General features: G+C 50.5%; 7 protein-coding genes and 1 non-coding gene across 27 annotated transcripts in view; 6 read left to right on the top strand and 2 right to left on the bottom strand.

Annotated features, from left to right (window-relative positions):
• The window catches only part of MYO18A (myosin XVIIIA), a 93,260-nt gene extending 3,866 nt beyond the window's left edge, over positions 1-89,394 (top strand). For 2 of the 9 annotated variants that reach the window (XM_054573230.1, XM_054573231.1), the window contains 43 exons: positions 6,716-7,794; positions 41,719-41,754; positions 43,811-43,898; positions 44,067-44,173; positions 44,290-44,466; positions 44,819-45,032; positions 45,157-45,299; positions 45,861-45,961; positions 46,799-46,862; positions 47,090-47,234; positions 47,573-47,593; positions 49,635-49,811; positions 50,029-50,119; positions 50,422-50,614; positions 51,416-51,502; positions 53,665-53,806; positions 53,942-54,101; positions 54,832-55,018; positions 55,325-55,568; positions 57,981-58,090; positions 61,216-61,281; positions 64,412-64,540; positions 65,240-65,383; positions 65,774-65,863; positions 66,006-66,125; positions 66,340-66,451; positions 66,887-67,014; positions 67,329-67,483; positions 69,219-69,342; positions 69,420-69,620; positions 70,188-70,298; positions 70,811-70,915; positions 71,253-71,399; positions 71,740-71,853; positions 73,190-73,306; positions 73,504-73,587; positions 74,015-74,152; positions 76,152-76,337; positions 76,722-76,861; positions 77,685-77,729; positions 80,896-81,018; positions 82,281-83,572; positions 87,991-88,058. In XM_054573230.1, coding sequence (XP_054429205.1) covers positions 6,796-7,794; positions 41,719-41,754; positions 43,811-43,898; positions 44,067-44,173; positions 44,290-44,466; positions 44,819-45,032; positions 45,157-45,299; positions 45,861-45,961; positions 46,799-46,862; positions 47,090-47,234; positions 47,573-47,593; positions 49,635-49,811; positions 50,029-50,119; positions 50,422-50,614; positions 51,416-51,502; positions 53,665-53,806; positions 53,942-54,101; positions 54,832-55,018; positions 55,325-55,568; positions 57,981-58,090; positions 61,216-61,281; positions 64,412-64,540; positions 65,240-65,383; positions 65,774-65,863; positions 66,006-66,125; positions 66,340-66,451; positions 66,887-67,014; positions 67,329-67,483; positions 69,219-69,342; positions 69,420-69,620; positions 70,188-70,298; positions 70,811-70,915; positions 71,253-71,399; positions 71,740-71,853; positions 73,190-73,306; positions 73,504-73,587; positions 74,015-74,152; positions 76,152-76,337; positions 76,722-76,861; positions 77,685-77,729; positions 80,896-81,018; positions 82,281-83,568 — 7,353 coding nt within the window. In that variant the 5' untranslated portion in view covers positions 6,716-6,795 and the 3' untranslated portion in view covers positions 83,569-83,572; positions 87,991-88,058. Of the gene's footprint in view, positions 1-6,715; positions 7,795-35,557; positions 35,614-38,029; positions 38,738-40,605; positions 40,684-41,718; positions 41,755-43,810; positions 43,899-44,066; positions 44,174-44,289; positions 44,467-44,818; positions 45,033-45,156; positions 45,300-45,860; positions 45,962-46,798; positions 46,863-47,089; positions 47,235-47,572; positions 47,594-49,634; positions 49,812-50,028; positions 50,120-50,421; positions 50,615-51,415; positions 51,503-53,664; positions 53,807-53,941; positions 54,102-54,831; positions 55,019-55,324; positions 55,569-57,980; positions 58,091-61,215; positions 61,282-64,411; positions 64,541-65,239; positions 65,384-65,773; positions 65,864-66,005; positions 66,126-66,339; positions 66,452-66,886; positions 67,015-67,328; positions 67,484-69,218; positions 69,343-69,419; positions 69,621-70,187; positions 70,299-70,810; positions 70,916-71,252; positions 71,400-71,739; positions 71,854-73,189; positions 73,307-73,503; positions 73,588-74,014; positions 74,153-76,151; positions 76,338-76,721; positions 76,862-77,684; positions 77,730-80,895; positions 81,019-82,280; positions 83,573-87,990 lie in introns of those variants that run through there. The other 7 variants (XM_054573236.1, XM_054573237.1, XM_054573233.1 and 4 more) reach the window with 7 other exon arrangements.
• A 12,641-nt stretch (positions 89,395-102,035) lies between these two features.
• Positions 102,036-113,334, bottom strand: PIPOX (pipecolic acid and sarcosine oxidase). Its single transcript, XM_054573229.1, has 8 exons — positions 113,142-113,334; positions 111,765-111,913; positions 105,424-105,637; positions 104,960-105,142; positions 104,288-104,440; positions 103,749-103,907; positions 103,102-103,177; positions 102,036-102,806 (listed from the first exon to the last, which is right to left on the bottom strand). The coding sequence occupies exons 1-8, from the start codon at positions 113,253-113,255 to the stop codon at positions 102,676-102,678; spliced, it is 1,179 nt and encodes a 392-aa protein (XP_054429204.1). The 5' UTR covers positions 113,256-113,334; the 3' UTR covers positions 102,036-102,675.
• Positions 113,335-145,929: 32,595 nt separating this feature from the next.
• SEZ6 (seizure related 6 homolog) lies at positions 145,930-189,933 on the top strand. 7 transcript variants are annotated; one of them, XM_054572961.1, is made up of 17 exons: positions 145,930-146,087; positions 166,247-166,912; positions 167,392-167,525; positions 177,384-177,579; positions 181,628-181,813; positions 184,283-184,451; positions 184,584-184,750; positions 185,289-185,483; positions 185,729-185,867; positions 185,979-186,175; positions 186,777-186,971; positions 187,366-187,557; positions 187,658-187,855; positions 188,118-188,156; positions 188,402-188,519; positions 188,604-188,706; positions 188,890-189,933. In XM_054572961.1, exons 1-17 carry the CDS (start codon positions 146,033-146,035, stop codon positions 188,914-188,916), a joined length of 2,976 nt encoding a protein of 991 aa, XP_054428936.1. In that variant the 5' UTR covers positions 145,930-146,032; the 3' UTR covers positions 188,917-189,933. The 7 variants fall into 7 exon arrangements, with proteins under 7 accessions (XP_054428936.1, XP_054428935.1, XP_054428934.1 ...); XM_054572960.1 differs by having other exon boundaries at positions 188,887-189,933; XM_054572959.1 differs by having other exon boundaries at positions 188,871-189,933.
• Positions 189,934-193,442: 3,509 nt separating this feature from the next.
• On the top strand, positions 193,443-232,828 carry PHF12 (PHD finger protein 12). The gene is made up of 15 exons (XM_054573228.1): positions 193,443-194,064; positions 194,689-194,870; positions 214,484-214,556; positions 217,554-217,947; positions 219,267-219,387; positions 220,628-220,760; positions 222,472-222,636; positions 225,056-225,214; positions 225,816-226,611; positions 227,844-227,969; positions 228,646-228,789; positions 229,721-229,819; positions 230,513-230,595; positions 231,158-231,296; positions 231,644-232,828. Exons 1-15 carry the CDS (start codon positions 193,999-194,001, stop codon positions 231,976-231,978), a joined length of 3,015 nt encoding a protein of 1,004 aa, XP_054429203.1. The 5' UTR covers positions 193,443-193,998; the 3' UTR covers positions 231,979-232,828.
• Positions 232,829-235,237: 2,409 nt separating this feature from the next.
• On the top strand, positions 235,238-239,307 carry DHRS13 (dehydrogenase/reductase 13). Its single transcript, XM_054572995.1, is given in 7 exon segments — positions 235,238-235,364; positions 235,455-235,573; positions 236,766-236,889; positions 237,077-237,388; positions 238,905-239,223; positions 239,225-239,248; positions 239,250-239,307. Coding segments are annotated over 7 exon segments (1,083 nt in total).
• Positions 239,308-240,049: 742 nt separating this feature from the next.
• On the top strand, positions 240,050-256,924 carry FLOT2 (flotillin 2). Of its 5 annotated transcripts, none has more exons than XM_054573227.1 (11): positions 240,050-240,205; positions 246,289-246,370; positions 251,982-252,072; positions 253,070-253,193; positions 253,638-253,756; positions 253,876-253,989; positions 254,091-254,210; positions 254,295-254,509; positions 254,907-255,090; positions 255,347-255,496; positions 255,610-256,924. In XM_054573227.1, the coding sequence occupies exons 1-11, from the start codon at positions 240,157-240,159 to the stop codon at positions 255,646-255,648; spliced, it is 1,287 nt and encodes a 428-aa protein (XP_054429202.1). In that variant the 5' UTR covers positions 240,050-240,156; the 3' UTR covers positions 255,649-256,924. The 5 variants fall into 5 exon arrangements, with proteins under 5 accessions (XP_054429202.1, XP_054429198.1, XP_054429199.1 ...); XM_054573223.1 differs by lacking the exon at positions 251,982-252,072 and adding an exon at positions 249,364-249,454 and having other exon boundaries at positions 240,070-240,205; XM_054573224.1 differs by lacking the exon at positions 246,289-246,370 and having other exon boundaries at positions 240,070-240,205.
• A 3,184-nt stretch (positions 256,925-260,108) lies between these two features.
• Positions 260,109-260,212, top strand: LOC129070371 (U6 spliceosomal RNA). The gene has a single exon (XR_008529114.1). It is a non-coding gene; the product is annotated as a U6 spliceosomal RNA (small nuclear RNA).
• A 12,558-nt stretch (positions 260,213-272,770) lies between these two features.
• ERAL1 (Era like 12S mitochondrial rRNA chaperone 1) lies at positions 272,771-276,791 on the bottom strand. Of its 2 annotated transcripts, none has more exons than XM_054573221.1 (10): positions 276,484-276,791; positions 275,509-275,636; positions 275,314-275,391; positions 274,854-274,900; positions 274,624-274,685; positions 274,341-274,453; positions 274,004-274,252; positions 273,722-273,871; positions 273,521-273,601; positions 272,771-273,399 (listed from the first exon to the last, which is right to left on the bottom strand). In XM_054573221.1, the coding sequence occupies exons 1-10, from the start codon at positions 276,764-276,766 to the stop codon at positions 273,277-273,279; spliced, it is 1,314 nt and encodes a 437-aa protein (XP_054429196.1). In that variant the 5' UTR covers positions 276,767-276,791; the 3' UTR covers positions 272,771-273,276. The 2 variants fall into 2 exon arrangements, with proteins under 2 accessions (XP_054429196.1, XP_054429197.1); XM_054573222.1 differs by having other exon boundaries at positions 273,722-273,868.
• Positions 276,792-280,572: the final 3,781 nt, after the last annotated feature.

Below are 280,572 nucleotides of genomic sequence, written 5' to 3'. Positions count from 1 at the left end.
TTGGGGCTGTAGGAAATAGCCACTCAGGGAGGTCAGAGGCCACGCGAAAGAGGCCGGCTCTCTTGGGAAAGCATTTCCTTTGTATTTATTTAGGAGTGTGGTCTGGGCTAGGGTGGGGGGACTGACCCTTTTAAGTGTCCACCCACAGCAGCCAAGGCTTGGGATTCTAATGTTGTAGTTTCCATTTCCTGGGGTTTCTGCTTTGCCAGCTGCAGGGTGACCCATTTAAATCTGTCCCCTCTTAAAGCCACAAGACAACAGTGAGATCTATTTTAGCCAAGTCCCCCAAGTCACTGAAATTGTTTTGAGGCTTGAGAGGGCAATCTTAAACTTAGCATTGCAAACCTTGTTTACAGCTTAAATGCTTTTACTACTTTGTGAAACCTGTCTTTTTTCTTTTTCTTTATTTTTTAAAAATATTTACAATGGTGAAAGTAATATGCTAAAAAAAGGTTTAATGTGCAAGAAGTGTACTAGGTACAAAGCAAGTGTTACCCCTCTTTGCCACTACCCCACAGACAAAAACCACTGATAAATGTTTGCAGTGGATCTTTCCAGACTATTTTTTCAAGAGCTTGTTATACATTTTTATGTATATCTATAGCTTAAGATATTATATGTTACATAAATATAATTTTATATAAATATTAAAAATATTTTTTATGTAAGACATAAAGAATGTGACCAAAAGTAGAAGAAAAACTATATATAATCCCACTATCTAAAGCTGTAGGCTTAAATACACACACCCACCTACCAGCTAAAGTTCTTATTGTAAAGAATTAAAACAATATAGATAACACACAAGTCTGCTTTGACCCTTCTAAAATCCTTCTCTTCCACAAAACATACATTTTTCTATGCATATACAAATATTATATATAATGTACCATATATATATTCACACATATACATAGTTTTTAAAAATTTTGCAAAAATTATATACTATCTGACAACTTGCTTTTTTCACTTAATAATATAGTATAAAATCTTTCTAGGTCAGCATACACAAATCTACCTCATTCTTTTTAATAGCTACCTAGTTCTGTAATTTAGCTATTACTCTAGTGATGGTCATTTATAGTGAAGAATTTTACTATTACAAACAATGCTGTAAGGATTAGTCATGTTTATTGTGTGGATATATCTATAGATGTCCTCTAAGAGGAATTGCCCAGTCAAAGAATATGTACACTTAAATGTTTTCATAGATACCACCAACTTGTGCACCTTATACCAACTTATACTCCCACCAGCACATATGAAATGACCTGCTCCCCATCCTCTAATTGACTGTTATTACTAATCTTGGTAGTTTTTTAACAAACTGCCAAGTGAACAATGGTATACCTCTTTTATTTCACGTGTCTGAATATTACTGAGGCAGAAGACCCATTTATGCTTGTTGGCCATTCGTATTTCTGCATCTGTGTGTCGCCTGGCCTTATCCCTGGCAGTACCTATGTGGGGCCTCTGGACCTGAGCCAGTGTGATCCAGGTTGGCCATGTGCTCATTGGCTAGCCTTCACTTCTTTGGGCTTTACTTTCTATATACAAACATCCTATCTGGCATTGAGATTTTTATGTCTACACTTATTTTAGTCACACTTGCGCTGGTAGTCACTTGTGTACTTTAGTATCCTCTCTACCATCCCATTTAGATGTGAGAATGTGTCCTGCTTCTATTGGGTACCATTCTTGAGGGCTTACTCTGGGCTAGGCATTATATAAAGGGCTTCTACACATTTAATTCTCATGCCTTATGTGGTAGGTACTATTATTATCTCCACTTTAGAAATGGGAAAAATGAAAGCACAGAGGCCTTAAGTGACTTGTCCAAGATTACATCGCTATTAACTTGAATTTGGTCCCAGGTTTGTTGCCTGACATCTATAACTGAAGCTGTTTCATTATTTTTATTTATCTTATATCTCTTGTATTTAATAGGTGCTTGATAGATATTTTTCCTTAATATTTTATCACAAAGCTCTGCAAACATTTAGACAAGTTAAAAATTTTACAGTGAACAACCCCCACCTCCTAGATTCTACAATTACACTTTACTATCCTTGCTTTATCACATATTTATCCCTTGATCTATTCATGACTTATCCTACATCCTTTAAAAAATATATTTATTTATTTATTTATTTTTAGACAGAGGGGAAGGGAGGGAGAAAGAGGGAGAAAAACATCAGTGTGGCTGCCTCTCATGCGCCCCCTACTGGGGACCCGGCCCACAACCCAGGCATGTGCCCTGACTTGAAATCAAACAGTGACCCTTTGGTTCGCAGGCCAGCACTCAGTCCACAGAGCCACACCAGCCAGGGCTTATCTTACATTTTTGATGCATCTCAAAGTAATTTGTAGTCGTCAGTATACGCGGCCCCAAATACTTTAGCATACATGTTAACTAGCGTTCAATATGCAGTTAACAGTTTTTTCATTTCAGTGAATATTTCACACAATGAAATGCACAAATCTATGTGTACTATTTGATGCTGTTGATGAATGTATACACATATATCAATCCAAACTCCTATCAAGATAGGTAGCATGAGCATCACCCCAGAGTTTCCTCATGTCCTTTCTCAGGCAAACCTTACCACCACCTCCCAGAGTTAATCACTGTTTTATTTTTTCCCACCTTAGGTTGGTTTTGCCTATACTAGAACTTCATATAAATATCATACCAGTATGTATTCTTTTGTCAACGACTTCTCTTCCCGTCACTTGAGATAATGTTTTTGAGATTCATCCCTCTTATGTGTATCAGTAGTCGCTCCCTTTTTATTGCTGAGTAGTATTCCATTATATGAATATGTAAATTGTCTCTCCTGTTGGTGAACAGATGGATGCATATTTGAGTTGAATGATTCTTACCCTCAAAATGCTTTCTGCTTTAAAGTCATGAAACAGTTGAATTGACTGAGTCAATTGTAGTTTGCTTTGATTTCGAAGATGGGGCCAAATTATTTAGGTATATGCCCTACTTTACATACTGACCCTAATTTACATGCATACTTTTTCTCCACTTAAAATTAGAATGGCCTTCTGGAGTAGGGTGAGGGGATAAAGGTAGAGAAGGAGGTCAGACAAACTGTAAGGTTTCCTTCACTGAAGAGAGTAAGAGACGAAGGGGAGGCGGGTAGAAATTGCAGCCTGGAATGGAGAGTGGGGAGGTGGTGATGTCATTGCTGCTGGGGACTTTGGACGTGAGGACAGGAGATGCTGGAAATTCTGGGGGTCTACAAAAAGGTGACAGAGCCCAGGTCTCTAGCAGATTGGGTGCTGAGAAGCAGAGGAGCGGAAGAGCAGCAGCAGCAGCAGCTGCTGCATTGCAGGTCTGACCCTGACGTGGGAGATTGCAGGTAGCCCTAGACATGGGGCACAGGAGGGAGCCCAGGCCACAGCCAGGCCTGGCAATTGTAGGAATGACAGTGGGGAAGGGCTGTGCGGATGACAATGGCAGCACAGGGATGATGAGGGAAGGGCTGAAATGAACTCAGTCTCCAAAGGCCTCAGGGTTGGGATAAGAGGGGTGACTTTGGCAGAAAGTTAATAACTAACCTGTGTCCACAAGAGACTTAGATATTTGGAATTTTAGAGCTAGAAAAGGCCTAGATCATCTAGTCCAACCTTGAGCAAAGTGACAGGCTCAAGGTCCCCTGGTGATTTGTTGGCAGATTCAGGCCTAGATACCAGATCTCCTAACACTCCGGGCCAGCACTATCTCCTGTGCTGCTGCTGTTGTGACTGTTGTTCCCACCTGCCATGGTGACAATGAGGGGCAAGAAAGACAGGAATTTATATGAAATTATTTCCCAGGGACCTTTCCAGCCCAGAGATTCTAGAATCCGGGGCCTTTTTTCTGTTGGTAACTGCTCAAATATCTAGCCCCCAGCAAAGAGCCAGGATTAGGTAAGGATTTCAGAGTGAGAGTTGGAGACTGAAAGATGTCTTAGTGGGACAGCACTGAAGGCATTTGGGCCCTCTGTGGTTGGGCTGAGGCCAAGATGCTCATTTGTGCTCTCCACGTCCTTGAAGTGGGTTTCTTTCTTTATTTCCTCGTAGTATCCCCTGGAGCCATCTTCCAAACCAGCCCTTTAAGACTGCAAAGTAGCCAGGGCTGGTTTGGCTGAGTTGGTGGGAGCGCCCTCCCGGACATGAAAAGGTTGGGGCATGTAGAGGAGGCAACCAGTCGATATTTCTCTCTCACATTGATGTTTCTCTCTCTTTCTCCCCATTCCTCTCTCTCTAAAATCAATAAACATATTTGAAAAATTTTAAGACAGTGTTGGGTAGTGGCAGGTGAGAGGTAAGGTGGGCAGTGAGCAGCTGAAGATCTTCTGTCCTGGCATATAGTAGATCTGTGTCACAGCCCCATCAATGGTTCAGGAGGAGAAGGAGAGACTCCCCATGTCAAAGCAGAACCCTAAAGAGAAGATACCTGCTGTCAGCCCCACTCCAAATCAGTCCAGACCCAGCTGGCCAAGGTTGCCCCTGGCTTTGTTCCTCTTGGGCCCTAGATTTCTTGGCTTCCTAATTCCAGGTACTGTGCATGGAGCATTTAGAACCAAAAAGTTCAGAGGGAACTTTGTTTTACCAGGTAGAGACTTAGATGAGAGGAGGAAAGGGGTACCTGCCAGGACCACGGAGAGCTAGGGACTAGACCAGATTTCCCACCCGTTTGGATGTGTTCTACAGCTAAAGACTTCTCAAAAATTGTACTGCCAAGTCCTATAGCAATTAGCCACCTGGGGCTACTGGATACTTGAAATGTAGTTAGATTGAGTTGAGATATGCTCTAAGTGGAAAATATGCACTGGATTCAAAGACCTAGTAAGGACAAGAGAATATAAAATATCTTGATATTTTTACATTGATTACATATTAAGATGACAATATTTTGGATATATTTACATTAAATAAATGATATCATTGAAGTTAATTTCACCCTTTTTTTAACCTTTTAAAATGTGACTGCTAAAAAATATAAAATTACTATATGACTTGAATTATATTTCTTTTGGATAGCACTGCCCTAGAAAGGGTATGTTTATCTCTTGGGAACAACTTGAGTGAGGGGGCTGGGCAAGGGGATAGCAATTACCCAGTGCACCGGGGCCCCTTGGGAGTTCCTGACCTTGATGCCTTCCTAGGCATTGTACCTGGGTTGGTGGGTCCCTCTCAGTAGAATGGGGAGCCTGGAGAGCCCTGCTTGGCTGTGGGGGTGGGGTACACAGAAGAAAGGCCTATCCGGGCTCTTGAAATAGGTCATTGTTGAAAGGAGTACGCTTGTAGGTCCTGTGTCTGGAATTCAGGGGGAAGGCCTTCATGGACAGAGAAAAAAATTACATTTAATTTCTAATTAGCTGGTATGGCCTACTTCTCCTTCTTGTTCCCTGCTGGTTAGAACAGGGAAGGCTGTCTCAACTCCACCCCCATCAGGTTTGTCTCAATTCTGTCCCCAGTCAGGTGTGCACAGGGGCGGGAATAGGCTGGCGCCATTGGCACACGTGCCCTGGTGCCGAGGTCCCCTCTCATGCTGCCACAACTTTCTTCCTGGAGCTATATTTAGGTGTTGGTCTGGGGAAAAGGATGTGAGTTTTTCAGGATCCTGTTTATCCAGCAGATCCCACCTCTACCCCCACTGCACAGCTGTCTGCCCTCTGTTTAGTCTGGAACTTCCCCTTACTTCCCTCTCTGCTTCAATTTGGGTACCCAGAACCTAGAAAGAAACAATATTTGCCATTGTTTTCTGATATGGCCACTTATTAGCCATGTGACAACTAACATATACTTAATTTTCTCATTTGTAGAGATAATGATACCTACCTGGCAGGGATGCTATGAAGTTCAAATGAGGTCATGTGTGTAGAGTGCCTGGCATTAAGCCTAAGTGGTGCTCATTAAGTAAGTGTTGGTTCTTTGTGGTCCTCTGTCAGGCAGTGGCTAAGGCTGCTGTTCTAGGAATAACAGGCTTAGGAAAGAGCCCAGGAGCACGTGATGTCTGTTGCCGTAAGGGCTATTGGCTATGTGGCGATGATGGTGCACTGAGTCCCTTTGCTTTCTCCCTCGTGTTTGAATCTTAAGTCGGGTCCCAAGTTGACTTGATGGCATCCCCTTGCCAGGAGGTCAGATCTGCCAGATGCCCCCTCCATGCACACCTAAGCCTGGGTCTGTCAGGGATCACAGGAAATGAGAGATTTTGGAGTTTGGGCTTTTCTATCCTTATCTAAACCTCAAGTTTCCTTATTTGTGAAATGGGTGTAACAGTAGACCTCCCCATAGCAGTGTTATAAGGCTTAGCTTAACTGAGACAGTTTTTTATTTTTATAAAAGATTTTATTTATTTATTTTTAGAGAGGGGGAAGGAAGGGAGAAAGAGAGGGAGAGAAACATTGATGTGCGAGAGAAACATAGATTGGTTGCCTCTCGCATGCCCCCAAATGGGGACCTAGCCCACAACGTAGGCCTGTGCGTTGTCTGGGAATTGAACCAGTGGCCTTTCGTTTCACAGGCCAGCGCTCAGTCCACTAAGCCACATCAGCCAAGGCTAACTGAGACAGTTTTGAATAAAGCAGAGAACTGGCACATAGCTGGCACTCTGTGAGGGGTAGCTGTGCTCAGCAGTTGGCCATGACTGGACTGGAGATGCAGGAAGAGCCTCTGCTCAAATAACCTTTCTTTTTCTCTCTGTTTCTATCTGCAGCAGCACAGTGGAACACAAAGGCCCTGTGCTAAGCACCCATAATCCTCTGGGGTACCACCCTTAAAAACAGCACCCCCACCATGTTTAACCTAATGAAGAAAGACAAGGACAAAGATGGCGGGCGGAAGGAGAAGAAGGAGAAAAAGGAGAAGAAGGAGCGGATGTCAGCGGCAGAGCTGAGGAGCCTGGAGGAGATGAGCCTGAGACGAGGCTTTTTCAACCTGAACCGCTCTTCCAAGCGTGAATCTAAGATGCGCCTGGAAATCTCCAACCCCATCCCCATCAAGGTGGCCAGTGGCTCCGACCTGCACCTGACTGACATTGACTCCGACAGCAACAGGGGCAGTGTCATCCTGGACTCGGGCCACCTCAGCACAGCGAGCTCCAGTGATGACCTCAAGGGTGAGGAAGGTGGCTTCCGTGGCTCTGTGCTGCAGCGGGCTGCCAAGTTCGGCTCTCTGGCCAAGCAGAACTCGCAGATGATTGTCAAGCGCTTCTCCTTCTCCCAGCGGAGCCGGGATGAGAGTGCTTCTGAGACCTCCACCCCCTCAGAGCACTCTGCTGCCCCATCTCCGCAGGTGGAGGTGAGGACTCTAGAGGGACAGCTCGTACAGCATCCTGGCCCAGGCCTCCCTCGACTGGGACCCCGCTCCCGAGTCCCCGAGCTGGTGACTAAAAGGTTTCCAGCTGACCTGCGCTTGCCCCCTGTGGTGTCCCCGCCACCCCCTGCCCTCCGGGAGCTGGAGTTGCAACGAAGGCCCACCGGAGACTTTGGCTTCTCCCTGCGGCGCACAACCATGCTGGATCGGGGCCCTGAGGGCCAGGTCTATCGGAAGGTGGTTCACTTTGCTGAGCCTGGTGCAGGCACCAAGGACCTGGCCCTGGGGCTGGTGCCAGGTGACCGTCTGGTGGAGATTAATGGGCACAACGTGGAGAGCAAGTCCCGGGATGAGATTGTGGAGATGATCCGGCAGTCCGGGGACAGCGTGCGGCTCAAGGTGCAGCCCATCCCAGAGCTCAGTGAGCTTAGCCGGAGCTGGCTGCGGAGTGGCGAGGGACCCCGCAGGGAGCCGGCCGATGTGAGTGTTTCCCTGGGGAGGAGCAGGGACCGGGACTGCTGGTGTCTCCTGTGATTGTACTTAGGTGGCTGATGGGAGTACCTAAGAGCTACAGTCAGAGCCTAGCGAGTGTGTGAGTGGTGAAGCTGGGCCACTCCTTGGGCCACTTACCTGGCTTGTGGGGAGAAGGGATGGACCTTAGGTGGGGGCCGTACATGCTCATACAAGCTTCATGATTTCCTGAGCCTGAAATTGGGGCATGGAGGCTAACGTGCTACTTCCAGATGCGAGACACACAGTGTGGACTACTAGTCCAGACTGGTATCTGGACTAAAATATAGGATTTCCATGTTATTTAGATATTGGAAATGAAAAAAAAAAAAGAAATTATTTCAAATCAGGGCTGTTGTGGAACATCTGGATATGCATGCAGCTGCTTTGGTAGCTCCTGGGAAGATGACGTCAGGCCTCCTCTTGCCTCTTAGTGAGTGAGGAGTTGAATACCAGGTGATGTTGCAGAGATAAGCAGGGGCCAAATCATGAAAGACCTTGTAAATCATGGTAGGAGTTTAGATTTTATCCCAGTGAAATGGAACCATTGTAGGGTTTGAAGCAGGTGACGGGGGGCGATGGGGGGCAGGGGACTGAGTTTGATTTATGGAGATTGCTTGTACTCCAAGAGTTTTATTATCTTTCCTGGAAGAAGGAAATGCATGGCCCTGGAAACGTAACGGGGATGAAGCCTACAGAGATAGTATGACCTGACTATCTCTGACAGTGAAGACCCCAGCTGTTATGCTGCCCACACAGAACAACAGTACAAGGGGGTGACATAGGCCCAGAAGAGACTGAGGTTAACTGTATCCATCTGATTGAGCAGGAACCAACCCAGTTTAACTTCTGAAAAGATGGTCCCTAGGCAGATGGAGATCTCTAACCCCAGGGGCCTTTTGATAAGGTGGCTACATATCAATTTGGAATGTTCAGCCTGAGACAACGCATGAAGGGCGAATTGGCCTCTGGTCATTCCTCTCTTCCAGCTGTGGCTTTTAGGACTGGCCAGGACCTTTCAGCAGTAAGTGACCAACCAGATGTGTCCAAGTCAGAAATAGGAGGAAATGCTAAGGAAGCAGACAGAGTCCTGGTCCTAGCTTTCTCCCTGAGACGGGAAGTAGTTACTCAGATGGCTGCTCAGCCCAGCAGCATATCAGGCCTGGAGGGCCCGGGAGCGGCAGGGTCAGGCTCTGGCAGGAAGCACTGGAGCTGGGTTCCAGACCTGGCTTTTACCCTGGAGCTGGCGGGGTCAGGCAGCTTTGCTAATCAGGAAGAGGTAGTGATTGGGAGAGAGCCTGTCGTAGAAGCCAGGGAAGGACCTGGACATTTTTATTCCAGAAACACATTGAGCACCTACTCTGTGTTAGCCACCAGGCTAGACTGAACTTGGGGAACCACAGCTTAGAGGAGTGGTCGTTAGCTCAGAACCAAAGACCATACCATGTTGCCACATCTATCTATTGTCTCCCAAGTTAACATTGCCTTCAATAGATGGAATTTTCTTCTTAAAGAATGAATCCCCTAGGGGATTGTTGCCAGCTCCCCGCTGAACCACAGCGCAGGCCTCTGTGGGGCTCAGGGCCCGACATCACAGATGCTGTTTAGTGTTTCTCTTTATAGCACAGGGATCATCTTGGCATCTCGTATTTCCCAGCCACTCTCCTCCCCAGTTAGCTGCTGCTACCCCATCCCTGGGGAAGCGGACAGTTTAGCTTTGGAAGCCCAGGTGGATCCCACCTTACAGCTGGTATCATGGAAATGCAGGCTTGCTCTAGCCCATGAGGCAAGACTATTAGGTGCCCAGAGGACTTCTTCCCCTACCTGGGGGATCCGGCAGGGGACACAGTAGAAAGCCCCATCCTCCTAAGTCTCCTAGAACTGTCTGACAAGACAACAAGAAGCATAGGGCTGAAGGAAGTTCCATATCTTTTCTTCCCTGGGTAGGTGGTGGGGATTTCTGCCACACAGAGGGGAGCGGAGCGAGCCCAGCATTGTGGCTTCCTGAGACAGACCCCAGAGCTGGTGCGGGAGTGCTACAGCCTCGGCTGCGGCTCTCATCCTCTATCTCTTCTTCCTCCCACTCCTATTCCTGCTCCTTTTTTTGGCAGCAGTTCTAATCCCAGTTCCATGCCAAGAAACGAGTCTTCCTACCTCCTCCATATTCCTGGGTGGGCGGGGTACCCTGACAACTCTAGCCCCACAGGGACAGCTCGGGCGGCCACCCTGTCCGCCAGGCCATCCATCAACTGTGTCCACACGTTGCCTGTCCCCAGGGAGCTCTAAGGGAGCTGGCTGGCCATCTGTTTCCTTTCTGCACACAGATGGGGGCCAAGCCCCATGACTTCTGTCCATGGCCTGTTCAGAAAGCCCCAGGGAGAGAGAGCCCCTTGGGTTTCCTTCTCACGTGGAGTGTGTCCAGAGTGCTTGGCTGACACCTTGTTCATGTGTCTCTGAGCTGCTAGACAAGGCTCCACTGGGAGTAGGGGGCCACAGTAGTAGGCCGGACTTGGGACCTGATGGAAATCACTCAGCAGGCCTGAGGGAAGCAGCCCTTCTTCCACCATCTATCCTTCCACTCACCTCTCTCCTAAACCAACGATTTCTACCGGCGTGGCACAAGAATTTTTAAAACATGCAATACCTGACTATTTAGTCAGGGGCACTGACCTCTTTTCCCTTAGATTGTCAAATAAAAAAAGTGACAACAGCCAACACACAACAACAGCCAACTAGTGTGAATGAGTCAAAATTATACCTATGTTTTTTGTCAGGTCAGCAAAAAATATGTTGGGTTTGTTTTTTTTGTTTTTTTTGTTTGTTTTTTTTTTTGGTGTACCGCAGAATTTTAGTAATTAGTTTATATGTGCCATGAGATGAAAAAGGCTGAAAAATTGCTGTACTGAACAAACATTTGTTGAGCGCTTACTGTGTGTCCTGGGACGCAGCCGTGAGCAGCACGTAACCCCAGCTCCAAGGAACTCCTAGTCTAGTGGGAGATGATCAAGTAGCCGACAATGACATTGCCATTTGAGAAGCTCAGTGACGGGCCAGTACAAGGCTACTAGGGAGCACAGAAGAGGAACTTCAAGTATAGTCTTTGGAGTGAGTCAGAGAGAGCTGACATAGAGGGGAGGCAGGAGGAAGGAAAAGGCTGTATTAGACACAAATTTGAGGCCTAGAGATTGGAGAGAAAATGACACATTTGGAGAATAAAGCTGGGGGACAGTGTGTGGGGGCAGTACTGAGAGAAGCAGCAAAAGAAGCAAGCAGGAGCCAGGTCACAAAGGCCGCTGTGAGTCATGCTAGGAAATATAAACTTTAACCTAAGGGCAATGTAGCAGTTTAATCAGGAAGTGATAGAGAGGGTTTAGAAAATCTCTCTAGCTGTTTTTGGAGACTTTCTGGTACAGCAAGGGTAGCTGTGGGAAGAATAGAGAGGGAGCTATTCTAGTAATCCTGGTAGGATGATTGGAGGTCTAAACTTGGGTAGAAGCATTGGAAATGGAGAGAGGTATCAAATGTAAACAACTGAGGCAGATTCTGAAGTCTTGGTGATTGCTGTGAGGGAAGGAGGAGAGGAGGGGTCAAGTATGACTGCCAGGTTTGGGGAAGGATGCTAAGTTCTTTCCATGGTTCCTCAGGGAAAGTATTTTGGGGGGCATCTGTTTTTAGATCAGTTACTCTTTAATCTTCTAGAGGCAAAGAGTTCCCTGAGCTGGTGAGATTAAGGGAGGTATTGGTGAAGATGAGGATCTCAGGACCCCAGCTGGATCAAAATTCCTCTCTCCAGTTCCATGAGTCCGGGTGGAAAGTCTGTGCCCATGGAGAAGAGGTAGGGCCCGGGTAGGTAGGGTCAGGGAGAGAGGAGAGCTGGTCCCTTCCATTTGTATCCTCAGTAGGCCCATCGTGGGGGCCAAGTGGATTACCTGCGAATGTAGGATGTCTCTGCTGAGCTCAGAAAAGTCCACGTGGCTAAAGCCTGGCCAATGTAGTTGTTCTCCTGCTGCCAAGAGCCAGAGGGCTGGGCTGCATGGGAGCCCTACCCAGAAAGCACTGCTTCCTGAGCTTTTGAGGATGTGGTAGGAGGAGAGAGGAGGGATCTAAAGGAAGGCCTGCTACCCTCCCCAGTCAAGTCTAGTTTCCTGAGCCCTATGGAGCTGTCAGGCATTTGCTAGAGATCTGTGATACAATTTCTTCTCTTCTTGGACCTTAGAGGTTGTTCACGATTGCTATAGCATTGTGAGGTTCCTTAAGAGGTCACCATATCCATCTAAAACACCTCCACATTCAGGAGACCCTAGGAGAGTGCATGTTATAGTGGAAAGAACATGGACTTTGGAACCAGTTTGAGTTATACTAAAGTTACCAAATTCTTTTGAGCTTCAGTTTAGTCATTCCCTTAAACATTTTTAAAAAATATTTAAAAATATGTTTATCGATGTTAGAGAGGAAGGTAGGGGGAGAGAGAGAAACATCTATGTGAGAGGGAAACATCGATTGGTTGCCTGCCATATGTGCCCTGACCAGGAATTGAACCCCTAGCCATTTGGTTTACAGGTCAATGCTCCAGCCAACTGAGCCACACTGGTCAGGGCTCCCTTGAACATTTAATGAAGGCTGTTTGAGGACCAGGCACTGTACTGGGCATTGGGGGATTAAGTAAATAAAATAGAATCTTTCCTTGAGGAAGCATAGACATAAATAAGGAAAAGCAACCAAGCACCATAAATGCTATCATAGAAGCCTGTACAGGTAAACAGCAGGGTGGGAAGGAGGAAGTGGGCAGTTTGACCTAGGGAGAATGGGTGGTAACTAGGAGGGGCCTCTTAGAGGATGTGACCCTTGATCTCCATAAATGGGCCTTACTCTGTCCTCCCAGAATTGGAGAAGATGAAGTCAAAGAAAGATGTGCACCCAACCCACCCGCTCCAGTTTTCTCTGAGAAGAATAGAGACTTGTTTTTTATTCTATATCCTATACCTTATGGGTCTTTATTTAAGATAGACATGTTTATGTTTTAGGTGAGATCACTTAGCAGACTTTGGCAAGTAGTAAATGCTTAGGAAGATTAGTATCTTCCCCTCTACCCCGTCTCCGAAGACACCCAGGGAGAGTAATTTTGCAGCCTCCCTAATTAACCCATCCTTCTGTTCACCCATCATTGCTCCTGCTAAGGTTTTCTTTCGAATCGAGACTCGTGGTGCTTTAGTCCAAACTCTTTCACTGTGGCTGTGAAAAACAGCCCACTGGAGGGAGAGATGGGCACTGGGTGCTCCCTAGCTTTTCCTGGCTTCTTAGCTCCCAGCTTCTCGGGCCTGCAGGCATGGGCATCAGTAGCCCTGCAGGAGACAGGCCAGTCAGGGTTGCCTGCAGGTGGGAGAAGAGCAGGGGCCCTGTGGCATGGTGGAAGCCCTGTGGCACTGTATGAGCCTCATCACCCTCATCCACAGGACCCTGCGTGCTGCCAGGAGCGGGGACTGCAGATTCCAAGGAGAGACTCAAAACTGCTAGAAGGCCAGGTCTGCCAGGCCAGCTGCTGAGCGGTGGGCTTTCCCAGGGGCCTCCGGAGGTACTGGAGCAGCCGGGTGCTACCTGGGCTCAGTGTTCTAGAATGCTTCTGTTCCTAATGCTGCTCTAAATGATCCTTGGAGGGGTTTTGGTCTTTAAAACAGACAATTTTTACTTCATTTTGTGCCAAAGCTCCAGGCACTTCTGGCATCAGAGGCTCACCATGTGAGAGCCCTAGCTTGGGGGCTCAAAGTAGACCCAAACGGAGTTCTTCGGGTGATGAGGGGCTGGGGGCAGGTCCAAGGGCATGAGAACTGATGGGTGAAAGGCATTAAGGGGCTTTTCTTTTGGGAGGGTGTCTGTCCTGGATTAGTTAGTAGGTGTGTGGAACCAGCAAGATAGAGTAGTGTACTAGGTCATTTCTGTTCTGCTAGGTCTCCCTTCTCTGTCCTCAGAGGCACCATTCTGCCTCCTCAGTGAGATGCTAGATGGACTGCAGCCCCTCAGTGCCCTGACCACATTGAACGGTGTGTGGGTACACGTCGTGGTCATTGGTTGTTTTTGCAGGCACAACTTGGACCCCTGGTGCGGGGACGGGACCTTGACTGAGGTTGCCTGTGCGGGCCCCTTCCAGCCTGGTCAGAACCCCTCCGGCCCACCCCGATATCCTTGGCCACCCTGTCCTCTGCCCCTTCTAATCTCTTATTTACATTGAAATGGTTCTGGAAAATACCAGATATGCAAACACCCAGACTAGGGGTGGGTGAGGAGTGAGGTGAAGGGGGGGTTGTGGCGGGTGGGAACACAAGTATTTTAAAAATGCTGCAAATCTCTACAGTGTTTCCCAGAAACCACAAGCACGCATTCTGCCTGCCAGCAGGGCTCCCGCCACCCCACTACACTGAGCTGCTGGATCGTCCTCACTGCAGCCTGGGGTGGAGAGCAGCCTCTGTGTGTGGGAGGGGGGACCGGTGACCCAGCTGGGGAGGGGGCGCCCCTGCTGCCTGGGCAGGCTGCCTAGTGCCTCCATTGTCAGTCCTGGGCAGTCGTGGGGATGTGCCCCAGGCATCCAGCCCCACTGTGGGTGCCCACCAAGCCAGACAGGCACTGCCAAGGAGTGGAGTCTTCATGGCTCCCCGCCTCAAACTGCTGAGCAGTTTGCGGGGTGGGGGGAACCCCAGCCAACCCTAGAGTCCTGCGTGGTGTTTGGCAGCAGCTTCTGTTCTGTTAACTACAGGGGACAGTGTCAGCAAAGCTTATTTTTTCCGTTGCTGGCTCTAGTTAGGTTGGGAAACAGCTCCCTTAGACCTCGGTCACCACTCTGGCTCCCTTGATCTCCTGCATGTGCTCCTCAGATCGGGCATGGCATCCTGCCCTGTCTCAGCACAGACCCTGGGGCAGGGGAGAGTGTAGGGTGTCTGTCCAGTACTCTGCGTGGCATCTAGTACAGTACGGAACACGTTCGTGCTCCTCAGGTGGTGTTTAACTGAGCTGGTCAAGACTCAGCTGAACAGAAATGCCTTGAGGGAAGGGCGTGAAAAGCAATAGCAAGGATGAGGATCGTGGCTAGAGTTCACTGTACATTAGGCACTGTTCTAGATGTTTTATATATATTAACTCATTTAATTTTCCCAAGAACCCTTTATAGTAAGGGTTATAATAGTCTCTATGTCATCAGTTAAGATTGTAGAGATGTTAAGGTTAAGTAAATTGCTTAAGGTTTCAAGGCTATTAAATGATTTGGCAGGATTTGAACTTGGGGCATCTGCTCCTTGTTCCTCACTAGTGTGCTCTGTAGCAATCAAGTCCTCCCTTAATGTCATCAATAGGTTCTTGGAACTGCGATGAAAAGATGGATAATGAAACCAATTTTAGCGTAGGCTACTTGATATAAACAAGAGTTAAGTTCCTACAGAACCTCATCAATGTTATAATGAAATGACGCTGAATGAAATGACATTATCTCAGGACCTGCTGTGTCGAGCAGGGGAAGGCAGCACCTGGGTCTCCTTGTATACCCACTGCCTAGCCCAGGCCTGGACCCGTCTGATTCTTGCTGCCCTAGAAGCGTCTTCTCCAGAAGGGAAGGGGAAGCCACAGCGACAGGCCGCTCTTGCTCTTGCTCTTGCTCTGGAGATGGTGAGCCACAGAAGGTGTAACCATTGCTCCCACAGCTTCCTGAAGATTAGCCAGAGGAAGTGAGCCTAAGGGGCAGCAGGCAGGATTGAATCTTGTGGGAACTGGAAAGGGTGGCTGAGGGAAGCCTTAGGGAGAGAAGCAGCACCTGTCTTGGCAGCAGTTGGGTGTGGGCTCCCGGGGGTGGGGGTACACTTTTGCCCCTTACGCATCTTCCTTGTGAGGTCCTGAAAGGCAGGGACGTGACCCCCTCACCTTCCTGGCTCTTACTGACACGCTCGTACTGACCGCCACAGCACCTGGGGTGGCAGGATTCCTGGATTGTCACCTCTGACCAAGAATGTGTCCTCTTCTGTTCCACGGGACACTGTTGTCTCCTAGTGTGTGCTGTGGGGAAAAGGCAAGGAGCACGGCCTGGCAGAGTGCCAAGCAGGTAATTGTTGTGCATCCAGAGTTCTCATTTGCCTCTGTCATTGAGTTCCTGCTGTTCCTTTTGTCTGTGATGCTTTTCCCTGCCCACCCTCATGCACTCATATTCACTAGCTCCAGTTTGAATACCTCTTCTTCAGGGAAGCCCTCCCTGATCCTCTCAGACCAGGTCAGTCTGCAGCCTGGCAGCACCCCCTCCTTCTCCTTCATAGCATTCATCAAGATTGCAATTAATTAGTTATCTCCTTACTTCTCCTGTGCTAAAGTACTTCATGGGAGCAGCGGGGGCTATTTGTTGAAGAAAAGAAGGTGGTGCTTGAGTCAGGCACTGATTTCCCATTCTCTGTCCAGTTTTCCTCGTTTAGCTCAGTTTGGGTTCCTAGCCCCGCCGCTAGCCTTGGTGTCTTGTCTGCAGTACATGACTCTGTTTCTTGTGTCCCTGGGCACTCAGCATCTCCTGCAGGCCTGGAGGAACGATTGGCCCTAGGCCTTGGGAGGAGGAGCCTGAGGAAGGAGCCCTGGGAGGAGGGACCCAGGGATGGCCTGGCTCCTGCGCCTGCACTGGAGCCCCCGGAGGCACCAGGCTTGGGTGAGAAGCACATGCAGTGTCACATGGGGTCACACAGTGTCCAACCCTGGGGATCTGGATTACAAAGAGGTTAAGGTTAAGTAAGTTGCCTAAGGTTTGTTGCCTAAGATCCCCCAGGGGACCTTGGAGGAATGTGCCTGTCTTATTGGCTGCAGGTCTCTGAGGGGGTGGAATGTGGCCCTGCAGGGTTCATGGCTTCCTCTCCCCTTCTGCTGCTTTCCCTGGGCTGCCTTTGTGCTGGAATGTCAGCAGGCTGGGAGCTTTCATGGCAAGGGTTTTTCCTAATCAGAGCAACAGATTCCAGCTGGAGCCTGGGGACAGCTCCTGGCTGGGCAGGGGCCACTGGAGAGGTCAGTGGTGGATGCGAAGGCAACCCCGGCTCCTCTGCTCTTAGGGCCTCGGCTCAGTTCCCACCCTCTGGGCTTGGGAATTGTGGGCTTGGGTCTGTGGAGGAGAAAGGCTGAAGACGCAAACACCTGTCTCCCTGTTGGGCCAGGCCAGGGAACCTGGGCTTCTGGAGCTGTGAGGCTCCGGAGAGGCAGTGGGAGGCCCTGGGGGGCAGAGACTCCACCTCAATGAGGAGAGAACATGGCTGTGGCCCTACTTCCTCCAGCGGGACGTGAGTCATGAACAGGAGCCCGCCTCAGATTCCATCCGCAGGTGGGGCTGTGCCAGCCAGACCCAAGTTCTCTGGCCAGTGGGGACTATCCAGCCTTGGTAGGAGGTGGCACTGCTGAGTTTGTCACCTGTATCTGTTGACTCCAGGGCCTGGTTCCCTTTCTTTGTGACCTTTCTCCTGTACCCTTTGTCCCCTGATCTCAGTTCTGCTGGCTCCTCCCTCTCATTTCCATTTCTGCCAGGAGCTGACTCACTTCCTCTGTCCCTCCCCAGCTTCTCTCACTGCCGGGCCCTGTGGCATGCAGGGTGCCCACAGGGAGGGAGATTTCTCACTTCCCAAGCTCTTTCCTCAGGCAACAGAACAGGCTGCCCTGGCTCTGGGCAAAAGAGGGCTGGGGTGGTTTGGAGTGGGAAGGGGACATGGCTCTGGACTATAGGGACAGCCAGGTATGAATGGGCTCAGAGTTTTGACACAATCGAGGCGGATGTCAGAAACCTTGACTAGCACCTGCTCCGTGTCACACACTGTGGGCTTTGTTCCGTGGAGGAGAGAGTGTGAAGGTGCCATCCTTGTGATCAGGGAGCCTGTGCTTTCTTTGGAACAGAAGACATCTGCCAAAAGATAGATCTCAGCGCAGGGTGGCATGGGCCAGAGGCCAAGCAGTGACAGCACTGTCAGGCAGCATGAGACAGCCATGACTCTCTGTGGTACCGCTTCACGCCCAGCCCCACCACATCCAGGGAGAAGTGCCTGGAGGTTCCAGTGGGGTTTTCCAGGAACGCGGCACGGGGAAGGGTCTGATACTGTCTCCCTCACCTTTGGGCTGGTTTGGTGGCTGAGCTAATGGCAGAAGCACAGCTTCAGACAGTGAAAAGTTTCCTCCCTGAATGAGCTGCCATCTCATCTCAGCCTCCCTGGAGCTGTCCACGCCGTGGGAGCCTGAGTGTCTGGCACTTCAGGCACTGAAGACCCAGCCTGTGCTGGGCCTGGCACAGCCTTACGTCCTTGGTCGCAGGTAACCTAGGCTACCTGCAGGACACACAGGCCCAGAGTGAGGTGCCTGCTCTCCCAGCCATGCATCAAGATCAATAGAGGCCGCAGGGAAACTGGGCCCACCGCCTGAGGAGCCTGGGGGACCACTGTCTTCCTGGGGTCAAGTGACTAGCAAACATCCCTGTTCCCTTAGCGCTTGGCCTTGTCTGACAGAGTCCCCATTGCATAATTCTGGCCTCAGGATTTCTGGACAATGACGAGTTTCTTGTTCAGGTGAGGTTGGAGGTGGCAGGCAGGAATGAGGCCTGGGCTTAGGGAAGGTGAGGGGTATCAGCCTGAGGACCTCGCCCCACCTGGTGGGAGGAGAACCTCCCCAACAGGCACATGGATACATGCCTGCATCCCTTCCCCAGGGCCTCTTATCATTTCCTGCCCTCGCTCATCATTACTTGGCCCTGAGTTGGGTAGCAGAACCAGGCTCTGTGAAGGGGCACCCAGCTTGGAAATGGTCTCTCTCTCTCCGCACCCCCCCCCCCAGGACTTAGTCTGGGTTGTCCTTTTCTCCCAGACCCTTCCAAAGCACTTCTGCCCTCAGCTTCCAGTTCTAACCAGCCCTGACCTTCTCTGTCCAGAGGGAAGCTGGCCTCAAGCTAGAGGACCTGGTCTCTGGGTCAGGGAGGCACAACTTTCCAGCCTTTATCAGGCCCCGGGTTCTCCACCAAGCCCCAGGTCTTTCTTAGACCACTGGTTGTGAGGTCTCTCTTCTGTGCCTCTAAAAGAGGGAAACCTGGTATAAAAAGTCCCCTACTCTCCCTCTGCACCTATTTTCAAAATCCAAAAAATGCAGCTCTTGTTGTTGTAGAAACAGGTGCTTGGCAAATATGAAGTTGGATAGAAGGATTGGTTTTAGCAGTAGGAACTGTCTTCAGTTCCTTTTGGGGAGGGAGAGAGGAGGAAGAAAACATAAGCAGGAGGACTCACAAATTGGGAGCTGCATAGGATTATGAACATATCAATATTATTAATACATTGGTACATATTGGGTATAGCATGGACTCTGGAGCTAGACTGCCTGGGTTCAAATCCTGTGTCTGCTGCTTACTAGCAGTTGACCGTGGGCAAATTGTTTAACGACTCTGTGCCTCACTTTCCTTAATAATAGTAGTAGTACTTTCCTTGTAAGGTTGTTTTGAGGATTAAATGAATCAATACATATAAATCACTTAGAATAACATTATCATCACCACTATCATTAATTTGTCTCTGAGTGCTGAGAAGCGTTGGTGCTTGGGAGCTCAATGAGTCATTTGCCCACAGGAATGCCACTGGCCTGTTAATGACTCAGCTCTGCTCACGGGCTGGGGTGTGGCTTTCCTCTTGCCCTCAAGATGGTGCTTTTGGCCTACGGGCATTCCAGGGGGACATAGGGAAATTAGGCCCAGATTGGTCCCCAAAGGTCACAGGTAGCCTCGGAGAGGGATTGCTTTACCCTGGGCTTCCAATCTCTACAGTGTGATGCCAATTTTTAAAATGGTGCTACTTTTCCTGTGACTTTGTCCAGTCAAATTCTTGACAGATGCCAATACCTTTGGAATACCAGAATCCTTTCTACCTACTTGTTTTCCAGTTAAACAGAGTTGACTTTTTTGGGGTCTCTCTACAGCTTATTTTGTTTCTTCACACCTGTCTTGCCTCTGACAGCCCTTCTGGCTTAAGGCTAAGCAGGAACTGAGGGCGGAGCCGAGGCACCGAATGGAGAGGCAGCCCCGACCTGCCAGTTCCTGGGTCTGATCTCTGCTCTTTTCATCACACATACGAGCTTGTCCAGAAGTTCCCACTGGATTTTCTAACTATAGCAAAACCTTCCAAATTAAGTGCCTGTGATAGAACATGGTAGTGCTTAGACTCATACGTTTTCCCTTGTCTCCCTCCACCCCCCGCCCCCTTTGGATACAGGGCCAGGGGAGCTAGTTTGAGCCTCTCTAGCATGGCAACCGTATTCCAAAGTCCTTACTCCACCATGTCCTCCTTCCCTTTTTCCTTGCTTGATTCATCCACCTGGGGACACAGGGAGGTATCTAGTTATGGTCCCCACTGCCCCATGGCAGAACTCCTGGCATGGTGCTCAGGATGAGGCTTCATTGGCCTTATTTGCCCTTGAAAGTTCAGGATTCTGCTGGGATTCCTCTTTGGGGGCACTAACATCAGCTGAGCCCAGCAGGGATGTGGGGAAGCCCTCAGGCCACTACATTCCAGATGTCTTACCCATGCGTGGTCCAGGGACTGCAGAAACAAGGGATGATTGTGTAGCACTGAGGGGCTTTTTCCCAAGCCTGGGATGCCTTGGGATGGGGGCTGGCTTCCATTCGGCCTTGCCTTTTCAGCCCTTCTGCATCTGGCTTCTGCTCCCAGGCTGGGTGTTGACTTGTGGCTACAGTCCCCTCCCCCACTTCTTTCTGAGGCCTAGGGGTCAAGGCCAGGCACATGGGGACAGGAGTCTAAGTAGAGTCTGGGGCCGGGATGGGAAAAATACAGCAGGTGACCTGGGGCAATACCTGAGGGAGTTTTTGGCAAGGATGATCAGGACAAGCTGAAAGGGGGGGGGTCTTCTAAGCCAGATGGAATTCTCCAAAGATGGAAATGCTCGACGGTCTGTGCTTTCCAACCTGGTAGCTGTTAGCCACACGTGGCTATTGAGCACTTAAAATGTGCCAGTGCGACTGAGGAACTGAATCTTTAATTGTATTTGATTTTAATTTAATCAGAAGCAGTATCCCCATTGTTTCTATTTACCTTCAATTTAAATAGCCACCTGTGGCTGGTGGCTACCATATTAAATAGGTACAGCTCTAGACAGCTCTTAAAAAAGAAATGGTGAAGTACTCTTGTAGGCATGTCCCCTCTCGCAGTCCCCCTGGTGAGGCTGGGATGGTGGCATTTTCCCTTCCTTTCATGAAGGAAGTCTTGTCCTCTCTGGTAACTTCTACACTTCACCAACTCTGGAATCCTGATGCCCCAGAGCCAGCAGATCCCTGGCCGTGTGCCACTGCAGCTGGGGCAGTGCTTCCCCACTCACCAAGCATGTTTTCTGCCCAGCTTGGTAACACAGGTGCTCACATGCCCCGGTGGATTTGGCCAGGGCTGTGGATGCGGAGGTGGTGGGCTGGTAGGAAAAGCAGAAGCTTTTATTTCTCCCTTCCTGCTTCTGGGGAAATTGGGTTTGTGCTTTATTTTTACTTTAAAGAATTCCAAAGAGAGGCCCAATAGAGGCCTCCAGAGGGGAACACACAGATCCTCAAACATTTATTGAATGTCCAGTGTTTGGAGGAACGTGAGGCTTGTCTGTACGAGGCCCCGACTTTGAGAATAAGCACCACAGGATGGCTAACTCTTAAACTGGGTTTCCTTTTTTTCTTCTGTGGCCATAGAGAATTGTCATTTATGTGAAAAAGAGAAGAACAATACTTCATTATGTTTACTCTCTCATGTCTGCCAGAGGGGGTGGGGATGGGAATATCGCCTGTGTGGTGCATTTAGTAGACTCTGAACTGACCCAAGCCTTAGTGGGATTTGGGGCAGGGCTGTGGAGAATTCTGGGAAACCATCCTCAAGGCTGGCCCTTGGCTTTGGACCTTGTGGGAGCTTGAGAAAACAGGGGCAGTTTGGAAACCCCCGGGGCCACGAGGAAATCCCCAGCAGCTGAAGCATCCCCAGGAACCAGAAGGCCAACTGGAGCCACCAGTCAGGAGATCCGTGAAGGCAGCCAGGCCCTGACTCTGAAGGGGCAGACTCTTTGGCCTGAGCAGAGAGGACAAGCCCAGACGCCCCTGCTTGGGCTCTGTGCCCTTGAGACGGTGTGGTGTCACCGGGCTCTGAGCAGACAAGGGCTGGGGGAGTGTGGAGCCCTAAACCTCAGTGACCGCCTCTGGGGCAGTGACCTGGGGCTGGCCAGCCCTGTCCACTGACCCTCCTGCTTGTCCTAGACTTCTGCCCAGCACACAGGTTCAAAGCATCTCTGGAGTGTTCTGTTTATTCATGTAGTCATCCATCCATTTTATTTATCAATAAGCATTTATTGAGTGCCTTATATATGAAGCGACTGTTTTGGGCTTTGGGGATGAAGGAGTGAGGAAAGCAAAGTCGGCACTGAGCTTATTCCTGCCACTTCTTGCCTTACCCTCTTGGGTAAGGCCAGAGGCCATCTTGCCGCAGCGGCCGGGGCCCCTTTGCCGCGAGCTCTCAGGGGGACGCCTCTTGGGGGTGGGGCCAGGAAGCCGACCCTGTGGAGGTGAAATCTTGCGGCCTTGGAAGGCCCGCCCTCTGCTGGGCTCCAGCCGCGCTGCAGGGCGGGTGCGTCCTGGGGCTCCTGCGCATGTGCAGAGCCTGGCCCACCCTTAGCCACGCCCCTGTGCCAGCGGTGGGCAGGGCCGGGTGCGCAAGTCGCGCTGTGGGCTTGGAGCTGACTGGGCCCCCACCTGCCTTGACCTGTCTCCGGGGCCAGAGTATCTGGGCCCAGCCCTAGGCGTGGCATCCTTCACACAGGAAGATTTCTTCTTAGCCCTCCTTCCCCTCCTTGTGGCCACCCCTGGGCTTCTTCAAGGGGGTCATCTGTCCTCTTTCACTTTGGTATCCACTGGTCGTCTGGACATCAAATGCCCAAATTTTTTTAAAAAATTGGTACTTCAAAGGATATCGGTCACTGTCTGCTAAAATTGGTATTTCGTAAAAGAGAAGACATAGGTTACACACCAAAAACCAAACAAATAAGGAATAAAGGATAACCGTTCCCAAGAGAGGGAAGGCACTGGTGCTGAGGCACCGAGAGAACGCGTCTGTCACCCTGGTGGAGGGGAGCCCTCCTACCCCAGGAAGCATGAGTGCCCCAGCCCTCCTCAGCCCTGAGAGCCGACAGCTTGAAACAGGACTGCCCGCCCCAAATTCTCTAAAGAGTTCAGTTGGTGATATTTCATACATTGCAAATTAGCCTAATACAAGCACCATACAATTAGTATACATTTATGGAACCAGTGTTTATAGTCTTTTTTTTAAAAAGAAGTTTTGATTTAACAGTGAACTAGTGAGACAAATGGGGTCAGAGGAGTATTCTTTTGTTAAGATGTTAATTAGAACCTCAGCCTCAATGTTTTCCAAGCTCTCTCCCTCTAAACCAGCCTCAAGGAGCTCACAGTCTGCTGGTGAGGAGGCTGAAAAAGAAGCAGGCACTGTGCTTCCCCACAGTGTTCGCCTTGAGGTATTACACGTCACTGCTAGTTGAGTAAGTGAAAGGCTTCTTTTACTTCCCAGAGCCTCCGGTCTGTCCTGCCCCCAACTCTGCTTGGCCACCCGGCCTGGCCCAGCGCCCGAAACAGAGCCAGGGGCCTGTCACTCACCCCACCCCACCAACCTGAGAGAACAGAGCAGTTGAAGTTGTTGCTCCCTCTGGATATCCCTTTGTCCCCCAGCCTGTTCCACCTGGCTTATGGGACCTGAACCTTGCAGATCAATTAGTTAAACACAATGGATATATACTGAACACTTTTCAAGTACCTAGTGCTGGGGAGTGAGATGAGATTTAGAAGAAGTAGGAAATGGTCTCTGCTGTCCAGAGAGAGAAGGCTTAAACACATGACACAAATAGATCACTATCAAAACGTTAGCTATGCTGTGTAGTCATGGTATGTACACATTAAACTTCAATAAATTCAACTATACAGTTGTGTAAGAAACTTTAATCTATAGTGTAAAATTATAAACATTGTATTTTGCATATCTTTATTATGAGCTGTAAGTATATATAAAACCATGTGGATTATACTTTGCAAGCAATTTAATAGATTTTTAAGGGTAATTTTGACTATATTCTATTTTTGCCTAACATGCTGACTTTAGAGTCTAACCCCGTGTTGTATGTGACCCCACTGTATCTAATAGGGCACAATATTGAGTATAATTAAGAACCACCATGTATATGTGGTGACATTTAGGTATAGCCATTGAGTATTGTGGTTTTTAATTAGAATTTACCTACAAATTGGTGCTTTACACATACTTTCTTTTAAAATTCTCACATGCCAAGCCCCACCCCCCAAAAAGTGGAAACTGTAAGAAGCAGAGCTGGGATTTGGACCCAGGTGTGTCTGACTGCGAGTTCATGCTTTTGCACTATATTATCATTCAGGCCTTGGGTTCAGGGAAGGCTTCATAAAGGAAGGGGGGCTCAAGGTGGACCTGGAAAGATGGGGAGGGTTGGGAAGGTAGAGGGGCTGGTGGGAAGGCATTTACAAGTCAGAGCTCTGGTGGCAATGAAGGCAGGGGACTGTGGGAAGGTCAGTCTGAGAGAGTGAGAGCCAGGCGGGCTGGGGAGAAGGAGATAGAAAAATGAAGGTGGAGTGTAAGGAAAGGGCCAGGTTGTGGCTGTCCTGGGAGGCAGGCTGAGCGGCCTGAGGGTGGTCTGGCTGGCTGTGGGAGTGACCCCAAGAACCACAGGTTAAGCTTATTAAAGACATGGACGAGTCCCTGAGGCCACACCAACCTCTGAGCAGCAGCGGGACTCGATGTGGTTGTATGTGAGGCTGAGTGCGTTGTCGGGGCCTCAGGTTTCCCTTCTGAATGGGGAGGTCTGCTCTTTTCACTGAGGAAAATGAAACTGATTTGAAACGATCTCCATCAGTAGCGCCAGTCATCTCAGAGACAGAACTGACAGGATGGAGTCATCTGAATAGAAAAGAGGTGTGGATGAGCACATGGTTCATGGTGATTCAGAACGAGATTGTGTGGCTACAGTGACACCTCGGTCACCCAGAAGTCATCTTCTAGAGCACTGCTGAATGGTAGGTGGGCTTAAGAAGGACCTGGAGTTGCCACCAAAATAGTGGACACTGAGTCTGTGTGTGAAAACCCAGGTCCTTCACTCACAGGAGAGCCTGCCATCCCCCTTGTTCTGCTCTGGACTCTGTTCTCTCAGGCTTGGTTATCTGGTTTTCTAACCTTGGGTGGAAACAGCATATTATAAGGAAGTGAGGCTGCTGGAGACAGGCATGCTGACAGGCAGCGTGACAGCTGATGGCCTGACAGAGGTAGGGCACAAAAGGACGAAAAAGCAGATATACGGACACAAGGGGTGTCTGGCCTTCCTAACATGGGCAGAGAGCGGGGGTTCGTGTTGACTGTGATATCTGGATGGGGCTGTTGTCCTCTGAGAGTGGCTGGAGGTACTGCGGGAGCAGGGGGGGCAGAAGCCAGGATGGGAAGTCAGGAGTCGTGGCAGTGGGGACGACACGCCTTTTGGTACAGGATGGAGTGGAAACCACTGAGTTCAAGAGGGGAAGCTCAGAGTTTGAGATGAGTTCAGAGTGTTTTACTTAAGAAAAAGAGTCTATAAAATGGTGTTTTTATGATTGTTAATAGTAATTGAATTTAGAAAACTACTCGAGGTAGAAAACATTTTGTCCCTTAAAGGGAGTAGGCTTCAGATATCTAGAAATTTTGCTTATGATGTATCTCCCCTCACTAATGATCACAGATAGATAATAGTTAAAATGTATTGAAAACGATTGGGCTGGATACTGTTCTTAGAGATTTGCGAGTTCTAATTTAACCCCTACAGTAACCCTATGTGGTAGGTGCTATTACTTTCCCCATTTTACGGGTGAAGAAATTGAACCACAGGGTTAAGTTGTACAGTTTACTGCATGGAAGAGCCAAGAATGAACCAGGCCTTCGGCCCTGGAGGTCTCACTAACTTAACCGTGGCACACCTTGCAGTGATTCTCCGAATCACCTAGAGCAGCCGTCCCCAGCCTTTTTGGCACCAGAGACTGGGTGTGTGGAAGACAATTTTTCCAAAGACCGGTGGGTGGGGTGGGGGGAGGGCAACAGGAGGCGGCGCTCAGGCAGTAATGCCAGCGTGTCCACAGACAGGGAGGAGGGAGGCTGGGGGCCCCTGACCTAGAGGCCTGGGGAAAACACAGGTGCTGGTCCCACATCCAGAGTTTCTGATTCAGTGCCTCTGGGAGGGGCCCTAATTTTCATTTCTATTGAGTTCCTAAGTGATGCTGATGTTGTAGGTCTAGGGACCACACTTTGAGAACCAAAGCCCTTTCACTCACTGAGATTTCACCAATGTCATGCTAACTGGGTGAGAGAATTAGTGCAGCATAACCCTCCTTTTACAGTCACCGGCCCACAGTCACACAGCTGCCATTCATTCATTCACTCGTTCCCGGACCCACACATTGATTGAACAAAAGGGCACCTCAGCACGAGGCCTTATGTTGTTGGCCTTGGAGTTGAGCAGTTTTCAGCCTTGGCTGCATGTAAGAATCACCTGGGGGAGCTTTTAAAAAACCCCAGGGCCCACGCACGCCACCCTCCCAGACTAATTAAATCAGAAACAAGCTGTTGCAGGTGGGGGTGGGGAATCCAGGCATCAATATTTTTAAAGGCCCACAGGGGATTTCATCGCACAGCTGAGGTTGGCACCATTGTGTCAAGAAAGCACTGGAGATGCGAAGACCTGTGACACAGCACATGGCCCAGATGGGGCAGCCAGCTTCCTGGAAGACACAACATTCCCTAGAAAGCAGAGACAGGAGCCCAGTGTCCGAATGGCCGTGTGTAGCTGTGCTTGGAGTAAGTGGGAGGTAGGAGGCAGAGCTGGGCTTTGGTCCTTTCGGGCAGTGTTTACCAGCCTTTCCACAGAGAAAGTAACACTGTGTACAGGACCCGCTGGGGTCACAGGATGACTGGCTGGGGTGACAGGCCTGGTGCCTCCAGCCACTCTGGTTGGACACTTAGACCACCGGCTGGGGCTCCTGGTTGGAGAGAGCTCTGCTCCAGGGCTTCCTTCCAAGCACCACCCCCATGCCAACCTTTTCTTTCCCCCGCCCCCTTCAGAGGAATGAGGAGGCTGTGACTCTTTCCTTTCTTCCCCATCGCTGACAGCTTCCGAGACAGCTTCAAAAGACCTGTCTTTTGGTTCCTTCCCCCCTGCTCCCAGCTCCCTTTTCGGCCTCCCTGGTGTCCCCGGCCCAGGTCTGGGCATCACGTGGTGCTAACTGGAGAGCTGGGCTACGGTTTCTCTTGAGGAGGAACCCTGGCTTTTCACTGGCAGCCCTTGCTCATTGGCCAGACACCCACAATTTCCCCTGTCCTCAAAGCCAGGGCCCACCCACGGCACCCCACTTATGCCACCCTCCTCTGTGCCTGCGCAGTCAGTCACCGGCTGTGCCGGGAGAGGGATGTAGGCACAGGGTGCAGCTGATGCCACGCATGCTTCTGGTGTGTTTGTTTCAGCGAGCCAGCAACTGTGGGCCTCGGACTGAGAGTGCGGGTCTCCACTCCTGCAGGATCTTACAGGACAATCGTGCGGCTGCCGTCGGGCACCGTGTGCAGCAGGCCCCGTGTGTTGGTTTAGAAGTGACATTCAAGGTTGTCTTGGCCTCTGCGGCGGTAATTAGATGGCTGGGGTGAGCCTATGATTTGTGTGTTCTTAAGAACACTGCTGTGATTGAGTGTTCATGTGTGCTGGGGGTGTGCGTGAGGGTGAGTGTGTGCATGCGTGTGAGTACGAGAACGTGCATGTGCTTGTCTTGATCCTGGCCTGTGGGGCCGGGGGCTGCAAGTCTCAAATTCCTCTGCTATTTTTAGGGGCCATATCAGCTCAGCTGTCCGGAGGCTCGGGTGTGTGCCACTAGGAAAGTCCCACTCTCCCTGTCCCGTGCCCCTAACCCTCCAGCACTGCCTGTCCCCCACCCCGTGCCTTTACTCAGAGAGCCTCCTCCTTCCCTTCCACTCACGCGGTTATCTCCCTCTTCCTCCAGGCGGCATACCTGGTACCCGCAGTCCTCCAGGCCACTGGCGCTCTCCACTGGCTCCGGCCCGGGTTGGGCAGCTCTGGATGGGAGGGGCCGGGGAGAGGGAGGGGAACAGGGGCGGGGCTGCAGCCAGTGCTATTTCGAGCTGCTAACCGAGCAGCATCAGAGAAGAGACTCCTTGCTCTGGGCTGTTCTAGACCAGGCCATGCGGGTGAGTGTCCCTCTGACCCCCACCCCGGAAATGTCCCAGGCTCCTCTTGCTGTTTCCTCATTTAGGAAAGGAGGGGCCTATTTGTTATTGCCCCAGAGGTGGCTGAAGGAGGCGACGAGGGAGGGGAGGGGCAGCCTTGGGTCTCTTCCCTGAGCCTCTTGGTGGGGAGGGAGTTACCCCGCCCCCGCCTCCTGGGGCTGACTCAGGACTTTGGGAGCTTCAGACAGTCCCCGTATTCTAAACCTCAGTGTCCTGGGACCGCACGAGCCTCCCCACAGGCTGTGACATGCCTTTCCCCCAAACCACTAGTGCTTGAGGCCTTCCTTCCTTGGAACACTATTTTTCCCCAGAATCCAGAATCCCAGCACCTCCCCAGATCTTTGGAAGTCTTGTCCGCTGCCTGGTGTTGCCAGAATAGCCCTCTTCCTTCTGGTAGATGAGAGAGGGGCTTGAGAGGGGTGGTTCTTCAAGTTGTCAGGGACCGCTTCTTTCACTGTCCCCAAGAGTGGACTCGGCACCATCACCTCTATTTCTGTGGATCAAACACTTGGAGGGGATGCGATGGCAGCTTTTGTAGGTTTCTTTTTTAGCAGAGGTTACTCCAGGGGAGTAAGTTCCTTTAAAAAGCAAGTGAGGAGAGACATTGCTGCCTCCCAGTCCGTCCCCCTACGCCACCAAGGGTAAGGTTTTCAGTTGTGTCAGCAGTTGGCAGAGCGTGTGGTCTGGCCTGGTGCGGAGGTGCATCAGGAGCCTGAGATGTGCCCATGAGCATTTGTTCCTCTCTGTGCCCAAGGACTGCCCTGCCCCAGCCACAAAACTGGCACCAGGGTGGAGGTATGTGGGCAGGCAGGGGGTGGGGCTGGAGAGACTCCTCACCCTGAGAGGTGGGTGCTTCCTGGTCTAGCTGATTCGCCACCCCACCCCACCCTGGGCCACCAGCAGTCGCAGATTCGGGGCCATGCACGATGATGGCCAGGCAAATGGCAAAGTGCCTTGCAGAGGGACAGTGAGTGTCCCCAGGGACAGGAGGCCTCTAGCAGATCTGGCCGTTAGAGGAGGAAACCCGGGTCCTCTACAACTGCAGTGGCAGCAGGAAGCCATTCCAGTGCACCTGCTTCCTCTCAGCCTGCTGGGCAGCGACGACTGCAGGCGTTGGGCTGCTTTCTGTTCCGCCCTGAGGTGGGGGAGGGCCCTCACTGGAGGCTGGACCAAAGGGGCCGGGGTGTCCCTGCCCAGTCCTCCCTCTCCTCCTCTGCCTGGCAGCGTGGCCTTCAGGCCGCTCACTGCAGAGCCCCCATCTCCCTCAGGCAGCTCTGTGAAGCTGATTCGGGTCGTGGGTGGAGGAAGAGGTCACCTATGGAAACCCTGCTTTCTACCCAAGACGTTGTTCTGGCGGGTGATGTCATGGAAGGACAACAGTGCAGGTGAACCTGGGAGGTGGAGGCAGGGCTTGCTTCCATCCCTTAGAGTGAGCCTGGGAAGTTCCTCCTGGACGACAGATCTGGGTGTGAGTCCTAATGTGCCACTTGCTGCTGCGAGGCCTCGGGCGAGTCATTGCTGGGCCTCCTTTTGCTCATTTGTAAAGTAGCTACTTCAGAGGGATGTTGTGGGGTTTAAACAAGATGATGTATGTAAAGGGTTCAGCGCAGTGTCTGGCACTAAGTACATGTTCAATACAGGGCAACTGTTATTACTGTCTTATTGTTGTTTCTTCCCTACACCTTCCTCCTCCCCAGCCCCAATCCTTACATAAGTTGGTGCTGGGTTGGGACTGGCAGGGAGAGGGTCACCTGGGACCTACCTCTGCACCTCGGAATGGGAGAGGAGAGAGAGGAGGATGCTGTGCCTCTTTTTTCCCAAAATGAGAAGCCCAGAGTGTGTGTGAATGTTGGCAGAGGGGAGAGGTGCCAAGTTCTCTTCCCCTAGGCACTCTCTCTCTGAGCATCTGCTGACCTAGGGGACTCAAAGAGTGTGGACATCAGGCATGGGCACTTGGGCCTCAATGCATTTGTCCAAGCTGGGCATTCCATGCCTTAGGGGTGTCTGCTGGGTGGAATGATTCTCCTGGGGGTATTTGTGCCTCTAGTCCCTCCTGTGAAGGGCTTAGAGGATTGTAAGTTAAGGGCAGGTGGTCCTTGGTGGCCATGCAGAGGGTGAAACCCAGCCTGGTCCAGCCCCCGGAGTGCTGGAAGGCTTCTGGGGCTGAGCGGAGGTGGGCCCCTCAGCATCTTTCTCAGGTTTTCTCCTCTCTGAGAACAAATGCTTTTAGCTATCAGTTATTTTTACAATAGAAATAAACAGTATGTAAACAAATACATAAAATAAATACCAAGTGTCTCTGCTGTGTCTAATTCACACAGTTTACAAGATTATTATGATCACTGTTTTATTTAGGTTCTAGGTTTTTTTTTAAATTGTTATTTTAGGTGAATCTTACCATATGGTTACATTGTCCACATATTTGTTAGTTTATGGCAACATAATGGTACATTGTACCAAAGTACCAAAGATTATTATGATCACTGTTGTATTTAGGTTCTAGTTTTTTGGGTGGTTTTTTTTTTTTTTTTAAATTTTAGGTGAAGTTTTCCATATGGTTACATTGTCCACATATTTATTAGTTTAAATGGCAACACAATGGTACATTGTAACAAAGTACCATAGTTTACCTAAGCCTTCCTTTTCTAGGCATTTGGGTTGCTTCCAGTTTGGGGCTACTATAGAGAGTACATCTTTAAAAGTCTTTGCATGGGTTTGTAGGTTTTCTTCTTTCACGTCCTTTCCTTAAGTCAACTTACTGTGTATGCATTCCTGGAGATGGGTGGCGAGGCCAGGAGATGATGGACTTCACGGCTCTTGTGGCTCCCAGAGAGCTGCCAAGCCCTCCCCTCAGCTCCATGGCACTGAGTTTACCATCTATTTATTGTTGCTACGTTTAGAGATTATCCCTCCCTTGATTTCCCCACATCCCTGGCAGTTGGGATGTGCAAGTGTTATTCTCCATAGTTCATAGGCACCCTGTTGCAGCACTTGTGCAACAAGCATTTATTAAGTGCCCACAGTAGGATGGGTAAAAGAGAGTGCTGCCCATGAAGACATCATGGTCCAGGGAACAGTATAGACGCGCAAACGCCTCCCCCAAGATCCACCCTGGCTGAGAATTCCAGTGCTGCCAACCTGCCTGCTCTGGGGCCCTCAGCAAGGTACTCAACCTCTCAGTCTCCTTATCTAGAACGTGGGTTAAATGGAGACAGTATAAAGTGCTTACCACTGCGCCTGGCTCATGGTAAGTGTTCAGTGAGCATTGGTTTCTCTTCCTTTCCTCAAAAGTGGATGGAGGTCGTCAGGCCTCGGCAAGCGGCAGAATCACGGTGGGGTCTCTCTTTGCAAGTCCAGGAACTTGATTTGGGTGCGCATTGGACACTAGTAAACACCATGCCATCGTACTTCGGCTTGACCCAGGCCTTCTGAACCTGATGCTAATGCAGAATATTAGCCAGAGTTGGCTAGTAAGGGTGACTCAGCCCCTCTGACCCCACTTAACGCAGCAGCAAAGGCGGGCCTCTGGGGGAGCAGCACAGGCTTTGCAATCAGAGTGACTCGGGTTCAAATTCCAGCTCTACCACTTATCAGCTTTGTGACTCAATCTCTTAGAGTCTTTTTCCTCATCAGTAAAGTGAGAACAATAATAATTCCTATGTCACGAGGCTGTTGTAAGATTAAGATTGAAAATATACTTGTATACTAAATACATTTACCGGGCCCATCTCACTGTAGGTGTCCATGTTCAGTAATTAATGTTGTTGGAAATGGCTGAACTCTCTAGAGAGGGAACTGGTCAGGAACAGAGGCCTTGGCTCCCAAGCACCCTTGCTGCACAACACCATTAGCTCCCAGCTCTGGGGGTGATTGTAGCAGAGACATTGCCACCGTCTTTGGGGCTGAGCTCCTTACCTGCTCTATATTGGATAAGGACAGGTTATTCTTGATCCTAAGCAAATCTTAGTTAAAATCCAGTGATAAGGAAGAAAGAAATATCTAGGCAATCTGGCACAAAAGCCACAGAGAGAACTTCCTTTGAGAAGAACCCTGCATGTGTGTTCAGAGTGATGTTCCTACGGAACAGCTGATGCAAAGGACTAGGCCCAGGTGTGACCGGCCTGGTGCTCTTACACCCTGGGGCAGACGGGCTCCTTCCTGGACACAGAGGGAAACCAGAGCACAAGGTCAAAGAACAAATTAATTAAACAAACTTAAAGCCTCTAACATATGAACTGGATATAAAATGGAAAAGTCAACAAAGAAAATTAAAAATAACTCATGAAAACAAATTCTTTAATTTTTTGCTGTTAATTCATTACAAGCAATAATAAGAACAAACCAGTTCTGAAGCGCCACTGAATTCATTTGAAGGCTCTCTTTGGGCTGCGGCAGATTCTGCCTGTTAATTTTCAAGCAGACCCGCTCCAGTTTCTAACCCATGAAGGGGGAGGCTTTAAGTTCTCCAGGCCCCTTGCACCTGGCAGGTAATGGTGTGTTGCAGGTAAAAGGCAAAGTTGCCAGAGTCCTGGAGCCACTTCTTTACTCCCCTCCCAAGTCACAGGCCTGCAACTTTGGTTCCCTGAACCAAGGGCTTGAGTGCCTCCCCCCCACCCCGCCCCCAGGCCCCAAGGGTGCCAAACCTAGAAAAGACCTTAGCCGTTATCTAGGCTAGTCTGTGCCCTGCTTCTCTGAGAGGCTCAGAGAGGTGAGGTGGCTTATTGAAGGGCACACAGCACCCGAGGACGGGAAATTCTATGTTCTGTACCCACTTTGCCTTCCCTTTCCTCTAATATTTTATACTCCTCCTCTGACCTTGCGTGCTTTGTAATCCTTCCCCCTCTGCTCCACCCCTTTTCCCCCTGTTGCCCACAGGGTTTGTCCTGACAGACCCTGGCCTTTAGGACGACTCCGAGCCCCCGAGAGACCCTGCCCACCCCATCTCTTCTCTGGCCCAGGGTGCAGGCTACTTTCGGCACCATGGCCTTTTCATCAAGATTTGCCTTCTGGGAGCAAAAGGAAAGTTGGATTTCAAAACCTTTATGCTTTTCCTATGTGCTTGGCATGGTGTGTGCAGGCAGGAGACTGGCCTTTGGAAACAGGGCGTTGTGAGACAGAGCTTTGGAAACCGGAGACGGACTGGGGCATGTGCGCATATTTGGGGGGTGGGGAAGAATAACCAGGGGGCTGGTGGACTCACTCTTCTGTCTGGACGGCCCCTGCGCTGAGTCATGCTCCTCCCCCCCCCCCCAGCTCCACCTAGACAGCTGAGCTGCGTTTTGTCCCCCTGGTGCCCCCTCCAAGTTAACCCTTCCGCACCTTTCCCATGGCTCTGCTGCTCTGACACACCCCTGGGAATGTGGGCTGCTGTGTAGGGACCGCTGGGAAGGGCTCTGGCCCTCGCAACTGAGTCTCCCCAAGTCTGGGGGCTGTAGAGGGTAAGAGGAAAAGGAGCCAGGCTTTCTGGCTGCCTGGGTCCAGAGGGTGATTGAGGCTGCAGACCTGGGCGTGCCTTTGTGCTGTGCACAGTCCCCAGCTGGGCGATGACCTACAACAGAGCCCTTTGGGTGGGGGAGGGGATAGTGAGTCAGCCTCGGGCTAAATCTGGAGCTGAGCTCAGAGCTGGGCCTGGTGTCCCAAACATTTGGGGGGACAGCCATTGTTGCCCCGGTACCTCACCACTTGGGTAAGATGCTTGGGGTCCCGAGCTCAAGCCGTCGGAGGGAGGAGGACAGATTTGGAGCTGGTGAAGGATGCGGAATAGACTTGGAATCTGGGCCATCTCTGTGCCTGAGCTAACAGCACTGTGTGGAGTAATGAGTGTGCCTGGGTGGTTTGTGAGCACTTGCCACCCCTCTAACCTGTGTGCCCCCACTCTAACCTGTGTGCCCTGGAGCTAGTGCACGGTGTGGTCTCTGGGGGTGGGGGCCGGGTGAGTGATGGGCATCGGTGGGGGGCAGCAGATGCAGACCTAGATCCTGCTGCTCCTCCTCATTCCTTCTCTACCAGCCCCTCCCTTCCCTTTCTGTGCTCCAATCCTGGTTTCTGAAGTAGCAGAGTCCATGCTGATGAAGAATTACGGACTGTGGCAGCACAGACTAACTTTGAAGCTTGAGCCCATTGAAAATAGTTCTGTGGGCAAGATGCAGCTTTAAAAGTATCTTGGCCATCGTGCTGGTCAGTGCCCCAGGCACTGCTAATTAGAGTTCAAAATTAGCCATGGAAGCTGGTTACAAACAGAGAGTCCTCCCCAGGTGGATAATTAACATGACCCTGGAAGAGTTTCTGAGGATCTTTTCCATTAGGAATCAAGGACTCCTTCTTACCACATTGTGCTGGGAAAGAAAGGCATGCTGAGGTGGGGGGTGGGGTAGGGCTGGTAACAGGCCTATCTTTTTTGATAGTCCAAAGTGACTGAGTAAAGAAAAGAAATGAAATCCACTAGTATTGCCTGAGCTTGTAGAGGGAGAGACGTACGTGAGGGGCAGGGGAGGAGGTCCCCCCAGCCTGGAGGCCTGGCCCCTCTGGGTGTGTTCTGAGCCAGTCTGAATCGAAAGAACCTCCAGAGTGTCCATATTGTCTGTCCTTTTTCCCAGATCATTATGGCATCTGCGGTTGGCCCCTGACTCTGCTCCTCTCCTCTGACTGGGGCCAGCCAGCCCCTGGACTGAGCACAAATCCATGGCCAGAGCAGCCAGAGTGGCCAGAGCTCGGGCCTCTCTCCTGCCTCCACACCCCGCCCCTGGCCTTGAGGTTTCCTCCCTCAGCTGCGCGGTTGGCAGTTTCGTGGGTCTGAGGTTGGGAAGATATCTGGCCTCCTGAAAACCTGCCTCTGCCCCACTTTCTGCCTCCAGCCAGAGCTCAGCCATCTGGTCGGGAAGGCATTCGGTCTCTGTGCGGAGGGAAACTGTGGGGCCCAGAAGGAAGCCGGAGCCAGCCTGGAGGAGGTCCCCATTCACCTCCACTGAGTCCTGCAGGCCCCTGCCCTGGGGTGATCCCCTCTCCTCAGCTGCTAGGTCAGAGCGCTTCTGTTCAGAACACTTCTCGTCTGAGCTGGAATGACTCTTGTAGCCGAGCCTGAGCTAAATTAGCTGCATCTTTCCATCCACCCTATAACCAAGGTCATGATGCTGCTTTCATGGGTGGACCTCATTAGACAGGCCCAGTGGGCCACGTGGCTGGTCTCTGGGGACAGGGGCACTTGGCTTTTGCCCCCACAGAGATGCTTCATTCTTGAAGTTGTCACAGGACAGTTTCGACCCCAGGGTACCTGTTGCCCAGGTCTGCAGTCCCAGTTCTCCGGGCTGTGGGATGCTTGCCTTCTGTGCCTTTCGTGCTGGGTCCCCCAGCCCTGACCTGCCAGTGACTTCTCTGTCTGCTCCCTCAGGTGAAAGAGGAGGACAAAACTCTGCTGAAGCCTGGCCCCCCTGGCAAGGAGGAAGGGGCTGTAAGTGCTTGTTCCAAGACCCCTGTGTGTGGGTGTGCCCTCCATAGCCTAGCCTGGGAGGCAGCTCCACGGAGCGGGCAGGCAGGGCAGGGTGCCCCTTCCTGTGTGGGGGCCTTGAGGGAATACCAGGAACGGGGCAAGAACGTGCAGCCCGCGCGATGCTAACCGGGGGCAGGTGAAGCAGATGGGAATGCCGAGGCACTTTGGAGACCCTCCCCCACGCCCCTTTAGTTCCTACCTTTAGTTCTGGTTTCCTGAACCTTTGGGGCCGGAGAGGCTTAGGTGGGCAAACTCTTAGGTCGGGAGCACTAAAAGGGCAGCTGTTGGGACTCCTCCTCCCATACTGGGTGGCACCAGACAAGAGCAGAGAGGAATTTCACTGCAGCTGCCGCTGTCTCTTCCCAAGACCCCGTCAGCTGCTTGGTGCGGATGATCTCGGGGCAGGCTCCAGCTGCCCTGTGCCCCTAGCCAGCCCCTACCCCGCTTCAGACAGGGACCCTGAATAAAGCTGGACTCTTTCAAGGCAAGAGGAGAGAGACAGTCCCAGAAGGGCTAGGTCTAGAGATGTGTAGTTGGGAGAGGGCTGCTGTCATGTCACGGGTGGCAGTGCCCAGAGCCCTGGAGCAGAGCCGGATCACAAAACAGATCCTTATTTTATTACTGCAGATGGTGCCTGTCCCAGCTCCCCTACTTCCTTGAACAGAGATTCGATTAGCCGGGCATTGTGGCTTCTACCTAATCTGTAAACAGTCCTGCAAGGCCAGCCTGTGATTGCAAAGGGATATGTTTGAGATATGGGCAGAAGGGGTCTTGGAATACGCCAGACTTTTTGTGAAAATTACATGTAAGGTGCTTAGAAGTCTGCCTAGCATATAATCAGCACTGTATAACTGTTAGCAGTTACTATCATCATCATTATTTTCATTGTCATTGTCATCACTGCCTGCAGTTAGAGGGGATGGGAAGAAAGCCAGAGAGGGAGGGGAAGGGAGCAGGACCCAGCAGCTAGGGCCGCCAGCCAGCGCTGCGGTGCCCTGGCATGCCATTGAGCACTCTTGGTCCAAGAGGTCGAGGATGAGTTCCTTCAGGCCCTCCCCTCCCCACCCCTGCGGCAGGGCCACAGGGCAGCAGAGGCCTTGGCTGAGGCCACTTGGCTCAGCTCTGCTCAGGACGTGGAGCAACCTCTCCACATAGCAGCCAGAGGTCTGCCCACTCTGTGATCATCTTCCTGCACCCAAGCAGAGATGGCAGCCAGCCCCTCACAGAGCCCAGTGCCCAGATGTACCCTAGAACCACGGTCATTGATTTGAGGAACAAGGGCTCAAGCACAGCTCATTAGTGGCAGCTCCTTGCCTAACCAGCACGGAGCCCCTAGGTTGCTCCCTGCTCAGGCAATGTGGCTAGCGTTGCAGGAAACTCTGCCCTGCCTTTCGCCAGCCTGGCCTTCCCAGGGCAGTCCCTTCGGCCCACAGACAGTTCCCACCAGTGCTGGGAGAAGGGTAGGTGCACCAGGCGGAGTATGCCAGCATACCCCGCTCACGTCCTGGGTGCCCGGAGGCTGAGAGGCTACCTGAGCCAGGGCCCCAGCTCTAGGCCAAAGTAGAGCCATGGTAGGTAGCTTGAGTGCTTAACCCTTTGAGGGTCACAGCTGCCTTCTCTTCCTCCCGTGTTCCACACAAACACTCTGGGAGCCAGGAGGTCTCCAGCCCTTGAGAGGTTCGCGGGAGGAAAACAGCAGAGAGACTGACAGAAAGCAGGCCGAAGCGGAAGCCCCTCGGGCCAGCACTGGGTTTCCGCACCCGTTCCGAATGTGGGTGGAGAGTAGACAGCAGCCACCGACCAGAGGAGCAGGAAGGGTGGAGCCTTGGCATATCTTGGGGCCAGGAGTTGCTCCCTGACCGTTGTTTTCATCAAGATGAGCAGACTCTGGGTCTGACCGCCCAGGAAACAGGGTGATGGAGGGACCACAAAGGCAGGAAGGCCTGGAGTGAGGCCTAGGAATTGATCGTTTGACCTTTCTGTGCTTGGTCTCTGCTGTGTTTGGGCTCTGAGGGCGCGGCCTCACCTGGACTGAGACTTGGTCGCCACCCTGACAGAAAGCCAGTAGCTATGGGGCGCCTCATGGGCCTCGGGCACTCTGTGCTGGCATCTCACAGCTCCATGCCAAGCCTGGGGATAGGTGGCAGGTGATAGCAGTACCTACTTGTACCTTGTGGGAGAGGGACACCATGCCCCTAGATACCATTGTCCTATCTGAGTGATGCAAAGCCCCTTGGAGCTCTGCATCATTCAGTGCATGAAAGGAGGGTCTGTTTCAGGGCTGGGCGTGAGGCCACACCTCTTACTTCCCTCCGCTTAGGGTGGGCAGGGATGCAGGGGCCGATGCTAATGTCTACCTGTATCTGTGTGACCGTAGCTAGAGGGCAGCTCAAAGGACAGCAGTGACCCATCTAAGAGTCCTCAGCCTCCTGCCAGCCCTGTACCCACAGAGACTTCCGAGAGAACCAAGAGCCCTGCGCCCAAGCCTGCCATGAATGGTCTGGGGGCTGCCTCAGCGGAAGGCCCAAGTGAGGAGGCCCCGGGCCTGTCCCGGAAAAAGGTGGCGAATGCAGTGAGGAAGGTGGTGAGCAAGGTGCTGCCTGGCGAGGAACCTGGGAGTGCCAGGGAACCTCCTGGTAGAGGGGTCAAATCCCCTGAGCACCCAGCTCGAGGCAAGAGGGTAGAAAAGGCACCACCTGGTCCCAAGCCACCACCCCCACCACCTCCCCCTGCTCTACCTAAGCCTGAAGCAAAGAAGGAGACAGCCAAGGATGAGCTGTCCGTGGGCCTGCGGAGCCTGATGTCTCGGGGCAGGAGCAAGGACCACAAGCCCCGCAGCAGGCAGTCTCCCGGGAAGGGGGAGAAACCCTCCATCCAGGAGCCAGGCTCCTCAGGGAAACCAGGCTCCCCAAAGGTGGTGGACTCCCCAGCCAAGCCAGGCTCCCCAGCCCAGCCTGGAACCTCTGAGATGCAGTGTTCCCCAGCCCCACCGGAAGAGCTGGCCGGCCCAGGCTCCGCTAGCCCGAAGTCGAACCTCACTGGATCGCAGCAGTCCAAGTCACCAGCCCCTGACGTGCAGCAGGAGGTACCCGAGTGTGTCACTAATCTCCTGTGCCCCGCACCACCCTTGCTTGAGAGCCAGGCACCCTCACAGCTGGCTTCCCCAAGGCTCCTGCACAAGCCCCGCATGACTGAGAGGTTAGGCCCCCAGCCATTGCTGAGGGCAGGGCCGCATGGCTTTCCCGGACCGAATGCCAGAGCCTGTGGTGGCCTGGGCTCTGCGAGGGGACCTCCTAACCAGCATGCCGCTGTTCTGTGGGAGCAGGGCCTGGTCCTCAGCTACACAGGGTCAGCTTGAGGCGCCAGACCCCAAACCACGATCCAGAGTCTTAGCAGGTCCGTGCTAGGGTGCGGAGACAGAACCCCTGAGGCTGGCGGCCTGCTTGCCTTCAGCATCCTGGCCACTCGCCCCCTGCGGAGTCTCAACAAGGTCCCAGCTCTGAGCCTTCACCTCTCAGGTGGGGACAACCTGGGTCCTCAGTTCCTCCTCTGAAGCTCTTGGGGCCAAAAGTATTTTGGAAATTAGTGATTTTTACATTTTAAAATATCACATAGTGTACATAATGAGCAGCCACCCATAACCAAATGCATTAATATTTCCACAGCAAAACCTATGAATGTTTCCGCTGCAGAGGCATAGAATATAAACAATCAGGTTTTGCCACCAAAATAGTTAAGAAGAATCTTTTGTTTGGGGGGGGGATTGGTTTGGAATCGCTTTGAAGGGTTGCCGGGAAGGTTAGAAATGACTCAGGTAATGAATGTTCGCAGCCCAGTCCCTGGCGTGGTGGGTGTTCCACCAATAAATGGCAGTGTTGATAGTGGTGCTAATAACAGTAGTTATTAACACCATCACGGCCATCACTGCCTTCAGGCCTGGCCAGCAGTCCCCTCTGGCAGCAGGACTCTGGAGGAGCCCTGTGCCTGGTGGCTAATGGGCACATTGGGTCCCCCTTGGACCTGGGTCTGTCCACAGAGTGCCTTCTGGGTGAGACAGGAGGCTGAGAGGCAGAGGGGAGGGACAAGGACAACCAGTCCAGCCTATTCCCCTGGAAGGTGCTGCCTGCTTGTCTAGTCTTGGGTTGGGGACAGTTCTCTTTGAGTTTTCCCATTTCGTAGACCCTTCTCAGGCTGCCTGGGGTAGTGTTTGTGGGGATGAGGGGTGTCAAGTTTCACTGGGGCTTCTCTGTGGTTTCTCAGGCTCCTCCTGGCTGAGAGGTGAGGGGCAGGATGCAGCCTAAAGGCCTGTCCCAATTCCAGCCCCTGGGATTCCTAAGGCCCCGGAACTGTCTTGCTCCCATTCCGTTCTTCTTGCGTTTTGAGGAAGAACCTAGAGAGGAGCAGGCTGCAGCTTTCCCCACCCCTCCTGGCTCACTCTGAATCAGGGACGTGGCCTCCTGGTGCACAGGCACTTGCAGGGGCACTTTGGCCTGATGGGCAGGGCATGAGGCAAACTGTCACTCCCTGAGAAGATCTCTGAGGAGCCGAGAGCATCACGTGCCTGTTCTCGCACCAGCTGCCCTCCCCCTGGCTCCCTGTCCCTCCACCTCTCACTAGGGTAGGGTTGGGAGCTGAGAAGAGCTCTGCTTGGAGTTCAGCCACCTGTCCCCTGGGCTGATGGCAGGGGCCACAGGGTGTGTGGAAGAGTAGGGCCATCCCGCTGCTGAAGTGGTTAACATGGTGAGAAGAAATAACCTCAGAACTTTCAGGCACCTGCTTTTTTTTTTTTTCCCTTCCTTATCCGATAGTTTAAAAACTCACATTGTGCCTGGCTTGCCTTCCTGACCCTACTTCACTTACCCACTGGGACCTGGCAGCTTGCTGGTCCAGAAGCTTGGCATGCTGTGTCCCCACCACTTCCCGGGCCAGGACTAATAGTGGTTTAACCTCTAGACAGGAGCTGCCCCCGAGGTCCGGCTGACCCCCGCAGAGGAGGCCCACCAGCGGCTTGAGAGGATCTTCACAGCTTCTGTAATGCCACCTCTCCTGTGCGCTGCCCCAGTCCCCAGCACGCCCCTTGCCTGAGGCTGGTGCCCAGACTGTGTGTGTCTGTGTGTGCAGGAGCACCTGCCTGTGGAAGAGGGCTCTGCAGCTTCCCGGGGCCCTCACAATGGCCTTTCCCCTTCAAGAAAGGAGAGAAGGGTGCTGGGGAACATGTCTTGGTCTGGGGAGTGTTGAGGCAGGGAGCTGCCCCTCCCCTTTCTTGATGCCCTGGCTCTCCAGACCCAGGTGGGACTGTGAACTCCTTGTCCATTTCTAACAGGCAAAGTCCAAGGCCTGGCTGCCTCCCCTTCCTCTCCAGAAAGGCCTTCAAGTGATGAGACAGAGGCAGAGAGGTCAATGCGCCTTGACACGTGTGCAGCTGGCACGTGGACCCAGATGGGGTGACGCCTCCACTCGCCGGGGGTCATGCAGCTGCCTGGGAGTGGGGCTGTGGGGGGTTGAGGCGGGGGTCCTACACTTGAGGCTACTGGAGGTCTTGGTGCATGAGGGGTGCGGGGGTGATATCCCTGCAAGGCAGCCTTTGGCAGCGGGAGTAGCATCCTCGGGTGTGTGTTTGGAGGCCAGAGACAGCCTTGTCCTGGGTATGCTGGCTACAGGGAAGCTCGCCTGAAAAGGTCCTGGAGGTGGTGAGGTGGCCTGGCCTGCGGCACCCGGAGGAGGAACCTAACTCAGAACGGACTAGGTGGCCAGCCGAGGAGAGACTGTGGCCAGGGCGGCGCACCTCTCCCCGGGCTGCGGAATGACTTACCAGAGCATCTTCTCTGAGAAGTCTGACAGTAACAGTTGCCTTCACCAGGCTGGGCCTCTCCTTCCTGGTCTGGCCTATCCTTGCCTGGGCACATTCACCCGAGCAGGCTGGCAGCCCCCTCCTGGTGCTAAGCAACTGCCACCTACGCCCCGCACCTTGGGCAGCCCGCGAGTGCCTGCCCACTGAAGGGGACGTGCGGGTGGTCTGCTTGTCTTCACCCCTCTTCTTTTCTCTTCTTTGCTTGCTGCTGCTAGCTGGACCCTGAGGCCGCGTCTCCTGCCCACAGCCAGGTAGGGTGTTCCTGTCCCCCTCAGGAGCCCTCCGCTTCCTCTGGTGACCACCTGCCACCCCTGGCCGGTACCTGGGCTGGCGTCTGTGCTCGGGCCTCATGCTGGAGTGTAAGGCCTCTTTCCTCTTCTGGTCCGCACCTGTTATCTGGCAGGATCCTCCCGGGAGGCAGTGCAAGGAGTTTGAGATGGGGCAGCTCTGTGTCAGGCCCTTGAGGAGTATGTAGACTGTGTCACCACTCTCGTTTGGCCTCTGTGGTGCATGGTTCTTAGCCACTGGAGCCCAAGGGCCTGGCCAGAGTTTTGTTTTCTAGGTGTTTCAGTTCTGCTCACTCTGGGTAGAGAAAGCTGGAAAGGCTGAATCCCTAACTCCACCCGTAGCCCCCATCCCAAGCCTGAAGATGTGACATTCTTTATCTCCACCTGCTGGCCACTGTGGAACCCTCCCTGCCTGCCACCCCACCCCACCCCACCCCCTGGGCCTTTGGATTAACTCTAAAGGAGTTAGCGATAGGCCATGACCCTTTGACGTCACCTTCTGCATCAGCCTTCAAACACCTGACCCACAGAATGTGCCCATTCAAGACAAAGGTTTCACCTATCTCATATGATTTAAAAAAAAAACAACAACAAAAAACACACAACATAATTTTGTTTTATAAAATTACATTTCTTTGAACATAATGAACTAGACTTTTTTTTTTAATGTCTTCACTTAAGAATTTAAGATATTGACACCCCATAGTGATCCTCCCAATCGACGAGTAACTTCTCTGATCACAATTGCTAGAGTCTGGGGACCCCTGGCGTGGTCCAGCCTTCTCACTCAGTAGCTGGGAAGGACAGTCAGCAGGGGAGGGAGGCCTCTGAGGCCGGAACCCAACCTGTGAGTAGAACCTAGATCTCCTCCTTTCAGCTCTAAGAAGTGTGACAAGGAAAATGCTTCCTCTTACTGTTTTCTTGCCTTTCTTGATTCCTCACCAGTGTCTAGGCCCCAGGTCTCGTGAGGGTGAGGGACTCCAGATACTAGTTGTACCTCATGGCTAGGGAGCCTCAGACATGGCTCCTCCATGCTGTGGGGGTGGCCATCCCCCCAGCAGGGCGCCTGCACGCTGCCCTTTGGCCCACACACAGCCAAAGGAGCCTGAGGGGCCTCTCTCCTGTTTGCCCAGCCCCCCAGCACCATTTCTTCTCGTTGCAGCGCCAGCCCCATGCCCTGTAAAAGCTTCTTTCTGATGGGTGACCACTTGGGGCCCCCAGGGGCTCCCAGACCCTCTATACCCATTCTTGCGCCCATCTGCGTGACATGCAAGTCTCTTCCTACGTTTGATAGAGCAGTGCTGCCCCCCGCCACCCCCTCATGTCTCTGATCATGCCCTTGTATGGCCTTAGCACCTCCACATAGGTCTGTGTACCTGCCGCCTTCTGAGGAGGCATGGAGTAGGAGCAGGGGGGCTGGTGTGTGCGTCTGGGCACCGCCCCCACCCAGTGGCGCATCCTCGGGAAGGGAAGGCCTGACCGAGATGAGGACTCAAGCCCCACTTCCCATTTTGCACTGCAAAGTCCTCCATAGACACTCTCTCCTTGGGTCTTGAGACAATGCCATTTTCCAGCTTGGAGAAGGAGGGCCTGTCAGGATGAGGGAGAAGCTGGGCCCGAAAGGTCGCAGTAGCTGTGGCGCAGGGTGAGGGCTGTGGGCTTACGAACCCCGCAGCTTCGCAGGGTAGTGAGGGAAAAGGCAACTGGAGGCAGAGCCTGCCAACCTGCTTTCCTGGGGTCTGCTCTCACCGGCGCCGCTGTCCTGCCAGACCTTCAAGGCCGGCATGGTCACTAGCTCTGTGTCCTGGTCCTCGGGGATCCTTGGGGTCACTACTCCCTCCTGGCTTCCCCACCTTTTTCCTCTGACACGGCTGATGTCCCTGTTCTGTGTCCGCTGCCCAGCTGTGCCCCACGCCCAGTGGCTCATCTGGAAGCCCTTCCTCTCAAGTATCTCCTCCCTCCTGTTGTCCTTGTCTCTAAAACAGGGTCTGACTATTGACTCTTCCCCTCCCCCCGATAGGTGAAGACAGAAGAGCAGATTGCTGCGGAGGAGGCCTGGCACGAGACTGAGAAGGTGTGGCTGGTCCATAAGGACGGCTTCTCACTGGGTGAGTCTGGGGAGGCGCAGGGGCGGACGCCTGGGCTTCTTGGGTTTCAGGGCTGGGGTTCCTTCAGCGCCTGGTGATGCAGTGGGGAGGGGGCAGGACCATAAATGGCCCAAAGAGGGTAGGAAGGCATCCCCAGGCCCACGTGTGACTCTCTGCCCCACTCTGCAGCCAGTCAGCTCAAATCCCAGGAGCTCAGCCTGCCTGAGGGGAAGGTGCGCGTGAAGCTAGACCATGATGGAGCCGTCCTGGATGTGGACGAGGATGACGTGGAGAAGGTTGGCAGGAGGCCGGAGGAGGGCTCGGGAGGTGGTCGGACCAGGGCAGGCCTGTCCGCTGCCAGTGCAGACAGGATCTGCTTCCTCAGTGCCCTCCCGCCTGTCCTGTCGCACAGGCCAATGCTCCCTCCTGTGACCGTCTGGAAGACCTGGCCTCGCTGGTGTACCTCAATGAGTCCAGCGTCCTGCACACGCTGCGCCAGCGCTATGGCGCTAGCCTGCTGCACACGTATGCTGGTCCCAGCCTGCTCGTCCTCAGCCCCCGTGGGGCCCCCGCCGTGTACTCTGAGAAGGTGCGGTGCCTTCTGGGCAACCATGTTGCCTCATGGACCCACCCACCCACTACCTACCCCACTTTTTCTGGCTCTGCCCTTTCCCCTTGTCATCCCATGGGCTCCTGTCCACTCTCACAGTTGACCTTGGGAAGAGGAGCTATTTCAAGGGGTGAGGACAGAAAGCCCTTCCCCAGCCTCTCACAGAGGCCAGAACTTAGCCAGTGTCTGCATTTCCTGCATGGCCTTAGCCTCAGAGTCCCCCCGCTACCTGGGAGTGAAAGGCCCAGAAAGATGTGGACTTAGGGGTGAGGGTGTCTGAGTGGGACCAGCTGAGAGCCTACCCACTCTCCCCATCCCTCTCCTGCCCAAGGTGATGCACATGTTCAAGGGGTGTCGGCGGGAGGACATGGCACCCCACATCTACGCCGTGGCCCAGACCGCATACAGGGCAATGCTGATGAGCCGTCAGGACCAGTCCGTCATCCTCCTGGGCAGCAGCGGCAGTGGCAAGACCACCAGCTGCCAGCATCTGGTGCAATACCTGGCCACCATCGCAGGCACCAGTGGGAACAAAGTGTTTTCTGGTGAGGCAGGGACAACACAGAGACTGAGTATGGGCTTGGGGGAGAGGGTGGGTACAAGCTTTCTTCTCCCCGGCCTCTCTGTGCCCCCGGCTTCCCTGATGGCCCCCGGGCCTGTCTTCTACAGTGGAGAAGTGGCAGGCTCTATACACCCTCCTGGAAGCCTTTGGGAACAGCCCCACCATCATGAACGGCAGCGCCACCCGCTTCTCCCAGATCCTCTCCCTAGACTTTGACCAAGCTGGCCAGGTGGCCTCCGCCTCCGTTCAGGTGAGGGGACGCTCAGTGAAGTAGACCGACTCCCTGATTTCATGCCAGAGATCAGGCTTTCTCCTATGCCTCATCTTCCTGGGATTCTGCCCCAACAGAACGGACCCTGGCACTGGCGGGGCTGCTCCCCATGCCTCCTTCCCCGGGTGAGCGCGGCTCAACTTCCTGCCCAATCCTGCCCAAGCCCCCGCCCCGTGCTCTGGGGCTTCTCTCAGGCAGGCTTCACCCAGGGAAGACTGGCCTGTTGGTAACGTGAGGCCCAGCCAAGCCTGACTCCCTTCCTTGCTAAATGAAATATCTCACCACAAAGTATCCAGCTTCCCGTGAAGACTGTGCCTATGGACTAGGCAGAGTGGCAGTGTCCCTCCATGAGCTGGGCCTATCCTCTCCCTCCTGGCTCTGGCTTCTGCCTGGGTTTGCCCCAGAGGCTACTGGCCTCTGGTTGAGCACCTGGAGAAGAACAAGCAGCTTCCTGTTCCCGTGGGCTGGCTCTTTCCGGTGTGCGAGAAGCTGTTCCTGGCCCTGCCCTCCTATGCCCATACCCTTCATGTTGTGCTGCAGACGATGCTTCTAGAGAAGCTGCGTGTGGCTCGACGCCCAGCCAGTGAGGCCACATTCAATGTCTTCTACTACCTGCTGGCCTGTGGGGATGGCACCCTCAGGTGAGACAGGACAGAGGGAACAGGGAGGGTGCTTTGGACCCTAGCCCCCTGAAAGTTCCTGGACCTTGCCTCTCAGTTGCCTTCCATACCATTTGCTTATTGCGTGCCTGCTGCATGTGAGGTTCTGAGCTAGGCCCTGAGGATGGCAAGATGAATGAGCCCTCGGCTCTGCACACAGGAGTCTGGTTATGTGTGAGGGGCACAATTAACCCTTCAGTGTTCCCCATGCCTGGCCAGGACCCCTGCTGCCCATGAGACTCAGTCTAGAGGGGCAAGCACACCCACATGCCTGTGGTCAAGAACTTGCCTACAGCTGCACAGCTAGTGTAGGGCTGAGCCGGGCCACACGGGGGCCAAAAGCCTAACCCCTTTCCAGTGCCCTCCCTCTAAGCTGGCCCTCCCTGCCCCCATGTTGGCTCCTCTGCCAGGCTCTTCCCTTTAGACCTTCAGACTTGCTATCTGTGTTCACCGAAAAAGGGCAATCGATAAGGCTGAGTGAGCAGCCCTAGGGCATGATCCTCTTTAGCTCTTCTTGTAACTGAGGGCACAGTCTCTGTCCTGACTGGACTCGCCCTTCAGGCAGGTTTCCTGTCCCCTTCCAGGGATCTGACTAGACCCTCTCACCAGGGCATCTCTGGCCGCCTGTCCTAGGGAGGCTGTGTTCTGCCCAGGCATCCAGACCAATTAAGAAAGCCAGTAGCCTCCGGCCTGGCAGTAGGGCACGATGTGCAGACAGAACTCAGAGTCTGGAAGCTGCTTGTCTGTCTCTACCCTGGTAGGGAGATGACCTTGGCACAGGGACCAAGCTCTATGCTGATGCCTCGTTTGTACCTCTAGGACAGAGCTCCACTTGAACCACTTGGCAGAGAACAATGTGTTTGGGATTGTGCCACTGGCCAAGGTGAGGGGCCTATGGGGACTGGGTTGACAGCCCCAGGCCTTGGGATTAAAGGAAGCCTCAAATGGCCTGGAGTGCCCGTGGGACTAGCAGAAGCCCAGTTCCAGCTGGATGGCCCTACCCTAGCCTTGCCCGCCCCGAGGGCCCGGCAGCATGGGGGCATGCTGCGGTGGGGCTGGGGGGACAGTCCCTCTGAGATCTGGTGCCACTGTGCCCGTGTGTCCCTGTAGCCTGAGGAGAAGCAAAAGGCAGCACAGCAGTTCAGTAAGCTACAGACGGCCATGAAGGTGCTGGGCATCTCCCCCGACGAACAGAAAGCCTGCTGGCTCATCCTGGCTGCCATCTACCACCTGGGGGCTGCAGGAGCCACCAAAGGTAACCCGCAGCGGGTCCCAAAAGCCTGGCTTGTTGCCCAGGAGACCTTTCAAGGACCCTCCCATTCCCAGTTGGTCCTCGACCAGCACAGACTCTTCTGTGATCAGACACCCCCTCTTCACTGCGCCTCTTCCCAGCCCCCCACATCAGAGCAGAAGGCTCCCAATAGCTGGAGAAGCCTCTCTGCCAATGATGGCCTGAGGCCTGGATTTAGGTGGCAGTGACCGAGTGCACTGTGAAAGCGGGGGTTGGGAGCTTGGGGGCTGAGGGGAAAGAGAAGGGCCCCAACTCAGACCATCGCCCTGGAATAACTCTCCTTCTTGTTCCCTTCCTGACAGAGGCCCTCGAGGAGCAAGCGGGTAACTGACCTTGGCCCCTCTCTGGGGTGTAGGGGTCACCTGGCCCTGTCTTGGTGCTTGCCCTGGGCTCTCTCTGGGGGCTGGGCTTGTTCTGTTGTAATGGAGGGGACCGGCCTGGGAGAGACTCCATGGTTGAGGCTGGAGAGGGCACCTGCTTGCTGTGGGGCTTCTTGGAGTCCCGAAAATAGCTGCTTCTATCTGTTTTGCATCTAGATTCTGGAACTTCTCATGATGCCCTCCACAGGGCTTAGATGGGGTAGGGTGGGCTTGCTTCCTGGGGCTTCCTAATGCCGGTTTTCTCTGAGTCTACCCTTTTCCCCTCTGGTTTGGCAGCAGGTGTCTCTTCCTCTTGCATGTCAGGGTGGAGGCCACTAGAGGGCAGCAGGCACCGTGGTAACAAATGGGCTGCAGCTTCAGCTCTTGCGCTTGGGAGCCTTGGGAATGGAAGCAGGGGTGTCCAACCCACGGCCCACGGGCCACATGTGGCCCAGGATGGCTACAAATGCAGCCCAACACAAAATCATAAATTTACTTAAAACATTATGAGATTTTCTTTTGTTTTCATTAGTGCTTGTGTATTTAATATGTGGCCCAAGACAACTCTTCTTCCAGTGTGGCCCAGAGATGACAAAAGGTTGGACACCCCTGGCCGGTCTGGCCTGGAAGAGCTCTGCGGCCTTCCTCTGAGATTACATTGATGGGCGGGTGCTCCGAGTGCCTCTTTCTCCTCCAGTTTAGGGAAAGAGGTGCTGCCTCTGCACAGCACCTGGGGCTTTGTCTTCATCTTCCTTTGGGATGTGAAGGCCCCCAGGCTTCTCAGCAGGAGTGAGGAAGCACTGGTTGGTAGGTGGGTGGGTACATGGAGGAACAGGTATCTGGGTATTAGACTTCTTATGATCCCAGCAAGTGGCATCCCTACCAAAAAGGAAGCAGGCTCTGAGTTAAAGTTCTCCAGACTGTAGGCAGGTGGATGTCTGGCTGTGTCCTAAGGAAGTTCTTTCATTCGGAGGAGGTGACAGGCCTAGGTTTCCTATAACCCTACTCAGTGCTGACTGCAGGTGGAGAGCTCTGGGTGTGTGAGCACAAGGACCTTATTGAACAGGGTCTGTTGTCTCTCCAGAGCTTCCAGTATTTTCCAGGGTGTGTACGTGTGTTTGGAGGTCTTTCTGTGTGTATGTGTGTCAGTGCGATTACATTCATAAACATACCCTTTTGAGATTCTGAGTGTGTGTGTGTTTGTGTTCCCGAGTCTGAATGTGGTTGTGTTTTCCTGCCTGCTCGTCCTCACAAACTCCCACCCTCCACAGTCCCTTCCCTTGGGCCTCGCGGGCTCATTTGATGACTGTTTGCTAACATGCTGTTTTTCTTTGCATGCTGCATGCTGGTCCTTTGCCTTACAGAAGCTGCTGAAGGTAAAACCTTGTTTCTTGTTAGCTTTCCCTAATTGCCGTGATTAGACACATGTTGGCTGAGGCACTTCTGTCTGCGTGGGCTCTCCCTTCCTCTGAGGCTTTTTCAGATCCTCACTCACTGTTGGGCCATGGGTGGGTGTTTGTAGTCTCCCCTGGCAGATGCCTGGAGGTACGAGGGAGGGTCCCAGTGCATTCATGGAAGAGGAAAGCACTGTACTCCCTCCTGATATGGCCTCCCCCCTCCCAAGGCCCAGGAGGATCTCAGTGTTCATCATGGTGGGCTGACTGCATTTCCCCAAGTTGGCACTACCCCTCCCCAAGCCAAGCCATCTCTAAAAGGATGTTTGAAGCTGACAGGGTGCCCTCTGGTGGCCTCAGTGTGGTGTTACCTTCTCTTTTAGGACCCATTCATTCCCTCCACCCCCAAGGAACACAGGAAGCTGGCAGCTGCTGGCTGTCCTTGTTTTGCCTGAAGTCCTCTGGTGTCATCAGGGCTAGTTTTGCTTCTGGGACATACCCACTCCCAAGTCCTATGGGAACTGGGAGCCAGAAGGCACAGTGGTCATCAAATGGCCTAAGGAGGGAGACACAGGATACCAGATTGCCAGATTGTTTTTTTTACCCCATAGCTGGCCGCAAGCAGTTTGCTCGCCACGAGTGGGCCCAGAAGGCTGCATACCTGCTGGGCTGCAGCCTGGAGGAGCTCTCCTCGTCCATCTTCAAGCACCAGCACAAGAGTGGCACCATGCAGCGCTCCACCTCCTTCCGCCAGGGCCCTGAGGAGAGCGGCCTGGGAGATGGCACAGGTGCCCTGGGCCCCGCGGCTGGTGAATGTGATTGGGAGGCGTCATCCAGGGCTCACTGTTGGCTCTGCTACAGTGAGACTGCTGGGGTGAATAGAGCCTCCATCAGGGAGAAGGGAAGCCCCAAGACCCCCATGGACTTGGCCCTGGGTAGGCAGGGAACATCGCCAGACAGGGATCCTGGGGAGCAGGAGATAGAGCTGATCCTCTTGCCCCACAGGCCCCAAACTGAGTGCGCTGGAGTGCTTAGAGGGCATGGCAGCTGGCCTTTACAGCGAGCTCTTCACCCTGCTTGTATCTCTGGTGAACAGGTGAGTACCAAACAGGAGGGCCCAGGAGCTCTTTGGCTTCCTGCCTTGTGACAAAGGTGGAGTTGATGTCTCAGTGCTTGTGTGATTGCTAAGGCAGAGCCGTCTTCCACCAGCAGAGGGCTCGCTGTCCTTACAGGCCAAGGGAGGCTCAGCCTCCCCACCGGGGTCTTGGGCAAGTGCACAGGGATGGGAACTTGGCTTGGGGCAGGGCTGGGCTGCCTGGGCGCCCGGCGGGGCAGACCAATGGGGCCTGTTCAGCGATACTGCCCCAGCCAGCTCTGACCCAGGCTCTCCCTGTGAAGGGCTCTCAAGTCCAGCCAGCACTCACTCTGCTCTATGATGATTGTGGATACTCCGGGCTTCCAGAACCCCGAGCTGGGTGGGTCGGCCCGCGGAGCCTCCTTTGAGGAGCTGTGCCACAACTACGCCCAGGACCGGCTGCAGAGGCTCTTCCACGAGCGCACCTTTGTGCAGGAGCTGGAGCGATACAAGGAGGTAGCACTTGACCTTGCCTCTGCCTGCTCACCCCTCCCTCCAAGCCTCACCTCTGGCCTTGGCCTCCTCAGGGAGGGCATCTGTGGATGAGGGAAGGAACCACCTTCCTGCTGGCTGCTCCTTCCTGGCTTATATGCTCATCATATGTGTCCACCTGTGCTCTCTGTAGTAGGTGTCTTTTCCTGCCCCAGGTATTCTTACTTTGTGGAGAGTCTGCTCTCCAAGAAGCTGAAGATGCAGTCAGGGTCCCTGGGAGCCCTTCCTTGCCCACCCTTAAGGTGCCACCTAAGCCCTGTGATGCCACTGCGCAGTTCCCGCCTCCACGTGTCAGGCCTGGCCTTCCCCGTCTCCTGATCTGTTAAGAGGGTGATTGATTATTTAGGGCTCCTTCATCAAAGGTTGTCCTGGATGGAACAAGATCTGGAAATCCTACTTCATGTAGAAATGAGGGATATTGATCCTGGGGAGAATATTTATCAGGGATGAGAGAAGATTCAGGAAGAAAATGACAGTTGTCTTCAAGTGTTTGGAGGCTGTGTGTAATTGAACGGCTTACTCTGCAAGGCCTAATCAATGAATGTGAATAACAGAAATATGTGACTTTAGCTCAGTATAAAAAGAGGTTAGAAGAATTTTAGCTGTCCAAAGGTACAGAGGCACCTGGGGACGGGGCGAGCATTTGTAACTTGCTCCTGCATGAGGCAGGTCAGACTTGCTCAGTCCAGCACCCACCCCTAGCCTGCTCGTACAACTGCCCTGCACAGAGCCCTGTGCTCACTGCCACTCTGCCTTCCTTCCTAGGAGAACGTCGAGCTGGCGTTTGATGACCTGGAGCCAGCCACGGATGATTCTGTTGCTGTTGTGGACCAGGCCTCCCATCAGTCCCTGGTAGGAGCTCCAGAGGGGCCCTGGGCTGGCCTTCCCTCTCCTGTCCCATCCCTCTTTCTCAGAAGAGCCCACCCTGCATGAGCTGCTGCCAGTGGAGCCACTCAGAGCTGAGGGGGCCCAGCCATCAGGCCCCTGTGCCAAGCACTTCAGAGCTGTGAGCCCTGCCCCTCAGCCCTCTGCCAGTTTGGCCAGGAAGTTGGCACTTTCTCCTGGGCTGGTGCAGTGGGGAGCCCTGGCCCCGGGGTGTCTGAGCCGGACAGGAAGGCGTACCGCCTCTTACAAGCTGAGGCTCAGGCCCTGGCCTGTGCCTGGATGAGCCTCCAGTGTGTCTGCCAGGAGTCCCAGTGTCGTCTCCTAGGTGGTGAGCACCTGGCTGGACCCAGATGACATAGTCATTCCCTCCCATTGTCCCCAAGAAAAGGGCTGATGCAGCCGGGCCAAGTGGGGAGAGGAGGCAGCATTGTGTCAAAACAGGGAAGCAGTGCCCGGCTGCAGGCAGCCACTGAGGGCCATGAGGACATGAGCTCTTGCCCTTGGGGATGGGCTTTGTCACCCTTGGGACTAGTGTCTTGGACACCTTGCTGCCTAGGGACTGGATGGCCTCATGGGCACTCAGCACTCAGCAATTGTCTTCAATTACGGAAGTTATACAAGGTGTTTTATTGGAGAACTGACATTGTTGCTAAGCTGCTCATCTCCCTCCTCTGCTCCGAGTCCTGTCTCCCTCTCCTTCCTCCTTGTCGAAAGGCCCTGCTGGGCTAGCAAGGGGGTGGGGCCCCGGGGAGAGTAGAGCGTGAATGTCCCCCTGGTACAAGTGCTTAAAGTGCCCGAGATCCACATCTCCCCAGGGAAGCTGGCCTTTTTTTTCCCTGACACCTGGGCTCCCATGGCGGCCTCCATCCAGCCTCTGCCGTTCCCAGGAGGTATGAGGAAGTCAGTCCACGTGGCTTAGGAGCAGCAGTGTGTCAGACAGCAAGTTCGGATGGGGCTTGGCCATCTTTTCCCTTCTTTGCCCTCCCTTTCTGGTTGGCCTTGGCATTGGGCACGCATCCCTGGGGATGAGGGCCCCTCGGTGCCCAGCCTGCCACTCACCGTCCGATGGCTTTGTTGCTCCTTCCTGCTGGTAGCTCTAGCCACTTTGGGACCTGAGTTACCCACCGGTCCTTGGCCACCTCCTGGTAATCAGCCTGACTCCCCTGGCACCTCAGGGGAGAGGCATAGGCAGCTGGGGTCAAGGAGAAGGAAACGGTATTTCTCTTGCTTCTCTTGTCCCCCAGTCCCTGAAGACCAGGCCAGGATGGGGTTTGGGAAAGGCCCAGTCCTTCTTGCTTGAGGGAGACTTGGGATTCCATAGAAAAGATACCTTCAGACCAGATGTGGCCACAGGCATAGTCTGTTTGGCTTACCTGAGCTGTTAGAAATCAGAATTCAGCATTTCCACCTTCTCTTGAAAAACTGGAGGATGTATCAATACTAGGCCAACCTTCTCCCAGGACAGCAGTTGGCTGCAGCTGGGTGGTGGCTGCTTCCTTTAGATGGGGACGCCTCGTCAGTCAGCCTAGATCTGCCCAACTGGGCTTTCACATCCATTAAGTCCCCTGTCCTAATGCTTTTCTTGTTTGAGTTCATGACTCTGCAGTGACGCCACCTGCAATGCTCTGGGCCCTCTCTGCGTGCTCCCCTCTCAGGGGGCGGGGGGGGGGCGGGGGGCACAGCTGTCACTTATTGACAACTTCCATGAGGCCATGCACTACGCTCAGGGCCTCACAGACTTTATCTTGTTTAATCTGCCTGGGAGGTGATGGCCTGCAGCGTGGAGCTCTCGCTAGACCCTCATGACCTGCAAGAGGATGAGGATGGAGGAGAGCCTCTGCATGTGGGTGTGGCTTAATAAGAAGCCTTCAGTCTTTGGTGACTTGGACACGAGTCCTGGGAATCATATTTTGCCATGGGCTTCTTTCTCTCATCTCTTTCTGGCTCCCGCGTTTTCCTTGCTGTCCACCTGCTCCACAAGGTGTCAGCAGTGAGCGGTGGGAGTTACTGTGTGTGTGCAGGGTGTAGGTAGGTGTGCAGCATATTTATAGCATGTGGTTAGGGACGGGGCACTGGCTCCTTCCCCACAGCTCCACGTGACACAGTGGGATTGCTTTCCTTCTCCGTAGGTCCGCTCATTGGCCCGCACAGACGAGGCAAGGGGCCTGCTATGGCTCTTGGAAGAGGAGGCTCTGGTGCCAGGGGCCACTGAGGATGCCCTCCTGGAACGCCTTTTCTCCTACTATGGCCCCCAGGAAGGGGACAAAAAAGGTAGCTAGCACCCCTGGAGGGCAGCTCTTCTGCTTCCTCTCCAGGGGACCCCCCTATATGAGTCCAGGTGGCACTGCCTGAGGGCTCACTGAGTCTGTGCCCTGATGATCTGAATCTTGCTTCTCCCACTCTCAGGCCAAAGCCCCCTCTTGCGCAGCAGCAAACCACGCCATTTTCTCCTGGGCCACAGCCATGGCACCAACTGGGTGGAGTACAACGCGGCTGGCTGGCTGAGCTACACCAAGCAGAATCCGGCTACCCAGAACGCCCCCCGGCTCCTGCAGGACTCCCAGAAGTGAGGATACCACTCACTTTGCCCACATCCCATTCCTCAGGGCTGCTGTGGGCTCCCTGGTCTCAGAGGCCTCCTCACCAGGAGGGTAGATAGTCTCTACTTCCCAAGAGGCGAGGCTAGTTGGCCTTGAGGGCAAGGACGTGGCCTCCTGGAGCAGAGATGGGGACAGACAGAGTTGGAGGGACCTATAGTTTTAAATTTGACTGCTACCCCCATGTTCTTCACACAAGACAGGCGTAGCCTTAGGAACCCCTCAGTCATGTAATCCCTGTCTTCCATTCACTTATTCAACAGATAATTACCGGGCACCTACTCTGTTACAGTGCATAAAACACAAATCCCTGCCCTTGTGGAGTTTACATTCTGGTGGTGGTGGGGACAATAAGTATAACGATAGATTATGTCTCCCATTAGAAGACATTGAACTCTACTGTCTCCTGCCACAGGAAACCCTTTCCCCACCCCTGCCCTCCCTAGTGGTAGAGAACACATCGCCCTCCTGGCCACCCCTTGGCTTCTGCTCACTCTGTTTTTCTCTTCTCACTGTTTAGAGATTTGTCTACAGTTACTTTGTAGAGTGTGGGACATGCAGGCCTAGCCCAGATAGCCCAGGCCCCAGGCCCCTGTGGTGCGGAGGTGGTTTGGTTTCCCAGGAGCTCAGAGAAGGAATGGCCTCTAGTACTCCGTGAATGTGACTTCTTTCCTTCCTTTGCCCTTCTGCTTCTGGCAGAAAAATCATCAGCAACCTGTTTCTGGGACGGGCAGGCAGTGCCACGGTGCTCTCAGGCTCCATTGCGGGCCTGGAGGGAGGCTCGCAGCTGGCGCTGCGCCGGGCCACCAGCATGCGGAAGACCTTCACCACGGGCATGGCGGCTGTCAAGAAGAAGTCACTGTGCATCCAGATTAAGCTGCAGGTGGTGAGTCTGCCAGCCTGAGCCACAGCGTCCTTTCTTACCCCGGCGGGTAGCCTGGGCACCCTCGGGTCACCCCGTGCCCCCTCAGCATCCCACTTTGACTTGATTGCTGCCATCGGAGTCCCCTTGTCAGTGCTGCTGAGCTATAACTCAGGCCTGGTGAGAGCAGGGTTATTCAGCCTGAGCATGTCCCGGCTGGTGGGGCCCCTGCCATCCTGCAAGGAGTGGAGATACTGGTACCAGTTCCTGTTCTCAGGCATGGGCTGAGCCATCAGAGTCCACTGAGGGCCGTCCCTCCCCCTTTGGCAGGATGCCCTCATTGACACCATCAAGAAGTCGAAGCTGCACTTCGTGCACTGCTTCCTGCCTGTGGCAGAGGGCTGGGCCGGGGAGCCCCGTTCGGCCTCCTCCCGCCGAGTCAGCAGCAGCAGCGAGCTGGACCTGCCCTCGGGAGACCACTGCGAGGCCGGGCTCCTGCAGCTGGACGTGCCCCTGCTCCGCGCCCAGCTTCGCGGCTCCCGCCTGCTTGATGCCATGCGCATGTACCGCCAAGGTGGGGCCTCCTTCCCTCTCAACTCCTGCTTCTCTTTTCCGGAGCTGCCCCTGCCCCTCCCCATCTCTCAGATGGGCCCGTGGCTGCCAGAAGGGCGCCGCTCACCTCCTGTCTCCGGTCCGACCAGCCCTCCATCTCTCTTCTGCTCCTGTGCCGCCTCTGTAGGGTCTCATCTGGCCTCTCCAGCCCAGTCTGTCCCTTTCTCTTCTTCTTTCCATTCTGCTGACTCTTCTCTTCTTCCTTTCCCTTCCATAGTCCAGTCTTCTGCATCTCCCTGCTCTCCCTGCCCCACATGCCCTGTTCCCAGAGCCCCCTCCTTTCCCCTCCCTGGTCTGGGTGGGTCAGCTCTGCCCACAGCAGTAGATTCCCCTGTGAAACCATCTGCCCAGTGGGGTAACTACCTCCAAGGGCAGGCAGGTGGCTGGGCCATCCCCCCAGTGAAGAATGAAGTGCTAAATCCTTCTGAAGTACTTAAATTTCCCAGAAAGTTCAGACAAACCCTTTTTATGGACCCACCTGGAGGAGGGGACAGAGAGAGTGAGTAGTGATAGTAGTTAATATCACATCTTTAGAGCATTTACGGCATACCTGGCACTATTCTACAGTCATCACACACGTCAACTCATTTAATCCTCACAACAGCCTCATGAGATGTAGGTTCTATTACCATCCCCAGAAGAGGAGACCGAGGCCCCGACAGATTAAGTACAATAGCCCAAAGTCACACAGCTCGTAAGCGGCAGTGTGGGATTTGACCCAGGCAGACCAGCTCCCCAGTTCGTGCCTCATAGGAAGTTATGAATTTGCCTGGTTTCTGCCCTTTTTTCCTTAGCTAGAAGTGCAGGCAGGGTCCCACCCACCCACATCCAGGTCCCCCGGAGGAATCCCCAGTGGCACCGCCACTTTTCCTCAGCAGCCAAGCAAGGAAATGGGCTCCCTACTCTGCTCTAAATAAATCATCGATCTGTCCCCACGTCTTGATATGGAGTTGGTGTTTATTATTTCAAAACCAGATTGTTACCACTCTGAACAAAAATCAATGTGCTTTACTCAAACAAGCAGATCGATGAGGCCAGCAGCAGAAGGCCCCCCCCGCCACTCAGCCCCCAGCCACCATCGATAGCGCTGATGATTAATTAAGATGCCAGGCGTCCGGACCTGCTATCCTGGCCCATCAATTTAATTGCTATTCAGATACAATCAATAGCTCACTTTGTCTTGGCCCCTCGGCAGCCCCCGCCTCCTGTTTCAATTATCAGGCACATGCATCAGCCTCATCTCCCAGTTGGAGGGTTTCCCAGCGCTGGCCAGCCCAGCACAGCAGAGAGCCCCCGACTGGCTGGCGGGGGTTTGGGCTTGGAGTCCAGTTCTGCCTCCTGCCACACAGCCTTCGTGGCCTCTCAGGCCTCAGTTTCCAAGTCTGGAAGATGAGCTGTATCTGTTCTAAGACCATTTTTTTGTCTGAAATTCTATGATTCTGTTGGAATGGGTCTCTCAGTCCTGTGTTGTGAGCTCCGGTGTCCTCGGGTGACTCTGGGGAACCTCCCACTTGCCACCATCCTGACCTCGCTCCAGACCACACGTCATGTCACCCTTGCCCTGACCTCAGGCCCAGGCGGTAAGGAGATCTCTGTTAGAGGTAACTTCCTTTAGGTAGAGAGACTCTGCAAGTCTTTTTGGTCGCGTGGCCTAGGGCTCAAGGTCAGGATGAGGGTAGGAAGGGAGCCCTTCCTGATGCCCTGCTGCAGTGGACTGGGGAAAGGAAGGGAACATTTTATTGAACAGCCACCAAGTCAGCCAAGCTTTCTACATATTTTCTAAGTTAAGCCCCATGACTACCATGCAAGAAATGTGGTTGGGCCCCCATTTATAGATGGGGAAACCAAGGCTCAGAGAGTTCTAGTGACCCATCCAAGGTCACATGATACTGGGAGCCAGCACCCAGGATCCACCCCTAAGCTCATGCACTTTTCCTCTCAGCTACTCTCTGGTGCCCCATTTTTTTTCTTAGTAAGTCCTCAAGACATTGTCCTCTCCAGGTTATGACAGAGTCAGAGGTCAGAGGTCACCGCATCTCCATTCCTTCCAAGTGGTCAGCCACCCCCCACTTGCACCCTCACTGACAAGGAACTTTCTTCCTTCTGTGAAAACCTCTTCCCTTTTTAAACCTTGTAATTCCACTGTGGGCAGCCCTGCATGTCCTCTCAGCCCCCTGCCTCCTGTCCCTTGCCCCTGCCTCCTTCCTCTCTGCTCTCCTTTCCCGGGCCTGCCTCCCCCTCAGGCTGTCCTCCCCCAGCCGTCCCCTCCCCTCCGTGGACTCTTCCCACAGCTGCCTGGACACCCGCGGCTGTCGGCGTATGTGGGAGCAGGTGAGACACTGACGGACTGGGCCCTGGGCTGCTCTCTCCCTAGGCTACCCCGACCACATGGTATTTTCTGAGTTCCGTCGCCGCTTTGACGTCCTGGCCCCACACCTGACCAAGAAACACGGGCGCAACTACATCGTGGTGGATGAAAGGCGGGTAGGTCTGGGCCCCAGAGCCCCACCAGACCCCCTTTCCTCTGCTCAGACCCCTCTGAGCAGCTGCCCTTTCTTTCCCAGAGAGAATCAGGCTGGCTCTTGCTCAGCCCCTGGTTTTGGCCATCCAGGGTCAGGACAGGGGCACGCGGCCGCCAGGCTGTGGCAATGGGAAAGCAGCAGCCTAGAGAATGGGCTGCAGGAGTCTAAGAAGAACCACCCTCTTTGGAGGGTTGAGGTGGGGGTGTCTGCTCTCTGGTGAGCCAGGCAATCCTCCAAGAGCCTCACAGGTGGCAAATTAGAATTAATGTTTCAGTGTGCTCCTGGTAGCGCCTGGGCCCCTCAGCCTTGACCTCCACATCAGGGACTAGTTCCCACACAGGACGCTGTGCTAGGCCGAGCCTAAGGCTGCCGGGCCCCTTGTCAGCCTGGATGGTGAATTCCTGGCTGTGAAGGGGATGTCTCCCTGCCATGCTCGGCTGTCAGCTTGACCCCCAGAGGCAGCTCCTCAGAGAGCCAAAGGGTTTCTAGAGCAGAAGAATCCTCCTTCCAGCGCTCTGGCCTTGGCACCAGCCTGGCTCTGAGAGCATCTCAGACCTTAGGATGGCTTCCCTAAAAGGGAGGGCACACCCCAGAGTGGGCAGAAAGCTCCCTCCCCTTATTCCCTGAGTCACGCGCAGACCCACATTCATGGAGGCCTCAGCACCTTCTCTCCATTCTTGCCATCCAGGACCTGCCAGTGTCCTCAGCAGTCTTGGTGTGGCTGTAGATGACCCACCCCACACCCCCTCCTCTCTGACCCCTGACCTTCATTCCAGCCTCCCACTCATGGCTACACCCAGCACCTTGTCATCCCTGAAAATGCTCCAGCTCTGAAACCTTAAATTCCAGCGTGGTCTTCTCTGACCTCAGCCTCCTTCCTGTGCATCTCACTCCTCTCTTCCTCTCAGACACCTGCTCTTTGACTCCACTGAGACCTCTTATTTCTGAACCCCACTCCATTTTCTCTCCTCTGTCCATTCCCTTCTGACTTTACTCCTTTTTCAATCAGCCTCGAGGCCACGATCTAACCCTCTGGTCACTCAGCCTTCATCACCACGCTCACCTCTTGCGAGCGTCCCGGAGCACCTGCCCGGCCCATCCCCACCCTGAAGGGCCAGCCTTTCGTTGTCTGCATGCCTCAGTTTGGGGCTCCCAACTTGCTGCAGGAGAAAATGATGCAATCACGTGCACCTGAATTCCTACAGCTTTATGGTCTCCAGCCCCAGCTGGGACGTTGGGGTGGCCTGGCAAGTTTTCCATGTGCCCCATCCTTACCTGGCCCCAATTCTAAGCTCCCTCCCTGATACTCCAGTTTTCCACCTCTCTCCTCCAATACTCCCCAACCGTGCCATCCCAGGTCTCCTTCCCAGCAGTCGACCTTGCCTCTGAATGCTAATAAATCGAGGCTCCGATTTCCTCCTCCGTCTTCTGTACGCTGCTCTCCAGCTGCCTCCTTCCTCCTGTCTGGGTGGGAAAAGCATCCCTCCCCTCATCCAGTCCCTCCGTCCTGTGCTTTGGACCCCATTCCCTTTGGTCTCCCTACAGACCTGCTCCATCGGTGGTAACTCTTCTCTCCTCTTCCTTCAGCCTCTCCTCTGTGGGCTCTTTTCTCTCAGTGGAGAAACTTCCTACCAACACTCCTCTCAGAAGGGAGCCTTCTGTTAACCCCCTCTCGTACCAGACTATTGTCTCTCTCTTGCCTGCCCTGGACCTGCAACACTTACTCTCCTCCTGCTCCCCCCACCCCCCACCATTCACTCCTCCGCCCGCCCACAGCGCCTGGTTCCTGTCCCTGACACCCTGGGATTGGCCTTGTCTCTTCCTGCACTTCATGTGGCCAGAGCTAACAGGCACTTTTCTGCACTTCTTCGCAACATGGACTCTGTTGACAACTCTGTTCTTTTTGAGACATTCTCAGCTCAGTTTGTTTGCTACCACTCCAGGTTTTCCCCTTGTCTCTCTGTCCTTTCTTTCTCAGAACTTCTGGGCTTTCCTTCTTCCACTTGCCTCTGAAATAAATGTCTCTCTCTTCTTTAAGACTCTCTCCTTGGCCAAATGTGTTTTCTATTCTACACTGTCTTCCAGGACAACTTCATTCACACCTGTCACTTCAAACACCACAGACGTATTGATGACTCCCAAATCAATAGTTCTAGCCCGGGCCTCTCTCCTAAACTCCAGACATGCATTTTTATCCAGCTTATTTCTGGGCTTCTCTACGAGGATACCTTATAGCACCTCCAACTCACCCTGTTCAACCCAAACTGATTATATCCCCTCTCAAACCTACTCTTTCTCTTGTATTCTCTTCTTTGGAGAATGGCGCCATTATCTGTTTAGTTACGGAAGTCAGAAATCTCAGTGTTGTCCCTAGATTCCTTCCTCTCACCTACCCTTCCCCCATACCTGGCCAGGCTCTCCCTCTCCTGAACATCTTCCTTTGGGTCAGGCTCTGGCCTTCTCCGGGGTGGATTATTGCAGTAGCCGCCTAAGGGGGTTTCCATTCATCCTCTCCCTTTTACCCCTGATAGCTCTGTAGAATGCAAATCTGATCAAGCCCCTGCCTGAGAGAAGCCTCCAGGGGCTCTCGAAGCACTCAGATTCCAAGTGTTTTGGCTACTGCCCACCTCCCCAATTGCACCTTACCCGCCCCCACTTCACTCCAACTATGCCAGTTACTCTCCTCGTGCATTCTGTTGTCCTGTGTTTCCATGCCTTTGCTCGTGCTAGTGGCTCTGCCAGACATGCCCTCCCTCCTACTTTGTCTGGCTAATTCTTACTTGTATCTAAAGCCTCAGCACAATCAACACCTCCTAATGCTGATTTAGATGCCTCCTCATCTATGTGGTTGACTAATTATTCACTTGTCTCACAACACCCAAAACATAGCTTGTTCCTGTTGTGGTCATCCTTCTGTCCTCAAACTCGAGCTCAGTGCCAGACCCCGCGGAAGCCCACTGAAAGTGCTCGGTGCGCCGAGCGGGCTGTCTGAGCGGAGGGTGGGGAAGGGCTAAGTGACGGGGCGGAGCCCTGCATGGAGATGGGGAGTCCCTGGGCGGGGTCCCTGACAGAGACCCCTGTCTGCAGGCGGTGGAGGAGCTGCTGGAGTCCTTGGACCTGGAGAAGAGCAGCTGCTGCATGGGCCTGAGCCGGGTGAGTTGTCCCTGCGGGAAGGCGGTCGGGCCTTCACTCTCTGGTCACCTTTGTCCACATGGCTGGCCCTCCTCCACTGCCCTCCTGCTCAGTCCAACTTCAGGGGCCTCCTGGTGCCCCTTCTGAGTCTTGCCCCCCTGAGTCCCCTTACCGCCCCCCACCCAGCTGCTCTGGAGCTCTCTTTCCTCTCAAGCTGCCCTCAGTAGGGCCGCATGCCAGGAAGTTAGATATTCCAGCTGCAGCAAACTTGATTTTTCCCTCTCTCTGAATAACTGGCTTGTTTAGTGCCATGAACACCTTGTGATGTCAGGAGGGAGTAGGTTGGAAGGTGGCCCTGAACTTGGCCTGGGTCCTGGTGTGGGGATCGGGGGAGACAGAAGAGAGGACAGCTGGAAGGATCAGGGAGACAGCAGACAGAGTTCTCCAGAGGGCCGAGCCCCCCTGTGGCAAGTCGTCTAGGGCTGCCAGGGTCCCAGAAGGGCAAGCAGGACATGGCGAGGCCGTGCTGCCGCCACCTGCCCACAGGCCGAATTCCTCATCTGAATGGAACGCGGTGCATAAAAGGCAGGCACACCCAGCCCTGGGTGCCAGTCTGCCGCACCACTCCACGCAAGAGGGTCAGCTGAGCGTTCCTCCCACGGGCCAGGCCGCCCAGCACACCCCTCTCTCCCAAGACGGGGAGGCTTGACCAGCAGCATCCACGTATGTGTTCCGAGGGCTGCAGGGTGAGGGAGAACAGCTGGGAGCCAGATGGAGGGTTCTGGACCTGTCCAGCTGTCAGAAGACAGGGAAGAACTTCAGGTCCCAGGGCCTCGTTGGGGCCATGAGGTGGGAGGGGATGCTCCGAAAAAAAGGCTTAAGTATTGCTTGTCCACTCTTCTCTCTGTTCTGCATTCTGAGTTACGTTGTTGGCTTTTCCTGCCCCTTTCTTCACTAGGAATCCTTTCCCATCTCCTAGCTGTATCTTTGTCTCTGCTGTCCCTGGTTTTCCCCTGTCCTTTTGGCCCTGGCAGCCCCCGGTGGTCTCTATTATTCGATTTCTTTTCTTGGTCTAGGTGTCTTCTGCATCCCACCCTCTTTCCGTGTCGTTTTTCTGGTTTTGGTTTCTGCTCTCTGGCTCACCTCCTCTCTCTCCCCGTCCCCAACTGTCTCCAAGCTTGGGGGCTGCCAGCCCAGCTCCTTTCCTGCAAAGCCTGCAGTCAAAGATTTCGCTTCAGCCTCTTGCTCTCTCCCCGGGTGGGCTCCTGCCCCTCTGGCAGGCTGAGCTGCTGCGGCTGGCACTGGGGTGGCACCTCCTCCAAGGCATGTCTTGGACAGGAGAGGACCTGTACAGGCTGGTCCTCTTCCTGGCTGCCGTCTCAGTCCCTCTGCATCATTCCCGGGCCTGGCTGTGACAGTCGAGCCCCAGGGCCCTCTCTTGCTCAGGGCACAATTAGGGGCACAGGCAGATGTTCACTCACATCTGGTTTGGGAGAGAAGTCTCAGGACTTCCAGGCTGTGGTTAGCGCTGGGTGGTGAGTGAGGATTCCCTGTTTATCCCATCACTTCAAAGGGAAGGGGTCTCAATCTGAGTCCACAGGACCTTGAGGGTTTAGGCAAGGAGTTTGGGGGTCTGAGAGCCTCCTGGTACGTTCGTAAAATTTGTATAGATGGGTATGTTGGGGAAGAGATGGCCCTGAGCCTTCACTTAATACTCAGAAGGACTCCAAACCTGACAAACATACAGCTGTTCAGGACAGGTTTGAGGTCTGCTGCCCTGGCCTCTGGACCATCGCTTTTCTTCTTGTGTGTTTCTGGGCCATTATCTGTCCCCCACCTGGCACCTCATGCTTCTGCCCTAGTCAGACAGCCATGCCTGCTGACACCTAGCACAGGGCACTTGGATATTCCCTAGCCCCTGGCGGGAACACAGCCTTACACATTGTGGGAATCAAGGCTCAGGTAGGAGGCGGGACCCATGGGAGAACCCCCGCGCTCAGCTTCAAGTGTGGGTTTTGGGAAAGTGTTATTGAAGACTGAGCTGGCTTCCTCCCAGGCCAGCCTCAGGGGACAAGGTTTCCTCAGAGTCGCCAGAGGCAAAGCTTTCTCAGCAGAAAGTGTAGGCCCATTCCCCGCTTATCCCTGGAGAATAGAGAAGGGAGATACTGTACCTAATGTTTCTGAACGTTTCCCCTGGAGTCCATGTCTTCTCTTTGCCCCACAAAAGGGAATATTTTGTGTCCTGGGCAAGGTGGGCATATACCTAGGTGTCCCTTTGGCCTCTCTAAGGAAACTAGAGTCTTTTTTCACCTGACCATTTTCCCTTCCCTTCTTCCTCTCTTAGTAGAAAAGCATTTACCCAGCTCCAGCTCAGAGCACCAAAGAGTGAGAGGAAAGGCGGGGTGTGGGGGCACCCAGCTGGTTCCTCTCACATCTGCCCTCTCGCCCCCAAACCTGTATGACAGGTCCCTTGACTGGGCCAACCTCCGCCCACCACACTGGCTTCTTCTTCAGATGAAACCTGGGTGTGTGGGTGGGGGCAGGGTGTTGGCACATGAAAGAGGAGCTGTCTGAAATGAAACTGAGCTGGGAGGGTACAGAGAAGGGGCTCTCTACCCCTTCCCCACCCCCTTTCTCTGCGCACCGCTTCCTGGGCCTTTTTCTTATATACACACACCACCATCCACTTTACCTGCTCTCAGGCAGCTGGATGCCAAAGGCAGCTGGAGCATGTGGTTGGGCCTGCGGTGGGCACAGGGGGCATGGACAGTGTAGGGGCAGTCCTGGGGGAAGAAGCCACTGTTGATGTGGCTGAGGGGTATCTCGCTATTTGACTGATGGTGCTTCATTGCCTTCTTACCCCCATACCTTCCTTCGACTTCCCTCTCCTTTCATCTCTCTTTGAAGTTAGATTTCCCACCTACTTCTCTCCTTCCAAAACCTCCCTAGCCACCGGGACGCCCCCCTCCTTCAGCCTTCCTAGAGCCCATTCTTGCTCCTTCCTTCCTGTCTTGGACACTTGGATTTTTAGGCTCTTCCCAGGCTAAAGGCCACACTCCTGGGCCCTCTGGTTTCCTGGGCCTGCTTCCCGGTTCGTTGGCTGGGCCACCCCGCTCAGTCTCCTGCCTTCACCTGGACTGCTTCTCTGCAGGTGTTCTTCCGGGCGGGCACATTGGCACGGCTGGAGGAGCAACGGGATGAACAAACCAGCAGGAACCTAACCCTGTTCCAGGCGGCCTGCAGGGGCTACCTGGCCCGCCAGCAATTCAAGAAGAAAAAGGTGCTGCTCCAGGGACATCCCCATCCCACTCTCCAGCATCGGCTGAGTTCCAGGGGTGGGGTGGGGTAGGGTGGGCGACTTGAGGGAACTCTGGGGGCAGGAATCCGGTCTTGGGGCTATGAGGTATTCTCTGGGGGAGAAGAGAGAGGGACCTCCCAGCACCACCATGCTGTGGGCCAGGCTGGGGAATGGGCAGCTCCCGATGCCAGTGAGAGTGCAGGTGTGTCCAGCGATGGGACGATGTGGCCTGGTCCAAGGGTTAGGGTGGGTGGGGGATCAGGGCCCAGACAAAGGTGGGCTGTGGATCATAGGCTGCTCCATGAAGATTAAGCAGCTGTGTCAGCGACTCCTTTTCTTATTAGCAAGTCCATAAAACAGCCAGCACCGCCGCCTCTTGTGTTTCAGCAAGATTAGGTTTTATAGCATATCCAGGCTAGGGTGCCGGAAATAATCAGGCAGCAAATAAAGCAGATGAAATTATTCCTAATGATGGTGGCGTGGTTAGTGCCCAGTGCAGTGCTCCCAGGGCCAGGCTCGCGGTCACCTGCCCTCTGAGGGATGGAGCGGGGCTGAGGGCAAAGGGCAGCACAGGGGGTGTTTGACTCCAGGTCAGGTGGCCAGAGCAGCAGCCTGGTGGGAAGGATCCTGGCTGGGCCTGGGACTGAGAGCCCCACTGTGTGCCACCCCACCCCAACTTAGATCCAGGACCTGGCCATTCGCTGCGTGCAGAAGAACATCAAGAAGAACAAAGGGGTGAAGGACTGGCCCTGGTGGAAGCTCTTTACCACTGTGCGACCCCTCATTGAGGTGCAGCTGTCCGAGGAGCAGATCCGGAACAAAGACGTACGTAACAGCCCTCGGAGGGCCAGGCCACCGGGAGGGAAAAGACTGGCTCACACATGTGGGCAAGAGTCTTACCAGCTTTTCTTGGGTTCCCAAGTGCCTCTTTGTTTAGTCCAGAGAGATGGTGTCCTTGGACTATGCCAGCAAATAGAAGGCATCCTTCTGGGGTTCTGGCCGAGCCCCTGGGGAGCCTCATAGGATAAAATCTTGGGCATCCTCGGCATCTGGAGAAGGGTCTAGGGATAGGAGCCCCTGGAAGGCAGTGGCTTCCTGTTTCCTTGTGTCCCGGCCCAAGCTTTTCCAGCTTTTTTAGCCCAAGGGTGCAGATCCCGGGCCCCAGCTTCTCACAGAGCCTCTGGCTCACTTTGCACCCTCCTGACTGCACCCTAGGAGGAGATCCAGCAGCTGCGGAGCAAGCTTGAGAAAGTGGAGAAGGAGCGGAATGAGCTGCGCCTCAACAGTGACCGGCTGGAGACCCGGGTGAGTGACTCCTAGTACCAGACAGACTGGCCCCCCTCCACAGGGAGGCTGGGCCTAGGAGCACCCCCCTGCCCCCCTTCTTGGTGTTCCTGCTGAGTGAGGCAGGCATTTCAACTGGTGGCATCTCCCTCCCCCCACCCAGATCTCAGAGCTGACATCGGAGCTGACAGATGAACGTAACACAGGAGAGTCCGCCTCCCAGCTGCTGGACGCGGAGACTGCAGAGAGGCTCCGGGCCGAGAAAGAGATGAAGGAGCTGCAGGTGAGGGCAGGGCTGGGGTACAGACGGCCATGCTAGTGGCTGCCACACGGTAGTGCCCATCTGCTCCCCCCAAGGACGGGTGGCTTCTTCACCACTAGCCCAGCACCCCTGTCTGCCCTGGGTAAGCATGTGACCCTGGTCTCTGGGGTTAGGGGTGTGGGGGGGTACTGAGTGAGAGGTGGAATGGCACACCTCCTAACGCCCTCTCCTGCAGACCCAGTACGATGCACTGAAGAAGCAAATGGAGGTGATGGAAATGGAAGTGATGGAGGCCCGTCTCATCCGGGCAGCTGAGATCAACGGAGAAGTGGATGACGATGATGCTGGTGGGTCTGAGGCAGGAGGAGCTCAGGAGTGGCCTGAGTGGCAAGCTCTGATGCCCACCCGTGGGTAACCACAACCCTTGTTCAGACCTGTCTCCTTTGTATAAGTCTGTTAGGAGGCTACAGTGAAGTAAGTGGAAAGCGTCAGGTGCAGGGGATTATCGTGGAGGCCTGTAACAGCCTTGAGAATGGCAGTGTTTGCGGGCCATGGCCTCACGGTTCCTGGAAAGAGGACAGCGTTAGCCCCCTCACCCTCTCCAGTCTTTTCCCAGCTATCAGCTCCTTCTACCTTGGGAGGAAGCCATCATTCCAGAGACCATTCTGAGTCTCTCTGGCTGACTCCACCTGCTGCCCCTCCTGCCCCATCCTTCTTCCCTTCTGCCCTTTCCTGGGGACTCTCAGAAGGTCAGTCCTCTCTGTCTGCCCCCAACCCCTCAGGTGGTGAGTGGCGCCTGAAGTATGAGCGAGCTGTGCGGGAGGTGGACTTCACCAAGAAGCGGCTCCAGCAGGAGTTTGAGGACAAGCTGGAGGTGGAGCAGCAGAACAAGAGGCAGCTGGAGAGGCGGGTGAGTCTGCTGGGGGCGATGGAGGCCTGTGCCTGAGAGGGACAGGGAGGGACACGGTGCCACATAGAGGCCTAGCGAATGGCCAGAGGCAAGCAGGCCCTGGGAGCAATAGGGGAGGATTGGCGTGTCAGCCGCTCCGAGCAGAGGTCAACCAAGGCCAAACTGTTGTGAGAGTGTCTCAGTTTTCCGAACGTCTCTGACTTCATCCCTCCTCTCTGGGTTTCCCCCTCACTTATCTCTTCTCCTTACCTTCTCCACCAACACTTCTGGGCCTCCCAATGGCTGATAACCCTGCACCCCATCTTGACCCCTAGCTCGGGGACCTGCAGGCGGATAGCGATGAGAGCCAGCGAGCCCTGCAGCAGCTCAAGAAGAAGTGCCAGCGGCTGACGGCTGAGCTGCAGGACACCAAGCTGCACCTGGAGGGCCAGCAGGTCCGCAACCATGAGCTGGAGAAGAAGCAGAGGAGGTGGGTGGGCCCCCTGCCCTGGGCACAGAGGGCCTCCTAGAGCAGCCCCAGACAGGGCTCCCTGCCTCCCCCTCCAGGGAGGAAAGAAGGGAGGACCTGAATTTGGCCAGAGGCCTTGCCTGCATGGTCACTCGTCCTAGAATGTGAACGGGTCTTACTCCTGACCTCTGAGGAGCACTCAGACCACATCCCCACTGAAGGCCTGCTCAGGCCTCTGCTCTCAGGTACGCTCCCCCTCAGGGTGCCTGTCACCCTGCCTGAGCCCAGGAAGGACGGGCACCAGCCAGGCCCCACGCAGGAACCACGGCACCGCGGCCCTGCCCCTCGTGCCCGCCCTGCTCCCCATCTCTCCCTCGCCTCAGCTGCACAAGCACACTCTCCTGACTAATGTCATTAAACTACCGTGCCACTTCCATCTCATTATGGTAATGACACAAAGGAGGGGGGCAGCCCTCACAGGAGAAAATCCAATCTAAATTAATTTCCCTGGCTGGGGCTGGGATTGGGACGCCTTTATTAGCAACGCTGAGGGGCCCACACACCCTGGAACCGCGGGGTGCCCCGGGGAGTAGGAACAGCACCCAGCTCTCCTGCGCAGGGGGTGGGGTTCTCAGTGGAGGCACTGGTTGCCTTTGCAAATGGGCAGCCCCACACCCATGACCCTGGAGGTGAGAACTGCAGGGCCTCCCAGTGACCCCAGGTTACCCTCAGCTTCCTGGGCTGGGCTGATGCTTTGCAGAGGGTGAAGAAATGAGGTCTTAAATTTCTCCCTTCCGGTACCGTGCCTCTCTGCTTCCCTCGTTCTTATCTTGACCCCTACCCTCCCTTTTACCTAGCAGAGGGCACCCTTAGCAGGAACCCCCTTCTGAGCACCCCGCTGATGTGCCAGCGCAGCCTAGTTACCATCCTGCCGCACTCCCCACTGGGCAACTTATTAGGTTTCAGCTGCCCGGAGTTTTCTTACCTTTTTTTTTTTTTTTTTTTGACATGGGATCAGGGTAGGGGGAATCTGTTCAGTTTTCCTCAGGAACCTGATTAGGTATTCAGGGAAGGTGTTAAGAGGAATTTCAGCAATTTGCTCCTTATTTAAAGTCACTGGGCAGGAAAGGGAAGGCTGGAAAGTGGAGGAGTGAAGGAGAGGCCCCCAGCCGTGGACTGTGCACTTGCCCGTTGAAGCACAGGGCCGGTGGGCACAGTGGGACTGCTGGCTTCCAGCCCAGTGTGGGGTGTCCTGGCGGTGACACGGATGCTGCTGGGGCAGGAGGCCTGGCCAAAGGCTGGTGCTGAGGGGTGGGGGCAGCAGCCACATCGATCTGTGGAAAGGAAGTTAGACGGGCAGGGTGTCCATTTCTCCCCACCTTGGTGCCCCCTCTGCCCTCACCCTGGGCCCTCATTCTTGAAATGAAATGAAAAAAGGTCGAAACTCAACGCCTGAGTGGCAAATGTTCATCTCCTCCCCAGAAGCAGCCTGTGGGTCCTCTTAGACCCACCTGTTGAAAGGGCTCCTCGGACCTGCTTGATGAAATGCGTCCCCCCATCCCAGACCAGGTTGCTGAGCAAGGCCTTGATGACTTGGCCTGTCACCTCACCCCAGCCACAGTTCAGAGCTGCCTGAGTCCCCTCTCTGCTTATATCCCCTCCACATCTGTGGCATCGTTTCCAGGCAGCCTCTGGGTGCTAGAGACCCAGACTCTGCCCTGTCTGATGGAGTCACGCTGACCATGCTCCTTCGCAGGTTTGACAGCGAGCTCTCACAGGCGCACGAGGAGGCCCAGCGGGAGAAGCTGCAGCGGGAGAAGCTGCAGCGAGAGAAGGACATGCTCCTCGCCGAGGCTTTCAGCCTGAAGCAGCAACTGGAGGTGCGTCGGGTTGCCCGCCACCCACACTCCGGCCCCTTCGCAGGCCAGGGCTCGCCTCATCTTCTCTTTTGCTCCAGGAAAAAGACATGGACATTACAGGATTCACCCAGAAAGTCATCTCACTGGAGGCTGAGCTCCAAGACATTTCTTCCCAAGAGTCCAAGGATGAAGCCTCTCTGGCCAAGGTCAAAAAACAGCTCCGGGACCTGGAGGCCAAGGTCAAGGATCAGGAAGAGGAGCTGGATGAGCAGGCGGGGACCATCCAGATGCTGGAACAGGTGCTGGAGGGCTTAGCTAAGGGAGGCACCGCTGTCCCCTCAGCTAACCTGGGGCATGGGCGAGAGGAGGGCGAGATCTCAGTCAGTCAAGCGTTTGCTCGTTCATTCCCTTATGCATAAAATGTGGAATGAGCACCTGATCTGTGCCAGCCATGGGGTGAGGATAATTCAGCTTTTGCGGTGCTTTCCACAAGGACAAACCTTGATTGATCTCTGGTGGTAAGAGGCTCAGTGTGCACAGCAGCCAGAGGCCATGAGCCCACTCTGGCTGCCACTGAGCCACCATGTCAGTTGAGGGAACTCCAGCCTGGAGGCCAAATGGAAAAGCTCCAGAGTTGTCCCCACCCCCAGCAGCCTTCTCTGGGCCTGTGCTAGATAGACCCCTAGTAGGAAGCTCAGCCTCTCCGGAAAAGCCCGCTGCCACAGCATCAAGATGGGAGCAGAGGGGACTGCTGGCAGACATGCTCCCTGCTCCGGAGGCTGGAGGGAGCCGCCCAGCAGGGTGCACGGGTGAGGGCAGAGCACCACGGGGAGAGGAACCCAAACTCTACTCCCACCCACCCCCAGGCCAAGCTGCGACTCGAGATGGAGATGGAGCGGATGAGACAGACCCATTCCAAGGAGATGGAAAGTCGGGATGAGGAGGTAGAGGAGGCCCGGCAGTCGTGTCAGAAGAAGGTAAGGCAACGGGCACTTACCCATCCAGTAGAAACACTGGTTTCCCCATCACTGCTTCAAAGTAGGGGGATCTCTGTTTCCCTGCCTCAGCCCCGCTGTCTTTCATTGCCAATCTGGACCAGGTATCTCCGCTCCTGGCAGTAGATGGCTTGTGTGCTCTCAGGCTCTAGAGAGAAACTTAGGCTCTCGAAGGACTAATGCCCCCTGCTCTCTGTGCCAGTTGGCAGCCCGCCCTGTGCCACCCCATGCAGTCAGCTATCCGGGGTCCGTGGGGTCTGCCCGCTGTGGGATGAGGGCTTGAGGTCGCTGTGCGTGTCCTGCCGTCTCTCCTCTTCCTCCCAGGCTTCTTTGAAACCCTAGGAACTTCAAACTTAGAGTCTGACCCTCTTTGGGGTCATCCATGCTGAGCCCTGCCCCACTGTTTTCCGGGTGGGGAGATCCAGAAGGGAAGGGGACTGGCAGGCTCCAGACACTGAAGGGGCTGATGGGGCCCTTTCCCCACGGTTCTCTAGTTAAAACAAATGGAGGTGCAGCTTGAGGAGGAATACGAGGACAAGCAGAAGGTGCTGCGAGAGAAGCGGGAACTGGAGAGCAAGCTCACCACACTCAGTGACCAGGTGAGTGGAGGCTGCTGGCTGGGGCCTGGCCAACTGCCTGCCCCATCCGGACCTAAGGATGGGACTCTTAGGTGTAGAAAGCTGGGAACGGGCAGGGGTGAGTGGGGGCGGGGGTGCTGGGCTCTGTAGAGCCCACTGTCATCACTTGTGGAATTGGGTGATAACCATACATTACATACCCAGGCTTTTCTCATTGGCTGGTGTGATCCTGGCCCTTCCATTGTCAGTGCTCAGTAGGGAGACTGAGAATGAGAGCAAGGGGGAGGCGTAAGCTTGGGGAAGAGAGGAGGCGGCCCTGTGGTGGAGCCCAGAGCCCCAACTTCTAGTGTCCACCCAGGTGAACCAGAGGGACTTTGAGTCAGAGAAGCGGCTCCGGAAAGACCTGAAGCGCACCAAGGCCCTGCTGGCAGATGCGCAGATCATGCTGGACCACCTGAAGAACAACGCCCCCAGCAAGAGGGAGATCGCCCAGCTGAAGAACCAGGTATCTGCAGAAAGGACGAGGTCAGCTCCCGGGGCAACTGAGATTCTTTTTTCAGTTTCCTTCCTCTCTCTCTTGTCCCTCCCAGTGGTTCTTGAGTCCTTGCAAAGGAAGGTGACAGGGACGTGGGGAGAAGCCACTTGCAGCAACCACAGTCCCCAGGGTCTCTGCACGATGTGCCAAGCCCCGGGAGATTGTGGGTGGGCCCTGGGCGCTGTGAGTGGGTGAGGAGGAGAAGGAGAGCGCCTGGGCTCCCTCTGCCCTGGGAACACACTGCGTAGCCCTCACGCCCGCAGGGAATGTCTGACGTCTCTCCCTGGGGTGGGGGTGGCTCTGTGTCCAGCTGGAGGAGTCGGAGTTCACCTGTGCGGCAGCCGTAAAAGCACGCAAAGCAATGGAGGTGGAGATCGAAGACCTGCACCTGCAGATTGATGACATCGCCAAAGCCAAGACAGCGGTGAGGCACCCAGTGGGCAGGGCCGGGCTATGGGAAAATGGAGCTGTGACAGCAGCCACCTTCACTCTAAACAGGGACCCTTCCCCAGCCAGGTCCCTTCACACCAGGGTTTTCTGCAGGGAAAGCAGGCCCCCCTCTGTCCCTCCCACTAACAGCAGAGGCCCGGGAGGGGGTGCCGTGGAAGAGGGAGCCAGCCAGGGCCCATCTCCCTGTTTAACCACCTGCCCGTGGGAGCTTGGCCGCAGGCCCCAACACCATAAATAAAAGCAGCTAATGGGGCTGAGGGGCATACGCAGGTGCCTAGAGATTAGAAGAAGCACCAATAAGGGGATGGGATGGCTCGTTTCCCTCCCCTTCCCCTGGCCAGCCCACTGACATGCCCAAGCAGCAGCTAATTAGCACTCTTGTTTAATGCCTCCCTTTTAATTCCCCACCTCTCCCACGGCCCATCCGTAGCTGGCTGAGAATTCATTCCTGGGATGTGGCCATGGGTTCCGGCACCAGTACTGTCTCAGGCAGGGAACGGGGCAGGGGACGAGGCTGGGCTTGGCTTGGGGCTTCACGACCCCGTTGCTAGCCACCTGGCTAGTGCCACCAATCTCCCAGGTCTGATTTATCCCCCTGACATTTGTGCTCCTCAGCAGTTTTCAGGTGAGTAATTCAAATTCCTTAATTGTGTTAAAAAAGGCTGTTATAAAATTACCATTTTATTTAAATCCGAGTTAATAAATTTCTTGGCAGAGGCTTCCCCAGCTCCCCACAGCCCGGTAACAAGATGGATGGGGCAGAGAAGGAGCCAACGCAGTCATTTTGGTTTGGAATTACAGGCTAATAGATTCATTTATTTCCTGAAGCTGCTGTTGGCTGTCTCTTCCCCTCCCCCCAGGAGCGGACTGGCCGAGGCGGCTGGACCGCTGGGGAGCAGGCAGTCTCAGGGGGAGCCAGACCCCATGCCAAAAGAGCTTCACAGATTTGAGGGGTCCTTCCTGGGCCGTGAAGAGGGCAGAGGGTATGAAGGTTAGGGCCTGGATGGCTCATGCCAGGATGATGGGTCGCTTATTCTGGGCAGACCTTTTCTGCCTTTCATTAGCCTCCAAAGAGCTGCTAGAAAGCAGCTGTCATTTAGCCCTGGGTCTGCCTGTGCTGCAAAGACAGCCCTTTCCCTCAGCTCCCTGGCCCAGAGCAGGACAGGCAGCTCCTGGGTGGGGCTGGTCTTGGAACCCGCTCCAGCAGGTGGACCTGGCCTCATTACCCCGCTCCCATCGGAGGCAACGCGGGCAAGGTTCGGACTCGCGCCAGGCCTGAGGCCCTCTGATCTGTCTCTGTTTCTGTCCAGCTGGAGGAGCAGCTGAGCCGCCTTCAGCGTGAGAAAAACGAGATCCAGAACCGGCTAGAGGAGGATCAGGAGGACATGAATGAGTTGATGAAGAAGCACAAGGCAGCTGTGGCTCAGGTACCCTGCCCCAGAGCGCCCACCACGACCTGGGACACAGATACCGCTCTCTCGCCCTCCCTGGAGGTCCCCAGCGCAGCCACTTCTTTGGAGAGGTCGCAGTGCCTGTGGTCCCTGGCACTCACTCAGGGCAGGGTGGCGTGGGGTGGATTTGAGGTTTATGGGGGGCCCTGCCTCAGCACTCACTCCTTTCCCAGGCCTCCCGGGACCTGGCTCAGATGAATGACCTCCAAGCTCAGCTAGAAGAAGCCAACAAGGAGAAGCAAGAGCTCCAGGAGAAGGTGGGAACTGGGGTCTCCCTCCGGGGGGTGGGGTACCAGGATCACCATGCATGGGGATGGAACCCCAAGCTCCCCGCATAGCAAGCACTTCTCTCTGCCATCAGTAATCCACAGAGCAGCATCAAGGGCAGAGAGCTAGGCTTGGAACCATGTCACCACAGCAGACATTTTGGCTTCAGCTGCCTCCTTTCACATTTCTGTTCCCTCTCTGGTCCTTAGCTTTCTCCTTTCCCTCCAAAGGGCTAAATCTGGGCCAGCACGGGGCCAGGTGGGAGATGCCTCTGGCTCACAGCCCCAGTCCTCCACCTCCCCTGGGCACGCCTCCCTCCCTCAGCCTTCCGGTCACCATGGTGATCTTTCTGGCCCCCAGACTCTGCCCTCTCCCTCTGGGCTCAGTTCTTTCTTCTCTCCCTGCCTCCACCCCCAGCTACAAGCCCTCCAGAGCCAAGTGGAGTTCCTAGAGCAGTCCATGGTGGACAAGTCCCTGGTGAGCAGGCAGGAAGCTAAGATCCGAGAGCTGGAGACACGCCTGGAGTTTGAAAGGACCCAAGTGAAGCGGCTGGAGGTGGGTGCACACTTCTCCTGGTCCCTGGTGACCAGGGCAGAGCTGCCTTAGCAGCTAGAGCCACATGTGCTGAGCATGGCTGGGCAGGCCCTCGGATGCTCCTCAGAGGCCTCTGCCAAGCTGCCAGGCCAGCTGACGGGGCGGTGCCTGCTCCCCTGCCCGCCTGGCCTGTTCTCTGGGCACCACGGAGCCTGCCTGCTTTACATTCTGTCTCCGTGCTTACTTTCTGCCAAGGGACCAGAGCAGCTTAGCTTTTCGTCTTCATATTTTCCTCCACCATGAGCTCCCCCCGCAGGTCCGCCTCACTCGCTCCCTGGCAGGGTCATAAATATGCAGTGAATGGCGCCACTTCTGTGAGGCTGAAGTCTGTTCTCTCATCTCACTGCTGTCTCTTTCTCTCCCTCCCCTTTTTTATTCCCTTTTTTCCTCCCTCCTTCCCACCCTTCTCATCTCTGCTTTTTCACCTTCTCGCATCATTTTTCTCCATTGTTGCCTCATTCTTTCTTCTCTGCATTTTTCCTCTCCCTAATCTTATTCTCCTTTCTCATCCTCTCCCTGTTTCTTCCTCCCTCCCCTGCCTCTCCTCCTCTCCCCCTACTTTTCATTCTCTTCCCTTCAACCCTTCTCCTTTTCCTGCTCACCTCTTTTCTTCTCTCTTTATTTCTCCTTCCTCTCAACTGTAATCTCTCCACTCCAAATTCAATCATTTCTGTTCCATATCCTGAAGCCCGCAAGCTCCAGCTCCCTCGCTTTCTGGCACAGCAGATGGGAAGAAAGAGGCAGGCGACATCTTCCTTCTGGGTTTCCGCCCCTCTCCCCCTAATTTTAAGTCCTCGTCCTTCTCGAGCTTGCAGACGTGTGTCTGAGCACCAGCAGTTCTCCGCGAGAACTGTGTTCACAGGTGCAGGTGCCAAGGAACCTCCCTGCCACCTTCCGTCATCGGCGGAGCAGGCACTGGGGTAGGAGTGGAAGCAGGTGACCATGGAGCTGGCCGTGGGCAGCCGGAGGACACTAATACCTTTGACCTAGGAAGAGAATGTGGCTGAACCTCCCAAGATGGGGTCACAGTCTTCAGGGGAGCAAGAGAGAATGAGAAGTTAATCATAATTCATGTTCTATCTTGGTAATAATCTGATCCCCATTTTACATGCAGGAAGGGTTAAGTAGGTTGCCTAAGGTCACGGAGCTGTCAAGGGGCAGAGGAGGCCATTGGCCTGGTGGATATAGGACAGACCTGCTTTACTTGTCTCCTTTTCCCGTGGGCCCCAGTCTTTTTCCTCAGCTGTCTCTTTCATTTTCCCTTCTGCTCATAGAATATTAAACACAAATGGCCCTTAGAGATCATATAGCCTAGTGCTGTTATTTTAGAGACACAGAGGGGGGGGAGCTGCGAGGTGGAGACCCCGCGAGCAGTCAGGGTGGAAGCAGTCCTTCCCCCACTCTCTGCCCCAATCTCCAGGTCATTTCTTGCTCAGTGTCCTGTGGCCCAGCAGGAAACAATGTGTCCAAGTTGGCAGGCAGAGAGATTCATCAGGCTTAGAGGGGTGGCTTTGTGCTAGGAATCTGATGATTGTTTGGTCTCCTCCTGATATGGGAACTCTCAGTAAAGCCATTCACCTCTGAACTCAGGATCCAGCTCCTGGGTCCAGGGTGTCTGAGGGAAGCTTGCGCTCGTGGAGGCCCCACACGTGGTGTCAGTATGGACAGGCCCAGACTGTAGCCAAACGTTGGCAGTAACCGCAATGATACTAGCACCTTTCATATTCCAGAGTGCTTTCACGTACCTTTTTTGGTCCTTAAAAGACCCATGGGGACTAGGTGTCATTCTCCCATTTTGCAGAAAGGCAAAGGAAGCTGCCTCAGAGGCCTTTAGTTTCTTGCCCACCTACCAGTTGCGTGGTAGAGCTGGAGCTGGACCCCAGGCCTCCTGACTCCGGAGTTCCACCCCAGCCCTCTCTCTGCCTGGCTGATGGGCCCCTCTTCCCGCCCCCCTGTCCAGAGCCTGGCCAGCCGGCTCAAGGAGAACATGGAGAAGCTGACTGAGGAGCGGGATCAGCGCACAGCAGCTGAGAACCGGGAGAAAGAGCAGAACAAGAGGCTGCAGCGGCAGCTCCGGGACACCAAAGAGGAGATGGGCGAGCTGGCCAGGAAGGAGGCCGAGGCAAGCCGCAAGAAGCACGAACTGGTAATGCACCCCACCCTGGGGCCCCAAGCTGGCAGCCCTCTGAGTAGCTGCTAGGCCCACACCTTTCCCCTGGGCTGGTGGGGGTTGGGCCGCAAAGAAACCATGATTTAGAGAATTGGAGGAAAGAGGACATGTCAAGAGGACAGTCCAGGGAGCCCTGAGGGCAGGCCAGGGGCCAAGGGCGGTCCTGGAGTCTTCATCAGGCAAGACCAGCCCAACAGCCCAGCAACACCAGAGCAAATAAACAAACAAACAAAAGCTCTGTGGGCTTGCACCCATGCAGCTCCTGCCTGGCTGGTAGAGCCTGGAAGGAGGCTTTCTTGGGGGCAGCTGGATGAGACACTAGCCCTCCTGTGAACTGGGACTGCCCACCCAATCCCCTAGGAAATGGACCTGGAGAGCCTGGAGGCTGCTAACCAGAGCCTGCAGGCCGACCTAAAACTGGCATTCAAGCGAATCGGGGACCTGCAGGCCGCCATTGAGGACGAGATGGAGAGCGACGAGAACGAGGACCTCATCAACAGGTAAGAGGGGCCTCTAGGGCCGCTTCAGACAGCACGGAGGCCCTCTTGACTGAACTCTGGACCCGGCCACCAGGAAGGACAGCTGCAACCTCTGTCTCCCTGTCATCAAGCCACCAGCCTCCCTCCCCTTGTTGTCAGACCCCAGCATGGACCTGTCCTGCAGCAGCTGAGGGCAGGGCAGGTGCTGCCTGGGTGAGACTCCTCCCCTCTTCCTCCCTGTCCTCCCTCCCCAGGCCTGCCCCAGACCTGGCTGTCCAGCTCTGCCTGCTCAAGATGAGTTATTCCCCCATTTAGCTGCATTTCCTATGGCGCCTGCCCTACTCTGGAGACAGCAGAGATTTAAGAGCTGAGGTGCCTTGTTACCATGCCAGAGATTTTCTCTCATAAAACCCACCCAAGGAATGCTTTAGGAGAGCGAGAGAGATTTGTAGTCTTAGGCTGGGGAGGAAGTCATGAGGCAGGCAGCCTGGCAGTCAGGCATGGGGGTGGCCAGGCCCTGCGGAAGCTCCCAACACGGCCCTGAGCAGACTCCCCAGAGCTGCCCCCTTTCCTGCATGAGGGCCAGGGCCCCATCCCGCCGGCAAGTCCCAGGGAGCCTGCTCCTCTGGGTCAGGGGAAAGTCGCCAGGGGCAGCCTGGACCTCTCTCTCTCTCTGATGGGGCAACACTCCCCCGCCCCATCCTGCCATCTGCTCTTGGTCAGCCAGACCTGTCTCTTACTGAGGAAAGAGGGGTCCTCAGCTGAGGGGCCCCCCTTGGTTTGCCCGTTGATTTTTCTGTCTTCTTCTTGCGCCCCCTGCCCACCATTTTCTTTCTGTTTCCAGTTTGCAGGACATGGTGACAAAGTATCAGAAAAGAAAAAATAAACCGTGAGGACTGGAGCGCATGCGCTCTCTGCCTCTCCTCGCGTGGTGTCTAACTGCCCTAACACTGGCCTCGCACCGGCCTGCTGCATGGCGCATGGGGGCACACAGCCTCTCGCACCTCCTCTGAGCTAGGCTCTCACGCTAACACTGCTGACTCTGTCCTGAGGGAGGGCAGGGCAACAAGGGGCCCTGCTGCAGAGCTAGAGGGCAGGCAACAAGGTGCACTCCCCCAGGAAGGCTGGGGCTGGCGGGCAGGACAGGGGCCCCACTAGAAAGGAGAGCTCATTTGCAGTCGGTAGTACCCACAGTCTGCCTTCCTGGGCCCAGCTCTCTCCTCCCTCAGAAACGAAGTGGAGCCACCTCTCCAGCCTATTGCTCTGGGGAAATGTCTGTTTGGGATGGATGTGTCCACATCCTTGGGCTCCTTTGGAGCCTGAGCTGCCTGAAAGAAGCGGGTATGTTTTGTTTTGAAAGGTTTGCCGCCTTCTTTTGGCAGACAAGGGTAGGAGGTGAGGGGCTTCTAGCAGTCACTTGTTTGGAGAAAGCATTCGGGCAGCTAATCACAGGCTGCTCTGCTGTGGCTGGGGAAGGGAACACAGCCAGATGTGTTTACTTTACTCCCTGCGGGCACCTTGGGCGGAGAGAGGAGGCCCCGGAGCCTCATGCTGGTGCTGTCAGGTGGCAGGAAGCCCAGTAAATCCACCCCTCTCCTCGTTTTCCTCTCTCTGGGTGGGAGCCGGACAGGGGGTGCAGATGTGCAGGCCTTCAGGTGGACCCGGGTGATCCTCCGTCAAGTTCCATAGGGCTGTTTTTGGGAGATTGTTTTTTTTAGCATGGCACTGGGTTTCCTCCCCCACTCTCTCTTGGCTGGCAGGCCTCCTGCCCTGGCCAGGATGGGCTGGCGGCAGCGCAAAGGACTTTGTGAGAGCTAATGATAAATGTAATAGTGTGTAACAGTGATAGAGGGCCGCTGGAGCCCGGTTGTCACACACAATTAATATCCCCCGCCGTTCTGTCTCCGTTTGTTTGTTCCCTCGCGATTCGGCTCCCAGTTAACTAATAGCACATGAGCCTGGACATAAATTGTATTTGACACGAGGTTTAATTCCAACCATTTAAAATTTCAACTGCCCCCTGAGCCTACCTGCCCCTGGAGTTTGTTTACGGGCTTGATTATTTAAGGAAAAGAACCCAAACACCATCTATATGCTTGAAACTAAAGGGAAGGTGAGGGCAGGCAGGCCAGCTTCTCAACCTCTTCGTTGCTCTGAATATAAGGAGGAAAATTCGTATTCTGGGCCCATGACTGTGTGTGCCCTGTGTGTTCCGGCCCCACCATCCTTGGGCTGGAGCAGCTTTAAGGACTGATAAACTCACACTTAAGATCATATTCTAAATCATTGCCAGGCACAACACATGGGTGTGCACTCACGCAGGCGCACAAGGACGAGCAGTCCAAGCTGGATTCCCTCTGATGACAAAGAGGTGATGTGGCTCCTTCCTCGGCAGCCCTGGGCCTCAGCTCCAAGTTATTGAGCGAGCGTGCTAAGGCGGGCAGAAAAATAATGTTTCGATTTACTTAGAGATACAGTTGTTATTGCCATAACCTTAATGAAAGCAGTAAACAGCGCGGTATTAAGGGAGATTTATACAGAAACGCTTTTAACATGTAGACATAGATTTTGCCTTTCTATAGGCAATCAATATGGTTATGAATGGCGGTGATAAATTACAGGCTCTGAAGCTAGAGGAGGAGGTTTTTTACACGAATGTATAAATCAGGTGGTATTGGCATTCCACAGGGCCCTTGCACCATAGTAAATCTGCTGGGCTTGGATGGGCACAGGGCTTGCATTAGCGGTTTTGGGGCTGCCTGCTAAACTCCTGTTTACCCGGGGCATCAGCCAGCCTCATCTTTGTTATAATTCTGTATTTGACGGAAACCCATAAAATATGCCTTTTTATTCCCCACACCACGAGTCATGCTCTCTCTCTCACAGTCCCCAGAGCAGAGTCTGGTGGTTTTGTTTGTGTGTGTGTGTGCGCGCACACAAGCGTGTGTGTACACACACACACACACGCGCGCGCGCGCGCACACGCACGCCAGTGTGGCTATTTATTCAAGAACATAATTCAGGAACAGGGTTGCTCCTATTGACACAGATGAAAGGAAATTTATGTCAAGGAGAAGTCCTAGCGTGTCTGTAGCAAAGGAACATGGTGAGCAGACATTTTGCAGAATTCTAGAAGCATCCTTACTCAGAAGCTGTCTCCAAGCACTCGCTGCTTGGTGAGGGGATCATCATGACTCTCGCCTCTGAATTTGACTCTTTGGGCTTTCCTGCAAGTAGAGAGGGCTCAGTCCAGCTTGGTCAAAAGAAGCACCGGGGGCTGTCTAAAGGACGGAAGAGGAGACTGAGAGAGTCAGAGCCCTTGTTTGGGACTTTCTGGGCCTGACTTGATCTCCAGGGTGCAGTTCAGATCCTGAAGTTATTGCCAGCTCCTTGGAAAATGCGACTGTCCCCTCTGTTTCCTTTCTGTTTCTCAAGAGCCAGGGCATTCGCAGGATGGGTCTGGGATATGGCCTCAAGTGCCCAGGTTGGCATTGCCATCAGTGCAGGAGACTCCAGGTTCAGGCTAACTTAGTGTCACAACGAATCCCTTCTCTTTTCGGCCCCGTGGCCAGCAGCCCTGCCCTTGCAATGAAGGCATGGAAGATTACAGCAGCTGCAGCCACACTTTGGGGAGCGGGCAGATGAGAAACAGCAGATAGGCCTCAGGGAGCAGCTGAAGGGCCCAGGTCTCCTTTTTTAACCAAGAGCCATTTAGGGCTAATTGGTGAATGAATGGTCTCCTTATCATTCTCTTCGGGTTGGTTGGCTGAATAGCAGCCTCTCACACAAAGTGGAATGGGAGGTGCCCCCACCCCATGTTCTTCAGGGTGTTCTTGATGTCTGTCACACAGCGTGGCCCGCTGAGTGAGGACAGGGTTCTTATGAATGGTGTGCTGTAGCTAACCTCTGTTCTCCCTGACTCACTGATTGACGTGCATGCCACCCTGCATCCGCCCACCCAAAACACACCTGCTGCCCCTTCAGCACTCCCCACTGGGCAGCCAGTGGTCCCCTCTCCCCCAGCCTTGCCTACCCTTCTGCTCCTCATCCCATAGCGAGGGAGACTCAGATGTGGACTCGGAGCTGGAGGACCGGGTCGACGGGGTCAAGTCATGGTTGTCGAAAAACAAGGGGCCTTCCAAGGCAGCTTCCGATGACGGCAGCTTGAAGAGTTCCAGGTAAGCACGCGGCCTTGAGCTGAGAGGACAAGCCGCCTCATCCCTCAGGCACAGATGAGCAGTTTGCCTTTACCTCAAAGAGGGTAGGCCTCACGCCACCTGCCTCTCTTGCGTGGCATCAGCGTGAGGGGCCCTGCGTGCCCGCGGCATGTGGAATGAGGACATGTGATTGGCTTCTTCTTGGTCAGGGTCTGCGGTGCCCTGATTACTCTTGGCCAGTGCTTTCCTACCAGGCTCTGGGCTTTGGTTTGGTGGAGGTTTAACTTCATCCCCACTTATTCCTTCCACAAGTGTCGACTGAACTACCCGATAGTGTGGGCTCTTGGAGACCTTAACAGGAATAGCTGCAGAAAAGGCACTGGCCCTGGCTCCCCGCCACAGCCACAGCCACAGCCACAGCCACATTGCCATCTTTCTCTGCCCACTCTCTCCTTCCTCTAATCTTTTCACTGTGCCCCCCGCCCCGCTTCCTACTCACACCCAGGATGGGGGGCGGGAGGGCTTGCTCCCCTGTTTTCTGGCCCATTTAGAGCCTTCTGATCAGACAGCTAGCTATCTCTGGAATCCAGGGCTATACCTTCCGCATCCCTCACCTACCAGCCAGCACGGCAGCAGGGAGAGCGGCCCTCTGCCCCCGCCCTTCCTGTGTCCACTTCCCTGCTGCCATCCCCGCCCCCTCTCCCTAGCTCACAGCCATCTCACCCCAGTGCACAGGCTTCCCCACCCCCTCCCAGAGACAGCATGTGGGCTGGGTAGGAAAAGTAATCCCTCGTCTTCTCCAACTCCCCGGAGGCCCATTCCAAGTCCAGCCCCTCACCACAAGCGCCCAGTGGCCCCCTCTAATTGGTTTAATTTATTCAGCTGAACAACATTTTGTTATTGCAGATAATACTGCCTTCCCCGCCCCACTGCCGTTCACCACGGCATGGCACGAGGCTCCAGGTAGTTGACAATGAAATAAATTGAACTAAACGTTTTAGAGGGGGAAAAGTGATGAAATAGAACAATAGTCTAATTTACATGACATTCTCCATGAAGCTATTTTCACTGACGCAAATTATTTTGCTTCATTTCCTCCGACGCTCTCACCGCCACTTTGCCTGGGCTGCTGCCGATTTCTCCTCCTCCTCCTTTCTCCTCCCTGCCCCTGTTTTTATTCTCTAGGTTTAATGCCTGTTCCTTTCTTTCTCTCTCTCATTCTCTCCCTGCTTCCCCTAATCCACTATCGGTCCTTTCTTCCCCGGTCTTACCTGCTCTCTCAGAACGGCCCTCAGCGCCCTCGGGAAGGAGGGCAAGGAGGGCAAGGGGGCGGAGGAGAGGCCGGCCTCCGCACTGAGCTCCCTGAGCTATCGGAAGAGGCTCACCCTGAAGGACTCCATCGGGGGCACTGGGGATGCGGAATCGCTCTTCACCACCCTGAGCGAGAGGGCCGCCTCCCCCGAGAGGCCCCCCCGGAAGGCCCGCCCGAGCCCCAGGGAGGAACCAGGCCAGGGCAGGAAGTCTAAGGAGCTAGATGAACGTGGCTCTGTCCTCTCGGAGGTTGGGAGCCGTGCTGGCCGGGGCCTGGAGAAGCGATGGGGTTCAGACTTTGACCGGGCCTCAGCCGTCTCTGCACCTGTCAGCCGGGCCTCCTCAGCCACACGGGGCTCGGGTGAAGACAGGGCCCATTCCTCCATGAGCTTCTCTTTGTCGGGCTCACCCAGTTCCCGCCGCAGCACCTCGCGGCTTGACAGCCTGTCGACCCTCAGCCCTTCCTTGAGCCGGGCCTCAGGCCTCGGCCGGGAAAGCCCTGACTCCCGCCTGTCCCTGGGCCGGAGCTGCCTGGATGAGTGGGATGATGCAGCCAGTGTGGCCTTGAGTGAGGCCCACTCCCAGTACAGCCACCCGTCGCTGGCCCGCAGTCTGTCGGTGCCACCCCGGCCACGCGTCTCGGCTTCTGCCACGGATGAGCCTCCCGGCTCCGGCGTCCGCCCTGTCAGCCGTCACTCCTACCTGGACCCAGACCTGGAGGCTGCCATCAATGAGGTATTGAGCTACAAACCCGTCCCGTTCCAGCGGAGCAGCCTGGAGCCTGACTCCGAGGAGGACGACCGGAAGAGCATCCAGAGTGCCCGGAGCGCCCAACTGGACGCCCCAGAACGGGCCACCAGCATCCGGCGCTCGGCCTCTGCTGCTGATGTCTCTCGGTCCCGGTCCCGCAGCAGCCGGAAGAGCCGGAGCAAGAGAAGGAGCAGCTCCAGCTCCAGTTCCAGCTCCAGCTCAGAAGATTCCTCAGAGCACAAGCGGCGCAAGAAGGGGCGCTCTCGAAAGGGCAAGAAGAAGTCCAAATCGAGAAGAAAGAGAACAGAGACGGAGTCTGAATCCTCCTCGTCAACATCCAGTGGCTCTACCGTCTCAGGCCACAGCCGCTCCAGCGTGAAGAAGGGCCCAGCTGTGGAAAGTGAGGAGGCCGGGCAGGCGCGCCGGCCATCTCGGAAGGAGGAGAAGAAGCGTAAGAAAGAGGTGGACAGCCTGATGATGCGGTACCTGTACCGGCCTGAGAGTGACTAGCGCAGTAGGTGGCACCAGGCGTGGAGTGCAGCATGGTGTGTGCCACTCGGTGTGAACTAACGTGCTCCTCCCCCACCTGCCACCCCCTAGGCCCCTTCTGCCTTCCTCTTGGGCAGGCCTGGCCTCAGAGAGCCTCCTGGCTGCCTCGGAGAGCGGATGCCAGCTAATCGTGGGGAGCCCTGAGCCCGGTCAGCTGAATTCGCTGATGATGTCAATCACAGCTCCCGCTACCCTGGGCCAGGCACGCTTCACTCACTTAATTCTCACATTAACCCCATAAAAAGGTCTAATTAGCACCATTTTATAGAAGATGAAGCTGAGCGTCAGGGAAGTTAAGGCCATACAGCCAGGAAGTGATATTGCCAGAGTCTGAATGGAGGCCATTCAGTAGGCCCTGAACCCCTCCTCAGTACAGCCCAAGGCAGAGCGCATGGGCAAAATGTTTCCTGCGTGTGCCTGACAGCACCCATATAGGAGCTCTCAGGCGGGGCCCAAGAGAGGGCCCTGGCTGACCCCCTGCTGTGGGCTGGTGCCTCCGTGGCCACCAGCTGTCGTGAGTCTTTTGCTCAGCTGTCCCTTGCCCTGCAGTGTCTCCTTCCTCCCTGGCACGGATCTGAGGCCTAGGAGTGCCAGGTTCACAGGGCTCCCGCCCCCGCAGCACTGCACCCGACAGCAGACGTGGAGATGCCCGGCTCTCTCCCGACCCCTCCCACCTGAAGCCCACGCGTGGGCTTCGCTTCATCTCTGCTCATCTTGTAAAGTGTTCATGAATAGAAATTAGCGGCTGCTGACTGACAGCCCCTGCCCGGCTTTTCAGCTCTGTGTGGGGAGGGAGATCTGGCGGTTAGGCCCCTTCTGCCCACACCCCCACCTCGGAAGAAAGGCAGAGGCTGACTCATGGAAGCCCTATTGTTACCATTCTCCCGGGTGGGTGGTGACATTTGGATTGCCCTGGATATGTGAAGCCATTTCTGGCATGGCACCCTCCCAGGGCAAGCTTGCTGCTTTCCAGGAGGTCTGACCCCAGAGCGCAGCCCCTGGGCGCAGGCCTTTGTTTCCTAGATGCATGAACTAACACCCACCTGTCGCATGTTTGTGAGCTTGTGCAGTGGAGCAGCTGGCAAGTATCCTGACTTTGTCCCTTTTATACTGAAGGGATTGGTTATGTTTTAAGGAATGGAGTGTGTGGAAGTGAATGGTACCCAAAGCTGTTTGGAGATGGTGAGGGGTGAGATTAGCGGGCGATGGGATGGGGAAGATGGGACTTGAACCCAGACCAGGCTCCTGGTCAGTGCTGATTCCTTGGGCTCTGAGCTGCTCCAAAATCACGCCCTTGGTCTCAGCACTGTTCTGTCGCTTCCCCCACGTGGCAGATGGTTGCAGGTGCTCTGGGAAGGGCAGGAAGCATCTCAGTTGCACTAGGGAGCCGTATCAGCTCCGTAATAAGAAAGGACAGGAATAATGATATGTGTCTACCACCTCAGCCTTCCCCAGCACAGGAAGTCAGTTGATAGAGTGTGGGGGGAGGTTAGGAAAGCAGAGAGCACCAGGACTTCTGAGCACCGAAGAGGGAGCCATGGACCTAGCCAGGCCGTTCCACACTGACCAACAACTGATGGATTTCAGATTTGGGGACCCTCAGCCCATCCTCACCCCAGACTCCACAACCAACAAGAACAAAAACACACAAAGCTGTTTCTCCCCCCAGCCACTGGCACAGTTCCTCTTGTCCACCAGGAAAACGAGTAGTCCTGAAACCCTACACACCACCACCTCCGGGGAGGATTGTATGCACTGCGGGGAGAGCAGGCACCAAGCCAGGAGCTAGCCAGCCAATGCAGAGCCGGCGAGACAAGGGCAGGGGAGGGAGGACCTAGTTGGACTCAGCATGGACTGGCTTTGGATGGATAAACTGCCAAGAGTGGGGGCAGGGGCAGAGTGGAGGCTCAGCTTCCCATCTGGTGATGGGGACCAGCAAGAATTCAGAACACGAACGCATCGTAGCTAAGGCAAGGGGAGGGGACTGCCACCCTGGGCTTACCCAGCGGGAATTAGCTTATGTACCAAATTGTTTGTGACAGCGTTGAGCAGGAGACAGTGGCTTGTGGGGAGGAAAGCTTTTTAAACAATTTGGTTAAAATGTTCAAATGGCCAGCCCTGACTCTTGCCCTGGGGAGAGGACTAGCTGGCTGCTGTTGGCTCTCTGACACCTGTGGCAGGGCAAGCCACGAGGCTGACGGAAGAGCGCCCAGGGTAGGAGCAAGGGAATCTTGTGGCTCCACAGAGCAGGGAAGAGGGGCGTGGAGTTGCCCCCTCCCCACTGCCTGTCACTGCTCAGCAATCAGACAGAACAGTGGTGGAACCTGGCTGTCATTCATCCAGGGGTCTGCCTGGCCAGCACAGGAATGTGGCAGCGGGGACTGCAGCCTCCCTGTGGGAAGAGGTGAGAGAATGGAAAGGCCACCCCAGGCTCTCCAGCAGTGCCCAGTCTGCGTCTGGGTAGCAACCCTGGTATCTGCCTCACCACCCCTGCCCGTAAAACAACCCCCTGTCTTCCACGAAACCAGTCCTTTGCCTGACAGCAGACCTTAGCATTGGATGCCCAGAAATTCTGCCTAAAAAATAAAAATAAAACCAGGCTCCCACTAATTTAGAACTCAAACAACCCCAAAGCTAAAATAACCCCAGTTTTTTCTCTGTTGCATAGTCATCATTGGGCTTTATAATTTTGTCCCTGAGACACCCCAGAGTCCTTAAGTGCCTTTGGCCCATCAAAGTAAGACTCGTTTATGTTCAGTCTAGTTTGTATTAAATGTGTTTTGTGCTCTTCTGGTTTCTTTAAAAATGGTAATTCATTCATGAGAAATACGATAACTATTAACCAGACTGCCCCATTCCTGAACCATTTTGCATAATTGAACGTGTTTTTTATCAGGCTGTTCCTTCTCCCTGGGGGGGAGAGAGAGAGAAACAGGCCTGTCTTTGCACACACCCCAGACTATCACCCAGAGCAGCGGGAGAGCTCAGGTTTGGTCTTGTTTTCTCCTCAGGTCGCCCAGTCTAGGAGCAAGGTGGAGTCATCAAAAGGCTTTGAGGTCTAAGGGTCCCAGGTTCAAATTTACATACTGGCTGTGTGACCTTGGGCAAGGTGTTCCATCTCTTTGAACCAGCTTCCTCATGACATTTCTTAGGGCTATTGTGAAGATAAGACAGCGCATCCAGAGTGCCTAGGAGGGGGTCCCACAGGCGGGAAGTGCTCCGTGACCGAATCCTTTCTTCACCACAAAACATAGTTCTTTCATGCAGCTATTGGTTTGGGAACAGAACTTGGAAAGGACTAGTAAACAAGGACCCTCCTCAGATTCTCAGAATTGTAGGCAGAGATGACAGAATTCCTGTTTCTCCCCGCGGGAACTCTCTAGGACCTGGAAGCAGGGCTGTGTCTCTGGAATCACTGGGCAGGGACCCACTGGGCGCAGGGCACTGGTAGCAGTGAAGCCACCCTGGGCTGCATTTTCTCCGAGAGTGTTGAAACTGTAGTGCACTTGACCCGGCAGAGGCAGTGTGGGGGAGGGGCCGGGGGCAGGGAAAGCCTGGGGAAACAGCGAAGAAGAGACTGGATCTGGAAAGTGAGGTTACAGCCTTGCTCGATGCCGGGAGCCTGCTCCATCCAGGGGTAATGCTGCTCCACGTCGTGCTGGGGAGGGAAAGCTGGAGGCTCCCAAAGGCCTGATAAAAACTCTGTGAGGTTGGGCTCTGGTACCAAGAAAGGGTACGCCACCCTGAAACAGAGGTCTGGCCGGCTTCTGCATCCTGAGTCTCCATTCCTTGTGGTAAGTAGATGATGCCAAGGCGAAGGGCAGAAACTCACAGAACTTAGGAAAACCTGATTTGGAGAAAGGGTTCCGATCTGGGAGTATTTCATGGAGAGAGGCCCTCCTTCTTGGAATCTTTAGGAATAACTTTACCTTAGACAACCTGTAGTCATGTCATCATCAGATCTTCTATCTCCCCATGAGTGTGGTGGCCCAGGGAATGCCTGCATCAGAATCTTCTGGAAAGGGAGCTGAAAATGCAGAATTCCTGAGTTTCACCCAAGAGCTCGTGAATAAAAATTTCTCAGGGGAAGGACCTAGGAATCTATAGCTGATTGTTATGCAGGTTTCAGTCTGAGACCCACTGCTCTATAGCATCACTTTCCTCCTCAGAGTTTTCCAAGTTTTCAGAGTCAAGACCATGAGCTCCTTTCTCTTAACTACTCTGCATGTCTGCTGGGGAAGCCAGGAAAGGTCTTTGCTTCTCAATTTATGGCTTTTAGGGAGAGCTGTGACCGGTCTTTGGGGGCCTCCCCAGGACTAAAGGCTTTGGTGCTGAAGATTAGAAATGTCATTCCTCTGTAACCTCATTCCTCTCTCCCTGCAGCCCCACCAGCTACTGGAAGTCCCTTGCCCCTGACCGGTCAGATGAAGAGCACGACCCTGTTGACAGCACCTCCAGGCCCCGACACTCTCACAGCTCCCTGAGCGACAGCGACACAGAGGCCAAGCCAACGGAGACCAACGCATAGCCTCCCACCCCATGGGCTACTGCCGCCACAGCGCCTCTCCCAGGAAACAGCGGGGCACAGGTCTCCCCACCTGACTGCTGATCTGCAGGAGAAACACCTGACCCTCTCGGGTCAGAGCGCTTTCCAGGCTGTGGGGTTTGACGTCCCCACGTGGAAGAGGTGGGGGAAGAGGAGTTTCTGATTAAGAGTACTCTTTGCTCCTTCTGCCTCCAAAATGCCACACTCTTGGCTTTGACCTTGGGCCACTGTGGGCAGTGGCAGGTGGCTTAGCACTGCATGGAGCCAGCAAGTTGACCTCCATCTCAGCCCTCTGCTCAGGGACGGTGGACAGATTGCCTAGTGGGACATTCTAGGTTGCTGGATCCATGGGGGAGGACTTGGGGGCTGGAACAGCAATTCCTTCCCCCACCCCCCGGCTTGGGGTGAGGGCTTTCTCTTCTCAGTGCCTGCTGTCTTTTTACTTTTTAATTTAAATACCCAACCTCTCCGTCACAGCTGCATCCCTGAGAGTGGGAGGGGCTGCGGTGGCAGCTGGGGCCCCAGAATGACGAGGGGAATTTCATCTCCATGTTCACTCTTCAGAGAGCAGCCCTTTCTCTGTGCAGCTGGAGAGAAGGGTAAGCAGAGCTGGGTTCAGGTGCTTCTGGGTTTGGGTTGAGCAAGCCTACACATATGGGTGCGTACGTTCCATCCAGAACATCCAGCCCCTACCCCTCTTTGGCTCATCAGTGTGTTAAGTGCAATGATCTATTTAAAAATTAACCCATTCCACCTACGCCAATTTGGGGTTTATCCAAGCAATGCCTCGCTCCTGCTCTGTCCAAGTTTCCTTGACCGTAATAAGCTCAACTTGCGAGGAAAGGCCTTGAGTTGAGGACTTGTGATCAGAAAAACTAAATATGGAAGTTTTGGTCAGTACTAAAATGTATCAAACACTTGTCCTCACCCAGTGTCCTGAGCCTGATTCATTTTCTTCCTCCAATCACCCTACCACCCCCCACCCCAACCTCTCCTAGACATGGCAACATGTGGCCTGACAGCCCCAGCCCTGAAGGTCATCCCGCCAACACCGCCAGACTTGGGGGCCCAAGGGCAGTGCCCGGTGCCGCGCCCATCTGCTGCTCCCTCTCCTCTCCTGCAATTGGTTTGTACTCATTGGGCTGTGCTCTCTCTTCCCTGATTACCTGATGTATGGAAATAAATGTCCTTTTCCTCCTGGCACTGCCAATTTTCCTGCCTATTCCTTCAGGCTGAAGTAAAGTCCAGGGTGGCCACAAAGGAGCAGACTCAGGATTCTGGTCGGGACCTGGGAGAATCACCCTGGTTTTCTCCCACGTCAGACCAGAGCCACTCCGAGAGCTTTGACGGGTCAGCTGAGGCAGGCAGAGGCAGCGGGGTCAGCTGAGGCAGGCAGAGGCAGCGGGGTCAGCTGAGGCAGGCAGAGGCAGCGGGGTCAGCTGAGGCAGGCAGAGGCAGCGGAGTCAGACGGCTGGTCAAAGGAGACACAAGTGCCGCCTCTCGATTGTAATTCAGGCCGACACAGCTACCAGGGCTCGTCCTCCCCTGGCTCTACTTGAAATGTTGAGGCCCCTCTGTTAAATCTCACCAATTATAAAGATTCCGTCTGCTCTTGTTGTTGTTAAGGAATGCAAGCCCTTTATATTAGAATTTTTTCAAGTTTAATTTTAGTCATTCCAAAGACTTTTTGATCAAAATTTGACAGAACTCTCTGGCCTCTAGCCCCACGGACTACAGGGCAATTTGAACAGGCTGAGAGTCCTGGCTTTCTGTGCCCAGTCCACACTTGGTCCCCTCACTGAAGCCAAGAAGCAGTTCATGCAGAAGGACTAGAAACAAATTACTCACTCCTCCTCCTCCTCTACCTTCTGTAATGTGACCACTCATAATCCTCCCTCCTTTTATACCTTCTGTAAGGTGACCGGTTCTAATCCCTGCATGCATGAATATGCATTATGCATATAGAAGTGTTTACAGCTGGTCTATCAGGCTCCTTGGTTTGGGCAGAAAAGAATACCAGGCAGCTCTCTCCAATGCTGAGGTTTTGGCTACCCAGAAAGGGTCAAGAAAAGGAAGCAGGAAGAAAAGTCATCCCCAAAATGAGTATGAGAGAAGTGTAAAATGGATCCACCCAAAACTTGAGACTGTCTCTCTCCACTCTCCCCCAAGGCTGAATAGAGAAGGTAGTAAAAGCAAAGTTACTCTTTTTTTTAAAACTACTGGTTCCTCGTGTGAACTCTGTCACATCTTTTACTCCTGCTTTCAGATATCTTGGAGTGTTTTCTGTTTTCAGGAACTAGTATGACAAAGTCCCTACCACCTGCAGACAAGATCCCAACTCACTCTGTTAAACCACATGGACTCAGGCCTCTGGTTAACTGGAAAATCCAACATAAATCTCCCATAGCCTGGCCCGGGGCAGAGGGCTTTGTTCAAGTCTGAAAACTTACATTATTCATACACTCAACAGTCAATTTTTTAAAGATTTTATTTTACTTTTTAGAGAGGGGGAAGGGAGGGAGAAAGAGAGGGAAAGAAACATCAGAGGGTTGCCTCTCACACACTCCCAGCTGGGGACCTGGCCCCCAACCCAGGCATGTGCCCTGACCAAGAATCAAAAGGGTGACCTTTCAGATCTCAGGCTGGTGCTCAACCCACTGAGCAACACCAGCCAGAGCAACAATCAATTATATTATTTACGCACTCAACAAATATTTCATATCTGCCTGCTATGGTCTAGGCACACTTCTAAGTGCTGGAGATGGATGAGGTCCTTTCTTTCATAAAGGGGATATTCTAGTGGAGTAGTTAGGCACAAACTATATACTTCAATACTAACACATGCAAGCTTTGGGTGAGAAGAGAGTAGTAAGTCATAGTGTTTCACCTCCAGGGGCTCATGGATAAAGGGTTAGACAGAACCAGGTGGAAATAATTACATAGGGCATTATAGGACAAAAAAAAGTTGCTTTGGGCGTATTAGGAGGAGAGACACCTGAGGAGGGGAGACAGCTGGGAAGGCTTCTAAAAGGAGGTGGTATTTTGAACTGGGATATGAAGAAAGGATGGCATTTCCACAGGTAGATCCTGCTGGGACAGGTGTGCTGGAAAGAAAGAAGAGCTTAAGCAAAGGCTCTGAGGCAAGGAAAGAGGTGGTAGTAGGAAACTCTGCAGGGTGTCCAGGGAAGCCGAACAGCGCCTCCCAGTGCCTCACGTGACCAATGCTTCTCCAAACTGCAGCAAAGCCCAGCCAGGGTGCTGGGTTCCAGGCAGGGAAGGAAGCCATCCTGTCAGCACCAATTCCCCAGGGAGGTCCAGGGGCCTGCAGGATCATCAAAGCCCATCTTCATCTTGGGTGTGCCCGCCTTCCCCTGTACCTTCAAAGTAGCTCTCATCCCTAAGGTGTGATTCCCACAAAACTGACAGCAAATCTGTCCCTCTGCCAAGCTCAAAGCCACCTCCTTTCTAATCTCAGCTCTTGGGATTGCTCTGACTCGGATAAGAAGCATAGGCCAGGACGAAAGCCCTCTGATGCTCCCATGGTGCCCAGTCTGTGCCCAGAGACAACAGCGGCACAAAGTGACTCCCAAACCACCCCCTTTTGTCCTGTGTCCTCTTGGCAAATTATACCAGTTGTCCTTCCCCCCATGCTCCGCCCCTATGCCTGGTGGCACAGACACTTAGCGATTTGCTCCTTAATTGTCCCCCAGCTAGGCTGCGCAGATGCTGCTCTTTAATCTCTCCTGATAAATGAATCGCGCTGCTCCTTTAATCATATGTTCATATCCAAGCCAATTTGAATCAATTTGGCAGGGAGTGTGTTGCAAGAGATGCCATGGCTGCTGTTTCTCCCCCCAGGGCCCTGGGGCCAGCACGTCTGCTGTCCTCACTCTTAGGACAGAGCCCACGCAGCCCATCCAGGAGAAGGATCTCCTACCTGAATGGCAGGGACTTTTCAAAGTAAATCGTTCGCTCCTGTCCTCCAAGCAGGCCCGAGTGGGCGTGGAAGGAGATAGATTCCCAGAGGCCTCAGAAGTGGGAGGAAGAGGGGTGAGTCCCCATCCTTCCTCGGTCACTGAATGAAGGGCCCCCTTATTATCTCTGGGAGAAAGTGCTGCCTTAAATCTAACCCTAATCCTTTCTGTTCCCCTTTCATTTCCTCTGAGCTGGTTCTCAGAGATGCTGGAACACTTCATCACCTTTCACAGCAACACATTCCAGACCAGTCTATGATCATTTGTCCTTGCTCGTTACTGCTCCAGGCTGCCACCCCAATTCTTTTCATCTTTCCCCAGGATGTATTCTTTTCTAATTCCTCCAGCCTGGTGGGCATTCCCAGATTTACTTGGTAACATACCAAGTTTTGCCTCATTTGGGGCTGTTTTTTCACCTACAGAGTGGGGTCCACATGCACCACGTTTTGTTTTCACTACACATTTGCGTAGTGACGATAAAACAGAGCATTCAAAAATCTGCTAAACTGAGCGCTTCTGCTGCTAGTACTGAGGTCTTGGAGAAGCGACGTAACCTCTTGGGCCTGTTTCCCCGCCTCTGAAACAAGGTGAGCCAACAAGAATCCTTTGGCTCCTAAGTTTAGAAGGAGCCCCTCAATGCTGCCAATATCCCTACCCCTTCATCACCCTTGATGAGGAACCGAGGAACGAAAGGCGTGAGGAAGGCCGCCAGATCCCTGTGCTGGGGGAGGGACGTTTTCTCCCAGCGCCAGGTGTGTAGGGTTTGGATGCGCCCCTGCGTGGTCTTCGCCCTCTCCTTTCAAATCCAGGGCTCTGCCAGTCGAGGCAGGAGCCCTCCCATTAATTTGGAAACCGGAGTACATTGGCATATTCGTATTTTATTTGCATGACCTGGGCCTTTGGAGCGCTGGGCCTCTGGCTCCGCCCCAGCCTGGAGGTTCTTCCCGCCCTTCCAGGAAGTCACGCCCCTTTAAAGATTCAAAATCTGTTGACTGGGCCAAGCCCGAAGTTGTTGGCCTTTAAGGATTTTAGTGACGTCAGGACGCCTCTCCTCGCTCAGCAACCCAACAATATACGTTTCCCCGTCCTTTTAAGGGCCCCGGGAACTGAGTATGATGTCGTGACTGGGGCTTCCCAGCCTGTCAATGGTGAGACGTGGGATGAAGATGATGATGAAACCAATAATAGTTCCCATTCGTTTGAGCACTTACAATGTCCGCAGTACTTGTGCACTTTGCCTGCGTAATCTCACTTAACCTTTGTCACAACTCTGAAGTGTCCTTGTACCCATGAGAAAATAACATCTGTCCTAGCGGGGTCTTCAGCTTGGTTCGAGAAACTGGCCAGGAGACTCCGGCTATTCTGGCCTAATCAGAGGAGGAAGGGGGAGGCAAGAAAGCCAAGAGTCATTGTCATGACCCTCCTCTCAAATCGCTGTGTGCCTGATACCCCCCAACGCCTGGCCTTAGGAAGGAAACACTTCGTGGCAATTTCAGGGGAAAATGTCAACCTCACATCTGTGTTGCTCCTTACAGTTTCAGAGCATCCTCCATGCATTATCACATTTGTGCTTCACGCACACTGTGCCAACAATATGAATAACAGTTCCACATGACCCGGAATGCTGATTTTAAGCTATATTCACCTCAGTCTAATTTCATTACAGTACAACCCAACAATTCAGACCATTCTCTGGGATTTGATCTTGGAAGAGTGATTTCCAGAGCAATAGCCATTTTGGAGTTAACAAGAATGCTAGATTTGTTTAGAAGAAATTTTACAGGGAAATTGAGTCTTCTGTAGTATAAACCCCAGTAATGGGTCATATACTTAAGGGAGATTCCAAAAAAGATGTGTGCTTTGCGATTGAAGTCAGTGACATAAATCTCCCAGTGGAATACTTAAATGTGCAGATGGAATTTGCTTTAGATATCAAAAGTCAGCTATGACAGTTTCACCAGAAAAACCTCAAAAAGGATATTGAGTTTTGACACTATTCAGGCAAATTATATTTGAGATGGCTTAAGAGTCAAAGAATTTCCACATTTTAATAAATTTTGATATGTTCTATGCCACATCTATGATCTGACTAGATTAGGAAAAGAAGCAAATGGATTTGGGGTAGAGAGGACGCTAGGGAATTTGAAAGTGGAGAATACAAAAAAGGAGGGGGCAGTTTTAAAAAATCCTGGTATTGGGAAGATGCAGCCCATAGTTTCAGAAACATTAGGTCTCTGAAAGATTGGTAACCAGGCAGATATAAGATTGTAGACAGTGAAACAGGCCTCGTGGGTCATATTTCTTACAGGACTGGAATCAGTTGCAGGTTGGCACTCTTGCTTGAGGCCCCCAAGGGAATATCTTCCTCTGCAAAGCAAGGGAGAATGACCCCCGGGAGTGGCTCTGCCCCAGAGTGTTCTGCGCTGGAGGCGCAGGCCTCGTGTTCTGCCTTTGAAGGTCCTGGAGCTCACCTGTGGGGCTCTTCTTTCTCGGGGACCACATGCTGAGCCACCGGGCAGGATTCCATAGAGAAAGGGAGCTTCTGCTCCCAGGAACTGGCAAAATATGCCCAGAGAACTGACTAGAGAGTGAGGCAGTCCTACACCTCTGTGAATGGGCTCTTAAGTGCACATGTACACACGACAAAAGTACATGTGAAAACAGATAAGTAAATGGTAGAAGGGACTCATATTATTATAAATAGTTTTATTTGGGCATGAGGAGCTATAGATAAAGTATATGTGCTTATAATATAACATTTTCAAGCATTTTTTTTTAAAGTCAGTACAGATGTGTATCTATGCCAAACACGAAAGAAGGCCCCAAATTGTCCTATTAGTGTGACTGTAAGAGTAGCTTCTTTCTGGCATTTTATATATAGAAATAGTAGCCGTGAGAGGAAAACCATGTGGTGAAGCTGCTTAGAAACTGCTTAGATCCCTCGCTCAGGGAAAGCCGTTCTTAAAGCAGCAGGCATCTCTTGGCATGGCTGACAGTGGAAGCTGGAAGAGGAACAGATTGGAGGGTGGAACTTGAACAGGGTATTTCAGGGAGAGAAGCAGCGGGAAGAAGAGACTAGCATCTAGACGGTGCCCTCCTATGCAGCTCGGTGCCCTACAGGTGACAGGTTTAGGTGAGATGACTCGTGTTGGTAAAGGGACTGGTGATGGATCGGGGTGAGGAGAAGCCAACCGCCAAGAAGGTCATTTAGAATATTTGTGGCAGGGTTATATACTTTCTTAAAAAAAGATCTGTAAGGGAGGACACAGCTCAATGACCAGACTTTGCCGGGCTGATGGATTTGTGTTTCTCATCTCTGACTCCATCTAAGAAGGTTTAGCCCCTTAAGGAAAGAGCGTTTTTGCTGTTTCACACAATAAAGTGACCATTGAGTCTGTGAGAAAATGAGAAGGTATGGGTATCGGAAGGCGGTGCCTGTGGGTTCAGGCATCACAGAAGTCCTGGGAGGATTAAGTCCCCTGAGGGTGAGGGTAATCTTCATCTCCTTCCCCTCCCCCTCTCCTTGCTCCCCAGTAGAAATCAGCTACAAATCTCAGCTTGTTGGGAACAGATGGCCTTGGCTGACGAATAAGCCACCGCAGGCTGCTCCACCTGTTCTCGGGCTGGAATAATCAGCTCGAGACAAACATCGGCGCTGAAATAACTCATGGCAGCGGGTGATGTGCAGGCACAGATTCCAAAAATCTCTTAAATAGACCCCCTCTAATCCCTCTCTCCTCCCCAGCCCCTAGAGGCCATCAGGGGAAGGTAATGGAGCAAAGAAGACAGATAGAGACCCAAACTGAGCACGATGCTCAAGCTGCTGGTGCCCAGGGGTGGGTGAAGGGAGGGGCTGAGCGTGGCAGGATATTGGGGGTGGGGGGACCATTCACCTGGAAGGGCCGGAAAACGTGAGAATGGTGGGTCCATGTCAGGGACAAGTGTGAGAAGATCCAACCAGTCAGGGATAGTATAAAACTGATAATTTGGGGTTCAGTTGAATATGTTCATTAAAGCAGGGATATGCAAACGATATCAAGCTACCAGCGAATCTCTCAGCAGCTCAGACCAGCTCTGCCAGCAACCACTGGGGTTGGGTCCCTGGGTGCCCCTACTTCTGTGGACTTGTGTTCAGCCTCCCTTCACCTCCTTGATGAAGTCAGCCGGGCTAATGCACGCGCTGGCAGAGGCAGATGAGCCCGCAGGGGGAGTGACAGGGCAGGGAAGCCGTGGTGATGGCAGTGGGGGAAGGGTTGTCCAGCCGAGATGGAGGTCCAGCTCCTCTTAAGTCTGTCAGGAGAGAGCAGGAACTGAGGGAGGGAGAGCAAGGCTGATTGCTTGCTCTGGGAGCCTCAGGCAGGCGGTTTGCCTTGGTCCAGCTGCTTGGCCTGGTGCACAGAGCACACGGGCTCTGAGTCCCCAGAAGCTGTGCTGGCCAGGCAAGGAGGCTGTAGAGCTCTTGAACCCCAGAGTTGCATCTCTGACTGCCAGATATTGTATCGGGGAGGTGCGCCTGAGGCCCAGGGCACTGGAGGACAGGGCCCTCCCCTCGCACACAGGGCCCTGCAACCCTGCTCCTCTCCTCGAAGCAGGATGGGGTGTGCACACGGAGGTACGGCACCCCCCCCCCCCCCGCCCCTGTCCTGCTGAGTTCCTGGCTCTGTTGTTCTCACTCTGCTGCATATTAGAAACACTCAAAGAGCTGTTGTTTTTTGTTTCATTTTATATGCAAAAAGTAAGAAGAAGAGTATAATGAACTGTTTTATCTATCAAGGAGCTTCTACAATTATCAACACAGAGAAAATCTTGCTTTATGTACACCCCTGTCCACCTCCCCACTTCGCTGGATTATTTTGAAGCAGAGCCCAGACATATCACTTTATTAATATACTTCAGTATCTATTCCTCAAAGAAAAGAAAATGACTCTTTTAACAAATGTAATCACAATACTATTATCACACCTAAAAAAAGTTATCAGAAACTCCTTAATACCAAATATCCAGCCAATGTTTAAATTTCCCTGATTTTATAATATAGTAATAATTCAATAAATATATATACTAAGTTAGTTTGTTTGAATCGGTATCCAAACACCACTGAGGAACCTTTTTATTAACTCTCACCCGAGGATATGTTTACTAATTTTAAAGAGAAAGGGAAAGAGAAACATCAGTGTGAAAGAGAAACATCAAGCAGTTGCCTCCCATACGTGCCCTGACCGGGCATTGAACCCACAACCTAGGTATGTGCCCTGATCGGGAATTGAACCCCCAACCTTTTGGTGTATGGGATGACACTCCAACCAACTGAGCCGCTGGTCAAGGCAACACTGAGGAACTTGTTAAGAAACAGTGTCCAGAACCTTCTCCCTCAGGGATTCTGATTTGATTGACCTTGGGTAGAGCTCAAGCATTATATACATATATATATATATGTATGTATGTATGTATTTAAGCATTGTATTTCTTAAAGCTAACTGGATGGTTTTAATGTGCAGCCATGTTTGAGAAACGCTCTACCTTTCTCCTTACCAGGCTCCTGCCAACTCCTCCTCATCCAGGCCCTTACGCGCTCCTCCCTGCTTCCACCCAGTAGAGCAGGCAGGTAACCAGAGCAGCTGGCACTAGCCGGCCTACCCGGATGCCATTCTTCTCCAGGCCCCTCTTCTAAGGTGGGCTCGGACTCTCTATGGACACAAGCGTTCCTGTTCCCTACCTATTCACATGCCATGTGCACCTGTTCCTAGCTCTCTCTCCTCTAATATGCCTGGTGTCTGCTCTTGCCTTGCAAGCGTAGCAAAAAAATTTTTTTTCTTTTGTGTGAAAATAGCAAAATCCTTACCTCAGGGTAAAAATGAGAACTTCCCTGGGGACTGTACTCATTTGGCTGCTCGAGTGGCTCCGGGCCGTGCCGGAGCCGTCCGAGGGGCCTGCAGGGGCTGGCAGCGGACACGAGGGAAACTAGGGAATGAGTAGGACTTGAACCCAGCGCACTTCAGGGAATCTAAGGAACCTTTCTCCCCTGAGAATGTTGTCCCCGGGAGCATTTTAGAGAAGTATCCCCGTGCCCCTAGCTCACAGACAGCTGCCTGACTTCCCACGGCTGCTGCTTCCATTTGCCCCCCTACCCCACTGCTCGGCCTGCCTTCGGATTCGTTCCTCTTTCCTGTGTCCCCCACGCCATGCCTCACTGAGTGTTGGTGAAACAAATCTAGTCTAAAATAATGAGCAATCAACTACCCTGATGCTTGGGGCAGGCTGGGCAGGGGCTGGGGGGAAGGGGTAGGGAGCTGAATCATTTATAAAGCTTAATAAAGATGCAGATAAGCGTGCTGACTAAGAGCCCCAGAGCTGGGCTTATTCATTATTCAAAGTTATGTAAATGTCATTGGGTCCTTCATATTAGAATCCTGCCCCTTGTCCCTGCTGAGCCTCCCTGTCTGACAGAGCCAGCCTCCCCGCCCCCCCGCACCTGCCCCCCCCCCGTGCGTCCTGTCCTCCCCCACCCTTGGGTGCTTTCATTCACCCACCATAGGTCCTGGCCCAGGCACCCATTCCAGGTTCAAAAAAGTCTCCCAGCAACTCTCTAGCCAGAAGTCTTCCCGAAGATGGTGGGGAGGTCCAGGCCCTCAGGCAAGACTGTAGGCTCACATAGACGAGCTTCTCATTTTTAAAGATTTCCAAGAAAAGAACACCCTAAGAGTGCTTATATACAGGTCTTAATATCTCACACATCTACCTAGTGGGATGGGTATCCTGAGGTCTAATCTAACCCCCTCTGGCTGCGCTGGAAGCCCACCAGTGAAATAGAATATCCACTCGCCAAACTCTTTTTAATCACTGTTCTAAGAAATAAGATATAAGCATCAAGTCACACTGCCACACTCCAGCCAGCTGTCTCCAGACTAACCCATCCTCGTTGCCTCCTTGTACCTTTCTGGACAGTTGAACTGCCTCCCAAGTTATACTCATGCAGCGTAAGCTCTTTCCATCCCTGTTCTGGGATGCCAAACTCTGGTGACAGTTTAACTAACACTAACTACAGTATATACCTCCTCTTTTCTGCATCATGATTACTGATTTGTATCCCACAACTGCCTACATCTTAAGGCTCCAATTACTTTCCTCTGACTCTCCTCGCTCTGTACCATTCTTTCCCTTTTTCCCCATCGCCCCCTAATTTTTCTGTTTAGTGAGGCTGAGAGATGAGGAACTGGGTCATAGGCACAACGGCATCGATTGCCTCTGCTTTCCGTTCTTCTCTGGACTGGCTCTCCTTCCTCCCTACCCCCACCCCCATCTATTTTTAGCCTGCCTCTGTTTTCCTCAGTCTGGGCAGCAACCAGGCGGGCCTCTTTCTCTTCACCGCCCTTATCTCTCCCCTGCAGCCCGTGCAGACCCCAGCTGCCCTTCCGCAGGTCTTATTGCCTGCTCGATTTATTTTCATTTTCTTCCATCTTGAAGATACGTCGGGCCTGCCTGAAAGGGGATGCCTGGCCACACTCAAGCAGAAGGAAAACCGGGAGATAATGCTTGTGGATCTGTTTGGGCAAATCCTTCAGTGTTATTAAACCTGCAAGGCGTCCTCCGTCCCCTTCTACAATGGCTTGTCCTCTTCTCTATGCCCGTAGACTCTGTTCTCTGCATCTACTCCCTCCTTCTGTGACCCCACTTCACCCCCAGTAAGAAGTGCTCAGTTCTATCACTTGGCCATTCAGGACCCATTTCCTTTGGGTCTGGGGGCGTGCAGCACCCCTGGAGGTCCTTACCTGCCTTTCTGGCCCGCACATTGCTAGTCTCTTCTTAGCCAATTCCTGTGTCTCTCCACTCTTCCCTGACCTCACCCCTCAGGTGGCATGCACCCATCCTGTACTGCGTGCCCTCGTCCCAGCCTCTCAGTGCGCTGTTTCTAGGGCACACCGGCTCCTTTGTGAAGGGCCTCAGCCAGCTCGGGCAGGGCTTGTCAGCATCCTCCACTTGTCCTTTCTTAGCCTCCTCTAGACATTGGTCTCCTCCTTTAGCTGCCACCAGCAGGCTGAATTAGACTGGATATTTTGGAAGGGAGCTGCAGCTGGCTGGGGGAGGAGGGTGGCAGAGGCAGGGGGAACTGCGGGCCGCCGTGGAATGAGAGGGAGAGGTGCCCAACACCCTTTCTCCCCAACTTTGCCAGCTTGGGAGCTGGCAGGATCTGACACGGATCCCTCACTGCACCTCATTTTTCTCACTCACACACACAATACTTTGCCTTACAACTGATCACATTCTCTTACATTTACCCGGGTACCTGCCTGGCACACTCCCGCTCCTCCAAGTCGGCTCCCTGCTCCCTCCTCGATGATTCTACCCGGACCACCCACTGTGGAAAAGGGCAGTCCCTCCCCGACATCCTCCATCTTCCTCGCCCTGTTCAGTTTTCCCCCAGCACATTTGTCACCTTCTAACATACAATATAATTTACTTATACATATTATTTACATTTCTTCCCCTCAGTGGACCGCGAGTGCCACAAGAGCAGAGATTTCTACCTATTTTGCTCACAGAGGCATTCACAGTGCCTAGGACAGTACCTGACACAGAGCAGAAGCTCAATCAATATTCATGTATTGAATGGATAAATAAATGAATGATCTCACTTAATCCTCGCACACTCCTGTAGAGCTGGTTGGTATTATTCCCTTTTTTAATTGCGGATATATCTCACATAAAATGTACCATTTTAACCATTTTTAAGTGTACGGTTTAGTGTCATTAAGTACATTCACTTAAACTGTGTTTGTGTTTGTGATGTGTTAAGCCGTGATGTTGCAAAAGCATCACCATCCACCTCCAGAAATTTTTGATCTTCCCAGACTGAAACTCTGTGTCCATTAAACACTAATCCTCCATCCTTCCCTCCCCACAGCCTCTGGAGACAACCATGCTACTTCTTGTTTCTGTGAAGACAGTATGTGTCCATTGTGTGTCTGGCTTACTGCACTTAGCGTCATGTCTTCAAAGTGCATCCATGTTGTAGTATTCTGCCCATTTTACAGATATGATGAGGATTATTTTTCCTACTTTACAGAGGATGAGGTTCAGGAGGCCATCCGAGAGCACCTAAAAAGCAGTCTTGTCATAGGATTGATGCAACTGGCTGGCTTTTATAATTCCCTGGAGAAATCAGTGCTAATCCATGAGCCTAGGCCTATATGGCAGCTGAAGAGTAATTTCCTCTGTGTTGTATTCCCTTTGGGAATATTTTTACTCTGGTTCCCATTTCCCACTCTTCCCCACTCACTAACTCCTCCTAACATTTTCACTGCCGCCGCCGCCGTCCTCCCCACCCCCACCCCCACCCACCCGTGCCAGTGTTCCCCTCCCCAGACTACTTGAACTCCTTTCTCTTGGGTCACACTGGCCTGGTCTGGAGATTATCCTGCTTGGGCGCATCAAGCCTTGCTTGAGTCCCTGTTTACACCCCTCTCCCCTCCTCCCACCCTGGGGTAGTTATGAGCCTGCTCCCTTTCAAAGCAATTAGTGCAAGGAGACCAGCCGACTTGGTGCTAATGTCGTTTCATTAAGTGGGAGCAATCCTAATGATAATAAAATGGCACATTTAACATTCAAACACTGAACAGGGTTTCTAAGCGAGTGTGTCTCTCTCTTTCTTTCTGGTATAACAGCTCCATCTTCATAAGGACCTGACAATACACCTTAATGAGAGACTGGGGAACTGAGCATCTTTACAGAACCAGAGGGAGGATGAGAACCAGACAAAGAATCCAGAGAAAAGGGTGCAGTGCACCAGAGGGGTACAGACCCCCAAGGACTCTTGGGGTAGTGTATTCTGTGGGGCTGATTTAGACAATTAAAATCTGTAAAAAATGAGGTCACATAGAAAACAAAGCCCACCACAGACTTTACTGCAATGCTGTTGTTTGTTTATTCAACACATTTTTTAAAATATTTTATTTATTTATTTTTAGAGAGAGGGGAAGAGAGGGAGAGAGAGAGAGAGAGAGAGAAACTTTGACCAGGGGACTGAATCCACCCACAACCCAGGCGTGTGCCCTCACCAGGAATCGAACCAACGACCTTTCGTTTTGTGGGACAACACCCAACCAACTGAGCCACACGGGTCAGGACTATTCAACACACTTTTTTTTTTCAACAAACATTTACAGGCACGATGAACCAGATTTTACCAGAGTTTATAATGGAGGGTGGCTCCGGAGAGTTTTAAGAAAGGAACTTTAAGAACCATAGTCATCTACAAATCATCTTGTTTGCCCTCCTCCCCTGAGCAGCTTTAATCAAATCCATTTCAAATTCATCATATGTCCCAGTAAAGAGAATTTTAACAACTGCTTTGTTCTCCTGTGCCAGTCCTTATGCCCCCTCCTTATACAGACATCCATCTGAAAAGTCGCTGGGGAGCTGACCAGGGAAAGAAAGTAGATTGGATCATCTGGTGTTTACAGGGGACTCAAGAGAGGAAGAGAAAGGGATGAGCTCTCACAGGCACTTTCTTCATCTCAGAAGGAAAAAAGGGAGGCTGCTGGCCGGGGGTTAAAGGTGAGCTTTGCCCAGGCCAGAGAAGCGGCTGATTCGAAAAGGTGTCAAGTCATAAGATGGTGTTAATTTCATGCTTAATTCGTACAGGATCTTGCCTACAACGGGGGCCAGCTTGAATCCATGCCCTAGAGAAAGAGGAGCAGGTTGTCCAGCATCCTCCGAGACAGGGGCCGGGCTCTCTGGGAGTCCCCTCTACAGTCCCCAGACAGAACTAATTCTCCTGGTCGCATCCCAAAGCCAGAAGTTGCCTCTCACAAAGAGCAGTGCCGTTCTTCTCTGCTCTCCCTGCCCAGCCTCTTATATACTCGGTGTCTAGGCATTGGGCCCTACCCGGCCGGCTAAGAGCATGGGAAACACATTGTGCCTGGCACCGACGTAGGCCGGCTTTAGAGCCCTCCATCTCCTCCTGCTAGGACTCACCAGAGAATCCAGCCCCAATGACAACGTTGTCATACTTCGGGTGTCGATCAAGAATGAAGTGCTCATCAGGGGTGTTCTAGAAAGAAACAATCACACCTGTGTCCTTTGAGGTTAGAGGGAAGAGGAAGAACTGCAGGCTCAAAAGGGAGGGGACCAGGCTGGATTTCTTTCCAGAAAGAATGGGAACGAGGCACGTGAATGTTCTCTGTGTGCCAGCGCCCCCCTTGGGTATATCAGTCTTTCTCATTTGTCCATCTGCCTCTCTTCTTACACAGAGCTATGAACACAGTAGGTGCTCAGTTAATGCGCGTAAACTAGCTTAGCCAAGATGCCTCAGGCTCTGGTGACATCTGTCTCTTCTCTTTGTCCCTAAGGCCTGCTCAGCTAGAATATCTTGCCAAAAAATCTTTTAGAGCCCTTCTGGGAAACATAGCAAAGGACTGCCAGCCATAAGCCTAGTTTCCTAATGAAAAGGCATATGAATAACCTCTAATGGGCTCTCTCTGGTGGAGGTGAACCGACCCACCGAAATGAACTCATTTGTTTCAAGTCACATACTATGTCAGGAGTCAAGTAGAGTCGAGCCCGAGCCGCGCCAGGTCAATCTGTCTCCTTCCCCTGCTCCCCAGGGCCGCCCACACCCTTACCGTGTACATGCAGTGCTCCATGATGGCAGGCTTGGGCTCTAGGTCAGGTAAGTGATCTCTGACAAAGCGGCTCAGGATTTGGACGTCTTGGACATCTGAGAATGCTGCGGGGCAGTCCCGTTCCTCGGGATCTGCATTGTTGCCGTGGTGATAGCAGACCTGGCTCCCAATCAGAGCAGTGTGAGCTGCCAGGGCCAACACACCCGCACACCCACCCAGCCCAGGGGACAGGCTTGTACACACAATGCCCCCATCCATCATCCCAGCCTTCCCCAGTCCTGACAGATGCTGCTTGTTGCCAGGCAAGGTTGCCTAGTTGTTCATTCCCTAGTTGTTCATTCGCTAACCCTCTGTTTGCAAAGGAAGGGCTCCCTTTGCTGGGCCTCAGGACGTTGGGCGTCTTGCACTGCAAGCAGCGCATAGTGAAGTAGATGCCTGCTGCTGCGCACCGGGATCTGAGGGAGTCTGCTGAGGGAAGTAGGAGCAGCTGCCCCAATTTTGTGCGCACCCCTACTGCTTTCTCTCTGCCTTTCACTCACCTTCATCAGCCCTGGGTACTCTCCAGAGGGCAGCCCATAGATGTGGTAGGGAGCCGGGCTGAGGCCCAGGCCCAGGAAGCATGGAAAAGCCCGGGACACACCATAGCTTCCGGGAACCTTCTCTCGCCAGTAACACACATTGATCCGCAGGGTCTTAAAGCAGGGAGAGGAAGTGGGAGATGAAGGGGAAAGCCTTGGGACTCTAAAGACAATGAGAACAGTTTCTTCTGGGGTCTTTTAGCCCTTCAATATAAGCCTGATGCCCCACTTAGCTTACCTATCCTTTTTTCATCCAATTCTCATGTCCTTTGCATGTTACATTATATTGTGATGCACAAAAAAATCTCTGAATCTCTTTCTCCAATTCTTAGTCTCCTCCCATAACTGCACCAAGCTTTCTCTTCTTTCTGTCCAATAAATATAAGTCATAAGTAATACCTTATATTTATTGAGTGTTTATGATCGGCCAGACCATCTTCCAAGGACTTTATGCATATCATTTAATTTAACTCTCCTACAGCCCTGTCTCCCATTTTACATATTATAAAACTGAGGCTCAGTGATGTAAACAAATTTGCCCAATGTTGTCTACTGGCAAGTGGCAAATCCAGGACTCGAACGCAAGTTAATCTGGCTCTTAAGCACCCACTTTCAGGCTTCCAGCTCCCTTACCTGGAGAGGCAGCTCAATTCCCAGGGGAAAGAGGAGCTGGTTGGTCCAAGGACCTGCTGTGATGACCAAGCTCTTGGCTTGGTAGCTGTTGGAGGTGGTTTTCACCATGATCGGTAGCCCCGGTTTGATCTCCACCACCTTCTCTCCATCACCCACTTTGCCTCCTAGCTGTCGAATTGCACCCTGAAAGGGCAGGGTCAGGAGAAGGCAAATGGTTATATATGTGGTTCACCCTGGTGGACCAGAGTCCCTCACTTAGGGCAGAAAAGAGAATGCAGGTTCTAGACCTCCTTTCCCATCCTGACAAGGCCTAGCAGGGTATATAAAACAGCCCTGCCCAAAGGTCAAGATGAAAGCCCGCGTGAGAAAGGCTCCCATCCAGCGGGAGGGTTGGGGCAAGGCTGACTGGGACCCAGGATGCCTCGGTCAGGAGCTGCATTGCCCCTAATTCAGCACAAGGTCACCTGGAGGGCTTGGAGGGCCCTGGCCGCATAGAGGACTCCCCCGGACTCGTCCAAGAACCCCACTTCTCCCCTGGCCAACTGAATGTTGGGGAAACGTTGCTTCAGTTCTTCAGATGAAAAATACTGGTGTTTCACCCTCAGCCTAGACAAAGTAGCCTGGAATGTCTTTAATTCTTCATTCTCCTTCATTCCCAGAAGCAGTAATCCAGTCTGCCTGTAATAAAAACAAAAGAAAAGAAAAGAAAAAGAAGACCTCTGTGTGAAGGTCCTATCAGGTCCCTAGACCATTCCCTCCCATTCCCCGCAAGGGCCCCAGCGCCAGGCATCAGGGGCAGTCCTGGTCTCACATTAAAAAAACAGGCAAAGTTATTGTGATTCTGTCACAAGAGTCCCAGTATTATTGAGCTGGTTTCCAGCCCCTTCCCAAGTCTGCCTTTGCCTCTCACTACTTCTAGGTTTGCTTGTCCCCCTATTCTCTCTCTCAGGGTCCACCTGTCCTTGAGGGCAGAGACCCTCAATCCTCTTTATTTCCACACCTCGAGAGTGGCAGGTGTTCAACGGGTTTGATGTGATCTCACCCCTTTCTCTCGTGTCCTGACCCCATTCACTGTCCCCGTCTCTGTTCTTTATCTTCTTCCCCCACCCCTGCTGTTTCTTTTCTCTGTCCCTTTTCTTGACAGATAGTGTTTTGTCCCTTCCCGTGTCTCTGCCTGTCTCTCTGTCCCTTCTCAGAAGCCACCTGTTTTGTGGAAAGGGTCCTGCGTGGGGAGCTCTGGCTCTGGGCCAAGTCCCGGCAGCCCATCTGGGACCCTGCTCTGGTTGCTCACCTTCCAGGCCCTGGGTTCCTCTTCTGTAACGATGTCTGTTGGACTATTGGTGGTTCCACACAAGGGTGGTACTGTCTCCAACCCAGGGGCATGTGGAAATGGCATGGGCCATTTTTTTTTAGCTGTCACAGTGCCTGGGGGGTTGCCACTCATATTGAGTGGGCAGGGACCGGGGATGCTAAACATCTGGTGCTAGGAAGATCCCACCCAAATGCCAATAGCATCTTCATGCAGAAACACAAATAGATGTTCCTTAGGACTCCACCAATTAATTTAGTGACTCTGCAATTTTGTTTCTGCATGTACACCCCTCTGTGCTTCTTGAGGACTAATAGAATTGAAAGCTGTTTCTCTTTAATGCTTTCTGTCTCTCTGTCACAAGAGACCAGAGATCTCTTTTTGTGGAAACTGGCCTAAACAATGGAAGGGTCACGTTGAGTCTTGGAACCATTCCTGTCACCTCTCTCAGTTTCAGCAGCCATAGTGACCAGCATCAGCCTGACACATGCCCCAGGTACTGCATATAAAGCTCGTAATAGCTTATAATGGAGTCTCATGGATATTACATGCTTCCAAATCCCACATTATCTGGTTGGGGGGATTAAAGAGAAGATTGGGAGGGGTTAGGGACACAGCGGGCCCCGGGGCTGGTGTCAGTACACAGAGCCGCGCAGCGTGCCCAATTCATTTGCCATGGCGTCCGCCTACCCAGCATTCACCACTGGTGAGAAAGCAATGAGCAAGCACCTATCTGCCTCTTCAAAGCTCAGCAGAAGGGTGCTAGAGAAATCCCCACTAGCCAGCAGACAGTCTTTTTCCTGTGGCCCCCAAAAAGGAGTTCAGATTGATTCTCAGTTAATAAAAAATTGCCTAGGAAACTTCTTGGTCAACAGGATAATTAAGTTGCTCAAGTGTGTTTCTTGAACTGTTTTTACCTGATGGAATTGTAGCTGGGTAGAATTCTGGGAAAAACCACACCTCAGCAGTCAGATCCCTGGCCTGGAAACAGAGCAGCATAGCCTAAGCCTGTCTGCAATGCATCAGGCTTGATCTTTCCTGTGCTCTGAGATTTTGTTCCTTTCCCTTTCTCCCTCCTCTCCTTCCTCCTTTCCTGTCTTCCTTCCCTCCTTCTCTCCTTCCCTCCTTAAAATAAGAGCCCTTCTTACACGAATGTACTATACAGGGAAAATGAACTCATGCCAAGACATCGGGCCAATCTGTTGAATTATGAAATGCTGAGTGACGTTCTCATTCCCAAGCCGTCCTGCGGTGGGTGAAGCAGGAGCTCCCCGTCCTGAGGGGTAATCAGCGAGTGGATGCTGCCCGTGAATGTGATTGTGCCGATCGTAATCATTTTGCTCCAGCTCTCTGCCCCTGTGGCATTTATTTCTTAGCCCAGATATTGATCTAACAGTGGGAAATTTTCAATCTGAATTTGTGATGCTGGACCCTCCCCTAGTCCGAAGATGCGTTTGGGAAATTCTCATTTTCCGTGGATCACAGCTGAGCTATTTGGCCTGAGGGAAACCGTGCATTGCTGGAGAAATGCCTTGGATTGGAGAGGGATTTTTGACCATTATGAGCAAATCAGAAATAAATGTAAAACACTGCCTGGAAATGCAAAGGCCTGTCATTATGGGAGATAGGTGAGAGGCTCCTGTGGGAAATGCTTAGAGAATTGGAAATCAGTCAATCAAAACCAGGATCGGAGAATGGGTCTTTGCCCCCAGTATGAAGATAGATGACTTCCATGGGCGGATTGAAAATCATTTAAGTGCTTATTTTCTTAATGGCTTTTCCTAGATCCCAATAAGCAGACTGCTCATTCTGCATCAATTTCTTACCCCCATGCTCTGGGGCTCCCTCTCCTCCTTTTCTGCTCAGACCTAGGCTACAAAATTTGGAGAGGCATCGCAAGAAAAAGAAATGCCCAGGAAATGACTGGTTGGGGCCGGCCTAGAAAGAAGGCACCTTGCAAATGAGGTCGGGGAGTCAGAAAACCCTGAAAGGACGCAGCTCCCGCCTCCCCACATGTCCTCAGCTGAGTGCAAAGCATTTGGTATGAACTGTGCCTTCCTCCCACCCCTAGCTGGATCCAGCACTAGGAAGAGGTAATCAAAGAGCCCTCCCAAGGGTCTTGTTGACTCTAAGGCCCCACTAAAGCCACCGACATGATGTAAGGAGTTGGTGATTAGGGATTTCCCACAGTTACTATGGCAGAATAGGAGGCAAGACGGAGTGGTGAGGAATTAGGAGGGGCAGACATCTCTCCCTACATCTGCCATCCCCTATCCCAGGCTCTAGCTTTTCCCTCTCTGGGTTAAAAGTGCCAGGCGAGCCAACTCTGAGTCACCTTGAGGAAGGGATTGGAGGAGGGACTGGGTAATGGCTGCTGTCTTTGTTGGTTTTGGAGGAGCTCCTGGCGTTTCATCTTGCGCTCAGTGGGCCGAGGTGGAATTGGTTAACAAAGACTGCTCCAGGGAGGGGATGTGGCTGACAAGCCAGACACTTCCCCGACACAGGAAGCAGCAGCTGCGGAGGGGGCCACCAGGTTCTGCCAGCAGCTGTACTGCCTACGGCTGTGATCTTGTCTGATATTGTCAGCTAAGCAGGGGCAGCCCAGGTCAGGAGCTAGATAGTAGGGCTCAAAGGGAAAAGGCGAGGCAGGAAAAAGAGGGGACACAGAGCTGGGATTTGCTGTTTCTATTAACGTCCTGGCTGTACACATCACAAAAGACTCAGACCTTGTGATCTGACACATGTGTCACAGTCTGTTCCCAGAAAGTATGCAAATACCCTGAGCTCGGCCATGTTTAGTAGGCCGCTGTCACGGGAAGCAGCAGAGGGGAATGAGAAGAATTGGATGGCCACCTTACCTATCAACTCCTGAAGGTATTATTTTTTTTAAAAATCATCATCAAATAGCATTAAGTAAATACATTCATGCCTATCAGTTAGATTATGATATTGTGTTAGTTCTTCCAGAAGAACCTAGGAGAATAAGAATACAAAGATGATGGATCATTTAGGAAATCAAAATTAAGAACAAAAGCTAAAGGAATTGGAATGGGAAGAATCTATTCTGTGTCCCTACCAAGTAAAAGAACCAAATCAATTAGTGTGCCTGAGTAAATTCAGTTAGCCATAAAGGAAATAATAATAATAATAATATAAAAAAACAGCTCGCACTCTATACGACTTTTAAGGTTTTTCAAAGTATATTTACTTTACCCTCCTTTTTTCATAATTGAGGCTGTGAGGCATCAGAATGGTCTTTTAAGACAGGCTATAATGTGTTCTTGTCTTTAAATGTACATTAACAATGTCCTGATCAGGGATGATTTAGCAATGAACTTGTTTGGAGACAGAGGGTAGACAAAGTAACCACTCTGTGGTATCTACTAAACCAGGGGGCCAGCAAACTATGACCCAGGGACCAAATCAGTCTGACACTTGTTCTTGTCTGCTGCACAAGCCAAGATGTATTTTATATTTTAAAATGGTTGACAAAAAGCAAAAAGAGAACATTTCATGACATGAAAGTTATATGAAATCTCCATGTCCATAAAAAAAATTTTATTGGAATACAGCTATGCTCATTTGTTTATATATTATCTGCAGCTGCTTTCACATTGTAGTGATAGGACTGAGTGGCAAAACTGAATGTTTGCAACAGACCAAATGGCCTGCAAAACCTGAAATACTTACTATGTGGCCATTTACAGAAAAAGGTTGCCAAGCCCTGCTCTAGACTATAGGAATTCTGTGATTTGCACTAATGGGTTAAGGCCCTGACTACTCTGTACCAATCCTTCCAATGAGATTTCAGTGAGAGTTCATTAAGTTAATATGTATTGAGTACACTGAGAACAGATTTACTTTCTTGCTATAGGCACTACATATGTGATGATGATGATGATGATGATGATGATGATGATTTGTCTAAGCCCTTTACATACTTATCCTCACAACAGCCCCGTGTAATAAATATTATTACTCCTACTTTACAGATGGAAAAAACTGAGCCTCAAAGACATTAAACAAGTTGCTCCAAACCACACAGCTAAATGTGTCAGAGTGTATTGTAAAGCCAGGGCTGCCTGCTTCCGAAGTCCTGTCCTCCTGCAAAGAAGATTATAAGAATATGAGAATCTCCTGCCCAATGGTGCCTTTCCCTCTCTCCCTTTCCAGCAGGCTTTCCTCTTGATATTCTTGGTTGCTGCATCCCGTCTGTCTCTTCCTGCCCTTCTTCCTCCCTCGCTCAATTGAGATAGGATGTTGCTGACCCAGAACAGGTGGAAGGAACTGCTTCTTATGGAAAGGTGCTAGGCACCGTGCCAAGTATTTGATAAACGTCTCATTTAATCCTCACAAAATCCTGTGAGGAGAAAAAAAGAGAGCGAGAGAGACACAGAGAGGTACAGAAAGTTTTCCAAAGTCACACAGCCAGTAAGAGGTAGAGCACAAAGGCAAATTCACACCTGTGTGACTCCATAATCACCTTCCATATGAAAGATTCTAGGCATTCTTCTAACATCTTTTTTAGTTGCCTCCTGTCTGCTAGGAAGCAGTGTGCCCTCCAAAGCCCCTGCAGTTCTTTTAGCACAAGATACTCAGCAATATTCACAGATGGCTGACAGAGAGGGGTCCCTTGGCTAGGCCACCCCTCAGCAAGACACGCTTCTTTATTTGGGTGCTGGGTGCATTAGCCGCCTCTGGAATAAATCTGTAATTAGCTGCCCTAGCTGTATTTGCATAATGGATTTCACTTTGTTCTTAAGTTAATGGTGTTTTTGCAACAGAACAGTAACCTCTTGGTTCCTGGCCATTAAAATAACTGCCACCCTGTAGGGTAGAGCTGAAGTTTTGTAGAAAGTTCAGTTAAGAGCCACAGAGAAGGTGCGAAGGGGAGGTGGGGTAAGTGGCTAAAGTTCTCTTTGCATCACAGGTTGTTTGCTTTCTCCCCCAGGAGCGTTTGAAAGGTCAGTGAGGAGGGGGCCTTAAGGGTCAGAGAGAGCCATGGGCGCAACAGGGAAAGAGCTGCAGGCTCACTCCCTGGCAAGCAACAGGGTCTCAGGAGCATCCCTATTTGTTCCTATGGGAGGAGGTATTCAGAGAAAATGAAATGGATTTACAGGGGTCACTCTGGGAGTTGGGAGCTGCACCCAGCAGGAAAAGTTATGATGCTAGCAGACATAGAAAGAATCGAGACAGCAGCCTCCTTTTCTGTGACAGTCTCTGCCCTAAAAGGATCTCAGATGGCTTCGAAGAGGTAGAGATATAACCTCTGCTGGCTCTGAGCGCACGGTCTGAACTCGGTCCTGGGACTCAGAGCCTGGCAGGAGCCAGCTGGTGATCATGACAGTGAATAGAATGCTTGCACGTGCCTGGCACTTCCCTAGGCCCTGTCTCCCTCCATGCACTTCACGTGTTCATGGCATTGCCCCCTCACGTACTAGAATCACCTCCAGGTGCCAGGCCCCAGGATTTAAGGAATTCCCCCCCAACCACAACCTATGTAATTGGGTTCCGGTTTCGTGCTCCAGCTGGGCCCACATCTGGTAGCACTCGTCCATCATCTGGGTGTAAAAGTCTTCAGCATAGGCCTTTCGGATTATCCGGCTCTGCCCGTGGGAGCTTCCTCGGGAGTGTGGTAGAAAGAACTGGAAGTGGAGAGCAAGAAAGGCAACTGAGGCTGGCACCCCTCGCACTGCCTGGCCCGCCTTTAGGAGCCAGCTCATCGAGTCAACCAGGAGCTGTCGCCCAGGAGCACTGACCCCACGTTGCTCCTTCCGTTCTCCCTTTGTGACCAAGCTCCTGATAGGATGGAAGTTCTTCAGCAGCACTAACCCCGCTTCCTTTTTTGCTAACATCATTCACACCCCAAAGTCCCTCTGTTAGTTTGTCCTCAGTCACCCTGCTGCCACCCCATCCCACATAGACTCATAGAAACGCAGAGTTAGACAGGATCTTTGAGATCATTCTAGTCTAGCCCCTCATTTTATGGACAGGAAACTGACGCTGATCATTTTCCTGTGGCTTTAACTCACTTGGGACAAGGAAACCACTTGGGATTTAGCAAAAGGTGTTGAGTTACCTGCAAGGTTAAACCAAGAATCCCTCAGGCTTTGAGAAAACTGATAACAAAATCAAAAAGGGTCCTAACCAATGCAGCTCATTACCAAGTAGAATAAACTGAAGCCTAAAGAGCTTTAGGCAGAATGGGAGGGCAGAGCTCTTTGGAAGATGGGCTGGGTGGGCAAGTCCTGGGAAAGACCCTGTAGATATACACAGGCCCACCCACACGGTCACTGTAGGCAGCACCGCGCAGGGTCACCTTTTCTATAAGGAAAAATAAGACCAAAGTTCCATTTCCTGTGTATCAAACAAGCAGGCTGCTATTATCTGAGGGTGGTGGGGGAAAAAACAAAGCCTCTGCTGGGTTCCGGGGTAAGAGGCCAGGGATATGCAGGGAAGAATCCTACCTCTGAAGCCTTTGCCTCTAGACCAAATTGTCTTCATTTAAGGTTACCCAGAGCAGAACTGATTCTTTTCCTAGGTCGGATCAACCATTTTGACACAGAAGGAAGAGAGTGGGTGGCAAGAAGGAAGAGAACACGGCCTGGAACACTTCTTGACTGGGGGCAGGAACTGGGGCGGGTGGGGGTGGGCAGTAAGAGGAGGAAATGCACCCAGAAACCTCTTAGGGAAGGTGGAACTTTCTTTACATTGTCATGAAACACATCAGGCAGCTACGCTACACACTGCACAGAATTTGTGATGATTTGGTCCTTTGGCCTGACCCCATAGCCTGCTAGTTCTGGAAACCTCTCTCTAGGGGAGGAGACAGGGACAGCCCCTAAGGCCTGGAGTGCAGAGGGGACACAGTACCTGCTCCAGCAGAAGAACCCTCTTCCCGTGTTTGGCCAGGTGATATGCAGTGAAGCAGCCTTGGATGCCTGCCCCGATCACAATGGCATCACAGAGATCTTTCGGAGCAGCCATGATGCCCACCTAGTCCTATAGTCACAGAACCCACACACAAAGGAGAAGATGAGCAAAGCGGGGCTCTGGGCCTAAGGAGGAGGAGTGGGGCAAAGTGCAGCCTGGCCGGCAATCCCACAGTCCCCTGGGGCCGTGTCCTTCTCCCTTCCCCCAAAGCCTGGCGCGGGGCTCAGCCTCACTTCCCCTGCAGAGCAGGGCTGGGTAGGCCGATTCTGTGAGGTTTAGCCCAGCTCAGCTGCCAGCCTCACCCTTGCATCCCTTTAGCTTTCTATTCTTGGCTCAATTATTGTCATGCAAATGGGTTCTTTCCTTTGCCACCTTCCTGTCTCATTATGATCTTTGTCTCTGGGACCTCAGCCCCGGAATTTCAATGCCTCCTAGACCAAGCTGGGCACCGGGGATGCTGCCTCGCCTGCTGGCTCTCCTCCCTTCAGCCTGACTTGCTTTGGAGATTCTAGAGGGCCCGCGCTAAGAACCTGGCACTCTGCCCAGGGCAAGGTCCTCCTCCCCAGTGGATGGCAAGATCAGGGGTAGACGCAGGGGTCAATTGATAGGGCAGTCTTGTGATTATGAAATTATTCTCAGCATGTTTCACTTTCATTTGTTAAAAAGGAGAAAAAGAAATGATCCTGAACAAATGGAAAGGACAGAGCAAGAGCAGGAGCCTTCTCCTGAGGCACAGACGGGGAGCCAGGCGCCAGCCTAGGGTACAGGGGTGGGGGCCCCTGTAGTGCGTCCTCTGGGCCAGGCAACAGGCTAAATAAGCGCTTCCACATGCACTGGGGACAGAGCCCGGATTGGTAGGGCCTGATTCTCACACGATTTGGGGGGTCCTCTTTAAGAAAAGGAAAAGAAAAATTATGAATACAAAATTAGGTGCTAGGACTTGGAAGAGACTGCACAATTAAGGAGCCCGGTGGTTGAAGTTTCATTAGCTTCATGGGGAAACTGCTTCTGCATGCATTGTCTCATTTAATCCTCACGGCCCTAGTCAGAAGCATTTTTATCCCCACTTTTGGCAGGTTAAAGATGGTCCCAAATTCTTTGTCACTCCTCGTATCACAGGCTCTGTGACTGCTTGACCAATAAAATATGGCCCAGGTGACATAGGAACATGTTCTGGCCCAGGCCTAAGCGACTGAGAGCTTCCTCTTCTCATCTTGGAGCACTCCCTGCCAGAGCCCTGATCACGTGGGGAGGCCCTGCGACTACACAGAGAGCCAGACGTGACAGTGAAGCCATCTTGGACAGCAGCCCAGCCCAACCACCACTTAAATGCCACTGAGTGGCCCAATATATGCCACATGGAGCAAAAGAATCACCCAGCCAAGCCTCGTCTGAATTCCTGACCTACAAAACCATAAGATGGGATAAATACAATCGCTGCTTTTAGCCAGTAAGTTTTGGGGTGGTTTTTTTATGCAGCCGTGCCAAAATGCCACTTTACAGCCAAGGACGTTAAGGCTTACAGAGGCTATAACTCACCCAATGCCACACATCTGCTAAACATAGGCACTGGGACGAGAAGCCAGGTTTGTCTGCTCCAGAGCCTGTCCTTAACCACTGTGCTGTACTGGGGGATAGTCAGAACTTGGACTGATCATTCTAATTTGAATATTTTGCTGCTTCTCTCACGACCATACTGTGAGTGGGAGAAAATAATAGACCAGGAAATCCATGTGACCCCAGGGAGCTGCCCAACCTCAGTTCCCCAGTGTGACCTTGGCAATGAGTGTCTTCTCAGCCAAGCCCTCCCTTTCCTAGGAACATAGAAGCCCAGAGAGAAGGTGCCATATGACTGGCTTTCTTTTTCCTTCTGAAAAAAAAAAATTACTCTAGAATCCATAAGTCATCTCAGCCGCACCTCACCGCAACCCACATGGGACTAGATAACATCCACCTCACAATTGGACAGCTCTCGTAGTATAAAAAAGTGGCAAACATAACTGAGAAAAATGTACTGTATAAGTATATAAAGATTTGATATAAATATATAAGGTCAGCCCCCAGATTTCTCTTGATAAGATGTCAGAGGAGATAAACAGTTTACACACTAGGAAAAGCAGATAGTAAATCTTCACATGGAAGTGTGCCCAGCCTCACTAGCAATGAAAGAAATGGGAATTAAATAACTTCAAGGCACGATTATGTGCCCATTAAATGAGCAAAAATAAATAAAAATGATAAAATATGATATCGTCAATGCTGTGGGGATGGAGAGAGAGCAGGGGGGCAACTCAGCCTGCCTAAGCCTTCCGCAGAGGGCTGGGGCAGCGTGCAAGCACAGCTAAATTGTTTAAACCTTCTGACCTAGAAATTTGGGTTGGAGAACTATACCCCAAGGACATATCCAAGGGGAGAAAAAGACATTTGTATAAAGACGTTCATAGCTGTGCTCTTATATTATAAAAAATTGGAAACAGCGGGGCCACAGGGAATAGGAGAACAAACGCTGGCACAGTGACGCAATGGAATACTATGTAGCGATTCAAAATGACAAGCGCGAGGACTGCAGGCTCCGTGGAAATGTGTATATGAAACCACACTGAGGACGAGAAGCAGAATACAAACAGACACATGGATCACAGTCACCAGTCATGTGTGTATGTTATCAAAAAATCTAAAGAGAATTTGGCCAGGTAATTGAGTTTAATGCTCATTAGTTTCTGTATTCTATAAAAACTGCACTTCCACTGACAATTTGTAAAAGAAGGAGAAGTCTCCTGGGGATGCAGATGTTTTAGATCTCCCTGGTCACTGGTTCCAGGCCGGGCACGTTCTTTCTTTTTTTTTAATCTCAGTTCTTTCTGCTGCCCCTGACATTTCTTATTGTTCATCCTCCAGGGAAGCTACAAAGCCGCTCGTATCCCCCCCTCCTTTGTTTAATATAATACCCCTTCAGAGATAAAATGACAATTCTATTTCCCCATCCCTACTTTACAAGCCTGTCCTGGATTCCTGGACTCGAGCATTATGCTGCTTGTTAAGAATTTCAAACGGCTCCTCCGAAAGCATACGCTGGCCATGGCCCAACCTTGAAATGAAAAGCAAATTGACCTCTGAAGGTTTCCCCTCTGTCTCAGGGCTGCTCATCCTCGTGGCTGTCCGGCAGACGGGGGCAGGGAGAGAGAAGCAATCCCCTCCCTCAAATTCCATTTTAACAACCATTCTGGATCAGAAGCCTATGAAAAGGAGAGCCAGTAGCCGTATACACCATGCTGCTGGGTGTCAGCAATTGTGGCTCGCGTCCTGGGGCAGAGCCACAGAAGATGTGAGGCTGAATGGCTCATCTGACGGCTTGACTGACACTTCACAGATGGGGGTGGGAGAGCCGGGCCAGGGAAGCAGCAAGCTGTATAGCTCAGAAATAATGAGGGGACACAAGGAGAGAGAGAGAAAGAGAAAGAGAGAGAGAGAATACCTAGGAGTTAAATGGTGAGGGAGAGGAGCTTCTGTTGTCTTTCCTCTGCCCCTCTTTGCCACAAAGCAGGAGCCTGGAGCAAGAAGGCAGACAGGCTGGAGGAGGTGGCCCCTCCAGACACCATCCTGCCAGCTGTCAAGGGAGTCTGGGGGCCTGAATATGCAGAGGACTCCAGCATGAGAAAATGGAGAGGGACACAGCTGGATCTGTAGGTGGTCTCCGCACACACTGAAGACCCATTGGACGTCTCAGGTTTCATCTCCTCTCCTCCATCCAGCTTCCTTCGCCCCAGGACATCCAACCGCCCTCCCTCACCTAGATTCCAGCATTAACCTCATAAGGTCTCCCCGCCCCATCGCCCATTCCTTGCCCCTCCTAATCTATCCTTCCACATTCCTGCCAGAATCCTCTCTCTCAACAATAAATCTGAATAGGTCACTCCCCTGCTGAAAATTCTTTAATAGCTGCCCATTTCCTATGACGATAAAATTGCAGCTCCTTAATTTGGCACACAAGGTAGTCTGCATTCTGGCCTCTGTCTACCTGCTCCTGCCACCTACCATAGTTTCCCTCTCGCTGCGCTCTTCAGGCCCTGGCTACTCTGAGCTGAGAGAGGTTCCAGCATTTGTTATGATGATACCAAATTCCCCAACACCCCCAAGCCCACTAGCATGTCCTCCCTCCTACAGTCTGTTCCCTAGACTCCGTCTAGTCTCAGTGATAACAATAAGCATAGTGTATCATAATTGTTTGTATGTCTGCCTTCCCTCTAAACTCTCTAAGGGAGAGGGGGAGGGGTCTTCTGATTGTCTTTTTTCGTAGATAATACAGATATGTGGAACATCAATTAAAAGGTACAAAAGAGGAGACTGTGAAAAGAAGTCTCTTTCCCACCCTGTCCTTAGCCACTACAGCTCATTCCATGCAATACTGTTACTATTTTCTTTTGCATCATCCTTCTGTTATGTTCTATGGGTATACAAACATACTTATATGGTATTTTCTTTTTTTAATCTCAGGAGGAGCATACTACAGTACCTTGCTCTTTCCATTCCCTATATCTTGGCTTCTACACGAGTCATATGAAGCTGGCGCATTGCTTCTGATGGCTGCATAGTATTCCATGGTACAGAGGAGGCATTTATATGTGTTAGCTGAATGGATAGTGGGTTTTTCTGGCGGGCGTAGGCACTCTATGATCATGTGACCCTCTAGCTATCTGTCATTAGATGTTCAGGAAGGTGAGAGGTCCATCTGAGCTGGCCCAGCACGTTACATCAAAGGCTGACTGTGCCTTCTGTGAGCTGCTGAGGGCAGTACCCTCCTTCAGGTCAGGAAGGGGATGGGGTGGAACACCCAGAGGCTCTGGCTTCTGCTTCCTGCCATGCCTTTATTTTTGCATTTGTTAAATGGCAGATATTAAGGTCAACTCTGCTCCCTCAAGATACAAAATTCAATTGTTGCCCTGGCCAAGTTGCTCAGTTGGTTAGAGCATCTTCCCAAAACACCAAGGTGTGGGTTCGATCCCCAGTCAGGGCACATACAAGAATCAACCAATGAATGCATAAATAAATGGAATGAATCACTGTTCCCCTTTCTCTTGCTTTCTCACTCTCAAAACAATCAATAAATGAAAATTAAAAAAAAAAAAAGAATTCAGTTGTTATGCAGTCTCCAGGGGAGAGAGAACAAAAGGAAAGTCCTGGAAATTGGGACTGAAACCTGTAAGAAAATATTAAATCATCATTTAATTGGGAAGGGCAGATGCACCTTCCACGTTCTCAGACCTCACTGGGACAAGGGGAAAGGCAGTGAAAATGAGGGAGGAAGCATTTTCATTGTTTAAGATGAGCACTGAGAACGTTTTAATCTTATCTCAGCATATTTGCACACTCATCTCATTGTGGTGTCCTAAGGTATACCTGCATGTTCATTAAGCAGGTGTCTTTATACATATGTATATCTGAGCGGGTATCTTTCCACCACTCGGCTTTTGAGAAGGGCCCATTTAAGCTCAGCAGATATTGAGGGAAATGACAAATGAAAGAGTGCGGAGGATCGGGGTCCCAATTCTCAGGTGAGGGTGTGGCTGGCATGGAGATGGCGTACGCATCCTCTGCCAGGAGCCTCTACTCCCTTCTCTGGAGAGACTCTCTTCCATGTCTTTCTCCTGCTTCCTAGCCTGGATCTCAGGACACTCTGGGGTGAGGAGTTGCAGGGAGGAGTGAGACTTGGGGGCAGGAAACATAAAGTTCCTTTGACATGGGTTGGGCTGGCTTGACAGGTGACAAATGGCAACTAAAATTCAGTAGCGTGCAGGAAGATTAACTCCAGGGATTTGGCTCTCTGGTGTTCTCCGGTCTTCAAGTACATATGGCGCAGCCTGACTACCGATGTTGCTGTTTGCTGGGAATGGAGACGGGTATAGGGAGCACACCATGCTGCCAGGCACGGTCACGGAGGCGGAGGCGGAGGAGAGCCTGAGGGAAAGGAGGGAGGGGAGGGAAGCGGAACTCTGCACATCGACCCTAAGTCATCTTCCATTCCATCTTCTGCTTGTTGCCCGCGGGCGGGCTCCCAAAGCCAGTCTGGTCCATCTCCCGAGCCACAGTTGCCTGCAAGACTCATCTCTTACTCTGCTTTCTCACTGGTTCTTTGTTTGTTTGTTTGTTTGTTTGTTTGTTTGTTTTTTAAATCCTCTTGAGAGGATATGTTTATTGACTTTAGAGAGAGGAAGGGAGAGAGGGGAAGAAAGAGAGAGAAACATCGATCGGCTGCCCCAACACATGCTCCAACCAGAGATCCAACCCACAACCAAGGTATGTGCCCTCACAGGGGATTGAACCTTCAGCCATTTGATGTACGGGAATAAGTCTCCAGGCAACTGAACCACCATGCCAGGGCTCGCAGGTTCTTATCCTTCTGTTGTTTTTTCTGCTTCTGCCTTGGGCTCCCCTCCTTCCCTTAGGGACAAGAAAGAGAAATTTGAGGGAAAGCCTTTGCGGATGAATGGGAAGAAACAGGGGCCTGGCCATGGGGAGAGGCCTCCAGGCGATGGGAGAAGGAGGAAGGGAAAAGGGAGCTGGGAGTCTCAGGCATCAAAGCCACCCACCTGGCTGTGCTTCTCAGTGAGGAGCTTTGTGCTGTTTCTCCTAATCAAGGTTTTTCTGGAACATTTAGCCTGCTGGGGCTGGGAAGGCAACTCCCAGCTGTCCCCCTCTCTCCTCTCTCATCCGGCTGCTGGTTTGGACAGGACTGTCACATTTGGGATTTACCAGCCTCTTGAATGAATCTTTGGGCTAGAGTCTTTCATGAGTTCTGGAAAACTCTCAGCTATTATCTCTTGTCAAGCATTTGCCTCTGCCCTATTCGCTCTTTCCTATCTTTCTGGGACATTAATTAAACATATATTGGACCTCTATTCACGGTATCTCTTATCTTCTCCAACCTCCTCCTCCTTTTGTCTTTCTGTGCTGCATTCTGGGTAATTTTTCACTATTATCTTGTACTTTGCTAATTCACTATTCTACTGTATCTCCATTGCTTTTAAATTAATGAGTTGAGTTTTAATTGCAGTTACCGTGGGGTTTTTCTAAAAAAATTTTAGAATTGTTACTTTTTTCTTTTCTTTTTTAACAGATTTTATTTTATTTATTTACTTTTAATGGCATTGTAATTTATTTTATTATTTTTTAAATATTTTGTTTTTTATTTTAGAGAGAGGGAAAGGGAGGGAGAAAAGAGAGGGCAAGAAACATCTATGTGAGAGAGAAACATCTATTGGTTGCATCCCATGTGCGCCCCAGAGGACTGAACCTGCAACCCAGGCATGTGCCCCTGACTGGGAATCAAACTGGCAAACTTTTGCTTTGCCTGACCGACGCCCACCCCACTGAGCCATACCAGTCAGGGTTACTTGTTTTTTCAAAATCCATTTTGTCACCTTACATAATTTCTTATTCCCTAAAAATATTTTTAAGCTTGTCTTTTAGCTCTGGCTGGTGTGGCTCAGTGGATTGAGTGCCAGCCTGTGAACCGAAGGGTCCTGGGGTTCAACTCCCAGTAGGCAACAACACATTGATGTTTCTCTTCTTCTCTTTCTCCTTCCCTCCCCTCTCTCTCTTAAAAAAAATAAAATAAAATTAATTAATTAATTAATTAATTAAATCTTTTAAAAAGCTTGTCTTTTATTTCTTTGACCACAGTAACCATGGCTGTTTTATAGTCCGCTCTGATCATTCTGATTTGTGAAATCTTCTCAGCTCTTTTTCATTTGTCTCTTGTTTCTATCATTCTGACACATGGAGCCTTATTTTCGTGTAGGGGTGGCTCTCTGACCTTGTTCTGGTAACTGCACTGGAACAAATCTATAGGAATAATTTAGGGGCCTCCATCGAGAGATGACTGTCTTCCTGCTGCCGGGCACCAGGGCGCCAGCAGTCCAGAGCTATCTCAATCAAGTTCCCAGTCTGAGGTTCCCGGGGCCACCCAGGCGATATGAGCGTGGGCCGTGTGCTTCAGTCCGCCCTTACCCTGATGGTGTAGCCCTTTGGGGTCTCAATATATTGAGGAGAGGATCTTCTATGAGACTCTCCACCATGTACAGGGACTGAGCCTGGATTTCAACCCCTCCCTGTTTCAGATGATCAAATGAAAGGTCATATTTATTAGGTGGTTTCTATGCTCTGATTTTCTCTTCCATGTTGGTCCGTTAATTCCTTGCTATTTATCAACTCCTCGGGGCTTTTAAGATGTTTTTGATATATTATCTAGCACTTTCAGTTGTTTTTACTGGGATAGTTGGTCCAAATAAATCAGCTTGCCATTACCAGGCTTCCAGCCTCGGTTGCAATCAGATTACTAATACCCAAAATACATCAGCTCTCCAGTACATCCTCCATTTATATGCCCCTTTCTTCTTCCTCCTAAAATACAAAAAGTGTGTGTGTTGGGGGGAGGGATGGTAATTGCCAATAAGAATGATCACCTCCCTTGGAGGGCAGCAAGAATGGGAATCTCATAACAGCCACCTTGGGGCCAGACCTAGGGTTGGGCCAGCCAGGCTTTAGCTGAAGGGCCGGTGTACATAAGACCCTAAAGCATTATCATGAATTGAAATAAGAAAATTTTGCTGACAAGATACCTTTTAGGTAATTACTACTATATTTCTTTAAAAGGAGGCATGAGGCCCTGACCAGTGCAGATCAGTTGATTGGGCATTTTCCCTCAATGTCACCAGTTCGATTCCCTGTCACGGCACATGCCTGGGCTGCAGGTTCAGTCCCCAGTCAGGGTGCACGCGAGAGGTTACCAGTCGACGTTTCTCTCTCTCGCACATCGATGTTCCTCTTCCTCCCTTTCTCCCTCCCTTCCCTTCTCTCTAAAAACAATAAATAAAATCATTAAATGGAGGCATGAGTATTTTGATAAGGTGCAGGTGTGCGCTGTGACGTCCCCCGCACCACCACCGGCAAGGTTAACTGCTTTCAGCTGAGAGTGGGTCCTGTTGTTGCACAGCCTTTGTTTTAAAGAATGGGGCACGCAATTGCCCACCAAGGGTCAGTTGCTCAGGACAATAGAGAAATGTGGTCTTCTGTTCATCCTCCCTCTTTATAGGACCTAACCTCTTTAAATAAATTGTTGCACAAATATTTAAATAAAATCCATTTTATCTCTATAAGAATGGCAAAAAACTGGCAACACACATTGCTCCTGGGGAGTGAAGCTGGGTGGAATCCTGTTACATATAGAAAAAGGCTTAGAAGAAAACAATGTAGAGATAAGTGCTGTCCTGAGGGGCTCAGGGATAGACTGGACATCATGGGCATCCCGTCCGCACCTGAGCTCCCAGCCACAGCCACGGTTTTAGCCTGCGTGGGGCTGAAATCCACAGAAAAGCCAGAAAACAGGTGAATTGTGGTGTGCAGCATCTGGAAACGTAGGGAATATAAAGGGAGCAGGATTGCAGGGCCCACGCTGGATCTCATCTCACTGAGCAGGGTTCTTATACAGAACCTCGAAGGCATCCCCACCAAGTCTGCTTTGCAGTTACATGGTGAGTACGGCCAACAGCTCGCTCCCTACTTCCAGCCTCGTCCTTAGCAGCTCTCTTTCTCTCTTTCTCTTTCTATCTATTATATTTGCCCACCTTTTTATTTTCTTGATATTTAGAGGGGCAGAAGAAGGAAAAGCTTAGATAAGACATTGGGAAGAGTCCAGCTATTTTTGGAACAGATTATCAGTACTGCTTGCCCAGAATCCTTGAAGGAAAGAAAAATGCTGAGGTTCGTTAAATGGGGTGGGAGAGGTCTGCCTGGAGTCCATCCCAAAACCTTTCTGAATGCCCTGGGGGTCTGGGCAACTCTGGTCCTTACCATCGCTCCTTAATAACCCCTCCTGGCGGTACATAAGCTTATCAAAGATTTCAGGGCACTCACTTGATAGAATCTCATCCCATCTTTACAACAGCACTGGAATGAGGACAGGGCCGGCATTTTTATCCCCATTTTGCAGATGAAAAAACCGATAGCTAGTGAGTGATGGAGACAACATTCCAAGCCACACCCAGGATTTCACACCCTAAGCCTTTCCCCACATCCAGAGACAGGCCCAATGCTCTCACCCCAGAGCATACTGGGTACTAGCTCAGTGGAGAATGGGCAAGGATGTGGTTCGTTCCATGCTGCAAAAAAGCATTCCCCACTCCCACCCCTGCAAAGAAATAGAAGGAACATTACCTCCAATGGGAAGAAATTCTAAAGCAGCCTCTGGGAAACTTTGGAGAAGCTGTTTGATTTATTCCAATCCCTACTGGTATTCTGCGCCACATTTATAAACGTCAGGGCCGGAAATGAAGTTCCCCCTGCCCTGGCAGCTGCTGGTTACTGCTACTGCTCACTGAGGGTTCAGAGAAAGTGTTTCCCCCTCCCCTTGATTGATGGAGAGCTGAAAATAAAAGAAAAATAAAAGCCCCTAGGAGCATTGATGGAAAGGAGGGGGCAGCTTCTCAGTAGGAGAAAAGGACTGATATAGAAAAGGCTGATATTGATGAAACAGGGTGTGTGTGTGTGTGTGTGTGTGTGTGTGTGAGTGCGCACCACTGAGTGTGTGTATGCGTTTGTGTGCGTACATGAGGAAAAGATCCAGTTTTTAAGGCCATGGGGAAAATAAATATGTACTTTCTGCTAATACACAGCAAAGGAAAGTAGTAAAATCTGCGATTCCTTTCAGGAGCTCTGACACACAATGAGGGAGGGGAAGGGGGTTGGTGAGGTTGTTTTTGTAACTGCCAGGGTTCTACTCTCCCTAAGCAGAACCTGCTACCTTCTGGGGTCTGGGCCAGGGACATAGGCTGCCAGAGACTTAGAGCAAGGGGGTCCTGGAAGAAGGTGGAAGGAAATGAAAGGTAAAGCGTTCCCAAAGAACCATACAGATACAAGGACCGTCACTGTTAACTGGACCAGTGGCTGAGACTGGAGCACCCTCCTCCCGCAGCTGGGAGCGCCTGTGGTGCCGTAGGTACTGACACAGACGCTTCTGCAATGACGCCTTCCCTGGCAGCTCTCCTGGACTTTGAAGAATGCCTGTTGGAACCAATTCAAACGGCCCTGGCTGAGCACCCGGGGGATGCAGCAGTTAACCAGGCCTGGCTTACATGGACCCCAAAGCAACAAGACATTTAAAAGTCACTTTTAATTTGATTTTTTGTATCTTTATTTTAAAATATACTAAACCAAATATTTTCAAATGATCATTGTTCTCTTCAAAGCCGCCCCCTTGGGAGGTTGTATAGTTAATCCGCTGGTGCTCAATGTGCAGCCCAAAGTCATCTTGGAAGGTGATATGTGGAAAACCCAGGAGCAGTTTACAACCCAGGCAATAAAGTGTCATGTTACTTTATAGGGGGTTCCTTTCTGTCCCTTAACTTGATTTATCAGACCTATTTCCTGGTAACTTTTGGCCCTTTCCAAACACCAAATCCCCTGCCAAGCTGCTTTCTCAGAGTGGTTTGAAACAGCCCTTGGAGGATAGGATTGCTTAGTGGGCGGGTGAAGGTACACAGAGGGAAACACAGAAAAGGGAGGAGAATCGCTGCAGTAATGTGATTCAAATCGGGGTGACTTTTCGCTTCACTTTCCTTATGTGGATAAAAATGTGTCTGTTTTTAAAAAGTGTGGAATAAAGAAAATGCAATGTATTATACAAAGGAATATTATTCAGCCTTAAAAAATAATGAAATTCAGACTTGGCTGGTGTGGCTCACTGGATTGAGTGCAGGCCTGCAACCCCATTGCCAGTTCAATTCCCAGTCAGAGCACATGCCTGGGTTGTGGGCCAGGTCCCCAGTAGGGGGCACGCGAGAGGCAACCACACATTGATGTTTCTCTCCCTCTCTTACTCCCTCCCTTCCCCTCTCTCTAAAAATAAATAAATAAAATCTTTTTAAAAATGGGAATTCTAACACATGAGGCAACATGAACGAACCTCAAAGACACCATGCTAAGTAAAATAAGCCAGACATACACACAAAATATGCTATATGATTCCGCTTAGATGAGGTACCTAGAGTCGTCAAATTCATAGAAACAGAAAGGGGAATGGTAGCAGCCAGGGCCCAGGGGATGGCAGTGGAGGAAAGGCAATTTACTGTTTACTGGGTACAGAGTTCAGTCTGGCATGATGAAAATTTCTGGAGGTGCTGGTAGTTGTGGTTGCACAACCGTGTGAATGTATCTGATGCTACTGAACTTACACTTACAATGGTTAAAATTGTTAATTTTATGCTATGTGAATTTTAGCACAATAAAATAAAAGTATGGATAACAAAATCAAATCTATTCTCAAAAGGTGAAGACTTGACGTCAATAATGTTATTCAAAAGAAACTCTGGCCAGTGTGTCTTGTTTGGTTGGACATTGTACTGCAAAGCAAAGGGCACGTGCCTGGGTGACGGTGGTTCCATGCCCCGTCAGTCAGGGCGTGTGTAGGAGGCAACCAATCGCTGTTCTCTCTCACATTGATGCTATCAATGTTTCTCTCCCTTTCTTTCTCTCTCCCTCTCCCTAAAAAAATAAAAAGTATGGGCCAAGGTCCAAAGAGAAAGGCCCAAAACAATACGTTCTCTGCAGTAAAACCAGAGCACTGGGGTCAGGCAGCTGACCATCACACCTGCTCTGAGAAAAGTTCTGGGAAGGGGCCACCTCCTCCAGGGCTTCCCTTCTCACAGCTCCCCTAATACCAGGCACCTTTTTTGCTGCTGAAAGGCCTCTCCAGCCCTGGAGCGTTCCACAGCACAGCCAGGGTCTCCCTGGGCTGGCCTGCTGGGGCTGGCCCACGCCCCAGGCCGCCTGATCGAGGCTACAGCAAGCTGAGGCTCTGGCCAGGAGGCTGCTGAGGTGGCTTTTTAATCCTCCAGCCGTGCTGTCCTAGTGATTGCTTTTATTAGGAAATGTAATGAAAAAGACTATATGAAGCCCCTGCCAGAAAAAAAAAAAAAAAGCTAATAAGGTTTTGTACCAAGTGTGGCGAGAAAAGAAAGGGGGGAAAAAGCACATTAGGAGTCAGATAATGAGATAAATGAAAGACCGCAGGGAAGATCATTTTTGCAGACTTGCTGGATGGTTGTAAAATTTTTAATTTGCTGAATTCTCTTTTTTTCCATTGTCCCTGACTCTCTGCATCTCTGTCTTTCCCTCTCTTTCTGACGCTCTGAATCTTGTATCTGTCTTTCCCTCTCTGCCTCTCCCTCTCTTCCTTGGCTTCTCCGGCTCAGCTCTCGCATTTCGTGTGTGTGTGTGTGTGTGTGTGTGTGTGTGTGTGTGTGTGTGTCCTTTCACTGTAACCAAACCCTGCCTCTCAGGACTTGGGTAGGAGGCCGCTACCTTGGGCAGTGAGGTCCCCACCGGTCAAAGGTAGCAAGAGGACAAAGGACTGCCTTCCACCCCCTCCACCTCCACACACACACCCCTTTCCTTTAAGGGAGCTGCCACGATTTGGCTGAAGGGAAAGAAACAGGGAGAGATCAAGGGAAGAAGGGGGTGGGGTGGGGAATAGGGCTATGGCGGAAGGACAGGAGATCAAAGACCAGGGAAGTAAGGAGGAAGAGAAAGCCCCCGCTGCTCCTGCAAATCGATTCTCGGCAATGCCCGCCCTCCCATCTGTGCTCTGAGCTGCCGAGCAGAATGCCGCCTCCATGGGATGCCCCGCCAAAGCAGAAGGGCTCTGGGACACTGGGACGGCGGAAGGGCTAGGCTCCTGGAGACCACGGGCTGGCCCTGCCCTGCAGCGAGACGTCCCATTTCCCCCAGCCCACCCTCTCATCACCCTGGCTTAAAATCTGGTTTCAGTCCTTCCTTTGTCACGCTCCTTCCTCCTGTCCTGTGCTTGAGAATGTTGAGGTGTTTGCTCCTCTACCTAAGTCTCTGTTCCCTGCTGCAGTTGGAGGGGATGAAAGTGGGCACAACAACGGGCTCCCCCTCGGGGCGGGGGGGCAAAGCCTGTGACAGTACAGGGATGAATGGCTCAGGGTGGAAACACATTATTAATTATGAAGAAAATCACTCAGTCCTCCGTCCCTTGTTCCTTCCCCAGCGGGCACTGTTTGCTCAGTCTCCCTCTGTCTTTGCTCTGCCGCCTGCAAAAGTGCACTGCTGGGTATCGCCCTGCCGGCCACCACAGAAGAGAAAAGAGCCATGAACATCAACAAGGGCCATGAGAATGAGAGGACCTTCGAATTAGGCAAAAGACCAAGTGACATCTGATATGTGTCAACAGAAATCTGGGGAATTACAGGGTAGATACCAGGATCTGGGGGAGTCTGACAATGGAGCTCCAAGCCAGGCTGGGCAGGAGGGGAAGGGGGCTGGGAAATAAAGTGGATCGGGACAGAGATGAGCAGGTCCCAGAGGGAAGGTGGAATAGGTTCAAGGCTAGTTGGGAGTGGGTGGCTGCAACTTGACTGTGGAGTAAAATAAGATGGGTAAAGGAAGCAGTGTAATGGTACAGAAATGCTTCTTATGCCCCAGGCTCTGAGAACCTAAGGATATTCACTCATGTAATCCTCACTGCAGTCCTATGAGGTTGTTGCTATTGCTAGCATCTCCATCTTAAACAAGAGGGTTGAAAAAATAAAGAAAATAAATGAAAAAACAAAAACAAAAAACATGAGGGAACTGAGGCACCATGGGAGGGAGGAGCCAAGATTGCAAACTTGAGTCTGCACTCCTAACCACTTCTCTCTACTCCCCGTTCAGAACAGGGTACGGGTTTGTCAAGGGTTTGTCAATGTATCGGAAGCTAGTCAAGAGGAAGAACAGTACTGTGGTTAAGAATGTGAACTTGTGGGCTAAACAGCCAGACACTGACTAGCAGCGTGACCTTGGATAAAATCCTTAGAACTTAAGGTCATCCCTCAGAATGATGTTCAGAATGACTAAATACATGCAGGTGAAAACACTAGCACAGTGCCTGGCCCCTGAGCTCAGTCAGCGTCAGTTTTTAATGTTATTCTCTGCTTCTCACGAGGGGAAGGGAGCATCTTCCAGCTGACAAGCCTCAACTTCCCACCTCTGGTTTCCCACTAGAAACAATGGAGATGGGCCCTCCCAGGAATCAGCTTCTTAGGGGCACACAGTCTTGCAAACAGGCCCTGAGTGGCTCCCCCACCCACAGCGCAGCCCCTGTCCCCAGCGTCTTCCTCCCCTGCTCTGACCTGGTGAGCCCAGGGCTCCCCTGGTCCATTGCATTGCTCCAGGGAGTGTGTGCTGCCACCCTCCTTCCCTGCCTCCTTCCCCAGCTCCAACCCCCACCCCCACCCCGTCCCTGCTTTTCTTTTGATGGAGAAGGCACAAATTAGGCAGAAAGGAAAATGTTGACAGTTTCCAGCCCTCCCTGGCTGAGGATAAGGAGAAATACGTTAACGGATGAAGCTTTAGGCGGATCAAACATGGTTTTTGAGATGCTTCAAATATATTATTCATCTCACCAATGAGATGCAATCTTGGGCTTTCTCTTTTCACCCCATCAAGAGGAAACCTCAGCTACTGTGGGATGCTTGGCTCCTGAAGGGGGGCGTTTTCACAACACCATCTCTTCAGTATTATAGCAACAAGTCTATCTCGAGTCCCTCTCATTCCTCTTGAAGCTTTCCAAATGAGATAGGTCACCTTGCTAGAGAATCTAAGGTGCAAAGGTTGCAGGTGAGACCCACAAGAATCGGGCAGCAACAAGCGCTTGGAATCCAAGAGAAGATACTTAGAGGAGGCAGGAGCTAGGAACATCGACCCTGGAAGGTCCTCTGCGTGCCACTTGAACTTGCGGGAATGTAACTCTATGGGCTGGAGGAGCTCTAAGAGGAACCATGCCTTAGCTCAGATGACAAAGCAGCACTCACCCTATAATTGGATGCCTGGTGGAAGGACCTGGATCCAGACTTAGGTGCTTCCCGCACAACTCGTAGGCCTTGCGATTTGCACTGGCGGAGGTCCTTGCCCCACTGGCCTGAGGGTTCTACAATCATTCCTCGCTCCTTTTTTTCCCTGTGGCCACTGAGGTCCCCTCTGGGCTCCTGCTAGCATCCTGGGATCTAAGGCACCAGTGCAGGCTTCCCATACTGGACACTGTCCCCTTCTTAAACCTCACCCAGAGAAGAAATGTTCAACCCCCCACCCCATGGCTTTGCCCTGCTATTTCACAAACCTTACACTTGTGCTGTGCTGAACAAATCGGAAGTCAGGGTGATGAGCAGGCACTTGGGTGGAGTGAGAGGCTGGAACAACCCAGAAAGAAAGAAATTGGACATGATGGATCAAAAAGCCATAAAGTGAACATACTCTTTGACCCAGCAATTCCATTTCTGACACACTGCCCCCAAAGGAGCATTAGACAAGTGTGCAAAGATGTACAAAACGTCTATCCTAGTTTTGTTGGTAATAGCAACATTTGCAAACATCTTAAAATCACAATACTAAAGTACTAAATAGTAGCCTTCTGCAGTCTTTTAAAATCAGATTCTGGAATACTAGAGGGAAGTAATATACAATCATATTTTTATTCTAAAAAACATCAAATAAGTAAAGCACAGTTCTCTCTAAATCATAACCCGATCTGAAAGATTATATCCATTATTAGTAATTTAGCATGTATTCTCTCAGACCTTTATTTTTGAAGGATCATGTTTAATATAAACAAATAATAAAATCAGGTTATTCAAGCTTGTATCTATAAATGCATGTGTTTATATAGAAACAAAAGCCTTGCTGATTATACACCAAAACATTAACAGTATTTGGCTCTGAATTGTGGAATTGTATATGACTTTTATTTCCTTCTGCAGGAATTATTGTATTTTCTACATAAACAGAAAACAGAAACAATGCTATTTTTAAATAGACTAAAATAAGGAATTGATAACATTGGCTGACTCTGAGGAGTGAAGAGAGACTGTTCACCATGCACTTTTATGCCTTTTGATTTTGCACCTTGGGCACAGATTACCTATTCAAAAAATGCATAATTTTTAAAAATTTAATAGGGCAATAAAATAAAATGAGAGGGCTGGTGTATCTTTGGAGGATGGCAAGCCCTGATGTTCTTGGAATATGTAAAATCCTTCAAGCTGTGGTTATAGTCTCTGAATCTGCTCAGAATTCACTCCAAAAGTGCTAGTCTCTTTCTTTCTCAACAGGCAAGGAATTAGGGCCTATAACCTGGAAGAAATGAGGTAGGGTCTAAAATAAACCAGGCTGCCAGCCAGAAATAACTTTGTAATAATTTACAGCATAGCAACAGTAACAGCTCAGTTGAGCTCAATTTCATACTTTTTCAAAGTACTTCTCATTTCCCATTTGGTTCTCCAGAATTTCCTTTGGGCTACCTGCTGCTGTCAGGTTCCTGGGCAGGAAAAGATGGGGCCGAAGACCTGGTCTAAAGGGCCATTGTTTGAAGTCTCCCCAAAAGATCCACATTTCCCAGGGCTGGGTGTGGGGTCGCGTCGCAGACAACAGCCCTCCCTCCCTCCTTCCCAGGACCCATCTCATCTGCCTGCCCGCACGGAGTGGGGGCCTCTATGAGGCTGGGAGTAGCTGCTATTTGTCAAATGATGACAGGTACTTTCAATATCAATAAGATGATGTGTGTCTGTGTAAGGGGAGGCAGGCAGCCTGCCCAGCCTAGAACGTGCTCCACTCACTAGTAACTCCCTCCCTGGAAGGCCTCTTCCCGGGACCGCCCCCCCAGCCCTGCCAGGCGCCCCTCCTTCTTCTAGGCTGCCCTATGCACCTACCACTCCCTGTATTGTAATTGTACACTTGTTTGACACACACAGTCTCACCAGATAAAGTTCCTTGGGAGCAGAATGTATATCCACATTTTTACGTGTCACATAGTCGGTCTTCAGAAACTATTTGCCAACTGAACAAATAATGCTATTTATGGAGCCAGGATCCTTGTAAATTCTCACTAGGTTGCCTCTTCTTCCGGGCCCAGAGACTGCCCTTCGACCTGAGTTCCCTGCCCAAACTCATTCAAAACCAGGCTCAGAGAAGGCAGGGGAATTGGCAGGGAGGGGATAGCGTGGTGAGTTGAAAAGTGGGCTGAGCTCTGGTCCTGGCCGAGGGAGACTTAACTGCACTGGGCTCCGTCTCTTCATCTGTACGTAATCATCAGACCAGATCAGGAGTTGAAAACTCAAATGCCTACAGAGGAAAATAATGTAGAAAGGGAAGCAAAGGGTAGGGAATAGGGTAGTTAAGGATCAGGCATGCCCTTGAACGGCGCTGCCCTTCAGCGCCAGCTGGTCATTGCCAAGTATGGCAAGGTTTTCTGATTTTTCAAGAGAAGCCAGAAATCTAGATTTTATGTGAAGTCTCCTGAACAGGTCAAACTCGAACCCATAGGCCATTTGCAGTCTGGAGGCCTCCGGTTTGTGATCTGAGCACCAGCTGACCGCTCACCTCCCTTCCGGCTCTTAAATCCTGTGCTGCAAGAAAGCGGCCTGAAGACATGTTCTTGGGGTAACCTTTTAAGGACAAAACCCAAGTTCAGGCCTCATTCTGGCCACAGAGCCTCTGGCAACGGCCACCCTGACCCCCAAACTACAGTCCTATGCAAGTGATGTTCCTTATCTGCGCCCTGCCCCATCCCACCCCCAAAACACACAGGGGCCGGAAATGGGGGATGAGGAGGAGCCAGCGGGAGTTTATTCTGGGGGCGCAGGGGAGCAGCCCCGCCCCCTCGGCCGTCTCAGCGCCTGCTTTCCCCAGAGACCTCGGCCGGCACCAACCCCACCACCTTCACACTGCCCCGCACTGGGACACCCTCCGGTGCAAGCGTCTCACCTAATAAATTCCTGTCAGAGAAGCTGTCAGGGCCTGGGAAATAAATAATGATATTTAACATTTTGTAATAACAACAATTAACCAGTAAATAATGTCCTTTAAACTGCATACGCAGGAGTAAATTAATTCTTCTAATGAGCTGTCAGGCACCGAAGAAAAAAAGGACTCGTTTTCTTTAGTGGCACGCGGCTGCCGTGTGAGCAGCCTGGGAGGCTCACCTCGGGCCCCCGAGCTCATTACCGGGAAGCTCGCGGTGAGGGGGTTCCCGGGGAACCGGCCGCCCCGCCTCCCCTGTTCCCACGTGGGCTCTCGCCACCACCTTCCGCACCGGCTCTCCAGGCCTGGCCGCCACGCAAGCCGCAAGCGAGCAGAGCGGAGAACATTTTGATCAAAGACACTCCCCTCCCTGTCCTTCCCTCGGAGCGGAGCGGAGCTCATCCTTGAAGTGGCTCGGGGCAGCTGGGGACAAAGGAGGGGGAGAAGGCGGCGTGTCCCTAGTCCTGGCTGCGTGACCTTGGAGAGCTTTCTTGCCCTCTCTGGGCAGGGGTGTCATAAATGGAAATGTGAAGCTAATCAAACCAGATGTGATTACTTCTGAGCTCCCAGAAGCCTGTGACCATAAAAAGACACCTAAGAGTAAGGCAGCTCTTTATGTACTGATTCAGAGTAATCTCCAAGATATATTGTCAGGTGACAAAAGCAAGGCACAGAACAGTGTGCAGGGTGTGCTACATCTCGTGTATTAAAAATAGGACTAAAGAAAGAGAACATGTCCCTGTTTGCGTGTGTATGTCTAGGCAGGAAACGCACAGCATTGCTTGCCTCTGGGGAGGATAACTGGGAGAATTTTCACTGAACAGCCTTCCTCCACATCCTTATTTTTTGAATCACGAGAAAGCATTACCTATTCAAAAAATTAAAGACAAAGCCACATGCATCAGAGGTGGTCTTCTTGTCTCTCAGTAGCTTTCAGGAAGTGGAAGCCACGGGGGAGAGCAGAACCAAGACCCCTCCAGAGAGAGCACGCTGCCTCTCTAATCAGCTATCCTAGAGGCCAGCTAATGAGTCAGGAAGTCCTTCCCAGGATCTAATCCCATTCCCTCCTGCTATAATTTTAGTTTCTATCTTCATGTTTCGTACTTGGTAGGTGAAAGGGCTGATGGATAATTCTATGCAGAACAGGGTGTGGGGGAGGGCGGGGCAGCCACCATACTTAGGATAGAGAGAACAAGCAATCCAGCGCTGGCTGTGTGATATTGTCTGCCCCCCTGCATGGTGAGGCTTCCAAGTCCAGACGTCCCCGCCTCCCTCGGCAAGGACGTAAGTTTCTGAGCCTGATAAAGAGGTATCTACCTCCCACAGGAGCCAGCCCAGGCCCGTTGCTTCCCAGGACAGACGGAGGGCTCTCTTCCCAATCTGGGGCCGTCTGGCCCCCAGATCTATGCCTCCCCAGCCTCAATCCCCACCCCAGCCCGCAAAGGAAATGGGTATGTGGCCTCCCTCTGGCCAAAGGCAGGTTTGCCCATGTAGCCCCTAAATTGTCACACTTTAAATTCAGAATAGACTCAAGGTAGCTGATGGCTAAGAGTGTTGGAGCCAGAAAATCAGCCAGGCCCAGCGCTGGGCCATACGCCTGGGGACAGCTACGGCCCGGGGCTGAGAGCAGAGCCGCAGCAGGAGGGCTCCAGCCGCCTATCGCCCTCTGATCGACTCCCTTTTTATCCGTATCCCTGTCTTCCTTGTAAGGTGTCTCCTGATTAAACAGCTTAGCTAAATATATTTGAAAAGCCCTGATCTTGGCCATTTGGATCTGGGACCCAAGGCGTGGAGTTCCAGAAAGAGCAGGGGCAAGAGGGGGGAAGGGACCCAGCACATGGTGAGCACCTGTTCCATGCCAGGCACTGTCCTATGCACTTCACCTGTGGCCTTTCATTTTAATCCTCACAGCCTGTGGTTTGGGTAATGATATACCCTGTGTAGACAAGGTAAGGGAAGTTCCAGGAGGTTAAGAGCCTTGCCCCAGATGTTCAACTAATAAGAGACTGGGCTAGAATTTGGACGCAGAGCAGCTGATTCCAAAACGACATCTCCTAACACCCTGCTGCCTGTCCCAGGCACCACCTAGATGTAGTAACAGAGCTGAGGGGAGGGGATGTGGGAAGGTGGCCAGCTTGGCCTCCTGGACACCCTCAACTCAGTACCTAAAGCATCAAAGTGAACACTCAGGGCACAATTGCTGATTGCGAGAATGCCTGAGAGGGCACCCTTCCCTGGCAGACTGGAGGAAATGCAACAGCCTCATTTAACCAGACAGGATCCATGCAGGGGAAGACAGAGAGCATCTCCAATGTCATCTTTAGGGCAGGGTGGTGGCAAAAGCTTAGGGACCTGGGTTGAAATCTAGGCTCTATTACTTGCAAGCTGTGTGACTCAGGATAAGTTACTTAACCTCTCTGAGCTTTGGTTTCATCTTCTGCAAAATGTAGATAATTGTTCCCTATCTTTCTTGGATGCTGTGAAAATGAGGTATGTAAAGTATTTAGCAGCATGCCTGTGCATGAAGTAAGTACCCAGTAAATAGCTGTATTTGTTCTGCTGAGCTTTTTGCTGCCCTGCTAGGAAAGTCCATCTCTAAGACCAAGGAGGGCCATTGCCCTGGTGTCTGAGGTAGGCAGACTACCTCTGCAGCTCCCGGATTTGGGAGGCAGCCCAGAAAGGCCTCCAGGCTTTTTTTTTTTTTTTTTTTTTTTGCAGAGGACAGCGGAAAAATGGGAGCTGAAGCCAGCATAACAAGGATTCCAGCAGCGGGTCTGAGTCAGCTTGTCCTGGGTCTGGGGGTTCAAGGACACACACAGTCCCCCAGCCACCTTGTCGTCCACATGTCTGCCCATTGGCATGAACTCCCTGAGGGCCCCGGGCACCTGTGTGTGGGGAACACCAGCTGGGAAAGAGGGGTGGTCCAGTGAGCAGAGGAAGCTGGGTCTCAGCCACACGGAAATTAAACCAGCTTGCCCAGCGCTGAGTTACCATGTCGCCTGAAATCAGATTGATTTCTTGGGCTTGTTGTGACGGCAGTGTAGCAATTGATTCGTCTGGATGGCAGGGAGTTTATCTATTTGGAGCTGTCTGTCATTGATCTGAATAAGCTTCTAAAATAGCCCAAATACCTGGTGAGGGCGAGGTCACCACCAACCCTGGCTCAATATTAATTATAATAATGAACAGGCATGAGGAGGATTGGTTCATTGCCTGCCCTGCAGAGCTGGCCTCTCTGAGGTTTGGTGTTTAATATTCATTGAAACTGAACCCATACAAAGAGCTAATGGACACTCCTAAACTGAGGGAAGTTTGCATGAGTGGTGATGCCGTTTTCTGCTTTCATGAGACAGAAAGGAACTGGTGCTGCTGAAACATGAAAGGTTTAGGTTAGACCACAAGAAGGACTTCCTAATGACCAAGTGAATGAATAGAGCATCTCATTCCCTTAATAGACTGGACAAGCTATTTCTCTCTGAGTCTGTTTCCTCTTTTATAAAGTGACGATTATACTACTTCTCAGAGCTGCTGCTACTGTACCCCTGGCCAAAACAAATAAGAACAAAACTGGAGGCCTCTTCTGGGCTGCCTTCTAATTCATGGAGACGCAGAGGAGTCCTACTTTGGGTAACAAAGCATCTGCCCTTCTCAGCCTTGGCACCAAGTGAACATTCAATCAATGGAGCTATTATTATAACAATTATTGATTCAATGAATATTTATTGAGCTCCTGCTACATGCCTGGCCCTGAGGAAAAACTAGTGAACAAGCCATGATCCCTTGCCTTTGAGGAGATGAAATCTGGGTTTGTATGGGAGCCAGGGAGCACCCCCGCCTTGCTGCAGGTTCTCAGGAATAAAGGAGAGTCCTTTCTCTGGGAGACGGCTTAGAAGTTGCTCCGGGAGGCAGGTGGATGGATGTGCGGACCTTGTGGGATGGCCACAGGTCAGACGGTATTACCCTGCAGAAGACAACTGTACTGAAAATCAGCCAACAAGAGTCCCTCCAGAATAACATTCTTACAGGAAGAAGAGGATCCTGCCCTCAACGGATCTAGCAGAAACGTGATCAGACTTGGGGTTCAGGTCTGCAAGAAGCAAACAATAACTAGCTGACTCCCACTGCCCCTAAAGACAGCAGATGAAACTGCAGCAAAAATGTGGAAGTTAAACCAACATAAGAACTTCCTGGCCGAGGTTTGGAAAGCAGCGAAGGAGAATACGGATGGACTTTTGTCTGTCTTGGAGCCTGGTCTGCTGCCTTCCTTGTGACTTTCCTTCCTCTGTTCCTACAGAGCTCTCCTCTCTCCCCCAGCTCGGTGGCTGGCGGAGACCTCACGGCCAGTCTTAAGAGAAACATCAGAGGGAAGCTAATAGGGAAACGCTCTAGCGGATCTAATTGATTTTTTTCCTATTGGTTCCCTAATATAAGCAACACTGTTCCTGCCGCTTTTCTGGGCTGGAGATTATGTCATAAATAAAGAGATTTGCTCCGTATTTCCGTGTGCTTATCTTTAATAAGTTAAGAACTCAACAAGCTTTCGGAGGACTTGAAATAAGCAAGGAATCCAGAGGTGGTTCGGCTGTGGTGATGGCAGGGCAGCCACAGCTTAATTTCAGCAGAGAGGCGGATGGCTCAGGTAGGTCAGGGAAGCATTTCCCTTCTTTGGGCTCCATTGGGCCCAGGCTCGGCTGGAAGAAGAGAACAGCAGGAGGGAGAGCTGGCAGAGGATATTCATGATGGCACGTGTGGCAAAATGGGTGGACAGGGCCGATGAGTCTGGGGGTAATGTGTGAGTTGAGAGTACGGGTTCTAGAGCCAGGTAGCCTAGGTTCAAATCCCAGCCTGATTATTGCTTACTAGCTGTGTGACCTTGGGCACGTTACTTGGCCTCTTTGTTTCCACATTTTGAGAATGGATAATGATATCTAATACTTCATAGGCTGTTGTGAGGATCAACAACATACAAAGTACTTAGAACAGAGCCTGGCATGTGGTATGTGCACAGTATATGCTAGCCGACATATGATTATTAAGACATCATCTAATTTGGTTCACCTGAACTGCTGCTGAGCCTCTGCCATGTGTCAGGCATTAGCAGGGGTTTCACAAATGAGCGAGACACAGTCAGGCCCTGACTTCAAGGCACAGCAGCCCAGCTGGGGGCTCAGCCCCTGTGGCTGGCATGACCACTGGTATCCACACTGAAGGGATCCAGAGGGGGAGGGGCGATCCCGTCCTGAGCAGGAGGGGGCTGCCATCCTATTCCCCTCGCCGCTCTCCAGTTCTGGACACCCCACAGATTACCCCGCGTTTCCTCAAAGCTTAGAGTGGACAGAAATCCTGCAGCACGTGCAGAAACCGCCCTCCTCAAGAACACAGTCCCCACGGTTCCCTGTGTGTGCACCTAGTGTGCGCTGGGTTGTGCCTCTACTTGCCTCATTTAGTCCTCAGCAACCCTATAAGGACAAAATATCATGATCTCCCATTTTACTGTTAAGGAAACTGAGGCACAAAGAGGTACAGCTAGTAAGGACCAGGATTTGAACCCACGTCCGCTCTCTTCCCCAGCTCTAAACTCTGCCCCCCATTTCTCTTGCAGCACTTACACTCACAAGCATTAATGAAACACATATAATATGCAAAGCCCGAAGCTAAGGACTGAGAAGATAGAAAAATGAATATAACAAGCATTTACTGAGCACCTACTGTATGCCAAGACCTCCCACAGGTTGTTTCACTGAATACTTCTCTAAAAGGCAAGTTGTACCCTTTTCTTGGTAAAGGTAAAGAAGTGGAAGCCCATAGAGGCTCAGAAACTTGCCCAGGGCCAGCTTAAGGCTGAGATGATTTGAACCCAGACCTGAATTTGAAGCCTGGGCACTGTTCAGGATACCGCTCAGCCTCTTGATGAGCGGTCACCCTTTCCAACAGGCCTTGCTCTTACAAACCACCAGCATTGCCTCAGAGGGACCAGCCCCATCCAAGAACACCCAGGAACGTGCCCAGCACCGCCCTTCCCCATTCCCAGCGATTTCTGCTGCTGATTCACAGAAGATGTAGGGCAGGCCCAACAGCATTAAGCCGACCTGTTGCTTATCCTGTAAGTCAGGGAACAGGACTCCTTAGCACCTTCACACCCTCACTCCTTCCCTGCTGGGGAAACCAAGGCCTCCACATGGACCAAGTCTTGGCCAGTCCCTTGGCGGGGCTGAGACCAAAACCGCACGTCTACCTCCCCTTCTCAGCAGTACAAGGGGCCAAGTCAGTGATCCCAGGAAGCTGCTCAGCCCTTCTGAGACAGGTTACATGAAGTTCTCCCATTGTGGGCAGTCTTGAAGGGGTTCATTGCCAATGTAGAATCTGGTCAGTGAAAGATAAGACCAAGATGCTGTTTCTAGCCCTCTCTGAAGATGGGCTGAAATTGGAGTCTTCCTCGATCCCACAGGTCTTGGGTAGCCATCTCCACATGCAGTGGGGCATGGTTTCCCTCGCAGACCCCCATTTTACATCCTTTCTCTTTCCTCCAGGCCATTGTCTGGCCCCACAGATTCTGTTGCTTTAAGGATTGGTGACCTCACATTTGGTTGCCATAGAGACCATTGTGATGTCACAGAAGAGGACAAGTAGTTCAAGGAGGAGTAGAGAGTGGGAATGCATGGCTAGGCAACTGAGGGGCATTCAAAATTCCTGTCCTACTTTCATGCCCAGAAAAGGAAATATCTGGAGCAGGATTCTGACATCCGAGGGAAGGCCTGACCAAGTTTCCCTGTGTTCTCCTGGAACTGAGATGCCTCTGAGACCCCAGAGAAGGGTAAATGAAAATGGAATATCAGAAACAGTCTCCACTTTGGAGCTGTAAGGAAGGGGTTACTTTTGTAGGAGAAAGGAACGAGATTGGATGCCAGCAGGGACTGTATGGCTGGAAGATGCCCCAGCAGAGAGGATGCTGCCTTGCCTTAGGAAATTTGAACCATGGGAGACACTTAGCCTCTAGAGATTTCATCACCCTGTTTAAGCACCTTGTTGAGACAGACATGCTGTACTCCTCTATCTCCCCTCCCTAGCCTGGGAGCTCCTTGAGGGCCCTGCCTCTCTTGTGCCCCATTCAGGTCCTGGCACACACCAGGAGCTCAATAAATGTTCCCTTACTCAGTAAACAAATGAGAGGGTAATGAATGAACTGGGTAGGCAGTTGGATGAAGGATGAATGAATGCATGGGTAGATGAATGGAAGGACAGATGGGCAGGTGGGGAGCCTAGAGATCATGTGCAATGTGCTGAGTGTTAAAGCTGTACATCTACCTACCTCTCTAGCTGCATCCCACCCCATACTTTGTTCTCTGTGATCCAATCACACTAACCATCTCTTAGTCCTGCCTACCACAGGACTTTGTACATACTGTTCCCTCCGCATAGAATATATTTCCCTTCCCCCTTCAATCACATAACTCATACTCATCCTCTGACTTTCTACTCAACCACTATCCCCTCCAGAGAGCCTTCCCTGGCTAGGTCAAATTCCCAGTGTAGGACTCCATAACCCTGTGAACCTTTCCTTAGTATCCGCTCTATTGCAGTTTTGCATTTAGCCAGGTGGTTCTGTATAAAGTCTCCCATTCGAGACTGTGAGCTATGAGCAGGAAGGGGCAGTGTCTGTTTTCACTCTCTTTGTAACCCCAGCACTTAGCACAGTAACCACTGAATAAATATTTATCTAGTAAATAACAAGTAACTAACCTTGCCCTGCCTTTCTTCAAAGCAGCGCACCCTCCGTGGACTGCACCAGAGGAGAGCATCAGGGCACAGGCCTCCCGGGGGTGAACCCAGGGCAAGAGGCCAGAGGTCCAGAGAACCTGAGATCCCTCCCACATCTGCTCCTGCAAAAAGCCACTGGCACCTCCACGTTTCTGCCCTGCCTTGGTATTGTATCTTGGCTTTACCACTAACTAGCTACAAATCACTTAACCTCCCAGAGCCTCAGTTTCCACATCTGTACAATGGAGACAATAACAGTACCAACCTCATAGAATTGTTGAGAGGATGTAGTTAAATCCCCCAGCTCAATGCCCAGTAACAGTGCTATTATGGTGCTATTAAGCTTATTTTTAAAGGTCAGGAACAACCCACTGGACTCAAGGGCTAACTTCTAAAAACATAGAGAATATACTAAATTTTTATGAATCTTCTTTAAATGTATATGGTAATCTTTTTAAAAAGGAAATACTTAAAACCCTCCTGTAAAATATGAACAAGTTATGTGTCCATCCTTTGTGCAATTCCAATGTGTTACATCTGGGTTTGCTCAAAGGGAAAACTCAATTATCCTCTCACAGTATTCAAAGCAATCCCCTGCTCTTGTCTCAAGCATAAAAAAGTGGGGTGTCTCCTTTTGCCCCAGCCCCAGCTTGACTCAGGTTGAGTACAGCCAAGGACAGGGGGATGAATTCAGTCTGGTTGGGATATATGTTCATGCCTCCCCATCCTGCCCTAGTCTCCAGAGTTGGGTGGCATTGACCCTGGAATTCTGTCAGGTGAAGGGGCTCTTTGTGATGAAAGGAGACCGCATTTTGGTCATTGGTACCACCTCCTTGCTTGTCCTATGCATAAATATTCTCAGATCTACTGGCCAAGTTTCCAGGTCAAGCCACTCAGGCAAGAAGCCAATGGGGCATCCTAGCCGGATCCGCATAGGAAGGAACGAAGATGGCTTTAAGCCAGCGTGGCAAGCTTTGCTTTTCCCACCCCGACCCCCGCTGTCCGTAGCCTCCTGAGTCCCATCTGCCAGGGGCCACTCAGAGGGTGCACCTGGGGCCTCCCTTCCTCAGGAGCCTACCCTCCTTGCTGACCTAGTCCCTTGCCACATGGCCATTATCCTTCTACTAGGTCCCCAGACCCAGAGCGGCACCACCATAAACCCAATGCATCTGGACAGATGTATTTTATGTAAGTTCAAGCACTGGAAATACTGAGTTCAGAGAATTTTATTTTGAGAGCCCTCTATATTTCTCTGGGATTATCACCTGTCTTTGTTCCCTCCCTCTCTGGTTATTATCTTTGGACCCTTTCCAAGCCAAGCCACCTGATTGCTTGGGGAGATGGCTGCCAGCATTCTCTGTGCCTTCTCTGGGTCTGGTGAAAGCAACCAACTGTGGATGACCCTTTCTTCTTCCTTCTGAATGACTCTGCAGGTGGCCCCGCTGCCCAGGCGGCCTCGGCTTTTAGGAGCTAGCTTCCCCTAGAGACTCTCCCAGTGCTAAGGAACATTGAGGGAGTGGTAGTAGTGGACAGCCCATGCCCCCCAAGTTAAGGAGGGCTATGCTCAGGGTGAGCCTCAGGGTGCAGAGAGGAGGGAGAAGGCCAGCTGTTCTTTTTCCTGCACTGTGCCAACCTAGTCTGACACCAAATTAATAGCATTCAAATGAGATGCAAATCATTATGCAAATCTAGAGGAGAAGGCTGCTGTCACCCTGGCCTTTGGGCTGTTGGAAGGCCAGCACCTTGAGCCCTTTCCCAGAGGACCCCATAGGCTCCCTTCAACTTCAACCCTCATCCCTTCAGCACCAGCTGGTATAAAGAATCCGGTGAGACCGGCATGAACCTCTCAAGGTCCCCTGATCGAAGAGCCCACTCTGGTCTCACCTCCCAGGCACTCAGGTTCTCTTCCATTCTAAAGTGACACAGAAGCAGCCACAGAAGGTGGCATGACTTTCCTCTGGATGCCAGTATTCCAGCTCTCTGCTCATTAGCAGTGTATGCAAAGTAGATGCAGGGTGTTGTGGGGGGAAGGGGTTGCATCTATTTAACTGTCCATTAAAATGGCCCCATTCCCATCACCTCTGCACAGGCCCAGGCTTCCAAACTGCCAACCCCTGCAGCCTGCAAGCACCATGTGGTTCCTGCACCTGGTAATTGCTGTGGTGTTTTTTGAGCTGTATTTGCATTTCATTGTCATTTAACTTTCATCTTTCTCCTTCAATCAAACTGGGTATTGGGCTTCCATAATTGATTATTGTTTTATTTTCGTCCCCTTGGTGGTTTTCAGAGTTTCTTTTATTAGTGCCACAAACTTGAACCCTGGGACTTCTCCTGTCACGTGGCGGGGGAAGAACTCCCATCATCCCAGGGCTCCTACATGAAAATAATCTGGCCAACATCGTGGATCTTAAGTCCCCTCCCCAGTTTCTCTGTTCCACCAACCCAACCAGTGCCTCGTTTCTGCCCAGCCAGTGGCATTAAACATTTATGGAGCTGTGGAGGATCAAAGGCCTTGGTTGGGGGTGGTGGGCAGGCTGGAGGCCTCAGTTTGGAAGTGGAAAGCAGCTCACATCAAACCACTTTCTACTGCTGTCTCCATCTACCCTGGGCTCTGCTGCAGCTGATCTGGTCCTGCTCCTAGAACAGGAGAAAATGCTCAGGAGCCAGGGTGCCCCATACACCAGGAAGGGCCCTCCTCTTGCTCCTACATTCAAAGGCTTGACTTTGGCTACTCCAGGAAGCCTGGTCAGAGTCATGGCGCCCCAGACTGTTCCAGATGCTCCAGGGCCTGAGCCTTCTGAGGTGTGGGTTGGGATGAGCAGGCAGCATTATGCCCCTGAGGGTCTCTGGAGTGAAGCAGCCCCTGCCCCTACTTCCCTGAAACCCCCAAGTCCCTGGCTTGGCTCCACAGAAGATGTAGGTCTGGTTTGAAATCTTGGAGAAAACAGAATTTCTTCTCCCCTCACTCAGAAAGGAAGTGTCACCCAGGCAGGGACTTTAAAACAACTTACCAGAGTGCCTGTGATCCCCAACTAGGAGGGTGAGGCTGGCCTCTCCAGGGTCGTGGGCCGGATGTCTGGCACCGTCTGGGCGGAGGCTGTGACGGTCCCTGCAGCTGGAGAGCCCCTTCTTCCCTCCCTCTGGCTCTCAGTCCTAACACAGCCATTGTAACTCAGGACGCGCCCTCGCCTTCGGAGTCAGCAATGAACCCCTCCATTCTTACCACTTGCCATGGTGCTTAAAAACTCACCTTCATCATTCCAGACTCCCTTGTTTTAGTACAAATATCTTTATGACAGGGCGACTCCTTCAGTATAGCCACCAAGAACATCCTGCAGCTCAGATGATGACAAAGCCTGACCCCAGCCTACGCCAACCTCTTTCACCATCCTTGCAGGGGCTCCCTACTCCACAAGAACCAGCCTTCCCACTGACCCCGTACTATCTTGCCTTTTCCACTACTTTGTTTTGCATAAGCCACTCCCTCAGCTTTAGAGGTCTCCCCTTTTCCTCTCCACTGACTGAAACCTAAAACATATTTAAGACTTAAATCCAGTCTGCTTTCTGCTGTACACAGCTTTCACTGACCTCTCTTCACCTCTAAAAGAAGCAATTGTCTCCTTCTCCATTACCCTGTGACTCTCATTTGGCACCAATGACCTGCCTTGGGCTTTAGACACTCCACATGCCATCATTTATTCACAGATATTTATTAAGTATCTACTGTGTGCTAGGTGGTGGGCTAGGTTGGGAGTGGAGGAGACAGACATGCTCTGTGCCTTCCCAGAGTTGACAACTCGCAGAGAAGTCAAAAAATTAAGCGAGTAGTTACATAGACATGGGAAACCCAGGGGCCTCTGGGGGCAGAGAGCCAGGTGTGAGACACAGAGAGAATGGAAGGAATGAGACCAGTGAATCCCCAGGCTGCCACTTTCAAATGTGTATATGACTTGAGTACACAATAAGCCTGCAGCATACAGTTGAAAGTCCCCTACGGCAACTTATTGTCCTCAATTTATGGGCACAATGAACCCTCTGAAGGGCATGAGACAGGGTGCTTGACAGAAACTCTACTGCTTCCCAGTTTGGTCCAGGCTCTGCCTCAACATAACTGGGAATCCACTCTGCGGAAACCACATTGACCATCTTTAGAAGGAAGGGATAGCCCAGGTGCGTTTTTCTTCCCACTGTGCAGTACAAACTCATCCTTGGGGCTCAGGGCAGAGTGCTGCATTCTGGGACTTACAGTCTCCACTGAACCCCTCCTAAAAGCCTGCGTTTGTTTGGGCGGCAAGGAGGGCGATGTGGCAAGGTCCTGGGTGGCCCCGCTCATGCTCCTTCTTGTGAGTGCCCAGCCCATCAGGAGTTCAGCTGTCAGGAGACAAGTCTGCCCCCAGCCTCCAAACCCACATGAATATAAGGTTCATCCCTGGGTCCTGACTCACCCTCCTCGGCCCAAGCGGCTTAGTCCAGAGGGGCCCAGGCATCAAGGGGCGGGGGAGTTCAGGAATACCTTTAAGGAAGGAAGGAGGAATCTCATGCCATTTGCCAGTGTTTCCCCAAACTCCCCTCAGCCACAGAACCTTCCGCCTCCCTCCTGTTGGTAACTCTTTCTCCCTCTCTGCACTTCCTTTCCCCGCTTCCTCTCCTTGCCGCTGATCCTTTTGTCATCCCTTCCCCCCTACCTCCTGCCATCCTTCTGCTACTGCCCTTTTTTCACAGCTTCTTGAAATGACTGTGAAAAAATCCTTTCCCAGTGACTCTCTCAGATAATTCCACACCACCCGCCTGCTGCCTGGCAAGGGGAGAGGATCTGGAGAAAATCTGATGCGCAGAACTGGAAGACTGTGGAGGTGGCAAGGACTAAAAGACTCTCTGAGGAATAAGACTTAAGAGCAAAAGTCTTGCCACCTGCTTCCAGGATGGGGTCAGGAAGGGCCTTGGACAATGACTGGGGTCTGGAAACTGCAACGGAGCCAAGTGCATGTGAAAAGAACTAAACAGAAAGCTGTCCTCCCTAGGGACCGCAAGGAGTTCAGCTCTCCTGTTCCTCTACAAGGAATAATAACATCAGTCACATTGTGTTAATTGAGGTTCTTCGAGTGCACCCATCCATGGAGCTAAAAACCCGTGGGTCTAAACATCAGCCTCTGGGATGACACAGCTGTGATTGTCCTCTTTGCTGTCCTGTGACTCACTAGGGCTCCTTAGCCTGAGCAGAGCCCTGGAAGCTTATTTTTTCCAAGCCCTTGAGTGGTCCAGTCTTCCAGGCTACTCTCCTGAGCCTCCTTCAAGTCTCTATCTAAAATAGCCCTAGGAACCTGGGCAGGGATAGGCATGAAGGTTCTGCTCTCAATGGCTGGAACTGTGGCTTCTCTGGTCCTGAGAAGGTGGGAGGTTGTCAAGGAAGGGTCCTGGAGATCCAGGGCTGCAGGCGACCCAGGATACTACCTTCAGCTACCACGGCCTGGCCCAGGTCAACTCCTGCCCAATAAAGAATGTCTTCCCAGGAAACAAGTACCGCTGGCCTTTAACTATAATATCAGGATAATTAAGCTTTTCTGTGAGCACAGTTTGCTGCTGATGCAGCTGCCTGGAGCCCTGGCATTTATTGAGCGCAAAGTAATAATTTATTGTCCTTTGTACGCTCAAAAGCCATCTTCATTACTGGCCCAGGACTGACTGTCACAAGGGCACGCGGGCCTCACCAGCTGCCTCCCTCGCGGACGTCTTCCCAGATCACCCTCGGCGTCCTCAGGTACCAGGATGGGGTGGGGAGCGGTGGGGAAGCGGTTGCTCTCTCATGGAGAATCAGTTTAGAACCCCACCTCTTTGGCAGGCTGCTAATGAGGAAAAAGGGACTGGGCTTTGCTGGGCGTGGGCAGCGCGGAAGGGTGGGGGCTGTGTGCCCACATTAGCAGGGCAGTGCTTCCCCTGAGCTGGCGGCAGCGAGGGAGCCCGTGCTCCCGCCGCTGGGTCTTATGCGCCTTTGCTTGAGACTTTACGGTAAGCCGTTCCTCTCGCGCCCCCGCCCCGAGCCCGGCGCGGCGATCCCCGGCGCCGACGCCAGGCGCTGGCCGTGGTGCTGATTTTGTCAGGCGCTGGCGGCGGCGGCGGCCCCGTTCCCTCTCCTCGGCTGGACCTAGCTCTGTCTCCGGTGCCCACGCCCCACCCAGCCCCCGCCCTCGCGCCGGGCCCCGACCCGGGGCGCGGCTGCAATCAACACCATGCTCCCGGCAGCCCTACTGCTCCTGCCTTCGCTGCTGGCGCTTCTAGCTCACGGTAAGGGATCCCGGCGTCCGGCGGCAGGACTGGGGCGGGGGAAGCGGGTCCCGCGGTGGGAAAGGAGAACTGTCCCGGCGCCCAGCTCTGCGCAGCTGGCTGCCCAGCCCAGGCACCGCGCTTCGCCGGCTTCGCTGCCCCCGCACCGGCCGAGCCGGGCGGGGCGCGGGCTCCGCGGGCGGGAAGCTGCCGCTGCTCCCGCCATTCGCGCCCGGCCGAGACCTGGCCTTTAATCATCTCCCCGGATCTAATGGGATTTCTCTGCTGCAATTCATCACGCCAACCCCTCCCCACACACTCTCCCACTCACCCGCGCGCTACCTCGCCACACTATTGGGAGGGAGGCCGTAGGGCGGTGAGTCTGGCTGGCCCGTCCTGCTTGCTGCTGGCGGTCCCGCCTTTCCTGCCGCCCTCCAAACTTCGCTCGACTTTGCCGTCCGTTCCGGGGACTCTCCCGTCCTCATTGCAGAGGAACCCCCATTGGGGCGGGATGACGGCTGGACCCGGAGTTGGGACGTCGCTCGCCTCTCCGGGTCTTTGCGTTGCCACGCCGGAATCGGAACCAAGAGTACAAGTCCAGGGGAAAGTCGGGGACTCTGGGGCAGCGTATCCGGCTCCTAGCTCTGCCTTAGGCTGCAGCAGCTGAGGTCCTGGGATAAATACACTGTCCTCCCCGAGGTCCTTTCCCTGCGCGCCCTCGCGCGCACGCACACATACACATCGCACACGTCCAGAGCTCCTTTTTCCTGGCCAGTTCTCCCGCTCAGCTCCTTCCCACTCTACGTGGGAAGACTTCGCGGGAAGACCTGCAACCCACCCTTCCGCCGCAGACCCCTGCTTGCAGTCCGATCTCCAACTTCATCGATCTGAGGCGTTGGAGTGGGACGTAAGGGAGTGTTGTGGAGAGGATGGAGGTTCTGTGCCTTTGGGAAGAAAGGTTTTCAAGTCTCCACGGGACCTGCTGCTCTGGCTCAGACAAGCTCTCATCAAAGCTCCTGACGCCCAGGTCCTTCTTCCACTGCAGCTGGGTGGGCTGTTGGGGTGGCTGGGATCTTGCTTGAAGTTGGGGCTCGCTGCCTCTCATCACAGGCTTTGCAGCACCTGATGTCGAGTCGCGGGGGGAGAAAGTAGAAGCTCCTAAACCTCCTTGCTCAATCTTTCCAAGCCGCGCTGGAGGTCAGGGCAGTGGGGCCGGCACCAGAGTGGGTCCCTGCAGGGCGGTTTTCTTTGCTCTGTGATCCCCAGGGCACAGAAGCCCCGCTGTGAGCTTCTGGCTCCCGTTGCATTCTGCCCGGTGTCCTCACCCCACTGCATGGCTGACTTCGATGGGTTCGTACCTGGTACCCAGAACTCAGAATCATCTGTTCATTTTGGGGGAGGGGAGTTTGTAGTCCCTTAAACCCCACCCTGCCTGGGGCAGCGGGAGAAGGGAAGCCAGCATCCTGGCCCAGGTGTCCCAGGATGTCCCTGGGAGTTTGGGACCTATTTTGGGGCCCAGCCAAGACCTTTTGCTGGACGGCTCCCCTGCGATGCCGGGCCTGGGTGTGCCACCCACCCCCACCCCACTGTGTAGTCTGGAGCCTTGTGTGTGGGCGTGTAAGTCTGGGTGTGAATGTAATCAGAGGTCCAAGTGTGTCTGTTTCCGAAGGTCTGGATTTAGGTGAGAGCTCAGCAGCAAGCGAGTGTGAGGAGTGTGTAAGACTGCTAGTGTGCAGTGCAGCCTCTGCCAGAGAGCTCCCTGCAGGGCTGGGGTGAGACTGCGTGCAGGTCTCTAGGAGGACGGCTGGTGTGGCCGTGAGTCCCAGGAGCCCTCCTAGGGGTGAGGACGTGAGTGTCCACTCTGTGGCTGAGGGTCTGTTTATCACCTGCCAGTGTCCTGCCCTGACCTACCCCGACCTTTCCAACACCCATGGAGCCACCCACCCAAGGGATACGTGAGGTAGGAAAATGTCTGCTGGGGAAGATTTTCATTTTCCCTCCTTAAGGGGGAAAAGAATAAGCAGCCCTGCAGCGCCAGGCCTGAGGAGAGAGGGCTTGCACCTGGGCTTGCCCTGGCACGTTCTTCTCTCCCAGCGGGGCTGCAAGGTCCCAGTCGGTGGGCTACTGAGTGGTCTCATTGGGAGGCAGAGCCTTTAGCCATCTTTGGGCTCCTGGGGGCTTCAACCAAGAGGAGACAGTCCTCAAACCATAAAGGCGGAGGGGCTGTGAGCTTTTGCAGCCCAGGCGGTGCATTCCGCAGCCTCGTGGCCTGGAGAAGCGCCCTCAGAGATACGCTCACACAGAGGCCAAGAGATGCAGGCCCTGGGATACAGCCGGGAACAGCCCAGCGTCAGGGGAGGTGGAGGCCGAGGGGCCAGGGAGAGATTGCACTGGGTCTGGCTCAACCCTGCACGTTCAGTCCCCTATTCACCCTGCCCCCACCCCCACCCTGACCTGCAGCTGCTGGGCTGATTGATCCCGGACTTGAGTAGTGCCAGGAGCTACCGGTCATACTCCCAATCTGTGAGCAGTGCCTGGTAGATCCTGCCACAAGAGGGGAGGAAAATGGTGTGGGGGGGCAGCACGTGCGGAGGGCCTGCTGTGTCAGTTTAATGATTTTTAATGAGCAATTACCTTTAGTCATTCTCCTAATTTCTGCATATCAATAAAGTTAATTAAACTCTGCATGTGTGAATGTGGCCTGGGGAGATTGTGAAGGTGGAAATGGCAGAGACTGGGGTGTGGTTGAGTCTCGGGGCACAGGCTTTCTCCCTGGCTGTGTGACCTTAAACTGGGTGCTCCACCTCTCTGAACACTGACTGAGGATCTGGTGGAGAGAGGGAGGGGATGGCAAGTAGGGGGCTGCTCCCTCTGCCAAGAGCTGGGGGATGGTGTCTAGGAGGAGAGGCCTGGAGAAGGAAAGAGGAGGAGAAGAAGGTCTTAGCCTCCAGGAGCCCCAGCGCCACCAGGGTTAACAAACCAGGGCTGCCTTAACCTAAAATGGTAATTGCTGCTTCCGGCAGACTCTGTGCTAGGTGCAGGGTTCTGAATGTACATTTCTGAGTCTGGGGGCTGCAGCCAAAGCCAATACCAGGCCCTGGTCCCTGTCCCCCAGCCTGGCACTTTGGAGTAAGGAAGCAGGTGCTGGAACAAGGCTCCATGGAAGCCAATCTAGAGTCCACTCAGAGCCCGAGAGGTTGACGTGGTGGGCAGGAGGCTCCCCTGTGCTTCTGAGGAAACTGGAGGGCTTTGAAACTGCCATGGACTGGTAGGGAATTTGGGTTGGGTTTTTTGCCCCTCATGAGCCTAAGCTCATCAGGCTTGGCAGGTCCTGGCGGCAGTCCCAGTGTCCTCAGCAGGGTGGCAGCTTAAAATGCCTTGGGGACACCATAGGGAGCTAATGGGGATCGAGGAGACACAGGATCTGGGCTTAATTAGAAACTGGGCTTATTTAGAGCTTCCCTACCCCTCCCACATGGCTGCCCGAGCGGTGGAGGGCATATCAGAAAGCCTGTTTCCTTAGCCCCTCCCTCCACCCAGCCCCAGGTGCCCAGTCCCTCCAGTCCCCTCCTGCTCTCCTCATTTCCAACTCTCCAAGCCCTTTCGGCCCATTTGCCTGGCTGAGCTCAGCTCAGGGATGCTGCTCCCCCACCTGGGCAGAGCGCAGCATCCCTGAGCTGAGCTATCAGAGCTGGGCACCCCAGCCCCAAAATGAGAATCTCTGGTGTGGAAAAGGGCCCATAGGTACGGGCTACATTAGTGAAGGGGACTCTCAGCCAGATGGTGAAGAGCCCAGGCTCTCTGTGCAGCCTCAGGCCTGTTCTGTCCTCTCCAGGTCTCTACCTTCTGGAACATTCAGTGCAAGGTTGCACCAAGCTGGTGATTGCCAAGCCTGAGGCCACATCAGGGCCTCCAAGGGCTGTCAAGTCATGCATATTTTTGGGCCCTCAGCTTCCTCTCCTGGAGGAAGAGCTAAGATCTGTATGTAAGAGGCTGAGGGGAAGGGGCAGGAGGAAAGAAATACTGCCAGCCCTGGTCATCCTCTGGGAGGTGGACAGCAGGCAGTGGGAGGTCTTCAAGGCCTCTCCCAGACTAATTCTAGCAGGAAGCCAACCCACCTGGCCAGGCCAAGCAGTTCCTCAAACTAGCCATGTTCTCGACAGCTCTGGGCTCTTGCTGTTCCTTCTGTCTGAAATTCTTTCCTCCTGCTGGTCCAACCTGCCTCATTCCACCTCATATTTCAGGTCTTGGCTTAGCTGGCACTTCACGTAATTCTTTAGCACACATTTATGAGGCATCTATTGTATGGTTTCTTAAGGGCAGCCTCACCTGACCTCCAGTGTGAGTTAGGGGACTCTTCTGTGCTCCCACCATGCCCTGGCCTCTCCATGAAGGTGCATCTTCTAGGGTCATGAGCACCTGATTGCTTGATGCTCCTCTCCAGAAGAAAGACAACTCAGAAAGGAGGCTACCAAGTCTGCTTCGCTCACCTCCTCTATCTTGGGGCAGCTCCAGAGTTCCCATTTGGAAGAAGTTTAGGGTCAGCTGCCTGTTTAGAAAGGAGAGGTGGGTGCCTGACAGCCAAGACTGCATCTTGAAGCTGAGTTTGCATAAAAAGCACACTATTTTTTACATAGATTGTATGTTAGGATTTTTTCCCCTTTCCTAACGGTTGGCCAATTATCCCAACTGTAAATTATAGCTTTTTCTTAGGTTTTTTCCTTCCACAAATTAAGCTGTCATGCTGTCAGCCTGAAATGGCTCACGGGTGGGGTGCTGATGGTCATTCTGAGAGGGCTAAAACCTCTCTCCAGCCACTTCTTACTGCTACCGCTGCTTGTGTCCCCAGTGGCAGTCCCTTAGCACATGGCAGACATTCAATACATGTTGAAAAAATTCACCAGAGTCACACAGGTGGATAGTGGTAAAGTTAAGACTGGAGCCCAAGCTTGTTGACTCTCTCACCAAATACTTACCCACCACCTCTGCTGGCTGAGAGGGGTGCCCTGTGTGGACTTCAGGACTGAGATAAGGGGGAGGCAGCCCCATGCCATCTGGCTTCATAGCCGCCTCATCTATCTCAGCTTCAGACACCCTCACAGAGCTGGGAAAGACCCACATGGAACCCTGGGGACTGCTCTGAGCCTGTCATGCCCATGAAGGGAAAGATGGGGGCCCAGGTATTATCCAGGACCATAGTTCGTGTCCACAAATCTTACACATCTCCTAAAAGAGTGGTCCCTAGAGTACACCCGTCCACAGTTTATTGATTCATTTCACAAACACGTATTGATGTGTGAGGCATGACCCAGAACCCACAAGGGCCAAGGTCTCCACGTGCTTTTTAAATTTAATATAACAAGAGACTAGTTATCCCCACTTTACAGATGGAAAAACTGAGTTTCAGAGAGGTTAAGTCAGTTATCCTGGGCTTCACAGCGAATAAGCTATAAGGCTACTCCAAATTTCCTGCCCATTTTGCAAAACCCGGTGGTAGCCAGCACTATATCCACTCTCCAAGCTTGAGGTTGGGCTTCAGGAGGGGCAAATGGGAACCCAGGAGAGTACCACTATCCTAATAATAACAACCACAACAATTATAAAGTAGCAGCAACAATAATAGTAAACATTCATTAGGCACCAATTATGTGCCAGGCACTGTACTAAGTACTTAATATGCATTAGCTCATTTAGTCCTAATATCATCTCTTGGAGATAGAAGCTATTATCTGCATTTTACAGGCAAGTTCAAGCCCATGTTGCCAAACAGACCCAAGTCATAAATGGCCCTTAACTTTCATCTAGTACATTTCTGGTGATAACAGTGGCTTATCTTCTTGATGTCTACTCTCAGTCCTTATTGCTATAGATCAGAGATATTTTATCTTGCCTTGGTCCTTAGTAGAAAAAGAATAAAACTTCCTTTCTGACACTTGGATACCAGGGTAGAGCGCAGGACTGGGAGTCAAGTGAACTCTGAATCTTGGCCCAGAGGTCAGTGACCTTGAGTGACTCATTCTCTCACCCTTTGGGGGCCTTGGTGGATAAGAGGACCATTCACTCCAATCTTGGCATCCTGGGCTGCCTCCCCCCTCCCCTCAGCCCCTCTGAGGCCCAACCCCCAGGTGGAAAGGCCAAAGCTTGCCTGAAGCTCAGCTCCTAGACTGGGCTGGATGCCAAGCCTGCCCCAGTTTCCCTTCACCTGCCTACCTGTACCCAACTGCCAGCCCTGTCATGGGAGGTTGATCGATGCTGAAGCCGCCGGCAGTGTTTTTGGCCATTGATTGTTGAGATTTCTCAGCAGGCTCTGGAGCAAACAAACCTGCCGCTTCTCCAACAACAATCCAGGTCTCCGGCTGCAGAGTCTGCAGCCTTGCTGGCAGGCACATTGGTGAGAGGGGTGGGGGTTGGATGTCCCAGCTAGGCCCAGCAGGGACAAGGGGCTCTTCCAGGAGACTAAAAGGAGCTGAGCGGGTGTGGGAAGGAGGGCAACAGAGAGACTGGATGCTAGGGTGAACACTAGACCCTGTGTATTCCTTATATGTGTATCATTTTTGCTCAGACATTTTTCCATACCCAGAGTGCTATCCTGGGTCATTCAGTTTATTTCAGTTCTAGCCCTTTTTTCCTGGTCATTCAGCCCAGAGGGCTTTTTCTATCCTCTGAACACTAAATATCTCCCATCAGGAACTTAGCCTGTCCGTTCTTCATCCATCCACCCATTCTCCATGCAATTCAGCACCTATCAGGTGCTTAGATAGGCAGGAATACAACATAATCCCTGACCTTCAGGAACTCAGTTTAGAGGGGGAGCTGCCTCCTTAATAAGCTTGTCTGTGACTGCCTCCCCAGCTAGACCAGGGACCCTCTGATTTTAATTAAATCAGCTTCAAATGACATGCCAACCACTACATGGTCCAACCACTCACCTTCCTAAGAACAACAGATCTATGGCCAGGAACTGCTCTGGGCCTCAGATTTTTATCTGTAGCAACAGGGCTCACCTTTTGGGTCTCTGAGGGCCCAGCATGTCTCTGGGATCCCTGGACCAGGGTATCCTGGGTTCCCTCCATCACAGCTCTTTCCATCTCTGCAGGGTCTGGGTGTCCCCCCTAATCTCCCAACAAGGCAGAGTAGGTTCAGGGCCCCTACTGCCACCAAACTGCATGTCTTGCAGAATCCAAGCAGTGGGTCTCTCCCTTCCCCCACTGCAGTCCCCAGGAGCCGAGCCAGAATCCTGCACCCCAGCATCAACCTCAGCATCTCCCTCTGTCTCCCACTTCTCCCCTCCCCACGAGCTCTTCTCTCTACCCTCCAGGACCCTCCTTCCCACTGTTCATCGGGCTGGGAGGGCAGAACTGTGAAATGCACCCGAACCATAGATTACCACCCCCCACAGATGCTCATTTGCATGTTGTTTCACCCCCTTTTGCATGCTGGCTCCTTATTAAAGGCACAGAAGCACACCCTGCCCCTTCGCACTCCCAGTCCAGAGCCCTCCTCCCCTCCGTAACTTCTCCCTCCCGCCCTCCCAGCCCCAGCAGCTGTGCACCAGCTCCTTTGTCCCCCAGGCAGCCACCTGCTGAGTGTCTGGCCTGGGTCCCACGAGCCAGCAGGTGCCTAGGGAGTCCCAGAGCCTAGGAGGAGGCAGTGTGAAGAGCCAAGTTGTGGCTCAGGGAGGAGGGAGCAGCCCCATAGGAAGAACATAATTAAAAGAGTACTAGTCAGGGAGCCAGGGCCCCAGGGTTTAAACCCAGTGTTGGCTCTTGCTGGCTGGGTGACCTTGGGCAAGTTGTGTCCCCTTTCTATGCCTCAGTTCCCTTGGGATTCATGGTGCCTGCACCCCCTCTTTCATAGAACAGCATCAGTGTCAAAGGAAATCAGAGGGGTTAATGACAGGAAAGAAACCAGAAGCCCTGCTTGAGGGGAGGGTCCTCCAATAGCCAGAGCTGTTCAGCACCAGGAGGGGCTGCATTTCAGGTAGTCACTGGAGAGACTGGACCAGCAGCTGGAGGAGTCCAGGTCTGACCAGGAAGATGAGACTAGCAGTGCAGAGGGACGTAGGTTAGGTTCAGGGTACCTCTAAGAGCCTCCACCCTGGCTTGCTGCTCTGATGGACATTATCTTAGATATCATTTGCACATCCAGCAAGGGGATGTGCTGGTGATTTGAAACATCTGGTCTGACAGCTGGAAGGCCCTTCTGTTGTAAGGCCCTATTTTCTGGCTGGTCAGAGGAATGGAGAAGGAAGGAGTCACCTTCTTTTGAGGATAGAAGAGCCCCTGGCATCTCCAGGCACAGGTGTGAAGGTGGGACCAAACAAGACATTCACGGGAGAGGTCATTTTTGCATTTGCTTATTCAGCCTCCCTTGTCCTCCTTCCCCCACTGCCCACTCAGTTCTTGCCAATCTCCTGGCAGAGCCTACCCATGCCCTACTGGGTCTGGCCACCTCCCTCCCACTCCTCGCTTCCCCCTGCTGCCTGCCAGCCCAGGCGAGGAAGAGGCCTGTCGCTCAGGTTGGGGTGATGCTCCTAAGGCCCCAGCCACCTGAATCTAGCCTCTGTTGCATCCACATCCCTGATGCTGCCTTTGGCGCTCCTGGTCCTTCCCTGCCTTGGGCCTCAAGCAGAACAGTCTGAAGGGGACAGGATAAGAGGACTTGGCCCTCTCAACTCAAGGTGTCCACATACCCAGACTGGCAGAGTCCTTGGAAGTCAAAGCAAAATTAGGGAAGGGAGAAGACTGAAAGGTTGGGGATGCACAGCTGAGCCCAGCTGAGGTTCCTAGGGGTCTGGGGAGAAGCCCCAGATGTTCAGGTGGCCATGTGTGTGCACATCTCTGCCTGGCTTGTCCATCTATTCCTAGGTATCCATGTTCATATGTCCCTACACATCTGTGCCCTTCTGTCTCTGCATCCTGGGACTGTGGCCCTTGGTGCAGGAACAGCAGGCCCCAGCTCAGGGCTTTCTCTCCCCTCTTCAGAGCCCCCTCTTCTCTCTTCCTCCCCACTGTTGGACTCTACTGACCCCTCAAGGAGACTCATAGCTGGAGCTGCAGCTGCTATTTTTAGCAGCTCTGCACCCCTCCTCTCCCCCATTCAGGCCTGCTGGGGAAGTGGTGGGGACAGACTCACAGGCTGAGGTGCTGGGCAGGTAAGGCCCTTTCCCTCCAGTTCAACAAGTCCATGGTGGCAAGGGGAGCCTGGGAGAGTCTAGAGGGGCAGGGCTCACACCCTGGAGCAGGTTAGGCTCCATTCCAACTGCCTGAGGCTGGGAGAAGGTCCCAGGCTGTCCTCCCTCCGCCCTCTTCAAATCCCTAAGAGCAGAGCTCAGTCTCCAGTGACTCTTCACCAGGCCATTTGGAAGTAAGGCCAGACCTCCTGGGTCTCCCCCATAGAAACTGGAGAGGCAAAAAGGGGCTCAAATTGTCAGGAAGTCAGGGGGAAGGAGGTGTACCTGGATGAGGCTATAACCCCACCCCCGCCCCAGAGACCTCTGGTACTGCCCTGGCACTTCCCAGAGAGGTTTTATGTCCCTTATATAGCTCAACTCTGCCAAAGACCACCATTAGAGCCCCTTGCCCTCCAGACCCTTGAGGCTTCTGGATTCCACCTCATCACTGCCCCAGTTGATCTGAAAACTTACTCCAGCTGGTAGGGGTAGAGTACAGCAGTTCAAGAAGCCTGAACCTAGGGACCAGGAACGGAGGTGGCCCTGGCCCCCTCAGAGCCAGTATCTACCCTCTGGGCTCAGGCTGCCCTTGTTTTCAGAACCCTTTTGTTTCTTCATCTGCCCTTCTATCTGTCTCTTAAGCTCAGCAGGTCAGGGATAGCCCGAGGTCAGCCTGCTGGGCTCATGGTGGCCCAGCAAGACCACGTCCCTCAGCTCTCTGATCCTAAAGTCTTTATCTGTGGGATGAGGAAGATTAATCAGACAGTATAGATGAGTGGGCTAGCAGAGTGGGTACTGGAAAATGTTAAATCTCTCCTTTTCTCACATCTCTATCCCCCACCTCCCACCTCGTGCCACCTCCAAGCACATGCACGTCCAGGCACATTTGCACATGCATGCACGCAGACAGACAAGCCTACCAGATGCTCAGCAAATACTGACCAGCAGGTGGAGATGAGACTGGGGCGTAGTGCCATGTGGGAGGAAAGTAGCAAGTCAACAGAGCAGTCAGTCCCCTGCCTTGCCAGGCCCCTTCCGCCTTTAGCGCTACTCACCATGAGGCTGCATCAGCCCCTGGGGTTGGGCATTGATAATGGAGGGGCTGTGGCTCTCTCTTCCACCTACCTCAAGACTTTCTAAACAGCCTGAGTAAAAAGCCAGACAGGCCCAGAGAAGGCAAGAGGAGCCCAAGGTCACACAGCCCGTCAGTGGCAGACATACCTTCATGCAGGAGTCAGGGCTCTGACAAGGCCTCGCCAGGCTCCTCAGATTTCACAGCTAGAACACTCTAGTGGCCTCCAAGGAAGAGAGAGCTGTCCGTAGCATTAAGGACCAGGGCAGCCTGGGAGTCTGGGCTCAGAGCTCCTGCATGCCTAGCCAACTCCCCCGATCCATCTCCTCCCAGATGCAGCTGATGAAGGAGCAACAGAGCTAAGGTCATAAGGTCTGGGAGATAACTTTGGCCCTGACGCATAGAACAAGCGTCTTCATCTGACCTAAATAAAGCCCACAAAAATCTTGGGGTTAGTGAGCTGATCATTCATCTCAGAGGTAGACCCAGGTGCTGGGAACTACCTCGGTGGTGTTGGCCTTTGAACTTCACGGTGGGGACTAGGGGGAAACAGCAGCCCAGAGATGCTGATCAAGGGCCCAGAATGCTACGTGCTCTCAGGTCTTGGCACCTTATGTCCCTGTCTTGCTGGGCTCAGTGTCTGGGTAGGTCTGTCCTTGGCAGATGCCTGGAGCTGGGCAGGGACAGAGGATGGAGGGATGGCTCCTCCTCCCTAGATCACCCTCTGTCCCCAACTTTACCACTGGTCTGGGCTGAGCTGGCCCTGGTACAAGCTCCAGGGAGAATTCAGTTCCTGACTTCACACCCTTCCTCGTCCCAACTGACATTTCAAAGATTTTTCATTCAAAGAAATATGGTCCCTGCTACTGACAAGGCAATGGTAGGAGCTGTTGGTGCTAGGCGAGAGCTGGCCTGAGCACCAGCTCAGGGGCCTTGTCTCTCCCCTGCCCTGGCCACACTACTGAGAGTTGGCATAATTGGCGGAGTACGGCAGATTGATAAGTAACCTGGCCAGTGAGGGAAGCGGTACCAAAGGAGGCCCCGGCTGTTCCTTCCACTCCTTCCAGCCTGCCCAGGGGTGGGGGTCAATTCTACTGTCCCCACCTCCAAGACCAGCCCCTTTCTCTTCCCAACCCCCATTCCAGGCCTCCAGCCCCTGTGCCACCTGCTCAGCCCCGGGAACTGTGGGCAGGCAGGGCCAGGGCCCCCAGGTCCCCAGGGCCAGCCGGTGGGCAGGAGCGGGGAACAAACACAGGGCCGCAGGGGAAGGTGTAGAGCCATGACGCTGAAGCAGAGGCCTCATTAATCACCTCTCCAGCCCCCAGCTCTGCAGTGGCAAGACCATATTAGATTTTAAATTGGAAAGTGGAGAACGTGGCAGTGAGCTGGGAGCTCCCTCTACCCTGGGCCCCTGGTCGCAGACTCATGGGAGGGAAGAGCGGGCAGTGGGGAGAAGAGGGCAGACCCAGCCACAGCCCAGAGCTGTGTTCCCTGTCCCCCTATTCACCCAGAGCCTGAGGGGTTGTCCAGGCCTCATGGCCCCAGGAAGGGGCAGGTTAGGGTCCAAGAAGGTAACAGAGTAAAAAGAAGAGAACAGGGCAATTGCCTTGGGGAAAGGGGCATCCGTTCTGGGAGCTAGGGCCTTCCTGGGCTTGAGGACTGTGAGAAGCCAGGTTCTAGGATGTGGTGACCATGGGCAAGGACAAATGGTAATGACCTGTGGCCCATGCATGTGTTTGGACACACATGCGTATGCATGCTCACATGCACACACAGGCCCACACACATGCTCATATGAAGCAGGAACTCAGTGTGGTAGACATTTTTAGCCCAGGCTGTAAAACAGGCAGACCCAGTTTAAACTCCTTATTTGCCCCTTCTCTTCTATAGAAACTAGGATGATCAACTTTGCCTCTCAGCTTCAGTTCCTTCACTTGTAAAGTGTAACATATGGATTACAAGCCCCAAAGGCTGGAGCTCTGAGAGGAAGAGAGCTCTCTAGGAGGTCCATGCCTGACCCATAGCAGGTACTCAATAAATGTGGGTGTCTTCCCCTGGCCCCAAGGCCAGGCAGCTGCTCCAGGAACCCCGGGGTAGCAGCCAGGCCGGGTTCCTATGATCCTGACTGGGCAGTGAGGTTGGGGCAAGTCACCAGAGCCCAGCAGGAATCATCACAAATATTCACACACCCTGGTCCAATCCTGGGCCGGATCACACAAGGCCGAGCTCTCCTGGCTGCCCTCCACCCACAAAGTCCTCCTAAACTGGCTCTGGCGAAGCTCCCAAAAGGGTCCATCAAATATCCTGGCCCTCAAACACCAGTGCAGAGCCAAAGCTGGGAAGTAAATGTCATTGGTGGGCACCACTCATCTCCCTGAGGACTGAGTGGCTGACAGGCCCAGCTCCCCTGGGGCCTTTATGAAAAACTCGAAGAAGTCCCAGGGCTCCTTGTTATCTTTCCCTGCCCAATGCAAGTCCCCAGTTTTCCCAGGCCCAAAGGAGGTGAGCAGACACTGCCACCATCCTAACTTCTCTGGGACCGTCCCCCGTTGGCTCTTCCCTTCTGAGAGGAGGCAAACACTGCCAGCATGGAGGGGTCCTGCTATGGAGCTGAGCTTTCCATCACGGGAGCCACTAACCACACATGGCTATTTAAGTGTAAATTCATTAACAGGAAATAAAATTTTGTTTCTCGGTCTCACTAGCCACATTTCAATGCTTAATAGTCATGTGTGGCTACTGGTTCTCATATCGGACAAACAAATATAAAACATTTTCATCATTGCAGAAAGTTCTATTAAACAGCGCCATTCTAGGGCTGGCCAGCCACTGGCTTTGAATCTGATACATCCAAACTGGCAAGCTGGGAACTGCGCTCCACTGCATCTCAGTTTTTCATCTATAAAATGGGATAATAAAAGTTCATATCTCAAAAAAGCTCATATCTCAAAAAAGTCATATCTCATAGAGACAGTGTAGGGACTCAATGAGTTAATTCTGGTAAAACACTTGGAATGGTGCTAGGCATGTGGTAAATTCTCAGTAAATAGTAGTATTCATTATTTTTATAATGAATAAAATATTCAGAGCCCTTTGGGGCTCACAGGATCCTGGAAAATGAGAGGTGGCAGGACGCTTAGATACTTATTCCATTTTAGTGTTGGAGAAATGGAGGCTTGGTTGGGGAAGTGATTTGCATAGAAGGACCTAGCCTGTTAAGGGCAGGAGCATGAAGAGTGGGCAGCTTCCTAGCTCATGTCCCCTACTCCCACCCATGCTCTTTCCATCTGGCAAGAAGACCCCAACCCTGGAGGCATAGAAGCCCAGGGTCACCAGCCACCCCATTCAGTGCAGTGAGGGAAGATGGCTGCCCTAGCAGCTCCGGAAGCGGTGCGCTCTCTATCCCTGGAAGAACGCCCGTGGGTGGTAGACAGCCCAGAGCATTGGAGGACTCACACTTCATAGCAGTTGGGCCAGATGCTCTCGAGTCCTGACATCCCGAGTCCCAGCACTGCCCATTGCCCCTTGTTGGCTGTGTGACCCAGGACTCAGTTTCCTCCTGCATAAATGAAGGAGGGATGAGATGCTCACAAAGGTTACAAGGATTCATATTCTGGGATGAACCACCTCCTTGCTGAGAGCCTGGCCAAGAGGAGATGTCCCCATTCATATCTGCACTGCAGAGTTGACCAGACTGTCAGGGGCTGACCAAGAGAGGGTAGTAAGAGAATGTGATGGGCAGTGGTCAGTGACAGGAGAAGGGAGAGTAGTTTGAGGCCAGGGGACACACCAGCTTGTGCCACGAGACACTCTTTATCAGTTGCCAGCTGGGGCTGCACTGGGACACTTCCAGGGGCTGGCAGCCCATTTTCTTCCTGCAGGACCCGCCCCCGCCCACCCCTACCCACCCCTGCTGACCAAGGGCCAGGCCCAGTCCCACTGGGGAGCAGATAGCCTTCCTAGTGTGTAGTCAGGACAAAATCCCAGCTTGAAAAATGTGTGTCCCGAGACCACGCTTCACTGTGTTTAGCACCAAAGGTCAGCATTTGTGGATAGAGATGTAGGAAGGGAGAGGTGTCTCAGGCTGGATCCTTTCCCATAGACTCAAGGTGTATGTGTGCTGAGGTCCCACCAGGAGGTCAGAGGAGGAAGCTATTGTTACTCACTGGACCAGGCAGAGATGGCTCCCCAGAGCGGGGATAGGAGGTGGGTCTGGTAGGATGGGGAGGGTTTGAAGAGACAAAGTAGTGAGCAAATGGGCCAGGAAGGGGAAGAGAAGATCCCTTTGAGTGTGTCTCTGCCCACCTCAACCACTGCCCGTCCAGAACACCATCAGGACTTCCCCATCACCCGAGATACAGGGCTCCCAGCACAAACGCCCCCAGGTAGTGGTGGGAAGATAGTCAGGTGGCCCCAGGAGCTACAGCTGAGGGTCAGTGGGAGCAGCGGACAGAGCTGAGCTGTGGAGCTGCCCAGCTCTGGGTTCTGCTCTCAGGCTTGCCTATCATTAGCTATGTGACCTTGGGCAAGTTAACTAACCATCCTGGCCCTCCGTGTCTTTATCTCAGGGGATAATAACCCTGGAGTAAGGGGACGGTAAGAGATGACACATGAGGATGCCAAGTGCATGGTGGGCACACAGTTAGCACTGAGTAACAGCAACTGTTACCAGCCCCGGCTGCCTGGCTCCAGACCACAGGACACTGTCCACTCCAGCTCTGCTCTATCTTGTAGATCACCTTGGAGAAGCCACATCCCAGCTCTGGGTCTCAGTTTCCCCATTTGTCATATGGGCCCTATATTGCCTTCCCGTTAATACAAGTATTCAGGCAGCAACAAACCTACCTCAGATGCAGGGACACTGTAGGGTTAATTATTTCAGTAGTACATGGAATTAGAAGCCTCTAGAGCTGGACCTTGCTTAGGGCCTCAAGGGTCCTATTTGGCCCTGTCACCCTCCATCTGGGGCCCCCCAGCTCGGGGAGCAGGGCTGGCCCAGTGAAACTCTCGCTGTGGAGACCAGGCGCTGGCTCAGGGGAACTCAGGCACCTTCGCTCCCAGGGCCCCTCTCCCCTCCTTTGGGCTGTGGGATAATGAGGGTCTGCAGGGGCCAGGCCCTCACTAATCCCCTATTAAAACTTGAAAGGGGCCAGGGAACCTCCAGAATAAACTCATTAACTTTTATGGGCTAATAAATGGATCCCATTAAATTCTCATTCTCCCTATGCTGGGCCAGCTTAACCTCCAGAACCCAGAGGGGTGGGCTCCTTGCCCACTGTATCCCTGAGGCTCCCCCTGTACCCACCTGCTGTCAGCCCCACCCCTACCCCCCAGCTGTCACAAGTAGGAAATCGAGTCTGACATCTCAGAATTCTGGGTTCTCCTCCTGTGCCTCTTTCCAAGGGGCCTGGAGCTTAGGCCCTGGAAGGAGCCTGCCTGGCACCTCTGCAGGGGCTGCCAGAGTGACAGGAGGCCCCTCTTTCCCTTGCAGAGGGTGGGGTGGGCTGGCAGATGGCAGCATATACCTGCCTAGATGGCCCTTACCAAACCCAAGATATCCCTACTCCACAGATAAGAAACAGAGGCTAGAGTAGGCACAGCCCCTGGCGCATGTCAGACAGCTAGTGAGGCATGGACTCAGGATTGGAACCTGAGATTTTTCTAGCTGTATGGTGCAGAGAGATCTGCAGAAAAATAGCACCACAGGGTCAGTCCTGTTGGCCCTGAGATGGCATCTGGAGTCGTAAGCTGTTGCCTGGTGCAGCAGTTGCCCCAGGCAGGGATACGGGGTAAGGACACTGACCCTTTATCATTGCCTCCAGGCAGACCAGTTCCAGCTGCACAGCACTGTGACCCTAGGCAGCCTCCTGAGCCTCACTGAGCATCAGTTTCCCCATCTGTAAGACAAGGACAATAACATCTACTTAGCTGGATGCTTTGAAGAAGAGTCTCCAGTTCTTTTGGCTTCCCCTAAATATCAAATAAACACCCCTCCCCCATTCCAATCTGAGTCTGTCAGTGGTGGGACACATGGGCCCTCATCTCTACATTTACCCAGCGTGGCCCTGGTGAGGAGGTGGGCAGAGCAAGAGGTCTTCCCTGGGAGGTCAAGGCTGGGGCTAGGGGGAGGGGGGCTCCAATCCCAAGAGGGACAACAGGGGGGTGGCACAGGCCAGGAGGCAGGAGAGGGAGAGAATCCACGGGGAGGCATCCTGAATGGCTCATTAGTGCCAATGAAAGCCTTTTTTCATTTCGTCTAAACACTTTAAACAGGGTTCCCTCCGATGTCTATTTGCATAGCTTAAGAGCTAATGCAGGGGGAGGGCCCAAGCAGCGCCGGCCACTCCCGGGCTGGGGGGGCTGCAGGGAAGCTCCAAGCCTCCTCTGAAGCGAGGATGGCCGTTGGGGGAGGGGTATGGTGTTTCCCAGCCCTCCTGGACGCTGCAGCCCTGGGTTGGGGTAAATGGGAGGGTTGAAGGGGATGAGTTGGGGGTGGGGAGGAAGCGGGGAGTACATTCCTGTGTTCAGGCACCAGGTGGACTGGACAGTTGGGAATCTTCATGGGGACTGTCTTGCTGTGGGCAAAGGTCCTGTCCACCACAGACATGCAGGCCTTGAATGTGGCTGCATTTTGCAGGGGTGCTACAGTATTGTCCTCCACATCTCAGCCACATAAGGAACATGGTTCCCAGAGAGGAGAGGCCTCACCCTGGGCCTGCAACCTCCTCACCACCAGAGGCCTGCCCGGCCTCACTGCATGGCCTCTCTCCCTCTGCGCCCCTGCGAAAGTGCTACGTAGAGCATTCAGGTTCTCATTAACCCCCTCCAAGGCGCCCATTTTACAGCCAATGACCAAATCTTGCCCAGGCTCTCTTGATTCTTAATTGGCAGAGCTGACATTTGAACGAAGCCGGGTATGAGCAACTCTGTGCCCCAGCCCTGTGGAGCAGTGTGGCAGGGTCTCTGGTTTGGGTCCCAAACTCAGATGTACTATAGGCACGGGGCCGGGGGCTCCCTGGGCCTCAGCCCAGCTTGGCTCAAGCTCAACCCAGATCCCAGAAACTATAGCCCCAGCTCTACTTCTAACCTGCATGAGACCATGGACAAGTCCATTCCTCTCTCTTGGCTTTTCCTCTACTGGCTCGAATGTCCTCTGCTGGGTAGCTCCAGTCTCTTGTCGTGTAAGGCAGGCTGGTGTGGAAAGACTAAAGCTTTGAAACCCGATCAGTAGAGGTTCAAATCCCAGCTCCATTACTATGCCACTGGGGAAGTCTTCACCTCACCTCTCTAGACTTCAGGTTCTTTGTAATGAGAAAATAAGATTCTCATTTCATAGAGCTAGAGTGTCAATTAAATAATACCAGATCTTGGAACAGTCCGACTCAGTGTCTGGCACACAATAGGTACCTGATGAGACTGGGCGTCTCAATCCTTGACATTTCCTTCTGCTGTCCCCTGCATCGCACACTCTCCCCCTCTGTCAGTCTCTGCACCTTTGAACTCAGTCAGCCCAAGCAGAGAGAAGGGGTCAGGGGAGTGTCACAGGGCCTCAGGCTTCCATCAGTTAACCAGGGTGTCTGAAGATGCCCCTTCCCTAGAAATGCCTTGTCTCCTCGAGATTATCTTACCATCTCTTTCAGTGGGTGGCACTCTCTGGGACCAAGTGGCAGCTGATTGCAGAATCAATTTGCTCGTTTGATGTGCTATCTCGATCCCATTTAACCAAGTGCTCGGTCCCCCCAGATAACACAATCAGTGCAGTCGACAGCAACGTGAGGTGCCTATTAGCTCAGCTCCATTGCCCAACACCCACCTGGCAGCCAGCAGGAGGAGCTGTGCCCACTATGGTCCCTTCCAGAGAAAAAGGCCTCTTTGCCCTCCCTCTCCCAATGAAGATCCCACAGGTACCACCCTGGGAGCCACAGGCCACATCTCTTATTGGGCAATCTTGGGAGGGGACACTAGAGCTCAAGGGGCTGGTGATAAAGGCTCCTCTTCCTTGTGCCATGCTAAGGTCAGTCTCAACTCACCTGGCAAAGACCATGTGACATCTGGGGAGCTGGGAAAAACGGTAGCCATGTTCTGGCATGGCACTGCCTAGACCTCCCATCACTGACTCAGATGAAGACACAGGGCGCTGGCGACCATCTGCTCCAGGGGGTCTGGGCCTGGCTGGACATCTAATTCGGGCACTGTGTTGTCAGTGTCTGGCACAGAATGTCAAGGCACAGATGGCTGCTTTAGTGGGCATCCCAGGAGTTGGGGGTTGGCCCTGGTTTCTCAGGGATTTGAGGCACCAAATTTCCCTCTCACCTGGAGGAATGGAGAGCCCTCTGACCTGTATCCATCTTCCTCATCCCAGCTTCTTCCCTCCTCCCGTTTGTCTGACACATCAGAGCTGCCATAGTCTCTTGAACAGAATGTAGGCCATCTGCCGCTTTCTCATGCCTGCCAATCCATGGGGTGGGTGTGAGCCTGTGGAATGACACCCACCACCAGGCATGCAGAGGAACCGACCTTCTCCTTGCAAACTATCTCGCCCTAACTGTTTCCCTTCAAATCTTCATGTAGCCATTTTAAGAGATGTTAGAATCAAAATATCCTCCCTGCCTTCTCAGAGCTGGCAAAATTCCATAGGAGCTGAATCTGGAGCCAGCATCCATTGACCTTTTCCTAGTAGTTAAAGATCTGGGGAGCCTAGTGGGCCACAAGCAGAATGTGCATCATCTTTCCAGCTATGTGGTTGGATAAGTCAATATAATCAATAGCATAGCAATCTCAGACCAGCAACAGCAAGTAAGTTTCATCTTCCATAGCCTACCTAAAACATTGGTAGTGGCTGCCTAGAAAAGCCTGTTCTTAGAAGGATTCTGAGGTCCCATGTGGCCTCAGCAGGAAATAACCAAAATTGATTAACGATGTCTGCTATGGATTGGGAAGTGGGTGGGTAGCATGCCAGATGACCATTCTGTCCCTGCTTCAGACCCTACCCTAGATGGACCCTGGCTAGTGTCTCAAGAAAGATAAAGGGAATTCAGAGAGACATATCAAATGGTGAAGGGAAGTCATATTATCTCAGTTAATCCTGAAAAGAAACTCCATTTTACAGATGAGAAAACTAAGGTTCAGAGAGTTTAGGTTATTTGCCTGAGGTCACAGAACCCCATAGTGATAGATTTGGGATATAAAGCCACATCTGCTGGACTCCCAAGTTTAGCCCTTCCCGCCCTGTTCACATGATTGTCCCAGGGTGAGGGAAAAAAGAGAGACACCAAAGAAACGACTGAGAAGTGGGAGAAATGGGACAATGAGACATAATGGAACCCTAACAAAGATGTCATGTACCCATGAAGGAATCTAAAAGAAAACCCCAAGTATATGAAGCATTTCCTGAGACCAATGACCAGCAGTTTCACTGAGAACAGAAAATGAACTGCAGTCTCAGGCAGAACCACCACCGTGGTGGGTGACGGCACTCTTGCTAAGGGTACCATGTCAGGCCAACTAACTGGCCCTGTGACTATGAACAAGTCACTTCCTTTCTTTGGCCTGTTTCCTCATCAGTGAAATAAGATCTTTGAGCTACCTTAGGTATGGCAAATATTTATTTGTTTTCAGTCTGAGGAATTAAGCATGGCTGCCTGGAGAGCTGTTTGGAGGATTCTGAGGCTGAATATGAGAACAGAAAATAGTGCAATAATAAATAGTAATGTCCACTTCTGGCAGTGGTGAGAAAAGGATATCTCATGTGTCATCCTTAAAGTGCGTGATGTCATCTCATTTCCAGCTCTGTAGTTCCGTGATTCTCAACAGTGAGCACACTCCCCCAAGGCTCTCTGTCGAAAGAGAGATGAATCTCCTACTGTCTGGACTGGGTGTGATGCTGTTCTCCGTGGGGCAGGGCGGGGAACTTCTGATCATCCATTATTATTTCAGGTCTCTCCTCGGAGGCCCCAACCATGGTGGAAGGTCAGGCGCCAGGCATCGAGGAGACGTATGGGGAGTTGACAGCAGCCCCCACACCTGAGCAGCCAGAACGAGGCATCCACTTCGTCACAACCGCCCCTACCCTGAAGCTGCTCAACCATCACCCACTGCTCGAGGAGTTCCTACAAGAGGGACTGAAGACAGGCGAGGAACTGAGGCCAGCACTGCCTTTTCAGCCTGATCCACCTACGCCATATACCCCAAGTCCCCTTTCCCGCCTGGCCAACCAGGACAGCCGCCCAGTCTTCACCAGCCCTACTCCAGCCAAAGCTGCAGCACCCACTCAGCCCCAATCCAGGGAAGGACCCTGGAGCCTGGAGTCAGAACCCCCTGTGCTTCATATCACAGCTCCCCTTCCTCCAGGGCCCAGCATGGCAGTGCCCACCACCAGCCCAGGGGAGAGGCTCGGTACTACACCCCCTAGCAGAGCATGGACTCCAACCCAAGAGGGTCCTGGAGACATGGGCAGACCATGGGCTCCAGAGGTCATGTCCTGGACCACAAGCTTTGGGACCGAGGGGACTGTTGCTACCTCCACGGCCTCAGGGGATGATGAGGAAACCACCACCACCACCACCATCATTACCACCACTCTCACTACAGTCCAGCCACCAGGTCAGCTACTTGCTGGCTTGCAGATCTAGATATGAGAATAGGGGGGCTGTGGGACCCTAAATTCCTCTTTCCATCACTGTGCCAGTTTGCCTTGCCATTCAGTATAAAGGGCCAGAATGCAGGAGATATGTGGATTAGAACCATATAGACCTGGGTTCAAACCTTAACTGGAAGCAACTATACCAGACCCTTGGAACTTTTACCTCTCTGAGTCTCATTTGTAAAATGGCAATAAAAATACCTAACTCACTGAGCCATTGTGAGAACTGAGGTAAGATTGCATACAATAAGTGCTCAAGAGAAGGTGGTCCCATTCTTATAACAGGGAGACAGATGTCCTAAGAGGTGGCCTTCACCCCCCACACATGCATGCACACACACATGCACGCACACACACATGCACGCACACAGAAGTCAGCCTTAGTTGGACCCGCTTCTCCAGGACTGGGCTTAGCCTTGTGTCTCCTCCTGCCTCTCAGGCCCTTGTAGCTGGAACTTCTCAGGCCCCGAGGGCTCTCTGGACTCCCCCACGGCCCCCAGTTCACCCCATGATGTCGGCCTGGACTGTTTCTACTACATCTCTGTCTACCCTGGCTACGGTGTGGAAATTAAGGTGAGTCACCTGGCTCCAGCAGAGGCAAAGCTGGGGTTGGCATGTTATTTTTCCAGAAAGGTAATGGCTATGGGGGAAGTGGGGATGCCCAGGGGCATCGGTTGGCGAGGGGCCTCAGGCCAGGGCTGGGCCATGGGACTAAAACATGGCTGAATGCTGGACCAGGGAGCAAAAAGGCTACTGCTCCCCACTCAGCATGGTCCTAGGTTGAGAGGGGCTGCAGTGTGCCTATCCTCTTCCTTACAGGGTTTGACTGGGGCTTCAGGAGAACCTGAGCAAGGGGCTCACCTCAGTGGACAGGGGATTGGGTATAACTGTCTGGATTTATGTAACGGAGTAGAGAGAACACAGGGCTGCGTGGCCACTCTCTCACTTATTCACTCATTCATTCCTTCAGCAGATACTCCTTGAGCAGCTCCTCTGGGCCAGGCCCCGTGCTGGCTCCTGGGATGCCGAAGTGGGGAAGACAGACATGGCCACACCTTCAGAGAGGTGACTGGCTGGTGAGGAAGTCAGGTCTGAAGCCCTGGCCTCTGGCCCCCATCTCCTCAGCCATCTCATCTCTTCGAATCCCCAAACTCTCTCTTAATCCCAAAACCTGAGCCTGCAGGTCCTCTGGAATGTGCCCAGCCTCCTCGACCTCCGCATGCCCCAAACCCAGCTCCTCCTTTCTGTTCCTTCAGCCTGCTTGTCACCCAACTCCTGTCCCCAGAGACTGACCCCAACTAGTCAGAAACCTGGAGTAGGGCCACCGCAGTGGCATCCCTGGAACTGTGCAACATGAGCTCAACTTGGCCCTTCCCTCTCCCTCTTCCCCCAGTCCCCTCAGCTCACACCCAGGTTCTATCACCATGACACTCCCCTAAACTTGGCTCTGCCTGCTTCTCCCCTCCATCCCCATAACTACTACACCCTGCAGCCTCCATCATCCCTCCCCCAGATCACGTACTGACCACCTCACTGGTCACCCCACTCAATCATGCCCTTACTATCCCTCCTTCACCTACATTGCAGTCATTTTTCTCAAATGAAATCAATCCTTCTCTCACCCCTCCTCGGAGACCTCTCAGTCAAAGCCAATCCCTCTGGGCCCATCTCGAGGCACTTCCTCCCTGTTCTCTACTCCACCTCTGCACGAAGAGGCTTGCAGCTAACTGAATGGGTCAAGTCTGCTTCCTCACTGAGCCCCAATTGTACATGCTGGACCCTCTGTCTGGGAAAGCCATCCTACCATCCCCTCTCTTAGAACGGAGCCCTCGCATCACTTTGTCTGGAAATTCTCTCCTGATCCCCAAAGCCAGGGGCATCCCCCATCTAAGTCTTATTACTCTGCCTTCTATCAATCTGTTTATAGCTGTTCATCTCCCCAGCTATGTTGTAAGAGCCTTGAGCAGTATCTTGGAATAAGGGGACCAAAATGGGTTCCCCACAGACTAACTGAATAAATGGACAATTGAATACAGGAAGGAAGGAAGGAAGGAAGGAAGGAAGGAAGGAAGGAAGGAAGGAAGGAAGGAAGGAAGGAAGTGACAGTTGACAAATTAGGAAGGAACTAAGGAGCACAGGGAGAGGGGAAGAGGAGGAGTCCAGGGAATAGGGCAGCACTACTGTTCCCCATTCCGCAGCAGCTCCCCACCCATCCCAAAGTCCTTGTGTCTGGGCCTAGAGCCAGCTATACCTGTCTTAGGGCGGCACCTCCAGCCCACTCGATGGGGATGTTGGGTCCAGGTCTCTGAGCCAAGCCCTGAGGAGGTGGGGGCCCTCTCCTACCACTAGTGGGCCCCTCCCCTTCTTTCTATAACTGTTTTCTCCTGCTCTGCCAAGCCCTGTGCCCCTCACTCTGGGCTGACTGGGAGGGTAATTAGGAACAGCCACCACCACCCCAAGCCAGTAGCACTCAGTGCTGCTTAATTAAGGTAATTAATGTAAAATCATCACCTAATGAGAGGTAGTACAGGCTGTGGCTCACCAGGTGGAAGGCACCAGCTGCAGGTGTGGGGAAGGGGGTAGGAGGGGGCAGATGCCAGGCTGGGTGACCCCCTACAGGCTTAGGCTGGCTCCACCTGCCCCTACGCCTACCATCCCCACTGAAGCCCACTGGGCCAGGCTGGGCTCAGTCCTGGTACTTTCCACAAAGGAGCAAGATGTTGGCTTTGCCTGCCCCAGCCCTGGCCCAGGCACAGGCCCCATCCTAGATGCCCACTCCCTCATGTAAGCCCTGTGTCTGTTGTCTGCTGCTGCCACATTTTTTTCATCAGAATGCAAAAGCCGTTACCAGGCAACCTTGAGAGGAAGACCTGCCACAGCCCTGGACTGCTGTCAGGAAACGTGGCAGGCAAAGCTGGCCCCACCCTCTACTTTGCCACCATAGGACAGATTCTTTGGGGGACCTTGTGGGCCTTGATGGCCTGAGACAGAGTCTGAGGCTAAGACAGGGAGGGTGGAGAGGGGAAAGGACAGAATCAGCCAGGCTGAAGCAGGATTTAAGGTTGTTCTTTCAGGGCCAGTTCAGGCAACCTCTACTCCTGCGTAGGCCTCCCGGCTGCACCACACAGGCCACTTGAGGACCTGAAGAATTACTGACACTGTAGACCGATACCAAAAAGCTAGTTGGAAAAACCAAGGCCAGCAAAAAAAAGTTGGGGGGAATTGCTCCATTAATCATTGACTAATTTTTTTTGTGAATGAATTTATTGTGCAAACATGACTTGAGCAATTACTAAGTGCCAGGCTCTGTGCAAGGTGCTGGGAACATAGCTGTTCACAGTTAGTGGAGAAAACAGAAGTCATAAACAATGACCACAGAATGCTCAGTGCTGCTGGCGATGGGGGTGGGAAGCACAGGGGACTGTGGGAATTCCAGAATGGGACACACCTTGCCAGCCTGTGGGGAGGGTGGGAAGGGAAGGCTTTCTGGATGGAGGTGACAATACCTGCTCTAGGTCCTGAAACAGAGAGGCCAGCAGCCAAGCCTGGGTTGGAAGGCAACGGGTATGGTAGGCTGGCCCTTGAAGGCTGCCGAGTGGTTTTAGACAGGAGCAGGATGTAGGCTTAAGGGCTTCTGGATCAGACTCCTGCCAGAGGCTAGGCCTGAGCAGTGCCCTCCTGCCCAGTCAGGGCTGGCAGTTGGTCCAGGCCATGCTGGGCACAGAGGTGGGATAAGTGAGGCAGCTTGAAGGCCTAGAAGGCAGCCCACTGCTCCTTCTGGCTTGGGGAAAGGCTTGTGGCTTCTGCCCACTGTGAGTAAGTCCCTGCCTGCCCCTCCATGAACTCACAAGGATGGCTAAGGATAGGCGGAAGGGATGGAATCTGGGCAAGGGGGATGGGGGGAACCATGGGAGGAGAGGATTATCCTAAGGACCTACCAGTCACACCCCTGTGCAGGTCAGCATCATGCTGAGCCCCTGCCACATGACCACAGCCTTGGCTAAAGTCTGAGTCCCTGGGCAGGACCCTTTCAATTCCCTTTTCCTAAGAAACAGCCTCAGGGGTTTCAGAATCCTTAACAGCCCGGCTCTGGACCACAGCCCCTCATATCCTGCTCCGTCCCCTGTCCCTACCTCCCCCTTCAGGTTACTGCAGCTATTTGTGCTTGCTGAGACCCATGGTCTGAGCTGCCTTCAGCGAGGAGACCAGGTCAGAGGAGGCTTGCCTGTTTCAGCTGGGGTTCAGGCACTGGGCTAGGCTCTTTCTTAAGATCCAGAGAGGCTCTTTTAGGATTGGTGCGCGCACGGCCATGTAGGTCCCATCCCCTCTCCAGGCAGCCAGTCTCCCCTGAGGATTCCAGACCTTTCTGGGCCTGGGGCATGCCTCTCACTGTGCTTGGCATTCCAAGAGCCCTCCCACTGCCAGCCTCCATCTTGGCTTGGCTGCTCCCTGTACCATCTGGAGCCTGGGCACAGCTGCCCACCATCCCTGCTCTAGTGCCCCAGGTGGCCCCATTGGAACGAACATACTTCTGCCATGCCAGGCCAGCTGCCAGTTCGCTTTGATAGCCAAAGCACCTCTGCCCTTCTAGGCCACATCAGGACCAGTGCCAATGTGGACACCAGGACAGGGTGCTGGATAAGTGAGGCGAGATTTCTGGCAACCCTCTCCTTTCTGGCTCCTGGAAGGCCCATCTGAGGGGGTTTACGGGGGTACAGGCAGCTCTAACCCCATTCATTTAGGCCCCTCTCCCCAACCTTAAAGCAGACCCTACCCCATAAGGTTTTATGACAGGGCATCAGTTCAGACACCAACACAGACTGTCATGTAGGACTGAAGTTCCAACCCTGGCTCTGCAGCCCGTCTCTTGGTGACTGGGCGAAGCGCCTGGCATTCTCTGGGCCTCAGTCTCCCTCTCTGTAAAAGGAGATTGAACCAGATGAGGCAGAAGGCCCCTCCCAGCCAGTCTTTCTGAGTGTGGCTCCTTTTTTTGGTTCAGAAAGCTTCCTCATGGACCAGACTGGGTAGTGGCACCTCAGGCCCTTGACCCTGCTTCCTGCTTCCTAGCAGCCGCAGAGCCTGGGACAGGGAGAGGGTAGCTCCCAGTATAGTGCTTCCCAGGCAAAGCCCTGGCAGACCTGAGGGTGGGGCGGGTCCACAGCCAGCTGTCCCCATAGCAAATGCCACAGTTTTACCAGGGTAGAGCCCAGGTCGCCTCAAAAAAGGGAAAGAGCACTGACTGGTGTTGCTCAGTGGACTGAGCGACAGCCTGCAAATCTAAAGGTCGCTGGTTCGACTCCCAGTCAGGGCACATGGCTGGGCTGTGGACCAGGTCCCCAGTTGGGGGCATATGAGAAGCAAACTATCGATGTGTCTCTCTCATGTTTCTCTCCCTCTCTTTCTCACTTCCCTCCACTCTCTCTAAAAGTAAATAAATAAAACCTTAAAAAAAAAAAAAAAGAAAGAGGACTATTAATGTTGTACCCACTCTGTGTTGAGCCCCTTACAGGCAGGATCTAACTTAATACTCACAACCTCATGAAGTGGATATGTTTATCCCATTTCACAGATGAAACTGGGGTTCAGTGAAGTCATGTGACTTGCCCAAGGATCTTTGAACTTGTCAGTGATGGAGCTGGGACTTGAGCCCAGGATTTAAGAGCCCCTGTCCTTTCCCTGACTGAGATTAGCCTGAGTATGGCAAATCCAAAGAGGGCATTCAGGTGGGGACAGTCGGGGGTCTCTACCTCTGACCCCTTCTCTCAGCCCAGCCCTACCTGCTCCTGTAGGACACCCACCTGGAATTCTCCCAGTTTGGGAGGGGTCCTGGGATGCTGTGCAAAGCACTGGACCAGGAATCAGGAGCTCTGGCCTGGAGTCCTGGCTTTGCCTTGGGCTTACAGTGTGACCTAAAGAGAGTTTCTCAATTTCTCTGATTACAAGTTCCCCTTAGCTATAGATTGAAGTAAACACAGCCTATCCTACCTCCCTTATTGAGATTTTCTGAGACCTGAGAGGATAATGGTGTGAAAGAGCTTTGAAAACTATAAAGGGTCTCATAGGAAAAATAGTGATCATACTACTGTTGGCATGAAGGAGCACATGAATATGAGGGAGTGCATGTATGTGAGGACACACTTGTGCCAGGACATGTGTTTGAGTGAGCTGTGTGCATGCAAGTGGGCCATGTCGGAGAACATGTGTGTGTTGGTGACCAGGAAAGTATAATGCAGCAGGGGCTGTGGTCAGTTCCAGGGGTGGGGAAGCTCAGGTGCTAGGCGTGGGGCTCACACATAAGTCATCCTTGAGCTCATACACCTGTGTGGGGTTGTACTGGGGCAATTGTGGGCAATGACTTGTGGCACTATCCCTCTTACGCACTACCCCATTAAGGCATGTTCTGGAGACCTGATTGGCAGTTTCCATGGAGATTGACAGGCCAGTCAAGGGCGATGGTCTGGGGGTTGGCGGAGGGCAACCTGAAATCTTCCCACATCCCATCCAGGAAGGAGTCAGTCCCCTCAAAGTCGCTACATTTCCGTCCTTGAACTGACCCAATGGTTAGTATTAGATAGTTCAGAGTCCTGTGGGAATTGTCCTCATCTCCCTCTGCTTCTGTCCTCCCCCTGCATGGCCCCAGCCCCCCCTCTTGTCACTGTTTAGGGGTGTAGGAAGACAGCTCTCATGAGCAGGGCTGACATTTCAATCTGTTTCCCAAGTTCTTCAGGTGCATGCAAATTGCATGAAGACTTCATCACCAGCCTTACCCAGCACCCAGCCCTGTCTGGCCCCTGTCAGGCCTGGTCCTCTAACAAGCGACCAATTATATTCCAGCTATAGCAGCAGACCTGCAAGTGGGTGCCTGAAACCCAAGGGACCAGACAGTCTCTGGCTAAGAACAGGGCACCTTCTTGATGTGATTCCCAGGGAATCCCGGCTCACTCAATTCCATGCGCTCATCACAAACCTACGACCAGGCTGGACTAGGAGCCAGGCTAGCTCAAGGGGGAATTGCCTTCCCCAGATCAGTTCCCAGTTTTCCCAGCTTGACAGGCTTCTGGAGGGGAGGGTGGCTGGTGGGAATATAAACCTCAATGTCTTGGAAAAAGCCAGGTCAGGCCAAGATCCACCTCCTTGTTACACCTGGCAGGACTGGGGCCTGGGAATAAAGATGTTTGGAAGTCTGTCTGCAGGTGACAGCCCCATGAGGTTGAGAGGAAAGGAGCTGCCTTTGCCTCCAGCAAAGCAAGACTATGCTACTTAATACCTGTGTGTGAACTTCTGCAAGTTCCTTATCCTCTCTGTTTACTTATTTACAACCTACCTTGTACAATTTTGGTGAGGATGAAATAATATCCGTAAGTAGTACAAGACCTGACAGTTTAGGTGCTCTGTAAATCGTTGTTGCAATGCTGCTCCTGCTGCTGCCGCTGCTGCTGGCACTACTGGTGACAAAGCAGCAGGGTCAGGAGCTGGAAGCTGGAGGTCAAAAGGGTGTTTATGGGAACTAGGAAAAATGCTAAATTCATTTCTACTTCTCTGCCTTTGCTTCCTTAGTAATTTCCCAGCAGGGATTCCCTTCCTTCCTCCTCCTCCTCCCAGTCCTGCCTGCTTAAGGCGCTCTCAGACCCACCTGCTCTGTGTACTTCGCCGAGCCTGCAACCCCTCCGCTTCCCCCTAGAGGATTCCTGCTGCACGCATTCAGTGCCACTTAAGGCAGAATTATATGCTGCCTGGCATCTCTCGATAATTACAGATTCCACGTGTGTGAGTCTTGTTTGCCCAACTCTAGAATCACAGAATCTCCAAGTTTGAAGGGACCTCATCCAGCCTCGCCTGCAGCAGGAATTCCCCGAGGAATGTCAGCAGCAGATGGCCAGGCAGCCTCCACCCAAATGTGCCATGGTGGAGAGCTCCTCACGGAGAGGAGGCACTTCTGCCCCAGCACCCTCTCTTGAGCTCTCTCTTCAGCCCCAAAGACCCAGCAGGTCTTTTCTCCCAGTCAGGGGAGTTCTCAGGGCACATCTGTTCTCAGCATCCACAGTCTGAAGGGCCCAGAGCCTAGTATGGCTGTCTCCTTGTACATGGCTGGGTTCAGCCTCCTTTGGCTTCTCAGCTCATGGGAATCTGGCGAGGACTGTATCTCCAGCAGCCCACACATTTCCTCTCTCCACACATCTTTATTGAGGCTGCCAGTGAAGAAGGCGTTGTGACCCAAAATGTCACACTGGGCTTTAATAGAAAGATGAGTAGAGGACAGGTGGGGTGAGCCTGAAGCAAGGGAACTAACTAGCCTGGCTTGGCAGGCAGAGGATAATGGCCCTGAGATCTGAAAGGATGACCGGTTCCACCAGGAGAAGAAGAGGGAAGGCACTCCTTGCGCAGGGTCCTGCATAGGGAAATACCCAGAGGGTGGAAGTGAGGCAAAGCCACTGAGGCCAACTGCAAGCGGTGAAGTTTAGACCTTGTCATCTGGGCAATCTGAAGTCACCAACAGGGTTTGGGTGAGGACCGCAGACAGCCAGGACCTGGGAGATGAGCTGGAGTTGGGATGTGTGAAGGCCATTCTCCAGGTGAGAAACAATAGACAGGGGAGATCTGAGCCAAGATAGCTACAAAGGGATAGAGAAGGGGAACCAACTGGAATATTTGGAAGGTAAGATTGGGAGGGACTTGGTGACTCACTGGATGCCACTTCACTAGCCCAGGCAGTTAACCCTTGAAGGCCCTGTCTCAGAGCAACAGGTAGGGACCCTGGAGATCATATACGTCAGTGCTTCCGAATCGCCTGGGGGTCTTGTTAAAATGTACAGTATGATTTAACAGATCTGAAATGGGGCCTGAGATTCTGCATTTCTTATAAGCTCTTGGGTAATGCAGATGCTGCTGGATCACATTTTGAGTAGCTAAGGCCATTTTATAAGACAAGGAAATTGAAGCTCGGTCAGCATACTTGTCCAAGATTACATGGGTCCCAGATTTCTGGGCTCCCAATCCAGTGCTCCTGGTACCAGGAGACATTGCTACTTCCCCTCTGGGTATAGTCTGTTGCTGTTCAGTGCTTGTTTGACTGAATGAAGGCATGGAGCCTAGAAGGATGCTCCAGGGATTAAGGGCTTGAGGATAGGGGTGGTAGCAGAGGGGCCTGTGACAGCCAGAGGGAAGGATTGGAAAAAAAAGTTACTGAGAATATAAGAGAGAATAGAATGGTGGCCACATGAGGAGGCTCGTGGTATAAAGCCAGGCTGAGCAGTCAGCCAGGGCCAAGTTGGACAGGGCCTTGTGGGCCACAGCAAGAAGTCTGAACTAGATACTATGGCTTTGTTGGCTCAACAGAGAGCCACCAGAGGATTTAAACAAAGAAGCACCATGATCAGAAACAGGTTGGGGCTTAAAACTGGCTGTAGTTCAGAGAATATTGATGTGGAGGGAGGAGTGGGTTAAGCCCTACAGGCAGGGGGGGCGGCCAGGAGGCTGCTGCAGTTATCTAGGTGAGCAATACTAGTGAGGTGCCAAGGAACTGGCAGTATGAATGAAGAGCAGCGAACAGATTTGGGGTCCAATTCACAGGACTGAATGACTAATTGAGTGAGGGTATGAGGGAGGAAGCAAGATGTCAGTTTCTGACTTGGGCATGCAAATGGATGGTGAGGTTATTCCCTGACATGGGGAGCCAGGGGAGCTGCTGGTTGCGGGGAGAGGGTGACTCAGTATGAAGCAGACTGATGTGGGGTGCCTGTGAGGCATCTTACAGGGGATGTCCAGGGGAAGCTGAGCACATGGACCTGATGCTTAAGACCTGATAATGCTGGCCAGGTCTTTGAACACCATCTAGTTCAACTTACCTACTCCATCCCTACTTTATAAATCAGGGTTCTCCAACCCCTGGGCCATGGACTGATACTGGTCCATGGCCTGTCAGGAACCGGACTGCACAGCAGAAGATGAGCAGCAGGCCAGCAAGCAAAGCTTCCCCCCACATTACCGCCTGAGCTCCACCTCCTGTCCCGCCCTGCCCCATGGAAAACTTGTCTTCCACAAAACCGGTCCCTGGTGCCAAAATGGTTGGGGACCACTATTATAGATAGAAAACTGAGCCCAGAAAAATGAAAGGACAAGAAGCAGGTGATGTAGTTGAAAAGCTTTGAGACAGACATGCTTACAAATCTCAATTCCGCTAATAATCTCTGTGTGACATTGTATAATGTACTTACTATCTCTCAACTTCAGGTCTCATCTCACAAGATCACTGGGAAGGTAAAATGAGCTCCTCCTGCACTGAAGGCCTAGCTCAGAGTCTGGGGGCTCCAATGCCCAAAGCACACTGAGGATTGGCCATGCCTAGGGCCTGCAGGAACCTAAGGGCCGCAGGGCTCAGTCAGCAGGAAAAAGCCTGACAGCTCTGCTTTGCTCTTTCTATTCCACCGGCAGGTCCAGAACATCAGCCTACAGGAAGGGGAGACAGTGACTGTGGAGGGCTTGGGGGGACCTGACCCGCTGCCCTTGGCCAATCAGTCTTTTCTGCTGAGGGGCCAAGTCATCCGCAGCCCCACCCACCAAGCAGCCCTGAGGTTCCAGAGCCTCCCACCACCCACAGGGCCTGGCACCTTCCATTTCCACTACCAAGGTAGGCCTGGGCAGCAGAGGGAAGAACCAGACCAGACTGGCTGTCCTGGGGTCTCTGGTGCTATTACAGTGTGGGGGTGGGGAAGAGGGAGAGGGTAGTAACATACAGCACAGGTGCCTGGTGAAGCTATGTACAACTAGAGCTGAGAATTGCACATCTAACACCTCCAGAACCTTCTGCCCTCTTCCACCTATCACCCTGCAGAGAACTGGTCTTAAAGAGGGACTTACACAAGATTGAGTAACCTCCAGATATGCCTATTGCCATTCATTCATTCATTCATTCATTCAGTATACTTGTCCTAAGAATCTGCTCTTTGCTGAGCCTGTGCTGGACACTGGCAATATCAAGATGAACCAGAAAAGTTCTTGCCCTCAAGTAGTTCAAAATCTTGGGGGAGGCGGGTACTTAAATGGGTAATAATGATATAAGCCCTCTCCCCAAATACAAGGGGGTAAAGGTCAAGGAGCTTGACAATGACCATGTATACAGAGGTACTTAGCTATCATCCTGGGCTTCCTGAACTTGGCCTCCTGAACGTACCATAGACCTGGCTCAGGCTTCAGTCAGCTCAGAACACTTCCGGAAATTGGGAAGTGGCATTTTTAATGGTAAAATAACAGACTCAGAAGTTAGGCAGATCTCTGTTTGAATCTCCTCCCCACGGGCTGTTGACCTTGGACAGATCATTTGACCTCTCTAACTCTACTTTTCCTCTGCTGTGAGACCAAAATACTTCACAAAGTCATAAGGATTAAACAAAATGGTGCATGTCAAGTGCTTAGCATGTGCTCCACAAGGGAAACTAGTATTAAAGAGCTGGCAGGATGGGGAAAAGAGAAGGGGCTTGGGACTATGCCCCTTTCCTATCAGCCTCCCTCCTGCCCTCTCCCTTCCCCCAGCAAAGTCTTCTTGATCCCTTGCACTGCTGCAACAGAGTAACAGTTCAGATTGGGGAGTGCTAATGGAGAAATAATTGGTGTGAACAGTTACAGGATTGCCTTGAATTGTCACGGACCACTTCCACCGCCCAGGAGCGGGGCTACAGCCTGGAGAGGAGGGCAGGCACTCCTCTGAGGATGTAGATGCTTAGAACCCACCTAAGGAGGATTCACTCACCCCTTCCTGGCCTCACTGCCCAAGTTGGGGGGACAGTCTGGCATGGCAGCAGGCAGTATGGTGGTGGGGCCAGCCAAGGGCTTGGCAGAGGCGAGAGGAGCGCTGAGGGAATGGTGAAAATCTAGGCGGCCCAGACAGCCTCCCTAGTGGCTCATCAATCCTAAGCAGCAGGCATAATTTCACGCCATGGTAACCTCTCTTGCTGCAAATTCCTTTGCACAAAACCTGGACCTCCTCTCTGTTGGGCCAGACAAAGGTGGCTGAAAGGCAGCAAGTTGGAGGCCCCAAGACACAAATCAGACCCCAGAGAGGGGTTGGGAGAGCTAGCCCAGTCCTGCCTCCTTCTCAGCTCCCAGAAGCCCTCCCTCTTCAGCCCAGTTTTTGTCAATGATCAGCTCTTTCCCTAATGAGTGTAATTCCCCTAATTATAGGCTGTAATTAGCCCTGATCCCAGAGATGGGAACAGGAAGAGCATGTGCTCACATGTGTGTATCCCTGGGTTGGAGAAAGAGGGTGCCAGAATAGGGAGTAAAGGGCCGAGTACCAACACCCCTGCTGGAGCTGTCCAAAATAATGTTGGAGATCACAAGGATGGAGCCCCATGAGGGCCTCACTTGTCGAGTCAAGTTCCAACTCCCCTCCCACAACCTCAGGCAGGGTGAGGAGGAAGAAGGCGCTGCCAGGCACCCCCTCCTCCCTCCTGAGCATTCCTGGCACTGGACTTGGCTCCAGAAACAGATGCCAGGGAGAAAATAGCTCAACAGATTGCAGTGGTGCAGGCACTCCGGGAATGGTCGTCATGACAACAGGATGAAGCTCGTCCTGCGAATTGGCATTTTACCCACTATGGAGTCTGGGGGCTTTGTCATCTGCTCCCAGCATCCTGCTCTCACCTTATCCCAGCCCAATTTCCTAATCTGTGAAACACGGGGACCTCCCTTCCCACAGTTGTGGTAAGAACTCACAGGTAAGATGTAGGTACAAGTGATGAGCATGACATCTGGCTCATGGCCTAGAACTCCCTGGGTGTCACACCCGCTCTGGGTAAAGTGCCCCACACTCTTTTCAATACCCCAACCTGGCCTAGGCTTTCTTCCCTGATCATTGTGAGTGGCCATCCTGAACAACCACTCAAGTCAACCTTGTCTACATACTCTCAGGCTTTTGATTCCTAAGCTCAGGTCTCTCTACTCCATCTGAGGAAGCAGGTGGGAGGAGATGTAAAGCAAGTGGACTCTAGAGCCAGGAGCTTCAAGTGCCCACTCTACCACTTACTGGCTGTGTGATCAGGACAAGTCCTTCAGTGTCTCTGAACATTAGTTTTCCTCATATGAAAATGAACTAATAACCCCTAACTTGCCTACCTTCCTCCCAAGTATAGACATCAAGTAAGAAGAGTATGAAAGCATTTTAGAAGCTGGAAGGTACATTCCAATGTGAGGTGCTTTTATTAATCAAGACTACAAGTAACAGCAGGCTGGTGCATTCAGTATTCATTCTGTGATAGGCACTGCACATCTGTCCTTTCATTTAACCTCTCATGTAACAGCATTGCATGCAATACTCTAAATGGGTGGGTAAACAAGGAAATAGGCACAGAGAAGTTAAGTAACTTGCCCAATGTAGCTCAGCTAGTGCAGGAGCCTGTGTTGAAACCTAGGCTATCTGACCCCGGAGCCCACCTCCTAAGCCCTGCCCTGTACTGCCTGCCAGTCACAAGTAACCATTTCTTGCCCATTCTCTTAAGAACCCTGTGAGAGGGAAAAGCAGGTATTATCCTCCCCCTTTCACAGACTTAACAGACTAAGGCCAAGACAGGTAGGAAAAGAAATCACAAAACTTGATTCTAGACTCTGGTCTGGCCAGAGGCAGCTCCTTTTTCTGTTTACACAAAGGCCCACAGAGGCTAGCAGAGTCTCTGCCTGACCTTCTCTTTCCATCTACCTGTTGCCAACAGTAAGGGTCGCCCCCTATCCCAAGACTCAGGAGCGGTTCCTGAGTCTGGATAATCCCAATCCCTCCCACCACCCCCAAGGGTCTTCAGACTCCATAGCCCAAGCCTTCTCTTGGCTTTTCTCCTTGACTCCTCCAGGTCTTCTTCCCCACCTCTCATACCCAAGCCCTAACCCCCATCCTTAGCTACCACACCAGCTTGGCCCCAAGTTGGGATTGGCCAGGTTGTTTTGTGGGATTTGCTGCCACCTTCCGGTTGTCGTTGGTATAACAATTCTAAAAGCTACCAAGTTTCCCAGGGGAACTTGTCCCTCTCCCAAGTTCCCTGAAGACATGTTTTGCTTCGCCACCTGTGCCCTATCCTGTCTTTTAAAAAGTCCACTACCCTTGCCATCAAGCTTTTCAGCATTTCTCAATGAACACTGGGAAACTTTTACTGTCTTATTTCAATCTTTCCTGCTGCAATCCATATTTGTCCCCTATGGGAAAAATACTTTACATCAGTAAGGCTTTTCACCATTTCAAGTGCTTTCACACCTACAAGTCTTTCAGCAACATTTTTTGAAGATGTACTATCAGTTGGATTCCAGGGATACCAAGCTGAATAAAACACTATCCTATTTTCACAATAACCCTGTAGGTGGACTGGCATTTTAAAACTCATTTAACAAATGAGGAAACTGGGACACAGAAAGGCTAAGTAACCTGCCTAAAGTGTTAGAAAGCTTGGGCTACACGCCAAGCCTCTTCACTTCCAGCTCTGTGCTTGCTCTACTACCCAGCCCAGGCTGCTGGAAATACCACAAGCACCTTTTGGGGAAGGGACCTGTCTCTCTTCTGGTACTCCTGATGTTTCCTCTGGCCCCAAATAACACCTCCAGACAGGCTGGGGCAGGCCCTTTTTGCCCTGGCTATGACTCAACCCCCCCAACACGCACACACACACACATACACGTCACCTGTTCTCTCTCTGCAGCCTATCTCCTGAGCTGCCACTTTCCCCGACGTCCAGTTTATGGAGCTGTGACTGTCACGAGTCTCCACCCAGGAGGCAGTGCCCGCTTCCAATGTGCCACTGGCTACCAGCTGAAGGGGGCCAAGCTCCTTACCTGTCTCAACGCCACACAGCCCTTCTGGGATTCTCAGGAGCCTACCTGCATCGGTGAGTGCCCCCAGGAGACTCAGCAGTGCTGAAAGAAGAGTTGGTAGGAGGCTAATCTCTGCTCTCTGTGGCCATGTAGTACTTTCCTAGGCTCTCCATAAAGAAGCCAGAGAATAGCTACACGCCTCAGTGGCATTTATCCAACCCATGCTTAGTGAGCACCTACTCTGTGGAGACACCACAGATATACAGAACTGAATTAAACAGGGAGTGTGCCCCGAAAGAGCCCACCCTTCCGGAAGTGGGGGGAGAAGAAAGCACTCAAGTCATCAACTTTCACAGCAGGAAGTAAAAACTACCAGTGAAGAGACAAAGCAACCAGGGAGGAGAGAGCAATCATTCTTAGTTGGGCATTTACAAGGCTTCCTGGAGGAAGTGGCACTGAGTGTTTGACATTTCAGTGGAAGCAATAACATGGGCAAGGACACAGAGGCAAGGTAAGGGAGTGTTTAGGGACAGAGAAAACAGCCAGGTTTGGCTGAGTCCTGAGACTTGAGAAGGGGATAGGGGAAGGACCTTGAATATCAGCCAAAAACTAGGGTGGGGCACTGTTGAAGTTTTTGGAGAAGAGGAGTGAGGAGCTCAAAACTATTCCTCAGGAAAGCTAGCCAGGTGGTGTCTGGAAGCTGGGAGGCCTGCCAGGCAAGAGAGTTTTAACTTAGGCAGTAACTTTGGGAATAAAGAGGAGGAAAGAGGTTCCAGAGACACTGATGAAAGAAAAGGGGAAAGCAGAAGACTCCCAAGTTCTGGTCATGAATGATGGGGAGTCTGGATTGCTGCCAGTGGCTTGCTGGCAGAAGAAAGATGGAGTGCTCAGTTTGCAGTATGAAAGGCAGCTTGGGCTTTTTTCCTTTTTGCTTTTTTTAGCGTGGGCTTTTGAACCTTATTTCATTCTGTACACGCTTCCGGGGTGCCAGGCACAAGCAGAGGTGAATGAGCCAGACATGGTCTGTGCCCTCAGGGAGCTGTCTAGTGAGAACAGCAAACAGCTCAACACGTTCGGTGCAGGCAATGTTGTGATGGGACAAACTCAGGATGTGCTGGGGATCCAAGGGAGAGAGAGCTGTTTCAAAATAAGGAAAGAGTCAAGGAAAGCTTCTCAAGATGATGTGGAAGGATTATAAGAATGTTCACTCAGGGAAATGGAGTAGATTCCTGGAACAGCATATGCAGAGGTGTGGGGACATGAAGCAGCATGCTACAGTGAGGACACGGTGAGGTATGCCGAGAGGGTATACGGGGAAAGGCTGGGGCCAAGTCAAGAGTCGGGTTCATAAAGGGTTTGAATGCCATCTTGAGCTTCGACTCTATCAGGGAGGGGTCATAGGGAACCACTGAGGAATTTAAATGTAGGATGGGACTTGACCAGATTGGAAGGGCATTCCATTCTGAGACCAAGCGAAAACGTATGTCTGCCTTCTGCACAGAGAAGCAGAGAAGAAACTCACCACATACCCCTCCGCAGGAGGTTTATTAGATTACAATATTCTACTGTCTTGAATATTTGGAGACAAAGGCACTGTGTCTTGGCAGGCTGGTTTCGGAGAGCTGGCAGGATCCAAAGCTGAATGTCCAGGAGAGAAAAGTGTTACCTGGAACCAACCATACTCCTCTCATCCGAGACTGCTTCCCTGGCCCCACTTACGGCCGGGAGCTTGTAGCCAATTAACTTAGGCAGTAACTTAGCCGTCCTCAGTGATGGGGACAAGCGAGCTACTCAGCCTCTTCTTGCAAAAAAGAGGACGATCCCAGGCCAGAGGAGTCAATGTGGGAAAGGCCTTAAAGGTTCAGCCCAAGAATGACAGTGGCAGTGGTGCTATTTCAGAAAGTGTTCAAGGCCATCACCTGGCTAGTAATGTCTGCTCAGAGTACAAAATTTGGACGTGAATGGCATGTGTCACGTGTGTCATCCCTGACCTAGTCCTACCCTCTTCTTTACATTCATTCAATCATTTTATTCAACAAATACTGAATACAAACTCTGTGCCTGGCCTGAAAAGACTGGTCCCTGCCCCAGGGGTCCTTAGTCAAAGGGGTATATCCAAACAATAACTGGTTTTCGAAAGTGGCCTAAGGTAGTAGCAGACACACCCAAGAAAGTTGGAGTCCTGGGTAGAAGGCTCTAACAAAGCCCACCTGGGGGCAGTCAGAGACAAATTCCCAGAGGAGTCAGCAGAGAGGGAAAGTGACTCACCCAGGGCCACACAGCAAGGCCATGGCAGACCTACCAGTCAAGGGAGCTGCACGTGAATACTTCCAGAGGTGTGAAAGGTTAGAAGGTAGGATTCTAGAGTCCAGGCTGCCTGGAGGGACAGGGTCATAGGGGCACAGGATTGACCTTCAGTACCATGAAGGCAAAAACCCCTACTGCCTCATGCACAGGGTACAGAGCTGCGAAGGGCAGGAAGACTTGTTAGGCTGCCTGGGATCCGGCCACAGGCCCAGCCCACGTTTCTGCCTGTCTTCCAGCTGCCTGTGGTGGAGTGATCCGTAATGCCACCACAGGCCGCATTGTCTCTCCTGGCTTCCCGGGCAACTACAGCAACAATCTCACCTGCCACTGGCTGCTTGAGGCTCCAGAAGGCCAGCGGCTACACTTGCACTTTGAGAAGGTTTCCCTGGCAGAGGATGATGACAGGTGAGGGGATGTCCTGGTGGGACAGGAGTGCCTGGCCTGGTAATACCCTGCTAGAGGGACAGTACCCAAGCATGGGGCCACATCCCGCCCGGGTCAACAGCCAGCCACACAGCTGCTGCTCTGCTGACCCAGGCTCATCATCCGAAATGGGGACAACGTGGAGGCCCCGCCTGTGTATGATTCCTATGAGGTGGAGTACCTGCCCATTGAGGGCCTGCTCAGCTCTGGCCGACACTTCTTTGTGGAGCTCAGCACTGACAGCAGCGGGGCAGCTGCAGGCATGGCCCTGCGCTATGAGGGTGAGCCTGATGGGGCCTAACCAGAGGGGACGGGCTAGAGCAGGGGCTTGGGCCTAGGGTCTCTTCTCTCACACCACCCCCTCCATTCCATCATCACTCCTTCCAACTCAACCCTTATTCACCTGGCACTTAGGCCCTATCTCCTCACCCCTCCCAAGTCTAGGATTCCTACCCCGTCTGCAGGAGACCCCTGCTTGGATCCAGGCCCTCTGGTCCAAGTGAATGAATTCTCTAGAGTCTGAAGAGCAAAAAAGGCCCCAATTCTTAGGGAAGGACATTAATTTATTTATTCATTCATTCAAAACAACATTTACTGAGTGCCCTCTATGTACTAAGCACAAAACTAGGAGCTAGAAACACAATGTTTATCAAGAGAGCCTCCTGAGCAGAACAGGTATGGGTGCTCTGGGCTGTTGTCCCTTGCTCCAAGCCCACGACATACATGTAGTCAAGAAAAGCCCTGGGGAGGGAAATAGGACATTTGTCCCTTCTGTTTGTCCCAGTCAAGGCTGAACTTGCCTGGCCCTGTGGTTTACAGCCTTCCAGCAGGGCCACTGCTATGAGCCCTTTGTCAAATATGGCAACTTCAGCAGCAGCGCACCCTCCTACCCTGTGGGTACCACCGTGGAGTTCAGCTGCGACCCTGGCTACACCCTAGAGCAAGGCTCCATCATCATTGAGTGTGTTGACCCCCATGACCCTCAGTGGAATGAGACAGAGCCAGCCTGTCGAGGTGAGTAGGCACCAGCAGATGGGTCTACCAGGGGCAGAGAGAAGGGTGGGCACCAGGGAGCCAGCAGCAGAGGCTGAGGCCACAGGGCCCCAGTGACATGTGTCATTCAAGCTTCCCCCTGAGGAAGAGGTGGGGACTCCCAGCAATGGGTTGGCACTCCTGTGGGAAGACGGCAGCCCCAGGACATCGCCCTGGGGAGAAACGGGGAGGGGACGTTCCGTCCGGGCCTCCCCCCTGCCTTCCAGCTGTGTGCAGTGGGGAAATCACAGACTCAGCCGGTGTGGTACTCTCCCCCAACTGGCCGGAGCCCTACGGCCGTGGGCAGGACTGCATCTGGGGAGTGCACGTGGAGGAGGACAAGCGCATCATGCTGGACATCCGAGTGTAAGTGTTCAATGGGCTGGTCCAAGCCAGCTCCTAAGCAATGGAGTCATCTCTTGCCCAGTCCATCCTGGGGTCCCCAGGCCTGTCCTTCCTGACAGTCCTCCTCCACAGACTGCGCATAGGCCCTGGTGATGTACTTACCTTCTACGATGGGGATGACCTGACAGCCCGAGTCCTGGGCCAGTACTCAGGGCCTCGAAGCCACTTCAAGCTCTTTACCTCCATGGCCGATGTCACCATCCAGTTCCAGTCAGACCCTGGGACCTTGGTACTGGGCTACCAGCAGGGTTTCGTCATCCACTTCTTTGGTGAGCCTGCCCCTGTCCCACCCCATGTCTGAGGGAGAAGAGATGCCAGAATGCAGACCCCAAATCATGGCAAGTCAGAGAGGCCAGGGCAATGAGGAGCCTGAGTGCTCTTATCTGACAAGGAAAAGCTGGAAATACTCCAGGTATCACCAAAGCTAGTCTTGTTCTCCATCTTCCCCCTGGGCCCAGTGGGAGAAAGGAGCCTTCTGTTGCAGCAAGAAGGATTTGGTAGACAGTAGGAAGAACTTCATAACAAAAATAGGGAACTATAAGAAAAAGTATTTGATTATACAGTACCTTTCAGATAATCTTCAATAGAAGTGACAATTTTCCCCACTTTACCTGGCCCCTCTCTCAGGACTATGAAACTGGCCAACGTGTTTTTGGAAATAAAGTCTAAACCTAGATGACTGGGAATTTAGGAGATCGTCATACCAGGGATAAGGAGGGGCCCTTATACAGGGAGAATAAATCACTGAGTCTGCCCAGACCAGGCCCAAAACAAACTGGCAAGAGCCAAATGTCCTCAGGGGGAGGGAAGCTAGCACAGTCATTCTGGTGTTGGCTGAGGGTCTTCATCTTGCTGCCCCCATGCCCCTAGAGGTGCCTCGCAATGACACATGTCCAGAGCTGCCCGAGATCCCCAATGGCTGGAAGAGTCCATCACAGCCTGAGCTGGTGCATGGCACTGTCGTCACTTACCAGTGCTACCCTGGCTACCAGGTGGTGGGATCCAGTGTCCTTATGTGCCAGTGGGACCTAACCTGGAGTGAGGACCTGCCCTTCTGCCAGAGGGGTGAGTGTTCCTGTTCCCACTATTCCCCTCCCCAATGCAACCTACAAGCCTCTCTCTTGGACTACAAACCAGCTGTAATTACTGGTATCCTTGAAGTTCCTTCACCTCTCATAACTGTCAGTTTCCTCATCTGTGAAATGAGACAATACCTTTCCATAGGGTTATTTGCCAAATACTCCAACTGTTTTGTTCCTGGTAGACAGCCATTTAGTGTTTGTTGATTCCCATGGATTAGAAGGGGACAAATGAGGAGATACACCAGCAAAGTGGTAATAATGGATAACTAGAGGATAGAGCTATATGGCATGAACATGTTAGCTGCCTGGAACAAAGCTAGGGTGGACTGGCTTTTGAGTTCTACTTGCACTACTTCCTCATCACCCCCTATCCATAGTGACTTCCTGCCATGACCCTGGGGACGTGGAGCACAGCAGACGCCTCATATCTAGCCCCAAGTTTCCTGTGGGGGCCACTGTGCAGTATATCTGTGACCAGGGTTTTGTGCTGACGGGTAGCGCTATCCTCACCTGCCATGACCGACAAGCCAGCAGCCCCAAGTGGAGCGACCGGGCCCCTAAATGTCTCTGTAAGTGTCAAATGGGTAGGAGAAGGCTCTGGTAGATAAAAAATGCTGCCTCTGGAGGCTAGGGGCCTGGCACGCTCACTGGTCTCTGCATGCTTTGCAGTGGAACAGTTCAAGCCATGCCATGGCCTCAGAGCCCCAGAGAATGGTGCCTGCAGTCCTGAAAAGCGGCTACACCCAGCAGGGGCTACTGTGCACTTCTCATGTGCCCCTGGCTATGTACTGAAGGGCGAAGCCAGCATCAAGTGTGTACCTGGGCATCCCTCACATTGGAGTGACCCCCCACCCATCTGTAGGGCTGGTGAGTGTTCAGCCACCCCTAAACCTCTGCCTGGCCCATAGGGATGCTCTGGCAAAGATGTCAAATGTTGAGAGTCAGAATCCCCTGCCCGCACCCCCTTGGTGTTACCCTTGGTCTCTGCCAGATTTTTCTGACCTGGTGACACCGAGACAAATGGGGGTACTTCTTGGACAAATCCTTCCCATGACCATCCCACTCACTGCCTTAATGGTTTGGCCTACTGGGCTTACCCACTGCCCTTGGCTCTCCCCTCTTGTTCCAGACACCCTGGATGGGTTCTACAGCGGCCGCAGCCTGGATGGTGAGCCCCTATCTGTGAGGGCCAGGGAAGTAGTCTCTTCTGCTTGTTCTCACAGCTCCCAGGCCGTGGGTTCCTCAAGGAGGGAGGGTAGAGAGAGAGGCCTGGGACTGGCAGGGAGAAAAGCCCCTTCCCTGCCCTCAGCCAGCTGGAAGGAGCTGGTGGCTGGATGCCCCAGGAAGAGGTAAGGGGCTGTGGGCTCTAAGTGACAGAGACCTCTACCCCAATCCCACCCTCTGTGTTTTCAGTTGCCAAGGCACCTGCTGCCTCCAGCACCCTGGATGCTGCCCACATTGCAGCTGCCATCTTCCTGCCACTGGTGGCAATGGCACTCTTGGTGGGAGGCGTGTACCTCTACTTCTCCAGGTGAGCCCGGCTTCCCTTCCTACCCTCCATACCTGACTTACTCCTGCCCAGCACTTGGGACTCACAGGCTTCTCTGTCCCACAGGCTCCAAGGGAAAAGTCCCCTGCAGCTGCCCCAAACACGACCCCGCCCCTACGACCGAATCACCGTGGAGTCAGCATTCGACAATCCAACTTATGAGACTGGAGTAAGTACCCATGCCAGCCTTGACACCCTATCCAGGACCCAGTTCTATGCTCCCTTTGGGACGTACCGCTGAGGAGCCTATCAAGCGCTCTCACTCTTTCCCTTTCCCTTGGGAAAGTGGATTATGGTCTGGCAAACTTTATAGAAGTTTCCAACTCCCAGCAGTCTCTTTCCTTTTCAGGAGATGAGAGAATATGAAGTATCCATTTAAGACGGGAAAGCCAGCTCAGCCCTGCATCACAGCCCAGCAGCAGAGCTCCCAGGTTCCCGCTGTCCCTCCACCTCCTGTACATACCACCTGGGAAGAGATGCCACTAATCCTTCAAGAAGTTGTGCCCTTCCCTGCCTGCAATGCCCACCAGGGCCTATTTTCTTGGTACCACTGCCCACTTAGGGCCCTTCCTTGGGTCCAAGTCAGGGGGCATCTATCTCTGGACAGAACACAGCTGGAGCATATGCATCAAGAACGAGCATTCTCCTGACCCTCCTTCATGCCCTGCACCTCCAGCCTGGAATTCACAGGCAGAGCAGGAGCACTTTTCTCCATGTGACCATCATCCAGCCCTGGCATGTAGTACCAGGCCGCAGGATTAACTTGATGGTGTTGGAAACGGCATCAGGGTGCTCCTCACAGGGCCCTCACCACTAGCCAAACTGCTCTCAGTAGTAACCTGTGGGTATTCTTAGCATGCCAACGTCAGCCCCTGGAGGAAGTCTCTAGTCCCTCTCCAAGGCCCCAGGAATGGATAGTTCTGCTCCTGTCCCTTCTCAGTGGAGGCAATAATTCTAAGGGATACTAAGGGGTTTAGGGACCCTACCCAAGCTCAGGTTGGGTTTCCCTGGGCATTTATGCTTCTCACCAAAGCAGGAAACCCCACTGCTCCTCTACAACCTGAGGAGAAGGAAAAGACCTCCTTCTGATTTCCAGTCTGGCTGCTACAAATATCCTCTTTCCCACTAGTCCCTCCTCTAACCCCAACCATTTGCCAGACTCCCTTTCTGGCCACTGTTTTGGGATAAGGGGAGTGGGCATTCATATTCTGGGGAGAAGCAGAGGTCTAAGGGTGGAGGAATTTGGAATGAAACAGGAGGTCAGAGAGCCCCAGGTAAAGGTCCAGGAGCTGGCTACTTTGTACATGTAATGTATTATATGGGATCTGGCCTCCAGCCAGAGAAAAATCTTCTTTTTCTGTTGTTTCCTTATTAAAATGGTGTTTTTGAAAAAATCAAGCACTGGCCAGGTGGATGGTACTTTCTTGAAGGGACGAGAGGTGGAAGATAAATGGGATGTGGACTTCAGGACCATAAGGCATGCTAGACACACCAACTAATAATCCCCAGATTTTACCAAAAACCAGTTACAGATGCTACAGAGATCACTGTCCCAACAAGGTCAGTACAACAGATGGCAGTGAAATGTGAGGCCCAAGTGGCTAGTGCCATAGGAGTGTGGGAGCCCAGGAATCCAACTGCTCACCCACCTCAGTGCCTCACTTCCTCCTCTTTTCTCGGTCCAGAACTACAGGATGGCAAACTCCCAGGTCCCTTCTTAATGTCACTGTATTGCTGACAAGGCCTAGGAAGCCTGGAACATCTCTTCTTTTTCTTTCCCAACTAGCAAGGCTTAGGAAATTGGAACAGGAATCACAGACAGCCCCTAAACATGAGACTCTAGTCTGTCTTGGCCTTAGAGAACATCCCAACTGTCAGGATCAGGGACAATGAAGTTTAAGGGCTTGGCTCCTACTTTAGCAAAAGCCTTATTCATGGACTCCAGAAAGAAGTGGCTGGATGGGATCTGCTTAAGTTTGCTAAGTTTGTTCCATCTCAGCTCTTGTGTCCATTCTCTATGGCCCCCAGCACCTCCTGAGATCAAAGTGTTTTGTCTGCTTTGATTCCCAACATGCACATTTCATGCCTAGAGTGTGCTCTTCGTGGCTGCTCTCCAGAGTAAGAGCAAAAAATAGGCAACAGGGAATTATGGGAACTCAGAAGCCAAAAGACTAAATCCCTCAGGGAAATAACAACAGCAACCAGCACTTTTTGCTTCTACAGTCTTCCAACAGGGAGGTCTTAACCACTCATGGCTGTCCACCTCCTGGCTCCAGCGCAGGCCAGCCACCTCAAAGGATGGAGAGACTCCAGTCCAGGCAAAGTGCAGTGCCGAGGTTAGCCACAAGAGGTCACTTCTGAAGGGATCTGTATCCCACCTGCTCTCTCCCCTTAATCCTTGAATAGCCAGGGCTGGAGCTCTCCAAGGTGGCACCAACTCCTGGTCCCACTGGGCTGACCTCACCCTCCAAGTTCAGAGAAGGTGTGTGGAGTGATTAGTTCTCCTGGTACTTGTCAACAGAGCCGAGTACTAGTTCCCTTATTAGCCCACAGCCTGTCCCAATTCTCAACTGCAACTCATGGTGTTGATCAAAGTAAAGCTTTGCTCATTGGGCTTGTGCTCATGGCTTACTTATCTGCCCCATAATGCCTTAAGGGTGTCACAGCAACACAGCTGAGCCCTGAGCAGTATGAAGGAAGCCAGTAAGAAAGGGCATACAAGGCTCCAACTTCTGAAGGCATGAAATATAGCCCTAGAAAAGATGAAGTCTGGCCACTTCCATACATCTAGCTCAGCCATCCCCTTTCTGAGGACCACATCTCTAGACCATAGCCACTATAATTTCATGTTTGCTGAGGATGGTAGAGAGCAGAGAGCACCCCCTTCCACCCCAACCATAAGGCCTATGACTTTATAATTCTTCTCAGGCACCAAGATGATCATCAGAAACTAAAGACCACACTCTGGCATACCAACCTATCTAACTCATCCTCCTTACTATCTCTGTCCTGACTGGTGTGGTTCAGTGGGTTGGGCATCATCCTGAAAACCTAAAGTTTGCCGATTTGATTCCTGGTCAGGTCCCCGGCTGGAGGTGTGCAAGAAGCAACTGAGATTGATATTTCCCTCACACATCTATACTTCTCTCCCTTTCTCCCTCTCTTCCCCTCTCCTAAAAATAAACAAAGTCTTTTTTTTTTTTTAAAGAAAAAAGGAGGAGCAGCAGCAACTCTTCACAGGCAGTTTAGACAGTGTCATGGCCTGGGAATCAAGAAATGTGTCTAGCTTTGGCTGGTGTGGCTCAGTGGATTGAGCATCAGCCTGTGAACCAAAAGGCCACCAATTTGATTCCCAGTCAGAGCACATGCCTGGATTGGGGCCAGGTACCCAGTTAGGGGCAGGCATGCAAGAGGCAACAGATCAATGTTTCTCTCCCTCTCTTTCTCTCTCCCTTCCCCCCTCTCTAAAAATAAATAAATAAAATATCTTAAAAAGAGAGAAGTCAGAAATCCCTTATATAAAAAAGAAATGTGTTTAATTCCTAGGTGTGCCATAAATTGAAATAAGGAAATCACTACTCCCCTTTGCGCTCTGGAAATCATGGGAATAATACAGCAGGTCTCAAAGCCCTTAACAGTTTTGCGCTTCTGAGAATCCTAAGCATACTTTAACAACTAACGTGAATAGGACACCGCTACTTGATCACAATGCCACCTAAGCGTCTAGTGTCAAGCACAATGATGCCATTCCCTTTTTCACTGCTTCGTCTACAGTCAGGCAGAAATAACTGGTCACCTCTGAAGGCGATACCAAGGGGAGGGGCAGGAGCCGCGGAGGTAGCATGAAGTCCCTCCCAGAACTCGAGGGGAGGCCTCAGACTACAAATCCCAGCGTACAGCACTGAAGTTCTCAAAGCCCTTCCTAGCAGGCAAATCACTTTTCCCCAAGCCCATCCTACCGTACAGTGCTTCGCACGCACACGGAACTACGGCTCCCACAATCCTCCTAACCCATCTCAATTCTTCCTCCCAGGGTGCAATGCGCTCCCGTTAGCCCTTTGGGCCCTTTGAGCATTGCAAACTGGGAGTTGAAGTCCACTGCAGGCAGGTAGCTGGGCGTTGTCAACATCATAAACTCTTTGCTTTTGGCTTTTTCTTGAAGAGCAGTGACAGTGATCAAAAGAGTGCAGTAACATGCAGGCGAAACTCTCCATAGTGTCATCACTACGCAAGACAGAGATGCTGAGGCTAAAATGAACTATTTGGGAACGGGAGGGAAATGGGAACAGCAGCCACCCTACCCGACACCAAAAGCATCGTTTTCTGTCGCGAGGGCTTTTCTTTTCTCTTTACCAATATGGCGCCTGGTCCAGACACACCTGACGCTGGGACCAAACAGTCCAGCACATCTCTAGGAGTACTGCTGTCACTGACAGACTACCAGCTCCAGTCAACACCACATTTTAATCCGTCCTGTTCATGCCCGAGAACTCCAAGGACATGGTAGCCTATATCCCATTACCAAAATGGCGAAAGGAGAAGTATTCTTCTTAGGTTATGCAGGTGACAATACGCTTGCGCGAGAGCCGGCTGTGTTGTAGGGCGGGAGAGGAACATCTTCAACACGCCTGCGCAGAAACAGTATTCTTGGTATATACACAAACACCAATGGATGAAGCGTCCTCCTGTTCCTGCGGCTGCGCTGTGACCCTTAGGGCTCTCCCAGGCGCCTGCGCGAGACCTCAGGTCCCGCCCCTTTATCTCAGTACGCTGGCGCAGGGCAGAAAGGCCGGGGCTTCGGCGCTTCAGACGAATGCCAGCGCGGCTGCGCGCTGGGGGGTACCCCCTCACTGCGGCTGCGCGGGAGCCCGGCCGCCGGCTGTCACTGCGGTTGCGCGCGGCGAGCGGCGATCCCCGGGCGCCTGCGCGGGTGGCTTTGCGGGCGCTCGCGGTAAGTTTGCGCCAAGTGCGCGGCAGCCGGGACGCAGACGGCGGCGGCGGCGAGAGGCGGAGCCCGGGGACCACCCCCCATCACCCTCCCCGCAGTCACCTCACGTACCACAACCTCACCTAACCTCTCACCCCCCTTCCGATCCCCCCAACCCCGGGATGGCAGCGCCCGCCAGTCTTCCCTGCCGGACCAGCGGTCGCCAGCGCCGGCTCTAGCTTGTGGGACTAGGCCCCGCCGAGGCCTGACCCCCGGAGCCGGGACCCACCGTGCAGTCAGCCGCCGGGCCGGGGCTGAGGGGCCGCTCCCCCCTCACGGCCCGTAGGGAGGACGCTGCCGTCCCGGGGACTGGGGGCCGGGGGGTGGGGGGGAGCCAGGGCGAGGAAGTCGGGACCTGTGTTGAGAAAAAAGAAGGGGGGCCGGGGTCAGGAGCGCCCCCTCCTCCCGCTTCCCCCCCTCCCCCCGGGGTTGGGGGGGCCCGAGCAGAAAGCGCCCAGCCCGGGAGGTGGATGAATGTGGGAGAAAATGGAGACCAAGACGATCGTGTACGACTTGGACACGTCAGGGGGGCTGATGGAGGTAAGAGTAGCCCTCCTCATCCCCTTCCCCCAACGTCGGGAGGGAACCTCCGCCCTCCGCTCCACAAAGCCGGTCCTGAGCTCGCAGCGCAAGAGGGCCGGGGGAGGGGGGATTCTTTCTCACCCAGACTCTCCCATCTTTGCAATTTGGGGGGGCCGAGCTCAGCCTACGAGGACGTTTGCAGCAGTTTCATCTACCCGCCGCCCTCGATTTGCTCTCCCGAGGCTCCAGCCCACTCCATCCCGTTGCACTGGCGGGCCTCCCCACCCCCTTCTTGTTGGCCCCTTTGTGCTTCCCCCAGCACGTCCGGGTACTGGGCTTCAGGCCTCTCCCGAGCCTGGCTTTGGAGTCCCCCACTGTCCATACAAGGAAGTGGCGAGCAGGGAACCGCGCACCCTCTCCCCATCCCCCTACCCTGATTCTCCCCTTTTGGAAGAAGCTGTTCTTGTTGTAGTGCTGCAGGAACACTGTTAGGGTGGGCTCCCCCTGGTTCCGGGGGCTGAGAGGTTCTGGGAGCAGCCTGGATGGGAGGAAGAAGGACAAAAGCGGGGAGTGGGGTGGGTGACGGAGAAGCCGCGCCGGGAGCTCCGAGTGTGCACACACGCCGTTTGTATGTGTGTGCAGCAAATCCAAGCTCTGCTGGCACCTCCCAAGACGGACGAGGCAGAAAAGCGGAGTCGGAAGCCTGAGAAGGAACCCCGGAGAAGCGGCAGGGCTACCAACCACGACAGCTGCGATAGCTGCAAAGAAGGTGGTGATCTCCTGTGCTGTGACCATTGCCCTGCCGCCTTCCATCTCCAGTGCTGGTAAGGTCTGTGGGCCCCTTTGGAGCCCCTTGGCGAACCCTTGTCGGCACATTCCTTCACCCGGCCTTCCCCTGCCTGCCAAAATAACGGGCGCTCGCAGCCGCTAGCTGACTTTCTGTAGCCGCTGGGGTGAGCGCCTCCCCGCCCCCAGGTGTCTGCGAGGATCTGGCCATTTGTGGGGGGAGGAGCAACGGTGGGTCCGGACCCCGATGTGGGGATTGGGAGAAGTGAGGAGAGCCCCATCTAGGGCTGGAAGTCGCTAGGGAGCCGGGACTGAGCCGTCAGGGCACGGCCAGCGGTGGCGGGGGAGGAAGGGGAGGAGCTCTGGGCCCTGTGCCGCTCTCCTACCCGCGCGCCCGCCGCCCTCGGGCTCCGGCCAGGCTGGGCTCTTCTCGGGGTGGGTGCGCGGAACCCTCAGCCTCCCGAGCTGCCCTGGTCCAGACGCCGGGGACCTGGCGCCCGGACTCTTGCTGCTGTAGAAGAAATCATAGAGGGTGTCTCTCAAGTCCGCCTCTTCTCTGCTTCTCTGTTTACAATATGGCGACCTGCCTTTAAATTATATTTTTATTCTCAGCGCCATTTTGGCTGCATATATGATTTGCAAACGTCTCCCGGGGAACGGTGGGGGCAGCCCCCGAGTCCTCTCTGCAGAAGCTCCTCGGATGCCGGGACTGGGATCTCGCCGCTTTGGTCCCCTTTCTCTTGCCGCCGCTTGCCCCCTGTTGCCTCTCAGAGCTGCCTCCCTCTTCTCTCCCCACCCGGCGCTGCCGCCTCTTAGGAAATCGGGCCGGGTTAGACAATTAAAATTGCCCTTGGGCGCCGATTTCACTTATCCGCTCTGGATCGGCGAGCCCTTCGCTGCAAAATTCTTTGCTGCTGGGGCTGGATTGTATGCGGTGGCTCCGTGAGGGCATTTTTAAGGAGAGAAGAGCTGGAAAGCTGTGCGCTTTTTTTTTTTTTTTTAACCACCCCCTCTTACTGAGCGAGAAGGGAGGGGAGAGACAGAGGAGAGAGGGAGGGACCTGGGTTGATGGCCCCGATGCTTGATCTTCCTCAGCAGCTCAGCCCTGAACAATCGGCCAAGAAGAGTTTATACTCCAGCTTCTGCCTGGAGATATCACCTCTACCCTCCACGAAAATCCCGCATCTGTGCAGGGAACCCAGATTGGGTCTCGTTCTGTTTTTCAGCAACAGTTGACTGAGGGTGGCATTTGTGAAAGGAGAGAGGCTGCAGAGAGCGGGAAGGAGAGGGGCAGTTGGTTTGTTCCCACCCGTTTTTTCATGTTGTCTTTTTTAGCTCTGTTTAAAAAATTAAAAAGTGAGATTTTCCTCAAGCACTCTACACAGTTTTATGCAAATTCCATCTCGGTTTGTGGAATAGTGCCTACTGTATATTTGTACTAATTACAGGTTTTGGAACACTTATTAAACAGATGATTGATACTGGGCAAATTAAGTCTGTGGTCAGAAGTTATGTAGGAAGCTCTGGTTACCATTCCCAAGATACTTTTGCCCAGGAGGGCACCCATGTTGGCTTGTAATTTTGCAGGGACAAAAATTATTATCCTGGAGGAAGCTTTGCTGCTAGCTTTAAAATTTTTATTATGAAGTGACTAATACCAGCAGGAAGGGTCTGTGGATTTTACCCTTTGCTTCCTATATGGTGTAATTTACCTGGGAGGAAAAAAAATCTCTGCAAGTTTCCTGTGCTGTTCTTGAGAATGGATGCAATTTGTACCTGAATATGTTGAGTTTCTCACCCGTTTTTTTATTGTGCTTATGTGCTACATATACCAGGGCTGAATTGTAAATTGCTTAATTTTAAAAATAGATTAATGTTTTACCTCCTAGGATAAAGTTAGTGTTAACCAAGAATAGTGTTCCCATATTGAGTGATAATTTTATAAGCTTTTTATTGTTTTTAGTCTCATTTGTTTAATAAAGCTGAAAGTGTTTATTAGAAACTTCATGAATGGAAAAAGTGTACTGTTTTGCCTGACATTGGGCTTTTAAACTCTAAAATCTAACCTTTGAATCTTTTAATTAGATGAGTCTCAGTCTTGTCAAGTCTTACAATTAACAGTTTCCGTTTTAGCTGGAAGGAGAGAGGGAGGGACTTCTTTTTCTTTTTTCTTTTTTTCTTCCTTTTTTTTTTTTTTTTTTTTAAGCTGTTGGTGAGATTCAGCCTTGCCCAGAGTGTGCGTTTCATTGAATACTTTTTATAAGACCATGAATGGGAACTGGTAATCAGAGATTTGAGAATCCTAGTAAATGAGGCAGGGCTTGTTTCACATCTCCAGTTCCCCCTTTGAAGGTTCCGGTACCGAATGTACCATTAACTTATCTGAGTTATTATATAAGTCACAAAACATTCTAGATATTGGTACAAAGGCAGGAAGTCTTCTTTCAACTGTGGCTTATCCCACTTTCCTGCCTCCTACCCTACACTCTTTCCAACACAAGTGAAAGTCTAGGTCAAGCAGCTAATGGTGTCAGAAAATTTTGATTCCTGAGTGTGCTCGCGTTAGTTTGTCCCATTATTGCTTTCTTGTACCATGTGAGAGTGAGGTTAGAAGGTATGGCTATATTTTCTCATGCTTCCCTTTTTAACCAGCTAAGACTGGATTATTTAGATAAACAGTGTAAAAATTTTCCTCATGCACAGAATGTATAAGAGTAAAGATGGGGTTTCACAGACCCCGTAAGTTGTAACTGCAGTGCTGCTGTGGGCCTCCATTCAAAACTTTTAAGACAAGTCCTTTTTCAGTTGCTAGTGTGTCTTGCCAGCTTGCCTCACGGTGAACCAGATCTAGTAAAATGTTCCAGAAGTGATTCTAGGCAAACTTTACCTCCTAGGTTTGGTGACAGCCACAGCCACAGGGAGTTTTTCTAATATAAACTACTGGAGGAAATGATTGGACAAGTAAGATTTTTTAATTGTCTTTTTTCAGGGCCCAGTGTTTCGTATGATATGCTTTATACATTGGGAGACCTCTTCCCAGTTAGACTGAGGATCCTATTTCTGGGTTTTCAGTAATGAGCAGGGTGAGGAAATAAATGTTCCTGTGCTCAGTACCATTACCTCACAAAAGACTTAAACTTCAGGAGCTAATGATGTTTTTGTATTTATGTGATAATGTAATCATTTTATCCAAGTTTAACTGGTTATCGATTATTCAGTGGTAGCAGGGGTTACTAACCCTGCCCCTGGAGAATAGGAAAGAGATGTTTTTAAGTGTTCCCTGGTGAACTTGACTTTTATTATAATTGTCATGCCATAAGTTTGAGTCTTATGAAAATACTGGTCTCCATGGACTGGTCTCTAAAAAAAATCCGTTAAAGCTCTGGCTGGTGTGGCTCAGTTGGAGCGTTATCCTGTACATCAAAAGGTTGCGATTCGATTCTGGCCAGGCACATGCTAATCGGTTAAAAAATATTAGGATAACTGGTTGATCTCTAGTTGCTGCTGACCCATCTTTATGTTTGAAATGAATAGAATTGTTCTCACTGATAAAGTAAGTACCATAGGGCATTGATAATGAGGCTGACTGGAAAGTGGATGGTTTCCTCTGATTGCTTTCTCATGGCATTTTGCTCCACACTGAGGGACCAAAACGCTCTGATTGAGAAGTGTGTCTACCTCAGCAGACCTCAGCATGGTTGCTTCCCGTCAGACAGATTTCTGTAGCATTTGCCTCCGCATGTTATATTTGGAATTGTTGGCCAGCTTTCCTCTCACTGGTGTTGGCAGCAAGATCCAAAATGAGGTTTTCGAAGAATGAGAGTAAAAAGGTCTCTGTGCACAGGCAAAACTAAGCTCAGCCTGGAGTTTTGCATATTTAATTTTCAGTGAGTCATAACAAGAAAGGTTTCACACATAGAGTAGAAAAACTGCCTTGCAGGAAATCTTTGCCGTGTAAACTTTTAAGGAGGTGGTTTTTCTGATTTTGTTGTGTTTAGCTCCTCATTGGAATAGTGTCAGGCAAGTGATGAATTAAAATACATTTATTTTAACATTATCTTATGAATCTTTTGTTTCTGACATTGTAAGTGCTTGGAAGCCTGGCACTGAAGAAGTGGACATTAGGACTCCCTCCCCTCACCCTCTCAGTAGTAAAACGATTGAACAATAAACCTAATTTTGTTTTGTTTTGTTTTGTGTATATTTTATGTATTTACTTTTGCATTTGCCCTGTTGCATTGGAAGCTGGGTTTATAGTATTGTTAAGTGGTCCATTCAAACAGGGAGGATTCAATACCATTCAACGTTAACTCAGTATCACGTCTTTATAAACCCAAAGTGGGGCTCACAGGCTAATTCTTGTGACATGAATGCTTTAATCAAAGATAAAGGATAGTCTCTGTTTAAAAATATAAGAATAATATTTGCTGTGAGTTGTTACTTAAAAAACGTTTGTGACCCAAATGGCTTTGATTGAGAAAGCAAGCAGGAAAAGTATTAAAAGTGAAAAAGGAGGTAATACTCCTAAAGTTAACAGTTTTTGTTAAGGCAGGGACCTAGTGGTACTGTTCTGGGAAATTTTTCAATTTGGGCCTGTCCCAAAATAAATGACCATATTCATTGAAAGGTAGGATGCAGTTGTAACCTCATCAATCTCCTGCTGTTAAGCTTAAGACTCTCAAAGTATTCTACAGATGTGCTAACTTATTAACTCATATATTAGAACCATTTTTGGCCTTTGTAAATTACTTGTGTATTTTTATATATATAAAAATGTGTAAAGACATGTAGGTACAGCCTTTATTTTTAATGTGGAGGTAGATTCATGTTTGTTTTAAATCCTTAATCAGCTATGTCTCCAAGAGAATTTTTTGAAAGCCAGATCGTGAAGATAAATTATTTAATTTGAACCGGAAAAAGATTCAAATAGGCACTCCTCTGTTAAATGAACACTGGTTTTTATTAAGCTCTGAGGGAAAGTACAAGTGTTATTCAGAAGGGCTCAGTAGCCAGGACTGGTGTTGCTTAGTTGGTTGGGTAACATCCTGCAAAGGAAATGATCACTGATATGATTCCTAGGACACATGCCTGAGTTGCGATTAAGTCCTCTGTCCATCCCCACGGGATATGTGTGAAAGGCAACCAATCGATGTTTCTCTCCCTCTCTTCCTCCCTCTCCCACTCTCTAAAAATAAAAAAAATCTTTTTAAAAAGCAACAAAAGGGCCAGTGGGTTTTCAAGGTTCATTCTTATAGGATTTATCAGTATTTACCTTTATATAGCTGAGTACTATTACATGTGTGGATATAATACATGTAAATAAAATTTATTTATTCATCCGCTGGTAGACATTTGAGTTGTTTGAACTTTTTGTTATGTTGAATAATGATGCTAGCAGCAGTGGTATGCAAGTTTTTGTGTGAACATCTGTTTTCATTTCTCTTAGGTGTATATCCAGGAGTAGAATTGCTAGGTAACTCCTATATTTAACATTTGAGGAACTGCCAGACTATTCTCCAAAGTGGTTGCACCATTTTACATTCCCACCAGCAGTGGCGGAAGGTTCCAGTTTCTCCATATCTTTTTCAACACTTGTTATTATCTGTTTTCCTGATTAAAGCCATCCAGTAGACATGAAGTGCTGTCCTACTGAGATTTAGATTTGCATTTTCTTGCTGGCTAATGATATTGAACATATTTTCATGTGCTTATTGGCCATTTGTATATTTCCTTAAAGAAACATCTGTTCAGATCCTTTGCCCAATTTTAATTGGGTTATTTGGTTTTTTTATTATTGAGTTCTGAGAGTTCTTTATATATTCTATATACAAATCCCTTGTCAGATACATGATTTGCAAGTATTTTCTCCCATTCTGTGGGTGTTCGTTTCACTTCCCCTATTTTTATTTTTCAATTTTTGAGTCTTACCTAGAAAAAGGTCATGATTTAAGCACACTTGAATTCTATGCCTATGTTTACTCTATGTAATGACAGTGAATAAAGAGTTTCTTCTGCGAACTCCAGTCAGGATGGTGCATCTCAGTGGAAAGAACCTTACAATGTGCTTTTGGTATGTTGCTATTTCAACTTTTCTTAGTGACCCTTCTCAGCAAAGAATTCTAAGGCTGGAAGTTATCCTAGAAGAAGTATTAAAAAATCCACCACCTACCTTAAAACAGAGTGTCCACCCGGCACCCACCAGCCACAACAGAAAATTTCTGTGTGTAGGCACTTATACATCAGGGCCCCTGGCTTAAGGAGGAAGATTTTGATTGCCTCAGTTTGATTGGTAACACCTTGGGATAGAAGTAACTCCAGATTAATTAATAAGCTGTCTTTTGAACTGGTTAACAAGGACAAAAAGTTTGTTGTACACTGCAGTGAATACACCTGTTTATATGTCTTTTTCTTTTTTTTAATTCTCACCCAAGGAAGATATGTTTATTGATTTTTTTCTCTTTTTTTCTTTCTATTTTTTTTTTTTCTTTTTTAGAGAGAGGAAGGGAGAAAGAGAGAGAGAAACATCGATGTGAGAGAGAAACATTGATCGGTTGCCTCCTGTACGCACCCCGACTGGGGATCGAACCCGCAGCCTAGGTACGTGCCCTGACCGGAATCAAACCTGCAACCTTTTTTTGTGCGGGACAACGCTTCAACCAACTGAGCCACCCGGCCAGGGCTATATGTGTCTTTATGTAAGCCCAGGTAGCAGTAAATAGGGAGAGAATGCAGAGAATGTTTGCCTGCAGGTTTTATACTGGTAGAAATAGTCTGCTTTGATGCTCCGAAGAGAATTTTTGCTACCTAGAAATGCAGATGTCCTGCTTCTGAACAGAAACAGGTACATCTATAGGTGACAGGGTAATAGAGTATAGATGAAGCTGAATGTTGTTTGCTTGTGGCTATGGGTGAGAATGTTGAAATCCATCTCTGAACTTTCTTATCCCACCCCCTAGCACATTTACAACAATTCCTTGGGTGTTTAGTTAAGCAGGCCACCCTAGTGGATGATTCTGGTTGAAGTTATGGCAGCACTTATTATTATAATGTAGCACAAGCTTCTGGAGATGCATTCTTATTTTAAGATGCCGGAGTTGTAAGTCACTAGAGTAGGAGTTGGGGGGAGTTTGTTTTCCCACCTCTGTTGTGCTTTTCTTTTGACTTAGAGTCCCCAGGGAATACAACATGGCCAGCTGCGTTGCCATTCAATGAGTGACACTTATAAGAGCACCTCTACATAATGCTATCCTCCCAAGAGACAGGACAGGAGTACAGCTGTCCCCTTGCCAGTTTCCTGAAAGAGGAGGACATTGTATTCAGTGCAAGTCCTAGACCAAATTTCAGAAAGGCACTTTGGTATTGCGTATTTGTCACTATGCCCAGGACGCATGCACAGGTCACTAGCTGACTGCTTTTCCCATGACTCAAGAACAGTTAAGAAGAATAAAAAGGTGACTCCTTTTTCTGCCTACCATTTATGGATATCAGAATTCTCATCCTTTAAGCCTAAGGTTATTTCTAAATCTAGGTCTTAGCAAATAAGAACAAAGATGAAGTTTTAGCACATTTGCGTGGGAGGCAAAAGACACTGAGGGTTATAATAGACACTGATAAAATGTGAAATCATTAATTTCACCCATCAGCACAAAGGGACTTCGCTACTGCATAGAGCTGTTGGGGAATTCACAATAAGCAAATTCCAAGTATACCTTGCAGATAGATAAAAATTTTCTAGGTAATGAAAAACTCGCCTCATTCAAATAACTACTTTCCCTTTTGCAGTAGTACACCAAATTCACTATAGTCCCTGACTTTCAATGGTCAACTTAAGATTTTTTGACTGTATGATAGTGCAAAAGCAATACAAATTCAATAGAAACCAGCTAGGCTAAACTATGATGCTCAGTAGGTTAGGTGTATTAAATGCATTTTCAACTCAAAAAATCTTCAATTTACTATAGGTTTATTGGCATTTAACTCCATCATTAAGTCAAGGAGCATCTGTACTTGAAAGCCAGAGGCTGACCTATTTCTTCTGCTCACTGCTGCATAATACCTAGTGGTATTGCTAATGAGAGATGTGCAAAGATAAACACTGTTTGGGGAACAGAAATTATGTCTGGGTTCTTCCAAGTGGATGGCACCTTTATTAACACAAACAGTGACCATTCCTTTGGTATTTAATCTTTGCCCTTCCCCTGTTTTCTGACAAATTGTACAGCGTAACTCTGGGAAAATGTTTCCCAGTCTTGAGAGGACAAAAGACAGAGTAACTGCAAGGTAGGGAAAACGCCACGCATGAACTAAGCATCAATCAGTCTTTGCCACTGATTTGGGCTCTGTAGGAGGCTCTTTTTGATACAAGCTTGAGTGAGCAAGAGAGGACTCTCCGCAGGTTTGGATTTAACTGTAACCCAAAGACATCACTTCACCTCTAGGCCAGGCAGGGATGGGGAGAACCGCTCAGAATGACCAGCGAGCTTGAGCTCCAGGGTGGAATTCTGTTTGTGGCTATACAAACACATTCACAGGCTTTTATCCAGCTGTGATAGTCAGAAGGATATTGAGTACTGTTTTTCTCCTGTCTGCCTTTGTGCAAAAAACAAAGCAGAGAATCTAGTGAAATGCACAGGACTTCAAGTAAGTTTAGGTAAGTCTCTGCATTACAAACTTGGGCAATGCGGAGCTACTCTTGTTCTGTTTTCCAGCAGTCATGGGCTCCTGTGATGAGCTGGTAGCTTTTAAATTCCCAGGGTAGTAGAATTCTGCTGATTCTGGATTTCAACAAAACTCTGAAACCATTAGAGGGAAACTCTATAGTGAACTTTTTCCATTGACAGTCATTAATTACTGGTTAAATTATGAAAATTACATACCGCTAATCATTAAGTGTGTGTAAAACCTGTAGCTATTCATAGTTTTATACATAGGTTTACTACTTTAAACCTTATTTGATTTTGCTTGCCATTTTTTGAAAGAACACCTTAAATTAGGGAGAATTCTGCCACTAATTTTGGCTCTATAATAAACATTGTTTTCTGTTTTGCTTTATCCCTCTGTAGTCCTCATGGTTTTGCATAGTATAAGTGACACTTACCATTCTACCTTAATTCTAACACCTAATTCCATGATGTCAGACATCTGACTGCAGGCTATAGTTTGTAGGTGTTGAAGTAAGCTGAATAGGAAGAGAAGTGTCTGCAATTTAAGTTACAGGGAAGAGCTCAAGTCAAAGACTTGTGTGCTTACTGCATACAAGCTTTCCTTAGATATTACCGTTTTTGTGCACGTATTCAGGTCTTTAGGGAAATCATTCTTTGACTAGGGACCATCTGAGAAAAAACCGGGCCAAAGGGAAAAATCATGGTGCTCTGTCTCTGAGAAGTAGGTTCAACTCTTAAATAGGTCACTGAGGGTATAACTGGAAGGTTTCAGGAGCCCAAGTCAGCACTTAGCTGTGGCACCAAACCATCACGTCAATTTGACAGTGTGCCCAGGAGATTACTTCAGTCATGTGGGGGGCAGGGGGCAGGGCTTTGAGGTTTATGAGTAAAATTGGAGGAGGGGAGAAGGTAAGGGTAAAAGAAGGAAGGAATAATCCCTATGCTATTCTGCATTGCATTATTTTCCCTCCTTTTTTTCTTTCTTTTTCTTTTTCTTTTGTTTTCTTTTTAAACAGATGACCCTGTCAGAGGAGGGTAAATGAAGCAGAAAACTTCCTTAGGGAAAAACGGCTGGGTCTTAGGTAGACACCTGCTCTCTATATACAAGGTGCAGCAACAGTAGGTTTATAGTTCGTATGGAAAATGATACAATAATTAATAAATAATAATACAAGAATAAACTATTTCACATACTCACAACTATAAATGTACTTTTTCCCCACCCTGTATTTAGACAGATTTCAAATAAAGACATAGTATTTTTTTAGTTTTCCCAGCCTTTATAGAATTTTAGGTCCAGTATCTACAAGACGTAATTAATACAGATTTCCTGAGCTGTGTCTGCAAAGTAGTGTGGCCTCGCTATTACCTTGTAGTAAATTTTTACTAAAATTTGACCACAGAACAGTACTCAGTTTTTTATACATCTGAACTCATCTGGAATACACAATTGTAATTGTTGGTTCCTCTTCCCAATGCAGTGCTTCCTAGGAGTGTTGGAAGTGACCGTTTAGACCAGAATGTTGACTCTTTTATCAGAAAAGGTGGGCTCCTAAATCTATCATGAGGTGAATGAATGGAGCCCATATTGAAAATGTTTGTGGCCAGCCCATTTTTCATTCTAGAAAAGCCAGGGTTGCAAGAATAGCCAAACCAGTAGTATCAGATCCTGTAGTACCTGGGCTCAGCTTGTAGCGAAGTTAGCAGAAGAAAACACCTGGTATAACTGACGGTATTCTGCCTTCCCTCCCCCCTCCTTCCATTGCACTAACTTGTAACCCTCTTCTCCAGGTGGCCTTCACTGGGAGGATGGCACAGGCCAGCCTTACTTGGTAGGCAATAAAATTTGGGAGCATAGTCAGCTAGCTTGAAAGGATTGTATGCCTGTGGAAATGACGCAACTAGCTGAGTTTCTCAATGGGGTATTTGTAATGGCCTGGCACTTCATTGGACTCCTTGTTAACATTGCTGCTGAGAGTTTGCATGAAAAAATCAGCAGTCCTTGTATTTTTTACTTTGTGGCATTAACTGTGTTTGAGTCAGTAGCTGGGATGAAAAATGGTAAGGGATTAAGGTCAATGGGACTCCCACCCTGTGAACTTTATGCTTACATTTCTCCAATATTCTTCAATATGACCATCTTCCCTTCCTTTGAAAGGTAGGTCATACTTGAAGATAAAAACTGGTGGCCACATAAATGTCCGGAGGAAGCTTACTATTTCTGCTGGCATTTAAATTTCATTAAACTTTGTTCCCTCAAAGCATAAACCATTAAATTTGGGTATATTAATACAGCTTTAAATTTAAATTTTAGCCCTGGCTTAGTGGATTGAGCACCGGCCTGTGAACCAAAGGGTCATCAGTTTGATTCCCAGTCAGGGCACATGCCTGGGTTGCAGGCCAGGTCCCCAGTAGGAGGCGCATGAGAGGCAACCACACATTGATGTTTCTGTCCCTCTTTCTCCCTTCCCCTCTGCCTAAAAAATAAAATCTTTTAAAATAAAAAAAAAAATTAAAATTTAAAAGATATTTTTAAGTTAAACTTTACCTAGGGCCTCTTAGCTTTTCCAGGACAGTAGCTGGTTTCAGTTTATAAAAGACTTGGCCCTGGCCAGGTGGGTCAGTTGATTGGAGCATCGTCTTGTACACCAAAAAGTTGTGGGTACAGTCACCAGTTGGGGCACATACAGGAGGCAACCAGTTGATGTTTCTCTCATCAAAGTTTATCTTTCTCAAAAAAATAAATAAATAAATAGAAGCGTATCCTCGGGTGAGGATTTTTTAAAAAATGTATAAAAGGCTTGTTTTCTCTACTCGCAGGTGTCTTTATAGGTCAAGATGGTTGCTGGGAGGCTGAGACCTGATTGTGGTCCCACTAGCAGTCACCTTTACTCGCATTTTGGCTAGTACCAGCAAATTTCCTGAGCTACCTGAAGGTGGCAGGGCCAGTCTGAGGGAGTAGCCCTGTTCTGAATATATATTGTCTTTCGCATTTGGTACTGCACAATGCCATTAAATATAATTGCAGGATTTTTATCTGGTAGTGGACCTCAGATAGATGGATGAGACCTATGAACTGTGAAATTAAAATCCAAAACTGCTCAGTGCTATTGTTTGCTTGCTGAACACCTCGCCACTACCAAAAAAAGGAGGTGACATACATATGTTGTTAGGGAGCCAGTGAGATCTTTCTTAGTCTAACTGATATTTTATTTCAACGGAAACTTCCATGTATAACTAAAGAGCTTCTGATGCTTGGAGAATGATGTGTTATGACAGGAGGGATGCTACCAGTTCATGCAACTGACCTCTTTTAGAAGAAAACGTGACTAGAAAGCTGTTGTATGTTATTGTACAGATGTGCTGTTTACATAGTTTTCCTATTAAGTATTGGTGTTAAAGAGAATATTTTGTCAGTCCAGGAAGAAAAAATGGAGTATGTTCTTTCTTAAATATTTTTCATCCACTTGCTTCCTTTTGTTCTAAGACATACACCAAGGCCTTTAATTTGGTTAAGTAATATTTTCATGTCTCTCTGGCTGCCTTTAGCTCAAGTTTTAAAATGTCAGCGTCACTTAACTGGATGCATACTTGCAAGCTATACATCAGTAACCTAGCATATTTTAAAAAACAAGTCCAGAATGCAACACCATTTTTACCTGCATGTTATAGTGTAAAAAAACAGGTCTTTGAAATAAAAAGCAGCCTTTCTGCTTCCCTATCTCCCTCTCTCCTTCCACCTCTTCCCTCCTCCCTTTGTTCTTTTGTTTCCCTCCCCCTTCTCCCTTCCAGTTCCATACTGAAAAACTGCTTGCACTATATGGATAATTAATGCAGAGCAACAAGTCCCACTGGTGGGTACTAAGTCTGAAGTAAATGTTAATATTGTGCAGGTTCACATGCATTAATAGGCAAGGGAGATGAGTGAGGTTAGACTCTGATGAGCCATGCTAGTGTATGACTTGAAATAGATCCTTTTAATTAGAGCCAAGAACCATGACAACTACCAGTATCTTCCACCTGCAGTGGTGAGCTGCATCCTCATTAGTGAACTCTGAAAGAAGCATTCTAACTTAAAATTGGGTTATGTCCTTTGGCTGTAGTTGGGATCATCTGGCTCCTGGCTTTGAATATTTCATATGGAGAAGTTTGTCAATACAGGCTTTACAGTTAGCTGAGGGGTGTGTATTTGTGGTTTTCTCTTTGATAATTCCTGAAATGGACCTATGTAGACACCCTCATCAGTAATGGAGACGGGTTGTTTGTATTTGTCTACATACTGGAGTCCTACTGCAGAGGTTGGCCGTAGGAGTTTAAGTTTTGAAAAGTTGATGTCCTTGACCAGCTTTCTAATTGTTTTGTGTACAGATACTACTGTTAACAGTTTATAGGCCCTCTTAGGCCTCATAGAGAGCCACATCAAACTCTGAGACACATATCTTTCAATTGTACAGTCTCTGAAGATTTAGAGCTCTAAATTGTTATGAACTATTTTATAGCTAACAGAATGTCTTTAAAATCAGGTGGTTAAAATAAACAGTGAGCCCTGGTGGGTGTGTGGCTTAGTTGGTTGGGAGTCATCCTGCAAACCTAAAAGGACACCAGTTCAATTTCCGGTCAGAGCACATGTGTGGATTGAGGGCCAGTCCCTGGTAGTTGGGGTGTATGAGAGGCAACTAATCGATGTTTCTCTCACACGTCAACGTTTCTCTCCCTCTTTTTCTCCTCCCTTCTCCTCTCTCTTAGAATAAATATTGCAGTGAGTAAAATATTTCAGTAAATAAATAGGTAGATAAATAACGACTTGGAAAGCAGTGAACAGGCATTTTGTAGCCAGGAATTGTAGTTCAGTGCTTTTTAACAAGTGATTTGGAAGGAAACATCCACAAGCAGTAAAGATGGGAAGGAACTCCATCTTAATGGGGCACCCTCTTCTCTGCTGTGGAAAGGAGTGCCTGTCTTGAAGCACTACAAGTTATACTCTCTTTGAAGCCAGAAAATAGAGATCCTTGGCCTGTTGACTAAAGAGTTACCAGTTTCCTAAGAAAAACCTGCTCACATACCAAAGACAACTATTCCACAACTCACCTTCCTTCTCAGGACTTGGACAGTTCTTAGACATAATCTAAAGGTTCAAATACTATTGGGTGCTAGATAGGACTTAAACACCTATGCCCAGGAAAAGTCTCCTACTCCCAGAACCCTCCTTTCATCAAGTAGTTTTTCAGAATGCAGAAATATACCTGCTTCTATTAAAACTATAATTTCTTTCTGAATCCCTCGAGATCCTTAACTTTGTCATTTTTAAAGGATCACTGGCTGAATTATTTGCTGAATAGCTCTAGATTGTGGAGAGAGAGCAGGGAAAAGGCCACTGTCATTTTCAGGTACTTAATGACCAAATTTTGATGCTCGTTGCTGAGTTTGGCATCCATGAGCAATTGTCTTACATTAGTTTGTATGGCAAGAATCAGTTGGTAGTTGATTGTATGTGATCTCATTGCCAGCTATCCTTTTCACAACTCTAGCCTGTGATCCCTGAGAGTACGGACCATGTCAGAAATCTCACCAGTTAGTGTATTGCCTAGCATAAAATGTCCAATAAATGCTTGAGTGTACAAATGAATTTGATCTTCTCTCCTCAAAGGCTATACTTCTTGATGAGGTAGATCATAACTTTGTTTTATGCCCTTCCTTCAGTGTGACACCTCCTTGTGGCATTGGTTAGTAAGCAGTGGGAACTCAGTAAATATTAACTGATGTAGAAGAAAATGCTCGACCTTGAGGTTGAGGAAGATACCCTGATGGATATTCCACTGTTCCCCAGAAATAATTAATAATGGTTCTTTAAAAACAGTTTGGACTCAAGATTTGAAACTGATCAGGAAACTGATTTGGGTTCTAATTCTGCTACTTCCTGGCTCCATGACTTCATATAAGTCAGTTTCCTCACCTCTGTGATGATAATAAGAATTAATTCTCATAGTATGGTGATGAAAATCAAGTAAGAGCATCTGTGTACTGGAAGAAGACTTTGTGAACTGTAATACACTATCTAGATGTAAAATGAGATTATCACTGTGCTATTTCTAAGCTTTAGTGATTAGGAAGCATTGTTGTCCTTACGAGCAGCAATAGTGTTTTCATGGTTTTCACTGTTGAGCAGCGGAAACTCTGACAGAATAATTTCAGCACTACCTGACTTTCAGCTTTTAATGATTTCCTTTAGTAGAAAGTGACCCTCAGCACCCAGTCATCATTGATATATGAGGATGAAGGGGAGCTGGGACAGAGCCTTGGTTTGTTGTTATTTTTGTTCTGGGCATTTTTGTTTTTGACAGGCATGTCATGATTTTTAAAGATTGGCATGCATATACAGGCATACTTTGTTTTATTGCAGTCTGCTTTATTGCACTTCACAGGTACTATGTTTTACAAATTGAGGGTAAGACACTCTAGCAGCAAAAACATTACAGTTCACTGAAGGCTGAAATGATGGTTAGCATTTTTTTTAATAAAGTATTTTTTAATTAAGGTATTGTTTGTTAAAAAAAAGATAGTGTTTGTTTTTTAGAAAATGCTATTGCACACTTAATAGACTACAGTAGAATGTAAACATAACTTTTATATGCACTAGGAAACAAAAAAATTTGCGTGACTCTTTATTGTAATACTCATTTTATTGCAGTGGTCTGGAATTGAACCCACAATATCTCTGAGGTATGCCTTGTAGTTATTTCAAAGTTGCACACTAAACTTACAGGTACATCATTCTTTTGGGGGGAAGAGCTTTAAGATGGGCTGCTGAGGTAGAGAAGTTCTCAGGATTTGTACTTGAGCCCCCTGAGGCTATAGAATCTCCTTTCTCCTTGGAATCCTTTCCCCGCTGGCAGTATTTTGAATGGAACAAAACTAGTCTATTTGTAAAACAGCTTTTTTCAGGAACTAGTTTCTGAGCTGCTTACCTAGATGACAGTCTGACTTTCCTGGAGGCATTTCATGAATCGTGTTTCCTTTTGGGTTAAAAAACCACCTTCTAAATTGGTTGAAAGGAATTGCTAGAAGCGAAGAGGAAATATCATTATGAGAAAGCATTATGATGGGCAGTTCCTGTGTTCCTGCTATGCCTATGATGATCGTTTTCTAGATATAAAGACCTTCCTTCCTTTTCAATCTCATCTTAGGTATTACTACCTCCCCTCAAGATAACCACATTTCCAAATTTATTTCTGTCTCTTAAGAAAGCAGCAAAATCCCAGCAAGTCCTTACTCTTTTTAAGTGTTCATCCTGGAGATAACCCTAAACTCATAGCCTTCATCGCACACGTTAGGGCAGACAAGAGGAGCCTGTGCTCATAATCTAGAATTATGAAAAATGTGTGATCGGAAACTTACCTCTAAAAGAGATTCTTTAGAAACCAACCAAAAGCTACTTTTGAGAGATTCTTAATAAAAATTTCAGCCCTGGCTGGTGGGACTCAGTGGGTTGAGTGCTGACCTGCAAACCAAAGGGGTCGCTGGTTTGATTCCTAGTCAGGGCACATGCTTGGGTTGCAGGCTGAGTTGCCCAGTTGGGGGCATGTGAGATGTATCTCTCGCACACTGGTGTTTCTCTCCCTCTCTTTGTCCCTCCCTCCCCCTCTCTCTAAAAATAAATATATAAAATCTAAAAATAAAATAAAAAATTTAAGCATTTACCCCTATATTAAGAAAGAGAAACAAGAAATCAAATTGTTTAAAGGAGATTTAGCTCTGGCCACGTGACTCAGTTGATGTGAGCGTTGTTCCATGCACCGAACGGACGCTGGTTCGATTCCTGGTCAGGGCATAATACCTAGGTTGTGGATTCAGTACCTGGTTGGGACTTGTACAGCAGGCAACAAATCAATGTTCCATCCCCACCCCCCCACCCCTTCCACTTTCTTTAAAAAAAAAAAAAAGTCAATGAAAACGTCCTCTGGTGAGGATTTATAAATAAAGAATAAAGGAGATTTAAATGAGTAGGCTGGCTTGGTTTACTGTGAAGTTCAGATTTGCAGGTATAGACTTTGATGTCTCATTGTTTTGTGACTTAGAAAACATCAGTAATTTTATGTGTACTTAACCACCAAAGCGAGCACTTGCCCAATTGTATTGCCTTGCCTCATGACTTTGGAGGTGGTTACCTTCACTTCCTAGAAGCCCATTCTTTTAGTGTTCCCCAATTCATTAAGGGTTTATTGAGTACCTGCTGTATGCCAGGCATTGTGTGGAGAGCAGAGGTACAAAGGTAAATGAGACAGAAGGGATTTGGATACATAATATAGTTTCAATACACTGTGGCACACAAGTGCCATAGGGAATTGGGGGCTGTCAGAGAAGTCTTCCTGGAGGTAACCACTGACTTAAGTCCTCAAAATATAAGGAGTCCACCAGGTGGAAGAGTACAGGAAGACTCAGCTTTTGTGATTGTGGGTAGAGGCTCTGAAATGAACAGAGAAAGAGTTGAGAAACAGTACGGGCTCTGTAGGGAGCCACTGAACTTAATGGAGGTGAATGGAGGTGGAGAAAGACGAAGGGTTCTGGCCACGGAGGTCTTACCTGTAGTACTGATGAGCTTAAACTTTATCCTGTAATGGATAGTGCCTTATTAATTTGAAGAGTGATATGATCAGAATTGTGTTTTAAATAAATCATTCTGCCAGCAGTGTTGGGAATAGATTGGAGGAAGTATCTAGGGTAGCCAGGAGGCCATTCACATTTTGGTAAAAGATCTAAGCCTGTACCACCTTGCCTCGCTGTTCTCTGCTTTACATGTGGCGTAGGGTATCTTGGTACAAAGCCAGTGGACAGATGAAAACAATGATGAAAAACAGAATCAGAGGTGACAGCCTTTTCAGAGTTAATTTTAATATGAGAGCTGCTGAAGCATAACAGAGTTTGTAGGCCTTTGCAAATTACATGTGTGCGTTTCATTAGTTTGGGTGTGGCCTATGCAGATTTACACTGGAGAGAACAAAGGTAGACTTTACAGATGACATCCCCTGTGGGGCTCCAGAGCTTGAAGACCTTTCCCCACAGGCCAGTGTGCCTCCAGTTGTCTCCTTCCTAATTAGGACCCTCTTCAGATTCCACCAAGGAAACAGAGAAGAAAGGGAGCAGTGAGTTGTGAGGACTTGCTGGGCATCCTGACATGCATGCTCAAGACTCCAGAGAAGCATGGAGCTAGGATAATTTGCCAACCCAGTGCTGTTTTCAGTAGCCATGGTAAAGCAGGATAGCAGTAAGACCTGGGGCTTAAAGGAGAGTCCTTATATATTGAAACCTCAAGTGTTTTTTTAGTTTGTTCTCATATTCTTTGAAGAAAAATTTTGTCCTTACCATTCCAGGTAGATAACTCCAGGGACGAAATGTCGGAATTTCTTAAGCATATAAAGGAACGTGGCCTTATTCTATATAGCAGTGGTTTTCAAGCTTTGGTATTGAGCATAATCACCTGGAGGGTTTGTTAAACATAAATTGCTGAGCCCTACCCGCAGATTTTATGATTCAGTGGGCCTGGAGTAAGATCTCAGAATTTGCATTTCTAATAAGTTCCCAGATGCTGCTGCTACTCTGGAGACCACACTTTGAGAACAACTGCTGTATAGACATTATAAGTGTGGCCCTCCCAAGGATTTAATAAAGTCTCATATGGCTCTTGGTGTGACCTTAATGGAAATCAATGATCTGGAGAATCAGTAAGGCTAGTCCTACACAGCTTTAATTTTGATTCAATATTGACTTACTGAGTGACTACTGTGTACACAACCTCTTATAAATATACAAGGAGGGAAGAGATTCAATCCTTGTCTTACTAATAAAAGAAATAAGAGAACTGTCACATAAAGGAAAGCATAAGAAGTGCCAAAAGTGAACTAAAACCATGTAGCCAGTGGTCTAAGATATCTGAGTAATCCTGGAAGAACACATAGAGGAGCTGTCCTCAGGTGTCTGTTGTTGCATAGCAAACTACCCGCAAACTCCTTGACCAAAAACAAATACTAGTTGTTATCGCTTACAAGTCTGTGGGTTGACTGGGCTCAGTTGGGTGGGTTTTCTGTTCTCTGTGTTGTTGTCTGGTACTGTAGTCATGTGGAAGCTCGACTGAGCTGGCATGGTCTAAGATGACTCAGTCACATAGCAGTAGTGGTGCTGGCTGTTGGCTTGGAGTTCAGCAGAAGCTGTTAATTGGAATACCATAAGTCTCCTCTGTGTGGCCTCTCACAGCATGAATGTTCTGAGATGGAACATTCCAAGCATGTAAAAATGGAATCTTCAGGTCTTTTAAGAACCCAGTCTTGGACTTACATTGTCATTTCTGCTGCATTCTATTGGTCAAAATAAGACACAAGACAAACCCAATTCAAGAAGAAGGAAAATGACTACCTCTGGGTGGAAGGAGTATAAAAAATTTGCAGTCATCTTTAATCTACCATAGGCTGATTGAGGCAAGCCTTACATGATAAATAGGGTTTGACAGGCATTGATTTCTAGGAGAAGAAATAGCCACCCTTCAGTCTGACTAGGGGGAAGGGAACCCAACAGGAGCCTGGGAGATGAAATGGGACCATGTTTAGAAGACTTGAAACAGCAGGTTGAAGGGCTCGGACTTATACTAACAGACTGAAGAGAGTGTAGAGAACCTATCAGTGATTTTAATAGCATGGTGCATAGTTTGGGAATGACTCTCAAGGTTCCAAACTAGTTCTTTATATCTTTCCCTGAAGCCCGGTGTTAATAGCTCTGGATTTGACTTCTGTGGGAGGGGGTGCTCACTCTTCAGGTTATTGGAGATGATGCCATGTAAGCATTTTGAAGGATGAGAGAGCCCTAGTAGTGCTGCAGCACTAGCCAAAATAGGAGTTGAGGGACATGTAGCTTTGTGCCAGGCCTAGCTAAAAGGCTTTTTCCTGCTGCTTCAAAGGGTTAGTTAGTTATTTAGTCTTGCCCTTGTCTTTTCCCCACAGTAACCCTCCACTGAGTGAAGAGATGTTGCCTCCTGGGGAGTGGATGTGTCACCGGTGCACTGTTCGTCGAAAGGTAATAATGCTGCTTTCTGAAGGCTTTGCTCACAATGCTGGATCTAGAGCACTGATATTCTAGAGCTAAGATAGCCTGTCCCTGAAGACATTTCCGTCCCTTCTTGTCTCTTCCAGCCCTGGAATCACCCATATTCTCCTCATGGTGACTCTTAGGAATCCAGTAGGGCCTAAAATCCAAACATGGACTGCTGAAATGGGCAGAAGAGGTGTGTTAATTTACTAAGCCATGTTCACGCACTAGTGACAGGAAAGTCTGATCTCCTTGTAGACTTCCTGTAAGTGGCCTGAATGTGGCAACTATAGCCATGGCTGAAAGTGGCTGGAGAAAAAGCAATCTGCTTCTCCAACATGATGAAAAAAGGATTTCTCTCACCACAAGGCAAATAAGTCACTGGTATTCAGAAGTTTAGCCAGGTGTATTGTGGTAGAGGAGAGGGGATTTGAACCCACTTGTATCCCAGGTTGCCTGTTCCCTCTTTAGCTCCCTTTTGCCCTCAGCTTCGATAATTCAGCACTGCCTTTGAGAATGCTATTTGTACTTTGAGAGAGCTTCTGTGGGATGCAAAAGCTAAATCCTTCTTATCAAAAAGGGAAGTAGGTGTGTTTCCACCCAGATTATGAGAGAACCAATCCTCAAATTATAGGCTGTGGATTACAGTTTGTCTGCAAATTACAAGACAACCCCTGCCCTTGCCCCACACTGTAGTAACCAAGTAACTTTCCTTTGTTGTGACATCATTTCTGTTTTCCTGTACCCTGAACATGATGTCACAATGAATGATGACTTCCCTGGTTGCAGAAACAGGATGAGATGATTCAGAGATTGTGGTTTATGTGTGTAACAGTTTTCAGCCTTTAAGAAGAAGGTAAACAGGCAGGCATTATTTTTCAGTGTGTTCACAGTGGTTCCTATTAAAAAGCAAGCCAAGGCCAACTCAGCCACCTAACTACAGATATAGTTTGATTTCTCCTAAAGTCCACAAAACAGGCTGTTCTCTAGCCTGTTCATCTCCCAGGATCTCTTCCTGTGCACCCTCAGTTAGATTAAAGCAGGGCCAATTAGAGACACCAGCCAGAAAGCCTTTCAGAAACTTACCACTCAAAAAAGCTGGATGTGAAAGGGTTGGGAACGGCTGAGAGAGAAGAGGTGAAGCCAGGATAAGAGGAACTAACATTATTTTAGTGCCCATCATCTGCTGGGTATTTTGCATATGTTATCTCGTTTACTCCACATAGCCATCTGTGGGTGCTCATGGTAGTTTTTCCATTTTAGAAAGAAAGAAACTGATGCTCACAAGTGCAGAATAAGTTTTCCAAGGGCTCAGAGGAAGTGACAAAGCCAAGATTTGAACCAAATACTGCCTCACTTCAAAGCTCTATTACCTCTCCATCAATTTTCTGGAAATAGAGCTACTTGCTGAGGCTTATAGTATGCCTTTTTCTAACATAGTATGCTTTTTCTTTTTTGTTTTTATTGATTTTAGAGGGAGGAAGGGGGGAGGAGAGAGAGAGAAACATCGATTTGTTGTTTCACTTATTTATGGATTCATTGACTCCTTGAATGTGCCCTGACCCACAATCTTGGCCTATTAGGATGAAGCTCTAACCAACTGAGCTACCCAGCCTGGACAGTATACTTTTTCTGAAATGCTACTCTGACCTGCTCTCAAATGGTCCTCTTTGCCTCCCAGAGCCAAATCTGTCTTTTCCACCGCCACCACCTCTTCCCCACTTTGGCCTCCTGTAGTTACACTGAAGTGTATTGAAATGATACATCTTCTGCGCCTCATCCACCTCTGATGTTCAGGTCCTATTCATAATGGAGGTTAGGTTCTCCCAACTCAGAGCCATCCCTTTCATATATATGATGCTCTTTATTGTCACCATGTCCCTGAGAAAAGGAGAAGAAAGGTTTTACTAGATTCACTTTATAGACAGAGAAATTCCTACCCACCAGCCTGAGTCTTCCAAAGTCATAAAAAGTCAGTGGCAGAACTGGGACAAGATCCCAGGTCTTCTGACTGGAGCCAGCGTTAAACTTTCATTTGACCACTATCTTTGGAGTCCTGGAGGAAAATGTATTGTCAGTCATCTGGTCCTACTGAATATACTTAGTCTTTTTCCATTTCTCCACCTTTCCATTCAAAGAAGGGTCATTTTCAGAGTTCTGATTGAATTTGAAACATTGAAAGCCATCATGATGACTGCTGAGTTTTTTTACCCTTCACACACCACCTGTCCACTTTGTAGTGTAGTTACTTTCCAGGCCAGCACCCAGTCTCCCTGGACAGGGAGCTCTGCCTGCCCATTTTACCTCTTTCTTTTGCTTTTGCAGACTTTCTTATTTTGAGCAAAGTTCTTAAAACAACTCAGGAGGTCAGGATGCTGCTCCAAGGCAAACTGCCGTGATCTCATTGGTTCCCACTATGTTACTCTCACTGTTCTCAGTCTCACTGAACTTATTCTCACTATGTTAATTTTTCATCCCTCTACCCCTCTACTTTGCATAGAGATACTGTGTATCATATGATGACTTAGAGCAGGGGTGTCCAACCTTTTGACATCTCTAGGCCACACTGGAAGAAGAGTTGTCTTGGGCCATACATTAAATACATTGTGACATGGAATCACAAAAAACCCACATACTAAGTAAATTTACAGTTTTGCATTGGGCCGCATTTATAGCCACCCTGAGCCACATGCGGCCCACGGGCCTCAGGTTGGACACCCATGACTTAGAGTAAATGATGTGTGATTTGTATAGTTGTTTCCAACTTTTCATGCTTTTTGGTGATTCTCTGCTGCAGTAGTTTTGCCATCTTTAGTTTAATTCAGCTATAGTTTTGTGAACTTTAACAGACCTGTGTTCCAAGTCCCAAGTGAATGAGTCTGTGACTTTGATAATTTTGGTTACTAGTCTAGCAGGACTTTGTAGCATCCATCTCTTTCTTTTTGCGGTACTTTATATGATGGGCCCACCTCTTCATTTGCACAGAAGCGAGAGCAGAAAAAGGAGCTGGGCCATGTTAATGGACTGGTGGACAAATCCAGCAAACGGACTACATCCCCCAGCAGTGACACTGACTTGTTGGACAGATCAGCTAGCAAAACTGAACTCAAGGCCATTGCCCATGCCCGGATCCTGGAGAGGAGAGCCAGCCGGCCTGGCACACCCACATCCAATGCCAGCACAGAGACCCCCACCTCTGAGCAGAACGACGTTGACGAGGACATCATTGATGTGGATGAGGAGCCAGTGGCAGCAGAGCCGGACTATGTGCAGCCCCAGCTAAGGCGGCCCTTTGAGCTGCTGATTGCTGCCGCCATGGAGCGTAACCCCACCCAATTCCAGTTGCCCAATGAACTGACTTGTACCACTGCACTACCAGGTTAGCCAAACTATTATATCCCCTCCCCAACCCCAGCCTTCCCAAAGGATTATTGTCCGGCCGAAGGGCAGTGCTGCCTATGGGGTCACTATCCATGTAGCAACTGTCTCATGCTGTCCATGGTTCATCCTAGGGAGATCTTCGAATGTTTTAGCTGTTACAGTGCTTGTTCAATTTTCTATTTTCCAACCTTCCCAGTGTCACTTTTTAAAAAATTTAAAAATAAATAGGTAATGCATTCACATGGTTCAAAAATCAAGAAATATAAAAAAAGCTTACAATGAAAACCCCACCTGCCCCTCCCCCCCACTCCTGTCTGCCATTTGCTGAGTCTGCACCTTCCTACCCCTCGCAGATAACCACTGTTTGATTCTCCTGTATCTCCCTCTAGGATTTCTTTGTGCACATGTAAGCAAATACAGATATATGCTCATTATTTCCACCTCAAATAGCATACTTGATGTACTGTTCAACACCTTGTTGGATTGTTTTGTTTTGGTTTTTTTACTTCACAATGTCCTCTAGATAGAAATCTTTTCATATTAATACAGACATTCCTCAGTTTCTCTTAATAGTTGCATCCATTATATAGATGTACCATAATTTATTTAATTTCTTGTTACTGGACATACTGGTTTTTCCTAATCTTTTGTTTCTATAGATAGTGCTCCAACAAATAATTCTGTAAATACATTATCATATATACATGTGAGTATGTGTCTGTAGGATAAATTCTTAATAGTAGAATTGCTGGGTCAAAACTATGTATTTATAGTTTTGATAGATATTACCAAATTGCCCTGTTTTTTAATTTTTTAATCAAGGCATGACTTCTACTTGATACCATGAAGCTTCTAGATCTTACTTTGTTCTTCTAGAGAAAGTGAAATTACAGGCTTAAGAAATCTACTGGCCAGTAGGATCCATATGGGATTAAAGCTTTTCTGATTTCTGTTAAAATTCAGTGGAATTGTAGCCTTTTTCTCAGCCACAGAATAGGTTTTTTGACCTATTTATATTTTTTAGGTTGCCAGTATCTAACTTAGGTTTCTGGCCACTTTATGTTTATAAAACATTTAGATGTATTTTTGCCACAGAATAGGTGACTTTTGATCAAGGTTCTGACTTATGTCTCAGTCTCCCTTCTAATTCTTTTTCTCACCTGAAACCAGCCTGGGGGGCCTCAGAAAGAGATCCATCTCTAGGCCATGATACGTGCTTTTACTGAGATCTCTTTCTTTCACTTACTGTTGTTTCCATATCTCAGGCTAGGAACTCGGCACCTAGAGAAAGTTTAGCACCACCAATTTCTCTTCTAGGATCTAGCAAGAGAAGAAGAAAGGAGGAAACCACAGGGAAAAACGTTAAGAAGACACAGCATGAGTTAGATCACAATGGTCTCGTTCCCTTACCAGTCAAAGTCTGCTTCACGTGTAACAGGTATTTTTTTTCTATACTAAGGGGCTCTTCCTCACATTCAGCAAATGGTATTTTTTTCTCTTGTCCCTCCCCACTTTCAAACCATGTATGTTAAATGTAGATGACCCATATTTTGATGATATGAGAGCAGAGAGTCTGAGTGACTAACTGATCAGAGTCTTGAATATCTTTATAAATTCCCTGAAGAACCACAGCACCAAAGCACATCAACTGTGTTTATAGGGGCTAGACTAAGAGAATTTGGACTTAAACTGAAGTATGAGATATTTAGACTGCTTATCAGGAAGAATTCTGGCCAGCAGAGACACGAGTCCCTAGAAACTAAATTTTTAAAGCACTAAAGGTGCATTTTAGAGTAGTATAGGTATCCATGGTAGCTAGTATGCATCAGACTGGATGACTTTCCCCCTCTGCCAGCCTGTGAACCAAAAACCTCTAGGTTGCCCCAGTTGTAGCTTCTGTGGGACACTGGTCTCCTTCAAATAAGATCTCCTCAGTGACAGACACCAGCTGCTTCAATTACTGAAAGATGGACTTGTTTAAATGTGTTAGAAGGGCAAGATAACAGGAGAAAAATATGGAAAAGAAATATTCCACAGCAAAAGCTTTAGAGGGTTAGATAGAGCAGTAGAACTCTGAGCCAGGCCCAGACTGTGGCTCCAGTGCATCTTGAGAAGCCAAGGAATATCATAGTTACAGATTATAACTGGCATTTGCTTAAGTCCTCTCCCTCTAATTATACTTACATGAATACATTATAAAATCATTTTCCCAGCACAGCTCTCTTTGGCTGTCAGTTTTTCTGGGTGCTTCATGCAGGAAAAAAATTTCTTGCTGTGATGGAAGGTTTTTGAAAGGTTGCTGGGTTTGTTTTTTTGTTTTTTTATTTTTTAAATGAAGTAGCTGCTTTATTTTAAGGACTAGAAATACCAAGGTAGAGTTGGCTCTCTTCCCCCAGTGGGTACTGAGCATTGATCATTCATACTCTGACAGCCACTTTAGCTGTACTCCAAGGAAAGATTCACTTCCTGACAAGACAGTCCTCTTAGAGAATAATGGAGAACGTGGTGGTAGCCCCCAGTTTCATCCATCTTCCTAGTCATTAATGTAACTGAATCGTTGGGGGAGAAGGATGTGGGAGAACATTGTTAGACTTAAGGAGGGGAGGTTGTTCCACAGTGCAGAGTTGGTTTGAAATCTCCCATCTTGCCACAGAAATGGCCTACATCTCTTTTTGCAGGAGTTGTCGCGTGGCCCCTCTCATCCAGTGTGACTATTGTCCCCTCCTGTTCCACATGGACTGCCTCGAGCCACCACTCACTGCCATGCCCCTGGGCAGATGGATGTGTCCGAATCACATCGAACATGTGGTGGTAAGAACAGCAGTGTCCCTTCGGTCCTCTACGGGCATAGCTGGAGCATGGACTCATTCAGTAGAAACCAGAGCAAGGTCAGCTTTGTACCAGAATTCACTATAATATCTCAGATGCTGGTTTCTGCAAGACCATCCTACTCAATTTCTATTATTTTGACATGCCTCAGCTGTGCGTTTTGCCCCTTCTCACAATGCCTTGTTTTAGCTGCATAAGTAGACTTAACCGACTAGCACTTGGTTGTTTATGAACAATTTCTTCCACAGTGAATTAAGTAATTGATGTTACAGCCCTGAATTGGGGTATATTAGAGCCAACCTAATGGAAATATATGTTCTCACAATAGTTGCTTCCATATTTTCCTGCCCTTTATTTTTAAAGGGAACAAACTTAGAAAATTCTAAAATATTTTTATATCTCAGGAATTAGCTAAATGCTCAGTAACTTTGGAAATAAGCGACATGGATATAATGGTTTTCTAGACAGTCGACCCATTTATTGAACACCTGGTATGTCCTAGGCACCAAATGAGACTCCCTTCTCTTACTTTAATTCTTTACAATCACCCTGTCATAACACTTACAGGTGTTGAGTGAGTAAGCTGTTGAGTGAATGGTATGAAGGTATTATTTCCTAGGAGTTTTGGGTACATTTTCCAGACCACTTCCTAGGTCTAGAACAGAACTGTAGTGTATCTCCAAAGGAGGTTTAAGACATTAGGTACTTAAAATAGTCACTCACAAGATTGAACAGGAGAGAGCTCCAAGAGGAGCAGCTCCCTTAAAAGAACAGTCTTTCCAAAATAAAAAGTTATTGTAGAAAGACATCATCTATCAAATGGTGATAACCATGGAATGACTGTTGGTCCTCAGCATGACAGTGTGCTCCCCATTTACACTGAGAGGAACCTCAGTTATAGACTTGCATACACGTGGAAGGAAATAGTTGCTTTGCCCGCTTCATTTGACTAATGCTGCTCAGAAAGGTTTATCTAGTGGGAAGATTCTCTCTGAGGCTCAGTATACCTTGTTTTGCCTCCTACTGGACCAGGAAAAAAGAACTATGAGCAGTTTACCCAAATATGAATGTTAAAGAGCACTTTTCCAATAGATGAGAGATTGTTAACTGGGTAATTTATTATTATTGGCCTCTTAGAGCAGTGCAAGGTTTTTTGCCTCCTATAGAACAAGGCTTTGATATCCAGATGGGTTCCCTGATGCTCCCTGGCACTAATGAAAAGGAATAGGGCAGGGCACATAGGATTCTGGTGCTATCCCAGCTGTCAGCCACACTCCTATATAGGCAACAGTACTGCTTCCTGTGGGAGTGTCTCTTGGTAGGAGTGGAGTCTGGGTCCCTGGAGGGCCAAGGCTTGCATCTTCTTGGAAGCCTGTACTCTGTTAGGACACACTAACAAAGGGTGGTCTGAGCTGGACAGAAGGCTGTCAGAGGCTGAATTTGGAAGGGTACTCCTTGGCTAAGTCCCTGTCCCCTCCCCCACCCTCCAGCCTCTTAGGGAATGGGAACATACCACTTTTCCCTTGTTCGATTTGGCAGGGCTGAGGGAGAAAGTCTCATGCATGTTCCCAGCCTTCTTGACATCAGAGTGTTGATAGACAACCCCATTTGGCCCATATAACCTAGAGAATAGTTAGTTGGGAGAGGATGCCTTTTGAGATTCACCACAGGGGTGTTTCTGCTTTGTCCCTAGCTGAACCAGAAGAATATGACACTGAGTAATCGGTGCCAGGTATTTGACCGTTTCCAGGACACCATTTCGCAGCATGTCGTCAAGGTGGACTTTCTGAACCGAATTCACAAGAAGCACCCTCCTAACCGACGCGTGCTCCAGTCGGTCAAAAGAAGAAGCTTGAAGGTGAGTCACAACCTGGTTCAGGCAGGATGGTGGTTTCTGATTGTCTTCATGGAATAGACGGAGGGTTATGGTTCATCCCACTTTTACAATAGGGATACTGAAGCCCCTGAGACTTGTCTGTGGTATCTCAGAAAGTAATGAATGTGACTATACTTTTTTTCTTTTTTTTTTTTTTAAGATTTTATTTCAGAGAGAGGGGAAGGGAGGGAGAAAGAGAGGGAGACATCATTCTGTTGCCCCTCCCACTCCCCAACCAAAGACCTGGCCTGCAATCCAGGCACGTGCCCCAACCTGGAATCGAACCAGCGATATTTTGCTCTGCAGGATGATGCCCAACCTATTAAGCCAAGCTAGTCAGGGCATGACTGTATATTTTAATACTTGAGGAAGGTGGTCAGGATGATGAGGGCTGGACCCCAGAGTAAGTCTTCAAATTGCAGGTCTCTAGTTCTGAGGATAAACACCCTTTAGCCCCTCCTACCAAATTAAGATGTGCTCTACTGTTACTGCCCCTTGCCTGGCACTCATGCCATCTGTTCCTGTTAAATGGCCCCTTTCCCAGAGCTGTCTGGTGAGGTGAAAGTGGGGTGATTAAGCAGAAGACCATGTGGAAAGTGAGGAGCTCTCCCAGCTGAGGAGCTTAAGAGGAAAATGTCTAAAGGGAAGTTAAATCTATTTTTCCAAGTTATGTTAATATATTACCAGTACATTTTATGTACTTGACAGTTGCTAAAGTGTGTCCACACAAAAATTTTCATATAAACCATTCAGTCCCCTCATTCATTTCACCTAGAGAGCCAAACATTATAAACCTATATATCAACTGGTTTTTTCTCTTGAAATAATCCTATAGACTGTCCTCAGTGCCAAGAGAAGCCAGCAATTCTCAAATATGGCCACTTGGTGGCAGCCATACTTTAAAATCACACCACTCCCATCACTTTCAGTGGGTGTCACCCCCAGCAAGATGTTAACTGTTGAAAATTGGATAACAAACTCTTAACTGTGTCAATATTTACACATCAGTGGAAACACCAGTTTCCCAAAATTAACTTAAGGTGTTTCTAGTTGGGGGTAGGGTATATTAGAGATGGCATGCCTCATACCGTAGTTAAGCAAATCTAAAATAAATCTAGGCTATAATTCACCATGTAGCAGGAGAGCCTGGCTACTGAAATGAATGGGCCAGGAGCCCTTGATAAAATCTTGTCATTTTATGATGCTTCCTTTTAGTATATGTGCTGCTGAAGCGAGCACAGGATGCTTCCTTTTTAAATGCTTCCCTGGTCTTGAAGAAAATCCAAGGGCACAAATTGCCTGAAAAGCAGTTTGTACTTAGACAATATGAGAGTGAAATAAGGACAAGGAACTATTTTCAACTTTTTCCCTTATCCTCCTAAGGGTCTGGTCACCAAATCTCTTGTTTCTCCAAATGTTTTCCAAATTTTCATCTCTGCCTTATGTGCTGCTCCCCTACCCTATTTCCCCTTGATCTGCCTGGAAGTTTTTTCTTAACCTCCAAGTCTCAGCTCAAATATTGCCTTCCCATAAAATCTCTTCTAATGCAAAGCTCCTGTCCCCAGATAGAGGTAAGCACTCTTCTCCATGTGTTTATAACTACTTAGACATGCCTTTATTCTAGGATCCATTACATTCATTGTAATCTTTCTGTGTTTATCTCCCTTACTAGACTGTGAGCTCCTTGAGGGCAAGGTTTAAGTTTTGTTCATCTCTAGATCTCTAGGACTTGGCACAATGCCCAGACTTGGGAGTGCTCAATAAATGTTGGTTGAATGTATGAATGGGTTTTTTTGTTTGTTTGGCTTTTTCATTCTTACGTGGTGTGATTTAGAGTGTGTCTTCTATCCGTGCAACAAAGAAGTCTTCAGTTGTTCCATGAGTCATGAATGAATGGTTGAAGAAAACTGACTTTAATTGAGTGCTTATCTGGAGCCAGGCCTCATGCTGAACATTTGTACCATGAAAGTGATGTCATTTAACTTTTTATCTTCCAAATATTGTTTACTTCCTTCCCAAACTTGACCCTAAGCAATAAAAGCCTAGAGTACCACTCTGGAGCCCTGTTTGGTGTCAGTCTTCCACTTTTTAGATCAAAGCAGAGTCAGAATGGAATAATTTCTGGCTGCTTCAGGCCTTAGACCTTAATGAAGAAAAGTGGGGGGCATGCCTGCTGTTTCCAGTTCTGTGCCTTCTCAGGCTAGGGTGTATGTGTATCTGGTAAAGAGATGGTGGCAGAGCAGATGCAGCCCACTGAGCCACCTTGTCCTCAATGAAACCCAGAGTGGATGATGGTTTCTTGGACATCAGCACCATGGACAGAAGAGAATTGTAGAGCAGAATCAACTGGCCATGTTGGCACTATCCCCCTCTCCTCCTTCTTTGTATCTGTCTTAAACAGGTTCCTGATGCTATAAAATCTCAATACCAGTTTCCACCCCCACTCATTGCACCCGCGGCCATTCGGGATGGGGAGCTGATCTGCAATGGGATCCCTGAGGAATCACAGATGCACCTTTTGAACTCTGAGCACTTAGCCACCCAGGCAGAGCAGCAAGAGGTAAGTAAAGGCAGGGCTGGGATTCCAAATCTAATTTTCCATTTCACTGCATCTGTTATTGGAAATAACCTCAGTGTCACTCCCAGCCCCATTTTCTACAACCCTACCCCACTCCCTTAATCCCCCAAGAGTTGAGTATTTCAGGGAGAACCTCTGGCTCAGATCTTGAAGCAAGTAAGAGAGCTACAGAGTCAACCGGTCTATTTCTCTCCATGGGGTCTCCCAGTGCACTGTGAGATGGGCAAAACTGTCTTATAGAAAGAGGTCAGTAGACCCACAGAGAGGCTAGGTGATAGTGCCGGACACACAGCTGATACCTAGGGTACTTGCTGAATATTGGTCACAAGGTGAGCCTTAGGGACAGAGCCAGGCAGGAATCCCAAGCTCTGCTGACCAGGGTGTTGTCTGCTGAGTATATCAACGAGCCTTACTTGGGAATGGAAATGGAATCCTATCAGGAGTCAAGCACACCCTTTTTGGGCATTTGCAGTGGGACCTAAGAAACACTATTTATCAGCTCTGCTGTAGCCCTGGCCACTGTGGCAGGAAGGACCAGCGCCTCCCAGGCCTCTTACCCTCCTCTCCTCTCCTTCCATTACAGTGGCTCTGTAGTGTTGTTGCGCTCCAGTGCAGCATATTGAAACATTTATCTGCTAAGCAGATGCCTTCGCATTGGGACTCTGAACAGACAGAGAAGGCTGATATTAAGCCTGTTATTGTGACTGACAGCTCAATCACCACCTCCCTGCAAACAGCTGACAAGGCACCTACACCTTCCCACTATCCCTTGTCCTGCCCCTCAGGGATTAGCACCCAGAATTCCCTGAGCTGCTCTCCACCCCACCAACCCCCAGCGCTAGAGGACATCAGCTGCAGTTCTTGTGCGGAAAAATCCAAGAAAACCCCCTGTGGGACTGCCAACGGGCCAGTGAACACAGAGGTGAAAGCCAATGGCCCACACCTCTACAGCAGCCCCACTGATTCCACGGACTCCCGGCGACTTCCAGGCGCCAACACCCCCCTACCAGGCCTCTCACACCGGCAAGGCTGGCCCCGGCCCCTCACGCCACCAGCGGCTGCGGGTCTTCAGAACCACACCGTCGGCATCATTGTGAAGACAGAGAATGCCAGTGGCCCCAGCTCTTGCCCCCAGAGGAGTTTGGTTCCTGTCCCAAGCCTGCCCCCTTCCATTCCCAGCTCTTGTGCCAGCATCGAGAACACCAGCACTTTGCAAAGAAAGACTGTCCAATCACAAATAGGACCTCCATTGACAGATTCAAGGCCACTGGGCTCACCCTCAAATGCCACCCGGGTGCTCACTCCCCCACAAGCAGCAGGAGATGGTATCTTGGCTACAGGAGCCAACCAACGATTCTGCTCACCAGCGCCATCATCAGGTGAGTGCTGCTTAGTCTTAGGGTGATTTGGAGTCACTGTATGCTCTTCCTAGCAAATAATACTTAAGCTTCCAAAAAACACTTATATCTCTGTGAATATTTTAGAGGATTTTGATCTCTATGTTATTTGTCCTCCCGCCATTTCTGTGATAGAAGAAAAAATACGTATTAACTTGTCTTCATTCTGTCAGTGGGACTGCTTAGTCTCTGAAAGCTTAAGTGAAAGGTGATCTACCAAGTCAGTGGCAGGATTGGAACTACAGCCTGGATCTCCTGATTCCATCTTCCCATACCTTCCAAGCCGAGTCTTCTGCCTGTTTTGTTCCATTACCATAGAGGAAGGCAGCATGTACTCCGGAACCACTGTAGTCAGCCTGAGGCTCTGGGTGATGGCCTCAGTGTTTCATGAACCATACCAGATATTAGATCTACACCTGATCCAGACTCTCAGAGCCAGGTTATTTGAAGGAGCCTCCATGTCAGGGAAAGCAGAGCTAGAAAACAACGCTGCCTTTAGAATAGCTACAGAGTGGGATGTCCACAGAGGTAGTTCTGGTCCAAAAGCCTGCCTGTAGGCCACATGCCAAATGCCAGAAGGCAGCCCCTTAACATCCATACATGGCCTAGTATGGACATCTCTCAGTTATCTTCAGTCAGCGCTCAGGACGTTGAGTTTGCTGGCCCCAGCATCTGAACCAGGTTTCAGATGCTGCTGAAACCCCCTATAGTCTCTCCTGTCTCAGAAACAAGGCGACTGACTTCTCTGCATGGTTGCCCTTGGTCCCAGGATAACCCCTCTTCTCAGGCTTTTTTCCCATCTCTGTTTATCTCTTAATACCAGCCAGGGTAGATTTTGCATTCTGTGAGTCTAACTTCAGTAGGCAGGAGTCACAGGGGCAGGCACCACTTATTTAAGTGAGTAGAGGCAGCAGGGAGGTAGTCATGGCCCAGAGAATGAAGCTGCCACATCACACTCCCCAGAGCATTTCCCCAGTGGATTTCCCTGGGTCTCAGTGCCCTGGAGGCTCCTGCATGCCCGGGTACATTGTCGTTCCATCTGCCCTTCCTCACCACACGTTTTTAGCTCTAGGAGTTCCAGAGCCTATGGGGTGAGAATCAAGAAGGGAACATCACCTTGGGTCCGAAATCCAGACCTGTCTCGGCAGTGAGGGATTGGCCTGGTGGGTTTCCCTCAGGCGACGTAAGTAACAGTCTTCCTGCTCCATCCCCAGATGGCAAGGTCAGCCCCGGCACGTTATCCATAGGAAGCGCTTTAACCGTACCCTCTTTCCCAGCCAACTCTACTGCCATGGTGGACCTCACCAACTCACTTCGAGCATTTATGGATGTCAATGGAGGTGAGTGAGTAAGCTGCTGCTCTACTACCAGCTGCTGTGGTGAAGGTGCTGTGCCCTTGCAGCACTGAGCTTATTTCAAAAAGGGACAGGAAGGAATGCCTGATCTCGGAGGGCTGGGGAGGGGAGTGGTGTAGGAAAGAAAGCCCCTTTTTCTATCTTTGCCTTATGCACATACACATAATCAAAGATGAAGGGAGAACAAAGTCAAGCTGACCAGTGAGAAGAGAAGAAAATCACCATAGGCAGATCACCTGGACATGAAGAATAAAACCAGGAGAAGCTCTCTCCCAAAATCAAGGAGAACTAGGGCAGATCTCAATCTCTGTAAACAGAGGATGGGTATAAGTCAAGCCTTGATATCAGACATCCAGGCCCTCCCTCACACACAGGCAAGTGGGTGGATTTGCTCTACCTTTCTAGGACATTTCACCTAAAATCCAGCTTCCCTACTGCAGGAGGCATCTACATAGGCTGCATTGGGGCCTGTTTCTCACTGCAAATGGCTAGTGAGATGCCCAGCCCGAGATTCTTATACCACTTCGTACATTGTGCTGTTTGAAGAAAAGCACTTGGCTGGACTTTAGAAATGCTGGACTATTTGCTTTATGACCCTAATCTACTTCCGCATTCCATTTCCTCCTCAGCTGTTTTTTTAATCTTTCTCTTTGATTAATAGAAATCGAGATAAATATGCTGGACGAGAAGCTGATCAAGTTTCTGGCCTTGCAGAGAATACATCAGCTTTTCCCCTCCCGGGTCCAAACTTCACCGGGCAGTGTTGGGGCACATCCACTGGCTTCTGGAGGGCACCACCCAGAAGGTGCGCGTGCACACCTGCTACCACACCATGCCATCAGATCTCTCTATGTGAATGGCCATCTCCTCTCCATGGAGATTGCAGCTTTCAATATTTCAGTCCTCTGTGTGTGTCTTCAATGGCTTAAGGAAGTTCCAGGGTTTCTTTTCTCAGAAAATAGGAATCAGATGGCACCACAGCTTTCAGCTCAGGCTCTAGGAAGTCCGCTATAACTTTCTTTCATACGTGTCAACTTTGAGACACAGAAAGCAGCTATAAGTGCCCTTTGGTATATGTAGTGCTTTCTGCTCAGTTGCTCTCAAATGCTCAAGTTAGAAAGTTTCCCAAAAGTTGAGAAACAGTAATAGTTGGACGACCCTCTTGGAAATTCTTCCCAAGAGGTTAACTCTGTGTAGGATATCCCTTTGAGCATTAGCTGTTAAGAATGTGGTCCCCAGACCAGCAGCATCAGCACAAACTGAGAAGTTACTAGAAATGCAAGGCTCAAGCCTCGCCTCAGAGCTACACAATCATAATCTGCATTTTGACAAGATGTCTAGGCAATCCATATGCACCTTAAATATGAAAAACATTGGCCTGTGTTTTGTTTTTTAGCACAACCTCACTATAATACCAGATAATACATTCCTGACAAACCAACCAGCACCAGAGTTTAAAGTACTGTCATCCTTGAAATCTGTGACCATTGTCAAAGCTCTGATCCCTCTTATCCCATGTGGGAAATAACTGGGTTGGAGGGGAGAGCCTCACCATAAAGCAGCCCAGTGTCAGATGTGAGTTTGGAAAAATTACTCATACAATGGGATTATATTCTTCAGGTCATGGGCCAAAGGTCCAGGTTCTGTTCAATGTTTGAGCCACAGGTTCTGTTGGTTTGTGTTTTGAGTGCCAGGTTGAGTTTCTGAATGATCCTATCCCTGTGTTTGTCTTGTAGTACAAAGAAAGGAGGTACAGGCCCGAGCTGTGTTCTACCCACTCTTAGGGTTGGGAGGAGCTGTGAACATGTGCTATCGAACCCTCTACATCGGGACAGGTGAGCCAGCTGGGAGAGGTACTGAGTCTGTTCAGCCGTAAAGACTAACACTTAACTCTCAGAGGCTAGAAAGGGGCAAGGGAAGCCCTCTCCAGGACTGACTGGTTTAACCTAGTGCATGTCTCAACCTGCACAGAGGGGCTAAATGCAGGGGCTAAAGGAGACTATCAACTGCTTGTCTTCCCTTTTGCTTTGTGCCCAGTGTGGCATCAGGAGAGTTGAAAACTCCGACTGCTGCTCAGCAAGGCATTTAAAACACTACAAGGAACTACCCAAGGAGAGAACAAATGCTTTATCCCTGGAGGTCTTTGAAAAAGTTATTGGGCTGACATATACCTGAGCTTTAGTTAGGACTCCATCTTGTACAGAGAACAGACAAAATAGCCCTTAGCCTAGACATTTCCCTTACTTTCAGGTGATACCCCAGCCTCTTCACTAGTTCACTAATCCCCTGTGAACAGCAGCCACATGTGCTAAAGCAGATCAGCTGGCAGCGACCACTGTTCTTTAGCAAGAAGGTGGAAAAGACATCGAATTAGTTCAAAATTACAAGGAGGGGACCCTGAACAATCTGTCCCAGAAGGTCTCCTACTGCCTACCCAGAGGCTAACCTCTTTCCCCCCACTTCCCCTGCACATACACATTACAATCTGTTCTCTGCCCACCTTATCCTCTATTCCTGCCACCTTGCAGGAGCTGACATGGACGTGTGCCTTACAAACTATGGTCACTGTAACTACGTGTCCGGGAAACACGCCTGCATATTCTACGATGAGGTGAGGGGTGTTGGCAGGGTGGGAGGGAGCTTCTCCCAACCTGAGGCCTCTCACAGGCAGTAAGTTTTTGTTCAGTGCCCTGGGTGAGGGGAGGAGGGTTGGGGATTCTCTCCTTTTCTTCCCTCCCTGGGAAAAGGGAGCGGGAGTGTCTTGGTGTGAAAAGGGCATTCTGCCATGGCTACCTTCTCCCCAGGAGCAGGGCTACCATAGCTCCTGAGGTTGATCACAGGCTCAGTGGGTGGGGGGAGGGCTAAAGCAGGGAAGGGGCGCAACTTAAAAGGAAGCCAAGTCCTCAGTGCAACCCTGTGAGTTTCATCATCCTATGTGCCAGTGCTGAGGAGACAGAATTAAAGAGTAGGGGGAGGGGATCTAAGAAGGAAGGCTTCCCTGAGGAGGTGAATCTTGAGCCCTATTCAAAAGGTACAGAGAAGGGAGACACAGCTGGGGAAGAAAGCAAGCTCCCCAGGTAGAGCAGCACAGCCTTCTCCATATGTCCTCTCTCCCCTTAGCCTCAGGCCCCACGCAGCAGACCACACATCTTATCTTCCCTCCTCCTCCTCAGAATACCAAACATTATGAGCTGTTAAACTACAGTGAGCACGGGACAACGGTGGACAATGTGCTGTATTCATGTGACTTCTCTGAGAAGACCCCGCCAACCCCTCCAAGCAGTATTGTTGCCAAAGTGCAGAGTGTCATCAGTAAGTTGGAGCAGATGCTTCTGGCCACAAGGCTTGCCATTTTTGGGCATATTTTCTAAGGCCCTGGTCAGGGTGGCTCTGGCTTATGGCAAGTGATGTGCTGTCTCTTGCCTTCCTGGTCCTGTTGATCAGGTTCTTACTCCTGGGCCCAGGGAAGGCCACAGAGAAGCAAGGGCTATGCACCCATTTATGTGTACATGCCTATTGGGAGACTTCAGACTCCACCAATCTTTCTGAGCATCCCTTACCTCAGCGATGTAGCACTTAAAACAGGGAGGGGCAGCTACCCCCGGATGGTTGGGCTACTCACTATTCCTCTCCAGTGACCATCTTCTTTTTTTCCCTAGGGCGCCGCCGGCACCAGAAACAGAATGAAGAGCCAAGTGAGGAGGCAGCCATGATGAGTTCCCAGGCCCAGGGGCCACAGCGAAGACCCTGCAACTGCAAAGCCAGCAGCTCAAGCTTGATTGGGGGCAGTGGGGCCGGCTGGGAAGGCACAGCCTTACTGCACCACGGCAGCTACATCAAGCTGGGGTGTCTGCAGTTTGTCTTTAGTATCACTGAGTTTGCGACCAAACAGCCCAAAGGTGATGCCAGCCTGCTGCAAGATGGGGTCTTGGCAGAGAAGCTCTCTCTTAAGCCCCACCAGGGCCCTGTGCTGCGCTCCAACTCCGTTCCCTAGGACCGGCGGCCACCCCATCACCCGCCTGTCCACCCAACCCAAGACTCCTGCAATGCAAAAATGTACAAAAACCAAGCCCGGGTTTTTTCTATACTCCACCAGAAACCCTTCAACTACAATCTTTGCATGACATGAAGAAAACCTTTTGACTGTTTTTTAAAAATCCTTTTTCTTTTCTCAAGTTCTAGGGGGCATTTGCACATATATTTGTACTCAACATTTCATGGGAAAGCGGCAGACCCGAGCTGAGGAACAGTGTGGGCAGGGAGGGGAAGGCCAATGGTCTGGACACTTCCTCCAACACAAAACCATTCCCCACCCACCTGCTCCCTCCCCCTCGCCCGCCGTTGTAAAATAATCAGAAACTTGTTCTATTTTGTGGCAGTGACAATAGTTTTATATTAAAAGAAAAAATACAGTTTTCATACAGCAAAATCTATACAATATCATTGTTTTATTTAATATAAAGATCGCTACCCACCCTTCTTCCATGGTTCCCACCCTCCAAGTTATTTTCCCTTTCTGCAGCGGTTGCACTACAGGTAGCTACTGTGTATTATGGACAAATGAGAAATGAATCCTTTTTCTGGCTGTCCATCTATTTTATTTCAAATAAGGAAAAGTGTATTTGGATTTTGTGTAAATACATCTAGTGATGACATTTTTTCAATGTTTTTAAAAACTGTGTACAGTACTACATGTGGTAGAGCGTTTTCTTCAAATTGTCTATTGTAGCAAAAATGTTTTTGTCGTAAACCTGTTGTGTCTCCTTTTTTTGTTCTCTTGCCACTTCTCTCCTTTTCCCACCCCTGGTTCCCTCCTCTCCTCCCACCCCACAACTAGTACCAATGTACATAGTAATTGTAATGTTTTAGACTTTACAGAAACTTTCCTGTATTCTGTATATAAAAAAAACAAAAATACTTCAAATTATGTTTTCTGCCTGTCTGTCCTACCTGTCATCACCCTTGAAAGGGACCCTTCCCAAGATCTCGGTCCCAGTCTCACTGAACAAGTCATGCCCGAAGGGAAGTCTGGAGAGGCGAGATGTCGGAGAAAACAGCCTCAGGTGGATGGGGGGAAATGGGAGGGTAGAGGTGCATCTGCTAAGGGGAGCTGTTGTATGGCTTTGTGGGTGACTCAAGGGAGTTGAGAGGGTATGATCATTTGACATGATGAGAGTCCACAAGATTCCAAGGGTGTGCAGATCCCTGCTCCTATTGGCTCCAAAATCAAGACATTAAAATGAGCTGGCATAAGATCTCGGCATTCTGGTCTAGAAGATTTAACCTGAGGAGTTGGGGCTGCCTTTGGTTCCAGTTATTTGTTATCATTTTATTCATCTATTCTGAGGAAAGTCACCACCTGGTTTTGTCCTTTCCGTGTCAGCCTTAGCTGGGCATGGAGCAAGTCATTTATTCGAGTACCACTTGACCCTCCTCTGTGTCTGGCCCTCCCTAGGACTTGGATCTTGTTGACTTGCCATGAGCAGTCAACCAGGCAAATACAGCCCCTGCTTCTAGGAGCTTAGAATCTAGTGTGGAGCAAGTTCTTGATTCAGATGCCTTGGGGAACACCATGAAGAAAAAAGAGATACCCAGTCAACCCAGATGTGCCACAGGTTATACGACTTGAATCACCACTTCTCTACAATACAACTCCCCAGAAGACAAGTCTAGTGCATTACCTTAACCCTAAGGCCCTGAGTGAGCCCTCATTAAACTAAATTCCATCCTTTAATCCTCAAAGACTTTATATGAGAAACTATCTGGGAAGTTTTTTCCTGAAGACTGCCTTCAATTCATTAGCTAGAAAGCACCTGTCTGTATCCCAGCACTCTTCAGGTAGGTGGTATCTGATGATCTGTCAGAATTTTGCCTTGGACATGGAGAATGCATTGGTTTCCTTAATACATTCCATCCCCAGCCTCACCCCACAGCATCTACAATTGAGCCATGAATCTACCATGCAGCTAAATAGGGAACTTCCCCAGGAATCCGAGGTCTGTCCTGCTAGTCTCCCTATCTGCCTAGTTTTCCCCTTGCCCTTAAGGGCCTCTTGAACTCCTTGCTCCAATCTCCAAGGCTAACCACACTGCTGGGCACACCATAAGTGACAAACAAAGGATGCTGAATTGTACTGGATTTCTCAGGCAGGGTCCTTACCTTCTGGCAAGCCACCTGGCCGGGAATACTCTTACCCTTGCCTCATGGGCTGTTCCCACCCATAGTCACTTCTTCCATTGAATGATGGAGCTTCACCATTTCTACCACCTGTGAGAACCATCCCACACAATTTCCTCCTGGAAGTGAGATAAACATAAAACACTCCTCTTCCTGCTCCCATTCAGAAATGGAAAAGCTGAGGAACAGAGGCATGGAGATACAGCTAAGTGAAAGTGAATCCTGACATCTCTTAACTGATGGTGCCATGCTGAACACACTATGTCACCTTGGACTCTGTGGGAAGAATCCTAGCAGCTCAGGGCAGGTTGTCAGGATAGGAATGGAAGAACTTGCTTATGGAGGGCAAGGTATGCAGGACAGAACTCAGACACAAGAGCATTCATGTACACACACCTCTCCAGAAAGGAAGAATACTGCTACCTACTGGCACCCAGAGGGCTCATGCACCCTTCATTAGCCCCTCCTTCAAGTCCTCAGCTATAGGGCACCACAAAAAGGACAGATACATTTAATGTTCAAGAACATATATGCAGAGACTAGGGATGCATGTACACCCCTGGAGGGGCTCTCAGCGACATGGACACAAACACATAAACGATTCACACACAGAGAATCCAGAAGCACGAAGGGTGATCCCAGGGCCTATGGGCACATTATATACAAAAAAAAAAAAAAAAAATCACACAAACGGTATGTGGATGCATGTACAGACCTAGAGGGCACTCCCGGGGTGCTGGTGCACACATACACGCATCTAGAACGAGTTCACGCAGGCACACATCTAGAGGGCGCTCCCAGGGCCCAAATGTACACACGCACCTAGAAGGTGTTCACACAAGCACACATCCAGAGGACGCAGACGCACGCCTAGGGGGCGCTAGCAGGGCCCACGCTCACACGCACGCACACACACCTCTGTTCTGTCTCCCGCCGGCCTCAGCCTCCACCTCCACCTTCCGGAGATCCAGGGGCGCCCAGTGACTTTCCAGGCCTGTGCGGGGCGGATCTGCAGCTACCGGGTGCCGATCCAGGGCGGCGCGGGGCCTGGGCGGGATCACGGAGGCGCGGCCGGCATGGAGACACTGCTGCTGGGCGCGGGGTTGCTGCTAGGCGCCTACGTGCTTATCTACTACAACCTGGTGAAGGCCCCTCGGTGCGGCGGCATCTTGAGCCTGCGGGGCCGCACGGCCGTGGTCACGGGTGAGTACGGGCGGGCGGATGGAGGGGAGGCCGGCGCGGTGGCGGCGGTGGCCCTCCTGTCTCAGCTAGGCTCCCTCCCGCCTTCCGCAGGCGCCAACAGCGGCATCGGGAAGATGACTGCGCTGGAACTAGCGCGCCGGGGAGCGCGTGTGGTGCTGGCCTGCAGGAGCCGGGAGCGCGGAGAGGCGGCCGCCTTCGACCTCCGCCAGGTGCGGGATGGGAGAGGCGGATGGGACGGTGCAAAGAGGACAGAGACGCCGAGACACAGAGGGATGAGCGGTGTCTCCGGGGGATCCAGTCCCTGAGAGGAGAGTGCGGCTCAGTTCGTTAAGTAGGGAAGTGGGAATGCACAGGTGTTCTAGTCACACACAGGGAAGGGACAGCAGACCCAAGCTGGGGAATGGACTTCCCTGAAGGAAGTTAATTGCTGTTCTAAAGACGTTGAAGGATCGGTAGACGTTACATTATTGAAAGACAGTGAGGAAGGGAAGGGGGGAGGGAGGACAGCATATGCGAAGGCCCTGAGACAAGGAAGCTAGTCTAATTTAAGGAAGTTGGGGGGGGGGGCTGTTAATGATGCTGGAGTATGAGGGAAAGAAGCAAAATGAAGGGGTCAGGGCCAGGTTCAGGAGGCCCGTATAGATCTTACTGAAGAACTCCGATTTTATAGGATGGGCAGTGAAGATCCAATGAAGAGCCCTCAGCAGGCTCTGGACTGTCAGAATAGCCTTTTGGAACCAACCTTTGATGTCTGTGTGGTGCCTAGACTGGAGAGGGAAAGAGTGGGTGAAAGGAGACTAGTGAGAAGTCTCTTGTAGGTTTTAGGGTAAGACAGAGGGGCCGGTAATAATAATAGCAAGTAACTGCATAGTGCTGTGTGCCAGGGAATGTTCTAAGTATTTTACATATATTAACTCATTTAATTCTCACAACAGCTCTATGAGATAAGGCGCTATTATTATGCTTCCCATTTCACAGTGAGAGAACTGAGGCCCAGAGATTAAGTATCTTGACCAAGGTCACACTCCAGTAAAAGGCATAGTTAAACCTAAATCCAGAGTCTACCAGGGGTGTCCAACACATGGCCCATGGGCCACATGCAGCCCAGGATGGCTACGAATGCAGCCCAACACAAAATTGTGAATTTACTTAAAGCACTATGAGATTGTTTTTGTGATTACATGTCGCAATGTATCTAATGTGTGGCCCAAGACAATTCTTCTTCCAGTGTGGCCCAGAGACACCAAAAGGTTGGACACCCATGGCTCTTATCCATGTCATTCTAATGCATAGGGACAGATCTTAGTAGGAGGAGGAGGTAGACCCTTGGAATTTAGTGCCTGGGAAGAGAGGAGAGGAGAGAGTTGTCTGTTAATAAGCCCAGCCCTTGCTGCTCCACAGGAGAGTGGGAACAATGAGGTTATCTTCATGGCCTTGGACTTGACCAGTCTGGCCTCTGTGCGGGCCTTTGCTACTGCTTTCCTGAGCTCTGAGCCGCGGCTGGACATCCTCATCCACAACGCCGGTGAGGGGCAGCAGGCCCTGCAGGGGGGTGGTGGGTGGCTGGAGGCAGCCGTCCTCTCCAGCCAGGCATTGCTGGGAGCCAGTGGACATGTGGGAAGGATGCCCCCTACCACCATCTCACCGATGGGGCCACCAAGGCTTACAGGGATCTCTCCAGAGTAATTGCTCACACCTAGTCCCTGCCCCAGGGATCAGTTCCTGTGGCCGGACCCGTGAGCCCTTTAACCTGCTGCTACGAGTGAACCACATTGGCCCCTTCCTGCTGACACATCTGCTGCTACCCCGGTTGAAGACATGTGCCCCCAGCCGTGTGGTGGTGGTATCCTCAGCTGCCCACCGGCGAGGGCACCTCGACTTCACACACCTGGACCGCCCGGTGGTGGGCTGGCGGCAGGAGCTGCGGGCGTATGCTGATAGTAAACTGGCCAATGTGTTGTTTGCCCGGGAGCTCGCCACTCAGCTTGAGGGCACTGGAGTCACCTGCTATGCGGCTCACCCAGGTGAGGCCTGGCTCTTTGGCTGCTCTGCCTTGCTTTGATTCCCTCTCTCCTATTCTTAACCCATCCTGTGCTCCCCCAGCCTCTCACTGAGTTACAGAATCTCGGAGCAGGAAGGAAGCATGGTTCAAGCATGATTTTGGAACCAGGCTCTCTGTCTGGATTCTTGTTCTTACACCACAAGCTTAGATGCTGATTATTGGGTAGAGTATGGCCGTGAATAAGGCACAGTTTCTCACCCCAAGGAGTCATCCATATGACTAAACTGACTATAATATGATGATAATGATGATAGCTAATGATTACTCATTCAAGAAGCATTTACTGAGTACCGTATTATGTACCATATATTTATCTCAGTGCTAGGAATATGTCGGTTAACAAAACAACAAAGACTCTATCCTTGTAGTCCTTACATTCTAGTTTAGGACAGGGAGAGATGGCTAATAAAAATATACAATGGCAGGTGGTGATAAAGTGCTATGAAGAAAGATAAAATAGGTTAAGGGGAATATGAAATGAGTGGGTGCTATTTTATCTATGGCAATCAAGGAAGACCTCTGAAACGGTGATATTTTAATAGAGGCCTAAAGGAAATGAGAGAATGAGCCACGTGGCTTTCTGGGGAGAAGTGTGTGAAGAACAGAACAAATAGCAATTACAAAAGCCCTGAGGCAGAAGTGTCTAGTTTGCTTGAGAAAGACCAGGGAGTCTGGTGTAGTTAGAAGACAGTGAAAGCAGGAAAGTGGCAAGAGGTGCATTATAGAGATGGGCTGGGTCATAAGATCCATCCCTGCCTTTTGGGAATAGGCTACAGGATAATAAAACCTGCCCTACCCATGTTAGCATACCACATTTTAGGTAGTCATTGCCTATGGCCCATTCATAATTATAATAATCACAACTAATCTTTTTTAAAAAGATTTTATTTATTTATTTTTAGAGAGAGGGGAAGGAAGGGACAGAGAAAGGGAAAGAAACATCAATGTGTGGTTGCCTCTCGCCTCCCCCTACTGGGGACCTGGCTTGCAACCCCAGGCACATGCCCTGATTGGGAATCAAACCCATGACCCTTTGGTTCCCAGGCCGGTGCTCAATCCACTAAGCCACACCAGGCCAGGACACAACTAATCTTTATCAGGCCTTTATTACACTCCGTATCTCTAATGCCCAAAAGATAGGCTGGTCTATCATGTGTGTTAATAAATGTTTGTTGGTTAAAGAAAGGAAAAGGACTTGGCTAGAAGATGGAAAGAGACAGAATTTTACCACAGGGGATACAGCATGAGCAAAATCTGGGAGATGGGGATGTACAAGGAGTTTGGGTGGAGGAAAAAGAGGCTTCCTGTTGAAATGAGTGAGATCCCCTTCTGGGGACCCCGAATGCCCAATATATAATACCCTGTTCTCCCTGAAACTGGATTCTGTTTCCCCACTCCCTTCTCTCCCTGTTTTCACTGCCTTTACCCCTGGCCCTCACCCACTGTCCTCCCCACTCCTTCCTTTCTCCTGTCCACAGGGCCTGTGAACTCCGAGCTGTTCCTGCGCCATGTTCCCAGATGGCTGCGCCCACTTTTGTGCCCACTGGCTTGGCTGGTGCTCCGGGCACCAGGAGGGGGTGCCCAGACCCCCCTGTACTGCGCTCTGCAGGAGGGCATTGAGCCCCTCAGTGGGAGATACTTTGCCAACTGCCATGTGGAAGAGGTGCTTCCAGCTGCCAGAGACGACCGGGCAGCTCACCGGCTGTGGGAGGCCAGCAAAAGGCTGGCAGGGCTTGGGCCAGGGGAGGATGCTGAATCTGATGAAGATCCCCGGCCTGAGGACCCAGGGACACCACCAGAGCAGTCCCCACCCTGAGAAGCCCAGTTTCTGAACCCTACCCCAGCCCTCAGAGCTCACCAGACTTGTCTGTCATGCACTGAATTTGGTTTAAAGCTGAACCTGAGCCCCAAGCTTCCTAACTCCTAGGCTGGGATGCTTTCTGTGGCACTTGGTGGCCCTTGAATACTTGAGCTGTGTGCCAGTCCATGGCCATTGAGGAGTATACAATTTTTACCTCCGTGGTTACTTTCTGAGGCTTCAAGGTATGACTGGGGACAGCTCTTTTCCTAGTGGAAGTAAATAATGGGTAATTTTTTCTTCCTAAGAATGACAGTAAGCCAAGTTTGAGAGGGGGTGTGTGTGTGATATGCCACTGTTCATATTTCCAGGCCGCACCCTTACTGATGCTGATCAACTCCGGATGAGGGCCTGGGAATTGGTAATTTGATTTACTGCTAACACGGAGAATTACTAAACTGGGTCCTTTGCAACCATGTAGCTAGGTAGTTAAATTATCCCCGTTTTACAGAAACAGGGTTAGGCAGTAGTAAGGGACTGGCTCAAGGTCTCACAGCTAAGATGTGGACCCAGGCAGTCCAGTTCCAGGGCCGGCTACTGAAAGATCGGTGCTGCGAGGTAAGGCAGGGTAGGGCGGTTGTTACTGAGGAGACCCGTCGGGCAGAGGACTGCCTTCCGCGGTGCTTTAGGGCTGGGCTCCACGATCCCGACCCGCGTGCAATAAAGCGCGTGGATTGCGGAGGCTCGCGCGCGTTGCTGCCTTTCTCACCCTGCCGGCCCCGCCCTCCGCGGCCACACTTCCGGCGCGGCTGCGGCCGCTGAGGGGCGCCGCGGGGGGTGGTGGGATAGGCTGGGCGCGGCTGGCCGTGCGGGCTGGTGTGGGCTGCCTGCTGCTGTCCAGGTCTTTGAGGGCCCTCCGTCCCGCCCGCGCCATGGGCAACTGCCACACGGTGGGGCCCAACGAGGCGCTGGTGGTTTCAGGTGAGGGGTCAGCGAGGGTGGTGGGTCTGGGCTGCCCAGTCCGGATGGTGTTGGCGGGGGTAGGGGGTTGTGCCTAGGAAGGTGGGTGAGGAGGGAATCTCCGGCTGGGAAACGAACGGGAAAGGGTAGGCCAGGGAAGGGCCCCGAGGATGGAGGGCAGTGTCGTGGTGGGGGCTCCGAGTGTCGGGCCTGAGGCTATCGCGCTCCTAGGCGCGCCTGAGACCCTTCCGGGAGGATCCCCCATACTCACATTTTTGGTGCTCCGAGCTCTTCGGCATCCACCAGCGGCTCCTCCCTCACTGCGTGTTTTCCCGTGTTTATCCCCTCCTTTCTCCGCCTCTCCTCTCGGCTGTGTCCCCCCCTCCGTGGCCTTCGGGGTCCCCAACTGAAGCCGTGGGATTCCGGGAGGGAGTGGAACGGCGGTTTGGCAGAATTCCAGCGCCCGAGACTGGGGGTGGGTCGTGTAGCTGGAGGGCGAGCGCCTATCGTGGGAGGGGCCCTGGGGCTCAGACCGTTTCTCCGGGCTCTATTAGACCGGTTAATCCCCAGTAGGCTGGGGCTTGCTGGGGTTTCCTGGCATTGTGCTCTGGGAGACGCGGGTGCGGCCTCTACAGGTTGAGAAACCGTGTTCTGGGTTGTGCCACTCCCGTTGCAAAATGCTGCAGGCTCCATAATTTCCGTAAGCTTAGGTGGGGGCTTGGGGATTGCAGTATTGGAGAGGGAAGAGGTATCTTGTTTTAAGGCTGCCTTTCAAATGGTATATTTGGGGTTTTTTGGGGGGGGTGGCTGAAGCCTTTCGAGGCACCAGTTTGTGCAGCAGCCCCGGCTCCCCGTGCTGGGGAGGCTCCGCGATTTCTGACAGCTTGAAGGCCTGGTGTCTTACTTTCCATTTTCAATGCAGATTTTCAGCCTGTGTGCAGAGTTTTAGGGCTGGCTAAGGCTAAGCAATATATTGTAGCTGCCCACCCTTGGGGAGGATTGGTAAGTCCATTGGAAGCTTTTACCCCAGAACACGGTCTCTTGCTTAGCCTGGATCTCAATACAATCTCTCCACTGGTATAGGAAATACCCACTCTCCCTGATCAGGATCTTACCCCTGTAGGGAAGATAAGATTACTTCACTTTCCTAAACACCTGAGATAGACTTGGGATCAGGAGGGAGGTCCCCAGAGAACACTTGACACCAAACTTGCACCTATGTCTGTAAGACCCGGACCAGTCTCCCAGCTTCCACCCTGAAAAAAGTCTTTTAGCACCTGAATCTGCAGTTTGTTTTTCTTTCTTTTTTAAATTTAATTTAATTTTTCATTTTAAAGAGAGGGGAAGGGAGGGAGAAAGAGGGAGAGAAATATCAATGTGAGTGAGAAGCAGTGATTGGTTGCTTTCCGTATGAACCTGCAGCCCAGGCATGTGCCCCGATTGAGAACTGAACTGGAGACCTTTCAGTTTGCAGAATCTTTGGAGAGGGATGAGAGGAACCCCTGAGATGGGCTGCTCTGTACTTTGCAGTTGTCAGAAACCCAGTCCTCTTGCCAGAGGCCAGTGCAGCTAATTTGGACGCTATTTTAGGGGTGAGGAGAGGAGGCCATGCTGAAAATTGAGGGCTCTGGAGTCAAGGAAGGACGAAAGGGAAGAGGGAGAGATGATGCCTAGCATAATACAACCTTGGGATTTGAGATTACCAAAATGAGATGCAACTCCTGCTTGCACATGGACTCCTAGTAAAACAGAGCAACTACTGCCAGCTCTGCCCTACCTGGTTAGTTGGGCCTGTATCTAAGTCCAACGGCATCTTATTAAGTGAGCCCAATTTCAGAAGAAGAGTGCTTATATATTTCATGGTCATCTTTTTTTTTTTTTTAAAGATTTTATTTATTTACTTAGGAAGATAGGGAGAAAGGGAGAGAAACATTCATGTGAGAGAGAAACATCAATCAGTTGCCTCTCACATGCACCCCAGCCGGGGACCAGGCCTGGAATGCAACCCAGGCATGTGCCCTCACCAGGAACCCGGAACCGAAACAGCAACGCTTTGCTTTGCAGGATGACACCCAACCCACTGAGGGACGCCAGCCAGGGCTTATGGTCTACTTTCTCACCAGAGAAGTCTGGAGGTTCTTCTGGTTGTCTAACCTTCCTTCTCCGTTCTATAATATAAAACCTTTCCTTTCACTCTATTTCTACTTTGGGATTTTACTTAAAAAAAAAAAAGATTTTATTTATTTTTAGACAGAGAGGAAGGGAGGGAGAGAGGGAAAGAAACATCAATGTGTGGTTGCTTCTCACGTGCCTCCTACTAGGGGCCTGGCCCTCAACCCAGGCATGTGCCCTGACTGGGAATCAAACTGGCAACCCTTTGGTTTGCACGTTGGCGCTCAATCCACTGAGCCATACCAGCCAGGGTCTAGTTTGGGATTTTAAAAGGCAAATCCAAATACCACGCACCTTTTTCTCATTTCTATAATAGGTTAGAGGTTCCTTTTTTTTTTTCTTTCTTTCTTTTAATCCTCACCTGAGGACATGCTTATTGACTTTAAAGAGGGGGAAGGAGGGAGAGAGAGGGAGAGAAACATCACTGTGAGAGAGAAACGTCAATTGCTTACCTCTGTATACCTCCACCAGGGACCAAACCCACAATCTAAGCATGTACCCTGACCAGGAATCTAACTCAAGACCTTTCAGTTTACAGGACAATGCTCCAACCAACTGACCCACAGCCAGCACAGAGGTCAGAGGTTCCTAACCTAGGGACTGTAGATAGAATTTAGAGGTCTGTGCATTTGGATGTGGAGAAAAGTGCATTTATATTTAGCATGTCCTATGATTATGAATGTCAGTGACAGTCCGTGGTGGTAGTAGCAGATATTTTCCTGCCATACTGCATTTGTTGTAATACCTTAAAAATCATTCATGTTCATCACTACTTTTAAATGAAACCTATTATTAGATCTACCAGAGGCATTATGTAATGTATTAAACTAGCACATATTACTGTGTATTACATATCACACTATGCCACATATTTGGTTGCTTTAATATTTTGATAATATAATTTGTTTCTTACATATTTTGTTTTATGCATTTATGAACATCTCAGCATTTCTGGATTAATAAGGGCTTTTGTGGCTCAATAAAAAGCCAAATCCCCCTTGCAGAATATGCACTAATGGTCAGAAGGAAGTGGAAAAGGGAATGGCAAGAAGGGAAAGGGGGTTTTCTTGAGAGAGCAAAGTATGTCTGGAGAGGGGCCAAGAGTGGGGCAGAGGTTATCTAAGGGTGTTCTGTGATGGTTTAGCTTGGTGGAGGACAGACAAAAGAAAGCAGGTTGGTTTAGAAAAAGTGAGATAAAATTTAGGGAAAACTTTCAGGTCTGAAGAGAGTGGAAGCTAAGACAGGCAAGGAAGGAGCACCTAAGTGTCCTCTTTTGGGAGTGGTGCTCAGGCTTAGCATTACCAGGAAGCTGGAAGAAAGATGCCTTCCAGAAGAAGAGGCTGCTGGGAGCAGGGTAATCTGGCAATCCCAGCTTCCTGTTGTTGCTACCCCGGGAACCTAGCCATGTTGCCCTTGGCCAAGGCCCAGCTTGAGCTGTAGCAGCCTGCTCCCAAGGTCAAAGACTAAGTTAAAGGTAAAGGGTGGACATCCTTCCAACCTCCCCCCCTGGCCTCCCGCTAGCCCACTATGGATCACCACTACCACCTCCTGCCCCCAGCACCGAAAAGCTCCCAGGAACTGGCTGGAGGCAGCCATGCCCCACCCCCACCAGGCCAGAAGTGAAACAAACTGTGGTTTTTGACCCTCTTCCAGTTTCACTGAATCCCGAGATGGTTTAGGTTTCAGACTGACTGCTTGTCCTTAGAGCTCTTGTACCCCACTCCAGCAGCTTCCATTGAAGAGCAGCCCTGTGAACAGTTATTTTCTCCACAGAGAAACAGAGACTAAGACCTCCTCTTCCCACCCCCTACTTACACGTGGAGCTGATCTTTGCTCCCTGGACCTCTGGCCCAGCTACTTGCCCACTATGCACAGCAGCAGGCCCAAGAAGCTGATTTGGCTGTTTAGTGAACAGTCTCAGATGCCAGTTCTTGAACCTAACAGGCCCTCAGCATCCCTGGGGACTTTGTTCCTTCACCTCCACTCACCCAACACTCTCCAGTTTGAAGTTCTCTGTTTTGGTTTCTGGCTTCACCACCCACCCAAAACTAGACTGTAAAGCTGTGCTGATATGGTAGCAACTAGCCACATGTGGCCACTTCAATTTAAATTAATTAAAATTCATTTTCTCAGTTGTACCAGTCACATTTCAAGTGCTCAATAGCCACCTGTGGCTAGTGGCTGCCATTATTGCACAGTGCAGCTATAGAACTTTTCCACTCACACAGAAAGCTCTAGAAGTTATCCCCCTCAGACACCATGTCTTGCCTAGATCACTGCAAGAGGCTTCTACTCAATCTCCCTGACCCCAATATCTTATTCCTTGTACAAAGCAGTATTTCTAAAATGTAAATGTAGTTTTGTTGCTCCCCAGTTTAAATCCCTTTGTGGACCCCATCATATTCTCTCCCCCCGCCTCTCTCTCTCTCTCTCTCTCTCTCTCTCTCTCTCTCTCTCTCACACACACACACACACACACACACACACACAGCTCCTTGGCCTAATAACTGCGACACTGATCTGTCCCTCCCCTACCACCACCTTGTCTATTGCCTTAGGTCCTCATAGACACTGTAGCTCAGGTACGGGAAACTATCCCTAACCTCTGACCTTGGAATGCAGTACCCTAAGGCTCTCCTGAAAGCCCCAGTTTGTGAACATGGAAATAATGGCATCCGCTGGCTTTTTTCCCAAATCACATTTCCTTTGTTTTGCTTTGTTTTTAAATATACAGATCACATTTCCTGTGAATCATGTTTTCCATACATATGTTTGCATTACAAGTGAACTGCCCCTGCAGCTTTTACAAGTTTTCTTGAACTTGAGTAATTTTGGCATTTCTTGGAGGTTTCAAAACAAGAATTTCAGGAATTGATTTTTCTCATTTCTTTACAGAAAGCGTGCTGAACATGTCCACAGCAAGAATCTGGATCCAGACCAGATTCAATACTCTGTTCATAGCTGATACATAGATACATAGTTTCCAGGGACTGCTTCCTTTTTATTGTTTTTAAGATTTTATTTAGTTATTTATCTATCTCTCTGTTTATTTATTTATTTTTAGAGCAAGAAGAAGGAAGAAAGAGAGGGAAAGAAACATCAATCGGTTGTTTTTTGCACGCTCCCAACTGGGGACTTGGCCCGCAACCCAGACAGACGTGTGCCCTGGCTGGGGATCGAACCAGCAACTTTTCAGTTTGCAGGCTGATGCTCAACCCAGTGAGCCACGCCAGCCAGGGCAAACTACTTCCTTTTTAGACCTTTGCCCTTTGCTTTACTTCTCCCATTGATATCATGAGTTGGCCTTTGTTTTGAGGTCTTGCCTTCCCCATCTGCTCCCACAGAGGAATAAAGTCACTCTGAAATCCTGGGAATAGAGGATTAGCCTCTGCGAGGTGTGTCTGCCAGGCTTGAGCAAGGCTCCCATCTTGACTCAAGACTCCCTCCCTCCATCCCTCCCTCTCCCAGAGTGTGAGGTGGGGGGGTGGGGGGGGAGTTGCGGCATTCCCTGTCTGCCTGCACTTGCCCTGATAATAGGTGAATTAGCATGGTATTACAATCATCTCAGGAAAAGGTCCCTCCTCCTCATCTCACCTTCTTCAAGGCAGGACTTATTTTCATTTCTGTATTCCTAGCACAAAAAAATACTCTTAATTTGTTAAATGGATGGTTGAATGAAAGATGGAGGTTTCTTTTGCTCACTCCTGCCCATTGACCTCTTTTGTTCTCTGAACGCACTTACATTCTGACATACTCATTGGATATCCTCCTTTTTATGCAGATTGCCCACTTTGTGTAACCTCGGCATCTGGCGCCCAACAGTGGGATTTGTTAAGTATCCCAGCAGATAAAGCCTAGGGTTGCAGTTGGACAGATAGAGGTAGACAAACCCAAGAGCTGACTGACATACAATGTTTTGCTTTGCTCTCCAGGGGGCTGCTGTGGTTCAGACTATAAGCAGTATGTGTTTGGCGGCTGGGCCTGGGCCTGGTGGTGTATCTCCGACACCCAGAGGTAAGGGCCGGGCGGGGGGTGGGGGGGCGGCGCTCAGGGAACTTGGCAGGCAAGGGCAAAAGGGAAGTTTCCAGCCTTCCCATTTCATCCCACAGGTCAGCCAGGGCATCTAACACTTGCCACATTCCATTTTGGGGGTGGGGGTCTCCTAAGAAACAGGCAAAATGGATTGCAGAGGGATGCTGGAGTTCTGTCCATGGGCACCTTTCCTTAGTGGGTGTGCTTTTTTCCACTGGAGGCATCACTTCTGTCCCAGAGAGTACAGGGTCCTACCCAGGGATAATCCTAATGCCCTGATTCTAGCTCAAAGTTATTTATGAAGCCCTAATTATACATCCTGTTTAGAGTGAGTCTAGGGAGGGGAAAAAAGGCTGAAGAGACCCTTTACATGCACCATCATCTTTGCAGGCCTTGGGACAGTGCAGGCAGGGGCTAAATAGCAGAGGATATAGAATCTGAAGTGGCTATGTGCCAGTGGTTGGTTGGAGAGGGGTGGGGATCTGAGGAATTAGTGCCAGGGAGGGCAAGACCAGTGTGGGCCTCCTAAATCAGTGTGGGAAGACTAGGGGAAGGGACATTGCGGTCCCCCACGGGGCCACCATCAGACTACACCTGCTGGCACCCCCAGAGCCCGTGGCAGGGCAAGATTTGACCTGAACCTTACCTGCTGCCCTCACTGCCCACCCAGAAGGAGATGAGGCATGCCAGCCACCTTTCTACCATCACCCCCTTTCTGACTATGGGAGATTGAGGGAGGAGCCCAGATCCTTCCAGGCCAGGACCCAGGCAGCAAGGGCAGCGTAGCTGTGAAGGTATGGCATGAGGGGGGCAGGGGGTGTCATCCTGAAGGGGAAGTGATGGAGATTCCAGTGGAAATCCCCTTCCACCCCAGCCCCACCAGACATCAGAGAAGTCCCATGGCTGCACCGAGCTATCAGTGTGTGGGGCTCCAGGGAGTCCGAGAGTGTCAGCTAGGGTCAGGGGCATGGGAAGCATGTCACAGCTTTTTAACTTCACTGATTGCCTAGTAACCCCTTCCACTCTCCCATCTCTCCCCTCACTTTCTGTCTGGGTATAATCCTGGGGGACTTTTCTGGCCCAAAGCCAAAGTGTCAGAATAATCAATACTGGTCACAACTTACTCTCAGGAGGCTCCTAGGCACTCTTCAATGGGCCAACTGGCCTGCCAGAAACCATGGGTTGTCCTTTCCAGAGATATTGCCAGCCCAGCCCATATGCTGTGCAGTCCTGGGACAACAGAATATCTTGTCTGAATGCCTCAACATACGGCCAGGTGCAGAGAATTTGCGACTTGCCCAGAGACCAGTCCCACGTGGGCATCTACTACTAGGGCAACAACTGCCACTTTCTCCACATTCTTGGTCCCTCCCAAGACAGGGCCCAGCTTCTCTGACAGCAAGTCTGGAAGTAAGAGGTGGAGGGCCTTGTACCTTGTCCTAGGAAACTGATCTCACACACCCAGGCACAGTGTCCTCCCTGGGGTCCCAGCTGCTGGTCAGTCTGAGTCTGCAGCCCCTCTCCTTCTTGGGCCCTGTTCTGGGGATGGCCCCTTCCCTGACCTCTAACCTGCTTGGGGGACATCTCTACAAGCTGAGGCCTTCATTTCCCTAGGCCAGCAGGAGCCTCTCATGTCAGAGTAGAGGCTTCTAAGCCAGCCTGGATCCTCAGTATCCTTTTCAAGGTACTTTCCACAGCCATCCTACATGTCACTGACTCTCAGTGTCAGCTTTCCTTCTCCAGGCTGCTCAGTTAAGTCCCTCCTGCTGCACTGTGCTGCCATGTCCTGCGCTGTCATGATGTAGGCAGCTGTCTCCTTACCTGAGCAATTCCTCCAACTCTGGCATCTGAGCTGCAGCCTCCCGTCTTCCCTCCTTCCTTTCCTCTCTCCTTCTCTCCCTCTGTCCTCCTTCCCCAAAAGAGAGTTTGGTGGGTTCCTGTCTGGGCCAGGTCTAGAGTCCTCTCAGGCCGAAGGGTGCTAGAGGTAAGGGCTTGAAAGAAGGCAGCCTTTGCACATCTGCATGGCCAGAGCCCACAGGGCTGGCATGTGAGAATTGGGGTTGCGGCTGCCCATCACCCCTCACCCCAGCTCACCTCCTTCTGCTCCTCCAGCCTCAGTGTCTGTCCTCCTTTCCTCTGGTTCAGGGAAAGCATCCACGCTCTCCACAGCCTGGCCTCTGCCTAGACACCGCCCCACACACATTCGCACGCACACACGCTGCCCTAGGGAGGCCCAGCTAGGGTGGGCCAAGTAGCTTCCGGGTGCCTTGTTTTCTTTGCCATGACTCTTCTCTGCCTGTGCCCAGCATTGGAAATTCCAAAATGAATTGCTGTATCATGTCCTAGTTTTCCCTGTGAATATTCTGACAAGGGCACGCTTCCTCCCCCAGCCTTCCTTGACACCCCCACCCCACCCCCAAATAAGAAAATCCAAATTTTTCTTTGGGCTTTTCTGGTCCTAAATTACCTTAGTGATATGTAGCACAGACCTTGAGGGTATGTGCCCCAAGCAGGATTTGGTATTTGCTGTGGCTCATTAGTCCCCAGAGTGGCCTCTTCCTCCCCATTTCTGGGAAAACAGGTTTGCCTGTGTTTGGAGTGTGGAGCTGAGGCTAAGTCTCCCAGATCATGCTAGAACTCTCCTGGGGAACAGGTGGTGAGCAAATTGGGTGCCCTATGCACAAGCCTCAGGTCACAGGTCCAGGATGTCAACAGGCTTTTTCTCCAGCCCAGCAGCAGCTCCTTGGAAGGGTACGGGGGCTAGAGAGGAGACCCAGAGGCCTCAGGCCAGTGAGGGATTGTCTGTTCTCCTACAGCCCTAGGCTGAACTGGCAGTGGGGGGCTGAAGTGTGGAGAGCAACCCTGCCCCCAGGCATCCGGCATCAGTGCTTATCTCATAACCACTGTGTGTGTTTGCTGTGTCCCCTCCTACCCCTTCCTGTCCCTACCTCTCCCTACCCCTGGCTGCTCCTCAGACTGTCTCTGGAGGTTATGACCATCCTGTGTCGCTGTGAGAATATTGAGACGTCGGAGGGGGTCCCGCTATTCGTAACAGGGGTTGCACAGGTAATAACCCACCTGCTTCCTCCTCTGTGTCTAACTTTCTTTCTTCATGCCCTGTGGGGGCTGGCAGGCCGGAGCTGGATGGACTCCCCTTTTGAGAGTGTGTCTCTTTCTCCTCTGCTCCCCTGGGTGCCAGGATAGATCCCAGCTCCCTTACCCCCACCCTTTGGGGTGGCTGGTGGGAAAAGGGCGAGGGATTCTGGCAGCTCTGCCAAAGTCTGCCAGTGGGTGTCCTCGCATTCCCAGCCTAAATTGGGAGTAAGTTGAAGCAGAAGACACAGGCCCTTAGGTGGTAGGGCTGTCCAGGTGGGGCGGGTTCAGTCCTGTCTACAGCTGATGAAGTCTTCCAGGTACCAGGGAGGCCTTTGCTAGCCCTTTCTCCAGGCTGACACCCTAGTGTGAAGCCCTAGCTCCCTGTCCTGCAAGACAGAAGACAGGTCCCATGGGGAATGCTATTCACCCAGCCCCTTGCCCCCTTCAATCTCCTTGACAGGTCTGAGCCAAAAGAGCCTTGACCATTTTCTGCCCCTCATTCTTTGTTGAGAGGCCTGTGAGATCTCTAGTTACTAGACTTCAGTTTACCTCTCTGTGAAATGGGAAGGATCATGCCCTTTCTGTGCCATGTAGGGGTATTGGAAAGGCAAGTAAAACAGTATGAGGGCACTTTGGGATTTTTGGAAAAGAAGTGCTAGAGAAACACAAGCTTTATTATGAATACAATCTCTCTTTGAAAAGCAAGTGTCCTGGTGTCTCACTCTTCATTACCATGCAGGCGTAGCTGATGAAATTCATTCCTAGACCAGAGCACTTAGTAACTCAAGTGCTCTCTTTGTAATGTGCAGGTTCCCATCTTCATTACTTCATTCACCAACTCTCCACTGAGCACCTTCTCAGTTCCAGGCACTGTGAATGCTGCAGTGAATAACAGAAAGCCCCTGCCCTGGCCAGTGTGGCTCAGTTGGTTGGAGCACTCTATCTCATACACCAAAAGTGTTGGGGGTTCGATCCCTGGTCAGGGTGCTTATGGGAGGCAACCGATCAAGGTTTCTCTTGCTCTCTCTCCCCCTTCCTCTCTCTCTAAGATTAATAGACACATTGAAGAAAAAGTTTTTATTATAAGAAAAAGAAAGAACCCTGGCTGGTGTGGCTCAGTGGGTGGAGCACTGGCCTGTAAACCAAAAGGTTGTCAATTTGATTCCCAGTCAGGGCACATATCTGGGTTGCAGGCTAGGTCCCCAGTTGGGGGCGAATGAGAGGTAGCAGATCGATGTTTCTCTTGCACATTGATGTTTCTCTCCCTCTCTTTCTTCCTCCCTTCTCCTCCCTCTAAAAAAAGAAATTAAATCCTAGAAAGAAAAAAGAAGGAAGGAAGGAAGGAGGGAAGGGGAAGAGAAAAATGAAAAGAAAAGAAAAATATATCACAAAGCCCCTGCCCCTCAGAGCCTGCATGCTCCTGGGTACCCAGGCTAGGAGAGACCTAAGTGTTATCTAACCCACCTCCTTCCCTCTGCATGACAATGCCCTTCAGCCTTTTCGGGCAAAAACTGTACCACTAGTCCCTTCCTCTCACCCATCCTGCCAGCTCTAATTAAGAAGGGGACCACCCCATCTCATTTGCCCCTTGTGACCATGAGAGGGTAGACTTCAGTTCAGAGGCCTGAGAAGCTCCAAGCACTTTATGTGGAGTGGGTAGGGCCCTGGCCTCCCTCAACATCCAGCCGAAAGCAGCCCCATCTGCCTCCAAATCCACTACTGTACTTGAAATAACTGCAAATGCCCAGGTCCATTTTTAAGCTGGGTGATGTGGCCCTTGAGGCCTCAGATTGTCTGGGACAGGAAGCCCCACTGTGGCCTCATTCCCAACTTGACCATCTGAGCTCAACTCAGAGGGTAGGCTTCACATCACAGCCTGTTGGCAGATGAACAGATCAGGCAGGGCTTCCCTAGCAAAGGGCAGATGCAGGATCTCCTCAGCTTGGCTCAGCAGAGGGTATACTCCCAGCCGGCCAGGCTGCCAGGCAGAGCTTTCTAGGCAGCCTGCTGGACCATTCTGGAGTGCTGAGCAGACCCAGGGAACAGGTGGGGGCCCCTGGGGAAGGTTCAGATGGCACCCATGGACAACCCACACAGCACAGCCTGGAGTACCAGCACTTACTTGCTGCCCTCTGATGGGTACATACAACTATTCCTGGGCTCTCCCCACACTCCCACCAGCCCAGATGACCATAACCACTTCTCTGCTTCTTTTTCCCACTCTTCAAGCCAGGCTGATTTCAACAGAGGACATGTATACACTTGGGTAGCACACTCACACTCCTTCCCCTGGAACCCCCTGCACTGCCCTGCCTTGCTTTCCTACCCCTCCCCTTCACACATACTCCCAGCTGCAACCCCTGGGAATCCTCCCCATCTTCCTCTGCAACAAGATCCCTGGCCAGTCCCAGCTGGAGCAGTGAGGTATTGGGTTCTCTCCCCACATCCCAGGCCCTGGGCCCCCAGACCCATGCCCCTGTTTTGCATTTCTTGGCAGGATTTCCCTAGAGATTATGACGTTACAGCCCCGCTGCGAGGACGTAGAGACGGCCGAGGGGGTAGCTTTAACTGTGACGGGTGTCGCCCAGGTATAGTAACTCAGCAGCCCTGCGCATGACCGTTGAGCTGCCTCGTCCTGTGCTGGGATTTGGGGCGGGAGGAGAGGACAGCAGCCAGGGTCAGTCTCTCTCCAGCACCACTGCCCCCGCTCCCCTTCCAAAAGAGGGTCATCACCACTGGAACATGCTCTCTTGGTCACTTGGCCACCAGCAGGACTAACAGACACCCCTTTTCTTCTCAGCGGGCCCACGAGGGACAGAACCAGTGCTGAGGGCTCCTGTCTCACTAACCCAACCCCATTCTTTGCAGGTGTCGGAAATGCCAAGCCCCAGAATCCAGGTCCTATCCTGTTCTCTGGGTAGGGGGTTCCGTGGGTGTGAGGCCGTGTGAGGCAGACTCTGGGCTCCGGAGTCAGAGACTGTGTTATATTCCCAGCTTGGTGCCTGGGTGAGGGCCTTCCTGCCCTAGTCCACCGTACAACTTCACAGGGCGGAAAGACTCAACAATGCCATAGGCCTCTGGTGAGGAGATTGTTGGCTTACTACCTTGGGAAGGAAAGGCAAAAGGATGCCCACCCTCTCTGGCATGCCGTGGACCTGTCCCCTGCCTGTCTAGGTGCTCTTTCTTGGCCTCTCTGTCTCTGTCCCTATTGCTCATTGTCCTTTTTGCATTCTCTGCCCCTTAGTCTACAGGTCTCCCACTTGTGGGGAGCCTGCCAGGGAGGAATTGGCTAATGAGATAATAGCAAGTAGACTGGAGAGGTGGGGGGATAAGCCCCACATGTCCAGGAGAGAGGCCATGTCAGGGCCTGGAGCTGCCAGTGAGGATGAAACTTCTAAGTGTGAAAATTCTTGGGTACTATCCCCGCTAGAGGCATCAGACAGACTTCACCCCCATCTCCAGCCCCTAGGCCTCCAGGCCTGAACAAGGAGGGGAGGGATGTAGCTACCACCCTCCACACCTGGGTCTGGGGCTTCCATTGGCCTCCCCCTAGCCTGGCTCAGGCGCCTCTGTGACCACTGGCAGGTGAAGATCATGACGGAGAAGGAGCTCCTGGCCGTAGCCTGCGAGCAATTTCTGGGCAAGAATGTGCAAGACATCAAGAATGTCGTCCTGCAGACCTTGGAGGGGCACCTGCGTTCCATCCTCGGTGAGACCCTGCCCAACCCAGGGACCCCTCTGCTGCCTTCAAGGAACCTCATGGGGTCCCCAGGCCAGGGCAAGGGAGGAGTACAGGGTGGGGCAGGGGGGTCCTCCAGGCCCACAGAGGTTTCTAGATGAAAAGTTGAAACATTTTCCTTCAAGTTTTCCTTCCAGAACCTCAGGTGACATGAGTAAAGGGGAGGGTATTGGGGTGGAGGGTGAGGGGCTGCTAGTCTGGTCAGGCATCTAGTGCTTCTTGGAACACTCTTCTTCACCCAGCCTGGACTCTACAGAAGGAAGCATGGCACTAAACACTGTTAAGAAGAAACCAGGAAGACCCAGCTCAGACTGTACAACCTCTGCATACACTCAGACCTCAACTTGCATGCCTCCTCCTTTTCCTAGCTGGCTAGGTCCCTGGGGAGCCAGCTCATGATCCTTCTGCCCCCAGGGACCCTGACTGTGGAGCAGATTTATCAGGACCGGGACCAGTTTGCCAAGCTGGTACGGGAGGTGGCAGCCCCTGATGTTGGCCGAATGGGCATTGAGATCCTCAGCTTTACCATCAAGGTGCAGTTGATGGGGAAGCTATTCCAACCATCTAGGAGCGGGGGGGTGGGGGGTCTTGACAAGAGGGGAACATTTGTGCTTAAAACTGTTCCTAGGGATGATTCCCCTTCCCTCCTCAGGATGTGTATGATAAAGTGGACTATCTGAGCTCCCTGGGCAAGACGCAAACTGCTGTGGTACAGAGAGATGCTGACATTGGTGTGGCAGAGGCTGAGCGGGACGCAGGCATCCGGGTATGTGGGCATTCCGTCCCATCCCCCAGGACATGGAACTCAGGGGTGGTGGGACCATGGTTTCTCAGAGGTCCCTCAGCACCTGCCCCTCCTGCTTCCAGGAAGCTGAGTGCAAGAAGGAGATGTTGGACGTGAAATTCATGGCAGACACCAAAATCGCTGACTCCAAGCGAGCCTTTGAGCTGCAAAAGTCAGCCTTCAGTGAGGAAGTCAATATCAAGGTGAGTAGCTATACATCACCCGGGTTGGGGCTCAGGGCCTAAGGCTTGGCAACTAGCCTGATGCCGAGCACACTTCTGCCACAGACAGCTGAGGCCCAGCTGGCCTATGAGCTACAAGGGGCCCGTGAGCAGCAGAAGATCCGGCAAGAAGAGATTGAGATTGAGGTCGTACAGCGTAAGAAGCAGATTGCAGTGGAGGAGCAGGAGATCCTGCGCACAGACAAGGAGCTCATTGCCACGGTGCGGCGCCCGGCTGAGGCAGAGGCACACCGCATACAGCAGATAGCTGAGGGTGAAAAGTGAGTGCTGCTTGGTGCCAGGGGCTGGGACATGAGCCAGGTTCCTCTGCCATGCATGCACTCCCTCCACTCTCCTGACCACAGTGTAAGCCTGTTCTCCATCCCTGCTTACTCGCCATGAAGAATATGGGATTGTTGTTAGGAAGACTGAAATAAAGGAGGTTTGAGGGCCTGGTATGGTGCTTGGTACAGAGGGCATCCTGGTTAATCCCATACTTCACTTTGCATCTGGGAGCCCATACTCTCTCTCTGGCCAGAGCCAGAATGCCAGGGCCCCGCCCCCGCCCCCCCATCACCACCTGCCCAAACAGAGGACTTGAGGGTTTGCTGGCCCCCAGGCAAGGCCTGAGGGGCCCCTGGCACTTCCCACTGATCCAACTTCCCTGGACTCCCCCAGAGTGAAGCAGGTCCTCTTGGCTCAGGCAGAGGCTGAGAAGATCCGAAAAATCGGCGAGGCAGAGGCCGCAGTCATCGAGGCGATGGGCAAGGCAGAGGCTGAGCGGATGAAGCTCAAGGCTGAGGCCTACCAGAAATATGGGGACTCAGCCAAGATGGCCTTGGTGCTGGAGGCCCTGCCCCAGGTGAGGCTCCCACCCCAGGCCGGGCATGCGCAGGAACTTCTGTAGACCTTGTCAGGAGCACAGGGACAGGCTGACTAGAATTAAATGGGGGAGTATTCAGCAGGGGGCAGGAACTCTACAATAGACACCCAGGCTATGGCTTTCGAACAAGGCTGTTTTGAGGTTTAAGTGAGATTGAGAGGGAAGGGAGGGAATCCTGGACAGGGCACGTGGACAGTCAGAATGAACCAAGCTGTTCTCCCACCCAACCTCCTAGATTGCTGCCAAAGTCGCCGCCCCACTGACCAAAGTCGATGAGATTGTGGTCCTCAGTGGGGACAACAATAAAGTGACATCAGAAGTGAACCGACTGCTGGCCGAGCTGCCTGCCTCCGTGCATGCCCTTACAGGCGTGGACCTATCTAAGGTGTGTACTTCACTAGCTGTGGTGGGGTTGCCTGGGTAGCCCACTGGACTAACCCAGGTGGAGCAGTTATGAGCCCCAGAGCCATGGCCTCATAACATCTCCCACCCTTACAGATACCCCTCATCAAGAAGGCCACCGGTGCACAAGTGTGAGGCGCCCGAAGGCCCACACCCTTCAGCAGCCTCCCGCTCCTCCCTTCAGCACCTGTTCTAGTACCACAGGAACAGTGGGAATGTTACTGACTCTGGTGCCTTATTTTGTAGGGACCAGAAGTGCTGCGTGTTCAGGCCTTCTCTGGCTGTCTTCCCTCTCCCCCGTCTGTCTCCTTCCTCTTCTCTACACCACACCCTCACTTTCCCTGCATATTCATCTGGTGTGTCTCTTCCACCCTCATCTTCCTAAACATATGTTTCTTCCTTTGTCTGTCTTTTTCTTTCTGTCTCTCCCCCCACCCACCCTCTACACACATCATGTAGTTTAAGCTGAAAATGTTTATTATAATCACTGTCTGTGGAGGGTGGCCCTGCTGCTCTTCAGAATCCTGGTGCCTTGAAGTTCCCTGTGCATCTGTCCATCCTCCCTGTGGCCCTGGCCAGACTTCGGCATGGGTACAAGGGGTCTGGGTAGGATGGCCACTCACCCCTCTCCTGGCCTGGTCTTCCCAGCCCTAAACCCTACTCTGGGAAGTCCCCAGCCTCACCTGCACTAGCCCCTCTAAGCCTAGGTAGCAGTGGCCTACAGGTCCAAGCCATTGCCCTTTACTTCACCCCTTCCCAGCCCCAGGCCTGCTGTCATACCTTACCTCTCTCCCCCACCCCAGGGGCACAGAAGCAAGGCCTCCTGTCTAAAGCAGCTCTCACAGTTTACTACTGCCTTAGGAGGCCCCTGCTGTGCTCAGGGAAGCCCCTTCATGGACCTGTCCCTACTCGGTGAAGTGAGGCTTAGTCCCAACTCTGCTAAGCCTTTCTGGGATCAGGGTCTAGCCCCCTTGGGGACTAGAAAGTCTGTAGATCCTGTTCCTGCAAGGGCTGCACTGTCCTGGGTATTGGGCCAGGCCCTTCCTTTGGGCAGGGCTGTGCCAACCCCCTACAGAATCAAGTGCTACAGACTGGCCAAACTCCATACTCCTTGTGCCATCTTTCTTCCTGGCCAGAGTGATAGGATTCTAGCCATGGGGAAGCAACCCAGTCTTCTGTATCCTTGCTCTAGTGGAGGCAGAAGAGCCCAGGGCCCAAGCATCCTGGCAGGGGTACTGTGGGTGTCCTCTGATCCCAGTCCCTCACCCCAGGCCTGGGCCCTGCCCCAGCCTGTTCCTGCATGTGAATGCTGCATGTTCGGTTTGGGGCTTGGATGCTGCACTGCCCCACTGCCTGTCCCTTCTGATAAAATAAAGATCTGTTATGCCCACATCCTATATTGTATCTTCTGTGAGGGGAGAGACTGGGAACTGAAAATAAACCAGGTCTGCCTTCCCATCCACCTTCAGCCTAAAGGCTACATTTTGCCTGTCTTTCCCTCCCTAGCCACTGGGGGGCATCTGCATACTGGCCTTGCCCCCAGTAGTATACTGGGGCAGGGTGGCCATTGGCCCAATCAATTGCTGAGGCTAGACCTGAGCTCTGGGAGGCCTGGCTCCATTGCAGGCAGAAGATGGAGAAGGCTCTCAGGTTCACTGCAACTCTCTGCCCATCCTAAGCCCCATCGGTGATACAGCCCACTTCTCAGGTTTAAGAGCATGATTTGGGTTTAAATTTTAGCTCTATTGTTTATTACCTATGTAATCTTGGACAAGTAACTTCATTTTTCTGGGCTTAAATATTTTTGTTCATTTTACAAATTTATCTAATACTTGCTATGTGCCAGGCATTGTCCTACATGCTGGGGAGACTGCAGTAAACAGAACAAATCCACAACTTTCAGAGCTCAGGTGGGAGAAATAAAAGAAGAAAAATGAAGTATGGGTATGGTATGTTAGATAATGTGGTCCATACTAAGAAGAAATATAAAACCGAAAGAAATCGGAAGTTCAGGAGGGTGTTGAGATTTTAGGATATTGAAGAAAGACCTAACTGAGAAGTTAACATTTAAAAATATAATAATAATAAAGGTTAAAATTACCTGTATTGTGAAACAATTTCTCTAATGAATAATCTGCCTTTTAAAAAATATTTATTTATTTATAGAAAGAGAGGAAAGGAGGGAGAAAGAAAGGGAGAGAAACATTGATGTGTGAGAGATACATTGATCGGTTGCCTCTTACATGTCCCCAACTGGGGACCCGGCCTACAACCCAGGCATGTGCCCTGACTGGGAATCAGACCGGCGACCCTTCAGTTCTCAGGCTGGCACCCAGTCCACTGAGCCACACCAGCCAGGACAGTGCTTATTTTATTTTATTATTTTATATTTTTGTGTATTTTCTGACCAGGGATTGAACCTGCAACCTTGGCATATCAGGGACAATGCTCTAACCAATTAAGCTACCCACCCAGGGCCTACACTGCTTATTTTAAAACCCCAAAGTTGATATCTCTAAAAATAAAACATTTTTGAGCTACAAAAAAAAAAAAAGTAAAGGAATGAGCAGTGCAGTTATCTGAGGGAAAGAGCTTCCCAACCAAAGACCCCCAAGGTGGGAGTATGTCCAGCATGATCAAGAATAGCAAGGAGGTCAGTGTGTTTGGAAGTGATGAGTGAATGAGCAGCTGGAAGAGTGGCAGTAGATGACGTCAGGGTGGAAATGTAGAACCTTAATGGAGCATATTTCAGCTGTTACTCTGAGTTGGGAAACCACTGAAGGGTTTTGAAAGAGGAGTAATGTGATCTCTAAAAAGATCACTCTAGGCACTGTGACAGTCCAAGGGAAAAAGGAAAATCTTTTCCAAAAATGGAGCTGTAACAACTGGGTCTGTATGCAAAAAAATTTACATCACTCCATATATAACAACTAGTTTGAGATGGATGACAGACCTAAAGTAAAAACTCAAACCATAAAGCTTATAGAATGAGGCAGATGTTTTTATGACCTTGGCATAGGCAAGATTGCTTTGTGGGGGGGGGGGGGAAGACAAAGAAAAAAATGATCAATTGAACCATCAAATTAAGTTTTCAGGCCATGGCCAGGTGCTCAGTTGGTTAGAGTGTCATCCTGATACACCATGGTTGTGGGTTGGACCTCTGGTCAGGGCACATATAAGAATGAACCGATGAATGCATAAGTAAGTGGAACAACATTGATGTCTCTCTCAAATCAATAAATAAGAAAAGGTGGGGAGGGGGAAAGGGATAATGGGAAAAACGGGGAAGGGTCTAGTCAAGGAACAGGTATAAAGGACTCACTCGTGGTAACAGACAAAGTGACAACAGGTTGGGGATTGACTGAGGGAGCCGGGAGGGTGGGCAAGGCAGGGGAGAGCAACCAGGGAAAAACTGGGACAACAGTAATTGAACAACAATAAAAAAAAAATTGAGCCTGTTCATCAAAAGAAACTTTAAAAAATGAAAAAGCAAGCACAATCAGAAAAAATACAATATACATATATCTGACAAAGGACTTGCATCCCATATATAAGAACTCCAACAAGTCAACAGTAGCAAGACAACCCAATAAGAACATTGTTCTGAACACTGCTGAGAATAGAATGAAGAGGAGTAAGGGGGATACCAGGGAAACCAGTTGCTTCTCACCAGTATTGCAATAATACAGGTGAAATATGATGGCTACTTGGACCAATTGGGATAGTGAGAAACACTCAGATTCTGTATATATTTTGAAATAAGCAGAGTTGCTAATGTATTGGATATGAGAAAAAAATGAAATAAAAAAGGTCTCCATAAATTTGAAGACTCAGTATTGCAAAGACATCAATTCTCCCAAATTGGCCTATAGGTTCAATACAATCCCAATCAAAATCCCAAGAGATTTTTAATTGGCAAACCAATTTACAAGTGGTTCTTTGAGCCTGCCTGCTCTCTCTCCCTCCAAGGTGTACTTTTACTTTAATAAATCTTGCCACCGCCACTTGAACTCCTAAAAAAAGAAAAACCGATCATGAAAGTTATAGGGAAGTGCCAAAGGAACATGAATAAGCAAGGCAAACTTAAAAAAGAGCAAAGTTGGAGGACTTAACTATCAGGATCAAGACTTAAGTTTTAGTCATTAAGACAGTGTGATTAATATTGGCAAACAGTAGACCAAAGGAATAGAATGGAGAGTCCAAAAATAGACCCACATTTGTTTTATGACAAAAGTGGCAATACAGAGCTATGCAGAAGAACAATCTTTTCAATAAAAGACACTGGGTATCTTTATGGGGAAAAAATGGTTCTTGATCCTGAACCTCATCTTGTATACAGAATCAGTTCGTGATGGATTATATATCTAAATGTGAAAAGTGAAATAAATAAAACATGTAGAGCGGGCACGGGGATGAAGGGGGGAAAAAAGAATGGGACAACTGTAATAGCATAATCAATAAAATATACTTAAAAATAAAACATGTAGAAAATAACAGTATCTTCATGACCTTAGGGTAAGCAAAGATTTTTTAAAACTATGAAAATCGGTAACTATAAAACACTGATAACTCAGAATACTAAGACTGTCCATATTGTTCTCGCTTCAGCAGCACATATACTAAAATTGGAAAGGTACAGAGATCAGCGTGGCCCCTGTGCAAGGATGACATGCAAATTTGTGAAGCGTTCCATATTTTAAAAAAGACTTTATTTATCAAAAGACATTAATCACATTAATCTCCGGGGAATTATGCTGAGCAAAAAAAGCCAATCCCAAAATGTGACGTACTGTACGATTCCATTTATATATAACTTTTATTTTTATTTTTTAATTGATTTGAGAGAGAGAAAAAAAGAAACATTAATTTCTTGTTACATTTATTTATGCATTCATTGGTGTATTTTTAAAAGTTGATTTGCGAGAAACACATCAATTTGTTTTTCCACTCATTAATGCATTCATAGGTTTCTTGAGGTATGTGCCCTGACCAGGGATTGAACCAGCAGCTTCGGTGTATCAGAACAATGCTTTGACTGAGCTACCCAGCCAGGGCCCACTGGTTGATTCTTGTATGTGCTTTTACTAGGGACTGAACCCACAACCTCGTATATTGGGACAATGCTCTAACCAACTGAGCTATCCCGCCATGGCTTGACTTTTTTATTTTTAATTGCAGTAAAACATACAGAATAATAGACAAGTGATGGACTCAAGCCTACACAGAATAGCCAAGGGATGTATGAAGACATGTTTGGAAGATTGCATTTTTAATATTTTTAAATTATTTTTTTAAAGATTTTATTTTTACAGAAGGGAAGGGAGGGAGAGAGGGAGAGAAATATCAGTGTACGGTTGCATCTTGTGCGCCCCCTACTGAGGGCCTGGCCTGCAACCTAGGCATGTGCCCTGACTGGGAATTGAACTGGTGACCCTTTGGTTCACAGACTGACAATCCACTGAGCCATACCAGCCGCTAGGGCCAGAAGATTGCATTTTTTAGAAGGATTTTCATTTATTTATTTTTAAAATGTGATTGTATTTCTTTATTAACTTTGATCTTTATTGTATTTTTTTTTTTCCATTAAGACTTTATTTTTCAGAGAGAGGGGAAGGGAGGGAGAGAAATGTTGATTGGTTGCCTCCAGAGCACCCCCAACCAGAGACCTGGCCCACAACCCAGGAATGTGCCCTGACCAGGAATCAAACCAGTGACCTTTAGATTCACAGGCTGACATTCAGCCCACTGAGGCACATCAGCAGGACCCACTTGTTTCTCTTATAATGTGTCGTCAACAATCCTTCCAATTAGATGCAGAGCATATGTCTTCTTCCCTTGAAACTAAGTTGTCTTTTGTGACTAAGTCAGTTAAATATGATAGAATTGATGCTATGTGAGTTCCAAAGCTAGATCATGACAATGTAACTTCTGCTCTGTTAGTTGAAATACTGTCTTTTTTTCCTTAAGATTTTTTTTAAAATTTTATTTATTTATTTTTGGGGAGCAGGGAAGGAGGGAGAAAGAGAGAGAGAAACATAAATGCAGCCAGGGCAAGAGTACTGTCTTTAAAGCTTCAACCACTGTACAAGCAGTCTGACTCTTCTGAGGCCACTGTGCTGTGAGGAAGTCCAAGCAGGCAGACACATGGATAGGCCCTGACCTACATGAAGAGAGATGCCTGGCCAGCCCTCAGCTCCTCCAGCCGCCATCTGACTGCATCTGCATGACAGACCCCAAGCCAGTTCTGCCCAGCTTACCTGCTGAAATCCTGACCCCTGAAACTGTGGAAGATAGTAAAAGGACTGTCAGCTGTTTAAGCTTTCATGTTTAGGGATGATTTATAACACAGCAACGGATAGTGAGAATAACATGCATAATTTCATTCATCACCAGGGAAATATAAATTAAAACCAGGATGAGACATCACTACACACCCACCAAAATGATTAAAATGGAAAAATACCAAGTGTAGATGAGGATGTGGAGCAATTGGAACTTTCATACGCTGCTGATAGAGGTGTATATCGATACAACCATTTTGGAAATCTGACAGAATGCAGTACAGCTGAAAGTAAGCATAGGCTTTGACCCATCCATTCCACTTCCAGCAGAACGATACATGCGAGAATATCCGTAGCAACATTATGAATTATACTCCTCAAATTCAAAGAATCCAAATGTTTACCAATGGTATCATGAATAAAGTATAGTATATTCAAGAAATTAAATACTACACAATAATGAAAATAAATTATTGATGTATGCAACAGCTAGAATGAATCTCCCAGCGTTGAGAGAAAGAAGCCAGATATAAAGTAACACATGCATATCAGTTCATTATATGAAGTCCAAAAAGCAGGCAAAGCTAATCTACGGAATTAGAAGTCATGATAGAAGGTCACCTTTGGAGGGGAAGGGGGTTGTGACTACGAAGGGACACACAGTAGGCTCCTGGGAATGTCTGGGGACATTCTCTTTTTTATTTTATTTTAGTATTTATTTAGAGAGAGAAGGGATGAGAGAGAGACATCAAATTGTTGTTCCACTTAATTTATGCATTCCTTGGTTGATTCTTGTTTGTGCTCTGACTGGGAACTGATCCCACCACTTTGGCATATTCAGATGACACTCTAAGCAACTGAGCTACCCTAGCCAGGGACATGTTCTCTTTCTTAATCTGAGTAGTTTGTTACATGAGTGTGTTCATTTTGCAATGATTCACTTCTGAGTCATGTATTTTATGAACGAATGTTATACTTCAATAAAAAGCTAATTCAAAAATAAATTGCTACCCTGGCTGGTGTGGCTCAATGGATTGAGTGCTGGACTGTGAACCAAAGGATCACTAGTTCGATTCCCAATTAGGGCACACGCCTGGGTTGCAGGCCAGGTCCCCAGTTGCGGGTGTGCAAGAGGCAACCAATCAGTGTTCCTCTCCTCTGTCTCCCTCCCTTCTCTCTATAAAAATAAATAAATATTTGTAAAAAATAAGTTGTCTCATGAAATATTACTTGGCCATAAAAAAGAATGAAATCACTATTTACAACAGCATGGATGGACCTAGAGGATATTATGCTAAGTAAAATAAGTCAGAGTAAGACAGATACCATATGATTTGTATGTGGAATCTAAAAAACAAAATAAATGAACAAACAATTGAAACAGATTCATAGATACAGAGAAGGAGTTTGGAGGACTGGATGAAAAAGATGAATAAATTAAGAAGTATGTATTGGTATTTATAAAACAGTCATGAGGATGTAAACTACAGCATAGGGAATATAGTCAATAATAATAAAATTAATTATGTATGGTACTTAGACTAGAAATATTGAGGGGCTGCTTTGTAAAGTATGTGATTGCCTAACCACTATGTGGTACACCTGAAACTAATACAAAATAACATTGAGTGTAAACCATAATTGAAAAATAAAATTAAAATAAATAAATAAATTGCCTCCATGGTTTTGGGCCTGTCTGGAAGAATGAAGTTGCTATTTTATATACACATGGGAAAAACAGTTGAAGGAGCAGATTTGAGGTGGGTTCAGGACCTCAGTTTTGGACATGTTAAGTCTAAGGTACCTATTAGAGAAATTGGCAAGTAGGAGATTCATTCTACAAATTAGGAGACAGGGAGAGACATATGGATTAGTCTCAGTGTATTGACAGTATTTAATGCCATGGGACAAAATGAGATCAACAAAGGAATAAATGCAAGTGTTAAGAGAAGGGGTTCGAGGATTGAGCCTGGGGCTGTGTATAGTTGGGGATATTATAATGACTAAATGACAGAGTTCATGTTAGTATCAAGCATGGCACTTCATGAGCACTTAGCATGTATTAGCTGATATTATTTGCTTGATAGCTAGCTTATAAAGCCCTCTTGCAGGAGTTATTTAAATGTAAATTTTATTTTCCAACTGATTACTAAAATGATATATGTGTTGTACTCATTTAATCTCTTAGTCAACCCTGTGAAAAAAAGCCCTGCCCTCTATTTTATAAAATGAAGAAACTGAGAAGCATGGAAGTGAAGGAACTTGCCCAAGGTCACACAGTGTCTGAGCCAGGACTGGAAGCCAGACTCCCAGACTCTGAGGCTCCTGCTCTTTTTACTTAGTTCCTGCTGACCTTCAGGAAACGGAGGCCTGGGTGGCCGCGTGGGGCCCAACTAGGAGATAGTCCTGGTTAGCTTTAATGTCAGGGACAGTGGCTAAGCAGAGATGACCGGAGGGGCAGGGGAAGGCAGTCAGCAAGAAAACAGGCAGAGGCCTTGCTGAAAGAGTCTTGGAGAGGAGAAAGGGGCAGTAATTTGGGGGTGGAGGGAGGGGTGATGCATTTGCACTAAAGCCAATGGACTCAGAGTGGAGAGATCCAAGTCTCCACCCCCAGAGCCGGGAACATCAGGAAGGGGGACTGGGTGGTATAGAGCCTTTTGTCTAAACCCTTAAAGGCCTGCCCAGGCTGTCCCCCCTCACTCTGGGCTGTCATGGACCTAGGATTGGGCATAAGAGGGCCCAGCATGCAGACTGGGCTCCTGGAGGACACAAGTAATGCTGCTACCTGCTTTCTTATGCTCCAACCTTCAGAACTGGGTATGGGGGACATGGGCCTACCTCCCTTTTCTGCTATTTCCAGTCCCTAGCCCTCAGGGCCCAGAACAGAGAGGGTTAAAGGCTCTGGTACCTTGGCTTGAAAGGGTGTGGGGGCAGGGAACTATCACAAGGAGCCTTGTCTGGCCTGATAATCCAGGCTGCCTATCTCTTCCACAGCAGCTGTGGTGCAGACAGGTTGTCCTGGCAGGGAGGGAGGGAGGTAAGGGCCTGGCTGATGGCGGGAAGGATTTGAGGAGGAAACACCCAGGCTCCCTGGGATCCTTTCCCATCCAGCAGATACCTTTAGCACTGTGCCTGGAGCCTGGGGAGGTCATGACCCAAGTCTGGACCTGGGGGTTCCCACTGACCCAGAGAACAAGAACTGGAAGCTAATGAAAAGACTTAGGAAGATGTTGATTAGAAAGTCTCTATTTCTGACTCAGTATGTGTCCAGGCAGCTATGCACTATCATGGGCATCTGCACATGTATGCAAGTAAGCATACATGCCCCACTGGGGAGGACAAGTAGGAAAAGCCCTCTGCAAAGCCAGAAGGGAAGAAGCCTGCATTTACTGAGTTCCTATATACAGGGTCTGGCACAAATAACGTCCCTTTTTAATTACAAAATCTTTTATTACAAAATCATAAGCATGTAATTCTGAAACATGACACTATCACACTGAAGCACACCATATGACATTTTAGGTGAAATGTTCAAATTAAAACTATAAATTATTACACCCATATTATTACCCTACCAAACACACTCAAGCAAAAGTTACTTTTGCTGGACCCTGTGTATGAACCTCTACTATCTTATTTCATCTACACAATAATCATGAAAATAAAGCGTTTAAAGCCCATTTTACTGATAAGGAAGTTAGGACTCTGAGAGCAGGGCAGGGAACAGGGCCTAGGCCCACCTGGCAGGTAGAGGTGGAGCCCAGGCTCTGACAAACTCAAAGCTGTGCTTTTTCCTTCTGGCACTGTCTGTCCCAAGTAGATTGTCCAGAAGAAAAGCAATAAAAGGCACAATCCATGAACCATGAAGGTCAAGGCTCTGGTTCCAGCCAAAGGTGGCCTGTGATTCCAGGGCTTGTGTGCTCCATGTGAGGGCCTGGCTCAAAAGCTTCAGGAGGTCAGAGAAGAGAGAGAGGATTGTTACCTGGTTGGAGGTGGCCAAGAGCAGGATGTGGAAGAGGTTTTAAAAGGAGTCAGACAGGCACGCTCTCACTCCTGGGAGCACCCCTGTGCCTTTCCCTTTCCTCTTTTCTTCCCCCGCCCCCCCGCCCACCACACACACATTTCCTAAATTCTAAGGGACCCCAGGAGACTTGCAGCTAGGAAGCAATGGGCGGCAGCAACCTGTCCTGGGCTAACCCGCTGACCCTGTCGCCAAGGCCTCCTTTCCTCTGACTCTGCAGTGAGCCAAAGCAGCCCCCCAAGGGTTCATTCCTGTGGCTGCTTCTGTCCTAAGCCCGTCCTTGTTTTGCTGTCCCCAGCTTTAATAAATGTACTCTCAAAGTCAACCAACCAATCAATAAAATAAAATAAATAAAAGGAGTCAGACAGGTGGAAGGACCTAAGGAAGTGGAAGCAAAGATGGAATGCCTGCATTGTGCAGTAGCTTCCCACACTTTCACTGACTCTTCCCAAGGATTTTAAGAGGTGAGTATTGTCATCCCCATTTGAGAGATGAGGAGGCTGAGACTCAGAGAGATAAAATAAGCAATATGTTCAGAATCACATCACATTCCTGGTAAGTGGCAAAACTCAGGTCTGATTCTATTGCCTCTGAAACTCAAAAAGGCCCCACAGAGACACACAAAAAACCTCATGCACAGCAGCTTTGTGCACAGAGCCTGTGGTTGAGAGTCTGGAGAGGAGAGCTGTACAACTAACCTCTTTTTAAAATTTCCTGTGTGATTCAAGGCCACGCATTTCCTCCAGGAGCCTCAGTATCTATAAAATCACATGCAACCACCTTTTGGAGACTGATAGACATTGGCAAAGCCCCCAAGGACCCCACGAAACTTGGGTTCATTTCTTAACACATGTACTTGCTCATGGGGCCAAAAGGCACAGAGAGTGTAGAAGTACTTGAGCACACATTAGGCCCTGTCTGCAGGGTCAGCATCTATTCAGTGTGAGGCATCCTCTGAGCACCTCCCAAAATAAAGCCCATGAAGGGTGCTGGGGCCACAGAAAGTAAATCAGACAGTGTGCCTGCACTTGGAGCAGTTAGAAACAAATAAGAAACAGATGAACTCTCACAGTGTAATAAGGAAAACAGAGCAGGTCCAAAGTCTGGACATAAGGGGCAAGTGTGAGGAAGGGTTAGGAGAAGCTTCATAGGCTGGTCGTGATGAAATCGGGCTGGGATACAAAGCAAGCACCAGCAGTCATCTCTGACAACCCCCTGGATCTCAAGCTCCAATCTATCACATGAAGAGAAAGGATTAGAACAACTTTCCAGCTCTTCTTTCTCCACAACTCTAAAGCTTCTAGAACCACACCAAGCTCTCACTTTAGGTCCCTTGTATCCAAAGCAAAACAGGACAGCGAGAACCGCCTAGAGCTTGAAGTCCTCAGTTCCAGGATGAGTTCTACTGGTGACTGGGCAATGAATGAGACATTGAATATTATTTACTTAGCCTTTTTTAAATCTTTGCCAACTTCATGAAACTTAGCAAAGCAACCAAGAGGAAATTAAGAGTAATTTTACTAAAAAAAAAGTAACTTTACTTAATCAAGAGGAAATTAAAAATAATTATAATAGCTGAATCTATTTTGTTGAGTTTTTTTTAATGTGTATCCTTATGCGTTGTGTGTCTCTGTGGGCATCGTGTGTGTGCTGAGAATGTGTTCTAGATGTTAGGTGTGTGTCTGTGGATCTGTGGGTTTCTGCTGCTGCCTTCCTGTTCCTCTTGGGGTCCCGAGTTCTCTGATGCTGAGAGGTGGAGGGAACCCTAAGGCATTGAATGATTCTCTCCCCTCCTCTGGGCCCCAGTTTGCTTTCCTATATAAATGAGGCACTTGAACTCCATGATTTTGAAGGACTCTTTAACTTCATCACTTGCTATATGGTTTAAGGACTTCATCAGAAGGTCTAAATAAGAGTCAAGGGCTGAGCCCTGGTAGGGTGATTCAATTATTTAGAGCATTATCCCTTACCCCCAAAACGTCTTGGGTTTGATTTCTGGTCAGGGCACATGCCTGGATTGCAGGTTCGATCCCCAGTTGGGGCATGTATGGGAAGCAACCAATAGATGTTTGACAGATGTTTCTCTCTCACATTGATGTTTCTCTGTTTCTTTCCTCTCTCCGTTCCTCTCTCTCTAAGATCAATAAACATATCTTTGGGTGAGGATTTAAAAAAAAAAAAAAAAGAGTGAAGAGCTGAAAGCTGCACTGGAAGGGACTAAAATTAGACCGTAGAAGGATAAGGTCCCAGACCAGTCCACCAGCTTTGACACTCCTGAAGTAACAACTGTCGCAATATAAGACTGAACTCAAGGACCCCACCCCCATGCTGGCCAGGCAAGGGGCAGAGTCTCCCTGTGATTTGGAGCAAAGGAGGACTCTCATCCTAAGCCCCCTTAGGGCTCTAAGGAGGCACAGGGTTAAAAAGCAACCATCCAGGAGATGGCGGGGAAGTGTCCTCAGGCCCTACTGTGGTCCCTGCTGGCTCCTGATAAGCAGGAGGGCCCCCACCCTGATAGTCACAAGTCTGCTTATCAGGGCCCCAGACCCTCCACCCAGGCGCAGACTCTCCTCCAGCCCACACCCTGAGCACAGCCCCCTGCACCCCAGCCCGGGGCCACAGCCACAGGGCTCTGGTTGGATGAGATAATGGTCTTCTCTGCCTCCAAACCCCTGGATTCTACCCATGCTCACCTTCAGACTTGCCTCCTAAGGATTAAACAGAAACCTAGGCAGTGAATGGCATAAAGTTTGGCCTTGGTTCATGAAGCTTTTATTCTGGTAAAGGAGCCTGAACTATCTATGGGGTCTCTGAGTAGAGGTGGCTTGGCAGGAGGGGCCACAGGGAGGCCAGAGCAGACATAATCATGATTCCTCACTTGATTAGAGCACCTTGGTTTATAAAGGTTTCTCACGCTTATTTTTCACATAAGTCTTACAACTTGGTGAGGTATGTATTACCACCAAAGCTCAGAGAAGTGGCACTTTGCCCCCAGTCATGCAGCTCATGAGGCAGAGAAAAGGAGGGAAGGCTACTGACACTGGTTCTATACGTGGTAGGTTCTGATGTGGGTTTGAGATGAGTCCTGTTAAAAAACAAAATTCAGGCACTGGCTGGATAGCTCAGTTTACAGAGTTGTCGTCAATATGTCAAGGTTGTGGGCTCGATTCCCCATCAGGGCACAGTGAAGAATGAACCAATGAATGCATAAATATAGTGGAGCAACAAATTGATGTTTCTGTCACTCAAATCAATAAGTAAAATGAAAAAAAGGCATTAAAAAACAACAAAATTCAACCAAGTAAACTTGAAGGTCTAATTGGCTTTAAGAGATTCATGAATCTCATTTAGCAACTAGAAAGGTGCTCCCAGGAGTTATAGAAAATGAAAGGTTTTTATAGGAAGCAGGGTGGAGCAAAGGAATTATTAACAAAAGGAGAGATTCTTTTGGGGCCTTAAATTTTTTTTTTGGTGGGGGGGAGAGAATGAAAATGGTTTTTATTATGCAGATTGCTACTTCTTTCTATGAGGGTTAGAAGGGCCCACATGACATTACCTTCCCGATGCTTGACCTGAAAATCCCAGACTGTTTGATTATTACATTTCTGGGAAAGACTGAAACTGCAATTAGATCAGGCAATAAATCTAGGTTAGAATCATGGGCTTTTAGCATGAGTGACATCATTTTGGGCATGCGTTTTTCTCTTGAAAATTGCTCATATCATCCTGGAAACCATGAGTTGGATATGGATAGCTCCCATTTTATATCTGAGAAAACTGAAGCTGAGGGCATTTGGTCTGAAGTCACAGAGATAGGTGTGGCGGAGTAGGGACTGTCACTCAAGGCCTGTTACCTCTAAACTTGGGCTCTCTCAATGGATTTAAGTTGCTTTTTTAAGAATATTCTATGTCCTGGCCGGGCAGTTGAGTTCGTTAGAGCAACATCCCAATACTCCAAAACTGCCAGACTGATCTCTCATCAGGGCACATACAAGAATCATCCAGTGAATGCATAAATAAGTGGGAAAACAAATTGATGTTTCCCTCTTTCTCTCTCTTCCCCTTCCTCTCTCTTTCAATGTAAAAAAATAAAAAAAAAGAATATTCCATGAGCTTTCAGATGTTCCACAACAGGTCTTGTCTGTGGCCTTCTGTGAGACAAGGGAAAGGAGTGAAGTAGGAATTAACTTGCTGGAACCCCTTCTGTGGGCCGCCATTAGCACTGTGCTAAGTGCTTTACTAGCAGCTATTGGCCCACCTCTCACAACTCTGAACTAGGGATTGTTATTATTGCTATTTACAAAGGAGAACAGGACAGTCCAAGAGAGAAAATGAGTTGCCATAGAGAGCTACACTTTTGTCCATCTGCCTTCCCAGGCCAAAGCCTCTCTCTTCCCCCACATTACATTGGGTTCAGCTCCATGTCAGTCATTCGACATGAACATTTAGTCACTGCTCTGTGGTAGAGAAACATCATTGAATAAACCAGATCCTCATGATTAGATTATTTACTTAATGTGCATAATCATACAAATAATGAACCTATAATAGGAGGACTTAATTAACCAGGGAAGACTTTCCTGAAAAGGTGACGCTTAGAGATCTGAAGTGGGAATAGAAGCTAACTGGATAAGAAAGGTGTGAAGATCATGCCAAACATGAGAAAACATGTGCCAACGTTCTGTTGCATCAGGAAATAGAACACCTCCAAGGAACCAAAAGAAGGCTGGGTCTCTCCCACTCCCCATCCTGGCCTCATTTGCCACTGTAGAGGAGGGGCGTAACTGCCTCCTAAAACACAGACCAGATTGTCTAGGTTAGGGGAAGGAAGAGAGAAGCAGATGTGCTACCCCTCCCTGAATGGGGGCGTAAAATAATTGAAGCCCTGCTTTGAGGAGTCTCTACTCAAGGCGTCTCAGTCTCATTTTCCCCAGAGGCAGAGAACAAAATACTGCCAGCCTCTCACGCTAAATGCCTTGATCTGTGAAGAACAGGCCTCACCCATTCTTTTTATTTTAAATTTTTATTTATTAATTTTAGAGAGAGAGGAAGAGGAGGGGAGAAAGAGAAATGTTGATCTGCCGCAGTTCCACTTATTTATGCATTCGTTCGTTGATTCCTGTATGTGCCCTGACAGGGGTCGAACCTGAAACTTTGGGTATGGGGGCCGTGCTCCTACCACAACTACCGGAACTACCAGGCCAGGGTGACCCCACCCATTCTTATGCTGGTTCCACAAGAGTTAGCCATTCAGCTCCCTTCAAATTTTCCAGCAAAGGAATCCTAGCCCCCACCCTGCCCCCTGACACACTCTCACAAAGAGAACCTTGTCACGGCACAGGTGGTCAAGGGGGTCCACCTCCCTAGGGCTGGCCTCCTTGGGCTCAGCATAAATGCAGGCAGGGGACTGGAGGCTGAAATTTAGGCCAGAGCTTGCCCCAGGAATCCAGAGATCCAGTTGGAAGGAATCTCCTGCCTTATAGAGATTTAACAAACAGTCCCACCACCACCAAAAAATCAAAACAAAAACAAAACAAAAAACCAACCCACCCTCTGACCAGGGATGACCTACAATTAAGCCCTGAAGCGAAGGGGCAAGGCTTTTTCCTCCCTGGCCTAGCAGATATATGACCAGCTTCATGGGGATGAGAGTGAAGAGTGGATTCTAGGCTTAGCAAGGTCTGTAAGGGTATATGAGAGACGGCCTAAAAGGGAGAGTGGCCAGTGACCCTACTTTCAAGGTATCCAGCAGGGAAAGGGTTAAGATTCAGGGCCTGACTCAGGAAAGTGCCCCACCCATGGGAGGGGCCAGTGGATTAAAAAGCTGGCACCTTCCGTGGAGAGGCCAGGACAGGGCTTCTCTACCTCCCCAGTCTGCAGTTTGGACTCCAGGTAAGTGCCCCTCCTTTGGGTCTGTTGGTCTGACCAGAGGCAACCTTGTGTCTCCTTACATGATCTCTGGCTTAATTCTGGTGCTGGGTCCCTAAGGTCAGTGGTCCTTAACTTTTTTGGCACCAGGGACTGGTTTTGTGGAAGACAATTTTTTCAGGGATTGGGTGTAGGGGGATGTTTTGGGGATGATTCCAGTACATTACATTCAAGCTCACCTCCTACTGTGCAGCCTGGTTCCTATCTGGCCACGGACCGTACCAGTCTGCACCCTGGAGGCTGATTTCAATAGATCCTTACTTTGCAGAGCTCTCTGGGCCAGCGCTCTTCCGCTAACCCACTTGGGAAGCCCTTGACTCAGAAGCAAGATGCTGCCCTGACTGGTGTGGCTCAGTGGGTTGGGCATCCTCCTACAACCTAAAGGTCACCCTTTCCATTCCTGGTCAGGGCACAGCCAGGTCCCTGGTTGGGGGCGCACAAGATGCAAGATGTTTCTCTTGCACATCAATGTTTCTTTCTCCCTCCCTCCCCTCCTCTCTAAAAGTAAATAAAAGATGCTGACCTGAGAGCTGTGGAGCAAGGACCGAGGAGTGCTGTGCGTTCAGCCCTGACCTGTTCTGCTCTGCCCCCAGACCCTGGCTTTCCCTGCCACAGTGCTCTCCAAGCCATGCTCCTTGTGCCCCCTGCAGGGCCCTGGCTGGGATATCATCATATACTGTAAGTTTGCAATGAGACACTACAGTATAGATGATGTACTAGTCCGGGTACCCCCAGCTCTGGAGCCTGATGAGGAGGGCAGGATGCCACAAGGCCACCATGCATATCACAGCCTGCTGACAGGGCACTTGGGAATGGCTAGGAAACCGTTACCATTACTGAGTTTAGTAATGGTAACGGTTCTCTTGCTGCACCCAGAAAACGTGCCAAGAAGAGACCTCAGGACCCTGGAGCAGACTACTGGAAGGGAGGGAGACTCCAGTTCAGACAATAGGGTGGGGGTGAGGAAATTGGTAAGTTTTCTCTTTCCTGTTCTAAAAAAATAAAGGTCAGAACCAGAATGCTTGTCTTTTAATTTATTAGCATCCAAGAACGAGGGGAATGATGGAGGGCGTGGAGGGATCAAGGAGTTGAGTAGCAGCTGGTAGGCACTGTCTCACTCAGGACACATGGGTCCTTACATGGTTTCAAGGTGGAGGATCTGAGGGGAGAGCAAAAAATAATTCCTTTCTGCTAACAACTGGCAACTCAGGAAGAAACCTGGGTCCCAATGCCAGAAGGAAGCATGGTGGCACTGACCCCACCAAAGGGCCAACGTCCAGACCGAAGATAAACTGTGGCCCCAGTGAGTGGAATTACCTGGGGACTGAGCTAAGGTAGGTTCCTTCCTCCAACACAAGACATAGCTAGGCAGGGGCTGTGCAGACTAGGCCAGCTAGGCCAGCCAGAGTGAGTCGTCAGTCAGTATCCATGCCCCTCACCAGCCCCTGCAGGCCTTAGGCAGGGGCAATTCTGGTCAGTGGCTTCTGTCAGAAGCTTGGGCTGGGACGTCTTGGCAGGTGCAGCAAAGGGCGGTCAGTCGAGGAGCTTCACAGAGAGGCACAGCCGAACCTCGCAGAGAAAGATGTTCATGAGGTCTTGGCCTACTTCCTCTGCGATCTGGGAGATCAGGTGCCCCTTCGGACCAATCAGGATCCTCTGAGGGCAGGATAAAAGAGAGGGACTGTGAGTCTGCTCTCAGGGGTCCCAAGCAGTAGTGGGGGGGTAACCCCTGCCTAATGGAGCCTTAGTCCCTCCTCCAAAGCTTAGCCCTGCTTACCACATGAGATTCTTTGGGCACCAGAAGCTTCTGTACAATCACCAGCTCCCCACTTGGCCCTTCCTCCCACACAACTGTTTTCTGCACAAGGAAACATGATTAGTCAGGCAGGTCCATACCCTTACCTCTCTGGGACCCAGCTGTCCTGCTTTGGGTGTGTCCCTGGTGGAGAGCCCCCAGATCCTTTCACTGGGCCTGTACCTGCTGCACATTGTATGGCACCTCCTGGGGCAGGTGCTCTAGGAGTTTCTCTCGGATGATGTTGGTGCAGATCTCCTCAGGTGTCTGGCTAGTGAGGACTTCACTATGAAACTCCCAGGGCCCGGGCCGGGCCTGTGCCAGGAGGTACTGCTGTGGGCACACAGGGAATAGGTGAGCATCTCAGTCCCAATCAGGACTTTCCTACTTACTCTCACTCCCAGGAGGAACTCTGAGGCTTGTCTTCCCATAGTAGAAGCCAAAGGCCAGTCAAGGCTGACTGACCTTTAGTGTTTTCACATCCTTCTGGCTTAGGGCTGACAACATGAAGATCTCCTGGAAGTGGGGCCAGCCAATCCTCTTAGAACCTCCAACAGACTGTGTGTCCAGGCCCTTAGCTGCTGGGCTGGGGCAATGGATGCTTGGCCCCGAGCGGAAGGCTGGCCTTATCTTGAGCTTCTTGCCATTGACCACACCTTCAGTGAGGGCTGCTGTGAGCTCCAGGAGCACTGACTTCTGCTTTAGGCAATCTACCTGGGCATGGGGGATAGGCAGATGTGTGGTCAACGAGATGGGGGCCTTGAAGGAAAGTAGACCCCTTCCTTGGGTAGGTGGTGCTCACCTTGTTCATGACGAGGATGCTGGGGACTTGGGAAAACCGAGTCAAGCACTGGAGCACTTGGGGGCTGAGCTGGTTCCGAGTCCACTTATCAGAGACATCCACAAGAACCAAAACTGCAAGTTGGCAGGGTGGGGAGAAGGACAAAGATATGATCACTCTTTTCCCAAACTCCCCAAGAACCTCTAATGGTATGGGCTCTGGCCCACCCCCACCTCCGAAACTATCAGGAAAAAGAGGCCATGGCAGAGTACACTGGCCTTCAGATTCCCATCTTGAACCTAACCCAGATCAGCAGATTCCATGCTCTTCCATGGATCTTCCAACAAAGAGAGCTCCAGATGGTGCCTGAGGAACAGATATACATAGTTCAGGGAGGGCCTTATTACTCATGTATTCTTGGTAAGGGACATGGTATGAAAAGGGGGTTTTCTAGACCCTACGATGGAATCTCCCCACCCCTTCTCCCCTCTTCAACACCTTTGCCCCAATAACCCTTGTTTCCATAATTATTACCTTTTCTGTTTAACAGGGCTGATCAGGCCAGGTGTGTCAAGTAGAATCTAAAATCAGGAAAGAGAGACCCAGACCCCCATGTCCCAGGAGGAAAGATTATATATAACTGGGAGCAAAGGCTACCCTTGATGACAGGAGCCTGCTTCCCCCATCTCCCGCACCCCTCAACTTCTTGGCCAAGCTGACTAGATTTTTACCCTCTAGCTTTGTTTAAATTCTAGATGGGATCCAGGGGGAGGAGGATGACTGTAAATATGTGGGAGATTAGGAAGCAGTAAAGACAAAATAAGACCTTTCTGACTAGATGCCAGAGGGGAAAGGTAGAGAGAGAATTAATCCAGGCCTAAAAGAAGAGGAAATCCTCTTTCCTCAGAGAAGTGAGTTTAAACATCATTTTCTTCAGGTCTAACACTAAGGGAAGCTCTTTAAAGCTTCACTCTGTCCTGTTACAGGTACCCACCACCTGGGCCTCTTCCTCTGTGATGACTCCCAGAGCTTGGCAGCGAGTGGTATGCACCTTCTTAGAGACAGGAAACACCTGCCAGGAACAAAGAAGTCCCAAGTGAGGTCCCAGATCCTTCTAAGACAATACATGGAAAGCTGAAAAGGGTGTGTGTTGGGGGAAGCGGGGTAGGCGGTCAAGGATGCAGCATACTTTTCGGCCCAGCAACTGGTTGGAGAGTGTTGACTTCCCTGCATTTGGGGCACCCAGGAGGACCACTCGTAGGACGCGGGAGTTCTCAGGCATGTCGGGGTGATGGACCAAGAGGAGATCCTGCTCATCTGTATGTGGGAGCAGGAGGGGAATGAGAAAGAGCACAATTTAGATCCTGTCAGGTACACAGTCCTACCCACACACAAAGGGAATACGGATACAAGATTAGTGTAATAGGCTGAAGCCAAGACCTGGTTTTGAGACTTCGTCTGTTCATTAATTAGTTTATGTATAACTTTATCAAGTCCTCTAACCTCTCTAAATTCCTTAGTTTTCTCATATGTAAAATAGAGATGATATTAATGGTACCTACTTATAAACTCTTTTGACAATTGGTAATTGTGTGAACAATCCCTGGCACTTAATACTCAGTTACTATGTGGAACTGCACTGTGTGGTTGTACCCAGTAATGGACATGCAAGTACAGATAGACAAGATAAAGCCAGGAATCCCTCCATCCCTGACAGTCTCACCCTACTAAGGGTTTTATTAAGGCTCTGACAGCTTTCTCAGTCTTTTTGTATTAGCTTCTTATGACATTGCATTGCAATGATCAGTTTATGTGTCCAGACTCCCTGCCTGACTCCAGTCTTATACTACTCCCTACCAGAATAGAGGGTGCCATTTAAGTCGCTTACCAAGTACATGGGGTATTTACTGGATTGAATCTACTTGCCACATGGGGTCAGAGAGCCACAACTCTGCCTGGCGTGTGGTCCTTCAATCTCGTGCTTGTGAGCGTCTCTGGTTGTGACCAGATGAGTCTTCACTGCTCGCCTCTCTCGTGGCCTTTAGATTGTTTTCAGAACACCAGGCCAAAAACAATATCCCTAGACTGAGGGGTTTCCCCGATACGGAACTTTCCGTGATTAAAAACTGTGACCGCCCCGGGCATATCTGTTTGGCCCCGTTACCTTTGTGAATGGACACGGAGGGGATGCGAGGAGTCAACGAACTGTCAGGCTGAGAGATTCCGAGCAAGCGGTCCATGGCTGAGTTCTGGCCATAACGCCCAGAAGCCGAGGCCAGGAGGGGACCAGAGAAAGCTGCGCCCGCGACACAGGACACGCGCCGCCGCTGACAGCCCAAGAGCGAAGGAAACTGCGTGGCCCGTGTCCTCGCGGCGCAAGGGCCCAGCTGCCAAAACTCTAACGCTGTTCGAAAGAGCGCAACCCCGCGCTGGCCGGGGGAAGCCATGACCGCCGCAAAGCACTTCGGGGACTGGCCAGGGACTCACCTACGATTGGATGGAGCGGCAGAAAGGCGGGCGAGCCGGAGAGAGCTAGACTGGCCCAGAGAGCGGAGACACAGGAGGCTTTGAAAGCGGGTGCGGGAAGAATTACTCTTCCGACTGGCCGAGGTCAAGAAAAGGGGAAAATGAGTATTTAGAGTGTGGGCAAGATGATCCTTTTGGAATCCTATATACATCGTGTTTTCTTCTGCCGAAGTTTTGTAAAAGGCCCTTGTAGCCCAGCCCCCTGAAAGACTACGTCTCCCACGAGGCCAAGCGGCAGAAAACGTTCTTTTAACGCCTGACTCCCCCCATGTAAAGAAACCTGCGTATCCAAGGATTGGTGGGCGTGGGCACCGGCACTGTTTCACTCCTCTCCGTAGGGATCACTTTCGTCCTCTCCAGCCTCAGGCTTGCAAGCTCATCTTCCAGCCCCACTCTGGATTAGCCCTAGCGGTCGGCATCGGCCTCCGGCAGGCCGCACTTTTACTTTATGCGAGTCTCCTGTATGGAGTGATCCGTGGGCCGGTGTTCTCGATGAGCACCCGACCTGGATTTCCCGCCCGTAAACCTTGGTTACTATCTCCTCCCTGAGATAGAAGACCCTCTCCTTTTTCTCCAAAAAAGCTGTTTAGTCACCGAGGATCTCTCTGGCTGCCTTAGCGGCCTGAGGAACTTTTTTTTACCTTGGGCGATTTGTGACTTAAGGACCTCTTTGTCCTTTGAAGCCTCTCAGTCTGACTCTTGATATTGAGAGATAATTGTTGCGGGGAACTGGAGAGATGGGTATTCATTAGGCATATACTATTACGGGCTCTGTCAGGATGCCGGGGATTATCAATGAACAAAACGGACAAAATTCTTTCTTCAGTTGCATCCTGGGGGGTGGGGGGGTGGGGTGTGTGTGTGTGTGTGTGTGTGTGTGTGTGTGTGATGTAAGTGACCTGACAGGAACAGTTCAATAGAGTGGTCTGGGTAAAAGCCTAAACGGATAGCCGGAGTATAATTGTATATAAAACTCTTCCCAGGGGAGCAGAGCAGAAGAGTGGGGTTAAGAGAGTTTTCTTTTTTAAGGTGGGAGACTTTGTTTGTTCATGGCAATGACCCAGTAGAGGGAAAAACTGATGATACAGGATGGGGGCAGCGTTGCGGGGGGCGGGGGGGTTGTATTGTAAGATGGTGAGAACCAGCTGGCCAGGCTGCTGTTGTAGGAAAGGAGGGTGAGTGTCCAGAGAAGCTGAGTGACACAGGATTGACAGAGCCAGAGCAGCCAAATACTGGGATGGTTTGCAAATGTCACCAAGCTCCAGCTTTCACGGTGCCTGCTCTGTTAGTGGAAGGAACAGCTTTTTTGGAACATGATATTCTGAATGTTCTTTGGGCATCCATATGCGCCCCCAAACAAGATGCCACTAAATACAGGACAGTCAGCAATCAGGAAAATATGAATCTTCTTTCATGGACAGTAAGGTGAAACTCATTTCAACTGGAATTAAAGTGAAGGGAAATTACAGGTTAAAGAGTGAATGAAGAGTTTAATTACATAAATACAAAATTAGCTATGGAACACATACTAAATACTACAGTTCTGGCAACAGAGAATACTGTAGAAGAATCCCAGGGATGACACAAAACTTGGGGGAAATGAGTCAAAGTGCTTTGTTAATTCTCTTCTTTCCCAGAAATTTTCCCTCAAAGGATATTGTGGGGGAATTTTGTATTGTGTGAGGTTAGAAGAGGCTAATCAAATGAAACAGATTACCTGGGTTCATATCTCATTTTGCCATTTACTAGCTGTGTGAGTTTGAACAAGTTATTTATACTTTTCAGGTGTCAGTTTTCTCACCTGTAAAATGAAATATATGTTCATTTGAATCTAGGACTTAACACAACATAGGCTCTCAGTAAATGTTTTTATGTTAAGGCTAATTATTTTGCACCTTTGGGAACCTTTTTTTTTTAATAATTTTTTTTAGAGATTTTATTTATTTATTTTTAGAGAGGGGAAAGGAGGAAGAGAAGGAGAGAAGCATCAATGTGTGGTTGCCTCTCACATGCCCCCTACTGGGGACCTGGCCCGCAACCCAGGCATGCGCCTTGACTGGGACTCAAACCCATGACCCTTTGATTCACAGGCCAGCACTCAGTCCTCTGAGCCACACCAGCCAGGGCTGGGAACCTTTTTCCATAAATTTCTATGTAGACAATTTCTGTCTGTACTGTATTCCTTATATCAGCATTTATTTTTTAAAAATGCTTAATTGCTTCCATCTGAAAAGCAAAAAAAACCTTTCCTGATTCCAAATCCTGTTCCAACTTTTATCTTACTAAAATAGTGCACTCAAGATGGTGGAGAGAAGCAGATAAATTCTAAAGATTTAAGGGGATAGAATTGGAAGGCAATTGAACCTAAGACTCTGCGATGGCTTCCTCTTCCAACTGGATCAGTCCAAAGTCCTTGCATGCATTAAAAGCCTTGCTTACTTCTACTCCCAAGGCTTCAGCCACATTGGCTTTCTTTCCAACTCTTAAATGTACTAAGCTTGCCCCAGCTGGTGTGGCTCAGTGGATTGAGTGGCAGACTGCAAACCAAAGGATCACTGATTCATTCCCAGTCATGGCACATGCCTGGGTTGCAGGCCAGGTCCCCGTTTGGGGGCATGCAAGAGGCAACCACACTTTCTCTTCCTCCCCCTCTTTCTAAACATAAATAACTAAAATCTTTTTAAAAATACACCACACAAAGCTTATTTCTGCCTCAGGGTCTTTACATCTGTTACTCCTGACTCAAGTGTTCTTCTAGATTTAGCTTCTGCTCCTCATTCAAGTTTGGTTTACTTGCCACTTCCTCAGAGAGGCTTATCCTTACAGCAATGATCCTATTTACCCATATCTGATATGGGTAAAGTGCCTAGTGCCTAGAATGCTTTAAGTAAGAGACTCCTCAGGGATCTTCAGGATCTTTGATCTTACCAGCCTCCTCATGGCCCTAATCTGACTAGTCACTCCTTTGCTTCACTGCTCAGAGAATAGAGTACAAACTGTCTAACATGTCTCCAGTTTACTTTGCCAGTCCCATCTTCTGTCACTCAATTCAAGTGAATATTTTTCAGCTTAGTTGAATTTTTTAGCCCCTCGATTACCTGGTATTCTCTTTTAATTCCAGGCCTTTCCATAGACTGTTCCTTGCAAGACTGGTTAAATTCTCTCATAGGATCCTTTTTTCCTCCTATGACAAGGCAGTTTATAATACGGTGAATGAGCACACAGATTATTGAGCTAGAAATCCTGAGTTTGATTTTCAGTTTCATTATTATGTGACCTGGGGCAAGTAACCTCTCTTCTTCAGTTTCCTCATATTTTAAAATAGGGATAATAATAATATGCTGATAAAGTTGTTATTATTAATTCAAGATTTTATTTTTAGAGAGGAGAAGGGAGGGAAACGTCAATGTGTGGTTGCTTCTCGAGCACACTGCGGACCTGGCCCACCATCCAGGCATGTGCCCTGACTGGGAATTGTACCAGCAACCCTCTGATTCGCACTCTGATTCGCAGGCCAACGCTCAGTCCACTGAGCCACACCAGCCAGAGCTGTTATTATTAAAATAACTGATATGTGTAAAGTGCCTGGAACAGTGCTTGGCACATAGTAAATGCTATACAAATCTTTGCTGTTATTGTATATCCTGTACTAGAATGTTCTATGAAGACAAGGAATATATATTATTCACTACTGTATCTTCTGCACTTAGGAGACTTTCTTGCCCAT

The sequence above is a fragment of the Pteronotus mesoamericanus genome, unplaced genomic scaffold, assembly GCF_021234165.1.
Source record: "Pteronotus mesoamericanus isolate MK-2021 breed Mesoamerican mustached bat unplaced genomic scaffold, CSHL_Meso_final contig_246, whole genome shotgun sequence".
Lineage (NCBI taxonomy): Eukaryota > Metazoa > Chordata > Mammalia > Chiroptera > Mormoopidae > Pteronotus > Pteronotus mesoamericanus.
This window is presented reverse-complemented; position numbering and strand designations above follow the sequence as displayed.

Bases quoted from the DNA above. Each gene is read 5' to 3' on its own strand.
- PIPOX (XM_054573229.1), bottom strand. From the start codon at position 113,255: ATGGCTGCTCCGAAAGATCTCTGTGATGCCATTGTGATCGGGGCAGGC. The intron at 111,914-113,141 runs GTACTGTGTCCC...CTCCACTTCCAG, and splicing joins GGGTTCTTCTGCTGGAGCAG to TTCTTTCTACCACACTCCCG. The intron at 103,178-103,748 runs GTAAGGGTGTGG...GTTTCTTTCTAG, and splicing joins TGGAGCACTGCATGTACACG to AACACCCCTGATGAGCACTT.
- PHF12 (XM_054573228.1), top strand. From the start codon at position 193,999: ATGTGGGAGAAAATGGAGACCAAGACGATCGTGTACGACTTGGACACG. The intron at 219,388-220,627 runs GTATTTTTTTTC...CTCTTTTTGCAG, and splicing joins GTCTGCTTCACGTGTAACAG to GAGTTGTCGCGTGGCCCCTC. The intron at 229,820-230,512 runs GTGAGCCAGCTG...GCCACCTTGCAG, and splicing joins AACCCTCTACATCGGGACAG to GAGCTGACATGGACGTGTGC.
- SEZ6 (XM_054572959.1), top strand. From the start codon at position 146,033: ATGCTCCCGGCAGCCCTACTGCTCCTGCCTTCGCTGCTGGCGCTTCTA. The intron at 184,452-184,583 runs GTGAGGGGATGT...CTGCTGACCCAG, and splicing joins CTGGCAGAGGATGATGACAG to GCTCATCATCCGAAATGGGG. The intron at 184,751-185,288 runs GTGAGCCTGATG...TGTGGTTTACAG, and splicing joins CATGGCCCTGCGCTATGAGG to CCTTCCAGCAGGGCCACTGC.
- ERAL1 (XM_054573221.1), bottom strand. From the start codon at position 276,766: ATGGCTTCCCCCGGCCAGCGCGGGGTTGCGCTCTTTCGAACAGCGTTA. The intron at 275,392-275,508 runs GTATGCTGCATC...TGTTCCTGGCAG, and splicing joins ACCAGTTGCTGGGCCGAAAA to GTGTTTCCTGTCTCTAAGAA. The intron at 274,253-274,340 runs GTGAGCACCACC...CCCCATGCCCAG, and splicing joins GCATCCTCGTCATGAACAAG to GTAGATTGCCTAAAGCAGAA.
- FLOT2 (XM_054573227.1), top strand. From the start codon at position 240,157: ATGGGCAACTGCCACACGGTGGGGCCCAACGAGGCGCTGGTGGTTTCA. The intron at 246,371-251,981 runs GTAAGGGCCGGG...ATTTCTTGGCAG, and splicing joins TGTATCTCCGACACCCAGAG to GATTTCCCTAGAGATTATGA. The intron at 253,194-253,637 runs GTGAGACCCTGC...TTCTGCCCCCAG, and splicing joins GCACCTGCGTTCCATCCTCG to GGACCCTGACTGTGGAGCAG.